Source organism: Strix aluco, chromosome 1 (assembly GCF_031877795.1).
Source record: "Strix aluco isolate bStrAlu1 chromosome 1, bStrAlu1.hap1, whole genome shotgun sequence".
Taxonomy (NCBI): domain Eukaryota; kingdom Metazoa; phylum Chordata; class Aves; order Strigiformes; family Strigidae; genus Strix; species Strix aluco.
Window position 1 is genome coordinate 25,013,730 of NC_133931.1, and position 288,358 is coordinate 25,302,087.

Sequence of the window (288,358 nt, forward strand, 5' to 3'; positions counted from 1 at the left end):
TTTTACTAAACTCATCTTACTGATGAGCTAAAGCTTGATAACAGCCACAGAAAGAACAGCACAGCAGTTTTATTTAAAAGTGTGGATATTTTTCTATCCGCTTTTGAACAAGCATTAGCCTCTACATTGTGTATAATATTATAATCTGTGATACCTTTCTGTCCTAGTGATAGAAATTTAAAGTGAAATAAAAATGGTGACTTGAAGTGTGAAAGAACTGGGAAAGTTGCTTTTAAGTACTGGCAATGATATGAATTCTCCTCAGTTGTATCACTGACATAATATCCCTAGAAAAAGGAAAATATATAGACAGTTTAGGTTAAATAACATATTGAATAATCACATCCACAAAGGTGAAGCCAAAATATTCCAGAGATTATAACACAAGTAACAAAGAACCTCAGTGAAATCACAGTTTTGAAGACTTTCCCAAAGATTCAGTCCATGCACAGGATGTCAGTTTTATCAAGATGCATGCACCACTATTATCTCAATTCCTACTAAGACTAAAGAATATAGATGCCACTCTGTAAATCCAGATTTTTTTTTTTTGGCAAATTCTGCTTATAAAGTACATGCTTTGATAAAAAGCAGCAATGAAGTAATCTTCAGGATAAGAAAGCTTTTCTGTATTATGCATAGAGAGGGAATGTGTGTAGGTATGTATTAATATGTTTTAAGATTCATATGAATGGTGTAAGCCTACTTGTTTTCCTTCCAGAAATCACTAACTTGGTTAACTGAGGGAAAACACAAAAATTGTTTTCTCATTTCTCTCTCTTGAATTTGCAGTCCAGAGTGTTACATATGTTCAGTGAAAAACTTTTGCACCAAATTTTACATTTCAGCTTTAAAATTATATCAGTAGCATAAAAAGAAAGTAGCAACTCATTTATGTGCAGAACAGCTTGGCTGAGGTAGGAACTTCTGTATCGCAAACTTAACATTAGGGCTGACTGGCTGCATGGCTTTTGGAAAACCATTTGACCTATTTTCTTTTCCCATACTGCCTCACTGTACGGCCACCGACTTTGTGAAAAAGACTTAGCGTGTGTGTGACAGTCCAAAGCTGTGAAATGATATATGTAGACGGCATTGTGTGTGACCATTTCACATACATAATTGCCCCACATCATTCCTGGACACAGAGTACTATTAGTTTAAAATGGATATGCCTAATGTCCAAAGATCTATTTTGAAATAGCAGTATCTGGAGGAGGAATATTTCTTTTTGTTTGTCATGACAAATAGTAAATGCAAATAGTGATGCAAATGCAAGTAATGCAAGTAATGCAAATGCAAACAGTAATTACTAAAAGACACATTTTACAGATGAATCCTCATGCAGCTAAAAGGCTGCTGCTTACTCTTCTCCTCCAACTGAACCTCACCTCCACCATGAACTGACATTTTACATGCATCATGTATCTTAATGCAGTGTTGTTAAATCAGGTTACACCAAACATGAGCACCAAACACCACTACCAACATTTAACAGTGAAACTGAGGTAGGTTTAGGTAGTGTCCCCCAAATCACCCAGCAAAGCAGAGTAAAACATTGGTACTTGAAGCCACAGTCACTGCCTCAGTGTTATTGTGTTCTAATTTTTGTGGTCCCTCCTCCAGAGTTTTCCTCTTTGGTTTCCATAAACTTGATTTTCACATAGTTACATAGACTGATGATGAAAACTCATTGTATTGATCACAAAGTTCTGTCTGCCAGTAACATAGACCAGCAATAATGGCAAGTGGTGTCCCTGATGAAGCTCTCACCCATGTGCCTATGTGTTGCTCCTCAGAGTCATCACAATTGCATCTTGCAGTTCCTGAGCCCCAAGGCACAAGATCCACAGATTTTTTCAGTTGGTTAGTCATTCCTAATATCCATATCACAGTACAGATGCTGAGAAAGACAGAGTGAAAGACTGAAACAACCCCAGAAAATAGAAACTTAACATAAACTTCACTGTCCTGAAGTGAAATCAAACTGCAAGCTAAACACAGAGCTGGATACAATGTTGTCGTCGAGGTCCTTCCTCCAAGGGCAAAGAGAATTACTAAGAAGAGAGGCGCTTTTAGGCCTTTATTAGGTGCTAGCACAATGTATTTATCAAACAGTTGTAACTACAAATCACAGCTCCGTAGCTGGCCAAACCTCTGTGCAAAAGGGCTGGAGCTTCCAGAAGTAATGACCATGAAAGAATAAGGTGTGCATGTATACAGTGCTTCCATGCCTTTGCTGTAGACAGAAGATTACAAAAGGTGTAAGTTATAACATTTTCATAAGTGTGGTGCGGTGCAAAGATAAAATGGACCAGTGCACAAAATACTACTACTATTATATGTGATCAGGCTCTCCTATCATGTAGCAGAAAAGAGAAGAATAAAAAAAAAGAAGATGCTTCTTTTCCAGAAAGTCTTGAATTTTCCCATTCAAGAGCTGCAATGCATGCATCATTAATTTCTACGCAGAAAACATTGTTCACTTCAACCAGCAATTAGTGGTAACATTTCTATCCTGTGCAGTGATGAGAATTTTATGCTAATCATTACATAGCAGTAAATTAATCATTTGGGCACATTTAGATGGTATGTATATTTCATGAGACAGATATAGATATCAAGATCAGTTTGATATTTACTCATGGTAAATGAAAGTGTCTCAAATCATTATGGGGGAAGCATGCTAACTAAATACACAGCCAGCAGTGTTTGCAGTGTAGCAGCAGCAGAAGCACCACTTCATCTCTTGTTCCAGGGAATAGCTCTCTTTCTTTGTTTTCAATTATTTTAAGGGAGGAAAAAATCTTGTGGGATCACATAGAACTGAATCATTCAAAGAGACAGTGAAACTCCAATAATGCCTTGACACATGAAGGGCAAAAGCACCAACTCAGTTTCCTATCCTGCAATTCTTCTTCTATTACTGGCAAAATTACCTACATTACATTATGCAGTATTGAAAAGAGACTTTTCATCAGTATTTGTGCTATAGTCTAGTCGGGTAAATGAATAATGTATTCAACTCATCCCTCTGTAACTATGTCTGAAAGCTTTGAGTTGTAGCAGAAAGGAAGGCTACCCAGGGGCCTTCCTTCTCAGCAGATGCAAGAGATTTGTAATACCTTGAGGAAAATGTTTATTTGAAATTTAAATTTTGGACATATATTTAAATACTACCACTGTTTTTTTAACTCTCAGCTCACAGATCTTTGCAGGCAAAAAGCAATCTAGTCTGAAGCTGATAGTGTTTTATTTCATTGGAGGGAAACGTACACATGGTCCCTTTATCTTAGAGTGTCGTCAAAATACTTATGAAAAGCACAGATTTACGGCAGCTGACCCTGACAATAATAGTAATATAAATAATATCCTCATCTACAACTTTCTCAACTAAAGTTGAGAAAGATTCTCAAAGATCAAAGGCAGCATGCCAATGGGAAGCAAAGTTGTGTTGGCTTACCTGGATCGCTTCAGAAGTGCCCTTGAACTAAAAATTGACCAACTGATACATGTTTAATTGCCACCAAGTGAAACAGCATAATTGCTACATTGGCAGCAATAAAGATAAGCTATTGCACGGAAGATAAAAAATCCCACTGGGAAAGGAAAGAAATTTATTAACATCTCTTTGTCGATGGAAATTTCTGAGAGCAGTACATATGAACTGCCAGGTTATCAGGACAGCACTGTGAACAGCTGAACTTTTAGGTTTGAGAACTACTACAGATCGGACAAATAAGAATAGTTGAATCAAAAAGACAATGTCTTATTTTAATGAGATCTGTTTTTACATGTAAAAAAATCTTTGTTTTTCAATTTGAGAACTAAAATATTCTTAATTTCACAATTTCTATAAAAATAAGATGGCAATTCTGATTTTTGAACATATTTTTCAAAATCCACTCTGCAAAGCTTCTCTCTAGAATTGCATATCTGAAGTTGACATTATAAAGGTTAACTTTTCATCAGGGGTGCCATGGTCTTAATTTTACAGCCTATTTTATGTAGCCTAGGAGCCAACAAACACATCTTGGGATGTGCTGTGGTGCCACGTGCATACTGCAGCATTCTTCTCTGCACAGAGTATTCTTGTCTGCAGAGATTCTCCATTTGACTTGAGGCAATGGAGAAAAACACAAATAAACCCCATTTCCAAGTGAACACAGGTTAATATTTGTAAATGCAACTTCACAAAAAACCTTTCTGAATCTCTGATGTACAAAGTGGCATACCTTGCAGAGAAGAAGATGTGGAATGCAGTTCAGGAAAGTCAGTAATATTCTGTGAAGGCTGGGTTTAGAGACAGCTGAGGATCTGTCAGTGGTGACCACCACCAGCTATGCTCTTGTCAAACAAATCAGAAAAAAGAAGCATAGGCATCATGCCTTGAAAGCAGAGTAAAGTTTTGCTAACTTTATTTCAATACTGTTTCTTTAAAAAGAAAGAGCAGAGTATCTCCAGGCAGCTTTTATGTTCCTAAAATGATTTGGAGGGAAAAATGAAATATTTAATAAATTTGATGTAAAACCTATTATCATGGTAAACATAACATGGTTATTAATTCTATAAAAATGAATGGCTCATCACTCAGCTATTGCTCCACTACGGAACTGATTAACAGCACCAGGGACTGCCTGCCATTTGGTTTAATATTCTGTGTTGTTCGTTATGTTAGTTGCTTGGTGTTGATTATATTGCAGCAGTTATTCACATCAGTAAGTTTGCTTGTTGTAAAATTTAAAATCACAAACAAGGATCGTGTCACAAAGAAATGAGCAGAAATCATCTGCCTTAAAATATTTCCCAATGTCAGCTATATCTTCTCTACAGATACCTCTGAAATTCATCTGAATATTCATAACATTCAAGCAGGAAAAAAAACCAACACCAAAACTCAACAAAGTATACAAGAATCAAATTCCCAGATTAATCCCTCCATCAAAGTGCATATGTACCAGCATCCTCTCACCCGTCTTCTAGCAGGGGAGAACATCCCCGCAAGAGAGGGGCAGCTGGGAATGACTTCAGCAGCCTGAATCGAAATCTGCTCTTACACTTCGTTTGGATATCAGCTGGCAGGTAGTGAAGGTCACAAATCACAGCTGTGATGTTGTTTCTGAAACATCATGGCATTTCAGAGAAAAACTGCCATATGAAATTCTCTGTATGTCACTATGGCAAGTCTTTCATCAGAAATAAAAGGACACGCACAGCTTTCCACGGGGAGGTGCCCGAAGAAACACAGGAGATCTGGGAGTCCTGTGGTTGGCTTTCGGTCCTCTATGTCCTGGTTTATGTGAGTCTCACATGAAGCAACTCTTAGTAAGATTTAACAGCGGGAGCTGAATGAACTGTTAAAAGTCCTATTACTTTAGCATTTTGACTATTATTTGACCATTTTACCACATATTACCATTAAAACAGCCAAGATTAATTTGTCCTATAACCTGAAAACTGTATAGATACTACAGTATTATCTTAAGAGAGTAAAAAGAAAGGGCTGTTTTATTAATAGTACATCATTCTAATGCACAGAGTAAAAGACAGAAAACAAGCCCATAAAAGTGTACACTAACTCAACACATTAGTAATTCTGACGCAGCAAATTTATTTGGTATAGTTTTCCTGCTGCACAGGATCACTTTGCATACAAAGAGGTACCATACCTTCATCAGAAATTTAAAAGGTACTTAAAAGAAGAAATTTTAAGTGAAAATCACAAATGGAAGGTATCAAAACAGCAAAAAGGAACAGGAATGTGTAGAGGAGCATGTGCTTTGAGGAAAACAGACATAATAATGCACAAAATCAGGGTGAAAAACAGAATTTCTCACAGCTGTAGACCACATGCATTAGTGGACTCACAATCTTTACTGAAGAACAGAAATCTTCTTTCTTGCTGTTTTATTACCTTGGCAACATCTCCTCCATGTCAGCAATTACATAGGAGACAACAGTCCAAACAGCAGCACAGAGATTCATCTGGTTTGGATCCTGAACTGTCATCGTGTCCCCTTGAGAATGATGAAACCAGAAGTATTTACTGAGGTCATCATGCAAGCTGGCACCTACAGAGAAAAATGGGCAATATTCCATTTTAAGAATACAAATATTTAAAGAACCATATAAACTTGAATCCATTCCTGGGCTGTTTATGATTAAATCCACATGCAACTGTATAAAGTTCCACATAATAACTGCACAGTGCTGTGGCATGTGCAGTTTGTAGGTTTTAAGTTAATTGATTTGAGTGAGCATGAGGCAGCAAAAATTCACACCGGGGAAAAGCTGACCTTCCCCTGGGAGTCTCATTTCCTCATCAACAGTATATATCCATTTTCCTCTAAGACTACCAGAGTCCAAGCAGGAAAATCCCTACAGTAACCCCACACGCAGCCGTGCTTCTTCCATTCTTCATCCCACTGTTGCGATGATGAGTTACGACTGAGTAATGGAATCTCTCCTTGCTGTTATTTGTCTTAGGGAATGCTTTGGAATTTGCTTCTGGTTTTGAGCCTCTGTTCATCACAAGGATGTGCTGTTTCAGAGCTGTTTTCCAGATAACCTGGGGTAACCCAGCTAGCCCTGGACTACATTACCCTCGCAATCAGGAGTCCTCATCAGCTGGGACAGAAGCAAGTTAGGTGAAACCACAGTTCTTTCCACTCAGGATCAACTGACTCCCTCTGGGGGCACACAAGCAGGGAAAGGACAACTCTTCCCCCAGTCAGGTGGGCTCAGGAAGCACAAATAATGCCACTGAGGCATCAGTCAAGGCCCCAAGGCAGACCAAAACCAAGAAGAGCAGGAGAAGCTGCCACCCCACTAGCTCTGCAGCAGAGACACCAGTAGGGATTTTCACCCTGGCCATTCTCTGCCTGATCCAGTCCCCACTGACCCACTCTGACCCCCTGTCCGCTTGCAATATCTTCTCTCCCAGTTCATTACCTCTGCCTCTTCTTCTCTGGTTTTATCAGCCTCCATCTGCTTTGTTTTAATCTCAAAACCCCTTCCATCATTAGCAGAATTCCACTCCAAATTTTGGAAATAAGTAAATGGGATATTTTCCCCCACCCTACTGATTCACTGCTTGCAATTCCTTTGTGTTGATTCCCGTGGCCTGCCCACTGATCAAGTCTAGGAGGTGCACAGCTCCCAGGGTAGGATCCACCTAACACAACAGGATCCCCTCCTCGCTTGGTCATCAGACCTAGAGAACAAGTACAGATGTGAATCCACAAGTAAGTGCTAGAGGCCCCAGGTGGAAACACAGACTGAGGCTACTCCTACCATGCCAACTAAGACAGAAAAACCCAGGATTGTTTGATTATAAAGATGATGTAAATAAATTATTCATATATTTATTTACACACAGTGGAAATCAGTCTCAGATGATGAGGGTTTTGATAAACTCATGTGTGCTCATAAGACTTACTGTTATGATTTTTCTTGGTTTCCTTGAGATGTCTGAAGCCTTTGAAGAGAATGAAAGCAAAATTTCTCACAGCATAACTGTACATTCGTATAATACATATCTTTTGATCACTCATATAGTCATTCAGGATAGAGTCCAGCTCTCACTGTGGTTAAGAGGCATGTTTCTATTGCTGTAATGGGGACTGACTTGAACTGCTTGTTTCACTGCTATTTTAGAGAGAAGGAATAGAAAGGTAATGCATTTTATAATTACATCCAAGATCCCTTCATAAAAGAGATGATATGCAGAAAGACCAAATGCTGTAGCATATGGTTATACGGTATTGTGATAGATTTCATTTTAAGAGGCTCTTCTTGCTCTTAAGAGACCTGTTTCCTTCTGACTGGAAGCAATGCAATCCCACAGAAGTCACTGTGCTGTTACAGGTTGCTGAATTATGTTCCAATAATTTCAGCACTGAATTTATGTCAACTCATATTCACTTTCAAAATTTGATTCTGAATTCTTTTAAATATATACAACCACAAAAGGGTTGAACAATGATAAATTCTTTAACTGATGGACTTCTGCACTACAGACACATTAAAAGTTAATCCACTGAGGCAAAACCATTACAATTTTTGACCACTTTTGTAAGACTCAAGACAAAAATTGGTTGCCTGGAATTTGTCATAGACATTTAACTAACCATGGTAACTATGGATTTACAGAGTAGCATTTTATCTCCATGAATGGAACTATAAAAATAGCCTTTGCTTTGTAATATTTAACTCCCTGAAATGCTGAAACAGAATTTTTTCTCTAAGTTGATTTTAAAAATCAGAAAATCACAGAATCACAGAATCATCTAGGTTGGAAAAGACCTTGAAGATCATCTAGTCCAACCATTAACCTAACACTGACAGCTCCCAACTACACCATATCCCTCAGCGCTATGTCAACCCGACTCTTAAACACCTCCAGGGATGGGGACTCCACCACTGCCCTGGGCAGCCCATTCCAACGCCTAACAACCTGTTCTGTAAAGAAATGCTTCCTAATATCCAGTCTAAACCTTCCCTGATGCAACTTGAGGCCATTACCTCTTGTCCTATCGCTTATTACTTGGTTAAAGAGACTCATCCCCAGCTCTCTTCAACTTCCTTTCAGGTAGTTGTAGAGGGCGATGAGGTCTCCCCTCAGCCTCCTCTTCTCTAGACTAAACAACCCCAGTTCCCTCAGCCGCTCCTCATAAGACATGTCCTCCAGACCCTTCAAATGATCTGACCTTGAATGTCTGTGAGTAGAGAGAATATCGAGGGGTTCCTAAACTGGCTGTGCTGTCACTTTCATGTCTTGGCTAGCTTTGAAGTCAGTGACCTGTAAACATCTTGTGAGACTAAGTAAAAGACCCTAAGAAAGCAGTTTTATCCTACGTAATTAAAAACAAAAGTGAAAATCCATGTTCTCGGCTTTGAGCACAAGAACAGTTTACAGCTGAGGGCCTCACGCAAGCCTCTAAACGTGAGATATCCTGGGGCGCAGATATGACTGCAAACAATTTTCATGTCTCCTGCACCAAACCTGAGACTCCTCCATGTTGATGTTAGTTGCCTGGAGATATTTATGGCTTCCAGAGGTCATCAGGCTGCAGCAAGACACTGAATAGTGTCCTTTCAGCAGTAAATGCACCCAGAACTGAGATCAACCCCTGCAGATGACCGTGAAGAGGGAAGCTCTGTGGGGCTCTGCGGACTGCAGTCATGTTGGGTTACCTAAATAAAGTCCATGGGATACTACAGCCCCTTTTCTAAAAAACTAACAGAAGAAGCAATGCTGTGAGCACAAGCAGACATCCTACAGAAGACAGGGGCAGAGAGAGAAGAATTCTGCATAACACTTCAAACAGTGAGGTTTCAAAGCATATCATCTGGCTGACTCTACTATATCCTCGACAGCCACTGAATTATTAACACTTATCAAACAAAATCTGCCTGAAAGCCAAACATGCCACTTCCAGAAGCTTGAAAGAAACTGGAAAAATTCACCTAGATTCAAGTTTTAAAACTCCAGTTGCTAACCATTTTGTTCTTTCACCTAAAATTGATCTAAGGGTTTTTTTGTTGTTATGATGTAACATTTCCCTCAGGAACAACAGTCAGTGACAAATGGAGGTTTATTTTTGCCAGCTACATAAGCTAGCAGTCAAATAAAACAGATGAGTAGCCATGTCTCATAGACCTATAAATTATTCACCCACCTCCATGTTAGCCACCTAGAAAGGGCATAGTACACAGCCTTACAAGAGTCTGAAAGGTCTAATTAATTACTTAAAAATCCACAGATGGGAAGTGTTACATAGATATGTATCACATTTATTTCTGATTTCCAGGTGGAACCAATACTCAACAGAAAAACAAGTGATGAGCTGGGTGCTTCACTGTCACATTTTATGCACTTTGATGCTTTCCTGTGTTTGCAGAGCAAGAACACCCATAAAGAAAAAAGGGATGTTTGCCAAACAACCCTCTTTAACTGTACTTTTTCAGTCTGTTCATGTTTACAGTGATGCAAATCACATGAGGAACACTGCTGGCTAATAAGGAAATCAGTGAGAAACTGCTTCTAGCTGGATGCAGTAGGTGTTGTGGCATGAAAATGGGGAATGTTAAAAACCGCTGCCAAAAGTGCTGTAGTTATTATCTGAATGTATCAAAAATACTGGAATTTAAAAACTGAAAATAATTAATCATTTACAGCTTCAGTAAGATAATATACAGATTATTCATAGTTCCGTTACAAAGTGGCAGGAAACCCTCTTTAGTACAGTGGAGCAGTTCAATTACCTTACGGCAGCTATCTAGTGCCACTTGTGATCCCCCAGGTGCCTGGTGGGACACATTGACATGGGTCTGATGGAGGGACCAGAGAAGATATATCTCACATTTGGAGCAGCTGCTGGGGCCAAGCAGTCCACTATTCAGTAGCACAATGTGTGTGTTTTGGGAACTTAAAGCAGGGTTCTCCTTGTCACAGTGAGGCACCACCTTACTTGCCCTTTGTGGGAAATAGTTGCATAAGTAGGGTCAGAGGCAAACACTCAGTAATGCCTCTAACTTCTAAGGCTGGGCTTTCTGGTTTCTTTGTTGTGGAGGTTGTGGGTTTTTATTTTGTTTTGGTTTTCTGCTTTCGACTCCTCCTGAGCTTGTTTCCTTATACTTGACCTATTAGTGAGTCTGCACGCTGAGCGGGCTGCAGATGAAACTGATTTTGTCCTCAGGTTATAGAGAAGGGCAGCACTTGCCAAACAGATCAACTTACTCCATAAATGTAATAATTTCAAAAACATGCACAACCAGCACATGCTCTTGTGTGATCAAATGCCCATTGAAAACCCAAATTGCAGTGGGGGCTTTGGGGTGATACTGGTGTCATCTGAGCTGACAAAATCATTAATCACAGGGGTACCCTTAGCACAGCAGGCAGGTGTCCTGTGATCAAATCCAGCTCCTAGGAAACATATTGATCCTAGGTACTGCACATCTGCTACACACAGTTCAACCAGTCTCTCAGATATAAATACCCCTTCTCCCTTTCCCAGGTGCTGCACGTTCTTTTAAGACTTGCCATCTTCCAAGCTTTGCCACCAAGAGCAATCATGAATCGATTCACTGTCGTGCAGTTGTGAGAAAAACAAGGCAACAGTATAAAATTGCACAAAAGCAGTCCATTGCTTTTTGTTTTATTAATGCGAATTACCAGAAGCAACAATCAAACATAACAACTGTTATCTGTCAACCTTTTGCTGCTACTGTTGCTGTCACTCTCTCCATTTGCCCTGTTTGTGATTTGCCTGAGGTACTGTCATGAGCCAACAGGACCTTGTTTCCTAGCCCCAAATGGTGGCTACCTCATGGAGCAGGAGTAGGATACGCCACCTCCTGTGCCACTGCACCGGGGGCACCATCTCCAGAAATGGCATCCTTTGTCTACCCATCTGGAGCTCCTTACTGGAGTCCAGCTCAGGGCCACTTAGATAATTAAGGGACTGGACCATCCTTCATATGAAGAAAGGCTGAGAGAGCTGGGGCTGTTCAGCCTGGAGAAGAGATCTTTATAAATACCAGATTGGAGGGAATGAAGAAGATGGAGTTGGGCTCTGCTCTGCAGTGCCCACTGACAGGATGAGAGACAATCACCACAAATCAAAACACATGAAATCACATCTGAACATCAGAACACACTGTTTTACTGAGAGGGTTGTCAAACACTGTGACAGGTTGCCCAGAGAGGCTGTGAAGTCTCCACTCTTTGACATAATTCAAAACCTGACTGGACATGGTCCTGGGCAACCTGCTGCAGCTGACCCTGCTTGAGCAGGGGGATTGGACTAGATGAGTTTAAGAGATGCCTGCCAACCTCAACCATTCTGTGGGACTCTCTAACCCATGGTGCCATTTCCTTGGCTCGTTCAGACAACTATTATAACTGACACACCATAAACAAATGCAATTCAAGCTCATTCATGTATTGAACTAATTTCATGAGTCTCCAGCTATTTCATACACAGTTTGATGCACTGCATAAGGCAGGTAAAAGCAGCTGCTTTGGTAATTGATACTGACAACATCTTTTCAGTAATCAGCTGTGTGAGAGTTTCTTGATGAAAATACACATACATGTTGAGGAATTCTGAAAAACATCCCATCCCTTCTAGCTTCTGATCTCAGCATGAAATGCACAATGTGAATATTAATTAGATGATGACCAGAATATTTACCTGCCTTACAACATGTCCACATTAAACACCAATTCTTCACACATTAATAAACTGTCTGCCACATTTTTTTCTTGACAACTTAAGAAAATGCAATGCTGCTATTGAGGTAAAAGGATAAATGGACCACAAAATAAATGATGAGCGTGTCAATGATGACCACTGCTTCTTGTCAATCAGCATCAGGCACTACTGCCTTCACTGCTGTGATCAGTCATCATTAGAATTAAACTCTATTGCTAGATATTTAAGCCTTAAAATTATTGTCATTAGTGCAAACAATGACTGGAAAATTAGTTATTGATTATCAGAATGCTTACAGAGGCAGTTTCCATAAAACACAGATATGTGCTTAGGGATATGGTGTAGTTGGGATCTGTCAGTGCTAGGTTAACGGTTGGACTAGATGATCTTCAAGGTCCTTTCCAACCTAGATGAGTCTGTGATTCTGTGATTCTATGTTCAATGGGGAAACCATATAGTAACTCCAGAATCTTTTTCGGTGTGTAATAATTTGCATTACATTCTTCCCTACATTTTCTTTCTTTTCTTATTTATATCCCACATAGCATTTAATTGCCAAAGGAAGCCAAACGTGAGTCTTGAAATCAGTACACGTTTGCTGTACAGCCCTATCAATGTCTTTCCACTTGTCTTTCCCTTCAAGTAGACTTCACAACTATTGTATGAAACTTTCAGATATGATGGGAAATTCCCCACTGTTTGTATAACTTCTCTTGGGTGTGCTGGGTCTTCAGTATTACAGTTAGATCTTCGGGATACTGACCTCTACATGTACATTGCCATATATAGTGAAGTTAATATGCTAATGAATTACAACAATGTGTAAAATCTTCAGGCTTTATTTTACAATAGTCCCTAGAGGAGCTGACAGAATTGCCACTCCACTATTTTACACAGTATATATACCTCTCCAGATAGAAAAGACTCCAGCTCAGAAGAACACACACTCTAAACAGACAAGAGGGACTGCAGGATAAGAGAGGCATGCAGAGATGAAATGGCACGTTTATTTTCTCACAGCAGCTCAGAAAGGAATAGATGCCAGACAACTGAGCCTAGGCCAGTGCCCTGTTGAGCAAGCTGTACTACCTCTTAACAGCGAAGTTGGAAATGCCTTAACAAAGGATATTTTGCCCAATGCTTCCAAAAGTTTACAAAGCTAAAAGAAAGGCTTTGCAAGCTAACGTGTTGCATCTTCCAAGTAAACTATGTGTTCGAGCTTCATCTCCCTGTCAAGACAAATCTCCATACTATCAAAGGTACTGCGTGTAGTAAGATGTCAAAACAAACACCTGATCATTTTTATTTCTGCAGTGATTTTCATGGCTACAAAAGGCAGATTCCTTCTTTCTTTTTCCATCTATTAAAGATTTTGTTTGTTTCCTGCTTTTTCCTTAAGAAACAAGAAAAACTCATTTACTTCATTATCAAGTTTATTCCAATCTCAGACCTTTTTAATGCCAATGACACTATTCAGGAATGTATTAAAAAACTACGGTGCCTTGGAAAAAGCAAGTCCTGATTAAATATATATGTCCTTTTCCTTTACATCGAGGACTTAAAAATAGGAAAAAAAGAGTCAAAGGAACACACCACAATATTCTATGCAGTTAAAAAATGCTAAGTACCAAGAAATCATAAATACTGAAGATAAGAGCATTCTCCTCCTCACACCAGAGTGCTAACTCAGCTTTGAGCTCCTACAAATCCTATGAAATGGGGGTGTTGGGGTACACATATGTCCATACAGTAACAGAATCAATAGCCTCTCACTTCTCATAGCTGGAGCATTGCTGGCCCAGACATTTTGAAAGGTCGAAACTGCAGGGAAGAGGTGGGAGACACATGATTTTTCCTTCAAATGATATCTTAAGTGGTCAGGAAGTAAAACTGCTGCAATACTAGTTCTGTTTGGGATGGGATGGCTGGAAGGCTCCACTGTGCCACAGCATCCCTGTTGCTGCAAATCCCGTGGAGTGCTTGGCTGCTTCTGCTAGGTGTTGCACAGATGTTTTGTGAGCTGCCCTCATTTAATCACAGTCTTCAGAACTATTACTGCAATGAAAACTCAATTATTGCAGACATGTATTGCATGTATTTTGGTGCACATATTAACCTCTTCTTTCATGGGATAACCTGTAGTTGATAGCTGGCTTTAATGTTAATTATTTCATTATCCATTTTTCAAGTAAGCAGAGGCAATGGAGAATGCTAATGCTGTTTAGTGGGGTGCTGACAGCATTAGTTCTCCTGTCATTTAGTCTCAAATGATGAAATTACAGGCTAAATTGCTTGAGTTTCATGGCTACAGACACTGGAATAGTTTCCAGTACAGAGCTTATAAATAACATCAGAAGCCCTGCTGTTTCACCTCCTGAGTCATTCTCTCAAAAGTCTTTAAAATTCATGATTCAAACAAGAAGGCAGAGGGAAAGCTTTCAGTTGGTTGTTTCAGTGGCTAATTAAATGAGACTACAGTGTAAGGGAGACAATATGAAGTGTGCATTATTTCTTGTTTTGCTTAATGCATCTGAGAATTAATCCTCTGGATACACTAAACAGACTAAATTACAGCTCAGGATTATCACAGTTACTTTTGCAATGCATTAACCTCTCACTCATTGTGGCAGAGGACCGGTGACAGCTGGGGAATCAATCTAAACTCACTTGAAATCCTGTGAAATGAGGTCTCAGGGAAGGAAGCAGTTCTACTCCATAGAGCACAGGTTGACTAGACTCTAAAATAATATCCTAAACAGCCCTTGACTGGAAAAAAACCCCAAAAACAAACAGATGAAGCTTCAACAGTAAAAGGCACTGGAAGCTTTTCCTCCACTCATCCACTCTCTGTCTTATATCAGCAAGGCTCTTTTTTAAAACAAAGAAAATAAAAGGGTGAGTCTTCCTAGCTGGCGCTGCCCAAACATGACCCCACGCTTGCAGGCTGGCTACCTGGGATGTAGGCCCACTAATCCCATTTTTGAACCTGTTTACACCTCTGCTCTCCACAGCTTCTTGTGGCAATGCACAGTGTGCCTGAGCATTTTATGTGGGCACACTACGGTTCTCACTTTGTGAGCTGTAGTAGAAGCACCCTGACTTTCTTTGTTCACCTTCTTCATACCATCAATGGCTTAATACACTTTTATCACATCCTAACTCAGCAGCTTTTTCCCAAGCTGAAGAGTCCTCCTTGTACAGAAACTATTTAATATCTCTGAGGATGCAGGCTGCTGGTGACTCTTCTCCCTTTTCTAATGGTGTTTCAGCATTCCTGAGATGAGAAGCCCAATACTGCCTGCAAACACCAGCATGTGAGTGGACTCGTGATGTGACTGTGGCATACTACAACACATTACCTATGAATGTTTTCTGTTTCTTCTCTCTTCCTTCCTCAACTGCACAAAACACTCTATTTTTTATCATCCCTGGGCATTGAGTTGACAATTTCAGACAATTATCCAGACAATAATTCCCAGATCATTCTTCTTGAAAATAACTCACATAGATCCTGTTGTCATGTATACATAGCACATATACTGCATTACTGCATTTATTGACACAAAAATGTCGCTGGCTGTTGTATTGCTTAGGCATTTTCTACTATAAGATTACTGTGACATTTTCACAGTCAGCATCAGTTTTGATATGAAATATTTGAAGTAGTCATCAGCAAACTTTGCCATTTTGCTATACTTGCTATTCATTCCCTTTGCAGCTAACCTGGAGTTTTGTGAACATCCAAAGTGCCAAAAAAAGGTGGTTGGGCAGCCTAATAAAGCCTTTCTCCATTATGAAGACTGACAATTTATTTCTACCTTCTTTTAATCAGGTATTACTCTGCAAGAGGAAAATACCTCTTATCTCACAGTAGCTTATTTCTCTAAAGGTCTTTGATCCAGGAGCTTTTGAAGACTCAACTGTACTTTGCTGACCAGATCCAGCTACAAAAATGGTTATAAACTCCCCTGAAAAGCCCTGCTAGATTGGTGAGGCATGACTTCCTCCTTCAAAAGCTACACGTACTCTTCCATTACTTTTGTATTTTCTGTCTTTGCAGCCCTTCTTTTGGCTCCATGACCACCCTGGTTCAGTGATTCACAGATCCCTATTTAGGGGATTTCCTACTTAGGGCATTTCAATTTAGAAGGGTTATATACCTGTATTAGATATCTGTATATGTATCTCTATATTCTGTATATTTTAATACAGTTTATTTAATTTGTGCTTTCTTTAAAATGAGGTATATGACTACATATATTGTGTAGAGACTGCTTAACAAAGTTGATAGCTTTAAAATTGGTTGTTGGATTTATAAATCCTTTACATTTTGCATTCTCTTTTAAACACCGTGTAAGAGGGATGAAAGTCATTGCAAAATCGGCAATTTTTCTAATTTAGAATTCTTTTTCATGTGTTTGTTTATGCCTCAGCTCAGCAAAGCAGTTAAAGTCTGAGTATGTGATTTATTTTAATGCCCTTAAGCATTAAATGTCACACATCAAGTGAAGACTGGGACCCATGTAAACCATCTTTCCCAACCAAATGCATTTCTGTATGTCTCTATATTCTCTGTATAACTGCATCATGTAGCTGATGTTATAAACTTGCTTAGAAACCCAAAATATTGAAGTCCTTTCTTCACCGTCCTCTGCTAGCCAAAGAGCTTTCTGATAATGCCCAGGGGTAGACCCTTGCTCCACCCTGTGCCAACAGCTTCCAAAACACCCCAGAAATTCGGTGGACACAGGCACCCGCTGGACCATTTGAAGGTCAGCTGTGGAGAGCAGGAACCATGAACATGACCCATGTATCAGGGTTTTGAGTAGCATTTCTGTCTGCAGTAACTGTTTTCATTCATTTACATTTTCAATCCGTTCAAGAAGCTTCATTGTATTTTACAATTAACAGAGCTATTTCCTAAGCCAAACCTGCAATCCAATTTAATGTGAGCCTTTAGGTCTGTTTTCCCAGAGGATGCTGGAGATTGAGAGGAAACATGGAAGCTTCCATTGAAGTTCCCTTCAGGCTTTAACCTCCCCACCTAGATACGAACACAACTGGATGTTCAATCACAAAGTTCCTCTAGGCCCTCCCCAACAAGTAGATGACTCCTAGAAATGCCAATATTCATAGGACTCAACTAAGCAGAGCTCTCTTCTGCCCATATGGTGAAAAAAACCTGTTAATGACCATTCTGGTGCTTAACTTGTTATGAAAAAAATAAATGGTCACTCTACTTTAAGTAAAACACATCCTAAACAAACTACAAGTCTGTTATATTTTATATCACACAAACAGCAACTGCATTTATACAACCACACCAACAAGATGAGCAATGGTTTTTACTGTCTCTTTACTGTCATACCCCATTGAGACTATAAAACTCTTCAAGGTCATGGTGGATTTTAGATGTAGGACCATTAGACAAGGCTGGAAGAATACTATGGCTACCACAATTAAATATCCTTCAAAATATCTGTGATTACTTTGATTAATGCATGCTTGAGTTTTAAACCAATGTAAGTTATTTCCTAATAAATGGTAGATGCTCCAGATACTGGTGATGAAATACCTCTTCTATTTGATCTACAAACCAGTGTATATTTAGCTAGTTCATTATTAATAGAAAAACAGAGAGGTACTTGAAACAAAGTTCAGATCTGATCTTATTGGAAGGTTCAGGGCTGTTCAGATCTGGAAGCTTTGAGTCATTTCTGGAACAAAGCTGAAGTAATTCTCCCCATTCTGGTCTACAGATCATGTTGTCCCACAGACTGTGAACACAAAGTATCAGGAAGGAAAATAAGCAATCCTAATGATTCAATCTTCTTAAGCAATAAATTGCATATTTTTGCCACAAAGCTGCAAAGAAACAACATATTTTAACAAAAAATAATTAAGGTACAGTGAAGACACCTGCTGCAACACTGTTGTCTGCAATCTCAGAATTTTTCTCCGGTTTAATGTTTCATGAAATTACATGGGGCCCCACGTGGAAAAAAAGGGGGAAATTAAAAGATTTCTGCCCTTTATGGCAGGGGAAGTACAGAAATTCCTCACACCTGCTATGATTCTGCAGTGTATCACTAACTGTAAGTGGGGTCTGGCTAATCCACACAGCAGAACTAATACTAGAAAAAGACAGAGTAAATAAAGCAATGTCCCTAACTAGCATGATTCTTCCAACTTGTAAATTTGAGTTGCTGTGATAGCCATTTTGCCACAGTGCAAACACAGTGACTTGTCAAACTGCAAATATATTGAGTGAAACAGAAGTCATGCAAGCTTAGAAAGAACACTAAGAGAAGCTGACAATTAATTTTAAGTTGAAAGGTTAACCTGCTTGCTTTCAGCGACAGAGCCTCAGTCCTACCAGTAAGTGCAAATAGCATTTGCCTTAAAGATAGTCTTACTGCTTCTCTGGATTACCATGCACAGAACATGCTTATTTCTTATAAATTTGAGGGGGTTTTGTTTTCATTCAAATTAAACCTATATGGGTGAAGGTCCCATTTAAAACATGGAAAGCAAAGACTGTTTGGGTGAAATTTTACAGAAGCAGAAGGCACCAGTGTGTCCAGCTATCCCAAATGCCAAGGCGTGAGCATAGCTTTCAAAATCCTCCTTCAGATGCCATGTGACTATCTCCATCACAATCATATTTTTACACAAATCAAGCATCAATACATATTTTTCACCATTCGGGAATAAAAATGTCCAAGGCCCCATATTAAATTATATGCTCATGTTGCTCAGCGCAGCTTTTACAGGTAATTTCATGAGCAGCTCCAAATGGCACAAAGTTTTACGTATGATTCAACAAATGCAGATAATTTGATAACAGTGACCAGACTCTATACAATACAAAGTAAACAAACCTCTATTAATTTAAACACTCCCTACCACACTTCTGATATACTGTGCCCATGCTAAAACTTAGAGCAGTGTTTACAGCTGTATAAATTGAAGCCATTTTGATTTGGATTTAGTCAAAGAAATCAAGCGCAAGCACCCTCTTGTAAAGCTTTTTATGGTGCTACATTCAAACACCATCTATGGACTAATCCAAAGGGGAAAAAGAGCCAATGATGATGACTGTTAGCAGGCTAGAGCAAGACTATTACCAAATTATTATAATTATTTTAATAGAAGCTAGAATTTAATACATTCCTTCAAAAAAAATCTTAATCTCTGCATTACTATGCTTGCCTTTTGTGGGAGAAAGACATGCTCCCCAAATGCAAGTTTTCATAACCAGAATCCCATCTGACAGTCACTCAAGGCATTAAACCCAGATTAGATGAATTTAGATCTCTATCCTCATCAACCTGCCTTCCCTTTGATTACCATACTAATACAGACTTCTCAAATCAATTAAAATATTTCCTATACTGTGTTCATCATTAAGAGAATCCTGAGAATATAGGGAAACCTTACAGTCTATCAAAAAGTTCAAAATACTCAGGTTTCATTGGAAAAGAGTAGATACGACCATTGGTTCCTTTCAAATGCATAAATTGAAGACTTTTTTTACACAGCAAACACATATATACATATACATATGCATATGCATATGCATATACATTTATATACACATATACATATATATACACATATACCAATCCACACATAATTTAAAACCTTTCAGGAGCCAAATGGGCACTTGCTAAATAGAACAGCATGCTATAAACTCAAAGGACTGCAATGACTACTCAGCCAACCCGGAATTAAAGGTCTTACCTAAAAATAACATCTGAATGAAAAATTTTTACACTCTGGCCAATATTTATTTTACTTTTACAACTTCACTTTACTTTTACATCCTCCCTTTAAAACTGACAGACATTTGATAGTAAAAAAAAAAAAAAGGATGATTTTTCTCTCTTTAAGATACATTGTTGCAAGATAGTCTTGCATGATTATTGGTGCAATAGTTTCCATTTCCCACTCCTACAAGGGCTGACACAGAAGAAGAAAAACTGGCAGGTCTCATTAGTCCTGGGGAGCCCAATCTTGGCCTTAGCTAGTATCAGATTCCTCAGAAGAGGTGAAAAGAAAGCACCACCTTTTCAGAAATGCAGCCATTGAAATCAGAATGCACTGAGTGAAGAAGAGAAAACTTTCCCGTCACATATTCTTTTCAGGGTCAAAAAATAGACAAGTGAGATTTTAAATAAGTAACTCATTCCAAGTAAGTACAGTCAAATTGTTCCCAGGCTGACAGACTGCCATCACGTCCCACTGCTGCCAGCAGGGTCCACAGCTGTGACTCCAAAGGTGGCTCTGGCTTTGGAAAAACACGGTGCAGCAGAGAAGGCAATAATAATTTACTTCAGTAATTAGATTCTGTCTTGTGCTGTGTATCGAGAGCCCAAGGCTTGTCTGGAATTAGACAAGGCACCCAGAGTGCCTTTACAGCTATCTATTTTAGTGAATGGAGCAGTCAAATATCCTCTTCTTGAAACAGCAGAAGAGCAATCACACTTTTTCCTGTCTAAATGAATTTAAAATGCACTGCAAATCAAAAAGAAAAAGAGAATGACTGGAGACAAGCAACAAAAGGCATGGAATAACACTATCCATGACAAGGATATGTATTCAATATTGGCTGATTTTTTGCTGCAGAAAGAATGCTCTACACCTAAAACAGGGAGGCAGATGTTTTCGCCCAGGTAAGCCACAAAGAGGGCTGAGAGAGGGGCCCAAGCCACGACTCGCACAGCTTGGAGAGGTGAAGCCGAGACACAGCTGGCTGGGGAGCACTGACACAAAACGTGGGCAAAGCAGCGATCCTACCCATTTCCACCGAGGCAGGTGAGTTGGCTTGGCAGGCGGGAGCTCTCGTGCTTCTTAAATTATTACAGGAATGTTTCTTAGCACTCTCTGAGCTCAGGCCCCAGGGACCACGTGCAGTCCCTTCCCTCTTGCTCTCTAATTAGAAACTTGAAGTCATTACTTGGGCCAAGGCATAGTGAAATGAAATTGTCACTAGGTTGAGTATCCTGAATGAAAAAGTTTTTAAAGATACAAAGATAATTTTCTCAAAAAACACTGCACCATGTCTCAAAATCATTTTACCATTAATAGATTTCCTGGCAGCTACTTGTCTGACTGAAAGAGAGGAGCTGCATGGAAAAGAAGAAAGCAAATGACATTTTTAACTGAGTGATGATCCCTTCTTTTCCCCAAGCATCCTGAAATAAAAGACATAAATGCAGAGCACTTGGAGGCTTCAACAGCATCCAATGCATGTGCTTTTAATTATGACTGCACATGAACATCTGCCCTAAAATCTAGCCAGCAGGTTTTGGTGGACAAGAAAAATACCCATAGTAATTAGGAACTAAAGAAAGAAAGAGTCAGGCAGACTAATTAACTTTCCTCAATGCTTCCCATTTAGCACATCTTAGGGATTTAAAATTAAAGACATATATAATTTGGGATATTTTCAAGATTAAGATGTCTAAAACTTGTCGATTAGTTTTAACTGCACAATGAAATCTGTTTCTTAGCTAGAAGTTTTAAGGGCTAAAATTATTCAGGCCAAGAAAACAAGCTGCTGCAGTGGAGTGTCGAAGCCCTGACATGTTCAGTCTGTGGTTCTCACACTCCAGCATGGCAAGAGAGCAAAAGCTGCCCTGTCAGACCCGATCTCCTTCGTGCTGCTGGGGGTTATGAGCTCAAGAGTAATGGTGGCTGGAGAGCTAATAACAATTTTCAAGGCTGGTAGTGGCACTTCTGTGCAAACAGCTTAGGAACCTCCCTAGTCCTTTTTCATGCAGAAAAAAAGCACCCCAGGAATTAATCTAGACTTTGCCAAAACCAGAGATTTTAGCTATTAGTGGCCACCTATTTCTGCAGCTTTCTGCGTTACAGGCTGTGAACAGACACAACAAAACAAGAATGCACTATGGCTTTTGTGAACCTGGTATAGACTGTGGATGCATACTGCAGTCTACAAGACTGCAGCTGCCTGTTTCTCCAGGGGCTGCTATTAATGCAAGGGACTGGGTCAGTCTCTGAGATGCACCAGTTAAAGCCCGAGTGCAAGAAAAACAATGCCTTCAGCAGTATTTTTCTAAAGACTTCTTTTGGTGACATCTGTAGCATGTACATGGGGCCTTAATTCTGTTCTGAAACATAAATGAAAGGACACTTAACTTTTTTTTTTTTTTTATTTCAAACCCATTCAGCTTATTTCAGAGTCTCTGTAATTTGGAAGTGAAGGGCTGCTGCTGCAACATCTCATCTGCTTGCAGATTCAGTTAGCATTTTCAAAGCACAGAACAAATTAATATGAAAGGAGTCAGTAACCATCATTGGTATCATTAATATTTCCTGCTTATCTCTGGCCTAAATCTGGAAACCAACTAAAAGATGCTTTAATTTGAGAGTAGCTAGTCTGGAAAGCCAAAAGCCTAAGACTCCACGCAGCTCTACCCCAGCCACTTCACCTACCCTCTCCTCTTTCTCTTCCCATCTGTGTTATGCTGCCTTTCAGCTCGGTCCAAATGCTGCAGTGGGAAGTCTTGGGCACCTGGCTGCAGGACGAGGGCCTTGGATTTATATTATACAGAGACAAAGGCTCAAAGGAAAGACTGCATCATATTTTACATCTAACACTTCAAATAACACACAGAACATTCCTGCATCTAAAAGGCCACTGACTGTAAAGAGTACTATGAGTCTGCTTACCCAGATCATTTAGCACTATTTAGACTATATGCAGATTAGCGCTACTTAGAACATAAGAACAGCTGAACTGGGAAAAAAACAAAGGTTCAGCAAGCCTGCTACCCCTTCTCTGGTAGCAGCCAATGTTGTGAGAAAGAATGGGAGAAACAGGGTCTCTTCCTTCAGTATACCTGTCCAGCCATCAACAGATTAAGGACTTTCTGAATAGGAATTTGCATTCATATCACTGTGTTGGACAGCCTTTGTTGGCCCTTTGTCCCATGCAGTAATCCCTCCTTTTTAAATTTATATTTGATCCTGGTCTCCAAAACATCTTGTGGTGCCGATTTCCTCCATGCAATTATCCATTGTCCAGAGAAGCGTGTCTTTTTGTCTTAAGTCTGTTCTCTGGTCAGTGTTGATGCTCTGATCCTCTGGTTATATTATAAAAGGGGAATTGTTATTCTCCATAACATAATAGAGTGCTATCTATAATGTAATACTATAGAGAACAACTATTCATCCTTTCTGTGCAGTTCGTAAGTCCCTCACATACTTTTCATTTTTCTTTTCAGAGATGATGATAGCTTTGTTGGTGGCTTCTATCTTAAGTCATGACAGGACAATCTGATAAAACCTAGCCTGGTTTGTTTCTGCATCAAATTCCAGAGAGTAGGTTGTACACTATAAAGATTGGTTTGCTTTGATTAAACTAATAATTTGTAACCCATATTATCTTGCTGCAGTAATACATAATGCAAAGAACTTAAATTTCATGGAATGCTTAAGACAGGCAGACAACGAAAGGCAGAGCTGGGAAAAGTTGGGCTTTTCATCTTGTAGCAAATGACACAATTCTGCTTTTCTCTTTTTCAAACTCAAATGAAAATAAAAGGCAACCCAAACTTTTTTCACAAAGTGAAATAAAACAGCAAAACCAAATACTCCAATCAGGCATATTTTCTTGACTTAATACATATGTAAAATAAAAACAATAAAAAATTAGTTTCTATCATTGTTCTAAATTTTAACTAAATGCTTATTCTTAGTGGAACTCACCATTCTATTATTTTCTATTCTAATTTTATCAAAACCGACATTTTTTATACAAATCAACATTTCTCATTATCTTTCTTTCCTTAAAGGCTTAAAGACGCTAATTTACCTAAAGAAACTACTTCTGCAATGCCAGGACATACACCTATGATCAATGCTTTTAATGTCAGGCACAAAAGCACTGTGATCTCCAGATGCTACCAGAATACAGTATGGTCTAGCACCTCAGTCTTTGTCCTCAGTATACATGATGGCTCCCTTTGAAATAACTTTCTGATGTTGTAAAACAAGTTCAAAGTTATGTTAATTGCTAAGGACACCAGAAGAGACAAAGAAAATGATTTATATTATAAGGTTGATCCAAACTGGATGGACAGTGTACTCAGGGAGTGAAGACTGGAAGGATGAACAGAGTGAGGCACCACAGGCATCTGAGGCTGTTTGGTATTTTCATTATAGACCAAAACGACGAAGTAGAGTCTTCCTACGCTAAGACATGACACTAACCAGGGACGTATAGCAGGGACACTGAAAGCACGATGAGATTTTGTTATCTTCACTATCATGATTCTTGAAAAAAACCCCCAGGATGATGATCAGTAGAGGCAAGTATAAACTACTACACCAAGAAAGGAAAAAATGAACTTCACATAAAAACCTGCTGCAAGCGGAAAGAAATAACCATGTCTCTATGTTCATAATGGGAAGAAAAGAGAGCACACTTAAATTGCAGCAGGAAAGACTTAGATACTAGAAAAACCTCCCTAAGCACTAAGAATAGCACTAGGACAGACCGGGCTGGTCTATAATGTTTCCATTATGGTAAATCTTCAAGAACAGCATAAACAAATGTGAAAGAAATGACACAAGAATTGGCGAGACCACGCTGGAATGGAGGATGTTTAGAGGCTCTCTAGAGACCTTCTTGCCAGCTCTGTGGTTCTTTGAAATTTCATCTGTTTGTACGCATTTCTGAAATAGCTCCTTAACAGACTACAAATATTCTTTCTCTGGTGCTTGACTTGACCCATGGCTACAGCCAAGTTTGGCCTTCAAGGCAGAGAGAAATTCAGGATCACTATTCCAAGTGAACCTTGCAAGCAGCGCTAAACTAGACATCAAACTTCTGGAGCAGCCTTGCTGCATTTTATGAACAGAAACTTTACATCAGAAAAATGTCCAGCTTCTAAATATTTCACATGAACTGCAATGTATGTGTGTGTGTAAAATAGAGCTAAAAGTCATTCCTCTAGAAGTTTCCCATTTAGGGAGTACAAGGCATAAAAATTTTTGAAAATCACTTCCGTGACTTCACCTGTGCTAAGTTTGGTTTTCATTTCTTCGCGTCTGTCTCCTCAGAGATGAGCAAGCAAGTACTGATGTTTCTCAGCCTGCTCCCAGCACCTTCCACTGTGCTTTGGTTGTTGCTGTGGGTTTGGATCTGGGGAGGGGGGGAAGCAGGCAAGGCAATCCAGATAACCCCTGTTTAGGTAAAACCACTTTACTTTAGGATTCTTCACAATAACCTTCATCCTCATACAATTTTAGTTTTTCTGTCTTGTAGCTCTAATTTACTTTGGTAAGTTTGCTTCCAGTAGCTTCCAGCTGGTGAGGTGTTTGTACATTACACATCCCCGAGGGAATTCGGGATAGCTGTAAAATGCCAGTACTCTAAACCCTCATGTCTCTGCTTGTAGGGATGAAGAATCTACCCTTTGAGAAACCAAGCTGCTCAACTTCTTTCCCCTCCACAATGCCATATTAATGGTTTTGAACTGCTTCCAATTTGAAAATCCATAAACATTTTCTAACACATGGATGATCCCAACTGACAAGCCCACTGACAACAAACTTGCTCTCTTAGTAGCAGATGAAGTTGTACATTTTTAGGAGTAATCAGGAGTCTGAAGACCAGAGTCTGAAAATCCCTTCTTTCAGCTATTTCTTTACTTTAGCTTTCTTTAAAAACAGCAGCAACAACTACAAACATTCTGCTGTCCCAGAAGGTCATTGCTTGGGTTTAATATAGTTAATAGAACTAAACTGTTTTAAAATCCAGTTTAGCCAGCTAAGCAACAGGAAAAGTGCCCATTTTCTTTGGTGGATTTCCAAGCCCTATACGGTGATTGAGATAGTGCTCTGTCATGGTCACTGCAAACAGTCGAGAGCCGTGAACAGACTGTCCCTGATGGATAATAATTCTCAATTAGGTTTTCTGGCTCTTTGGATGGAGAATTTGAATAAATTGCTGCTCGTGTTGAGGTGCATGCTTTGTTCTTGTAGACAGATTTGTTTACATGTCCCTAAAATACATTTGTAGGAAGCTCCTTCCACATATGATGCTATTGTCTTTATATTCATCCACAGTATTTGATCAGGTAAAGCTCTTGTGCTAAATAAATGCAAGGTCTGATTCCAGCAGAATACAGACCAGCTTAATTAGGAAGGTATTGAAGAGTCCTTCCTCTTCATTGCACCTTACAGACAAAAAGTAGCTCCTCAGCACCCCTCAGGTAACTGCTACCATTAGTGAAACTGGGGAAGCATAAATTGTTCAGTGATGATGGCAGCTGATGTCAGAGTTGGCACAGTAACCCCATACCTTCTCTCTTGCACTCCTACACAGCCCATGATCCTTTCTTGAGGATTTGCCGCTACAAAATACAAATATTCAGTTTCTTTCACATTTAAGTGTTCTTCTGTGGTCTATTTCATGGCTGAATTGACTGGAATTATTGCTTGAAAATGAATATAATGCCACCGGAAAGAGAGTTATCTGGGGAAAAAAAATGGTGCTCAATAAATTCTGCTTTTCAGAAATTCAGTAACACTGTAGACCAAATCTGTAGAATCAGTTTTGAAGACGAACAGATGGGTTCCCATTCTGAAGTTTATAAATGTTAACAATGTCCTGGAGAAACTGCCACTGAAATAATTCTGAACTTGCTCCTTTAAGGAAGATGTCTCTATAAATGATTTCAGAGCTTTGTATTTGCTCAGATAGGTCTACTATCAAAAGCATTCTTCAGAAGCCTCAGACATTTACACCTAAAATGTCACCTGCAAATGAAAGCGTGATGTGTTTGCTGCTTAAGGAAGGGACGAGTTTCCTGAGTAATATCTGTCACTAAAAAGCTTTCTGATCCTCGCTTCAAACCTCCAATGTGCCCTGCACAGCCAGTCAAGGTGTTTTTACAGCCTCCTTTCCATGTAAAAGTTTTAGATTGCTTGGGAAAAAATGCTGTGCAAGTGCTATATTATTTGCTATATTAGCTACAATGAGTAATGAAAGCATAGAAAGAAAGCAATCGCTGTGGTTTAAAGTAACTCCTAGGCCTCTGCCTGGCAGCAGAGTTGGGGAGACGGGGCAACAAGTACTACTCATGGTATAGGAAGATGAAATTAGGGATTGTTTAAGTAAATGAAGAAAAACCAAATTAATGGTACTGAATAGGCTGCATGAGATAGCTGGCCAATGCCACTGAGATGTTGCTTTCTATCATCTCAGAAAAGTTGTGGCAATCAGGGGAAGAACCCAATGACTGAAAAAAGGCAAATGTTATGCCCGTTGTAAAATGAAAAGCAGAAGGATCCAGAGAACTGTAAGCCAGACAAACTAACCTCAGTCCCCAGGAAAATTATGGACTGGAGGGGTGAAATAAAAGTGGGTGGAAAACTGACCAGACCACTGGGCTCAGAGGGTAGCTGTCAACAGTTTGAGGTCTAACTGGTGGCTGGTTATGCATGGTGTAACTCTCAGGGTCAGTGACAGGCCAGTACCCTTTGCATCTTCAGCAATGACCCAGATGAGAGGGATGGCCTGTGTCTTCATTAGATTTGTGGAAGAAGCAGTTGTGCATGCTGGAAGGCAGAGCTGCTGTTCAGAGAGCTCAAAATGCAGACGTGGCTTGACAAGGACCTCAGAAAATTCAGCAAAGACAAAACCAAAGTGCTGTACTGGAACAGGACAACCCACTGCAACAGTATGGGCTGGAGGTGCACTAGCAGGGTAGCAGCTCTGCAGAACAGGACCTGTAGGCCCTGCTGGACAAGAGGCACCAGTGAGACCTTGTGGCAGTGAAGGTCATGTATGGGCTACATTAGCAACAGGGTAGCCAGCAGGTCCAAGGAAGTGATTTTTTCTAAATATTTCATCTTCTTTTGGGCCTTCAGTACAAGAAAGATGTGAACAAAGTGGACAGACTGGACTCACACTAACATAATCACCCTTGCTGGATGATCATCTTGTTCTCATTGCTCTTTATCATTCCAATAGCAATTACATCAGCTGTGTTTTGTGGTAATTTCAAACTTGATTCCAAACTACCAATGGAAATTCTGACTAGTTGAGGATGCACCAAGCCCTGAAGAATCCTATTAGAAACACTCATCATATGACTTCATATAGGAAACTACTTGGAGAGCTGCAAGCCAGATCTTAATCCATTTAACCTGTGTCCCTCCCATCAAGAGCAGCTTACACATGGTCTTCCTGGAATGCTACCGAATGGTTTATTTTTTATTCAGTTTTCAGTACTGATGCCATTACAGTTTGCTTTCCAGGAACAAAATCCATGAATCCACAGAAATTTCTGCTGTTGTTCCTAACAGCCGAATATTCTGGATCATTACACATTTGGTGAGAAATCTCCCAACATTTCCACACTACAAATGTGTCTTATTCTTCATACAGTCAAATTCCAAAAAGGTTAAAAAAAAAAGCGGAGTGAATCACATTTAGCTTTCACAATTTTCCCTTGGCAAACACTTTCCACCTCCAACTTCCTTACAGAACAGAAATTAAAAACTTTTTTTTTTTTTTCCATTTACTTCATTATTTGCATGAGCTTCAGTGAAGTTGAGGACAGTTCTAGGAATAACGTTTAACTAACTTGTACTTCCAAACTGCATATTTAACATGTTAACACTGTGTGTTAATGTAGGACACTTGGTTTTTTAGGATCAACAAATGGCAAATGCTTCCATATGAAAAGAATATTCCCACCCACAGAAACAGAATTCAGCTTTCTTACACAGCAAACAATAGAGAATTAATACGACTCTCAGAGGCACAGCCAGAATAAAAACAACCACACCCCAAATCCAAATGAGATTCTGAGTTAGATATTTTCAGTGCTTCTTTTCTGAGACAGAGCATTGTCTCCTACTAACAAGGTGAGTGGCAGGAGGAAATTTAATGATGATTTTTGAAACATTTAGGAATTTTGTGTGCGTACAGAAGGAACCTATTTAGTAACAGAGTCTTTTACATCAATCCACCTCATGTAATTTTTTGAAGAGTAAGCATCTAAAAGTAAGGAAAAAAATTCAACCTTACTGATATTCACAGAAGGAACAGTGACAAAATATCTTTAAGAAAGAGAGGTCCGCTAGCCAAAAAGTGCAAGAACCATTAGAAATTATGATTTTATTTGAAACACCTTAATTTAAGTTTTAATTACTAGGTTAATGAGCTTATTTAGTATTTAGTGTTGAATGCACTGGAAGAATTTTACTTCTAGGATTCTAGAAGACAGTGTTTCAAACTAATTTATAGTAATATTCATATAAGATTACTTTAAAGCTGCTTTGCCTCAGTTTTTTGGAGGATAAATTTAAGTGCTATGTAATACCAGCTTCTTAACCCATGTGCTGTAATTCTTAGCTTGTGACCACCAAGAAAACTTTGCCAAATAAACTGCATCACAGATACTGAAGAAAAGACAATAACTAGAAACAATGTTCAGCAATGTATGATAGAGTTTTGCAAATATTTTTGGTTTCTCAGTTCAAATTTCCTCTGGGATTGTCAAATTAATAGTTCTATTTTTTTAATTCTTTAGGATTATCTAAACATTGTACAAATCAAAGACAAGAGTTTTTGATATTCAAAAAGCTATTCTGTTTGAAATGGGTGAGGGTTAAATGGGGAAGGAGGAATTTCATTACGGAAAATGCTTGTAAGATTTACTGGCAGATTCACTGATTTTTTAAGGCCAGCAAGACCCATTACCATCTAATCATATCTTCTGAATAACACATGGCAAGGAACCTTGTATTTGAATCTACTGCATCAAGCTCATTTCTCCTGGCTGAATTACCCTTTACTTTTTGAAGGACACCCAAGCCTTGTTTTACACATTCAAAATGATGGTGAATTCACCAAATCTGCAAGGTGCTTCTGTAGCTCACTAACCTTATTGGAAGGAGGTGTTTCTCCTAAGGTAGAAGGGTGCTGTAATTAGACAAATCGCTTCCCAGCTTAATATGTACATTGTAGTTGAGTCATCACTTAACATAGTTTTGCATAAATGGAGAGAGATTTTAATGTCTCCTGTTTCTCACTGTAAAGTATGATTTCTAGACTTTCAAGTCTTCCTGAAGCTCTTTTGTGATCTTGTTCTCACTAAAATGTCATTAATAGAGTGAAGTAAAACTACTTAGTACTGCCTGCTAGTAATTGCAGCATTTGCTGTTGATTGTGTCAACCTTTTTCCTGCTTAGTATTTCTATCAGTGTCTAATAAATTACTATTAAAACATATTACTGAACAGTGAGAGTTCATAGTTAAGTTAGACTTCAGCAAGTTCATTCAGAAGTAGTCTTCATTTTTGCCAAATAAGTGTGAATGAGCAGTTTTCAAGTATTTGCTACAATCATAAATTGGTTTTCCCCAAAGATGACACATTATTTTTGACTTGACATGACTGCCTGTGCCTCACATCAGAAATGTACGTGCTGTAATGAGAAATATATTACAGACGCCCTCTTAAAACTACCAGTAAAATTTGCATTCAGGCACTGTGCCTAATCACCTAACTCCATCCCTCTCTCCAACAGTACTATCCCAGCTGAATAGCTTCATAGTCTGTGTCTAGTCTATGTGAAACAAAAAACCTTGCAATTCTGATGCTTCTTGTTAATTATCAGAAGTAGCCCAACACTCTAATATGCCAAAACAAGACTCTAGCCCAAGCAGAACAAAGGTGGAAAGAATTGTATGTTCAAGCTTGTCTGGTAGTCAAATAGCATAACTAATAAGAAAACATACCATAATTTACAGACTAGTCTTTTCATTAAATGATTAGTCTCAAAGACTATTAAAAGCAGAAAAGGTCATATGAAAGGCTAATATAACTGAGATATTACATTAAACTGTGAACCTTTTAAGGTGTCCACCTTCATAAAAAGTTTCAGCATATTAAATTTATTTAATTACTCTAGAGTAATTTCTAATTTCAAAAGCCTATTTTTATGGAACAATGATAAATTAGAACATAGATGAATTATTTTACAGATTAATACACACAGTTCTTTCTGCAATCAAGATTTTAAATGGTTCTAATAGCTATAGCACTTGTAGGTTCTTTAAGTGCCAAGCAATTATAATTGGTCACTTAGCATACTGGTTTAATTTAATACCTCCCAAGTTGCAGAAAATTTGACTTCTGCAGTGGAATGCACTCATTCACCATATTTCTTTTCAGAATGATAAGATATTTAAAAGGAAAGGAATGACCTGGGAAAAGCAATACCATATTGCTAACTATCACACAACCATGCCAGTATATGTCAGACTTACTGAGATCAAGACTCCAGGCAAGGCATAGGTGTACACCATAAGCCCCTTACCCCTCATTTCCACAACAAAATAAATCAGGCCCATAGTGGGTGGCACTGGCAGTGTGCTTCAACACATGTCCAGAGCAGTGGGAACTCAGCAAGTACAAAAATGTGGCACCTGTGGAGTAACTAAAATTGTCTAAGGACTTATAATACTATACACAAAGCTAGTTCTGCAAGTAGTGTTCAGGAGTTTTGTCCAACTTTTTGCTCCATGAGTGAGCAGGAGACATTTCACTTGTGTTCATCATTTGGTCAAATAACTGGAGCTTTCCATGTGACACCCTACACTAAACACCTCAGATCATGAATCACACAAATGGTATGTATTGAAGTGAGGAAGTTAAGTTTAATGTCTATTTTTAAGGAAACCTTTTTCTCTTTCCCTCATCTTGTAGGAAGGTCTTTATCAAGTGCAACATTCCTTACCTGTGCACAATCTAGCCAAAGGCTTTTCAGCATTGGTCCATGAAGTCCTAGACTATGTGAATCTGATTTTTCCTCTTTTTCTTTACAGTTTTTATTCTTTTGGCAATAAAAAGAAACTGGATCCAAAGAGTATGCCCAAGTCTGTGGACAGTATAAAACAGGCAGGCTGAAGGGCAATGTTGTATGCATCACAGTGGATTATCACTTCCAAACAGTGATATAGCCAAGAGTGAACAGAGGTTATCCATTTATAATTTGGGAAATATAGAGTTTACCGAATTCTTCATGCCCAGCTGGCAACCTCAAGTCAGGGAGTTATCCCATGGCACCACTTTCTCAAACATGCCCCTCGCTGACACTGGGCAGAGAAGCAGGCTTGGCTCAAGCATGCTGGCAGGCTTGCACTGGAGTTTGGTGCTACAAGGGATGGATGATGGGGACAGGGGGATGAGGAGAGAGTATGCTCCGGAAAAGGGGTGGAACTGAAGGATTTGACCTCTTATGTAAAAAGAAAGGGAATTGTGCATGTCAAAGTCTGGTGTCTAAGGCCAAAATATATCTTATTGTAGATGAAGGTAATAAAGAAGCATTATGAAAATATAAAAATGAGAGAAATGATATATGATAGTATTTGTTTGCCACCTCTGAGAAAATGACTAATAGATTGGGTTAGCAATGAATTTTTGATTTCTGAAGAAACATTAAAGTTAGATGAACTACTGGTTTATTAGTTTCTAGAAGAATAATTCCTCCTCTTGTGTAATGTAACAAAAAAGCAAGACACCATCACTGTGGAGACAGACACAGCCAATCATCAGGGTTCAGAGTGACATTGTAAAAAGGAGTTTTACCTTTAGGTTATTGGTTGAATTTTAAATAGAGAAGTTGCCACATGCATTTGGGGACTTGTTTGATGTCCTGGGTCAGCTCGACCTCAAAACCAGCTCAGTTTCTAACAGACAAATGTTCCCATCATAAGCACTGCAGCAACAGATAACCTCCCTGACAAGCCTGGCAGAAAGGATCATCCTTGAACCAGCTCTCCTGGAAATACTGTGTCACAACAGCCTTTCCTCTGCAAAAATAAGAGAGCACCTGTTTTCCTCTCCCCTAACACCTAAACCTGAACTAATGTTCACTGGATACTGTAATACAAACATAATCACTTCATTCCCCCTTCTCATTTTCTGAAGGTTTGTAGGGAAGGCTGACTCAGCTTCCTGGTGCTATTACCTTAGGAACTGGTATAAATCATGTTCGAAGAATCCTTGTGATCATCAGACATCTTGTTTTTTCAGGAAAAATACCTGAGCACTGGTCTAGCAGGGCTTGCTTAATGTTTTTTAACCCTTTCAGACACTGAAGAAGACTGCTGTGAAAAAGCATGCAAAGAAACCAGACAAATAAATCCAACCAACCATCTCCCCATCTATATTTGCAAATTCTGGCCAAACTTGAATAGGACTTAGTGTTGGAAAGGAACAGCTTTACGTGCCACAGTTTAGATGTATCTCTAACTAAAAACAAATACGTAATTGAACCTTTAAAAAGAAAGCTGATGAAGATAATTGCATAATTGCATAATTAACAAAGGAGCAGTCTTAGGACCAACGGTCACCTCAAACTGTAAAACCACAGCATAAAAAACGACACCACAAAAAAACCATTTCATTTGATTTATGTTTCATGAAAAAGCAAAACAAATGTTATCCAAATATTTTCAGTAGCTGAAAACTATCACTAGAAAAACATAGCTACAGACATTCCTCATTGCTGGGCTGAACTGTTCTCAAAATAATCGAATGTAAAGGCCACTGATGGAAATATTTCTAATACTCTGCAGTCACAAAGCATTAAATTGCTGTGTTTGGTGCAGATCACCTTGCTTGTGCTTTAGAGGTATTACTTAAGCTTCAGTCTGTGGTTTGCAAAGCACTCTGAACTCTCTTGCCCTATCTCATCCTAAAATCTCAGAATAGTCACTGCTGATTTCTTGCAAATACGTTTACGTAACATTACAAATAACTTTTCATTGCAGGCCCAGTAAAAATAAACCTGCTGGAAATAGCAAAGAGTAAGGAGCCAGAGTCACTTCGCCTGTCTCAGGAGCAGCTATGAACAGCTCTGAAAAATATACATACCGTTGCCCTCTGGATCTTTCAGACCAAAAGGAGCAGGAGGAGCAGAATTTTAATAGCATCTATAAAGGTGAATCCCAGAATCTATTTAGCACAGAAAAATAGAAAAATTCTAGAGAAATTATGTCAGAAACAATTCTTATTGTTCAAGAAGCACACCATATTTTCTCTCACTGTTGCAGAAACAAAGCCACCAAGTGTATTTTCAAGAAAATATTTAAATAAAATTGATGAAGTGTCAACACTTGACTGCTTGTTTAAATTGGACAGAATTATAAAAGCTGTTACAGTGTGTTCAATTTGTTCCAATGTTATTATATACCATAAGGGCTCATTCGAGCAGTGAGAATGCTGCAGACAAGGCGTGAAGATTACAAGATGTCTTAGACTTCTCCCTAGTACAGTATGAAATACAATCTAAAGCAGCCAAAATTCTTTTAGTGGAGCTAATTCCTTCCCACTGGGGCTCAATGGAGAAAAAAAGAATCACTGTTCCTTTATGCTGCAAGAACACTTTGTTATTTGCTTAATGGGAAGTTAAATGAATCAAAGCTTCAGACAGCAAAAAAACCCACCATCAATTAATGTGTCAAATTTTTAATAAGAAAGCAAATCAGATTTAAAAACTGAGGTCTCAGTTCTGATGTATTTATATTTTCCAAAGTTTTAGCTTATAGTTTATGATATAGTTTATGCTTTCTGAGGACTACAGATGACTACAGGAGAGGGCTCCTGTTTCTGCCCTGCTCCCACTGAGTGTACTTTACACACGTAGCCCAGGTGACTAATCAAGAGGATCATGACAAGCTGTAGCTGTTTATGCTCCAGGTGCACCTCAGCTGATGAAAAGTGGTGTACAAGAGCTCAATACACACTGCCATCACAAGCACCACACACATTATCAACCGAAAACAAGGCATTTGAATGTTAAATTTTAATCTCTTCTTCCATAATCTGTCACACTCAGATGGGACGCACAATGGAAGTCTCCAAGGACCATATGTAATGCTCCCAACATCTTACCTAGGAAATAATTCTGATACACTTGCATTTTCTAAACACAGCCTGAGTGTTGAGTTCTCATATTCCAGCCACAACACAAAGTTGGTCTGAAATTCTCAACCAGACATCTTTGCATGGGCTCTTCCAGACTGTGGAGGATGATGCATGGCTACAGCCTCTCAGCAGCGCTCATGATCTCTCAACTCAACTCAGCACATGCTCCTAACACTCATGTAAGATGCACCCGCAAAGCCTGGGAACCCGCGTGCACACCAATGTCACAGCTGTATGACATTGCACTCAACAGCTTGCACCTCACCAGGAAAGCAGCACACCAGCTGAAGATGAATCCCTACCTGTTCACAATATCCCTTCATCCATACTTCTTGCCCAGCATAGATATTTTGCTTTGAGAATTAGACATCCATACATTTTTTGAGGCAGTTAACTTTATGGTATCTTTGTACACCCCAGGTGAGTGAGAAGTAAAGGGTTCTGATCATAAACAAGAAGCATATATTCCATGACACACTGTGTCTTCCACAAGACCAGGTAGAAACCAAGGCAGTTAGTTAATAAAATATTAATAGATTCTAAGCATATAGTAGCTACTAGTAAAACTAGCATGAGAAATGCACCAGCCTACTTCAGTCATAAAACACCAGAGAAAAAGAACCTTAAAATTTTAAAACTGATCATAATTTTTTAAATATCAGTGTTATGAAACTTTTCTTTCTACTATTATTCAAGGATGAAAACTACCATGTAAATTCACTAAGGGTTTACCCAGGCTGGCCTCTAACTGGGAGTCTTGTGATCTGCAAGTCCCCATGTTAGTGTGGAGTCTCCTGCATGGGCGGGCTGCCAGTGGTGGATCTCTCTCACAGTTTGCAAGCCTCTTTGCCAACAAGCTGCTCCTCACTGGGAGCCAGATACAATACTCCAAACAAACCCCTAAACCACTTCAAACTTTGCAGAATTTTACCCCTTAGCACACCTTAATGCCCCATAACGTTTTAAATGTCACATCTCAAAAACATTGTTTCTTCAGCATATAAAACAGAGAGAAAAAGCCCAATATTTCAAAGTCAAAATAATAATAATAAAAAAATTATTTGTTCTGCATTGGAGAATTCCCCTCTGCCTTAGTTTACTATTTATAAACCACCAGTGTGGGATTAATTATTATAAATCCTTAAAGCTGAAAAGAAGATTTTAGGCATGTTATGCTACGTATAATCTAGACTATTATTAAACTGCAGCTCAAATGCACTTTATGTCCCATTTCTGTTGGTCACCTTTTAAGATTTCTGCATTTTATCTATGCTAAATTTTACTCCTTGAGAGAAAGCATTTCTTACTATTTTCAGAACAACAGACCACCCATCCAACATGCCACTGCATGGGAAGAGTGGTGTCACCTGTAAAGCACACTCACCAGGGACCCCGTCTCTCATCCAGTAATTGATGTCCGTTCCATCTGCGTCATCGTAAACATCCGTAACATTGATGGGCTGCAGCAGAGTCATGATCTCTTTCATGATGTCCCGAGCTTTAGCATTGCCAGTAAAACCCAGTCCAGATGGCTTGAAGGTGCCCTCGTCAGACTCCATGACAATATCGAAGTTGTTGATATTTTCCTAAACATGTAAGGAAAGAAGATATTGTTTTGATTGTTACTTTAACTGGCACCATATACTGGATTCTAGATGTCAGTGAGCATACCATAACAAATTTAAGAGGCAGAGCAACGCTTTTTGTGACTGTGTATATATAAGCATAAACGAAGGGACCTAGTCTTTCTGTATGAAAATGCTGAAACAGTTCAAGTTCAGTTCTGAGGCATCAATATTCTGTAGGAGCCACAACATGACTGGAGGCTGTCCCCAAATAATTACTGTAAGACTTCTGAAGGGCCACCAAGAAAGGTAAGCCATTACCACCAGTTTTCACTTGCAGCTCTCACTTTCCTCTCAGACCTGAAACTCAGAAATTCTCTTGCAGTCGGGAGGGTATGCAGTCTGGTTAGCTTTAAAATTAGATGCATTCAAAGCCTGCTTAGACTGTGAAAGACATCTCATTTAAAAAAAAAAAAAAAAAACAAACCAAAAACAGCTGCTGCCTCTTCAGAAATACATTCTTTTCAATATACCATGTAGTCAACTCTGACTTCGGTTGGAGGACTGAAACGCCAATGTTCCTCCTGACCTGAAGGAATAATGTCTATTTTAAGGGAAGTTTGTGCTTCCATGGTAAGTCCTTACAGGAAACATGAAATTTTAAGATTTTGTGTACAAATGGCATAATAACATTTGCTTTTAGTGAGCACTTGGAAGATTCTTTTCAGCTAATAAAACAAAAATTAGCATCCAGAGCCATTTATTTGCTTTCCATATACTCAGAATGCTCAGTCACAAAAGTTTAATTGGAATAAAATACTTAGGGACTTTACATAAAGGAAGGTCTCACTCTTTTTGAGAGGCATGTAACTTTTTTTGCAAAATAAAACAGTTTATGGCCAGGTCAGGCAAGAAAAAGATATACTTCAGACTATCTTGAATGTGACTAAGAGAACTAACTGCAGGTTTTACTCCTATGGCCAGATCTCATTCCAGAATTTTATGGCTGTCATGGGTTATTAGAAGAAAATCTTTACAAGAGATACGTGATAGGGGTGAGTAACAGATCCATGTCATTAACAGCTCACATAAGCCTACAATTCAGTAAAGACTTCTTTCACATTTTTCTGGATATAAAACTACAGGTGGCTGTGAATGTGATATTAACATACGTTTTCAGAAGTTCTTTATAGAATTTGCCAAGAACTGTGTTTTACACTCTACTTTCCAAAAACTTTTCTTTTCTGAGTGAAACAAGTTCTAACACAGCAGAGGTATGCACTTCTAACTTAGAAATATATCCAGCAGTTTAAAAATTTAATAAAAAATCTCTGCATACGATGAAGAAACTGCTTTAAAATAACCACGATACCTATCCACCCATCCAACTACTGGAAATCAAGGTGGAAGTAACCAATGTTGTCACCAATTGGCAGTTGCTATTTTTATACAATGAAAAAAACTTCAGGTTATAAAAAATTAAATGTAAATGTATAAACCATTAAATATGGTAGCTAGGCCTGCTATCAAATGCAGTATTACAGGTCATGAGCCTCAACATTAAACTGTGATTCATGGATGCTCTAAACATAGTGGGAGAGAAGCAGGCCAGGAAAAGCACACTGCACAGTAAAAGGGACCAATGATGCTCCAAAGTCATCACAAGTACAACAGAAACAATGTCTCAAAACGTAAATCTTCTTTATATCACAAGCCCAAGGAACAAGACTTAAGGAAGACAATACACATTTTGGTGTGCTAGTGAAATGCCAGTGAAAGCTAACTTAATTATAGTAAGCCCTGCATAAATACCATGATAGAAATCATTCAGAAATGGCCTCTTTGGCTGAATCTTTGAAGCAGGACTTCTGCTCTTCTTTAGAGAAGCTGCAATGAGTAGGAGCAAGTGGAAGGGTATGAGTAAGGCAAGTGGAAAGGACTATTCAGGACAGCAAGGTGAGAAGAGCAAGTGCAGGAACAGCTCAGATGCTGAGAGGAAATCTCACCTACCACTCCAATAAACAGAATTACTAAGTTCCAAAACTTCATAAACTGCTAGAATAGCAGCATTATTGCAGTCTTCAGTTGTGTTTTCTCTTATAAATGTTTGCATGTGTTTTTAATATGAAACTGAGAAAACAAACCACCCACAATACATTACACCATATTCTTGCTCTGTAAGAAAGCTGTTCAGTCCTGAGAACGTGCTGGAGTGGCACGAAAACAGGATGCCCTGGGGAGAGAAACCAGACTCACTGGGGGACAAAAAAAGAAACAGGTCACAACTACTTGAAGTACCATGTGTCCTTGAGAAAGCTTTTCCCCTATTTTGTCCACTAGAAGATAGGATTAATTATAGAATTATTCGCTGTCGAGTTTTAAAGTTGCAATCTTAAGAAAAAGGGGGTTAGGTTGGTTTCACCATACCCATTTTTGTACATGTATATTGGCATTTCTACTTACACAGAAATAAATACATGCTGGAAAATATGCTATAGGGAAGATACTCCCTTGTCCTTTGCCCTCTATGGTGCAGGAATAACTGGCACTTAGCAAAGCGGAGTGAGACTGTACATTTCTCCCTGGACTAATTCAAGGGAACAGAAGAACAAAACAGTAAGATTTTATAAAATAACTGCTCAGCTGTTTCCTTAATTTTTACTCACAGTGAATGTATCATTTAAATAAGCATTTTAAACTTTTGGAAAGTAATCCCATTTGCTGAATCTTGATACTGTGTCACTTCTCTTAGCTCATACCAGAAAATTAAATCTTGGTGTAACCTGCTGCCTAATTCTCTGAGCATCAAAATAGACTTTTATCCTTTACCTTCCTATGACTCGGTCATAGAAGAGGTCACCTCTCTTTATCTTACCATGTTTAGCTCTTTGACTGAATTTTTAAAGGAAACATTACAATAAATACTGCATGGGAAAACTGGCTTTCTATAGTTTACTATTTTCATTGAATATGCAAATAGGCACAAACCTTGCCAATACTTCTCCTATTTTTAATTCCTTTAATTCCTTTTGTTTGCTCTATAAACAATCTATTTTATCTCTGTTAAGCAAAACTAAAAATATAAAGTGATTCTCATCTCTAAGGCAAACACTTGAGAACATGAAATTACAGTCAAATCTTTTCAATTAAGAAAACAAACTCTTGTCATACGCATGACTGATACTTCCATTGGTGGGAACCTCTCATCTAGCATAGATGCTGGCAATCCCAAGCAGGTATATCCTACAGGTAGTTACTTATTCAGTCAAAATCCCAGTTGTTAATTCTTACCAAATGTTAAACTAAACTCTAACATCTCATGACTAATCTACCAAGTCACTGACTGCAACTGTGCTGCAACTGCACTGACTCCTCTTACCCAACTAAAGCAGTGAGATACCTGAAAGAATAAGGGAGGGAACAGTTGTCCTAAAAGCCTTCAGTAATTTAGGGCTATTTAAAATAGAATGTTATTAGTTGTCCATTTACTGGTTTGCTTTTTCATTCAACTGAGAAAAATCACCACTTTACAGGGAAAATACTAAAGTCAGTAATGGCAAAGCACTGTCCTTGACTAATGGTTGCTTTGTTCCAGTAATAAGGGACATCAGTTAACCTGACAGTGCATTTTCAGCTTTCTGTTATTGATTTACACTTAACTTCAGGAAACAGCAACACTTGTATTCCTGTTTCCCAGTATTTGACTCAGAGTAGTTGGGCTCCCAGTATAGCATGGTGACAAACGTGTTGCAGAACTTACAGTGAAATGATGGTCATCCCACTTGCAGTACTAAAAGTGTGTTTAACTCAACATCCAGGTTTGTCAGGCTGGCAACTAAGATTACAGCAAAGACAAAAGAAAACACTGGAAACACCTAAGCGCATGTGACAGCTGGAAAAGAAAAAAATAAATAATATGCTCTAAGTATTTAATAATATGTAAACATGGTGTAGTGTAATTTTGAGTTACTGTTTAGAATCAAGATTATTTAATGAAGCTAAACAGCATAAATGGAAACTAGAGAAAAAATACCAGAACAGCTGTTAGGAAGCAGAGATGTGCCAGCATCAAGGCATAATAACCACCAGCCACAAGCGTGATCATACCACTCACACTCTTTCTGAAGGAAGACAGGGAAAATCAGGAACACTGTGAGTTAAAATTTTTTTTCAAATTACCCTATCATTATATGGGAGAAAGATGCTGTAAAGCTGAAGATTAGCACAATTTTTGACAGATGACAAAGTATAAATAAGGTTCATACTTTTGTTAAAAGATGAAATATTTTTCTGCCACATTTTGTGGGTAAGCAGCCTGTAAAAAAGTCCACAGATTTTATGGCTTGTTCTCTATAAGAGTTACAGAGTTCTGACCTCCAAGAAGCCAATGATAAAAGTCCCAGTAACTTCAACAGCCCTGGAGCAGGATTTGGTTATGTAGTTATTAGCATTGCACTCAGTAAAAACACACTACTAACATGTCTTGCCTTCTATAATACTGCTACTGTTTCCTCTGCAACCACTTGCCAGCACTCACAGAGATGACCATTCAGTATTGTAAATTCTCTGAGATGATAGACAAGAAAAAGACAGCTCTGAAGACAGCAGCATGCTAAGTATGCATCAGATTACCTGAAGCCTTGTCTTGGGAGGCTTCTTCTTTGACAAAGAAGATACCTGAGAAACGCTCTTCCTGGAAAATGTTCCATAACTTAAACCCTTCTACTGCTCAAACACAAGGGTATCAAAACACTATGACTCTGAATGACTGTCCTACCACTGTCCTTTTTTGAAAGGTTTTAGGTATTCTTTTGAAAATGGGCAACACTGCCAAAATTAAAAATTGCGGTTTACATCTTTCAAAAAAAGATTATTTGTACTCTTTCAGTAAGCAAATGAGTACTGTTGTAACTTTCAATAAAAGAGAGATGAAAATAAATTGGCAACACCTTAGAAAGTGTCACAGCTAATATTTCCCGGTTTTATGCAGAGCGCTTTTAAGTTCTCATCTGGGTAAGAGATGAAATGTTAAAATGAAGTCAATGAGGAGAAAGTTCATCATGGTGAGTCAACAAGAGGCAACAATTTTTTGTCCTGCACAGCTGTGGGGAGTTTGGATAAAAGAAGCCCAGCTTTCTTACAGCAGAATATCCCACAGCACCAAGGATCAGGTACATCTGCCTGGGGTATGAAAGCAGAGCAGCTACCCTCAGAAGATGTCTCCACCAGTTCATATGTTTCAGACGGCAGCTCTGCTACTTGCATGAGGGAAAGGGAGGAAAGATGCAAAGACAAAGGTTCTCCTAACACTAGATGTGTATGAAATTTGCCTGCATGGAACGAAGGCTAGGCAGCCAGGAGACATGCTGTCATGACTGATTCTGGGTCTTCCCTGCTTCAGGCAAGGTAAGAAATCAACCCGTTTTCGTGTTTTAGCAAAATCTGACTTTCTCGGCAGTTTTCACTAGAAATGTGACACTTCAATAATAAGAATTGTTAATTCCTACTGACCTAGAACCAGTGTAAAATAGAATTGTGTAATTATGCTAGCTTTACTGTGCTTAATACAATCCAGGGTGCCACTTAAATGATTCTGGAGAATAGAGTGCAATTATTTTCTTTTTGTAGTTTTGTAACCGAACATTTAATTCTTTATGCATTTGTTTCATTTATCAATGAAAGGGATCAACAAGACAGCAGTGGTCAAAACAACCAGCAGTAATTTTACAGAACATTTGATTACAGAGAATATTTCCTGAGCACTCAATATGTAAATGGTCAACATATTTTTCTGGGATAAAAGAACCCACATTGAAGTCCTTGATGTGTTTGGTTCAAATCAGACATCAATCCATGTCTCATGTTTCACTGGAGTACTTGGTACCTTGGGAAATAAACAGGATGTTGAAATACATAAGATTTCTGAAAACTGTGGTTTTGAGAAGCCAATATTTTCTGGGGAAGAATCATTTCACCTGAAAGCTAGAAGAAATTTTTTGGATATTTGATTCTTAGAGAAAGTAGTTCATTAGCAAATCACAGTAGAAACCTCATGTGAGCATCAACAAAGAGTACTTAAATTAGCAACAATGGGATACCTGCATTTCAGAAAGTCCTGTTTTCATGCAGACCCAGTTTGGGCAAAATATCAAATCTTCTTGGTAATAAACACAAAAAAGAAACCATAGTAAACACTGGTGATTGATATTTTTCATGAAGTTAAACCTTTACTAAAAAGTTAAAATAGTGTATGGCATTTGCACCAGAAATTTAGGTAAGTACTGTAAACGTCATTAAGATAGGAATAAAATCATGCAAAAATATTTTAAGAATGCTTTCTCTAATGCGGTTTGAATTAAAATCATAACATATTAATGCCTCCAATGACCACAACAGAGTTACTAAAGTAAATTTGAATGTGGCCTAGGATCCCTTAGTCTTCTAATTACAGAATGTATTTGCTTTTCCAGGAGATTGTATGCAATACTTCTATTCCAAAATAAATATTATCAGCCATTCATAGTCCCTTAATTCAGCTCAGTAAATAACTGTAACCTTAACTTCATGGTACACAGATCTTTCACAGAAACTAGTCCAAAGCAACAAAAAGGAGGCCAGATACTTCATTACATATACTTCTTTCTCCCCTCATGAAGACAGCATAAGAGTAAACATACAAAAAATGTAAAAAACCCTGCTGGAGGGCACTCAGGTACTGTTGTTAAAGGCTGTATGAGAATCTGTACTGAACAGCTGCAACATGAGTTCCTCTAGAATTACTACATTCCTTCTGCTTCTTCATTCAACTTGGAAGGGAAAGCAGCAGTTGCAATGTTTCACATTTTTTAAGTTATTAACTGTATTGTCTGTACAAAAGAGCCTTACTCAGCAACTGGGTCACACAACACTAAGCGCTGGGCAAAGACTTCAGATGCAGTATCGAACCCCAAGATCTGGAGCCTGATTTACCCTTAGATCCTTTAATTTCATTACCCTTCATCAAGATAAGGAGTCTTTACTGTAAAGGAAAATCAAGCCTTTTTCCAGTCTGGGATTAAATCTAATTATTGGCTAACAGTTGAAAGCAGTGAGCACCTCAGCAGGTATCTCCTTTGGGAGCAAAGGTGCTGATGATTTGCTTGGGAGGCTTCTACCCCATGGTCAAAACTAAGCAGATGCTCTGCGATGTACTAGTGGGTAGTAGGTACCCCTGCACTAATGGAGGCACTAAAACTGCTGGACAATATTTGGCTTTCCATTCTTGGAAATGTCTTAGAAAAATTATACAAAGGAAACAACAGATGAGGACTATGAGATGCTCTCCAGAAAAATATTTGATAAAATGAACGCACAGTTGCATGAGTAATCTATGTGTCTGAGTTTATTCTGACTGCAGCTGGGCAAATGCCCTTTTCCTAAGCATCTATTTACTGGATGCTATCAGAAACAGGAGACAGTGCTAGACTGAGCTTTTTGGTCAAGCCAGTATAGCAGCTCTTATATTCTCATAAAGCTCTGAACAGCCAATATATCCTATTGCTAGAGTTAATAATCAGAAATTATAATACTGGGCTCTACAGAAAAACTTGAGTGATATAAATAATGCTATTATGCAGGGATATGAGTTAATTATTGGCACCATAGTAAAACCACTATGCTGCTTCTATCTCAATTGTTTCTGCAGTAACTTATCCACTTTCTAGCAGTGGCAACCTACAGTGACAGATGAGGAAGAAAGACCTGAAATTAAACTGAAAGAAATAATAAATAAGCTACAAAAGTAAGAGTATTTGTACTTGTCCTGTACTACATTGTCTTCATTTCTTCTCCCTTGCCACACTTCCACTGACATGAGGAGGTAATTTACAATGTCAAGAAAATCCATGTCTGTCTGTGCTGAATTACTGCATTCATATTTCTACTTGTTTGTAGCGAACTAAAGTCATAATAAGCCCAGCTATGTAGATGAGTCATACAGGCCATTTTTCATTTAGCAAGGCGTCTTTAAATACCACTCTTAGTTAACTTGTACTCATTACCATCAGCAAGCAGTGTTTGTGCCATACTATCCTAATTGCAAGAAATTTGCGCAAGTAAATCATTAAAAGGTTAAGTTATTTTTCATGCTAAAAATAATGTACAGTGTTCATCTGCTTTATTTTGTTATTATGAGTAATGCAATGTCCTATAGTCATATCAATTTATAATTATGCCAGATCACATGGCAGGGGGGAAACAAGAACAACAAACAACAGACGGATGTAATTTCTGCTTAAATTCTCCATGTAAATTACAAACTCCTGTTAAGTTTGACTGTGCTTTCTTCAGAGAGCACAACACCCAGATGGAATCACATCAGCAGAGCAAAAACTGTGACACATCTTTGTCTCAATTTTTTTAAAAGCAAAGTAACCAAATTCCTTTCAAACAACACCCAGCCTGCTTTATATTTCCCTATTTGATCTTAAACCTGCTTCATGATATTACTTCTGAATTCTAGAGACAACAGTGAAATACACACATTTTGGCAAAAGATGAGAAAATTTCATATGTTGCTGACAACACCACCATAGGATGGAGTTTATTGTCCAACTTGAGAATCTACAGAGGTGATGATACATTTCTCATGAGCAGTGTGCACCAAGCACAGAGCATCCCTCCAGCTCCTCCAAAATGCACTTCCGTACAATGAGAAGCCTCTCTTTCCTGTGCTACGTATTCCAGAACATTTCATTCTAGTTTAATCCTGCCAGACACCACAGTACCAGTGGTAAATCCAGAGTCCTTAATACATACTAAACTGCAGCCTGCCACCTCCCTGAATCTGAGAAAGCAAGCTCTTAGGCACCACTTCCAAATGAGAGAGCTCAGCTACCCCTTTAATTTGGAGATGTAAGGAGGAACAACATTATACATGGGTAGTTAAATACACTTCTTCAGTAATGTTAAGCAAGTTAGTGGGAAATAACTGATTGTTCATCAATTAACCAGAAAACCATAACCATTGTAATGTTATCTCTGGCAACTCTATTGCATATGCAAACTGATTTAGTTTTGTTCATCACAATGAATTTGATTCAAAGTGAAATTTCCATTTATTTGTTCTGATAGGTTGCTTACCATTAAAAACATACTCTTAGGAATTGCTTGCAAGTCTGCTTTCATACTATGGTACAGCAGGCAACTTCCTAAACACATCTGCATTCATTCTGTCTCTGCCTTGGATATATTAACCATTGCTGAGAGTAATACTACTAAATTAGGGAAAAGAATAAGATAACTACTTTAGCTTAGTTACACAGGTACAGCATAATTTTTCCAGGAAAAAAAACCCCACACATATTCCAAAGACTTATCTCCAAAATAGTTTTATGCAACTGCCCTTTATGTCATGATGTACTTTGAAAAGGCAGCTGTTGGCAGGAGAGACAGATGTGACAATACACATTATTTTTATCTTGATAACCAGTCATACAGTTTGTGTGTTGCTTGCATCATCAGAAATAAACCATTTAAAATGTTCTAGAACCCATAAAAACAATAATTGGCAAAGAGTATTTTAGATTACACACTATTAAGATAAGATGGCAAAGAGTTTTCTTTGTATTATTTTATCTTTTACATTGTAAGATATTGTGGGAAAATGCAACAAAGCAGAAATATATAAGGCAAACAAAATTTATTTATATTGCCAACATATGTGGACTATTTGTCATTCCTTCTCAGAAAGATAGCTATGTTTGAAAGCTATGGTAGATATCATCATGAAATATCTGTTTCAAACAGTTTTGTGACAGATCTTAGGTCAAGTGGAACACATATATGTGTGGCCGCATCACTTTCTCTTAAATGTAAAATGACATTTACATTTATGATCAAAACCAGAAAATATGCTTTCAGGCAGAACTGGAATCACTATTTTCAGTTAAATATTAAGCTGAACATTTTGACAAAAATAATATGCAAATCACAAGACCAGGGAGAAATGTGCTGTCAAGCAAATAATCTGAAGACATTGTTCACCTTGTGCAACTGATAGTATTGCTCAGCACCTATTCCTCCTTGCTCTTCTGCTGTCCATAGCACCAAGCGCAGAGTCCTTTTTGGGCGAAGTCCTAAAACATAATTTTAAACATTATTTTTGGTACTAAATATCCATATATTTGACCATTTTTTGTATTGGTCTCCATCCTCCAATGGATGAAAAGCCTGAGTTTCCATTCAGTAATCTCCATCTTCACCAAACACAACCTATTTCAAGAGTGGGTTTTGTTGTTGAGACTACTTTTTGCTTGTTGGGGGGGAAGGACTGGCATTCAGGGAGAGAGACGAAGTGAGGAAGGAGTGGACTGTTGTGGTGCTGCTACCAGTTGCAGTAGCACAGAGAAGCACATTTTGGGGGCATACTGTAGGTGTCTGAAAACCATAACATAAAATAACTACTTTGATAGATTTCTGAGACATATGCTGCTGTCATTGTGGTGGTCTCCAGTAACTAATGTGCATCCGCTTTCAGCAGATCCAAATCAAATTTTCATGAGAATTACCACTGCTTTGTCATGGTTAATTTATTACAATTAATTGAAAATGAGCTGCTGGATTTTTATGAGAAATGTTTACCCATTTCAGGAACTGAGGGGCTCTGCAATATTATTTTGCTTTTTATCAGAGAAATGAAAAGCAACAATCTGGAATCTGAAATCGGCTGCTGAATGCATGCACAGCTTTTTAAAACAAGGCAAACACAAGGCCATTTTCTATTTTGCTATGGTAGCTCAGTAAGAAAGATAAGTTCTCAGATAAATTTTGAAACAATTTCTGCCATGGCAGAACTGAACAGATAGAAGTTGTTGCCCTTTATTTATTTGATTGATTCTTTTCATAAATTAATACATTTGAGACATCAAATCTGAGAGCATGGAAGAGCAAACAGATCAAGAATAGTGTGCAGTGTAATGCTAATTATGTTCAAGCAAAAATAAAGTCCCAAAACAAACAAAAAACCCCCCCAAAACAGTGAGGAGACTATCACAAGTGATAAAGCATAAATTACCACACATACTTCTGTGCTGAGGAGAAATAATATCAGTATCACTGTCAAATCTTACTTCATTTCCTAGCTGAAATGGATGAAGTTTACAAATAGACCTGACCTTCATTACTTTTTTTCTCTTGACACAATGAAAATCAACTGAAGATTTCTTTCTCGAAACAATGTGCTAGCAGTCCTCATAGCTGAAGGCAGAGTATACAAGGAATACTCAAAATCTGAAGAAAACACCATGGATTTTCCAATATTTCATAACGAAGGAAGTGCAAACAAGTGATTTAAAGGTGTATTTTCTAAATGTTGATCTGCTGACTGTAAACAGAAAGGTTATCAAACCTCATTATTTTAAAGACAACCCACCCCACACACATCCCAGTGGATTCCCTGCTCTTCTCCAAAATCATAACAGTACAGGATTAGCCTCCTTTGCTTTTCAGATCAGCCAGATGGCCAATGAGTTAAAATTAAGATAATAAAATAGCTGAAGTCAGAAAGATTTTAGACCCAAAATAACCACAAATGAGTCAGTGGCTTGGTTAGAAGAGGTGGCTCTAAAGAAGAAAAGGCACTGGGTATAAAGCATAGAGCGGCTGGTCCTGTAGCAAGGTTCCAATTGGTACTACAGCTGAAGTAGAAGATAGAGGTGTGTTTGTCGTATCATAAAATACAAAGTACTGAAGCCCAGTCTACAGCCCACTGCACCAAGGCTGTGAAAGCAGCTTTGGTAGGAAATGCTTGAGATGGGGGAGCAGCATCTCCAGCCTCCTCCCAGGCAAAAATCAAGATGCTTTAGTCTGCCACTGCTGCCCTAATGGGGACTCGGGTCCAGTGATCAGGGACATCATGTTCAGATCAGATGGGCTTTAACCCCAGTGGATCTCTCCTGCTATGCAGGACCTTGAGAAGGTCTCAGCTCACTTGTGGGAAAGAAGTTTGAGATTCTTATGGCCCCCTCCTAGCCCATCATTGCATCTGTCCATTAAAGCTGGGGAAATAAAAAAGCCCTGTTGAGCTTCAGTCTTTCCAGTCCTGGAGGTGGCATTATCAACTCTTCTAATCTCACAGATTTCTGTCAGCAGATTCATTTGTGAGTTGTACTGAAATTAAATGGGTAACTTAAAAAAAAAATATATATATATACATATATAAAAACCATGGAGACAGTTAAATACAAAAAAAGTCTACTGAGGAAAATTTAATTTCCTCATTATCTTAATTTGAAAATGATAAGTATTTATCTACCTCTTATTAAAACCACAGCTATTCTGATCAAAGAACATCAAACAAATCTAATATTCACCAACAAAATTGCTAAGAATATTGTCAATGCACATTTTTATTAAAAAGTATGGAGTACTGTACTTAAGTTACTTTTTTTTTTTTTTAATAATGAAGTTTAACTATTTTGGCTTGCTTCTTAAAAACTACTGGTTCCTAAGCAAGGTATCATCTCAACAAAATCAGAAGTCTTGAAGATCACAGCCCAAATAGGTATGAAAAGGCATGATAAAATAGTACTTGGACTAGAAAACTATGTTCTGTGATGGGTGTACTGTGTGGAGGGTAGGTAGCAAATTCTAAAATTAAGGTAAACTGTTTCACAAATAAAATAGTCCCCTTCCCTTTTTATCTATATAAATGACATATTACGTAGTCTAAAAAAAAAAAAAAAAGAGGATGTCAGAAGAAAAACAAATTGTAAAGTTACCCAGACCATTTAAATAGATCATTTTGGCAAAGTGCAGCAGGTTGTAATGGCATTCATTGATGCATCAGTGCAGGGATTCCCTACCATGTCCTCCCAGGGTCACTGGGATCTAAGATTATATAACTCAAAGTTGCAGAGCTCGGCACCTGCCCAGACCACTGAAATCCCAGTTTCCATCCTACTGCTGCATCTCAGTAAAGAGAATAGGTTTACAGGAGGATAAAATTGAAAAGGTGATAGCTGGTACTCAAATAAATTGTTCTTTCTAAGCTCTCATAACTAAAACCAAAACCAAAACAACTATAGATCCTCCTCCAGCTACAGATTAATTTGCAAATCTCCGATTTTTTAGAAAAAGTAGCTTTTTTTTTTCCCTCTACCTTACCCTTAACTGGGAAACGTAGTCATAGTTTACCACAAAGGTGCATTTTACTGATCAACCTCTACATTCTTATAATTTATCCCAAGCATAAAAAATACTATAGGGCACTTGGGCTCCTAAATTAAAGGATGAAATAAAAACATCGATATGGTCAATCTGTGACTAAGGAAACACATGCAGTAAGTACACCAGGACACTTGCTGTATTATACTCCCTCCGTGTTGGAGTGGCTGCTAGCCCTTTCATTGTCCTTGGGTATCACAAACACTTCAGTCGTACTAAGATGCAGCTCTTATTGACTCTATTTTCTGTTTCTTTTAAATCATCATAGAGTGCTCACACTTGCAGATGTCAGCACCAAGCCTAGATTAGCCAAAATACCAAATGCTTGAGAAAAAAAGATTTATAACTAAGCTTTATTAACTTACCAGATTGACTTCAACCTCAACTACAATGACGTATTCAGCCAAAAGATTTTCTTTCATAACATATGTAAAAGATAACTGTCGACAAATAACACTGAGGTGTTACACACGCGCACATATATGTACATATACACATTTTAGATTTTACATTCATTTTAAATCTAAAATGGTATTTTCTAGACTTAGGTTTCTTAGAGCTTTGCCAGCTTCACCCTCCCAAGAGTCTGCATAAATGGCCCAGCAAAGCCTTGAACGAAGCACCAAAGTAGAACAAATTGCACTACTAGATCACTTACTCTCTAATACTGCCTAAGCCACTAATGTGTTTGCTTCAGGAGCTACTAGGGAGAGGTATATACAGATGTATCATCCTCAAGTCTTGTCCACTGCTGCATTTAACATCATGAGCGATGCATTTTTCTGCATTATTACCTTGTGGCCTAGAATTTCTTTAAAAGGATATTCATACAAGAAGTATAAGATACACGACGACGCTGCTGACAAGCATTAAATTCCTAATGCGCTCCCTACCTTTTTCAGGTTTGCAGTTGATTAGACATAGGGGATTTACTGTGTGACATTATCTATCATGCAAGCACTTTTCATAAAATGCTTGAAATTTCTAAAACCTCTGCCACAGCATAAAATAAAAATAAAACCAATACTCCACGTTTTGTTAAAGAAGACAAGAATTCATCATCAAACACAGTGGTACAATCTGCTTCCATTTCAAGTATCAGCATATTTTTTTGTAAAGAAGAATGAAATGGTATATTTAATAAGATCTCTGTTCAGCCCCTGATGTAATATCAGTAATGTGGAACCATCCCTTCCTTCAGCTACAATAGTGAAATTCCGCTTGTGGTTCATACCAGCTGAAATTACTCAAGTAAAACAGTGACCTCACGAAACTCAAAATCTGTGCTTTTAACAACAGCAGATTATTGTCCATGTCCCATCCACTGCTTTTTGGAGATGAAGATTTTAGATGGACACCATTGATCTTCTCCCAGGCATACTACAAACATACAAAATTGATATTCCATGCCACAAATTTGTCTTGGAAATTATTCCATGAATAATTCGTGGAGGGGTCTGATTCACACCTAATACACCAGTCATCCATGGTTCGTTCACGTGATGGCATTCTGGTTTTAAAGGATTTCTTTGATGGCAGGCTGCAGATTTTCAGTTTGAAGTTGGAACACACACAGCATTGACAAACTTAAACATGACTACTATTCTTTTTAATGAGGCACTTACACTTTCCTTTATGACTAGCTTGTCCTCATCCTTTTTAATTTATTGCAGTATTAACTGGGTTTGCCTAAAAACAGTGTCTTAGGAAACTGTCTCAGTCTTGTGAATTTCCTCCATGCTATGCCTCCTGCTTTCCCCATCCTCTCCTGACATGTCTTCTTTGTTACACAGTTTTCATGGCAATTTCCCAAGTCTCTTGTGACATTACTAGCAGTCTTACACACACACACACAAAAAAAAAAAAAAAAAAAAAAAAAAGCAATTTCTGGTGCATATTTTAGGGTCAAATTAGCTGTATCAATAGTCATTCTTAATTGCTCTGTTTTGCATACAACACACTAGCAGTCCCTTTATACATCATTAACATCCTCTCCAAACTAGTAATGCTCTGTTAATTTTTTTTCAATCTGGCCAAATATTCAGAGGGGTTTTTTTCATTTTGTTTTAGATTCGATCTGCTAAAGTGGAAACTATTTCACTTATTAACAGATTGGGAAACAGGAGATTTTCTGAAATTTCCAGAATCTCAGCAAATGTTTTAGTTGCTGGTTTAATTAAACTGCTGGGCTTCACGGCAAGTTACATATTTTAGGTCTCGTTGCGTTCTCATTAAACTGCCTATTTTTTACATCACTGATATTTTTAGTTATAATATTTCCTATTCCGGTCTAGACCTCAAATGAACCATCAACTAAGGTCACTTTCAACAAGCCACAATAACTTTTTAAGCCCTTTTTCTTTTTGTCCAGTAGACTGTACACAGTTTTGGTGTTGTAGACTTCTTTTCCATAGTATTTCCAGAGTCAATCCACACTTACTCTGCAGTTTTGGGCTCTGCTAGAGGTCCCAATAAGCTAAGGTCCCAGTAAAGTGAAGATGCATGAATTCCTAACATTTGCTACCCAATTATATTGTTTTTCTGACAGGATTTTGATAGCTTTTGAAATAGAAGACAAGAAGATTTCAATATTCCCAAGTATTTTAGAGACTGTTATGTAATTATGTATTCAGTGGCATGGGCAAGCACTGTTTTAGAGAAAAAGCTCTTACCCTAGCAACCTGTTTCTCTGTCTCATTTCGAAGAATATACACATAGCAATAAATTGCAATTTATAGGAGGACAGTAACAATGCCATTAATCAAGGATGTCTAGACTCTTTCCTCTAAAGACCAAGAAAAAGTCTCCATTCTAAACCAGCAGGATTTTGGCTTTCATTCTGTTATTAGAAATACAGTTCTCTATGATTCAGACAACTAATCTCACTATTTGTGCAAAAAAGTATCCGTGTAGTTAGATGTTTATTTAAGAAGAAATGTTTTTTGAGTGAAAAATAATGATTTAGCAGAGAAAATCAAGGGCAATTAAAGTTATGAACCTTCAAAAAGTAAGGCAACACACACCTCAGAAAAACCTTTCAGTACTACTTAAACCCTGACTATGATGTATTTCTAATCCTCTAGTGAAGTTCAAATTAGACATGGGAAACAGCTTTTTGCTTGGGAAACTATCTTTGTTTTCTTCTTAAAAGAATCTAATGCAATGCAATCTGCTTGATTTTTCTCTGTTGATAGGGGTTCTGTTTGCAGCACTGAGGACAAAGTGCTTGCACAGGACAGCACTGGGAAGTGAGTAAACCTCTGAGTCTTGATGGTCTGGAGTAAAGAGAAATGAGATCTCCTGGAGAATAGACATGGCATCACAGGGAGAAGACAGAAAACAGGCAGGTCAGGGGCTGGACGCCGGACAGTGGGAAATGGAAAGCAGAGGCAGAAGCCAAGCTGGGCACTGCAGCTTAATCTTGCCTGAGGCTGGCAGCATGCTCAGAGCCATGTTTTGGGGTTAAGAGGACACAACTCTGCCACAGCCACAAAGCAGGAACAGCTTTTTGAACAGGTCCCTGCAAAGAGGGTGCAGGGAAATGGCAAGGTCTGAGGTGAGTGGGGCTAGGGAGAGGGACTGAGGCTTGCAGAGTTCCAGTGGCAGGTCAGCGGCATCGATGGCAGTGCAGCAAGACAATGAGACTAATCCAAGCAATTTTTTTTCCTGTTTTCAGGGAGGCTGATGAGTGTACACCAGAGTAGGAACGGCAGATTTATAGAAGAGTGGAGGTGGGAAACGTAAGAGGTTTTAGGTAGATTTATTTTAAGAAAGTGATGGAATATCCAAGAGGAAATGTCAAGGAAGGAGCTGGGTATACAACACTGGAGGGGAAATCTGTGAATGATTTGCAAGTCTAGTTACTAAAAATAACATGACTAAGTCTTTTGACTGGGAAAATGGGGGGAGATGAGGGATGTCAAGTCCAGAGCCCGGTGCGATGGGCTGCAATCGAGCCAGGCAGCAATGCTGCCAGCGCAAGAGTTTCTCTGGGGGTCACCTCCTCGCCACCCAGCAGCACAGCTCAGGGAGAGCTCTGACGAGAAGTGCTGACAAATGTGCTCTTCTGCACCTGGGGTCTTAAACAAAGAGCTGGTTACTGTAGGGTCATGAAGTCGATACAGTCATGTCTTCAAAAAAAGAAAAGGAAATCCACTACTTGCCTGTGTAAAACAGCAAAGCACCAAGTCAGCAGAAGACTACTTCACCCCCTGCCCTGCTCTGATCCTGTTGCCATGTTCTCCAAGTCCCACAAAAGGAAGAGGACACGGTCTACCATTAAAATGCACCTTATTCCTCTTTGGCAACACCTCCTTCCTTAAAGGTATTCAGAGATCTCATCAATCTGTGGAGGAAAAAAGGTAATGCAGGGCCCTGCTTCTGCACTCCCTGGGATTACAAGCATCAACCATGGTTTGATCTGAGTGGTGACTCTGCCTTCTGCCTCTGCGGCTCCGCTCTTTGGATCAGAAAAACCCCAAACCTGTTAGACTGTTCTCAGAGCTGATGAGTCAGAAAAAGCACCAGCCACACTTGTCTCCCCATATTGAATATATATATCTATCTTAAAAAACTCACAGTAAGGACAAAGATGCCCCGACCTCATCTGGGAAGGATTTCAGCATTTCACCATGTCAGTTGCGTTACAGATTTGAAAAAAAAATCACAATAGCCTCTGTTGCCAGGTTTTTAAGACTTTTATAGATAAACAAAGCACACATTTTATCTTGAATTTCCTGGGCAAATTAAAGCTTGCAGAGAAGTAGCAGTCCACAGGACAAAGGGCAACTTTGTTATGGAGGGCTGTATGCCTAAATTTACCGCCAGATTAACAACTTTGTATGTCTGCAGTCACCCTTCTGCTATTCCAACCCAGTATGGAAATTGAAGATTTAAGTATTTGCCAAATATGCATTCAACCAAATGTTGAAATGAAAGAATAAATGCACTCGTAGTGTAACAGCATACACAGATATTTCATACCAAGTAACCAAGAGTTACTAGATTTGCAAAAGTTGAAGGTCAGAATAAAATATGCAACTTTGGGGAAGTGGAAAGAATGTAAGAACAAGGAGTTAATATCAGGCATATTTATTGTTTTTAAAAAAGCCACCTACAGTAAAAGCAGTCATTTAATCATGTTTCACAACATATCTCCTAGACAGCAAACAACTGCACCACCACAGCTATAGGAAATTCAGAAAAATGTTTAACAAAATTTTTGGCAAGTAGGTTAAAATTGCAGCTATATGACTTCAATACTATGACTTCAAACTAGTAGAAAAGGAATGATTCCAGTGATCTTTTTTTTTTAATAAAACATATCTTTAGTCCTCATATATTAGCTAGTGAATTTGGACTTGAGAAATGTAACTTCATACAAAGACTACAGTGAACTGCATAAAAATCTGTCTTACAGTTTTCCAGTCACATTAGTCACGGGTATAATTCAGATGAGAGTTGCAACTTCAAATTTAAATAATTTTTAAGGGGAAAAAAATGTCTAATCAACTCCTTATGAGTTACATAAAATGTAATTCAGGTAGTACCTTAAAATTTTTATGTACATTGTTTTTAAAACATTTCTGTAGTTTTCTGGGCCTTTCTCCTATGAAAGAGAAATTCGGTTGTGCCAGATCCATGTCTACATCTATAGGAAAGTTGACTAATGAAACTCCATCTCCCCATAACGGTGGCAAAGAAAGTAAGAGGGGGAACTACACATAGCACCTATCAACATACATTTCTCCCTTTCTTGTGTGCATATAGATCATCGTCTAGGAATGTAGGAAAGACATGTAAAAGGTGTGAAGGCTGAGATTAGACTTTGTCAAAAATCACCCTTCCTTCATCAGGCTGCTATAGCAGCAATGGCATCAGGCATCCTGCCCTGGGTGCGAAAGAGGAAAATGTGCCCTGTCCATTTATTTGACTCCTGGTATTCGCTGGCTCTGGCAGCTCCCCATAGCAAATATTTTTTTACATGAAAGAACCAGGATTCTCAGAAGCACTTGGAGGCACAGTCTGAGCAGGAGACCTCCTGGTCTAATGTGGCACACAAACATGACTGAACATGAGCTCAGTGCACAAGACAACAGCAAATGCAGGAAAACGTTTACTCTGTAGCATGATCCATCACTATAGTGGTCTCTGGAGTACAGCCTTTCCTGAAGTCTATACCGACTACATCAACACAGGCAGGAGTTCAGATAGCAATAACGGGCAATGCCTTCCACTGCTGCAGTTCAAGCAATTGAAGGGAAAGAGGATAGACTTGTGATTTGGCAAATTCACAGCTCAGCCATTGGACTTCCTCCGAAGATGCACCCTGTAAATACACAGACTTGGCAGTAACTGGTGGACACATATGCACCTCTGGGCTTGGCAGGGCACCAAGAGTTGACTAGCAATGGAGCAAGCAAGACTCAAAACAGCCAAGGAAAGGTAGAAAGCACATTTCTGAACAAGGAGAGAGAGCTTGTGGGTAAATGTTGCTGAAAGAAACCTGGGATGTGAACAAAGGACCTATTGACTATTTGATTCCTCCTGTGCTAGCAGAGATGAGACTCTGAAAATAAACTAGACTGTAGTGACAAGTAGCAGACCCCATCAGCTTCTCTCCTCAACAGGAAAAAAAATGGTTCCAGCTGTTTTAATTAAAAAGAGACACAACCATTATCATGTCTGATTTTTTCAGAAGAAAGCAGTGAAATTCATACATCAAAATTAATTGCATCTCTAAGTCCAGTGGGCTCTCTACTGCAGTTAGGAGGCTTAGTATATTATCCTTGGAAAGTTGACACTGCCACACGACCACCTTCTAAAGACCTTTATTCTTGTTGTTATTCAGTTCCCTCAAGCTCCCTTTAAGGATAAAAGCCCCACATTTCTCACGTTGGAATGCAATGTGGCTTTGGCAGGGTGGTCCCTGGGGTGGGAGCAGGGCAGAGTGCCTGTGGCCTCCCTCGGCTGGGAAATGACCCTCAGCCAAGTGACGCAGGAACACAGCTGGATTAGGAGCAAAGAGGCAGCACTGGCTAAAGCTCTGAAATCATCAGATACATACTACTGCTTCTTGCTCAAATACATCATACACAAGTATTAGTCCTGAGCAAGACCAGCATGGCAGCAGCCACAGGCTTGAAACAGTGGGAGACGAACACAAGTATCTCCTTCACAGAAACTGGCAACCAACATCCAGAGCAGGACTGAGTCTCACAGGCTGTCTGTAGAGACCACTAAAGGCAAAATATGGCACCAAAATAAATTTGGGATGACTTTATGGTGACTTTTTATGACTAGCTGCTTAACCAGTCTTTCACCTCATCTGGAAAAGCAGTTTCTTTTGTAAACCTCATGTGACACAGGGACAAGATAAACTGTGTTTCAAATGACACCACAGGATTAACCAGACCAATGTGAAAATACTGAGGCAAATGGCCTTGGCCATCTCCAGAGATGCCCTTTTTTCCACACAAACAAGCATAAAATTTGAGAATTATAAATGCAACCTGGAAACAAGTTGGGTTTGAGGTTTCTAGACTGTAATTAGCAACACAGCTGTTGTTCTGCAAAACTAGAAAACCCCAATTTGCTCAAGAGCTGTCTCTCCTACAGCTTCCAAATGCCCTCACACCACATCACAGCTCATGCAATCCACCCTGAGGATTCCCTCAGCTTAAAGACAAGAACCCTTTAGCCCTTCCTCCCTAAAACACCCCCAGTGCATTTCCATCATCTCTAAATTACCCTGGACAACACTCTCACTACTGCCGTAGCAATATTTGCTACCTATCACACAGAGTTTGCAGACAGATTAAAAAGAAAGAGTCTCTGGTGCTTACACCAGAACTACACGTGTTGATTAACCAGGTGTTCGTCATCATAGAGAAAGGATAAAAGCGGAGTTTCTTCCCGCCTCTCCATCACCCGGCACATAAATGCACTTGCCCATCAATCACCCACTTGCAAAAAATATATAGGAACTTCATATTCTAAATATTTCTATGCCTCTATCAAATTTAGTTAAAATTGATCAAAAGGTTAAAAACTACAGAGAGAAGGGGAAGGCGGCAGCTGCCAGACACAGCTGCAGGCAAACTGCATGCTGCACAGGCTTACTGCCTCAGACACTCTGCCTGCAGTTATGAAGGGTAATTTCTTAAGCATCAAAAATCCTCAGCTAATCGCAACAGCCCCAGCTCCACTGAATGAAAGGGAGTTTACCAGTACAGACCCTCTCACAAACTGCCTCCCATCTTTATTCCCAGAAAAAGGAATAAAGAGCAATAACTAGCCGCAAGTTCTGTGGAAACACTTCTAGTTCTTTGGTTTTTAAGCACATAAGACATGAAGCAGCTCGCCACAGATCTTAACTATCAGTGGTGTATACAAGCTTCAAGAGTTCCAGGAAGAAAAATACTGTTTTTCTTTCCTTTGTGCTCCATTAAACTTCAGTGTTAACTGGGAGAAAAGACCCCTTTGGCAAACATTGGTCAATATGACCACTAGAGTTGGTGAATTTTTCTGAGATTAGCTCCCGGCAAAGCAAGCAGCCGTGAGAGTATAGTTGATATGAAGACCTTGATATGGGTGCACGAAGGAAAACACTTCTGCTTACTCTGGTCAGGAGATGTCTACAACCAGTGCTGGTACCAACAGGTGCACAAGCCGGTGCTGACATTTAACTGTATGTTGCTGAAAGGGACATTTCGAGAGTGAAGCTGCAGCCACACAGAAGAGAAGAGATAGGATTTAATTTTCTGCACGGGGTGGCTGTGGAAAAGCCACCTGGAGCACGATTCACCTTGCTGAAATGTAACCATCTAGAAATTGGCATTTGCTCTGAATTTGCTGCCTGTGGTTCCTCCCTGGAGAAGAGGGAACGGCACCTCCAGCAGGTACCCCCGTCCTGTCACTCCATCATGGAAGATGGAGAGAGAGACATTACAGCTGTTAGAAGAAAAGTATTCAGACAAACTTGAAACTTTCCACTTTTTAGCTCTTCTACTTTCCAGGTCTAACTGAATAGTTATAGATCTAAACAGTATTCAAAAACTACAGTAGTTCACAATCTGGCCCTGTGTTTTTAAGGTACTACTCTTTTGAAATGTAGACATGGGATTTTACATGAATTATATCTTTTTATTCCACTCTCTGGTAATATAATATAAATTATTTCAGTTAAATCTGTCCTTCATGTAGTTTACTTTCTCTCAAAAACAAACAACATTCTTGTGAAGTCAAAAAGTGAAACGGAAAAAAAAAATCCTTCCAAAAGTTTGAAGTTTTAAAGACTGTGTAAAACGACTTCAGATTGTGCTATGTTACATGTGTCTTATTACAGTGTCTGAAGATCTACAAAAACACTAGAAAGAAAAAAATATATCAATATGGTACAGAAACTGCAAGCTCAGTTAAAAAAATAAAACCTAACACTGAAGATTCAGGAAATATAAAGTCTAACAGATTAAGTAACTGATTTAGTTAGAAAATAAGCAAAAAATGTTAAAATAATTTTACTTGAGGCAAGAAAACAAACTGCACTGCTTAAAATATAACCATCTTAAACTATAATTTAATGAATTTTCAATGAATTTCATGTATTTGGTCCTAAGCCAACAGCTATTAAATGGTTTGGGGAGGTTACGTTGAAAGTACGGATTGGTATTTAAACTATAATCATTCTTCAAGTACTACATGGAATTACCAAAATCCTAATCAACAGGCATAATTTGTGTCCACCAGCCACAGCCAAGGGTCACAGTGATATCATGATGAAGTGCTATTAGATCATTACTGAAAAAACCTGCTTAAACAGAGTAGTAATATCTTGCTTTATGGAGCCAATGGACCGTGGCAGTATTTCTCACTACATGATACAAACTTCATATTCTAGAATTCATATTTCAGAATGCTCGCTTCAGCTTTAAGATCATATTACCATAGCTGTAAGATCAGTTACACTGTGATAAATGCAGACACAGTTGTTATGGCTTTAAGGCTTTTTATGCATCATGGCTTTAAGACTCCCAGTACACAGTAAAAAAATTCTACACATGCATACGGACAAGCCAGTTGAGTTGGCTTAACCCCATGGGAAATGTATTTGGTGGACTAGTCTGAGACTAAATTTATCAGGGTCCAAAAGGATATTAAATCAAGTCTCCACAGTTCAAAATATAATGCTCACTCAAAACACAATCTATGGAACTGATTCTAAATAAAACTTATTAATTCATTTCTCCCACAATCTGCACATCTGTTATTTTGCTGTCCTTTTTGTCAGATTTTATGTGCATCATAAGATATAAAATCTGCATTAGCCAATCTGCTATGGAAGACAGTTTATGAGAGGCCCTATGCCCCATAGTCATTTACAGGTTAGATGTGATGACCCAGAAGTCCTCTCCCAGCTTTACATTCCTGCAGAATACTGGTATAACCAGAAGAGCTGAACACAACAGCTGGCCAGAACAGAGGGCATCAGCAAAGGCTCTGGCATTTCCCAGCTGAGAAAACAGCATTTCACCACAGGTCGTACAGCAAACACACAGGCTACTACCAGAGGAAATCAAATATTTGAACAAGCAGAGTGATGTATTTCAGTCATGCGTGAAGGGAAACACAGTGAATAAGAATTATACAATGCCACCATGAACCTGCCCTTAAGAGACACAAACCAGTTTATTCTGAATGGAATAGAGTCAGCAAACACAGAAGTACAAATTATGTTTTTTCCTGAAGTTGGAGGGAGCATAGACAATTTTCCAAGAATCATAAAAGAAAGATTAAAAAACACTAAAAGAAGGAGTAGGCCTGGATTCTTCTGTGGAAGAGTCCTCTTTAGTTTACTTTTAAAAGACCAAAAATTAAAACAGATGCACTCCGGTTTTGGTCACAGACTGATATTCCAATCATTCCAAGGTTGGCAAAAGAAGATGTAAGAGGTTCAAATAATGCAAAATAAAAGAATAGGAATTCACAGGGATGTCTGATGTTCACCACTGCAGTATGAGAGTGGCTAATCACGTAACAGAGCTTGTCTATAAAGAGGTCTTCAAGAAACACTGAGGTTGTTCAAGTGCACAGATCTTTCTGATCAGAAGCAGGGAAAGCTGGTTTACTATTTAAATTCTGATAGAGCTAAGAGAAGGAGAAGCAGCTGATTTTAGTTTTTAATGAATACGTGGTGCATTCCTCTTGACCACAGGTTACAGTTCTGGATAAAGGGAATAATGAGGAAAAATAGATTCCATCTGATGAAGGGGGAAAAGCATCCTTGAATATCAACTTGACAATCTCAGAAGTCTGTTTTGAACTAGTTTTGAGGGGTATAGCGATAAAAGCCCATATGGAAGTAAAACCAGCAAAAAACTACAGATCAAGCAGATTGGAATTTGAAGTGTGGAGGCCAGAAATCAGACTAGGCCACGGCAGACTAGGAACAGGACACCAGACAAAACTTTGAGAGGCTGGGTTTCTGGAGAACACAGGCAGATGACTGTGCAGCCACAGCTCCCTCTTGCACATACACCAGCCCTACCTCACCTTACCTTGTGGACCATCTCTCCCACCAAACATACCCTATGTAGGCATATGCAGACCATGTCATTCTACAATAACACACTGTCCGCAGCCCACTTCTACCCAGAAGTCAGATTAAGGCCTTGAGCAGAAGAAATTGGCCTTTCAGATCCCACACAGGAGGGCTATACAAACCAGGAGGCAGTAGGCTGAGCAAGTCCACACTGGTATTTTATCCACAGCGCTACTGGAACAGACATATTCACGCTAGAAGCTGCCTCTTCCGATTTCTCTGCTTCTTTATCTACATTTAGCATTGATGGCATGGGGATTTAGTTCAATTCATAGTTCTGCTGGGCCGAAAGACTGGAGGAGGGAGACCAGCAAGCCCAGGGTTAACAGCCTGTGTGCTAGAATATCAACTTCAGAAGAGTCCAGCTGATCTACAGACCAAATTCCAGAACCCAGTCACCCTGTCACCCTGCTGATTACTAAGAATGATTCAAAGAAGTGATCCCTGGAAACGGACGTTGCTCTGCATCCCACAAACCTATTGTAGCAGGATATTACAGTGTGCAAAGCCTCGGTGTCAAATGTGGCTTGATGAGACATATGAGCCCACAACATTCAACAGGTCACCATGGTTAAGCTAAATTTCACAGAAGTGTATCCTTGTAGTGATAAGACTCAGGTGTGTGCTTCCTCTGACCTGGATTACCTTTGCAAAGGAAATGAGCTGTCACAGTCCAAAGCAGAGCCCAAGCACACAGCAACATAAAAGCAGATTAATCAGGAAATCAGCCCTGAAGTGCAAAGCTGAGAACACACCAATTTGATGGTATAGATGTATTTATCAGTATTTGGTGGAACAAATCCAGGCAGGATGTAAATTTATTTAGGAAGAACATTCAAGGAAAAAAGAAAACCACTGAAATATATACATTGGAAATATGAACTTCTGTGAAGTTTTGCTGAATATCTTTACATGTAGATGAAGGGGAAAGACCAGAGGCAGGATCATTGCCCGGATCCAGTCCTAGGTACATGTTCTTGAGAGAGACTTAGATGAAATTGTCTTGGGAAGTTATCAAGAGCAAGGTAAGGGGTTGGGAATTAAATTCACTGAGTAGCCGCTGTAAAAGCAACATGTAGGACAATGAAAGGTTTAGGAATGTGCTGAACGACAATAAGGCAGAGAACAGTATCAGATGGTTATCTGTGACTTCATGAAGCTTCATCTTCATTAATAGGGAGGAACTTATAAAGACAAAATGAAAAGGAGTGATTACCTTCTAAGGTACCTAGATCTTACACTGAACTTTCATTCTATGACAACAGTAACAATGCAGGCTCAAAGCACTTTCTAGATCAATGACTGATGTGTTGTTTTTGGATAACCCCTGTGATGAAAGAGGGAGTTTAACAGACAAATTTTCAAAATATCTATACTAAGTATGAATAGTTGTCCTCAGAGGAATGAATAAAATAGAAAATCCAGTTTAGACAACATAGACAACATCTTAGAAATGTAATGCATTAAAAATATTTTAAAATTGAACATTTACCCAGATCCTTAATGAGTGATAATGCTTCCCATGATATAAATGCTCCACCACCATCATCCATAGCTCCTTGACCAACATCCCAGCTGTCCAGATGTCCACTGACCAATACAATCTGGAAAAGCAATTATGAGAAAACATATCTTCATGAAACCACTGAATCAGAAAAGTCAGTTTAGCTTTTAAGCATTTTAATGATTCTGTCATAAATTTGAATTTTTAGTTTAGAAGGGGAGGAAGGGAACATTTCAAATAAAACTAAAACATTGTTCTCTAGTCACTGAATATAAATCTGGGATGACCAAATGCATCCTACTGCTTTAAACCACTGCCTAAATCAAACTAGATATGCTGTGAGAAATGTTTAAATGCAAAGTTTTGTCTTGTACATTAACAAAGTGCATACTTTCCAGAGATAGAGGACTACTACATTGCAGAATGGCGAAAATTTCTTTCATAGTTAAGCTGTCTAAGCCCTTAGGCATGAAATTCGACTAACCCTATTTTTGGGTGCATAAGGAAGAAATATGAACTTACACTGAAGTGTTCCCAGACAGAGGTTGTTGTTTTATTAGGTATCTATGGTACTTGTCACAGAGGACTTCTAATTTATTACTGGATCCCCTATGTGCTACAACAATGACAAGGTATTTTATAGTTCCATTAGTCATAAGGATATTTTAAATTAGAAATGACATGGTAGCAAGTCGCAGATGGGTTGTCTGCAAAGAAAGTTTTGTGGCTGCAGTAGAGTATAGCAGTATATGTATCTCCAGAAACACACACTTTCAGATCTGAACTCTTCAAATGTCAACAAGCAGCATCAGACCAATTCCAGAAGTGAGACAGTTCCCTAACTGGACCTGAAGCTGAAGGGCTGATGGATCTGTGATTGCAATGGAGAGGTCAAGGAGGGACAAGAACTCTGGGCCAAGCAGGCAGTGTGGCAAAATGATGCAACAGAACAAAAACAAGAGCAGTGAGCCACTGCAGTGCCCCAGGAATCTCTGAAAACTGGTACCAGTAAAGAGTGCCCTTGGGATAGGGTGTAAGTGGAAGCAGACAACCTATGACAGCTCAGCACTGAGGAAAAACAAAGAAACACTGCAAGCATCTGCCTGTGTCCTGCCCAGAACTGGCCATACATGAAGGGATGCTTCCCGCTCTCTGGTCGGCTAATGTCAAACAGGTCTCAGAGCTGGAGGATCTAGAAAAAGGTGAAAAATACTCATTCCTCCGGACACCTGCTTCTTCCTAAGGGATAAGACTCTCCTGGCATATCATCTCAGCTTTCATTCATCACAGGACAACTACTCTAGCACTGAAAATGAGAACATAATGAGCTTTTCCTTTTATCACCCCTGGAGGGTGAGCGCCTATGCTGTCAAGTGTGTAGCTAAGATTGGAAGGAACTAACTTGGGGCCCAGGCATGAAGACCTCTATCTTCCCCTTCACATAAAAGAAATCTTAGTACATTTTCACTAGTTATTAAAAATAACGGACAAACAGATCATGGCAAGCCAAAAAAGCATCAAGTGCTCATCAAACAACCATGCTTTTTCATTCAACCAAATACAAACTCAGGCAACACAACTAAAAGGTCCCTTTGTATTAAACAAGGACCTGATAAATTACTAGTCATATCCATTGTATTGCCATATGTCCAACCAGAATGTACCAAAGCCCTTCAAGTTTAGAAAATACGCTATGAAATGTTTATAAATATGTGTATTATAAAAAACAGAAGTGGCATGCCTTAGAAGCTGGAAAAGCCTGGGATTAAAATCTGAAGAGCAGCTTTCCTTCTCAGATGTTTCTATTCTTTTCTGCTTATCCAGTCTTAACTCAACATGCGCTTGCTTTCCAGCACAGACTGATTTTCTTGGTAGCAGACAGATATGGTGCAGCCTTGATTTCAAAACTCCCCTCCTTCAAAAGCACTTAATTTTGGATGGCAGGCCCTTCTGTAACAGCCTCAGATTTACTCAGGGGGTATTCCTGCAATTTAATGTCATGATCCTCCCAGGCCTGGTGTGAAAGACTGCAAACAGCACATTTTTCAGGGACACTGCCCTGCAGTAGAAGTAATCTGTGGCAGCCCTCTGCTACAATAGCAACATAGCTTGAAACCAGATAATCTAAGAAAAGCCATGCCAGCTTTAGAGGTAGAAACCTTTCTGCAATGAAAGCACAACGAAGTGCTCACTGCGGTAGTCCTTCCTCTTTTTGTTTTCTTATAAGGGAGAACTAAGCACACACACATGCTTGCAGGTGATGAAGGCAATGCATGAATGAACTCTGCTTTGAGAGCTTGGGATGTACGTGTAGCCCCACTGCAACCTGCCTATGGAGGACAGAGCTCAAACAACATCACACCTTGCAGCCGACTGATGCAGACTCATTACTGTTCCCTCAATAAGGAATTTGCAAATAATAATAATTTTTTTAAAAGAACAGAAAAGGCTCTCAGTGTACACGCAACTGTCTGTGGTATAAAGGATGTCTATTCCACAGTGGCAAAATTGCCACGTGGTTTGTTCTTGAAGCAAAAACTGGTTTCAGGAAGATAACTATTCACTCTCCTGGGAAACAGTTTCAAGCTGAAGTGAATTTAGAACAAGTTTGTAAACTCACTGAGAGAGAACCAAGTTTACAATCAAAGTGATGCCTTGTCTTTAGCAGTGAAAGAATACCTCACTAATACTGTTCCCTGGCAGCAATCTCAACATGAGCTTCTGAGAGGAAATTACTCCTCATTTCTGTGAAACAACACATTGCAACAGCAGGAAATTCTGAATCAGAAGAAGGTGGTGTAATCCCATTTGGGGTTACAGACTCCAATCATAAAGCCAACTCCAGAACATTACAGCAAAACAGATCAAGGTTCAAGTGGATTGAGAAAGTGAGATAATTTTATGCATGAACTTTTACTTAAATTTACTTAAGCTGATGCCAAGGGTAATTACATAAATACAACCAATGTACTTCTATGTGAAAGTTTTTTTCAGAACAGTTGTCTTTTTAAACTATCATGCTTTTGAAGCAGCTGCTAAAATGAAAGTTTCAGTTATCCTGCTGATAGCTAGCCATAAACATTCTTAAAATAAGACACAGTCATAAAAAAACAAAACTACTATGTTTATCATGGTCTTTAAGCAGATATAATGTGTCCAGGCAACGAATGGAAATACTTCTGAAATTCACTCTAAACCACTATATTATTTAAAATAATATAAAATAATAGTAGTATAATTCTCTGTACAGGTGGGCTAATAACAAAGACAGTTAAAGCTTTCAAGGACATAAGAGTATTGCATTTTCCACATTACTTTCAAATCTGTTGTATGGTTCTCAGTTCCAAATCTACACATAGACTAATCACTTACATTTGCACAAAACATTCCTACAGAAATGTCAGCACATGCCAACAGAATGTAAACACTGCAAAGCAATGTAAGTAAGTATATGTAAGTGTGTTTGTTTTAAAAAAACCACAAGCAACTGTATAGGACAGTACAAATACAGCAATACACATTTGCCAAATTGACCAAAAATAAATTTAGGATAAGGCAGCTTGCATGCAACATGACAACTTAAGATTTGGCTTTCCTGCAGTGACACAGCTAAGAAATGCTACCCTAGGCACAGTCCCGAGACAATACAACAGAAGTGAATCTGCAGGAAACATTTCAAATAGAAGATGAGTTATTCTATTTCCTTCTGCACCAGCATTAGACCTCTGTTGGATACCTTTAAGTCTTGCCCAGCATTTCAATCAAGCATATCGAAATATTTTAAAAATTATATTATATTTTACATATTTATATAAACATATATTTATATATTTTATATTTTAAAACCAAGAAGATTAGGAAGAGGAACCACCCATTCACATACATTTGCATATGTCATGGAGTTATCCTTTTCTAACCAGGATGGTTTTTGCCACTAAAAAATAATCTCCTATTCCATAGTCACACATGCCTCTTGCATTTGCCACACAGTAACTTCATAAAATGTAGGTGAACTACTTTCTGCTTGGTTTGAGGGAATTTTAATGAAAGTCTACTCCACTTTTGTTAGTCTCTGCAATCTCACTTTCTCCTGTAGAGGTATAATGCAAAGGCTTATTTCTATGCAACATTAGAGATCATAAATACTAAACATTAGAAAAGAACTGTAAGTAACATTTACAATAACAGAATTTAATCTAGAATAACATTTGTATCAAGTTGTGAAAACCACCATGCAAAGTTATTTCATGTCACTGAGGTAGATGGTAATGGAAGAGTAATGAAGTAATCATTCATCTTTGCTCTGCATGGATGAAGAAGACTTCATGGATCGAGGTTAGTGCCCACAAAGTAGGACCTCAGTTGATGAAATCTGGCTATTGACACATTCTCTTAGAAAAGCTTAGTAATAACTTTCATTATCCAAACCACTGAAAAGCGTTTTTCCTTACATCTTCCTCCAGCAGACAGGGAAGATAAGGATCACCTTAACTTTCATGGAGAGGACAGAAAACTTAAACAAGGATCACATACACAGAGAATGGGATAACCTAGAACTAAACAGGATATTAGAACCAGATCAAGCATCTTTAGCCAAGACGCATTCAAACTCCGAGTGTCTGTATGCCAAAACTTCAAGCTAAAACAGTGAAGTGCTCTAGACTGTAACTTAAGTTCTTTTCAACTGCTCATCCACATTTTCAGCCAGATATTGTCAAGAATGAGTCGTTTGCTCAGGCAGCACAGGTCTATGGTGTTCCAGCCCAGTTCCCAATTACCTGGAAACTCATGAAAAGCATTTCTACTCAAATTTTTCTGGTTTGTTTTTCTCCAGTTTGCTTCTAAATAGGTCCATCTTAAGCTCTAGGTACCACAATAAGGTCTTATATTATTTGACTGGGTATTTTTTCTGTGTGAATCCCTTCCCATGCATGAGATATTTATACAATACATAGCTTACACATATGAATACCAGATACAGCTGATTTGTGCTTGGACCAAAAGTAGAGGAAAACAGAAGTCAGATAAGAATTAGGATCCCCTATTCAATCCAATCAAAAAGTTGCCTATAAATTCTCTCCTTCCCCAGATATTCATTACTCTTTTTATTCACACAAACATTCTCTCACTTACAATTTCCTATCTTCCCCAGTCTCAAACAAAATTTCTGACACTAACTAAACCATGACTGAAAAGCTCTTGATCACAACTTAATCCCAGCACCAAATTCAGGCCTGTGCTGCTAAGCATAGGGAGTACATTCTGAGTAATCTATCCATTTGGATAGCATGATAACTATGAACTGCCAGATGGCTTCAGTTTATAAGGATCTAAAGATTTTCTTCATTTCACTGTGTTAACAGCATGAGAACAACGGAAAAGAGAAAGGCAGCATATCATGTACCTAACTAGTAGGCAAATAAAACAGCTGACAGGACTAAATTTAAACCCATCATGTTTAACTTGCCTTCAAAACTATGATTAAATAAAGTCTTCATATACACAGATTTGCAAATTAAGAGTACTAAATCTGGCATGGCAGTTTTAGGATGTATTAGCATCATCCACAGTAGTGCTTGCAAATATCTTCTGGAAAATGGCAACACCAAGAAATATGCTCTTCTACTGCTTACCCATGTAGCAAAACTGGCACTGGTGTTCTCAGCAACCTTCTTCTTTTAAAGTAATTCTTAATCTACAGACTGTATTCTTTTTCCCTTTTTTCAGGAAAAAGTTCTGTCACCTTAATGGAATAAAATGTTGGTGTGTAATTAGGTTTTTTGTCCTGACCGATTCTCTTCCCTATTCCACCTCAAACCTTTCTCTCTTCAACTCACACAGCAAAACAAATGACAAATGACAAATTAAGAGTTGTCAACTTGATACTTCGTGTCCAGGCAGAACCACATTCCTGTATACAAACCAACATTCCTCAAGTTTTAAAATATTTAGAATAGTTATTTATGTGCATCATGCAAATAACATTCTGTAAATCAATCCCTTGGCTTTTCCATCAAAGGCCTTCTGAAATCTAAACAATCAGAACTTGTAATCCTATGTGCTGTAGCAGCACACAGACTGGAGCAAATGCATCACACTTCATCTTCCTTTCTGGAATCCAACCCAGTTCTTTCAACAGCAGGATAGAGATTTGAAGGAAACTTCTCAAGCACTGCATAATAAAGATAACCATTTAAATAGTTCTTGCCGGGACACTGCATTTTGTATCTATACTACCATTATTTCAAGCTCAGCATCTCAACATTTAGGGAAGACAAAACTGACAAAGTTGAGTGCCCATCAGCAACATAGCACTATATGGCATGGGATTAGAATTAGATTTACATGCAAGGTTAGATATATATATAATATATATATAACTGAATATAAACTCTCCTGTATTTAAAAATGTGTGGTTCATTAATACCAGAAAAAACCACTTTGTCCAGTTATATTTAAACACAGGTCTACTCTATTGTGTGTAATTCCATCAACTTCAACAGCTAAATTGAAGCACAGAGCTATATCAGAGATACTCAGTTGTAAAAACCATTTATTTGGTAAAAACTCTTTTTGAAAGTCTACTCTGACCATTTCACAAATATTTGTTTTGGGTTACAAATGTGTGAAAAAAGATTTTTGAGTTTCTGCACTTGCCTTTAAGAAAACACTAACTGCCTCCAGTTAAAACTGCAATTGGATTAAATCATGTCCTAAATGTAAATCAGGAACATTACCACATTTAGTGGATTTTATTTTGTATATATAAGAATATTTTTTCAAATTAGTTTTTAGCTTTGGTATCCAAATAATATGACTTCATTGTGCAGCTCCTTTTATTAGATTTCATGCACATTAGAAATGGTTCTTATATAATCAGTCTAGCTGTCTCAACTAATTTACAGTCCTAAAGATACAGTGAAGTTCAGAAAGAAAAAATGATTAAAACAAAAAGTGTCTTTTCTACTTAATATGCAGTGTAGTAAGTCTTAAATTCCAGGCTTCCGATTAAATGATAGATCTGCACATGAAACAGAAGTGACTCACTTAGTCACACAAGAATCCAACCCTATTATTTCTAAAAAGCTGATTAACCTTCAAAGAGCCTCTGTGTCACAATATACAGTAAACTCTTTAAAGCTGAATCTCTACTTTGTAAAAGCGATTGAAAATAAAGTGTTCTCAGAAAGTATTGCAACCAAACCTCCCTGTTTGAAGTGAATCTCAAAACCACTGAGTAGTTAGAATAGCATAGGCTGGTATCATTTATGGCATATAGGACAGTGAAGGAGAAAATTATTCTGAAAATGAATTATTACTGATAAGGGAATTGTAGTAAAGGTAATGAGACATAGAAACTATATGTGCATTCAAAAGATAACCAAGTATTGAAATGACTACCATTTTCGTACTAAATGATGAATTTTAAGACTTACCATTTCCATATTTAAGTTCCCTAGAATCTTTTATTTCCTATTTCCTGAGCTGTAACATTTCAGAAAAAATACCAATTTCATAATACTGTATTTTGAAAATAAGGATTTTAATTTATGTATTTAAGTCTGCCTAATTTATGTATTTAAGTCTGCCTCTACATGTTTTAAGAGGAAAAATTATAATAACTACCTCTAAACAAAACCAGGTATAACTGAAATATCACTTACCCTTGATACAGATGATGTTGGAGCTGCTATTTTTCTAGTTCAAAGCATAGCAAAGAATCTCTGCAACACGCCTGTATGAAAGCTGAAACAGCACCTGACCTGATGTGCAGAGAGAAACAATCCTTTTTCTACATCAGCAAAGGAAGACTTCCCTGACACACGTAGTAGATGATTTGTGTATGAAGAAAGGAGTTATTTTATAATCTAGAGTCTTTGTATTTATACGTTTTTCACTTTAGGGATATATATGATTCCACATTACTACAAATCTAGCAACATTCTCTAATGTTTTATCTTTGAAATTTCTTTTATCAGATATCAAAATTAATTTCAGCTAAAATAAACACTAATGTCCAGTGCTACTTCTTTCACTGAAGCATTTACAAAAACTGTCCTACTTGTACACTGTGATACTATGCACTACTGGCAAGCACCCCTTTCCAAAACTGTAAAAATTGTAGATTTTTCTCCAAAAAGTTACAAAACTATTGTTTCCTTTTGAGAATACTAGAGAACTCCTTAAGTCAGACCCATGCTCTGCTTGTATTGCCTTAGAGCATTCTGATGAACTAAAATGTCCTGAAAGCTATCCTGGATAGACATGTCTGAACGGTCCCTCAAGAAAATAGACTTCATTTTACAAATCCCCCAAGTAGATTGCTGATGGAAGCAAGTCAAAAAACCCTTAGATGGTTGTAATAACAGCAGAGGGCTACAAGAGAAGAGACTTCAAAACATAACATAATACTTATGACCCAGTGTCAGACACCAAGCATCAGAGAATACTTGAGGTTGGAAGGGAGCTCTGGGTGCTCATTGACTTCCACACCCTGCTCACAGCAGGGTCAACTTAGATCTGATCACTCAAGAGTTTTGTTCAGTCAAGTTCTGAATATTTCTAAAGAAGGAGATGCCACAACCTCTCTGGGCATATTGTTTCAATGTTTTCTCTTAGTAAAATATTCTTCCTAATATCTATTACAACACAAGCTTTTTTAAAATGTGCCCTACTGGGCCCTCACTGCAGCATTCAAAAGACAAACTGGATTTTGAATGCTGTCAGCTCCCAAGCCTGCCTCGTAGTTTTACATCTCCAGAAGCTTTTACTTAATTCATCATCACCAGCTGAACACAATGGAAATGAAATTCTTGCCTTTTACCACACCATTGTCCCTCACCATTACACACACTAAAAGGAGTGCTGATCACATAATCAGTTCTCCTGAAACTATCTCATCATCCCACTTCTATACTCACAATGATCTATCAGAACTGGTGATGTCTGTTGTCCTCATTGCTCTCTAGCGGAAGGTGGCTTCACGCCTTTCTGCTTTGATGGCAAAAACTTCCTCCTCTCACGGTCACAGATTCACAGCTGCAACTCCAGCCTATGACAAAGGCTCTTCTGATGTTGCCCTTTTAGTCCACAAATCCATGCGTAGGCCAGGTTCTTGCCATTATTTCCTCTGCTACTTAAAGGATTTCATTGTATAGTATGCTAAAACACTCAATTAATTTTTCATTTGATTACTGTAACCCTTTTTTATTTCTACGGCTTATCCTACATTCCTGGCACCTGCACAAGTTTTCTCAGAATTTTGCTAAGATTATCCTTTTATTTGTCATAGGTTTTTTTAAGATTCTTATTATTCCTTACTAATTTTTTTTAATGTATACATAATTTTTTTTTCTTTCCCATACACATGTTGCTTCTCTCTTAAACTGCACAATAAATTTCTCAAAGCAGTGCTAATTTCACGCATTTCCAGAAGCGCAGCAACCAAGTGTGGGAGTAGGAAGTTACAACAACGTGGTGACTGAAACACCAGCACATGCAGCACAGGGAATGGGCAGGAGGAATAGAGCTGTGTGCAGTTGCAGGGCTGCCATCTCACTGGGGTCCCAGAGCCATGGTGGGATAGCTCACATGACCGGAGGGCTGCAAATGATGGGTGCAGGCTCTTTAGGAAGGACAGGATGGAAGGATGATGAGGAGGAGTTGCCCTTCTTGTGAGAGCAGTGGGATCTCCTGGAGCTCTGCCTGGGGCTGGATGACAAGCCAGCTGGGAGCTTGTGGGTCAGGATTAGTTGGCAGACCACTGTGTGACACGGCAGTTCATCTGCTACAGATAGCATGAGGAGGAAGAAGTAGATGAGGCCTTCTTCAGGCAAATGCAAGAAGCCCCATGTTTGCAGGTCCTGGTCCTCATGGTGCACTTTAACCACCCCAATATGTGCTGGAGGGACAACACAGCAGGGCACAAGCAACCCAGGAGGTCTCTGGAGTACACCGATGACAACTTCCTCACAGAGGTGATTAAGGAATCCTTGAGGGAGATGCTCTGATGGATCTCACACTTACAAACAAGGAAGAACTGATTTTGGGTGTGAAGGTCTGCAGTGAACATTAGATGGTGGACTTCAGGATTGTAGACTTTAGCCTGTTCAAGGACCTGCTTGTAAGAATCCTATGGGAGAGAGCGCTGGAGAGAAAAAGGGTCCAGGAGAACTGTCCAATTTTCAAGAATCATGCTGGGCTGACCAGCTGGAAAGCAGCTTGGTGGAGGATCTGGGGGTCCTGGTAGACAACTAGTTGACCATGAGCCAGCAATGTGCTCATGCCATAAACAAGGCCAACGGCACCCAGGCTGCATAAAGCAGAGTGTTGCCAGCAGGTCAAGGGAGGTGATCCTTCCCCTCCTCCACTCAGCACTGGAGAGACACATCTGGGTGCTGTGTCCAGTTCTGAGCTCCCCAGAACAAGACATGAATATACTGGAATAAGTCTAATCAAGGGCCACAGAGATGATGAAGGGACTGAAGTATGTGACAGAGCTGGGACTGGAGAAGAGAAGGCTTGGGGAGTCCCATTGATGTGTATAAATACTTGATAAGGGGTGTAAAGATGGAGCCAGACTCTTCTCAGTACAGAACAAACGGTAACAGGCATAAACTGAAATAGAAGAAATTCCATTTAAAAATAACAAAAAGCCTTTTTTACTACAAGGGTTGTAGAACATTGGAACTGCTAACCAGAGAGGCTGTGGGGTCTCCATCCTTGGAGATATTCAAGCCTTGTGTAACCTGCTGTAGTTGACCTGGTTTTGAGCACAGGGTCAGACTACATGATCTCCAGAAGTCTCTTTTTGTAACTATGACACCAATTCCAGAATTAATAATTCACATTTTCTTCTGGCTCTATAAACAGCCCACTTTTTTTTTGGCTCTGAAAACTTCATTAAAGAGACACAAAAAGCAGAACAACTTGCAAATCAATTCTACCAAACCCAAGTATGTCCTTCAAGATCTAGATAGCTAAAGTCCAACTGTAATCTTCAATATAGTATTTTACTGGCAGAAGTTTTATGAACTATTAAATGCAAGAACCCACCGAAACAGGACATTACTCTGCTTGCAACATGAAAAAAAGTCTTTATCTTAACACTGACCCTAAAAGAATTGCTTTACATATTGTATGAGATGTCTTCAAAGTCTCATTATCACTTTCAGATTACAAGTCTTCTTTCACCAATTGCAATCCCTTCAGTTTCTTCTAGTTTCTGATAATTAAAACAGCACTTCCACTGAGGCTTAAATGTGGACTTAGAAAATCATTAATTTCTCATTTCTAAATTCAAATGAGTTAATTATATTGTACTGATCTCTTTATCAGTAAAATGGGACTAAACAACTGTTTATTATGTAAGGATACAATGAAGATTAACATTTATTCCTGTATTTATGACAACATTCATGGAAACTACTAAGAAGTGAAGACTCAAGACTCAAATTACTGGAGCTATATCTCCTTACACAAACAAAAATTCAGTCCACAATTTCTAGTACCTGTTCACAACCCCACAGAAACTGAAGAGTCGTATTCTCAGAGACACAGCTAAGTACTTGCAAAAAACACTGACAGATTTCCCTACTCAGTTCCCATTAGTGTATCTCAAAAACTTGGAGTTTTGGTACAAAGTGATAGCTCATGCTTCATGTTTGTGTCCTTAATTTCTTTGTTTATATACTATTGTGAAACTTAAAGTGTGTTTGACACAAGTTTTCACCAAGATGGAGAAGAGGCTTATTTTTCAAACAATTTCTGTAAAAGACCAGATGAGACAACTGTTGTCAGGATGATTCCCAGGGTGGAATTTCTGCCCAAAGTCAGAGATTTTGTTTGTTGGAACCAGTAATGCAAGAGCTCTGGAATGCATTTGGAGTGCAGGGGACTTCGGAAAACCTGGTGCAAAGTACAGCTGTGGCAAAACAGGAAAAAACAGTGGCAACGCACACTTCAAGGCATTTGGCATACCACAAGGATGGAAAGCAGTTCAAGTGCATGAGTCATCTGGGCACTGTATGGCTACTGCCTGTTGCCATCTTTTAATACATGCAAATGCATATCCAAAGAAGGGCAACAAAGCTGGTGAAGGGTCTAGAGCACAAGTCTTATGAGGAACAGCTGAGGGAACTGGGGTTGTTCAGCCGGGAGAAAAGGAGGCTGAGAGGAGACCTTAACACTCTCTACCACTACCTGAAAGGATGCTGTAGTGAGGTGGGTGTCAGTCTTTTCTCTCAAGCAACAAGCAACAGGACAAGAAGAAATAGCCTCAAGTGTACCAGGGGACATTTAGACTGGATAGTAGGAAAAATTTCTTCACCAAAAGGGTTGTCAAGCATTGTAACAGGCTGGCCAGGGAAGTGGTGGAGTCACCATCCCTGGAAGTATTTAAAAGACGTGTAGATGTGGCACTTAGGGACACGGTTTAGTGGTGGACTTGGCAGTGTTAGGTTAACGGTTGGACTCGACCTTAATGGTCCTTTCCAATCTAAACTATTCTATGTTTCTATGCCAGGCACACACCAGTGCTTCCCTTGCACAGAACAGACAGCAGCTGGATAACTCACAGCTCTTGGACAAACCCTGGAGAAAAAGGAAAAACAAGTCAACTGCAGTAAGAGAAAGGGAGAAGATAGACAACTCCCTTGTCCTGTTTCTTTCCAAATCATGGTGTGATTACCACAGGCAGGGTACCAGAAAATGTAAGTTATCTCATTTGGAAATGGTCCAGCTTGTGTGAAACATTTGAGTATTCATTGGAAGAGACATGCAGAATGATTACAACACTCATCCCAAAAGTGGGAGAGGTGTCCTCACAGCCACACTCTGGAATCAAGCCAAGCTGTGTTTTACACATGGGTCTCCATCTCCCCTCTGTCAAGCACATAAGGAACAGCTGCAGGTTGGTATCATCTCCGACATTTTCACAGGCACTAATTTCTCCATAGCATGGGAAACTTTTTGAGCTTGTGAAATGTTCACAGCAGAATTTTTTCCCCCCATGTCCAACAACAGAGAGGAAATCAGAAAGAAAAACAACAGAAATGCCAGCTAGGTCCAGGTTATACAGATGGGTTTGTGTGACGTGGGTTTCTGTCTACTTGGACTTAACATCACATTTATGTCCCTAGGCCACTCAAAATCTGTCAGTGCTAACACTCCCTGTCACCTCACCTTAGATTTGAATCCCTGGCCTTCATCTGAAAGGTTTTGTGTCTCATTTCCAATGCCATCTCCCTCTAGTTTCTCTTCCTACAGCTGCAAGTTGAAATAACTTATTTACATAACTATTCCTGCACTCTCGAATTCCACACATGACAGAGGAATGTATGTTCACAGAAATTCTGACATCTATATAGCAGTGGCTAACCAGCCAGCAAGCACCACTGACTGTTATTAGACATCAGTCTTCAATCACCTCCAAAATATGCATTAAAAAGACCCTATATTCATTCAGCCTCCACAACCCTGACACTGAATGCAATAAAGGTTGTTAGATTTTTTGATGAAACCTTGTGTCATACTAAAATTATTACTGCTGTTCTATTTGTACTTCATTTCATATCTGTTTGTGTTGAAATTAATTTAATTTCTCCTTCAGGCACTGTTCTCAGAGGCTTCTATACTAATTTTATTAGTTTTTGTGCCTCTAACTTTCAAAATGAAACACAACTGTTATCACAGTAGTACACAAAACTGATTGTATGTCCCGGATTAATAAGCTTGAAAGGCATGCTTGGTTAAGATTATATCAGGGCTGTACTTGCTTAAATATTTTAATGTTTGAATATTAAAAGAAATTTTATTGCAAACAGAGAATTAGGGGCATGAGAAACAAGATTCTCCTAATGCAGCCACTCCAGTCCTTGTTATCAGACGTAACTGTATGAAAAATCTGGTTCATATGTTTATCGCTGGCATGCATTCAGCAATTTTTATTCCCACATTAGTGGATTTAATAACACAACAATTTCAGACTAACTGATAGGAATTTGTAGTTCTCTCTAAACCCTTCTCCTTCCACTGATGTTTTATAAAATTTACTACTGACTTTCCAAGGCATTGTTGGACGCTTCATTCCTGTTGAAAGAAGAAAAAGATGCTTGAATGTTGGCCAGAATTTCTTATGTCCACCACGTTTTTCTCAAGAGACTGAAGCTTTTATGAAGACAGTTCCCTTTTTGTCCACATATGGCAGAGACAGACCAAAGGGAATGTGAGCCACTGTTTCGTTCAAAGATGGTAACATTGGAGAACATTTTAGTTATGGCTTTGGAAAACGTTGATTGCAAAGTAAAGTCAGGACAAGTAGGAAACTTGAGCATTTATTAGGCTTGTCTTCCTGAACAACAGTAAGCAAAAGTGTTCACCTGGATTTTGCATGTTACAAATGAAACAAAATGCAAATTAAGTCATTCTATTACTTAGAGCAAACAAGGCAAAACTGCTCTGCTAATGGACTGCTACTCCTGTCATACTGAAACCCCTCAGCTGGGCAGGATAACTTACTTGAGCAACAGGTGTCAGACACCCTCTTGGAAAAAGCTGTTCCAAAGAGTAGGTCTTCTGTAGTGCATATATCCCCCAAACAAGTAAGCTGCATGCTCATTTTCTGAAACCACCTACATTCACATAACCCAGTGTGTAGTTGCAGATCTCACTCTAGTAATTAATGTTTACTCGTCCCAGCTGGACATTCAATACTAGCACTGCTACCATAATTACACCATTATAATTGTAACTGAGCCACATATAAGGCAAAAAGACACAGAACTGAAATATTTCTAGGACTCTGCCTACAAAATTTGCAATCTAACAAGCAACCTTAGAGTTAATTTCTATTCCACAATTGATTCAGAGTTATTCTACATTCTCCAGTAAACAAGTCTTTCCAAAAAAGCTACCTAATGTTTTATTTCTTTAAAAAGACCCAAGGAAAGAACTTACTAGAAACAGTAAGGAAGTCAAATGAACTAAAGAGAAAGGTGCAGATAAAAAGTTTCCACAATTCTGTAGAAAGGGTCTACTCCAATTCAAGCATGCCACCAAACTGTCCAGGACTTGTTGCCAGTATCATCAAATCAGCATAGGTTTGAGGGGAAGAAATTTATATAAACTGCTGCCTGGGAACAGATATTAGCTGGTGGTGTTGTAACATGTCCTTTGCTCTGAGCATGTCACCATTGAAAGCACAATTGAGTACCAAAAGTTCAGAAAACACACACAAACACATAGAAAAAGTGTGCTAGATTGCCTCAACAGTGATCTCTGTCTACTGAGCTACAGCAGATTCTTGTACTCACAATCTCTCCAAATTACCCCAAGGAAACACAGAAACAAAACCAAGACCAAAAACCAGGCTGTAAATGTACTGCAGAAAAGCTTTTAAATGGTTATGGAGAGACCTGAGTTTCCTCTGGGAAGAAGGACAAAACACAATGAAAGCTCAAGGTACATTGATCAGGAACTGCACTGGCAAAGGACGAGTGTTAAAAAGGTGTTTTAAGTAATAAAAATGTTGTGCTAGAGATGCCAATGATTTTCCATCACAGGGTTGTCTTGGTGTCGCCACACACCACCTTCACCGTAGCTGCTGTAACAGCATGTGGAGACCTTCCTTTGCTTGCTCTCACTTGACAGGGTTTCTCTTACAGGTGTGAGGAGTCAGACACTGGGCCATTGTGGCTAACAGACAAACCAAAAGGAGAGCATTTCTCTCCTAAAGATGTTCCTCTTCTCTCCTACTGCCCAACTCGGGCTGAATCAGAGCAACTTTACCTGAAAGACAGGAAAATGAATACTCACAGTAAGGATGGAGGGGAGAGGGCAACCTCTATTTGGCAATGGGAGACTGTGAAAATGAGACATGCAGGGTTTTTATCACATTCCTGGAAAGCTACTTTATCATCAAATTTCTGTCTTTTCTCCTGCCTTTCCAATATTCAACTCCAATTTCCTCTCAGTTAATTCAGCCCTGAGATCCTATTTATTGACAGCTTGATCACCATGGAGGACACAGAGAAGAAAACCAGAAAACACTTCATAAAGCACCATTCATCTTCAGAACTTCATAATGGACCATGTATCTTCAGATATGACGTGTGTACACATTCTAATCAGAACATGTAACATTTCAAGTACCCTTAAATGTCCCACAAGTTATTAAATCTAATCTCAGATCATCAAAGACTTAAATCGACAACAGTTTATATATAAAATGAGATGCACATGTTTCTCAATGAGAAAGTGCATGCACATACAAAATACAATAGATTGTTACAAGATTAAACTTCATTTAGCATGAGATTTGTAGCAAATTCCTCTTCTGAAGTAACATTGCGGAATCCAGAATTATACCAAAACCAGAGGAGTACATTTTCTTATACTTGAGGGGAAATACTGATGGTAAGATTATCTAGACCAGTAATAACAACGTATTAAAGTAAAACAAAGAATCTACCCTCAATGCTCCTGCATTTTGTTTTTGCAAAGTGTTTGCTTACCCCCTAAATCCAGAACCTTATACACAATTTTTCATAAACCTACAATTTACTAGAGATTAAATCATATTTCTGACTCCAGACTAGTATTATATACATATTTTAAAAGTCATTTTCTTCATGCCAATCAGTCATAGAAAGAAAACTGCTTTTCCAAGGCTCTCAATAGAAGGGAAATTACTAAGTATACTACTATCACTATTAGGAATATTTAACAGTGACCAGTGGTTGAAATTCCAGTGAACATATACCTGGGGTTTGTTTAGATACAGGAGACAAAAGACCTTTTGAACACAATTTATTTTAATCCAGACAACACATGATGTCAGAGACATCCAAAGAAATTAACATGCGAGCTAAAAAAATATTAGTCCCAATTCTCCCTTCCACATGATCTGCAGGGTCTGGACTGTATTCTGAGTTTGTTTGGCGTGGGGAGGGTTAAATTTTTTTTCTCTAATTGAATCTACAACCAAGGACTATCTTATTTCATGGAGTTTCCCAGAATCCATCACAACATCTGAATAATTTCCATGGTGTTTAGTGATGTGTCCAGCATTCCTGTATATTCCCTCTCTCTCCCTCTCTCTCCCTATCACAGTGGGAAATCACTTGTTGATTAAAAAGCACTGTTTGCATAGGTTACACTGATTTTAGGCAATATAAAAGATGTGTGCTTTACATCTGCAGGGGACAATGATTGGATTTGGTGCAGTATGCAGTCTGACTGATTCTCAAGAAAGCTGTTCCCTGTATATACAGATGATATGCTCATTTCTCTCAAAACGAAGATGCCTACCACGACAGACTGCAAGTTTTGCCAAAGAACATGAGTCTCCACAGAGAATGACTCCAAGCGATATTCTGTGGGCAGCAGGTTAGTAAACAAGGAACATGGTCTGATTTCTTTTTTCTGCAAGGGTCACATTTTACTAATTAGGTTGCTTTTTTTTTTCATTGTTCATACATATTTACTGAAAAAAAATAGTTTTCAGTGTCAAGGGCTTTGGCAAGGGCTTTGGTTTATTAGTTGGAACATGTTAACCACAGGCACAAAGAAGCTATTGTGTATGCTTCATGGTTTGGTCTGAAGTTTCTCCCCTCCTAGTGCTTGCTGGAAGGATACTTCTCATACAGTATTTGGAGCAACTGAGCACTAGCTACATACCTAAATTGTGTAATAGATGGCATGTTAAATAATACCTCCTACACCAAAACAAGAAAATGTAAATTTTGACAGATTTAAAAAAATAAATAAAAGCACAAAGGAAGCAGGGGACCATGCTAACAGATTACAAAATTAAAATTTGAGTAAAAGATGTACAATAACCTAAAACATTTTTCTCTGGACTAGTGTGGCTGAGGGTGGGAGCACCTTAATTTTTATGAAAGGGGATGCATAAGACAACTAGTGAACAATGCATTCAGGACATCAGAGCAAGTAATAACATTTGTATCAGCAGAGCGGGAAAGCAGAGGAGGACACAGCTTTTTTCTCATGGCTTTTATAGAAGGGAAGCATAAGGAAACCCTGACCCCATGTAAATGTCTTTGAAGCTGGATATAAGCCTTCTCTACAGCAGCCAAGAAACAATTTTTTGGATCTTGTCTAAACACAGCTAACACAGTTTAAATATAGTTTTGATTAGTCTGACTGCATCCATCTGAACCAAGCAATGTTTACAGTATTTATTACTTCTTTTTGTTTATATAACATGCTCCATGCATTAACTTTCCATGTAAATAGCCAGCAATTAGGACCAATGTCCTCAAATTTCCAGTATCCTCATGATGTATATAGACAGCAGATAGTCAATTCATCTATCTTTTGCACGAGACACTTAGATGTAAATACAGCTAGATCCCACTTTATCCCAAAGTTGGACAAACTGTCTTTAAAAGAATTTTGTTGTAGCTTTCACATAACTCTGCAAAATGCATCCAGTTTGGACAAGTCACTGTTAACATCACCCTAAAATGCAGAATACCTTGCCTTGAGTGCTGGATTTTACTACACCATGAAGCACCTGAAGGAGCCCTAAAAACAGGTCATCAAAATGTACATTGAAAAAAGATGGATTATTTCAGAAGGTGGAAAACATCACCTGCTGAAAAAAAGTCCAGGTTAGTTTAAATTTCCATCAAAACAGAAGAGATCAAAGGATTGGATGAGCAAGAGGAAAACATACTAACTACACATTGTGAATACCAAAGCAGCATCAAAGATGTACAAGGCTGCAACTGCAAGGCCAGTAGAAGTTCGGCCAGTTCCAGAAGTGTCTTATAAAGACAACTGCAATGGAGTCTTCTCCCAACAGCTGTGTAATTTCTGTCACTGCTACCTTCAGCTCATTCGCTATCTGCTACATGCATGGGCAATTACCAAATGAAAATCATCGCTCTTCTGCAGGCTGCGCACGCAGATATTTTAGAAACTTCTTTGCTTCTCCTTTGTGCTTTTCTCCGAAACTTTCCAGGTCATGGAAACAATCCCACATTAAACAAATGAAAACCTCCCTCACTAGTTCTGATGTGCTTCTGTCATGTTCACTGACTGAAGATATACCAAAACCATTGGGGGGTAAGGAAAAAAGAAAACTCATCTTTGAGCACAAGAAACAATTCCCAACTGCAAGTCTGATGATTTGGATATCAGAGCCCACAATCCTGTAGCACTTTCTCCTCTTTGTATTGGGCATATCCCAAGGCCTCTCCAGTAGGAAGACAGCTGAGCAAAGGTTATTTATTCATACACTGGAATTTGTTTTGCTTTTTTAAGCCGAAGTTTGTTTAATAAGATAGTGGAACTAAGACAAACAGACTAAAAACTAGAGGTAGAAGAGATGCAATATGACAGCAAACTTTTCTCCTTGTCAGTATTTTGCAGCATTTGAAACATTTAAAACACAAACCGAAAAAACTCATGGAGCTAAGTGACCGGCCATTCTGTAGACAGCTAAACGTCTCTCTCAGGAAGCTTTTCACAATACTCCATCTAAATATTCCCTGCTTAGTTTATCTCAAGCAATTATTCATGCTATCTGCAGACATTTTGTCCTCCTCCCCCACCAACCCACTCACTTCAGAAATACATAATTATTCTACAATCATTATCCCCTGTCATTCCCCACCCTGTGCCTACATTTTGTGTTCTTTCCACTGAATTGCTTTAATCAATACTATTCCTTTGCAGGACTGAAAACTGAAAGCTAAAGATGGACTTCCAGATGAAGTCCCATCTAAGACATCTAAATTGCAGCAACTGCATTATGTTTGGTAGCTCCAGGAAAACCTCTGCAATAACCTGGGAAAGAAGTGACTAAAAGGAATTACCTGTTCTTGAAAATATTAGTTATAGAAAGTGCTGAAAAAGTACTACATGTAGAGAATTTAAATCTAGATGCAACCATCAGGAACAAAATATCTGAAGAGGCGAGTTTGTGAGAGCACGAGAAGGCCAACTGTCAGACACCTCTAGGACCTATATGAGCCTGCAAGAAATGCTGGCTATGAGAACAGACTTTGGTTTCAGAAGAGTTGAATAATTAAAGTGACTCTCAAATTTATTAGCTGTTGTTTCTCACTTCTCTCTCTTATCAGGATTTAAAAAACTTGGGTCTCTTCTCTCTCATTATCCTCTGAAGTCGTTCTGGGTTTAATTCCCTGTGCACATACCATGATTCACACCTCTATCCATCCTTTTTCATTACCTCCCCCTTGTAACCTCCTTTTCTCTGACATTCCCAATTCCTCAGTTAAAAATGACAGAGTAAAAGGATTTCTCTTTCTACTGCCCAACCACATCACTCCCCATGCCTCAAAATCCTGTTAGTGAGTTTAATCCCACAGCTTCCCCCACTTCTGTCAAACAGCTTTCTGTACTTGCTCTGAACTTCTGGAACTTTTATTTCAAAATCTGTACTTCCAAACTTTTTACAATGCAGTATTTACTTGCTCCCTATGTGTCATCCACTTCACTCTTCTCTCATCCCTAGTTTCAACTGTAAAATCTTTGGGAGAGTAACTACCCTGCTATTTTGTTTAAGTGTCCTGAAAACCCGGGATACCACGGACACCACTACAGCTATCTGAATATAGTAAAATTGAGGGCAATCATCTAACTCGTTGTAGATGAGAACACCGATCAGTCTCCTTTTCTTGTTATTGGACCATAAGTTTAGCAGGTACGAAATACTCCCACAGAAGGTAACTGCATGTGAATAACTGTATCTGGGTTGAAAGCTTTAGATACCTGACCCCAGAGTTTTCAGTGCCTGCGGAATTCCAGCCTTCTACCAGTGCAGATGGTACCCTTTCAGCAACATGGACTAAAGCCAAAGCAATAAACCCATTTCATTCATTCCTCTAGAACACCTACTCATCTTCAGATTATCAGTCCTTATTGAAGATGCTCAGTGACCTGAGCCTAAGAACCAGCAAGGATGACACAAACCTGGCAGGCAGTGCTGTGACACAGCTGCAGCTGGCGTAGCACAGGAAACAACACAACAGTCAAGGTCGCAGGTGTTGTCACCACCAACATTCAGCGTGACAGAACATCCACACAGTGATGGTTAAAATACAACTAACTTCTGTCCCCTTTAATAAGACTTGAAGCTGCCCAAGTTAACAGGACTGCTTTCAGAAAAAATATTTTCACCCCAAAAAAAAGAGTCTAAGTGCCTGACCCAGCGAATGCAAAACATTTGATTTTAAAGTAGCAATGGGTACAAAGCTTTTTATTATTAACTACTGTAACTAACATACTACAAACATTTATCATAACAAATAGGCAAATAATGAAGCTCTAAACATCATCTACCAGCACTGTTCAAAACTTTTTCTGTTCCAATAAAAATTTGAATAAGCTAAAAAATATTCATTGCCAACTGAATTTCCAAGAGACACAATTCTGAATGAATGAGCATGGCAATTCCACACAGATACAGTTACATCTTTTGTCTCGATTCAGAGGTGGCATCCATCACATCTTTGAAGTTGCAGATTTTTCCCATCCCCTCCTTCAGCCTTGCTGGTGGGTAAATATCACATTTTCAGATGTCTTCTCAAGAACATTTTATCCCATTTAATAAAGCTATGTTAAATGTTTAAACCTATTTTGAATCCTACAGGACTCATGGTACCAATATTTTCCAGCTATAAACACTGCAATTTAACAGAACAGTGTCAAAATGCTATTCATTAATATTGATTAGATATGTTTCCTTACAAGTTCACTGCATGTGCAACTGATCTGGTATTAATGATAAAATGATAAAGACACCTACCTGTTTTATCTCCTGAAATATCTTTACCAAACATTATACAGCGGTGGTTCCTCATAAATTTCACTTGCCATTATACAGCCTATTCAACTAGTTTGATCAAACCTTTCTTAAGTTCATGATCAAAGAATTAATGACTTCTGTAGCTCAGCAGTGAGAATTCTGAGCGAATAACATTGACTATTTCAGCACAATTTTTAACATACTTAACAATGTTGAAAGCAACAGTTCATTCCTGTTCTCTTTCCTTATGTGCCCTATGTAGTTTTACAAGCACAGCTTGCTGGAATTAGTTTTGGGATGAGAAAAAGTTTCCTCAGTGGCTATTTGTAAGGATATTTGTTAATAATTCTGCAGTGTAAATTTATATTCCATCACAGTTCCTTTCAAATGTTCATAAAACTGAAAAACAAAAGAAGGGGTTTTTCCCATAAAAGCATTCTGCTTTGCCCACTTCATACCATGGCATCTGCACTTCTGTCACTTTGTTTTTAATTCTTTATAAACAATTTATAGAAGCAGAGAAGTTCCCATGATCAGATTTTTAGATATAGGTACAATCTTTCGCCCCCTGCCTAAGTCCTGTATTATACAAACCACAATCCTCTCACCCAATTTTTAAAGCATGATTGTTGTTCATTATAAGACATAATAGAAAGAAGCCAGTACAGTTCAGATGATAAAGTTCCTTCACAGAGGACATGGTGAAAGCTAAGCCAGATTCTTCTGCCTATTTTTTGCTTATAAAAATATCACACTTAATTAAGGGGCTTTTTAAAATTTTCTGACTGAGCATAATATTGGCAAAAACAAATCAGGCACCAGTCAAAACAAATAATCCCTTTGATTTACTCCTCTGATGGCTCTAACTGGTTGAGTGTAATTCATTCTTGAAAGAATTTCGCTTCCCAAATCCCACAATGTGAGCGGCTTTCAGCCTCGTGAACAAAGTGAAGTGGTCTCTGGTTTTCACGGGGAGGCTCAGTGATGTGGAGAACTTTGGCAGGGCTACAAAGGCTCGGCAGAATGGAGGCAGTCTAAACAGATACGGCTGTTTGGTTTCTCTGCCGGAACTGCTGAACATAGAAGTAAACTGTATGAACTCTGTTTGCTCACTCGAAGTATCACAAAAAGCACAGTTCATGATTATGCCCACTTTCTACTGACAAAAACATGCTCAAAAAACACTTAAACAACAAGCATGTACAAATGTTAAGTATTCTGTACATACAAAAGAACCTAGCTGAGATGGCTAAAAGCTTAGAGGAAACACAATCAGCACAAAGGACACAAACCAAGTCAGGAAATTAAACCCCAGAATGCCTTCGGTTGCTCTGCCTGGAAAACACAGGCAGAAGGACCATTCTAGATAAGGCACTTAGCAGAAATCTTGAAACACTTGACCTATATCCTTGTTGGAGAAACTTCACACTTTATTTCAGGGAAGAAAAATAAACAAGGATCAAAAGACTTAGAAACCAGTCTGATGCTCCAGGTATAAAGCTGTCTGTCATGGAGTAACCTAACTGCTGCTTCCTGAGCATCTACTCAGTTCTCCCAACTTCATGGAGACACTGCCACTGTCACAGACTTCTATGAACTAAAACTGAAGCAGACTGTGTATCACTATACTGGTGCAACTGGGTCTTCATGCATCTCCACTTGGCCTCATTCCCCACACTGGTCAGCTTCGCAGAGTGCAGGTTCAACTTCACTGAGCTGATACGGCAGACTTGCTGTTACAGCATGGCAGGGCGGGCAAGAGCATACTAAGGCAATTCCACTACTTAAACCGCATCAAAAAGAAAATAAGGGGATGCATTTCTCCAGCACAATCACTTGAGGCATCTAAATAAACCCAGTGCTCCACAATGTTCAAACTCTGTATGATATACCAAGTCTTCCCCTCCTAAGCCAGAGTAAGATGATTTATTCCATAAAAAAGGGCACATTAGCTTGTCAAGTACAGAAAGCACTATTCAAAATATTTAATTTCACTGTAAAAACGTTTTATTGTTGTTGCATGATTTTTTTAGTAATTCAGTTACAACAAACGTGATTCACTCCAAGTTACTAAACCAGTAATTTATTAATCATTCTGTCTAGCCTAGTAACTGCTGCACAAAATGCACTAAATAAAAGTCACAAACTCTTTTTCCCTTGAGCAATTTTCCCTGGATGCACAGCAATCCATTTACAACATGCAAAAATTAGCTAGTGAAAGGATTATAACAATTTCTTTTATCTTTAAAAGAGTTATAGTTCCTGAGTGTAGCATCACTGGGAACCTCTTTCACACATGCTTCAGAACAAGACAGTAAATCAAAAGTACCAAATCTACTTTCAGTTGCAGTATTTTTCATTCTTATAAGACACAGCAAAAAGATGAAAACAGTGTCACAGGTTTCAAAAGACATCTCTATACTGTTAAACATTGAGACTGTGTTCCGTTAATATAGAATAATGCAGAAAATACAGTGTGGGTCACCAGTGGTAGAGGCAAGGCAGAAAAAATATGCCCCAGGAAACAGCAAATGAATCTGTTGGATTTAGTCCCCGCACCTTGTTCTCCACTCAGCTTCTTGAATAAATAGCTGTATAAACCTTAATCGAAATGGAATTTGCAGATACAATTTTGGTTATTAGATATAATTTAAATAAAAATCTCTACTTAGAAACTCAGCTGGATTAGAATTTCAAGGAAAATTGAGTTGCTCTTAACTTGTTGTTTTATAAATACATGATTTGGTCCATTCCCAGCTCTGACTACATTCACTGAATATCTTCCTGATTAGATCGCCAAGAACAACGTAACTCCATACCCAAGTATGTCAGATATATATTATTTGTGCACTGTCACACCCAGAAACAAAGCATCTTACACAGCAAAAATTTCTCCCAAAGTTTTCCAGCTCTTCTTAGAATGAGCAGATTTAAGTGAAAAAAAATATTCCTATTTCAGTGCGGAACATGCATTTCCAGCCAAAGATTTTTCTCAAAAGTAGGCAAGCCAGGCTGTGCAACACAAAACTTTCAGCAACCAAAAAGAGGATTCAGCACATACCACATTAAGTTTTTTAATAAAAAATAGAATACATTTTCCTTGGTACTTAAGATCCCCCTCACCATTATACCAACACATTCCCATGAATGTAAAAATAGAAATCTCTTCCTTCTAGCTCGCTTCCTTGGACTGTAAGTAAAGAAATAACCTTATTCACTCAGACACATGCTTGGTTGGGACAAGGAGGATGCAGGCATAAGGGAAAGTTAAAATTCTAATAAATGGATATGAAGTCTGATTTTTTTCCTTGGGAGAATCCACTTCATCATCTATATTCATTTCCCCTGGCAGTTGTCTCCTACCTGTCCACTGGGAGACAAACTAACTGTAGAGATTTTGAAGTGTACATTTAAAAATGGACAGTGGAGTCATGTAGAGCATTAAAATCAAGGTACTAACATCAGATCTTGATTCCGCATTCAGCAGAAAACTACTGCAGTCAGCAGAACACTGGGATGGGAGCTTAGCACACAGACTGCTGCTATTTGGTATTTGCTGAGTCTTTGAAAAGCTGCTTAATTTCCAGCAAAAGGAAGGAAGGAAGGAAGGAAGGAAGGAAGGAAGGAAGGAAGGAAGGAAGGAAGGAAGGAAGGAAGGAAGGAAGGAAGGGAGGAAGGAAGGAAGGAAGGAAGGAAGGGAGGGAGGGAGGGAGGGAGGAAGGAAGGAAGGAAGGAAGGAAGGAAGGAAGGAAGGAAGGAAGGAAGGAAGGAAGGAAGGAAGGAAGGAAGGAAGGAAGGAAGGAAGGAAGGAAGGAAGGAAGGAAGGAAGGAAGGAAGGAAGGAAGGAAGGAAGGAAGGAAGGAAGGAAGGAAGGAAGGAAGGAAGGAAGGAAGGAAAAAGAAAAAAAAGATACAGCTCATCATGAGTCATGGATCTGGCCTACTTTGCATCTCTAAGCTTAAGCCAGTGTTTACTAGCATCACACATATTTGGGCATCTGCAAGGGCTATGAAATCCAAGAGAATCCCCAAGCAAAGGAATTACTTCATCCGACAGCAGAACTTGCACGCTTGGACTGGGGACTTGGGTTTCTTTCACTTGATGGGTCCAGCGTGTGAACTCTCACGGGGATGGCTGCTCTGGGCTGTATACCACCACGGACATACATTTCTCTACATGGGAAAATATAAATGCCAGACTATTCCCCAGTGATTTTTACTTCCAAGTGCTTGATCATCCAGATGCTACCAGCAGGAAGAAGACATGTCTCCTCAAATGTTTCTGCAGCCCAGATAAAACTGAGAAAACTTCAGCCAGATGCCATTTTCCTGCTTCTTATCCTGATTTCACCTACTGGCCTATTTACTGGGGGGAGGCCCTAAATTTTTGGTACAGATTTTCATGGGATTGGTGCTCCTTCATCAGGTAGAACCCCCTACTCCCAAAGCCTGATCTTTCCCTGCCATTTAAGACATAAAGTAAGGGACAAAAATCTAATACTGGATCCATCCTTAGCTGTTTTTTGCAAAACCAGATAGATAAAAAATTCTTTATTCATAGCGGTAGTATGAGAGTAGCCCTGGCTATCTATTAATCTCTCTAATGAGTACATCTTAAACACCCACTAACAGTGTATCGTTCTGCAGGATGAGTATCTGTCATTTACTGTTTGTCCTTTAACCTATTCCAAGGGGAGAAACACATGTATTGGAATGTCTTCTAAAAAGTTGTGTTTATTTTTGCTGAAGGAAGTGTTTGCAGATGTACGTGGTGCTGTATTTCTATGACAGAGAAAATGAGGTAAAAGGAAGCTGCCTTTCTCTGGAACAGAAGGTCAGTGAAAGCCCTTATTTCCCGAGGAATTTAATTCTACAGGCTTGGACCAACCTTGAGAAGTAACATCTCCTACAACAGCTTTGTCAGAATGTAGCCCAACATACAGGAGAAGCACACCCACTTTGTTCACAGTTTTCATCCTGTTTTTAGACTGCACAGGCCCATAAAATTGAAGAGCACTAGAGACTGATCAATACCTTGAATATGACTAAATAAAATTTATCAGTCTAGGGTATGTATCTTCAGTAGAAGACAGAAGTATCAGGTTTGCGGATTCTTCAGAATGTCTGTTTGTCCCACCAGAACTCTCCCCTGTCAATTTCACCTTCATCTGGCTGTTCTTCATGAATTGATCTCATCTAAGCACAAGATCAATACAATCTTGGTCCTATTACTACAGAAATATGTGGTGAGGAAGGAAGAGTATGCAGACTTGTCTCAAGCACATGTTATTGGTACTTGAGTCTCTGTTGTCTTAAGAGTTCACCCCACAATTCTCTGAGGTTGTTGAAAAGCAGAAAGAGAACTGAATGATAGGAGTTTCATCACCACTCATGGGGACTGCTTCAGGAAGGACTCAAAGCATTTTATCAGAGAACTCAGGAAGCCATGAATGTTGTCCCTCTTTTATCCACTAACATTGCAACACAGGTGGCTCATTCTTCACCCGCCATGCCAATTCTAGAAGGTTAAATTCTGTCAGACAAGTTTATAGTAGCCTTTGAGTAGTCCCTCTGTGGTTTTGCTTGGGAATAAGAGGTTCAGGACAGAATAGTAGCTGGCACATTCAGTTTCTTTGGAGTTGCTTTAATGCATAAATACCTGAAGGAGAAACTACTCTCTGAATACTTCTCTATCCCATTTCTTTTCAACACATAAATTAGAAACGAGGTAACAATACTGTAGGAGGTCACCTTGAACACAAAAAGCAGTTACTTCAAATTTGTAATCGAAATAAATGCGTCTCATATGGATAGCATTGCATGGATTACATCAAGTGGTCAACCGAAGAGGAAAATTCTCTTTAGAAACAACCAGTGGCAAAGCCCAACCTCTGACTGTCTTCAGTTTTCCCCAGGACTTGCCCTTGCAGAGTCAGCACTCCCCAGCCCAAACCAGCAATGCTAGGGAAGGCTCGTTCACCACGTGTGCCAGCACTCAGCAAGGCACACAGTTAAAGAATCACAAAAATAAATAAGGTTGACAGCAAGAAACAGAATGGGTATTTCAATTACGCTCTGCATTTAAAGACATGCTCCTGGCCCACAAAATGACAGCCCGTTCATGACTGAGACAGAGAGCCACAAAAGTCACGGTCTTGAGACCTGCACAGCACTTCCTTCCTCTTCCCAAAACTGCAGCCTGCCCACCAGCTGACTCATTTTGTCGACCACCAAAAAGGTTTCCATCATTTGGTACTCTGCGGGCCACAGGGTGAGAATCTGGCTGTAGCACACAGCTAAACAATTCTTCCTGCACTTAATTTCAAACAAATGGGAGAAGGAGGAAAGACTATCCACATCACTTCAAAAAGCGACTGCAGTAAGCCAGATGGTGTGAGTTACGTCTGGGGGAAGGCTGCTGGTTTACGATGATAGGACGTGAGGGGAAAGGAGCTAGAAATTTGGCATCCCCACCAATGCAAACTCAGCACTGCAGTGCCTTCATTACCTGTTGTGTGGGCAGTGTTCCAGTGGTGAAGGTTGTACCTCCAGGTCCAAGACTAAAACAGAAGGTCACATCATGGTATCTTGAATTCACATTTGCTTTGGTTTTGTAAATTTGTGATAAGTAGGTTTACCTATAGTGTTTTTATTCATCACAATTAAATATTTTTGTGCCATTTATTATGCATCTGAAAAAGTGACACAGAATTATTTCATTCCTTTGCTCACAGTTTGTCAATTTTGCTATCCATGTTACCATTTTTCCTTCATTTGTATTCTTTTCAAAAAGCATTAAAACAAAGTGTAAAAAACTCTGAAAAAAACATGTTACTTTCAGCTCCCTTTTCCAAGGTTCAGAGAAGACTGTGATAAACATTTTAGATTTATCACTTTTTAAAATATTGATCTTATGTACTGATACACACATCCAACCAATTCCAATTTCACCTGCAGAACAAAATCATTAAAGATGCACATCTGTTAATCCTGTACCAGAAAATAATTTTATTTTCTTCTAGAGGCAAAGGTTTGATTAAACCTGAGACACCACAGAGAAAATGAAGAGAGCTCTGAAAAAATGGAAGTTCTTCACAGGAGTGTCTAAAGAACCTAAGAAAAACTAAGGTTTCTTAATTACTAATTCAGTAGGTCAGATTTAGAGAGCAATTGCACAGCATTATGCTAATTGTTTCAGATAAATCATTTCTGTGGATTATCATCTGATAGAGTTTATAACTGCAGCCGGTTCACCAAGGAAGAGAAAGACAAAGGTCTCTCTTATTCTACACCACAAGAGATGGATGCTTTGAGTTACATGATGGGAAAGGCACCACATTACCTACTGTCACTACACTCATATCCCAGGTCAGTGTTGCATCCATACAGCAACATGATGTATTTATTCAACACAGTGCAGATAATCCCTTGATCTCTGGTTCTGCTTTGTTCAACATCCCAGTTTTAAATTGGTATTAGCAATTATGATCCACATTACAACTAAATATGTGGTTTCAGATAAGGGAGAAGAAAAAAAAATATCATTTCTCTGCTTCAAAGATTCAATAAGATATTTTAAAGCACTCAAAGAAGAAAAATGAAGTTATTGAAAATACGCTAGTATCTCTTTGCACCACCCTGAGAGAAGACACCCTTATCTATTCCTAAAAGATACACATTTAAATGAAAATGTAATTACAAAGAAGATTCTTTCAAACCACTAAAACTGTATTTACAGCAATTTAAACAGTTTCAATGCTGCTAGATTTAAACAGCTGAAATTACTGCAAGCTAGCTGCTCGCTCTTAAACTTCTTAGTGGCTTTCAAAGGTCATCTTAATTAAATGCATTAAGTGATTCTCAGTTAAGCAGGGAAAGGTTTGGTTGGAATTTTTTGTTCTTTTTCCTTTAAACATACACAGCCTTTCCCAATTAAGGAAAAGTTTCCTATTAGAAAACAAAAATGAAATTTCTTTGTGATTTTGACACAAACTTGGATTCCTTTATTCTTTAACAAAATTGAATTTAGCAGCAAGTGATTTAATTTGACAGACATGCAAATTATGTATTTTCCCATCTATATATTATTGTCTGGATCTTAAACAGCTAACATTCGTGCTTTGTGATATTGCAGAATCCTATGCTGAAAGGTCACTAAAAAAGCTTTATATGTGCTACACAGATAATTAGAAAAGCAAAGCCATCACTTCAGTGCAGAGGCTTTTGAAATAAACTGCAGCACTTACAGCATGCCAGACGATCAGATGCTCTCTCAGAAGCCTGCGCATTTTGCACTCATGAAAGATTGTCTAGATGACTCTACTCATCTCTGTTCAAACACGTTCTTCAAGTGTGACCCTTCAACCCCCAAACTTGTGGATCTGTCTAAAACATACTTGCTCACAGGGCAGGACAGCTCTTCCAAGGAAAAGCTGGATGTCATCTCATTACTTTTATGCCACAATTTGTACTGTGCCTGCTAAGTCCTAAGTACCTTACAACTGTTCTCAGTGAATACAGCAAGGAACCTGTATGGGCCACCCTGCCAGACGCACATTGTACATTCAATTTCTGCTTCCTAAAGAAAAGCAGATCACATTTCATCCTGATGAGTATTGATGATTCCTATGAATTTGCCAAGATTATTCTGAATTGTTGTTCTCTCCTCCAGAGTATTTACCACTTTATCTTTGTGACCCTGGCAGCACTTGCAATCACATTCTTCATTCTCTCACTCTGGTCCAGTCACCACCACATTCAGAAGGTCACACTGAAGTGCGCCTGTGAACATCCCCCAAGTTCTTCTTAATTCACAGAAAAACCTGTTACAGATAAATGAAAATGGAAGTAATTTGAGTGTTAGCCTTTGCTGACTTTGTGCAATGAATAATCTCAAGCACTCTGAATGGCTTGCTGGGTATTTTGCAGGGGCAGGAAGGGCTGTTGTTACATCGATCTCTAGCAGGAAATTGTGTGTGTAACAAAGTCTGCAGATAAAAGAATATAAAGCTTATATATTTTCGTATAATCTAGAAAATTATCCTTACCAATTTTGTTGAAATTTAACCAACCTATCAAAGCCAGCTTATTTATATTTCTTTATACTTAGCTGTATCTCTTTCCTAAAACTCAGCATTTAAATTTGTCTAGGCAATTTTAAATTAAACTACCAAATTAATTAATGAAAAAGTAAATGCACCATACTTAGTGGGTAAGGGTGCAATCCAATTATTTTGTCAAACTTATTTGAAGGTTGGAAACTCTAATGAATGAGAAAAAAATTGTCAGACTTGGGCTTGCTATAAATAGGCTTATTAAATATAGTCTATTTATATGCACAGCTGCAGTCTTCCAGAAAGACTTGCAGAACAACTTGCAGAACGTGTTAAGAGACAGTCAAATAAAGTATCATCTGAACATTAATTCCAGCTAAGTGAACAGATCCCTGGAGCACTTTAGCATATACACTGAGGTCAGTGGACTTCAGGCAGAAGTGGAGAATATAAATACAAGACTTTGGTTTACAATGCCAAAAACCAAAATCATAAAAGCAGAACAGATCACAGTAGTATCTGTGTGTAAGATAAGACAGAGAGGAACATACTTGTCAACAGTTCAAGATCTTGTTTTTCCTTTCCTTCCCTTCACAAAGAATAATGTGACCTTGGGTCCTCTTCCTGATTATTTGAAAGGGGAAAGAAGAAGACAGGACATCACGTTTTAGAGCTCAGTAATAGCTCTCCTGGCAAGAAGCTGGATGACAGACGTTTCCCATTTGGAAAGGTAGAATATGCTCTACTCTGCTGAACAGCACGCCACAGAAGGTGGTGTCCTAAAACTATCATATATATACATAGTTTACAGCAACAAATTCCATTACGGTGAAGGAATATTATTTAAAGAGATACATTCACAGCACATTAAACTTGGCACACAGAGAGGATGAGAAAAATCTTTGTCCAGTTGACATCATTGAAAGCAGAAACTAAGCACAATGATGATTAGACCAGGCACACAATTAAAAAATAAAGCCCAGAATTTTAAGTGATACAGAAGTACTGAGACAGCATTAACATCCTTCCCTGCTGAGTTGAAGTATTTAAAATACAAGGAAAATCCTACTTCTATTTGCTTATATTCACTCTAGTAAAAAACACTGATTTGGTGTAATTTCTAAAGCAGTATGGTTTACAGAGTGTTTCATCTTACATCATTATATTATTCCATTCTCCACCCTCTATATGATAATGCATGTATGATTAGATGAAATGGGACATAGGGGCTTTTTTCTGAGTAATTTATACCAGGACATTGTACACTGTTCTTCAGACTAATATTTCACAACGATGGTTGTAAATTTAAACACTGTGATAGCAATCAGATGTCAAGGGACTATGTAACTACCAGAAGAATACGCATTTTAGTTTATTTTTGTTCAAATTTGTGAACCAGTCTATGGAATAAATGACAAAATAGAAACTAGTGAGAAAAGCAAATGCAGACTGTGAAGAACAGACTTTTCAGCATGTATAAAGAAGCAAACCTACAGAACCTGTAGTACAAAACACATTTTCTGTTAATGACCCTCTAATGTGTCCTTTTTTTTTCTTTGCAACTTCAATAAAGAAGAAAGGGGATCTCAGTCCTAAACACATAAACCAGTTTACTTTTCTGACAAGTACTATTGAAAAGTCAACCATGTAAACCAGGAATTTGTCCAAAATTTCCATTTACCTATTACAATGATTTAGAATTATATTTGTGCACAATGGAATTCTAGATAACTTGCATATTGCATCATGATATATTGTTGGTGCAAGTACTGATAATACTTGAGAAACTCTATGAACAAAACTCATTCTTTGATTTAATTAAGATTCATGCCTGCCAGCCTCACAAGATCTTTTAACATTTTATTAACAATCACTCTGGACAAATTGTACTGGTATAATGTGCTTTACAGTGTATTTTGCTTTGCCAAACCATAATAAATATTTTTGCATCATTGTAACTACATTTACAATAAAACTACAGTGGCAAAGTGCAAGACCTTTAAGGTCTCAGAAGCCTAGGCGACTCCTCCTAGGCTGATGAAACTGAACAAAAAACTATATAACAATGGTATTAAAAAAAAGAACGAATGATATCAACATTTTGAAGTATGTACTAATGAAGTAAACCAAGGTCTTGAGACTAGTTCTCTTAAACACCATGCCAACTGTGGTCAGCTTATCATTTTCACCATCTCTCCCCACTCCATGTTCTCACAAAGCAGCAATGCAATGCATGAAACCCTAACAAGTCTACCCACAATTCTGCAGCTGGTTTAGTGTTTCTCAACAATACTGTCTCTGCCCACCAAAACTACAAACTCTACTAGATACTCTGCTACATTCTGGAGGAACCACCTCTCTCAGCTGCTGCAACCACACGTTTCTTTCAATTACACCTCTACTGTCAGTATCTCAGTGCGATTGAGCAGACCAAGTTCTTTTCCCCTTTCACCTCAGCCTCAACCTGACCATTTTAAATTTCACTGCGTTTAGCATGTCCCCTTGCATTTTGCATGGCAAAAACATTTCCCCATGCATTTTGCATGGCAAAAACATTAACAATGTTAGCTCCATCCACCATCTAAAATCTCACTGTCAGGTCTTCCTCCACATTGGTCCCATGTGTGGGAACCTCTGAATCTGTGTTGAACAGCCCTCTACATCCAACCCACACGCTCTTAGACATGTAAGTTTCCATTAGACTTGCATGGAAAAGATATATTTTTTTAGCACTATACTCATCTTCTGGACTTCAGACTCACTAGGACAAGAACTATCTTGATAGTCCTCCTTCTGTTGTACAAGGTCAAGCACCTAACAAATACAAACATACTACTATAGCTATTTGACTACTTCTGTAGTGAATAGTTGTTCTTAAACTAATCCTTGACACTTGGCACTAGTGTTTCTGGCATCTACTTACTCATAACTAAAAGTACGATATAGTTTCTTTCTTCCTCAATATTGTGGTTTCTTACTTCATGCCTCAGGCAACTTCACATCTGCCAAACCCTTTAGATACTCCCGCATATCAAAATGCAAGAAGGATGCAGTGTAATTTTAGAAGATAACTTTTTCAATATGGAGGGAAAAAAGCTTTCACAACCATTCTGTAAACCCTATGTGTATTTGTAAATTATTACTGAAATAAAATCCCACAGTAATTCTTTAAACTGCTGTGTGGGAGTAGAGACAAAGGAATAGGCGGGAAGAAAAAATATTACAGTGTATCTGCTTATGCTCACATCATCAAAAGGACTACAAAACTACATGCTCAGATAAATTTGCTGGCCAACAGAACAAGCACCCTAAATGTTACTTTTTAATTTCTAGTCTCACAATTTAGATGGTTGCAGTTTAGGAAGTTGAGGATTTAAAACCTAACCAAACACTCTGAAGAGTAGCACACAGAGCAAAGATCTAGTAAGTAGCTTTGGGCAGATACCAGCCTGGATTCAAAAAATGAAAGGGGCGGGGGTAGGCAGCCTACTGTCATATATATGGTGATATCTATGCCCAAGCTCAGGTGGAAGACAGAAAGCACACTGTCTCAGCTTACATCAAGAATCCAAATGGAACATGTATAGCAGGGTGACAGCAGCACTCAATTCATCCAAACTCCATTTGACCCTAGTGAGGAAGGCCATCTAGATGTCCTCATTGCTTATCACTGTCACTCTGGTGCTGCAGTAACCTAGGATATCACTAGTTGTGTGCCAGCAAGTTGAGTTAGCACACTCCAAGAAGGTCCTGCTCCCTCTGGAGATCAGGCGTCAACAGCAACTAAAGCCGATAAATTTTTCCTTCATATTTCAATAGCTTATATGCAGTGATGGCTACTGTGGCTCAGCTGCCAAGGCTCAAAGAGCTGCTGGCTTGTCCACACCCAGTGGAGCATATCCCTTGGTTCTGCTCTGGCATCACCAAGCTGAGACCACAACAGCTTCAGGTGTCTCCATGATCAGGAGAGACTGCTAACCACCCCGGCCCCCTCCTCCACTCTCAGCTGCTCATTTATAGATATGGTCTAGTCATTCTGAAAATATCTGAACGTTACAAAGGTCACATTACACTGGTGAACCTGACCTGATGCCTTCCAGCAAAATTATATCAGGAAAATGATTTTTAAAAAGATCTAAGTTGTTTTCAATCTTTCTTCCATGTACACACATTCACCTGTTCCACCAGTATTTCAGACACACACTCTAAGTATTACAATGCTTTTTAATTGTTGCCCCTTAACAACAACAACAACATATGTACAAATGACTTTTAAGATGTATTTGTTGCATATCCAGATACTGAGGTTTCTAAAAAACATGCCTACTTTAGGGCACATTGGTCATTCAGAGTCAGAAGGCAAACTATTGCCAAGTTCTCCATAGCAGAATTAAATGCTTTCAGTCAGCTCCTGGGTTTTAAATGGGCAATTCAAGTTTTAGAAGATTTGCCAAGCTCTACACCACAAAATTCAGCCTGCACTTTAGTCTTAAAATTTGGTAGGCCTTCTGGCAGTAAAAAAACCCCAACATTTTAAAAATGGTCAAGTTACAAAGAAAAATTTTCCTCCATATCAGTTTCATATTAATTTGACTGTTCTGATCATGACAAGACCCCTGTTTTAGAAGAAACAACAGCAATATTGCCACTCCCACAAGGCACACTATAAAAAACAAACCCCTCCCCCAATTAATAGTACAAGTCCTGTTACTAATAAAACAAACATACACACAGAGGGCACTATTTCTTTCAGCAAATACTGACAGAAAAACTTCACAGAAAATACAACATTTCCTAACAATGCCAATACCCCTTCTCCACACTTTCTCTTGTTTCTTTTTCACCATTTCTCTTTCATCGTCTTCTTTCCCATCAGTTCACTATCATGAAGTAATGGGCTGGCAATCTCAAAACCCGATCTCCATAATCATCTCTTAAATTCTTTTAAATTCTCTTAAATTCTAGCAGTGACAAGTATCAGCTTACAGTCACAGGAGAGGGGCTCACAGAAGTGTACTTACAAACCCTTCAACATTTTGGAATGAATAGCAAAACAATCCACATGGAGAAAATGTGATAATGGAGCCATAATGTGATGGCACCAGGCTCTTAAAACATTTCTACTCAAAGCTCCATTGTATGCATGATTTAGTTTGAGCATAGGGATATCTGCAAGCCACATCAAAGGGCTAATGGATAGACATTTTGTTAACATATGTGAACTGATGCCAGGCCATAAAACAACATTGTACTGAGTATTACACATCTTCAGAGAAGTCTTTTTTTTCTTCCTGAGGTTGGGGTTTTTTTTGGTCTACAGATTATTTCTTCCCTTATGTGCATGAATGCCTAACAGGCTCAGAAGCCTGGACAATTTTCATGTTCTTTTGTTCCCTGGAGCTTTGCCCAGTATCACAAATTCCAAGAGAGGGCTGATTTTTGAAATAGGGAAAGGAAGAAGAATGAACAAGTAAATAAGCCATTTCCTTTGTAGAACAGGTTCTGTTACATCAATCACAGATTGGTAAAGAACTTCACAATCTACTACCTTAGCATCTCTGTTTCTCAGGTCGTTCCTAGAACTGCTACTTTCAAAGTGCTGTCCAAACTTGGCTCAGAGCTACAGTACATTCTTCAATGGTCTTTTATGCCTGTGGTGTTCAAAACAGTCACTTTTCAAATGGTACATTTTGTAGATATGGCACTCCATAAAAACAGGAGGGAAAAAAAACTGTGTAGAGTGAATTCCTGGAACAGCTCTTCAGGATTCCAAAAAAGCCACTTATGAGCTCCTCTGTTTCTGCTCTACAGTATTTATGCTAGATCACAGAATAATGAGCAACCATTAAATTTATGCACTTTGTAGGGCACTTAGGAAACAGTTTTCCCATCACTTAGTAACTGTCAGATAACTAAAACATCACTGCACACCAAGAAATACACAGTATGGGAAGACGCTGAAAGTCAGGATTATAGAAGAGTTATATCTTTATCCACTTTGATACCTTTTCAGTTAATCAAGTATTTTGTGGTTCTGTGTTTGGCACATTAGATACATTGAAGCCAGACTAACAAGAAACAGCTGCTATTTATAGCACTTCCCCAGAGATGGGAACAGTTGCTTCCACACTTTAAGACCAATCATATTACATCTGTATTAAAATGAGAAGACTGCCAGCTCTGCCTGAATTTCAAATGAAAACCACATTAGTTAACTTGTGAATTTCTCAGTCAGTCAGTCTCCAGTGTCAACTTACATAGTTTAAATAAAACATCTCACCAGTACACAATACAGTACAAAAGGATGCTAACATCATGGTACCAGGTTCAACAGTGTGCTTCAAAAACTCCTTCTCTAAGATAAAGGTCAGGAATGGACTGCAAATGTCTCTAACCTGCAATAGCCTGGACCTCAGCAGGTTCTGCTACCATACCTTTCCCATTTCACCAACTCTTTGGCTCAACAGTCAGCAGTCATACAGCCTTAAATATGTTAAGCCCCACAACCCACAGGTTTTCCACTCTTGCTGCTGTCCTAAGCACCATCAGAATAGGATCCCAAGCTCAGAAAGGCTGCCAGGGCATCAAGTCATAGCATGTTTGGTCCCACTGCTTCCAATCCGTTTATATGAAGAAAAGCTTCATCCTGAACTCATCATCTTACAGGCACAAGCTCACCTTCTTTGAGCACCTATGGGTATTCAGACCTCAGCAGGTGCTAAACAACGACCTCAGGACTGACAGCGAGGATGGCGGATGTCTCCACTCAGAACATGAACAGTTATGCCCTCTCTGACATTAGCAAGGGTCCTGTCTGGGGAGAGACGCCCTTCCCTAACTTAGAAGGGATAATACAAAGAAAAACAGAACAGAGACATTAGTGAGACACTGAACTTAACTGACAGCATGACAAAATCCATTTCCTTTTTCTGTTCAGATACTCTCTACACCACCTGAAAACTTGGTAGTGCAAAGTTGCAACTTACAGTAGGTTTCAAAGTACATTTTTCTTAGTTCAAGCAATTCATGATAAAGCATTTGCTTACTGCTGCTGGCTGGCCAGACAGAAAGGATAAATCAGAACAGAAACCAGAAGTATCAGTGGATTAACTTTTCAAAAGTACCTGTGTGCCTTGGCTGCAGAGCTGCCTCAAAAAGCAACGAAACATCTGCCCCCATGTCACAACATTGCTTCTGAAGATGAATGCATACCCGAGAGCTTGATGCTTCACAAAGCAGTAATTACATTTCTTTTACTGCTTTAAGTTATTCAGAAACATTAATGTGTCAAAGTTAAAGATAGGTGCTTGATAGTTCTGAGTATCAGTTTTGATGATATCAAACATTTCTTGCAACAGCAAAAATAAAACACAAAACAAGAATTTAAGAACACTAAGTCTAAAATACAGCTAGCTTCTAGGAAAATATGTCAGAAGTATTATTTCAACTACTTTTTTTTTCTGTTTTCCTTAACATTTTTCTAGTTTTACTTTTTTCCCCCTCCATTGTTACATGCAAGAATCCACACAAAACACTGGGAAAAATGACTTTAAAAGGAGGAACTGAACTGAACATGCTACAAGAGTGGTCAAAGAAAGAAAAAAAAAAGTAAGAAAAAACAATAAATTGTTTTCTCTTCTAAAGGATTTTAATAATATTCAACATTGCTTGTAACAGATAAAATTTTCAGACAAATATTATTTCAGTTCTTGGTGGTTATTTATAATAAACATGCTAAAATCTCACAGGAGGAATTAATGAATTATTTATAAATCAAGCAGTATATTAAACTCCGGTCAAGATATAGATGAACACAAAGATCCTGATGTGCAGTTACATCTAGAACTCTATCACTTCTCAACAGACTTCTTCAGTATCCTACAGCAACCTCATTTTCAGTTGTTCCAGTTTTTTAAATTATAATTTTCTGCAATACCTGTGACCAGTTATGTTTCACAGGCTTCAGCCTAATTTCAAACTGTTTTCCTTTAGACCTTTGTAAGAGTGATACCACCCGCTGCTGATTTCTCACCCAGAGTTCAGAGATCCAGATTTGCTTTTGTTTCAATTCAAAACTTAAGCTGAAATTTTGGCCTGTAGAAATGGCACCTTTCTATTCCCGTCGATTTGTACTGCATTTTGAAACACTTTGGCATAAAAGGCATTGTAAGAGTCTGGGTCTGCAATGTATTTTATTGCCTAAATAGCTAGATGGTTCCCATTTTTACCGGAGTAACGCAATGGAATGAGCGTGGTGAAGCATCCATTAAGGCTCTATGAGGAACTGAGTACTAAAAAACCTAAACATTCACTTGTTTTATTTTTCTGTTTCTTGGTTACATTTTCAAAGTGTGTCCACTACCACTCCCATTAACATCAGCAGGGGGCTTGTAAATAAGTCTTTACCCAGTGTTTCAAAAAACTGAGCTTCTCAGTGGAAGAAGTGAAGAGATCCCAACCCATTTCATTGCTTAAAGAAACAGAGTAGAACAGCAAAGAGAAAATCAAGTACAGGCGAGCACCTTAACACATCTTTGAAGGTTACATTTGGACACTTCATAACCTGATTTGAAATGTCAAATTTTGAAATACACCAAACGTAATTCAGCAAAGATAGCCTATTAGCTTGTTAGAAGCATGGCAAAAAATTCAGATGACATAGAATTAAATTAACTGTACCCTAACTTAGAAGTTGGGGCATTGTCTTTAACTGGGTAAATACGTGTTTCACGAAGCTAGACTCACAGGTGATGGTATGTAAACCAGGCAGGTAGTTACTTTTTCCCTGCCCAGCAATCAAGCTTCTGAAACTGTACGTTCATGCTAACACTGAGGATCTCTAGACATCACAAGCCAGAGCTACAGAACTACCATCTCAGAAAAGAGAAAATCTTTTAAGAGCTATGCCTGGTTTAAAGGACAGAGACAGTCATTCTTATTTTCCATTGAAGTTTGAAAATAAAAATGTTTAAAAAAGAATCATGGCTCAGTAGATGTACTTTAGCAGTAATTTCTAGTGCTGCTGTAATTGAGGTTGCATCAGCATTTTCACAATAAACCATAATGCCAGAAAAATCATTCCATGTTGTAAGCTGACATAGAAGATTTCATACCAGGCACAAATCCTTCGGCACCATGAATTTAGTTTGTATGATTTTTGGCAACAAGTTGGAAAAAAAGAGAAAGAAAAAAGAAAAGTCTTGAAATGGAAACCAACAATTTAGGATTAACTAGTGTTTAAACAGAATTTGCAGATACTTTTTTGCGCAAACTAACTTTTCCTCCAAACTAACACATACAACTCCTGCTAAACACAGCAATGATTTGCACATGAAAAAACATCCCCAAAAAAGTTAAACTGACATCCTGCATTCACTTTTACATTTGACAAAAAACCCAGGCAAACAATTTTATTCCTGGAGAGCAGAACCTGGCTTATTTGCCTGATCAAGAAATCAGTTGAAGATCATTAACAGAACAATAAGTAAACTCCAAGCACAAATCATTATGGCAACTTTAACTTACCACTTGTAAAACAATAACTGTACTCGTTACAGTGTTAGGATTTCACTTCTGCTTATATACACACTTCTTTGTATGCCTGTGCAGATGGTACTATTTAAAGTGAGCTTTAAGCCAGGGAAACGAAAAGAAGGAGGTTAAATTGTGTACAGTTTAGTTGAATTTCCTCTTCTTAGAACACAGTAATTCTTACAGTTATCTAAAACAGATCCTAGTATGTTAGAACCAAGCCTGGTGGATTCAAACCTGCTACATGAAAAAGACTGAAATGGTGAGATGTCTGAAATGCAGAAGAGAAGATGAATAAGAGTTATTCGTTTGAGGGATTTCTTAGCTGTTCTTTGGGTTTGTTTTTTTACATTTTTAAAGAACAAAATAAGTTTCTTTTTGTATATTCTCACTCACCTGCTCTGGGTACTTGCTTCCAACTATCTCTGCCACAGTGTTAAAGGAAGGAGAGTCTGGATAGGTCTTAGCCCCCATCTTCAGGTGCACAACGATCTTAGTGCCCCGGAAAGACATTCGTGACATCATTTCAGCATCTTCCACAGAGATGCAAGCAGTGGGAATCCAGGGTATGTCAGGCTGGTAATTCTGCCACCCAGTATGTGGGCTGTGAAAAGAAAAATAAAAACAGTGTTAACAACTTAGCTCTGTAAGTTATCATTATTCCAGACTTATTAAAAAAAATACTTTCACTATCATCCCCAACAGACTCTCAAAAAGGATATATTTACTATTTTTAAATAAACCTTTTGATAAAATACATCAAGTGTTTTTATACTAATCAGAGTATCTGACTTACCATTCTGTATGTCTGGAAAGCTATTCTCTGCAAGCTTTATTTAGGTCATTGCCATGCTTTGACATTACAGCAGTAAATGCTCTGACACCACATTCCCTTCATTGCTTTATTAGGAAGAAAAGTAATGAAAAGCCAGTAAGTGAACAGTTCATAAGTAGTGCATTTTTTGTCCTGTGACAAGTAATGAAATCGAAATTCACTACTTCAACTATCTCAACATCAGACTGGAGATTTATTTCGAAGAGCACTAATATGAGAAACTTCAGGAAAAAAATAAGACAAGACCATTACAAAAATGTACATTTATTTGTTCTCAGTACCTTGAGATTCCAACCACTACCTGTAGACAAAAGGGAACTAAAAAGAAAAAAATACAATTAACTTTACACAAATTATGCAAAGAAGAAGAATATGCACCACTAGATGTAGGGCTTTAGTGTCTTCCACTTAGGAATAGCTATGTCTTGTGGAAATAAAAAAAAAGGAAAAAAATAAAACAAAAATAATCACAAAGTTCCTCTGACATTCACGTGCTATATGGAGTGACTTCTTTCCTCTCAGAAAGCTGCAGAGAGTTTCTATTTAATTTCTATTTTATTTGACTATTTAATGCAATTATTTCCCTTCCAGAGACTCCATCTACTATCACTGCTTGCAGAACTAACTGGAGAGAGTGATTCCACATTTGATATCACAGGATCACTAAAAACGAATGGACAAGTTCCTTAGCAAGTTCCTTCAATATTTTTTCACATTTGGCCATTATTTACATATTTCTAATTTTCTGATGCTTCTGTTGAGATCTTAGATCTGACTTGGAGAAGTACTGAGCATTACAGCTGCAGCTGAAGTCAACACTTTTAAAATTAAGTTGTATATAAAGCCAGATACAGCAGAAAAAAACACGTGTGGGAAAAAAAAGAGAAATCAGAATTTACATGTGTGCCCAAATTCGCAAATATTCGCGATATTAAATCATTCATTGCCTTCATTTCCCACTTGTAAAATTGGAATAAAAATACTCATTTCACAGACAGGAAAAAAGTGAATAAAAATACTCTTTGTTTCAAGAGGACAGACTTGATGAACACTTTTGAGAACCATTCTGATACCGCAATAATGATCAGAAACTGACTGGTATACATGTCCTAAATCCTAGAATAAGCTTAGAACTGCGCATGGAAATATTAGGGTAAAACTCTGAATAAGCAGCTCTCTAGTACTGGCCATCCTCTGCAGGAAGTCTGTAAAATGAAATAATACATCTGCAACCCTTTATTCCAGGTCTACTTTGTAATTCTCACATTTCAGTCACTACTCCAGAGGTGTTTTCAAAATACATAAAATATCCAGCCATCTAGAGGCTTCTTCAATATTCTTATGAATATACTATTTTTGTATTTCTCTCAGTTACTAAATTCTGACTTTATCAGCAAAATGCCAGTAAATTAAGTTTCTGAAGGAAATATCTAAAGCTAAATTGTATCTTTATCTACAATGTTACCCTATGGAGAAAAGTCAGAGTTGAAGCTTTCAAACCAGATTACAGACATTCTTCACATCAGCTGTTACAGATTTTAATACTATTTATCCATACATTTATAACAATCTCAGAACAGTTGAGGTTGGCAGGGACCTTTGGAGGTCATCTGGTCCAACCCCCCTGCTCAAGCAGGGCCACCCAGAGCCAGCTACCCAGAACCATGTCCAATATGTGAAAATCTTCACCTATGAGCCTACTTACAGTAGCAGACACATATTTTTATACATTTAAACAGAAAATTAAAAAAATTGGGGGGATTTTTAAGTCTTCTAAACTGGAAAAAATACGCTTAATTCCTGGAGGAGATGTGGTGAGGAGGAAGGGAGAAATACACTTCGTAAGGATACAGATTAGGTAAAATGGGAGAGATTATTCAGTTCTATTTCTTTAGAAGAATAAATCCTTCTCAACAAGTCATATTATAATCAATAACGTAACCCGCTGAGCAGATATGTATAAACATTTATTTGAAAAGAAAACTAAAAATCAGTTACAGAGGTCTTATGGGAGCTGCTTCAGAGTGCAGACAGATCTGTTTATTAGGTGGCAACAGTTTAGGAAATTATTGCTCCCAGTTGTTTACAGCTGAACCTCATGCGAAGGCTGGTGCCCCTTCTCCTCATCAGCTTTGCAGGTTGAGAGATCCATAACTCACCTTTGAAATAACAGAGTTACCCTGGTACTCAGAATCTCTTGTGCCACATAATCCCCCCCGAATGGGATAAACTCATGTAGACTTATAAAATCAGATCTTATGTATTTTTTTCTTTCCCTCTGTCCCTGTAAAAAAAAAAAAAAAAGATGGCCCCCTCACCCCCACTTTTAAACTGCGACAATTTGCTGCATATGTTTATGTGTTTGGGGATATACCCAGCATGTTAAGAAGGAGACTTTCCAAAAAACATAAAATAAACAACACACTGAAAAAAATGAGAGATTACAATTGCATGTATTAATGTTCAAAAAACCCCCTACATTCAACAACTGAGCAGAAAGAGTTTCTTCTCATTTTAAATGAATCTATTCACCTGTGTCTTCTGGCAAGATTACGTCTTAGTACTAACATGCTGTGCACGCTGAACTGCAGTAATTCAAGTTTTATTACTACCTGTATTGATTTCACTTTCCTTGTTATTTCCCAGATGCTCAACAAAAGAAACCCCTAAAACTGTATTTGTTTCCCCAATGTAAGTACCAATTACATTTCTTTTGGATGCTCAATCCCAACGCTCTACCACAACTGTGAATAAAGCTTCTGACAACCCACTGAGATGCATGCATGCTTACACACCCCAAATGAATGAACACTTGCAGGTACAAAATTTACCCCAGCTAGCCCAAAAAATAAACCTTTAAGTCACCTGGTAGTCTTGCCGTTTTTATGCTCAAACTACTATTTTGCCAAAATTATAAAGGTAAACCCAGCTACCCAGATTAAGATATTTGGGCACAGGCAGGCAGAGTCAGCAACTGTTCAGACGATACCGAGACCTGAAGGGAATGGATGACTGTCCAAATTACTGCTACAAAAAGGGAAATGGACCCTAAGCATTACCAGTACAAAGGCACAAGGCAATATCACAGTACTGAATATTCCTAATGCTACAAGATGAACTCGCATAGAAAACATTTGTGGCAGACACTAAGCACCCTGGGATATACCTGAATGAAGTTTACATGTGTGCAAAACACACCATGTGTTAAGTATAGCTATGTAATAAATTGCTTAATAAAGTGTCAAAGACTACAACAAAAATTTTCTAAGTAAATTAAGCCCCTTTATGCAGAGATAACCAAAAACTGGAAAGCCTGCTGACCATATGGCAAGACCTGAGCAAGAATCAACTAAACAAAATTAAAAAGAAATTACCAGCAGACTCTGAACAACAGATGAAGATGAAGAGAAGCAGTCCTGAGTCTGGCTGAAAACAGAGAGAAGAGGATGTAGTTCAGGAGAAAGAATTTTGGTACTTGTGGGCAAGGAAGATTTTTTTTTTTTTCACTGAGTCTGAACAAACCCAACTTTGTAGCTATTCTTTCTAAAGAAAAAGGATTATACAAAAAAAAACCCCACAAACAACCTGACTTGCATTTACCATTCCCTGCCCTTTGAAAAGAAAAGAAAGAAAAGCATCACATAGAACCAGCTTGGGAGATCACAAAGCAACTCAGAATCAGCATTCATCTTTGCAACATTGGTACCTACAGGCAAGTGAGGTGCACCTCTGGCGTTTCCTACTAACACGTGGGAGTGATGTCAGCTTCTGCTGCTTCAGATCCACACTCCCTCTGAAAATGCTGTCATCCAGCAAAGCCTGAATTAATTTTGCAAAACTTTAAGGGTAATTAGGCTATTTAATATCTAATATACCCATACTCCAATACCATAGTTTGGTGTTTAGTAGAGGAGAGGAGGTAGGAGGTTCTTTTATTTTTTTTTATTTAACAAAAGTACCTGTTCTTCTGATATTAGATCTACTGGATCACCTCTTCTCCATATTTAAACTACTTTAAAAATTGAACATGTCTCGCTAGATTAATCCTTTATAAACCTATTAATGTTAATAAAAACTCATTATCATTTGGTCTTGACATTACTGTTCAACAGCTGACAAGATTCAGATAAATAAAGTGGTTGGGCTTTGCGTTGGATAAACCCCTAGATTTCACATCTTGGAAAGTATTTAAGAGAAGTATCACAGTATGAACAGCAAAGCAGAGGAAAGGCTCCAAAAAATAGAGCATTTTCTCTGTTAGAAGTGCACGTCAAATGACTCATAAGAAACAGATGTGGTTTACACCTTACAGAAAAGGGTGAAAGATAAAAAAGTCGAGAGGCAGCTAGTTAGCTTTTCTTCTGAGTAAAATGATCAAATGTGGAGAAACTAAAAGGCATGGATGAAAAGATGTGCTGCTGGTGTCAGGTCAGTTCTAACTCTTGTTACTGTGGTAGCTGACTTTGCATGCTTCATTACTTCATTCCTGGACTACCAACTCTTATCTCTAAGATAAGCTAAAATGCCCAAGGACAAATAAACTGTGTAATAACCAGTGCTTCAAGCTAAACTGGACGCTCTGATGGAAAACACATCTCAAATTGAAGCCTCAGGCAAAGATAGCAATCTCCTAAAAGGAGAAGTAGCATGACATTACAAGAACTCTAACATGACTAAAAAAAACCCCAAAACTTGATTATATGAAAGCTTACAAAGATTTACTTCAGCCATAATGTGTATACACACACCCCCAATTTCACACCAACCTCATAAAGCAATCTAGGGTTGGAAAATACAAAATGAATGTTGTCCAAGTATCTTTAGTTTACTCACTCACACAAACACATTGTGAGACTCTAATTACATACATGACCTCCTATTTTCTACAGGACCCATGCCATAATCACCGTACCAACCACATGTAAACTAAACATTCATATCAGGTCAGCTAGCTTGTTATTGACTGAAATCATAAAATACATTCCTGAATGGAACCATGACTATATATTCATCACTAGCTATACCCATAGCAAGATCACAGCCTTAACTCTTGGTTACAGGCTCACATTCTCCTCAAAGTTTGGTTCTGTTTTTTCACTTGTATATTCTACATATCACAGAAACCCCTCTCACATACAAAGTTTCGCACTTTAAAGGAGTGATGGAACATCCTGTAGCAAAGCAGAAGGGAAACTACATCTTCATCTCACGCTTAGCTATGGAGAGTATCTACTCATGAGTGCCTCACTCCTGTATCTTTCTCTTCATCAAGAGCAGCATGGCAAGGGCTGAACTCCACTAAACCCCCCTTTCCAGCACCATAAAGCCCTTACAAAACAAAACTTGTCCTTGTGTGCACTCAAACTGTGTACATTCTTTCAAAATTCTCACCATTATCTGGATAGAGAGGCCAAACTGTAACAGAATTAGTCAAAATGCCAAACGCATTATTAATCTTCTCAGAAGAATAAGGTCTTTAAAAATAAAATCAAGACTGTTCCCCGTTTACAGCCACTTGGCAAAATATAAAAGAAGTAAATTCAGCCTAATTCTGTGTTTCTGTCATCATTTGTCCCAAGATTCTCTTGCTTTGTTTGCTTCTTGTATTGACTTTGTAGGATTTGATTTGTTGGTTTATAGTAAATTGAAATAATAGCAAGACTGCTAAATTTGAAACAAAATATGAATATGCACAGAAAATTTTAAGAAACTAAGGAGCAAAAATACGATGTGATACAAATACAGAATTAAATAATATAGCAGTCTGTTACCAAGGATAGGATATTTGGAGTCTAGTTATACAGTGTCTTTCAGATTACTTTGTACCAACCTGTAATTGATGTGGCATCTGCACAAATGTAATGAAGTGTAAGAGAGACTCCCGAAACTATTGGCCTTATCAAGCAAAACTCCTTTTGGAAAAGAGTACACCATTACTCTGTTACTACATGGACTCCATTTAAATTAACATTTAGAAAACTACATCTAATCAGTGCTAGGCAGTCATTAAACTTAGGTTTTACCAAACAAGCATAGTAGCTTTGGTGTAATTACATACATGCTAGGCTACAGAATGCAACTAACACATATATGTTTGTATTTCATTATAATATTCAGTACCACATGCACCAAGGGAATTCTATGATAACCACAGAAGTTTTTAAAAAACAGAGTAGATTAGATATGGTTTGTCAAACAAGAAGCAGAAGAGAACTGTGAATGGTAAAATGATCAGATGAAGCAAGTCCAATGAATTCCACCCCGGGACTATCCAACTGTTGGGAAAGTAGAAAAGTCTGCACAATCCTTTCCAAATGTCTGCAGGAAACAGAGGCTTGCATCAGCTGCTCTTCAACTGAAAAAGAAACTTTCTGCATCTTATAGACATAAGGATGACTCTCCAGCAGCTGACAATACCTTGAGGGAACCATTTAAGTCATACACCTGTTTGGCCTCCTTTTGCTCACTATGAACAACCAAGCTCCCTCCTCCTGTGTTTACATCCCCGCCTTGTGAGAACGCAGCTGTCTGCTGCACACTACCATAGGTATGTTAGCAGAGGTCTCCTGGAGGGAACGCCACTGACAGTCCTAATTGCCAGCAGCTGCAAGGCTTCTGGCTTTATGGGGTTTCTTTTTATTTTTTGTTGAACTCCTGGCTTCTCAGCCTTGAGCAGAGGCCATGTTTGTATCTTCAGTGACCCCTCTATCACCAGAGACTAGTGAGCACACAAGACAAATTAAAAAAACCTCACTGGAAGCAGATGTTATATTTTATACCTACAGGAATGATATAAATAAATCCAAACAAAAAGCCCAAAACCAAACAACAAAACCCCCACATTTTCTTTATTTGGAAAGCAGAGAATCGGACAAAGAGGCATCACAGGGCTACCAACACATAAGCAAACTATTAAACAGCTAGCTGTCTAGAATATTGATCTGGCCGTCGTACCTCCTCCATTTAATGATGTTTGTTATTATTGATAATGAATTCTTACATTAAAATTATCAGGCACAAACAGGTGTGAAGAGGCATCAGAGTTTTTAGGGTAGGATCAATCGCTCCATCAGTGCTTCCAGGGCTCTGCTTCACTGTAGGCAGTAAGTAGCAGGGAAGGTCAAGCTCTCCCATACACAGGCATATACATTAAGTCACTCCAGAAACTTGAGCCTCCTCTGGCATTGATTACAGTATATTATGGGACAGTACAGGGAGGTTCCTCCTCCTTTTGAAGGATGGCCATGGTAGAGGATAACACGCAGCCAACACTTTCAGTGAGCTAAGGAAAAGGTTAGGGATGGAGGATACTGGTCTTACCCACCATAAAACTTCCTCCTTTTCATCAGCTGACCACAGAGTTAAATAGAGAGGAGCGAAGCCTTAAAGAAGGCAGGGGAAAGTTTCAAACTTACAGAACAGGGTGTAGACGGAGCTTTTCTTCTCCCCTTCCTTCTCCATGCCACACACCATTCAGAGCAGTACTCTCTTTGGACACTGTCCTCCATAAAAAAACTGAAATACAAACCTATCTTAAACTCAGACATATTTAGGAATATATTTTCCCTACAATAGGTTGGGGCAATGCAAACAAAGCCTCATGGAGATACATTTTTTAAGTGCAAAGAGTAAGACAAGGGTAAACAGGAATACAAGGGCAGTCTAGAAAAAACCCACAATGTAGGAATGGGAATGATAGAGGGGAAACAAGTCTCTGAAGACAGCATGAGAAAGAACAGTATCTTTGCACCAAAGATGGATAAAAAGGGTGAGCTTCTAAAAGTAAAAAACTAGACAGTACAATTACTTAGGCATTATCACCATAGATAGTATGGAATTAAATCTCAGGAGTGAAATAGAAGAGAGGAAACGGAGAAATCTAGCCATCTTTTCTGATGTTTGTGAGTATAACCCTGTTTCCACTAAAAATCAGTGGCAAATCTTCCATTAATTTCAACAGAAGGGGGAAGAAAAAACGTCTTTAAAAACTGACTGGATATGACAAGAGCAAAGGGCCTGACCAGATTCAGTCTCAAGCAGTGAGCAAAACAAAAGACACTGCAAGACACTTGTCTGGGTGAGCCCCTATATTTGCTGAAGAAAACTGAAACTCTGAAACATCTTCACTACATGAATGCTTCGTTTGTTCCCACAGATCTGATTTCCATAGAATATTAAACTCCTTTTTGATGTTCTATTAAACAAACCAACACTTTCACTGTTTAAGTAAAAAAAAATTTTCAGGTCAAGAGAATAAAAAGTATGTTAGTAAAATTAATACAGAGGGGGTGCCACTTATTCCCCTCAAGTGAGAGATTTTAGTAGTGCCACACAAAAGGAACTATTTTAACATCACCTGATCATTATATTTGCTTATCTAGTTCACATATTATACAATGACACTCACACAACGTAAAATGCAATGTAAGTGATAAGGATACTTTATCTAATAGTGTGTTACAGTGATTTGGTAAACTCAATCTCTAATAAAATGGTATGTTTTTATTTTCAAAACTCAGTCAAGTCTTGCCTGTTGCTCCAAAGTTACATATACAACCTGAATTTTTCAATCTCAAATTTGAGATCCACTGTAAACAGAAAAATTCCTTTTAGCAACAGAATATATTTTTAAAGCTTATTATAACATGATAATAACTCCTGTGAACTAGGACTAAATATTGAGCAGCACGACAACATGTCATGCCAAGCGTGAGCATTCTTTCCCCAGCTGTATTTGTTGACTGTGGCAGATTCTCCCAAAAGCTTCATAATCTACATCAGATGAAATACAAAATGTCCCAATAGGTACATATTTCCTCTGAACAGCTCCTTTCTTGGCAATTAGTGTTGTATCTGGGAAATGAAGAGTGTCAGGCTGAAAATAAAATCTTTCTAGTGCAAACCACAGTTGGGAGAATGATTGAAATCAGTTCTGGGGATCTTCCCATGCTCCTGGTTTCTTTGGGAGCATGCAGGAAGAACACCCAGTACACAGCAGCTGCCATGAGGAAATGAATGTAGGGGTTTCCCGAGAAAATAGTTAAGTCTTGAGAACTGAAGTAATTTTCCTTCCTCAAAAGGAAAAAAGAAATTACTGTCAAATGGCAACAGTTTCTCAGTGTTTTGTTTTAGATACCAAGTTTGTTGTGCTCTTCAATACATACTTGTGCTGGGTTTGTATGGCAGGGGTTTTGGTAGTGTGGGAGGGGGCTACAGAGGTGGTTCCTGTGAGAAGCTTCTTGAAGCTCCCCCAAGCTCCAAATTGGACCCACTTCTGGCCAAGGCTGAGACAGTTAGCAACAGTGGCTGCGCCTCTGTGATCATGACTCAACTTTCTTAAGTTAAGAAAGGGAACCTGAGAGGAAGGGTTGCAAGGGAGATAGATACCTGTGCAAACACTGAGGTCAGTTGAAAAAAGGAGGAGGGGGCGGGGAGGTGTGCCAGGACAGAAACTCCCCTGCAGCCCATGGTGAGAGGACAGGCTGCCCCCCTGCAGCCCATGGAGAACCCCACATCGGAGCAGGTGGCTGCGCCCAAAGAAGGCCAGGACTCTGAGGGAAGCCCACACTGGAGCAGTCAGTTGCTGGGAGGACGGCAGCTCATGGAAGGGACCCACGCTGGAGCAGTCTGTGAAGAGCTGCAGATAGTGAGAAGGACTCACATCGGAGGAAGTTTGTGGAGGACTATCTCCCGTGAAAGGGACCCCATGCTGTAGTAGGGGAAGAGTGTTGAGGAGTCCTCCCCCTGAGGAGGAAGAAGCAGCAGAAACAATGGGTGATGAACTGACCGCAACTCCCATCCCCTGCCCCTGCGCCACTGCAGGGGAGGAGGGATAGAATCAGGAGCAAAGCTGAACCCAGGAAAAAGGGAGGAGGGGGATAAGGTGTTTTTAAGATGTGGTTGTATTTCTCACTGTCCTACCCTGTTTGATTGGTAAATTAAGTAGTGGTGGAGGTGGTGTTCAAATTAAATTGATGTTCTTTCTGTCTTTTGCCCATGACCATAATTCGTGAGTAATCCTCTCTGTCCCTGTCTCCCCCGGAGCCTTTTGCTTTATTTTCTCCTTCCCATCCCTGAGGGGGAAGGAGTGAGCAAGTGGCTGCCTGGTGCTCAGGTGTGCTCTGGGCTTAAACCATGACAATACTATATACTCATAATATTTTGGTTATTGTTTGAAGGTTTGTGCTCTTCCTATTTAATTCTGGGGATAACGCTGATTCCTTCATCATCTGCTGAAGGGGAGAGAAAAGATTACTCTCAATCCCACTCTTACATTTTATGGATTTCTTTAATATCTAAAAAAGACTGCCTAGGAGAGTCTCTGCTGGAAGAGAGACTGTGAAACAACACAATTTTCTTTTCATTAGTTGATCCATGTTGCTGAGGAAAATGTTGTTGGAAAAAAGGTAGCAGGCTGGAGGCTTTTGTTAGCATGTACAATAGTGATCATGACTTTTATAGTCTGTACATAAATTTAAATACACAAATGCTTTTGGACCTTAAACAAGAGATACGGGCACACAGCCAGTCAGATCAGATGAAGTATGGTGGTGGAGCAGGTGAACTGCATTTAGGTACATTACAAGATTCCAGACCACCTGAAAAGTTGACAGCCATGGGAATGGCGCAGCTCTCCAAGCTCACCTCTGGTAGCTCCAGAAGAGGGCTGTTGGGGGGGGGACCACGGGCTTCCCCACTTCTTTCTCACCCGTCTGTCCTGGGTGTCACCCTTCTGCTCAGCCTTCACAAGGAAGGGCATATAGCGAGTCACCTGCACTTATAGACTTGTGCACACACCACAGCCTTAGAGCTCAAGGCACAAAAACACTGAAGCCCACCTAGTGTAACACTTCAAGACAGCAACAGAATAAAACGTAGGAATTTTCTTCCCAGTGTTCAAATGCTAACTAGGAATGATTTTTCCCCACTGAAGAACACTGTGCAGGAAAGTTATCTTACTGATTGTTAATGAATAATGTTAACACTGAGACCACATCTATAACTTTATGAATAATGTACATAGAAAATCTGTTAAAAAACTGTATCTACTTAGAAAGAAATGTATCATATAATTTTAGAAGCAGAACTGTGTTTTACAAGCTAATATGCACAGGCTGAATTAACTTGCAGCTGTCGAGAAAATCTGTTTCTGTAAAATACTATACTTCTGTGTGAGCGTAGTAGAGTTACTTATTCACTGGAAATGGTACTTGTTTCAAATCTAGATTGTCTATAAACAGATACTGAATTCTACAGAACAACTCTGAATGTGTGCAGTTCATAACTATTTATCACATAGTTTAAAGCAGTTGTTCTGTAAGTGCCCAAAGATCATTTGCAGCTTGCAAAGCCTTTGTACACCCAGCTCCCAAAGAGGGCTTTTAATAGTTTCATCGACATGAAGATAAAGGTTCACTGACCTGCAGGTGAATCTTGTGATGTAACCCATCAACTGATTAATACCAGTATTAACAAAACTCCTGGTTTAACAGGACAGTGCTTGATCCACGACTCAACCACTGAACTGTTCACCTGCAATGAACAGTTGATGGTTGACATGACCCATGGTACACTGCAAATCACTCAGTATCATTTCTTGCTGCCAGAGCTATGAAACTACTGAGCGGCCTGGCTGCAAAAATACTGATAAAACATCTTCTTCCTTGGAAATTTGTGATTTGTCAAACATATGGTGAAGACGGACCCGTCTAGGAGCTTACTTCTGAAACCCTGACAGCCAGGCTGTCCAGCTCACAGGTCTGCTCCCTGCTGACCCTGTAACATCCTTCTGAAAAACTTGAGTGGAGGTGGAAAAAACAGTGTATTTGTGTTTAGAATTTCTCAGTCACAAACATACATGGACTAAAAATCCCTTCAAGCCTCACAGATACTTTCTCTAATACCCAGCAGTTACCCAAGCATACCAAACTGACCTGAGTGCTTTCAAATCCCATTACATTTTCTTTAATCAGCTAGCTTGACTTAAGAGTAACAACACCCTCTTTCTATACATCTTGTTTATACAGATATATAGCCAAGCACATCACATCATGAGCTGACACTGATCTAAGTATTTTAAATCGTTCATTTTTAAAATTTTGTATTAAAAGTATGACCAATTACATTAGTTGTTTCAATTTAGACACATTATGGGGGAGATTCTCATAGGAATGAGGGACATTCTCCTTCCCTGTGCTGGGTTTGTGTGGCAGGCTTTTTGGTAGCAGGGGAGGGGGCTACAGCAGTGGCCCCCTGTGAGAAGCTTCTGAAATCTCCCCAGCTCCAAGTTGGACCCACCTCCGGCCAAGGCTGAACCAATTAGCGACGGTGGCCGTGCCTCTGTGGTAATGTATTTAAGAAGGGGAACCTGGGAGGAGGAGCTGTGGGAGTTAGGAGGAGGAGTTGTGAGGAGGACCCCTATGAGAACAATGAGGTCAGTGGAAGAAAGAAGGAGGAAGGGGGGGAGGTGCAGAGACCCCCCTCAGCCTGTGGTGGGTCGGCAGGGCCACCCCCACTGCCACCCATGGAGGTCACCAGTGGAGCAGATGTCAACCTGCAGCCCATGGAAGACCCCATACCGGAGCAGGCAGCTGCGCCCAAAGAAGGCCACGACTCTATGAGAAGAAGCCCCCAGTGTTGTAGTTTGGCACTGGGAGGATTGCAACACACGGGGGTGACCCACAATGGAGCAGCATGGGAACGGCTGCAGCCCATGGGAAGGACTCATGCCAGAGAAAGTTCGTGGAGGACTGTCTCCTGTGAGAGGGACACCACGCTGGAGCAGGAGGGAATGTGAGGAGTCCTCCTGCTGAGGAGGAAGGAGCAGCAGACTGACCGTAACCCCCATGCCCTGCCCCCTGTGCCGCTGGGGGAGGGAGGCCGCAGAGACATCAGGAGCAAAACTGGGCAGGGGAAGAAAGGAGGGGTGGAGGAAGGTGTTTTTAAGATGTGGTAATGCTTCCCACTGTCCCACTCTGTCTGTTAAGTAGTGTTGCCCTTAGTGTTTGAATTAAAGTGATGTGGTTTTTTTCTTCCTCTAATGAGTCTGTCTTTTGCCCGTGACTGTAACGGGTGAATTATCTATCCTTATCTCCATTCCTGAGCCTTTTGCTTCATTTTCTTCTGAGAGGGAAGGGGTGTGTGAATGGCTGTGTGGTGATCAGTTGCCCTCTGGGGTCAAACCACAACATTTCCTTTCTCAGGAAACTTCTATGAACAAGCATTATCTGGAAGTCTGATGCTTTACAATGGTGTTGTCCAATTCCTTGTTATCTTTTTGCATTCGTCTGCATTCTGCCATCTTTGCACTAATTCTTAAGTCATTTCACTAAGTAACATTGAAATATCTGAGGAATAAAAGGTACTGCTCTATATGGGAAAGGATTAAAGGAATCCATCACTGATTGTCACTGAGAAGTACCATACAAAGATTTACATGACTGAAACCTATTTTAGGCACCGAAAACCAGTTGCACTTCTAAAATCATAAATTGCAGCTGCACTGATTATTCCAAGTAGCTCTGCTAAAGTTTTCTCATGGGTATGCCTATTCACATCACATTTATGGCAAGAACGAAATGTTAGAATTCTCTCAGACACTGCAGAACACCATTTCTATTTTCCTAGATTGTCAGCATTATAAACTAAGTAAAGGAAGAGGGAAAAGAACACATAGTTTTGTGGAGTTACTGCTTTGGATGGTCTCTCAGATGAACCCTGCAGCCCAGGATTCTGGACTCCAGCTGCTGGCTGCATCTGGACAGTGTTGAAGCCCTGCTCAAGCTCTTTGGGCCTGAGCACAAATGTAGATCCCTCTAATGTCCTTTCTGGAGATAGAGTGTGTACTCAAGCTGCCTGGTCCCTTCACAGTCTTTTTGGTTCTCACATGGCTCCCAGCAGCAACTGCATCCTTCTCAGAGCTTGAAACTGGGAGCCCTGAAAGTTGTTTCCTTCTTTGGAGACTGTGGGGAGAGATACTTGGAGACACAGACCCTCCTCAAAGAAGGATCACAGTCTACTCCCTGAAAAGGTGCAAGCAATACACAGATTATAAAACAGCTAAAACCTCCCTTACGTCCCACCTGTGAGCTCACTCTTTCCAAACCTCAGACTCTTGGCAAAATCACATTTGAATTCCAGGACCTGATTTCTAAATCTCATGTTGTCCTTGATGACAAAGAGTTGTTACTAAGAAAAAGCCGCCTACTTTTATGAAATTCCAGCTCCCTCATGCTCTCTCCAGCAGTTTCAGCTCTCTCATCGTGAGTTGTTACTGAATTGAACTCAAAATCCAAATCCTTTGAGCTACAGTCAACCAATCAGTTTTAACTATTTACATTTGAAAATACGATATTCCAAGGTAACGACCTGTATTCTTTGTCATTCACCTCCTGACAGAGCCTTCCCACAGATCACTGTTAGGTCAATGGGAAATCTCAATCTAGCAGAAGTTAACAATCAAACACACTACATTTTATTTCATAATAACAATCCATGGTTATCATGATGTATTATTACATAACCTACTGTTATGTAATAATACAACTGCTCCTTGCATTTGGCACAGGCAAATTACTGCAGAATCTACTATTGACTACCTATTCACAGTTTAGAAGAGTAAACTTTTAATGATGTCTTCTTCACAGTAAACAATGTACAAATGTTACAGTAAATTAACATTCAAAAAGATATTACTGTTGCTTGCAAACAGGGAAAGAGAGAAATTACTGTGAGCTACTCAAGATCCCACGGGGACAAAAGGCAGAGTGATGAATGGAACTTCAGAATCCATGGTTTTAGTTAATTCACATGATTATTCTCCCCTGTCTGACAAACGTATCTTTTGTTGTCCTGTGCAGAAATGTCTAGAATCAATCTGGATTTTACAGAGCTAAATAGTACAATAGTTTCAATATCTCTTGTTGAGGTATATTTTGTGTGCTTCACAGTCACCAGCAAACTAATGTGATGAAATCCAAATAGAAATAAGTAAATCAGAAACTATGTGGTTCCCTTCTTGTTTTGTGATCACAGATTAAAAATCTAGGTATTGCAGTCAAAGCTCAACCCTGCTTTATAACAATGAACAGAAACATATCAAAGACAACGCCTCTCTGTTTCACAGAGTATTTGCAATATTCATATCAGACAGCCAATGCAGAAGTACTGCAGAAAGTGACCAAGAAAGCAAGGTAATGGTGAAAGTTTAGCAGAAGTCACAGACCCTAGTCACCTACCCAGCTAATGACATGTGGGAATGATCTATAAATACCGAACCAAAGGTCAGATTTAAAAAGGAAAGTTGGAAGAGAACGAAGTTATGGCTTTAGGTTTGCACCATCCTCCTAAACATAGAAACAAAATGAGAGGAAGTATAAGGTGCCTGAAGGAGAGGACAACAGGCAAGTAATCAAAGCTGGCGTCACTGGCAGAGCAGAGACAGGAGTTGGCATCTCTCATTTAATAAACCAGATGGAGAAGGATTTTCACCATTTAGCCCTACCCTGCAGGCAAGACCAAAGGATTAATATTTGATGCAACAAGATGGACATGATAAGAAAGAGGCTCAAGTGACTGATTCGATTTGAAGGGGAAAACAATGCTGGAGAAAAGGATTAAAGTAATTGAAATGGTTCGACTTACAAGGCACAAGACATTATTTCTACCATTGGACATCAACATCAGGCTACGTTTAGGAAACAATTCTAAACAACAGCTGTGGAATAACTGGCTCTAACTTCCTAAAAACACAAGTCAAAATTTTTGTGCCATAAGTAAGGGGTTTCATCATACAAACAGGTCTAGCTCATCATACTTAAATGCCTGACATACATCACAGTAGAGCTAACGCAGCAGGGTGAGGCCATCCTATGTGAAGACATTTAATGAAATAACACAGAAATACCCTACCATATGGACAAGCCACAAGCAAGACTGTGGGAAGTGGAAGAACCAGCAAAAATGAGAGGCCCCCTACCCCCTGAAAAACAATGCAAGCATTCTTGTAAAGAGAAAACATAATATGTTGGAGCAAACCATACACATTTGCTCAGATGTTTAAGAAAACAAGCCAAACAAAATGAGGAATTAGCATTTCCAAATCCTCTGCATGCCTGGGGCATAAACCAGAGATATTGTGGATATTAACAGTTGGCTAGCATATTAAGTATATTTTTAAAATGGCACCTAGATATGTCTGCCTCTTTGTTTTACATGACTTAAGTAAAAGGTTACATATCAAAATAAAACATGTTGTGGTATGCAAGAGATTCTGAAGCACACAAATCCAGCCAGAGTCCCTACATAAACCTGTGTTCACTTTTGGAAATTACCAATACACCTTGAAAAGAATACTTCAGATGTTTTACAGCAGATAAAACATATATCATAAATAAAACTTTAATACATACATGATAAAACTGTTCTGTAATATGTAGATAATTTTTAGTAACATCATCAGATTAAGAACAATACCAAATAGATTTTGAAAATGCATCATAATACAGGAAGTAGAAACAATAGTCCATGGGAAGTACAAACTGGAAAACCAATTATAAGACATGAAAATAATAAAATTGGATAGGCAAGATGAAGTTATATAGTGGACCTCTGTATAAGCTATTTCAGCATTGCTTGGACCAAAATTAAGAAGTGAGTTGCTGTGTAACTTGAAATTAATGGAGTTAATCCTAGAATACATCAAGAAACAGAACCTTTACTCTCTCTTTTTCTTTTTTTTTTTAATGAAAAAAGGAGAGTATCAGGCTAGGATACCCCAAACACCAATTCTGTACCATTCTGGCACAACCATTCTGGTACTATTTGATCTCTTCTGGTTGTCCAGAGCCATGTGCTCATGTGCTCTGAAGATGAACACTCCAGATAAAGTCTTCAGTGCTGCACTTACACAGAAAAAACACAGAGAATTACAGAGAAATGAAATGACAGTCCACATATTTCCCAGATCTTATCAGCAACTGAAAATAAATACATCCCTTGTGAAAATAATTCATTGGCCTTGTATTACTCAGATACCTCTCTGTAATCTTTATCTGCATTTTTGTTGTCAGGTTTTCCTTCAATCCTCTACATTTATGGTTGCCACATACTAGTGAGACATGTTGTCAGTGTAATGAAGAAAACTGAATATTGTGAGAACATTAAAACAGAACCTGCAATTAATGGATCAAGACATTACAATCAACTCAGATGGTTCTAAACTTGCTAACACGGCTTTTGTAGGCACAGCAACTCATACAGACTCAGAAGGGGTTGGTAGCACCGAAGAAAGCCGGAGCTGATTACGGCGAAACAGGAAATCATGAAAAACTGCTGAAGTTCCCAACACTCAACCCACAGCAAGCACAGCTGTTAACTCCTTAAAGGTCAGTACAAGAAACCCAAGACTTGGCAGTTTTATACGTCCAACATCTTTATATACTTGAACCAGTAATGCAAAGGTAGAATAAAACTGTTCCTTTAAATCTTACCAACTCCAGAATATTACCAAATCTAATCATGGTACCCAAATAAGACCAGAGTTAACATATGTTATTCATGATATGGGTAGCCATCTAGCCACCAACAAAATGTGTGAGTCAGTAATGTTAGGAGAGCGGGTGGGCCTGAAGAGAAGGAAAAAAATCTTGAATACTACATTGATAAAAGTTTGCCTTGGGAAGCTACTGGTGAGGAAGCGAAGATTTCAAAAGCACCATTATCCTCACAGCATCCTTCTGGTCAACAGAGTCTGTTGACAAAGATTCTACTAACCCTTTACCTGCTTCTACCAAGCACAAAAATTACAGGATACTGCTTATATTACTAGACACTAAATGGATGAAACTCTTCCCAACTACATTAATGTATTCCTGAACAGAAGTAGTCAAAACTAGGAGGAGGCAGAGAAAGCCCGTGTTAGTCTCATCAGCATTTTACTGACTTTGTAAGAAAACAAATATACGAGATGTATGAAATTACCCAGAGGTTTCAGATGTTATATGAAGCCCTGTCTACTGGAAAAAAAAAAACAGAGTGATGCAGTTCAAAGCAAAAAGAGGCAAAAAAATTGGCAAAAGCCAAAGAGAGATTGGAACTTAAGAAACATCATCTACAGATTTCTCACTGTTATGAAGTTACCTGAAATTTGACTCCTTAATCACTGTTCAAATAGCAAGAACCCACTGTACAATATGATCATCTCCAAAAGCACAGGCTCCATTTCTTCTAGCGACATTTAAGTTCTCTTGCTGACAGCTAGGATTTGCCCAAAGGTGAGCACTGCAGAATGCAGTCTGGCACGTTGGCCTTCTGGGAACATAGGAAGCAAAGTAAAAATTAATGAATTGTCAGTCAACAACATATATAGACATCCTGGAGAGAAAGCCCCTAAGTGCAGGGCAAGAAAATAAATCCCACACCACCAATTCATATCTCTAAGGGCAGCAAGACAACATGCATAGCACTATGAAACATAACTAGAATCTTCCACAAGCTCACCAGAGACTTATAAAACATGGTCTGCTCTTATTTCCTCTTGTTACACCTCAAACAAGGGTTTTATCCTTGTTTCCTGGTCCCTTAGTAGAAAAGAAGACAATATTGCTGTATCCTATTGCCACAGGATATTGCCTTACGACAGTCTCTCATTGAGATGTTTCCTATAAACAATTCCTGCTGCTATACTAATCCCGTAAGTGAAAAGTGTTCACAAATAATCAGTGGTGCTTCCTGATTTCTTCAGACATGCTACAGCATTACTGTTACATCTCTAGAGTTATCATCCAGCTTCCTGAAGCCTTTATGTCTCGCGCGTTCCCCAAGCCTCCACAAAGCAGACAGAGGATCCTGCCTACTCAGAACGAGACTATTTTTATAACAATTCTACAGTGTCAAAAGCAAGCACACACAATATCAAAGAGGGGAGAATCAGGTTCATCAGTTTTCCAGTTCCCTCAGAGATCAGTTCTAAAATACTTTGACCACAACTGCAATCTCCTCCCCACTGAAAGAAAATTACTCTTCAACACACACATTCCCCACTTCACCCCGCATGCATAAAACTCACATGCTAGGGAGGAAAAAAACCACTTAAAAACCACAACAAGGCAATAATAAGAACAGGTGCTCTGTCACTGGAAGATGGTAATGAGCAAACAAAGTTTCTTGAGTAAATAAATGAAGGCATCAGACCCACATATAATATAGGCAAACTCTTTATTTTCAGTACTTCCAACAAGAGTTAGCTCTCTGGAAGTAAGAAGTGGTGGCACTGCTCATAATACTATGCACCAGGACCAAAGAACATAGTATTACAAGCAGTTAAGGAAAATTCCAGATACCAGCTTAGCACTGTCACATGAAATGGAAAAAAAAAAGAAGGTAAATATAGTAATTTTTTTATTCAATAAATATAGAAATAGTTTACTTTTACACTTAGAGAAATGTCTTGTGCCCCAGACATCCTTTGAGAAACATTATTTCTGGAAACTTAACCCAGTAACTTTCTCCCTTCAAAACAGATCTTTCCCAGTGATTTTTCTTGACAAAAAGGCAATCTGGTTTAGCCATTTCTATCAAAAAGTTTTCAATAACACTATCTGATTTTATGTACACATCAGCATTAAGAAGACCTACTTTGCTGACATGCAGTAAGTATTCTTAAGTTTGTCTTCCTCGAATTACAGAAAGCCTTGTGTCTGTCCCTGTGCTCCCTCTTGGAATTGTCATCTGATAATCAAGAGCCACAGCCTGCACTGCTGAAGTGAATCTTCATATCACAGAGGGCACATCTCTGGCCACCACAATAGAAATTACACCATAAACAGTTTAAATTATTATACATATGATGTGACTTTCTTAAAGGTCTCACATGGTATGTCCATATTAGCCTTTTAGTTTGAATAAAGAATGAGCTTTTGAAGTGAACCTCCCCAAATCCTTGCTCCTCAATCACCAAGCAGTCTCTGAGCACCAGTGAACTAAACCAGAAGATGTGCTCAATAAGTGCACCTAGCATCAACTGCTAATACATGCCCAGTCTCAGCTGTTGCACCTCAATCTTTAATTGCAGCTTTATTTTAAAAAAAAAAAAAAAGTGATTTTTACTTTACTTATATCATCAGATGGGAAAACTCCATTGCAGCACAAGTATTTTTGTTTTGAAAGATCCAAAAATGATTTGCAATTAGAAGAGGGAAAAGTTTGGACAACTAGTAAAATATTTTCCCTAATCCCAAGAGAACAAGACACAAGATTATTTCATTAACTAAAAAACAAGGAAGCAGATTTACAGATGGACTAAAATACATCCCACCTCTGCAGACTTGAGAGCCCAAGACTAGCTTAATTAGAAGCAAACAAAAAATTGAGAGGACTGAACAGAACTGCAGGAAATTAACTCACATACCACATGCGCTAACAGGCCAAAAGCCAAAGTAACTGAAAATTCCTGAACTGACAGAGCACTTGTAGAGGAGGACCAAAATTCAAATGCACCCAGGGCACTGGCAGCTCATGGACACTAAGCTTGTACACATGGCCAGAGACGTTATGTGTCGGCTTCTCTCCAGCTATGCATCCTGTGAGCATCAGCCAGGATGGCCCCTGAACATGGACAGATATGCCACTGAGGCTGCACAGCTTCAGGAGCCTAGAAAATCACTTAGTCACCAGGGTGGTACAGGCAGGTCAGAAAAAGCTGCATATGAGTGCTGGGAGAAAAGAGGGAAGTGAAGCAAAAACTTACAAAAACTAATTATACAAAAACTCCTACTCTATTTTGTACATATAAACCAATTTCATTCATTTCCTTTCAATGGGTGCCAGAGGCAGCGAACAATCTTAGTTAGATGCCTGAGGAATGCTAATTTTTTTTAGTTGAGCAGCAATCTGGATGACCAGTCCCATGCTACAACAGATGGTGTTACTGAAGAAAAAACGATGACAAACCCAACTCCTCCTTTGTTCTAACATAGGCTCGCTTGTTCACAGCAATTGTTTTGTTTATTAAATAACCAAAATGAAAGAAGACAGTAAAAATAAAGCTGTTAGATGAAGAGCTCCTGAAATTATTTTAGGATGTAGGTTAAGTTTTAGAAATTTAGACACAGGTCAAGATTTTTTGGCTGCAAATAATAGTCAGTGATCCAGGACATTTAATGGGCAAGAAGGGCAGCTTTCTAGGGCAAAGTGACCTGTCTTAGCCACTTGACTCCCAGCTTATGATACATGGAAGGGAATACAGGTCTGCTTAGCTAGACCACAAGCACACAGAGCAATAGAGACTATCAGAGATCTGACCTACAGCTCATGAGCAGGCTGGGTTCAGGTCATGTCAAGTCCTGTATTAACAGACAACTGCCCTCACACTCACAAAGTCTTAGCCAGCACTTACCAGCTGAAATACAATCCCACACAGACACAACACTGCTCCCCCACTATGGACAGCAGAAGGGGTCATAAGAAAAAAAAGACTTCTAAGACGGTAGCAAAAAATTAGGTATACTGGCATTCATTGTGGAAGGAGAGGCAGAACAGGAGGGAAAGGAGCCTTCAGGGATCATGACACAACCAGAGGATACAGTATTTCAAGGATAAAACATCAGTTTTAAAGGCCAGATGTACTTCTTTGCTAGAAAAAAACAAGTAAAAGCAAAACAAATCCTACCAAAACTACTGTACCATCCCAGATTTCAGAAAACTTGGCAGAATGAGCAGAAGTTGAGTATCTCTGCCACTACTGATGTGAATAAGCCCTTATTTTCCTTAGACATGGAGTTTTAGGGAAAGGAGAAAGCTCCCCTTAGCAGGCAAGTCTCACATCTGGAACCGAAGGCAGCAGACCAAGCATTAGAAAGAGGTGATGTGGTAAGAAATCAGGTGTGCTAGCACCTGAGAACTGGAAAATGACACTAACTCACATACATTGTCAGTAAGATTGAGAAGGGAATGAATTGTTTACAAAGCAGTGAAGAATAAAAGAGAAAACAGGAGAGGAAAAGAAAATGCATTTGAGAGTACAATGTATATACAAAAAGGTATACATGACTCTAAATGGTAGAAGAAAATAAATCAAGTGAGGACACAAAAAGGGGAAATTAAGATAAACAAAAAGCACAGTTTTCAAATTCACATATATTACATGAAATGATATTTCAAGCCCTGGCATGCCTGCACTTAGTTGTGTCCTATGCATCTGCTCAGGCTATCCATGCAACCTCTCCCATAAATCTTGAGTTGCACCCTGCCACTCGTGAATTCAGCTCTCATCCAGACACAGCTTTTGCTTAGTTACTAGAGCTTCACAAGCAGACATTGTGTCTTGGCCACCTATAGCCTGAAGAAGGGGAGAGAAACTGAAGGAAATTACTTACTTCAGAAAAGTATAAGATGCTGAATTCAGTCCAAAAAGAGAAAAACTTGACCAAGTATGTGTCCTTGTTAACAGCCTCCAGACTGGGTCAAAGCACTCCTTGGCCTATTGTGGCCTTGCAATATGTTCCCTGTTGGATTTCTTATATACTGTTCTTCAGCATTTAAAAAAATAATCATTGGGCTCTTGGCATTCATCTCTGAGAATTCTGGGGAACATTCTGAGTTATTGAAAAACACTTGATTTTGCTCCTTTCTAGAGCCCTTAAAGGGATTATTATTACAAGACAGAGTGTTACAACTTTATCTGTGGTTCTTGAGGAACAGAAGGACTTATAGTTTTAGACTGATAAGGGTACCTTCACCACAGGATAAATACTGGACCATTTCAATAGCTAAAGGATACCTTTTATCTATAAAATGTTCTAAAAACGTACAGCTAGGAAGCAAAAAACCAGACTTATGGGTAGCTTATTACAACCACATTTTTAACCATGCCTTGTAAATTGAGTATTTTTCCTGTAAAAACATCCACTACACACTGGGAAATACTCATCAGTTTATTGTACACAACAGTAAGTGTATGTATTACTTTAAATTGTACAAGACCATTAATCACAGCACAGTCAAGTTATTAAAGCTAAAAGTCAACATCTGGATTTCTCCAAAAAGCAAAATACTATGGATACTGTTGACTGATTACAGTAATATGTGTTATTTGAGAAGGTTCATTAAAAATAGTTCTGTTACTCTTAACTCCTAATATCCATGTTTAAATGTTTTCACCATCAAATTGCCAGTGCTTCAGGAAATTGTTACTGGGAAGAAGGTTGTCATAAACACACCATTTGGGAGGGAGGGCAGGGAAAATTACCTACCTGTTATAATGACTTTCTTCTAAGTAACAAAACCCACTCTTACATGATATCTGTAAAGTAGCAAGAGAATTATTCGACTCTGACACAACATGGGGACAATGTCGTAAGACACAACATGGTAATATGCCACCAACATGGTAATACCAACCATGTAACTACTGTCATCTCTTCACAGGCCAAGGGAGATACTTTTGCTAATTTTATTTCCTTTTCACTTACCATTTCTGTCCTAAATAAATGAATCCACTCCTTGAAACTCAACAACAAATCCTTCAAGCCCTTCACTGTCAGTGATGAATTGGCATGAGCCCTAATATAAACACAGCAATGAGTTTTCCTGCATATATCCAAGTCCATCCCTTCTTGCCCTCATTCAGAGTTGGGATGCCTGAGTCCCCAAGCAGTTTCATTCACTCTATAGCTATGCTACCAAACCTTAAAGAAAATAAACTGCCCACATAACCCCTACTCAAAGGTTCCCTTCACACTTTTTGCCCTTGACAATGTGGCAGCCGCTTGCCATCTCTGGAACAAGAAACGGCCACCAAGCTGTCAGCAAGAGAACACTGATTTAATTAATGTTGTGACTTTACCAATTCTGTCTTGTCAGTAAGATTTAATAATCAGCCCTAATAATCCTAAAATGTTAATCTACTAGAAAGTACCTTGTTTTAACCTAATAATATTATTCACGTTGCAAGATCGCTGAGAAATCACACCACAAAGTGGCTTCCATTGTTCCAGCCAGCTTAATTCATTGCAAATAGCATAAGCAAATAACAATAAGCGACCTCCTGTCCAAAAAGGGGTTGAAATCTTAAAAAAAAGAACACCAACAAACAACACCAAAGCTGATCAATTTAGGGAAAATTGTGATGTTCCACCCTTCATTCACCTGAGGAAAGCGGGATAGTGCAGTATCACGAGGAGGATACTTTCTTCTAAGATGTTTCCAGAATGTTTTGGAGAACTGCCACAATCCCATTAGCAGTTATTCATATTATAGGTGCACATGTAAACACACAGGCCCAAGAAGTAAAGGTTCTGGTCAACAAAGCAGCAGTATACAAGTTACAAGAATGCAAGACTTTCTTTCACAACACTTAGAAGTCTTTTATCGACTTTTTACCTTTCATCTCTCACCCTTCTAACATGCTCTTCCCTGCAACAATGCAGTATTTCCCATCAGTCAATCAAAAAGGCAAACAACTTGAACAAACAGTGCCCCAGACACTGATTGAAAAGAAGCACCATGGAGTCCATCCAGCACAGGACATGTGTAGGACAGACAAGGAGACACACGGATGGTGATTAAGAGAAAACTAGGGGAAGGCATGGAGATAAGAAAATCCCCCCTGCCTACAGCAATACCTATTTTCTGTTAGAAACAAGACAAACAGATCTAGGCATCACGGAGTGGCTAAAGTGCAGACTGGACCTGAATACCTGGATTCCTGAAAAAATTGATTAACCAATCCCTCCCACACCCCAAAAAACCCTAAGTGAAGGTAAACAAAGACAGGACAGAAAGTACATTTAATGAAAAAATGCTTCCTGGCAGCATCTAAATTTGAAATTGCTTTTGGGAATGACACCTCAGCTCCCAACCTCAATTAAGGATTCAGTACTTCTAAACAAACATGCATTTGGCACCTCTTTCTCCACTCTTTTCATTCAATTCTGAAATAGCTGTAATGCTAGTACCCAGACCTAATAATCAGGCTTTACTACCTTCAGTCTTCACCTCTATTCCTCATCTCTAAATTTTCCATTACATGTTAAAATGCACTTCCATAAATAGTCTGGCAAACAGAAGACACAGAGTCACTTTCAAATGAACACCTCTGCAGGGCACCAGAACTAAGGACGGGATAGACAGTCTTCTGGTCTTCAGATAACCACCAGATTACAAATTGCAATATTCTCTGATGATACCAAATAAGACTATTTTTAAACCATATAATTTTTCATAAACCTGTTTTTGAAATATATTCTACTATCTGTTCATTATTATCAACTTCATTAGAAAATTATATGTATTGGAAAATATATCATAAACATCACATTTGTTGGGCATCAAGAAATATACTAGGATAGTTTGGATATTATCTGAGTTCAGAGTACTTTATTTTTGAGAAAGCATTTTAAACAGGTAATGTTGGCTTCCTAAGGGGAATACGGAGCATATAAAAATGCAATCAAGCAACTACACTGGCAGCAGAGCTGTCTTCTGCACATGATCCAATACAGTTACTTGGCATTACTGCATGTCTCAGACTTTCTGAAGCATCACAAATGGTGATGCTTGCACACTTCCCATACTGCTGAGATGTGACCACTTGTGTTCTGTCAGAAATGGTGGAATCAAGCATGCTTCCAAGTGCCTGTCCCAGCCATTTCCCAGTTCCAGCCTCAAGTAAGACCCAAAGCCTTATTGTCCCTTCCCACCTACCAGCCTAGACTTATGTTGAAAGAAAACCTAGGAGCAGAGATCAAAAAGAAACCATAGTGTTATCTAAACAGAGCACAATTCCAGTTTATGATGTGGCACACATTCAGGGTCCAGTTAGCTACTGCTGATAACTCTGTGGCTAAAGAGTTACTGGGCAACTAGGGGGAGGAATAAATGACCTGTACATGTATTTGCCAACCCCCCCCCCCCCCCCCCCAATGTTACAAAATACAGCACCTCTTGGATAAACTGCATGTCTTCCTTCTATGCAGTTTCATTAACACAGCTGTACAGTTTAAGCAGTCAAGCTTTGTGTCTGGCATCACTTAAAATCCCTGCCATTCCTGCTCAGGCTGCAGCTCAGGTTCAGGAGGGTGGGCAGGGAGATGGGTCTGTCCTGCCTGCAGTCTTCAGCCCAGCTCTGCTGTCTGAGCCTGCATGACCCCAACTCTCACTGCAGCCAGCAGGCTACTACGCAAAGTCCACTGCAGGCATTAAGCTCACCAATAACTGCGTCACCCTTTTACCTTATGGCTGGACTCAACTTTATTTCCTCTCTATGCCTCAACTAGTCTTTTTCACAATAGATGAGGATTTTAAGTGTAAGCTTTCAGAGTTGAAAAAAATGACCAGATAAAATAACTACTTCTATTACCAATCAGAAAACTAAAAAAAGCTCATTTCAACAATGTAACACTATATATGATAAATAACATATTAAGACATCTAAAAATACTTAGATTTTTTAAAAAAACATTATTTCAACTGACCTTGCTTAAAAAGCAGCATGAGAATTACAAACCTTACTGCTATAGTGTTCTAAATTATTATGTTCAAAGCAGGCTATTCCTTCATCTAGTACAAGTCAGTCTCATGCTAGGAAAATGACCAATACAATAAAAACTGCACATTTATATTCTAGACAAATATATAGAATAACCAGTTCATATCATCACTGACAGTCTGGTACATGTTGTCATCAAAGACATTTGATTTTGTTGATCTCAGATTATTTATGGCAGCCTTGAGAATGCAGGAAGTTCTTCAAAACAAATATCATACAGAATTTGGATCAGTAACAAAATATGAAAACATTTTGAAAAAATGACAAAGCACAAGGGAAAAAAACTATTATGCAGCCAATACTTTCAAAACCAAACACCCAGTTGTAACTGGCAATGTTTAAGTCATAGAGACAAAAATGCTTGCCCAGAAATGACATGTGAACTGAAGGCTAAAATGTGAGAAAAAGAGAAAAATGCTTACCTATGAATAGAAAAAGAAGCGATGGATCTAATGAGGGATGCCACTGCTCCAACCTTAGCAGCTTCCACTGCTCCCTGTGATCTGTATTGCACAGTTTCACCATAACTGGTGAAAGGTTCATTGTAGACAACAATCTTCCCCTTGGCCTCCTGAGCTCTTTTGTGCAGTTCATCAAAAGAGGCTACCACTATAACTTCTGCTGTAATTCCTGAAAGAAAGTATTACAAGTGTCTTTAACATCGCTTTCCTATAACTCTCCTATAGCCAGTTTTAACAGACAAGCATGGATTGTGAATACAGGAAATCAGATTTAACTTCTTAATGGCAAAGGAAGACTATGTGGAATGCTTCATCAGGGACTGGTACTAAAGAGCTATAATAGCACTCTGAACCAAGTACACACAGTTCTGCAAACCATGCTATCAGGTTGGTATTCAAACATAAGTTGAAGGGCAAGAAGGATACACAGGGGGAATTCTGTCCTCTGCATGTGCTTTAATGCCTCACTGCAATCATTTATAGTACAAAAACATTTGCAAAATCTGCCTATGGGATTAATAAAAAAAGATAGTAGTCTTTTCATGGAACTGTTTTGATGTGTTGCTAAACAACTTCTCTTAACATAAGACAAGTGGAAGCACGTATTCTTAGACTGAAACACAAAATTATTTAATCCGTAAATGAAATTAAAGCTCTGCAGTTTGAACAAACTTTACAGTATGCTTATGAATTTTAAAAAATCTTCGTATTTAATTCAGGAGAATACCACAGTTCTACTGGATCTCCTTCTGCGCGTTTTCCCAGGAACCCATCTTTCCCAGTTATGATACAGAGAACACAGGCAGGTACTTCTGCAAAACTATTCACATGTGGTAAGTTATATCCCACCAAGCTCTTTGTTTTTAATAGTTGGAATAGTTTTGAATAGCTATATTATCTTGCTTGAAAAAATACAGGATTTTATAGATAAGTTGTTTTTCCCAAAGCCAGAGAATCCTTCTAACTTTTTAGAATATTAATTGAGGAACTATATTTCATAGCATTTAAGAAGTAATTCATTAAAATGACCACTATGCTTAAAATGCAATTTTGTTGATTCGTTACAGAGATAAGTAGAAACTGCTTAACAATGTGGGCTGGTACTTTTCTTCTAAATATAGAAGAAGTAATGGATGCCTAAAATTTTAGTGTTGTACGTTTCACCTAAAAGCCACAAAATATGTCAGTGAAAACTAAAACTAATAACAAATGTCTAGCAAGAATTTGTCAAACTATCATGTTTTTAAGAAGAAATTGTTTCTCCTTTGAAGTCTTTTTTTTTTTTTTTTGTGGTGTAAGAATTATTTGGAGAAGATTTCAAAGGCTTATATCTGAGACTGTAATACATGAGAAGAACTGATAGAAAAATAGGAAGATCACCTCTTCCAGCACCTGTGTATCCAGGCTCATGGCTTCTTTAAGATCAAACTATAATACACTTCAAAACCTTAAAGAAACTATTTCACACAAAAAAGTTTCGTTTCTTAACAGTGCACCACTAAGAGGGCAAGAGACATCTACTGCTACAGCAAAAGCCTGTAAGTTTTAGCTACAGGACTAACCTAGCATGAGAGGTGTAAAAATTTTAACTGAATAACTGTTCAGATTCTTAGCTTTACAAAAAGAGGCACAAAGAGACAAACCAGAGAATCACCTTCAAATTTTACTAGTTGTTGGCAGGTAGGAGAGCGTGCTAACAGACTCCAGCTGCTTCTAATGAACTGCAGCCTACCTAAGGAGCATCCCCGCAACAGGATCATTCTGGGTATGGAACTGTGCCACTGGAAATAAAGCCAGGTATCTGAAAAATTTTGTTTTCCGCAAGAAAAGTCATGGTTTCAGTAAGTTGATACTGCAATCCATATCTCATATTAGCTCTCCCCAATGCCCCACTTGGATCATGCAGCAGGCACTGGAAGGGCACACGTTGTATTAGTGATTGTTTGTCAAGGGAAGCAAGGAGTGTAACTCTTCTTGACTTTACTGCATTAATGAATAAACACCAACTCTGGATGGTTTTTAAAGAATGCTACAGACAGCTAGTAACTATCTATAATCCCTAAGAAATATCACGGAGAAGTACTTTTATGGCCCTCTGTAGACAACAGGCATCAGAAGTTTGTACAGTGAGCTTTGTGGGAATTAAAGCTAAGGGAAAGAACACAGAGCTGCAAACTCCAGCTCAGTATCTCTACTTTTGAATGTTCCCAAAGCTAAATAAAGCCATCCTTTTACAAAACAAAACAGAGGTTCTCCCTGCAATTTTAACCTAATGACAGCACAGTATACATAAAGCATTGATTACAGTGCTTTCCGTAACAAAGTAGAACTTCACTCTTGGGTAACTTCTGACTAATTCAATGACTCATTTGAATTTTAGTCCCACTTTATACCATTTCTACAAACTACCCTAAGATCTCCTGTGCAAAAGGGAGAAATGAAACAAAAAAACCCAACAGTTTATCAGTTTAAGGGGAATGAGTTATTCCTTTTAAAAATGGGAAATGCCTCACCTTACTGAGCCTTTAAGCAAATTAACAAAACTGCACCCCTAGCATCTCCTACCAATCCAGTGCCTCCTGGCTCTGCTTCCCATGTCGAAAGCAATTCTATATCTTTCTTACTCCTATCGTTATCTGATCCAGAGCTTGTCTGTGTGTTATTGAACAGAGTCTTCAGAAAACCCATGTAAGGAGGGAGCCGGATTGCCTGCTTACTTAAGCAAGATGTAAAGATTACAACCCACACAGTCCAAAAGATGAATACAGAGCATTTGGGAAATTAGCTAAGTAAAGGGCTTGAAGTGTAGAAGACAGAATTATGACATGATAAACTTAGCTGAAGCTGAAGACTATCTGTTCTCACCATGTGAAATATTATAGATATTGTTGGATTGGGCCAGTAAGCAAGAGAATCTATGTAGTACCATGGGTTTCCTCTCATTTCTCAAATTAAACAGCAAATTGTACCCTGTCATTTCTGAGAATTAAGGTATAGGAAGGGTGTTAATGGTGGAAACAAGCAGGCAACTTTCAATTACCAAAAAAAAATATGTATTACAAAGTCCTCTGTACCCAGAAATGTACATTTCTATCTAAACACTTGGATATGCCACAGCTGTGATGATCACACTGTCAGTTGAAATAAATCACGTGGTACGCATTAGCAAAGTCTACAATCCGTCACAGGTAGAAGGCAAGACTGATTAGTCACTCTTTATTAGCTACAGAAAGTCCAGGTTTTTATATATATAAAAAAGCACCTGTAAATCAGCTGTCTGCAACACTGCCATACATCAGAAGTCTGATTCTTGGCATGAACAATTCTGTCTGGAGAGTCACCTCATAGCACCTGCTTACCTGCCAGCAATCATGCCAGAAGATTAGTTCGAAGGGAATTCCTCACAAGATTACTTATTCTCTCCAAGTTTAAAAGCAGTGAATATTTAAGCCATTTTAGTATCTGGAGCTATGCATCTGTTTGTATTAGGAACAGGTTTCAGAGAAGAGTAATTAAAAAAAGGAAAATCCACCTTATTATCAGATTTTAAAAACTGATGAATCTCTATTAAAACATCAAGGAAACTTCATACAGAATACTGCTGCTATTCTTGGCCACACCAGGGCAAGACATGGCAAGGCTATACCACATCAAGTATCAAGAATTCCTGAGATTTGGGAACCCAGTCTCTATTGGTTTTTATTTATTACTATACTAGAAACACTCAACTCGCAAACACACAGAAATTCAACCTTGTTAGTTACAATCAACTGCTGTATTAAAAGAAGAATTTAGCAAAGCCAGAAGAAAATATCATTTGCATACTGTTTAATCATACTGGATACTAATTTCCTCATTACCCAATTATGGTCTTACTCTTTTTTTCCCCCAGTGTCATTTTTGTCATCCAGTTAACAGCAACAGTCCCTTGGAGATCTAGTTAGAAAGCCAAATGCAGTCATCATTAATTTGACAATTTTTTTCAATAACAGGAAGTGAACAACTCACTCCTATGTACCTTCCAAACTTCATTTACTTCACACTGTGTGAACATAAGAATTATGATTTCTCTTACAAATAACACTATGGAACAGCGATGTTGCTGATCCACATGCACTGCAGCTGCCACTGTCAAATAAATAATCCGATGGGCAAGGCAATTTTTGCTTAAAACCATTGAAATTTGGTATTTTTAGGCCTAGACAAAACAAAGCTGGAAACTACATCGACTAAGTCTCCGCTAGACTTCCCTGTGTGTTATATATTTAAAATTTTTGCATCCTAAGCATAAAATAGTGCCTGAAATATCAACACAAAAATTCAACAACACATCTAATTGTTCTGGTACTGGTGAAGATTTTGAAACTGAGGAAGAACATATCTGAAACACGTCCTGGCCTCTGCAGTCATGAGAGCAAGAGGGAGACAGAGTGCTACCTCCCCATTCATCAGAACCAGGCATCAGGACACCAGGACCAGGAAATCAAGACACTTCTTCATGGTAGGAAGAAGACAAAGAAAGAGTATGAGCAGCAGCACACCACAAGAGCAGCACATGAAGCCTTGAAGTCTACCTGATGATTGCAGCTCTGCTTCACAGAGCAGTGACATAAGACCACACTCGTTTCTTGTCTACTGGATGGCTGCCATTTCTCAGATTTCTCCATTTCCATCTCAGCTCTCCCACAAAGCTAATTTAGCCTGGAAGCTGCTGCATCAAGGTATACCGTATACCGTGCTGACCCTAAGCACATGCAGGTGGCAGCCCCACACTTTTCTGACCTTAGCCTGGCTAATCCAGTTGTCCTCCAGACTTGACCATCTCCCCAGGATTGAAGTACCATGGCCGTGCTTCTTTCAGAAAAGGCCCGCACGCACACTGTCTTGTGCCTATCTGCAATGTAGCTTCTTTCACAGAGTTACAGAGAAGTTCTTTTGCATGCATCACTGGAAAGAGCTGCACATACAAAGTTACAGTGTAGCAGCTAGGATGTGCAGTTCTGTAAAAATGGCAGTCTTGGATCCTGATGCCGCATCACCCTGCACAGAACTGGAGCTTGTGCCAGGATCAATACTCCTGGATGAGGATGTAAGAAGATGAAGCACACAACAGTGAAAAAGTAGATATATATGTCTGGAGATAGGGAAGAATGGTAGTTGTTGGGGCAGGTCAAAGAAAAGAAGGTTTTGGGGAGTAGAGAGAAAAGGCAAATATATTCTTAAAAGCTAAGTAAAATTAGGGACCTGGCATTATATCCTATTTAGATTCAGCATCCTCTAAAATCAGCCCAGAAAACATTTTTCCCTTCAACTTCTTACCTCTTTTAAAAACATGTCACTTTTTAGCTCTCTCCAGGAATTAATTCAGCTTTCCCCCAATGCCCCATGTAATTCAACAAGATTTTCAGAAAAACAAACCCAAATTCTGGGTCCATAATGAACTCATCAAATTAAGACTTAGTGTCAGGCTGAAGCAAACGAAAGATTCATATCATCACTTATCTTTTTTCTCCCTCAAAAATTATTAGCATGTACAGAAAATTTAAAATCCTTTAACACCTAGAAACACATTTGCTCTACAAACACGTATCAATATGTATTGATATAAGAATTATAATATGAAGAAAAGGTTAAATATTTTAGGGGAACTGTGAAACGAAGAAGAGGGCTTTTATCAGGAAGAAAGATTCTGTAAACTCTGAATATACTTCTGGAAAATGTGACCTCACCTACTCTCTGGAACAGCAAAGAAAATTACTTCATGAAACTAAAATTACATAGGAGAGTTATCCAAAAGGATATGAAGCTACTCAGCTCTGATGCACAGCACAGAGACTAAACATATTACTCTGTTCTTTAAGAAGAACACAGAGAAAAATAAACACTATATAATAGTTACATTTTTGACAAATATGACTTACAATTTCCAGCAAGTACCGGATCTCATTAGAACAGTTTGGTTTCAAAAACATGTAGCTTACTGTGCAGCAGTAAATCTTTGCAGCAAGGGGGCTGGACCCAACACCCTGCATGAAGTCTTGGATGCCAAAAGAGCAGGGCAACAGGTCTGGTTCTCCCAGAAGCAGCCCTGCACAGGGCACAGTCTTGCAATGCAATGTCTGGGAAGAATCAGGCACCCAAGAACAGGATCCAGAAAAAACAGTTTTGGAGCACACAGGTGCCCAAGGTAGGAAGTACCAAGGGCAACCACTCCCTTCTTATCAAGATGCCAGTCACTGCAGGCTGTCCCCCAGGAGGGAAGGTGACAGTGCCACCCTGCTGTGCACGCATTTCCCATGCATGCAGAAAACCTTGCTCAAATCCTGCCTCTGTTAGTGTGAGGCGGGAGCATCTGCTGGGCTTACCATCCTTGAGGTAACCACCTTCAACTCAGCAACACTGAAAAGGGCCAGGAATTGAAAATTCAATGTTTAGCCATTGCCAATCTGTACAGTTCACTCGAATGTTCATTAAAGCAGTGACTGGAACCCATGTCCTTCCCAGACAGCATGTCCACCCCAAAGCCACACAGCTACTCCTACTCTCTAAATCTTTGAAATGCCACTGCACTAACTTTTGGCCCAGATGCTGGGCCACTGAACACCACAGTGTCTGAAGTCCTTCATGGACGTCATCTTTTACATTCCAAGAAAAACAGTAGCATAATTATCTTACCACAAGCAGTGTTGCTCTAAGTAATAATAAACAATACAGGCATCCAATACTGAGGCTCATGGTCTCAAGATGTGAATCAATAGCTCCTCACACGTAGAAAAAGAGGGATCCAGTGAAGACAGGAGGGCGGCTTTGCCGTGCACTCTGCTCTCATGCCTATGACTCTCTCCATCCCCTGTTCTCAGCACTGAACCTCTCATCAAAGGGGGTACCCAAGTCCCTCCAGAAGGATATCCTTCTCTCCCAGTAGGTCAGCATCCAAGATGCTGGCAACTCAAGGGTAAATCCTCTGGTACACATTAAAATTAACTTTTTTGTTGGCCTTTTGTTAATTTAGCTGAATTCCCTAACCCACTTCACCACTGAGAAATAAAAAAGAAGGGTCAGAAATGGGGAGAAATACATCAGTCAAGACTGGGGCCAGACCACTTCTTTCAGCAGCATCCCTGGCTTAAACAGCCTGTGAGCCTATAGCAACAGTACACACCTTCAACAGCTTCAAGACGCATATTATCCCCATTCTATAAATAACAGGCTAGAACTATTTTCATATTATCTAAGTGACAAAACTCCCACCACCTTCTATAAGAGCAGGACTGGACCAAATGTTGTTGACAGTTAAACAAAAAAATGCACAACTTCAACACAAAAACTAGTAAAAAGTCTGCCAATACATCTTCTTCATATTTATATTATTTCAGTTTTGCTGCAACAAAAAGTACACAGAAACCAGAGACTGTTCCTTTTTTAAGGAGGCATTTCAGACAGGCTGCATTCTGGGGTTGGTTTTACTTGTCAGTATTTTTTTAAAATGAAAGGGCAGGGTCACCCATCAGGAAAAAAAAAAAAAGCATTTTAAAACACATGCAAAAAATACGAATTCTTTGATACTTTATGGTCAAACATCTGCTAAACTACTACTTTCTTTCAATTATGGGATTCTCAAAGCAACAATTATATCTATTTTCCTCAGAATTTGGGGGATATAATCAGTACTACCAGAAATCAACACAGCCTCTCTACATATATATCTATATGTTTTGCCAGTGTTGAAACACTGGAAATGAGACAAGGACATTGACTAAATATGGTTAACCTCCAGTTTGTCAGCTCCCTAAACAGAGCACTTTCTAACATTCAATCCTGTTTGTTACCTAGGAATACATTTCTTCGAGGTGGTGACCATTTTCAATCTCTGCTGACTTCTGGAAATCCAGGCCACTTTGTGTTTCAAGTTTCTCCTCTCCCTGTCACTAAGACAGGCATGAAAGTAACTCCCTCCTTGTAAGGAGATCAAAGGAAGTGAAAACTTTCTCTTTGACACAAACCTTCAAATCTTGGGATACACTGAAAGGGAAAACTTTTTTTTCCTCTTCAATAAAAAAATCTAACCTTTTCTGTGCTGCCCCTTTTTGCTGTGTAGATCAGACTGAATCTGGAAACTTGACATCCTGGCATGTTGCCCAGTCCTAAAGAAGAATAGGGAAATGTGGATTTATCCATGAGATCACAAGGTACTGAAAAGCCTCCTGTACATAATCAGAACTGTTTCAACCCCAAGTAAGCCAACCAGCTCTATGCCAAATTCCTATTTGAGTCAACATGGGCAAATTACAGCAAATCCAATAAACGAGTAAAGCTCTGTCCATGTCCCCTAATGTTTTCAACCCCATAGGCATGGATTAGATAGAAGACCTGCAGGAAGAGACAGTCCTTGTAACCTGGAGTCAATGCTGGCTTGGGCTCCATGGCTAAAATACTGCTACTATTTAAGGCTTCCTGTTCATGCCCCAAAGAATCATGGATTTTTTTCCATACTCACATGGTGTACGCCAAAATGGAAAGTGAGCAGCCTCAGCATGTGCTCTGGCCATTGGGTCACTCTTAGGAAACACTGGTGTGAATTTCCATGGACAGAAAGGAAAATAAACCCTGAATTTCCAACATCCGAAGCCAGGTTTCTAACCATTGTTAGGTTACTGCTGTGTTAATAAAGAGCCCTTCAGAGCACTAGCTCGGGGAGTTGAGCTCCAGGAGGAGCTCTGAGGGCACCAGGGCCGCCGAGTCTAACATGAAACATTAAGCACATCCAGAAAGAAACAACATTTTAAGTTTCTGCCAATGCTTCCTCTTTTCTTATCTCATCAGGTCTCAAGCCTGGGGACGCATAGTGGGAAGAGAGGAATACAGGAGATAACTGAGAGGATGAGAAAGGAAGAAATGGTCTCCTGTAGCTCCTGCTGGGATGGGGCAGTCACCCCCTCTTGTATTAACCCTATCCCCAGACCTTAAAAGACAAAAAGTCTAGCCAGTGCTGTCCTCTGGTTCTAAGTAGGCATCATTAGTGTCAAGAAAGAGATCTGTGGTTTGTAAACTGAGAGGTCTGAAACATATCCTTGATAGGAAAACTGATTTAAAATGCACAGTATCTGTCAAGCTAATACCAAACACCTTCAGGGATCTCCTGTACAGTTCACTTTAGAGGCAGCTCTGAAGGGTGTCTTTGCAGAATCCAGGCACCAACGGCCAGCTCATGAAGCCAACATCTGAAAGCCAGTCCCCAGCCTTTAACACATCCTTCTGGCAAAGCTCAGCACAGCAGCAGTAGATCTCCTTAGTTTGATCCCATGCAGCAACAGCAGCACAATGCCAGGAGAATCAGCATCAAGAATCTCATATTGAGTTGTATTACTTTGATTGCAGGATGACTCACACTCCCACAAGTTCTCGGCTAAAACGAGACAAATCAGAACTACTCATATTCCCTCACTGCGGGAAATTGTTCAAATATTTCTGATGTGATTTAGGGCAGCCGCCTATCCCTTTTTCCCATGAACAGGGCACAGTGACAATTGCTGGTTAGAGCAGAGAGAGCAGATCTGGGAATGAATTCTTCAGAAGTGATGAGATGGTGGTTTTAATAGTCTAACCACACATTTTTTATTCTGTGCTTGGGATGAGTGCGAGTTTTAGGACAGGCGCTTTTCTGAGCAGCACACCTTGCAATTCTCTTGCCTGGAGAGGCTGGTGACAAGCAGCTCTCACCAGGCATTTCCGTCAGTCAGGCAGCCGGTCCAGCGATCGGAAGAACAGGAGCCAAGAGCTCACCAGGGATCAGCTACCCCACATAACCTCTTCAAGCACAAAAACCTGTCACAGCTTGCACAGAGCAAGATGAGACCAGCAGAAATCGTAACAGCCACGAACAGTAGGATAGATTTTAAGTCAGAAGGTAAGTAATTTAATCAAAATTATTCCACCAAGTGTGAGAAACTGCTCACTCTTCTGTGAGAGATCTCATTGACATGCAGTCTTCTAGCACCAACACATACACCTCTTCAGAAACCCAGCAGACCTCAGATGAAAGTGAAGGTGAGAAAGAATAATGTGGGTTTTTTGAACATTACTCAGTATAAACCAGCGCTGGATAATACAATCTTATCTTCCAAGACATCACCAGCCACAGGTACTAGCCCAATCATTCAGTCATCAGTATAATAAGATCTTTACAGATGAAAAAGAAGGACATGATTAGCCTCTCTGAGCATTTTTAAACATGTAAATTCAGTATGTCTCTAAACGAAAAAAGTCAAACCTAGGAGTTTGTACCAAGTAAGTACAAATAACTACACAACTTAGAAAGGGAAGCAAAACCCAGACTTCTGAGAATGTGAAGATGTTCACCAAGATTACATTGCTCTTTGCAGGTTCAGTAACACTTGCTCAACACCAAAAAAGCCATTTTAATTTTAGGTTCCTTTTTAGGAAGCTTGGAATAGGGCTGGAAAGGATACAAAATAACTTGTAGGTTTAACCCTTGCTATAAATATTCTCCTACCAAAGCACTAAGCCCTAGACGTATCATGGGATAAACAGATTTTTAGGTTTTAGTTGTTTTGCATCTTAGGCATGCAGTTACCTCAATATGACAAATACCTCAGACAAACTTTACAGTAGCAGTTTACCAAACCAAGTAAGATTTATTCCAAACATATCTTAAATTACCTAGTTTTACTTTGTTGTGTTTTGAAGGGCTATATATTTTTTCTAAACAAAACCAGCTTTTATTATTTGTTTCATTTCAAACAAAAAGCTCACTATCACAAAAATTTACACAATTCATAAAAAAAATTATGAGTATCATGTTACCTTTTATTTCCTAAACTAAATTTATTTTTTCATAAAGGAATAAGAATGTTTTTGAAGCAGTCTAGAAATAAGTCTATTGTTCTTTATGAAGAAGGTTGTCACCTGGCCATTAAATAGCAATCCTGAGAAAGACCCACATCAGTATGTACAAGAAGAGAATCTTATAAATCATTCCGTTTGCAAGCAAGCTAATAATTAGGGGCTCAAAACACCTGAATTTTGCTGAGCCCAGCTAACAATGATCCTTGTTTCCAAAGTAACATATCACATACGATCCACCAAAAGGCAACACACAGTTCAGTAACAGGTAAATGCCAAAGACTTTTCTGGGTGAGCATGAGTCAGGGGGAAGGAAAGGACACACATATACCAATTGCCATACTTAGCAAGGGGCTGGCACTTTCCAAGCTCAGCATGAAATTCTCTTCCTCTTTCTGCTGTCTTGTTTTATGCCAGAGTGAAGCGCTGAGCTTGGCAGGATAGGGCATGGCAAGAAGAGCACAAATTACGTGTCAACTCAACACTCCATGGATAACTTCTCTGGTCAAAATGAAAAAGAAAGGGCTGAAAAACCCCCGATTACAAGAACAAGTTACCCACCAATCTCAATGGAGGAGCAGAATCTTTTCAAACAAGGTTCTGCAGTGTTAAACAAAAGGGTATAGATTTAACGGAGAGTTCAGGAATCAACTCTAATTTTACAAGCCAGTTCAACCAAACTGAATTAAACCAAACAACATCATTCACAACCATGTCATACAGAAAAGTCCCAGAAAAACTGCATCTTGTGTTGCAGAACTATTATAGCAGGAAAAAAACTTCAGTTCGACCATTGAGAAAAGAAGTTGTTAGGGGTGTAATACAGTTTGGCATTAAAAAGCAAGAGATACTTAATTCCAAATGGAAGAGTTACCTTCTGGAGGAGTTGCAACACTGCTCCCAAGTCCCAAAATAGCAATGCTGTGGTTCCTTGGTTCCAGCATCATTGCAAACTCTTCTCCTCTTTCCCAGTGTGGTACCTTCACAGGCTCCAGATGCACATTTTCCAGCCCGTCTTCCTGCAGGGCTCTGAACATATACTTGATGGCTGCATCTAGATTTTTTGAACCACTGAGTCTGGGTCCTATGGTATCAGCAAAAACCGCTAATCTTTCATAGGATCGGTTCTGAGCTTTTCCATGAACAGCAAGATCAATAATTGCTTTAGCAATATCAGTATAGCCAGCTATCTCATTTTTAATGTCTTCAAATGTTTTCAGGTAACTGTCATCTCTTCTCAAAGATTTCCCAGCATACTGTGGTAATAAATTCATGAAAAATATTAAGAATACGTACTTCATTTTTTTCTCCTTTTTCTTTTCCACAGATGGTCTGTTAGAAAGACAAAAAGAATATAAAAAAAAAATTATACAGCTATCAGCAATACTTTTTGTTATTTGGATTGGCAGACAGACCAAAATGAAGAGAAATCAGTTTATCATGAAAATGCTTTGATCAGAACTGGCAGGAAAGTAAACTCAACTTGGAGACACAATTATTGAAAGCAAATGAAAAAGATACTTAGCCCACAGGACACAATCTTTGTTGTGGTGTTCAGAAGCATCCTTGGAATGCTGCATCTCTTTAAATAATCACATCCTTCACTGAATCAAAACTCAGGGCTGTTCCCATCCAGGAAGAACTTTGCATCTCCTTCCTGTTAGGAGTAGGATTTGCCAGAAGTACCAAATCAAATATCTTCACACAAAACATCTGGACAAAAACATTTCTTAAACCATTAATGAATAAAAGTGCTTCTTAATCTCTGTCTTCATAATCAGGAAAGCACTTTCTATTGCACTAGAAAGACGTCAGAGCAATTTAGAACCAATGCCCCCAGGAAGAAAATATTAATTTCTTCATTGCATAAACCCATGACTACCAGAGAAACACAATTTCTTATTAACTGGTATATCTCCTAAGCACTGACTTCTCAGCACTGCAGAGAGGTGCACTGCCAGGGATGCTGATCCTGTGTTGAATACCACGAGTTATCTTTCTTAACGCTTAATAGTTTATCCATCTTATTGTTAAGTTCTCATTTTTGAGATCTTACAAATTTTCAATCCCATAAAACCGACAGTTTGTCTATACTATTAACTGAACTGCAAAAAAGCCTCTGGAATCATTTGGAGTAGTTGCAAAGCTCATTTATAACATAGGAAGTATGACTAGCCAAACTCAAAATATAAAGGTCTTTATTGATATACACAAAAGGAAATGTAATTTTTTCATTTTCCTTTGAATATAAATCAGGCTGCAATTTGAATGATAAAAATTAGCAATAAGGAATAAGGGCTTTAAATTGGCATTATGAGACTTAAAAAAGTAGTAATTAGTTACAGCCAAGTGAAGTGACAATTACTACCAGGCCAAAAAGATTTTCATTCAGCACTTTTGCCGTTTTCATGGACTTTCATGGAAATACCGATATTTTTGAAAAAGAATGTAATTTGCCTCAAAAAATAGTAAGTAACACTAAACACAAATCGTAGCCGCTACTCCACAAAGTGTTTTTCTCGGAAACAACTGTTCTACAAATAGCATAGGACTAATTAGTTGGCTAACATGGATAAAATATGGGTAAATCAGACTTGCATGGCAGAAGTATTACTAAAAGCTTTTGCTGGTAAAATTTCCACATTATCCTTCCTCCCTGTTTGTATTTATTTAGTATTTCTGAAGAGTAATATTCTTCATTATATAATCAACCTGAGGAATCATGACAATATATTTACCTTTATTTTTCATTCATAATGTTCTATACATACACAGAGCCAATACAAAGGTAGGGGGGAGGGTATGAGTGTGTGTATGTGTGTGTGTGTATGTATATACACCGGTATTTGCATACATTATATCCACATATGATAGTCACATGTAAAATATAAAAAATTCCTCCTTATTTTCACACAATTGCACACTACAGGAGCTTTAACCGAGCATTAATTCTCAGTCATTTTATGGAATAGGCAAATTTCACAATAACCAAATAACTTTGTAAATCGTAATACCAGAAGGGACCACAATATCTACCTCATCTGACCACCACAGAACACTGATTGCAGGATATTCCTGAATTAACTCCCACCTCCAGAAGCCACACAACAAACCAGCAGTCAAGCTAATTCATGAGAGAGTAAAGGTGAGGTTACACCAGTTCTGTGCCTCAGGGAGCACATGTCACAGTTGTATTAGAAGCTTCTGCAAGCTCCTTTCTGAATGATCTAAGCTAAGAAACCACTTATGTTTATTACAATGAACCACTAGATGAACTCATTTTCTCAAGATGTTAATTTTGGATCATTTTCCAGCATTTTCTGAAAATAAATAAAAATAAGCCTTTGACATAATGAAATTACCTTAATATACAAGGAATTCTGATGTCACATCTAATATGTAGCTTGTCCCATTTCTTCTCCTGTCCCCTCTTAGTTTCAGTGTATTTATATTTCCACCTAGAAATCTTTGTTTCAGTGTAGGTTGCAGGAACTACGCATTTGACTTCCCCTTGTTCAAGAAACATGCTGAGACAAACAAGAATAGGAAATTCAGATGTAACTTTGGTAGTTACAGTTGCCACTTTACTACAGATTTTTCTCAGATTTTTATTCACCTTATTCTTCCAAGGAAGCTTCACCTTAACAGTGGCAGAGCATGGAAAGAAGGGCTGAATTACCACCCTCAGTGAAGAGTCTAGTTGGTACTAAGAATGTAAATGCTTACCCTTCCCATACGTTACCATAAGAAAGCACTTGTAACTTTAAAGTATAACTTCTGGAAGGTCAGCAAAGTGCATATCACACAATCACAGAATGGTTAAGGCTGTAAGGGACTTCTGGAGCTCATCTTGTCCAACCCCCTGGCTCAAACAGGACCATCTAGAGCAGGCTGTCCAGGACCATGTCCACATGCCTTTTGAATGTCTTCAAGGAGGGAGACTCCAAAACCTCTCCGGGCAACCTGTTCCACCTGTCACCATCACTGTAAAAAATGTTTCCTTATGTTCAGACAGAGCCTCCTGTGTTTCAGTTTGTGCCCATTGCCTCTGGTCCTGTCACTGTGCATCACAGAAAAGAACCTAGGTCCATCCTCTTTGCACCCTCCCATCAGGTATTTATACCCACTGATGAGATCCCTGTGAGCCTTCTCTTCTCTAGGCTCAATAGTCCAAGATCGCTCAGCCACTCCTCAAATGGAAGATGCTCCACACGCTTAATCATCTCTCTCTTGTACTGGACACAATACTCCATGTGTGGGCTCACTAGAACTGAGCAGAGGGGAAGGTTCACCTACCTCAAACTGCTGGCAACATTCCTCCTAATGCAGTCTACCAGGCTGTTGGCCTTTGCCACAAAGGTACATTGCTGGCTTATTTAACTTTGTATCCACTAGGACACCCAGATCCTTTTCTGCAAAGCTGCTTTCAAGCTGGGCAGCCCCCAGCATGTCTTGGTGCATAGGGTTGCTCCTCGTCTGGTGCAGGACTTTTCATTTCCCCTTGTTGAACTGTCAGCCCATTTCTCCAGCCTGTTGAGGTCCCTGTGAATGTCAGCATAACCATCTGCTGTACCAGCTACTCCTCCTAACTTTGTATCATCTGCAAACTTGCTGAGGGTGCCCTCTGTCCAAGCATCCAGATCACTGAAGAAGACATTAGAGAGTACTGGAGCAAATACTGACTTCTGGGGGACATCTCTAGTTATTGGCCACCAACTGGACTTTGTGTCAATGATCACAACCCTCTCAGCTCAGCTGTTGAACAGGTTTTCAATCCACCTCACTGTCTGCTCATCCAGTCCATACTTCATCAGCCTCCCCAAGATCTTATGGGAGACCGTGTCAAAAGCCTTACTAATATCAAGGTAGACAATATCCATTGCTCTCGTTTACTAAGCCAGGCATTTCATCATAGAAGGTTATCAGGTTGGTCAAGCATGACCTCCCGCTTGGTAAATCCATGCTGGCTACGCCCAGTCACCTTCTTGTCCTTCATGTGCCTGGAAATTATTTCCAGGATGAGTTGTTCGTATCTTCATGACTGAGGTGAGGCTGACCTGCCTATAGTTCCCTGGGTCCTCCTTCCTGTGCTTTTTGAAAATAGGCATGACATTTGCTCTCTTCCAGTCCTCAGGTACCTCTGTTGATTGCCATGACCTTTCAAAGATGGTCGAAAATGGCCTTGCAATGACATCAGCCAGCTCCCTCAGCACTCGTGGGTTTATTCCACCAGGGCCCACGGACCTATGGATGTCCAGTTTTCTTAAGTATTCTCTGACCTGACCCTCTTCACCAAGGGTAACACTTCCCTGTTCCAAACTTCCCCTCTGGTCTCCAGGACCTGGGATTTCTGAATGCTGGTCATACTAATAAAAACTTGAGGCGAAGAAGGTATTCAGTTCCCCAAACTTTTCCACGTCTTGTGTCATCAGGTCCCCTTCCCCATTCAGCAGCAGGCCCACCTTTTCCCTAGTCTTTCATTTGCTGTTTACATCCTTATAGAAGGTCTTCTTGTTAGTCTTCACATTCCTTATCAGGTTCAGCTTTAGGTGGGCTTTAGCTTTCCTAAACCCATCCCTGCATGCTCACACAGGATTTCTATATTCTTCCTAGGTCACCTGTCCCTGCTTCCATCTTCTGCATGCTTCTTTTTTATGTCTGAGTTTTGCCAGCAGCTCCTTGTTCATCCATGAAGGCCTCCTGGCATCTTTGCTTGCCCTCCTGCTTGCTGAGATGGTCTGTTCCTGAGCTTGGAGTAGGTGAGGCTTGAATATTAATAAGCTTTCTTGGGATCCTCTTCCCTCTTTCAGGGACTTATCCCACAGAACTTTTATCAAGCAGATCTCTGAAGGGGTCAAAGTCTTCTCTGCTGAAGTCCAGCACTGTGATCTTGCTTTTTGCCCTGCTCTTAGGATCCTGAACTACATTATCTCATGGTCAGTGTAGCCAAGCCTGCCTTTGACCTTCATACCACAACCAGCCCTTCCTTGTTTGTATGAGGTCCAGCAGAGCACCTCTCCCTGCTGGTTTATCTATTACCTGTGTCAGGAACCTCCTGGATTGCTTATAACCTGCTCTGCTGACCCTCCAGCAGATATTGGGACAGTTAAAGACTACAATGAGCATCAGAGCCTGTGAATGAGAAGCTACTTCTCACTGTCAGGGTCTCGTCTACTTGTTTTTCCTGATCAGGTGGCCTGTAGCAGACAGCTACGACAATGTCACCCATATTGGTCTGCTCTTTAATCCTTATCCATAAGCTTTCAGATGGCTCATCATCCATCCCCAGGCAGAACTCCAGGCACTCCAGCTGTCCTCTCACATAAAAGGCAACTCCACCTCTTTTTTCTTCCCAGCCTGTCCTTCCTAAAGAGCCACCCATTCCAGCATTCCAGTCATGTGAGCTATCCCTCCACATCTCCATGATACCAGCAAGATCATAGCCCTGCAGCTGCACACAGATCTCTAACTAACCCATGTTGTGTGTATTAGTGTACAGGCACTTAGAAGCATGGATTCATCAATGGAAACAGAAGAGGCAACCCACAACATTTTTGTGAGAGCTCTCTGATCAGCTCCCAAGAAGGGGGAATGACCCACCAGGCATCCATTCATAAGATGCCATCTGAAACGCTGACTGTGCAATGCAGAACTAAGACACAGAAAGAGTGAAAGGAATAAACCACATTTCTAGGATCCATAAGCCACCAGAAAACAAAAACAAAAAACAGCGCACACACACAAGCTTTTTGGAGTCACCAAGCCTAGCTCAAATGATAACCAGAACGAATTGTCAGCCTTTCATAAGTCTTCATGGGTCTTTTCATAAACAGCAAGTTAAACAATAGCTTTAGCAATATAAGAACATTAAGCTATTCTCCTTAACTATTCAAATGTCCCTTAAACTTGAGATCAAGGCAGTAACAAAGTCTTCACAGTGAAGTGTCATTTTCCCAAAAGAACAACAAAACTCATCTGTGATTTCATCTACGAATGATAAATCTATCACACAGATTTCCTCTCTCTCTGCAAGACAGACAGGGCAAAGGTCTTACACAACCAGGAGCAGAAGACTTGGGTTATCTCAGGACACTGACAGAGAACTCTAAAATGCCTTTTATAGTCTGAGTTACTGTTTATTTGTGGTTATACTATACAGAGGGTATTGGTGTATTTTTATTGCTATGCTCTGTACTTTCCCCATGTTCCTTCCCTTTGGACCAGTTAATTACATGCTCATAGACATCTTCTGCTAGAGACATCAGTAATTTTCTCAGGATGACCATACTCGTTCCCTGTTTTTTTGCCAAGCTCATCATCCAGAAAGAAGCAAGGAAGATAATCTGATTTCTGCCATAAGACAAATACTTGCTGAGTGGAGCAAGACAACAACTTTGTAGTTTCAAAAACTTAAGATTTGGGGTTTTGTTTAAGGGTTTGCAAAATCTAGCAGACAAAGCTGATACATTTAGCTATTAAACAGAAAACACAGGGGGATTGTTTACTTAGCATTGGCCACCTCGAAGAGCTCCCAGCTACAAACTCCATGCATTTTTTCAATGGAGAAATTAAACCACAGTTATCACATTTCCCTTAACTAAGAAATGCTTCCTTTGCTCTTCCCAGCCTCACTCAAAACCAGCAGCATCCTCACTCCAAAGGCTTCCCCAGAGGAGCTGCATTTAAGAGCCGCACTTTGTCCAGGAATTCCCCACTGCACACTGAGAACAGACATGTTTCCACAGCTATTGTGGATTAACATACTCCTGCTACACACAGAGTTTCACTACCTGCCACTGCATTGTAAGAGAAGCATAACTGAATTCAAACCCTGGGCAAGCACACAAGAATGGAAATGTAATTCATTGTGTTTTCCTTGAATAGTCCAGCATAATATGTGCAGAAGCTAGCAGCGTTCAGAAGTAATTCACTGCTAGGTAAAATAACTTCATACTCACTTGGACTGCAATACAGGAATCACTCCACTGCTAATTCATGGAAGGAACAGCACATCTGTTGTCCCACTCTTTGCAACATGAAATTTACCACTCAAGAATCATCTGTGAAAAGAGACTACTGATTTTTGCACATCTGATTAGTTAAGACTCAGCAAATGAACATCACAGTGCCAGCCAAATTAAAAAAAAAATAGGACAGTCACAATTGTTTGATGCATTTAATTATTCACTGAATTTCTTCAGTAGAAGTTTAGAGCAAAATGAGATAGGAAGAAAACACACTTTCAAGAAGTACAGTCTTTTCTCCCAGCCCTGTTAATGCACCTCATTCCATGGTTCTTTAGTATAAAATAACCATTTTCTAAACTAGGGGTAAGAATCTGGGATTTGCCTTGCCCTTCCAAGAAGTAAGGATGCTCATTAAGAGTGTTACAGTCCCTCTACTTTCTTTCTTTGACCCTGTAAATCACACATTCATGGAAATGACACAGAATGGTCCCATTCCAGCCTTGCCTTCAGCCTCATGTTTAGGGTATTCTCCTAAAAAGTGAAGCTCTCAAGATCATATAAAACCTACAACTCCCACCTTTCACGACTTCAGAGGGACTTCTGATCACTGACATACAAGCAAAAAGTGGGAGCCACCATTGCTCCTCTCCCCATTTTGAGCAGAACTGAAAGCCATTAACATATTAGACACTGCATACTTATGTCAGATGAATCTGATCTCTTCAGAAACTTCAGCAGGGCTCAGGGCTTAATCTTCTCCAGCCTAAAGGGTTACATAGGCTCTCAGCTTTCCAGGAAGAAAGATTACACTTAGGAAACATGGAAGCTCTGTGGTCCAAAATGAGGACAAAGCTAAGAGGCAGTAATGTAAAACAGTTCCAGTTCTTTTAGCTTCAGGTGAAGTGGATAGGGGGCATCCAGCCACGGCAGTACCTGGATCCATATACAAAAGGAAGAATGTGGACTGAATATAGTCCACAGTAGTGAGAGACTTCTTCCTGCAAAATCCTAGCAGAACATTTCAAATGGAAAGTCTGGAGCAAAGAAGACATACCCTTGCTGGAGGAAGACCAGGTTAGGGAGTACTTAAACAAACTGGACATATGTAAATCCACGAGGCCTGATGGGTTGCACCCACAAATGCTGAGAGAGATGGCTAATCTCATTGTGAGACCACTCTCAATTATATTTGAAAGGTCATGTCACTCCTATCTTCAAGCAAGTAAGATGTAGGGAACTACAGGCCAGTCAGCCTCACCTTGATCTCTGGCAATGTGACAGGAGAAAATCCTCCTGAAAATTATTTCCAAACATATGAAGGACAAGAAGGAGACTCAAAATAGTTAGCATGGATTTACCAAGCTCAGGAGGGTTTTGATTATTCATATGAGATCCAGTCGGCAGCCAGTAACTAGTGGTGTCCCCTAGAAGTCAATACTTGGTCTAGTACTCTTTAACATATCCATTGATGATCTGGATGCTTGGACAGAGCGCAGCCAGAGGAGTGGCCGTATACATGATGGCTGTGCTGCTACTCAGAGTGAATGGAAAAATAGGCAGGCAGGAACATTATGAAGTTTGACAAGAAGAAATGAAACGTCCTGCATCTGGGGCAGACTAACCCCCATTCCACCCAGCTGGAAAGCAGCTTGGCAAAGACCGTGGAGTCCTGGTGGGCAAGCGAGCATGAGTGAGCAATGCAATCTCATGGCAAAGGCCAACAGCCTGGTGGACTGCACATTAGGAGGAACGTTGCCAGCAGGTGGAGGGAGGTGATCATTCCCCTCTACTCAGCATGGGTGAGGCTACACCTGAAATATTTGTCCATTTCTGGGTTCCCCAGTACAAGAGGGACATGGACATATACTTGAGAGAGTTCAACAAAGGGCCATGAAGACGATTAAAGGACAGGAGTATCTATCCTGTGAGGAGAGGCTGAGAGAGCTGGGACTGTTCAGCATGCAGAAGAAAAGACTCAGGAGGGGTTTCATCAATGGGTATAAATACCTGATGTGAAGGAATGAAGAAGACAGAGACAAGTTCTTTTCAGTGTGCCCACCAACAATAGAACAAGAGGCAATGAGCCTAAATTGAAACATATGAAATTCCATCTAAACACAAGAATGCACTTTTTTACTGTGAGGGTGGTTAAACACTGGAACAGGTTGCCCAGAAAGGCTGTGAAGTGTCCATATGGAGAGATATTCCAAAGCTGATCAGGCATGGGCCTGGGCAACGTGCTGCAGCTGATCCTGCTTAAACAAGGGCTTTGGACTCGATGACCTCAAAAGGTATCTTTCAACCTAAAGATTCAGAATATGAAAGGAAGCCATAAACATGAGCTGAAAGGATTTAAAAAATCAAGGGAGAAAGGTTCTAGGTATGCAGAAGAAAGAGAAACTAAAGGCAGGAAACAGATCTTTTCCAGCTCCAAAAGTATGAAGAAGAATGAAATGTACAGCACAATGCTATCTTGGTAGTACAGAGGTGTCACAGAGTATGTTTAATAGTAGCTAAGCAGCTACGTTAAGGATGCTTCTGCCAATTGTCTGATCCATTTGTCTGTCTTTGATGCTAAAGGGCAAGATCAATTGGGACCTTCATCTTTCATGGTGCCCTTATATAAAAGAGCTTTAGCACACCCAATCTGTAACCAGGCTAACTGGTGTTACCACCATTAAAATCATTACAACACAAATTACTTAAATGTAATAGATGGAAAAGAATGAGAAAAAGAGGATAAAAAAAACTCTCCGATGAGAATACTGTCTACAGCAATCAGATAACTGAAAGAGGAGCAGAGGGAACAGAAAAAGGATAAACAAAGCTAGAGCAATGCTGCTTCTCCAGTGTGGCAAAGTTTTCCCAAAATCCCAGTTGAAAATACAGACAAAAGGATACAGAGAGTTCACAAGAGTCACGGTTATGGGAAATGAGAAAAGAAAACAATAAATTGAGGATATTAACCACTTAATTGCTCAAGATCTGCTAAATCTGTAGAGTATCTATCAGTTTCCTAACCATGTACCATTTGATTTTCCTCCAAGGAATGTAGGAAACCTTGAAATCACACAGTGGTTTTGATAACATGAGAAAAGACTGAAGAGCCCCAGGGTAACAAACTCGCATGCTGCAGAGTGATGTCTGATACATTTAATAGCATCTGAAAGAAACTTTGTTGTGACAGCTGTGGAGTAGGATGGCTGGAAGGCTAGGTGGACTTGCAAAACGAGGAGGAGATTTCTGCCTAAAAATAAAGTCACAGAGTTCTTCCATCACTAAGAAAGATAACGGGGGCATGGGGGAAAGCTTTATGATCTTGAAGAGTGAAGCAGAAAAGCAGACATTCCTTAGACTGCTTTTCCAGAATTGTCAAGATTCCTCATCTGGGAGAACGTTTAATCAGTTGGAAAATCTTGGCTTTGGGAACACTCACAGTCAAAGTTATCATTTATATTACAAAGTCCTTAAAATGAGCCTTTTTACATCTAAAACTAAGGAAAGGAAGAGTACAGCACAATATGGATACGAAACTTTGAATACAATACAAAGTACTCCTTGGACCAAAAAGTCTAAAACTCCAAAGGAAACACACGAGCTGTTTTACCTTTACCAACTTCATAAGAACTAACTTGATTTGCTACAACTGAAGATATGTCCTGAAATCCTTGAAAAGGTAAGTGTGACCTAGTAGTGTATGACCATACATGCCCAGGTAGTGATATTGACTTACATGGACAGAATAGGAAGTGAAACGTTTAAAGAAAGCTAAGGATTAAAATAGAGAAAGTCCAAATGTGCCCAGACACACTGCAGCCATAGCTCCCCCTTTGGCAAAAGAAAAAGTTCATACCCTATTTATACTCTGTATGGTGGAAGTAGTATAGCTTAACATAGTAAGGAAGCAGTAAAGGGAACCATGCTTAACTCTTTCATCACCTGCAAGCCTCAGAACAGTAACAGGCTACCTTGATAAAATTTTATTCAGTAGCTGCTGCTAAAATGGATGGCAGTAATCTAGAAAAATCACATTGCAATCCATTTGCAGAGTACTGTATCAGCTACAGAAACAATCAGTCTTCTACTTCCCTAAGAAGCAGTGACAGCCAAGACAAAAATTAAGTTTTAAAAAAAAAAAAAAAGACTTTACCGCCAAACAATGCCTAGGCCATGTATCAACTGATATTACTCTTAATGAGCATTCAAAATACAAACAGTTCTCAAAAGGGAGTACATTATCTTTTCAGAGGCAAAAGACAGGAATTCAGTGGGATTTTTAGATGACAACAACTGAATAGAACAGAAATATTTAATGAAAGGAAAGCAGTTAGGAAACAATGACACTGAAATACACAATGATGTTCGTATCACAAAGAATGCCAAAGTACATTGCTAATGCCAGCTGATGGAGTTGAGAGACAGCTGGGGGGAGGGTGGGAAAGATTATTTTGGACAACTAAATCAAAACATAACAGAATAGGGATGCAATTGTATTATCTGGTATTTTGATGCTCAACTTCGGTGACCCTTCAAGTCCGCAACTATTGCTCTAGTGCAAAAAACAAGACAGGTTGCCTTCAGGTATAGAAAGACTGACTTATGAAAAAAAGAATGTATTCACACACACCCACTCTGAGACAAAACATTACTGGCCTCTTACTAATTTAAGGAACCTTTCTTGATTATAAAGGTCCTTGGGATAGACACATATCTTGTATCTTTTTATGAAATTCATATATAATTGAGTCACAAACTCTTCAGAAACACATATTTCTCTTTCAGCCTTTCCTACAGGAGACAAGCACTACCTTTTTATTGAGGCAGTATAACCACAGAAATTTCTTACAACCTCTTCTGTATTTTCTTATCAGAGGAGATGAATTAGGCTACTGAAAAGAATGAAGTACCCAAGACACAAAAACTAGAGGAGACCACAAATTAAGGGGCACCAAAGAAAAGAATTGCCAGCAAGGCCCCATATTTAAACATCTATCACCCAAAATTCTAAACTAAGTTTCTTTTTGGAAACATGTTCAACTGTATTTAGTTAAATTATTCCCGCAATTCTGATGCTAAATACTTTCGTTCTGCGTTATTATTGAAAGACTAGCAGACTGCATCCGACCAAAGGACAAAACATATCTTCATATCAGGAAAAGCCTAAAACAGAAGGTATGAGCTATCAGCAGATGATCAATCCGTATCTCTGGATAGCAAAAGCTGCTAAAGTTGATGGATGGACATTGTAACAGGAGCAAACCAAGTTTCATTAACAACAGTTAGTGCAAGGCTGGTCTGTCACCCCTATGAAAGCCGAAAGGGATCAAATTGTTTCTGGCACTCACAGGCACTTCTTGGTGCTCCTCCAAGCAGTGTTCCAGCAGAAGGCTGTTCAGTCTTACAGAACACATGTATGCTTTATGTTGCCCCAGATTTTGGCCAGAAAATACAAATACTTTGAGTGTCTCCTTCCAACAATTAAATCTCATCTTTAAAGGTGACTATACACTACTAAGGGTTTCAATATTCACCAAAATGAACCATCAAAATAAGTAACCTTAGTTACTAATTATGTAATGGAGTGCAACAAGCCAAGTTTTCTGATGGAGTGACCTGTCTGGCCTTAACAAAAATTACACCAGATGATAAGCTCACCTACATATATTATATACCACTCTAGAATTATAAACTCTTAAATTAAATTCTTAGCATTGCCATACGAGACAAGGATAATACTCCTCTATGACCACACACATACAAAGCATTTTTTGCTTTGTATACAGAACATAATTTTTCATTTTAAGAAGTTCAGAAAAGTTATGCACATTATTAAAAACTTCAAAAAAGACCAACATTTTCAAAAGTATCCAACCATTTTAACTATTTTACTCCATATACCTACAACCTCATTTTACAGACTATAGGTAGCACCAAAATTCCAAATTAATAATTATTCAGCATTGCTAAATATGATGAGATATTTGAGAATATTACTAAATAAAATTTCCAGATTAAAATAACCATAACTTTTCTAAACATCTTTTTTATTTGTTAGCTTTTTTCATGCAGTCTTTCTCTACAGTCACAAGAAAAGGTATGTTCTTCACACTGCTATAGTAACAACATTCAGCTGGTTTTGTGAAGCTGAGAACTCTGGTGAACATATTGCTAGACTTGTTAAGAAAACTGATATTCTAGTCTTTTGTCTCCTTACTGTAAGATATGCCCACTGAGCCTTCCCTTTCCAGAGCAACAACGGATGAATTTGTAAATACAACTATATGAAAAAGGCACAGCATCAAGAATTTCTCATTACAATTGACAGAAGAACAATATTTATGATGCACACATTTCTTTACTTATATTAAGGGTGGGAAAGGATATTAATTTCAATGAGATATGTTATGAAGTATGTCATTTATGATTGCATCATGTTCACTAGGGCATAATACTGGTACTCAAATATCATACTGTATTCCAACATATCAACATCAGAAACAAATTGCTACAGTGCAGTGGCAATGTACAATTGGGGCCACCACCCCATCGCAGACTGCACTGCACCATACAAACAAAAGCAAACTGAAAAAGTTTAAATGTAAAGAACCAAGGTAAAGACCAGACTGTAAACAAGATAAATACACTTTACTTAAAGAGCCTGATAGAAAACTGGTTTTCAGCCAATTTTGAGAAATTAATTAGCATAACCAGACCTCTTTCTGATGTTGAGGAAAGCTTCAACACCATTTCTTCATCAAAGCCACTCCCCAATGCTGCACACATTTCATCATAGAGCACTACAGCTATCACACATAAGGCAGTTCTGATTCTGTATTTAACTTCTAAGTACTGTTTACTGCCATTTAAGAGAAAAAAATATCAAACAATTTTGCGATTGCAGAACAAAAAAAGTCAGTTATGACAGCAGACATCTATCAATATTAATTTTTTTTATTTCAAGTGGCATTCAACAATCCCAGTTAAGATCAGGGTCCACTGCACAGACACAGAGACAAACATGCCTTTAGGGCCTTGCAACTACAGACAGACAAAATGGACAAACAACTGGAAGAGGAGGAACCCAGAAGTGACATCTCCAAGTGTTTCAGTTGCCACATGAAAGACATTCCAATTAACATGACCACTCAGCCCCTTTCTCTGACACTACCAAGAGGAGCCGTTCAAAAGCTTGCTGCAGTGAAGCAAATGGTCATATTACAAAAACTCAACTGGAAATCAAAGTGGAAAAAACCCAAAAACAACAACCAAAAAAAAATCTCCAAATAACATACCAAAGAGTAAACACACCAATTATATAGAAAGGGCAGTGACAAATGCTGACACCAGTGAGTCTGTGTAAGACAATTCCTATTTTTCTGAGCCATGCAATTCTACTTCCAAAAGTGACTTTTTAAAGATGTATTTAAGTTGTGTTGGTATTTTTTTAAATACAGGATAGCAAAATAGTTATAAATGTTAAACAATTACTGTATCTGGTATGCTAGTAATAAATATCTGAAAATGTCTGTTCTCAATTTATTTTTGTTCACACACTAACACAGCTGGTATGTTCCTCTCCAGAATTCTCATGCAGTGACTCAGAAAATCCATCATGCAGGTAACCTGTGAAATAGGTTAGCAAATCTTAGATAAGTATTGACAATTTTTGTGTAAACAAAATTTGAGCATGGGAAAATATGTACAGTGAAATCCAGATGTATAAGATGTATAATATATTTCCTGTGAAAGCACCTCAATGCAAAACTTAAAGTGAATTTTGAATATTTAGTTCTCAAACATACACCTTGCTATTACCAGATACAGGTCCTTTGTTTCTTAATGTGAAAGAGAGGAACACACTGCTCAGAATCAAAGAACAACTGACACCTGAATGAACACCAATTTCTTAATACCTTTCAATGAATTACCATTCTAAGCAGACAGCTGAAACAGGAGAAAATTCTCTGAAGCAGCCAAAAACTGCCAGCATAAACATGAGCGGATGTTCAAAGTGGAATCAAGAGTCTAAAACCCCTTTTAGAGGACTGTGTTGATTTCTCAGTACATGAAATTATCACCAGGAAAATTAGCAATTTATATGTTCAAATCCCATTCATGTGCTCAAATTAAAATATCTGAGTGCAGTACCATTGGACTAATGGCATTATAAGCTACATTTTCTATTTAGTAAGATGCTTACACAGTGAACTGTCTACAAAGCTAAACGTAGAATATGCCTACAGTATAGTTTTCAGGTTTAAAAGTATTAGCCATTGGTCTTGATCAGCATTTCTCAAGAGAACTGAAGCCAACAGTTTCCAGAAAGTTGGGGGGTTTTAAATTTTTCATCAAGGAAAGTATTTAGAAAAAGATCAAAAGAGAACAGAATAGTTTAGATTTTAGATAATGTTGTTAATACAGATAACTGCCCAAACAAAAATAAATGCCTTACTCCTGCACAGCTGTACCTGCAGAGATACCACAGAACAAACATGCACAAATATCAACAGTAGCTTCAGAATAAATGAAAAAAGTACCACTGCCAAAATATATTCAGGATCTACATTGGAGATAGCTTTCCAAAATGGCAAAAAAATATTTGTGAGAAGAAAGGTAGTTTAATGAACTATGAAACTCCCTTTTCTCAACACAATTATTGTTTGAATCTCATGGTATTAGAAAAACAAATAGAGATCTATCCTTTAAAATCCTCACAGGTTCTTTGTTATAGCTGCCAAATTATCCGTGGTACCATTTCATTGATCCAGATGCTTAGCAGGGTCTTGGATGTGACACTACAAAAGCTGATACTGTACTTGAGTGTGATGTTAAGGGAAGATAATGACTTTGGCAAATGTAAACTCTAAAATACATATAAATACATAACGTAAAATACATATATGTTATTTTCTGGCACGCATTTTACTGCATCTGGCACACATTTTATAGCATCTGCAACACTACTGAAGACAGAATGTGATCAGCCCTCTCTCTGCAGATATTAAGACATCTCCCTGAGTTTGCACCAACATGATTCTGACACTGCACCTGACCAAGAATACTCAGAGTTTAAATTATGCCAAGAAAAGTACAGGAGGAAACAAAACACCCAGAAGTTTCCTCCTATGTCTTAAATACTTCTGCACAGTTCAGACCGCATAAGTCAAAGGTGTCAGCTCCCAAACTCCAGAGAAGCTTTTACACTGGCCACCTTTGAGAAAACCAGCTCACCACCACTGCCAAGAACACACCAGGCCCAGGTGAGTGCCTGCACCTGAGTTCAGGAAGCACACAGGGACTTCAGCTAAGCAGAGCCCAGAAAGCCCACAGCTCCATTTCCAGACCCCAGTTGCTCATCCTATCCTTCTGCTATTGCAGGTGACAGCCACAAGCTCCTTCTGGGTCTGATGGAGGAGTTATGCCTAGAACACAATAAAATGTGAAGCTATTTAGACACTCTTTAAATTGTTATTTAGATACAGTGTTATCAAACTGGGTAGGGACCCTGGGTATTAGGACACCTCTGGTTTTTATCCTACCTGATAAGTAGCCCTCTACAAGCACAGCTTTGGGAACACTACCTTTAAGCGTCTCTAGTCACAAGATCAATAATTAAGGAGACAAAAGCTTACAGAAAAAAAACACTTAGAGCACTTTACTTTGATTTAGCTATATATGGTGATTTTCAAAAGCACATATTTGCACTATAATAATTGCATAAAATTCAGAGAGCTTTATCCACAGGATGAGTAGAAACTATTTAACATTTGGGGCTCTGGTGCTACTTGTATGAGGAAAAAATGGAGCCTCTGTCTACTTCAGTGAATCCAGATGTTGCAAATGTCGGTCTCTTCTGATTAGGTAGAGTTCACATAAAGTTACAACTATTCCTTTGTTCAGAAGCAGCCAAAAAGTCATCTTTGACATCTTCATGAAGCACTGATCCTTTCAGGACGACAGTTTCACCACATGTGCCCACTTTTCCATGATTCCTAATATAGGAGTATAGAGTTACTCCTCAAAAAGTTCTTCTTTGAAACCATTTGGAAGCTGGGCCAGGACATAAACAGTGCTTTGGACAACGAAATATGTATCAGTCCTGATCCCCCATGACAACAACTTATCCACTGGAACAGATCTGATGGCAACACTAATCCTACACCCCTTACTCCATGTTTACCAACAAGTCCTACTTGTTGAGTACAAAATACTTAGATATAAACTTGCCTGGAGAGCAGGCTAGATTAGCAAGAAGCCTACGTTTCTTAAGTTTATTATCCCATTTAATTCCTAGATTATAGCTTTTTGTACAGCAAAGTTACCTTCTGCTTTCAGAAGAGCAGCTAAGCTTGCACAGACCACCACCCACAGTTGCAGCGACGCTTGCAGCTAACAGCCCAGCTGTTACCTCACCACAGCTGAAAATGTTTTCCAGGAATAAAAGCTAGTATTAGCTGACTTTCATCTTTATGCCGCTTGTCTGTAGGGACACGAGATGTTAGCATGTTTCATTTTGATAATTATGGAAGGTTGCATTAGATGGATGCCTACTCTAATTATTATTTATCCAGTGTGCATCTGGTTTTTTATATACAGTTCACATACTGATAAGCTCCCAATAGTTATTTTTACATAACATTCTTCAAAGGAATTTTCCCATGCTCCCACTCCTGTCTCCATGCTGCTCAATTGGGCTGCGTGATCTGGATTTTCAGAAAACAGTCATCATAGAATCATAGAACAGTTTGGGTTGGAAGGGACCTTTAAAGGTCATCTAGTCCAATCCCCCTGCAATGAGCAGGGACATCTTCAACTGGATCAGGTTGCTCAGAGCCCCGTCCAATCTGATCTTGAATGTTTCCAGGGATGGGACATCTATCACCTCACTGGACAACCTGTTCCACTGTTTCACCACCCCCAATTGTGAAAAAATTTCTTCCTGAGGAGGCCATGAAAATGATTAGAGTGGATGGAGCACACCTTCTATGAGGAAAGGCTGAGAGAGTTGGGGTTGTTCAGTCTGGAGAAGAGAAGGCTCCAGGGAGACCTTATAGCAGCCTATAGATCAGATATAAAGAAGAAATTCTTCACTGTGAGGGTGGTGAGGCACTGGAACAGGTTGCTCAGAGAAGCTGTGGCTGCCCCCTCCCCAGAAGTGTTCAAGGCCAGGTTGGACGGGGCTTTGAGCAACCTGGTCTAGTGGAAGGTGTCCCTGCCCATGGCAGGGGGGTTGGAACTACATGATCTTTAAGGTCCCTTCCAACTCAAACCCTTCTATGGTTCTATTATATGATTCTATATCTAGTCTAAATCTACCCTCTTTTAGTTTAAAACCATTACCCCTTGTTCTATCACAACAGGGCCTGCTAAAAAGTCTCTCTCCATCTTTCCTATAGGCCCCCTTTAAGTACTGGAAGGCCGCTATAAGGTCTCCCTGGAGCCTTTTCTTCTCCAGGCTGAACAACCCCAACTCTTGTCTGAATACGTCTAATTCTAATACCAACACACTGAGAACAGAAGTAATGGAGAACTACCATATCTTCCAGCATTACAATGAGGAAAAGTCAAAGGAGATAAAGTAGCACGTGAAAGGGGAGAAAAAAAATAGAAAATTTTACTACTACTCCCCCAAAACATAACTGCTCTGATTTTGGTAAACTCTTGAGATCTGTAAATGCATGATAGTAGGACTGACAAGTGTATGGTGCATAACGCAATGAGGGGCTGCACCATAAAACAAAAACAAAACAGCCAAAAACCATAAACGTCAGATATGCTTTAAAGGCACATATCATGCATTTTTTAACTGCTGGGTTCATCTCCTGAGTTAAAGTCGGGGTCAGCAAAACAGGATTCACTTTGTATGTTTCTTTGTTTATGCTTCTACTTTAAATAAAACTTGCCATATAATCTGGATCAAAGAAATATAGGATATATCACTATTGGTAACTCCTCAAATAAAGCTTAAAACATGCATTGATTCTTTCAGTCTAAAAGCTTAAATGATTAAGGTTTCAAATTTGTTTCACAAATAACATCAGATGATGTGGGGGAAAAAAAATAACTTCTAGCCATGTCAAAATTCCCATATTAGAGAAAGCATAAAGTCTTGCTCGCTTACGAACACAAAATAAGTGTCAAAAGGATCTTTACTCAAAATGAATATTCTGGGCCAAAAATTCAGACCTACTTTGAGCAATGAGATGACTGCTAACAGAAACAACACTTAGCACTGGGAAATACCTTTCCTCTTGGGAAACAGACTTGCAAATGAGTTTTCAGCTCACCCACTGCCAGCTGTAAACACAGAAAGTTAATCATACTATTCTGACCACCTCTTCTTCCAATTAAACAAAAAATTAATCGTCCCAGTCAAAATTTAGATGTGAGGCTGAAGACACCATTGTCACCTGCTATGAGCACAGCAAACTTTTCAGAGATATTCTGACATTCAGCATCAGCCATTCTCTCCAAGTTTCTTCCAGTTTGACCACTCTCTGCTCTCTCTCATCACCAGATTTGCCGGAACAGGCTAAAATCAGACAACTACCAAAAAGCCCTGTATGATCCACTGGTATCAGATGTGCTAGGTTTGGCTGTGGCAGGTCTTTTGAATAATCACGACTGGAGTGTACACCAGATAGCACTGCAAAGCAAAATGTATCTGCTGGCTTGGGCAGCATCACTTGCTGGAAACAAGCACATCTGTCCTCATTTTGTTACTCTCTGAAGGGCAGCCACAGAGATATTTCTGCTCACTACCACCCTTTCTGCAAGTTTTCTCTTCAGCTGTAAGAGGTAAGTCCAAAATGAAGCATAAATCACAGACCTTAGCTGCAGTAGTAATGTATATTAAAATCAGGGTAGGTGTATTTTACCCGCCTATGGACTGGGCAACAGAAGATTTGGTTCAGTTGTGGCTTAAGTCCATCTAGGTCCCAGCTACAGTGGCTCTGCCCTCCAAATTGTCATTCACTTGCACCAGAACCTCATTCATGTGGTCAGGCAGCAAGCTGGTTCTGGGAACCAATGCAGTGAAAAATATTTATTCTTTCTTTGCAGAGATTAATCATGAGCGTTAGCACCAGTAGGCTTCTGCCAAAGAGAAAATGGGGATGTACTACTCGAAGGAAGACTGGACTGTGGCAGTCCCTGCAGCCTGAAGAGCAGACAGCTCTGGTCTTTCCACCAGCTCTGCTACCTAGGTAAGAATCACTGACCAAGGGACAGGCGGGTGGCTGGGGTGGAAATCTCTGCAGCAGCTGCAGGTAAATTTGACAAGGGCAGTAACTCAGAACCTGCACAGAATTTTCCAAGCCTATTCCGGAAACTTTTTTGCTTCTGAAAACCCTCTAGAGATTCCTTGCTCAACAACTATTTCAAGATAACCAAACTGTACAAGTAATTACAATCAAGTTGACTTTGTTTTCTTTTTAGGGTATCTCACAGTGCGTCACTGAGGTAGGAATTGTCTGCTCTGTGTATTTTTTGGCAGCACTGAATACATCACCTGAGATTAGTAATGTACTTTTCTGCCTTATCTAGTTGTCATAAGAGAAAATATTAATAGCCCACTGCAGTATGTGATCAATCTGAAAGAAATTAGTAACTTATAATTCTTTTTGCTTCCAAAGCAATAAAGAATTTCATTAAACTAGAACTCCGAGAAGTGTTTTCACATTCTGCCACGGAAGAGCGCTTGTGTTTTGTATGGGAGAACATGACCATAAAGAGCACTAGAAGGTGAGCCCTGTGATTCAGAACAGTAAAAATCAACAAGATCAGAAACACTAATCTCAAAACCTGTGGGGAGTAGAAGTGGAAACCATTACAGATAAGTCAAATTTATGCGTTGGTCTTCAAATGTTACAGATAAAAAAGTGCATGCTTTCCCAACAGAGTCTATTGGCTCAGATCTCATTTTAAGGCCTCAAAAAAGCACATTTCTTTCTCAAATGTCTATTGGCACATGCATAATATTACATAAGCCCCTTTTGTGGGGCCACTTGAAACACAAAATTACTTTTGACTCACTTGTCTTATGTAAATTTACAGTCAAGTGCCTCCTCTGAAAAAAACTACCACAAAAATTAAAGGCACAGGATAGCAATATACATGATGAAAGTTAGAAAAATTGGAGAAAGGCAGAAAACTCATCTCATTCCCTTTCATACAGTGTTCTAGCAAGAAATACACTACCACTACATTTAAGTAAAACATCAGAAACCATAACTAGCAACTGGAGAAAAAGAAAAAAAAACAAACAACACACATATATTTAAAACCAGAACTGTTTTCTCACATCAGTACTAAAACAGGCCTCACAAGGGTGACAACAATTCTCAGTTGCAAAAGATGCTACATCTGTGGGGTCACAACACAGCTTTGGGCAAATCCTGAGCTGGTGGAAACTGTCACTGTTGCCCTGAATGCAGGATGGTCACTCAGGCAAGTTTAAAATAAATCTTAGTTGTTTATATTTCCTATGAAGTAAGAAATGTCTATGATGGGTGACCTGAGATTAACCTCCTCTCACTATAACATAAAGATCATTGATTTAAAATTTATCTTAGAGAATTGAGATAAATTTGACAGGAATTAGTCTTTTCTAAAACAGCATTAGTGTCTTTTAAAGTCAGGTTTTAAGACCCCAGGTCTTTTACCATGCTTCTGATTGCAATGGGTAGTATAGAGAAACATTTTGCCAAAACAGATAAGTAACTTCTTAGAGATGCATTTTAATCCGTATGTCTGTTCATTAGATACTTCTATCAAATCCCTCTTGGCAGCAAGAGCACCAAAGGGATTTTCACATTTTTCTCTCACCCACTGTGGAGAAAACTCATCAAACGGATCTATGTTAATGAGATTTAAAAGACTCTGAGAAAATATTACTATTATTAATACCTGGATGGAAAAAAAGAATCCAAATGAGCTGGGTGCCTGAATGTTCTTCATTAAAAAAAAAAAAAAAAAACAAAAAAAACCCCCAAAAAACAACAAACCCCGCACCACTGGTCCATTCTGTCTGTCTCAAAAACAGAAATCAAGCCTCTTGTAAGATCAAGGCACCCAAATTATCATTTTAAAAATTACAGGCTAACAAGGTTAACATATTTCTCAAACTGACATACAATTTTTTCTACTGAAAAACTGAAACAAAAGAAGAGTAGAGCATTCTCCACAGATTCTGTCAGAAATACTGACTTAATTGAGTAATTGGCATTTAGATTACAAACCAGAGCTAAAAATTCACTATTGCCATCACAGTGAAAATGTAAGTGACTGGGGGTCAAGTGAAGAAAGAACTTAGATTTATTTCACTACTGTAAGATTATTGAAGACATTTGGTAACAAAAACGTGAAAGATTACTGCAATGCAGTTTTTGACAGATAATATTTCCTGTTGAGACAGAACAGAAAGAACTGTAGAGCTTCAAGATTGTAATCATTTCGTACATTTCTACGCACAAAGTACTTTTTTAAGCAAAATATTTCACCCCTACAGCTGCTATCTCTTAGATGTACTGCCATCCTTCATCTTCATCCTCCCACAACTGGAAAGGAAGGAAGAAATGACAGACAAAGTTTTCAATCTTAAAACAAGAAAGTTTTATACACTATAGCAGCAATAGATAAAAGAATCCCATGTGTATTACGAGTTCTTGCAATTATATCAACAATAAGAGACTGTGTAACTTGCTTCCTTTCCCGATTTGGCATTAAAGACATGCAGGCATTTGCAAAACTGTGTTATAAAACAAATAAGAATTTATATGAGCTTTTACTGACAGATGTCTCCCAACAGGGGTCAATGCCAGGTTGTTCTTCCCCAGCCCAGATTTGCAATCTGTTCTTATCTGATTTAGTATCTTATTGTTCTGCTGTTCAAAAGAATTATATATATTTTAAACACCAAGAAACAAGATTGGGTAAGACAAAGGCTTTGTATGAATCTCTAAAGCTGCAGTGGCTCTGATCCAAGTTTATCTGCACAGACTTCACCTGAAAGACTGAAGTTTTGGTAAAGCAAAACTGACTGCAAGGCACAATTGATAGATGCTACCCAAGATGAAGTAGATATGTCTAAAGAAATGAGCCAAAATTTACAAGGAAAAAAAAGGACATCATAGCTCTCATGGAAATGGCAGGCTTTGTAGGGTTTCTTTGGGGAAAGAAGTGTTTTGAGGTTTTATTCAAAATAATAATCTAACAGAGGGAGCACCAGACAAAACCGGAAGGTGATTTTAAGAAGTGGTAGTAGGTAAGCATGAGAAAGACTTTTCATAAAAGCTTTCATCCTCGCAGAAGAATAACCAGAGCAAAATCAAGGCCAACTTTTGTCACCCTAGCTTAAATCTTATTAATTTCTCAAGCTAAAATAGAGATACATTCTAGACAGACGTAGATGTAAGCAGTTCTTCCATTCCCACACAGGGAATTCGTTCTACAGTCATACCAAGTATTGCTTTATAAGAAGAAACACCCACACGCTTCCTTTTCATCGATAGATTACAAGACTCTTAGAGTCTTTTGATACAAAAGGGCAAGCAGACGTGGAACTATCTCCAGAAACAGTAAAAATTAATCTGATTTTGAACAGAGTGAAAACCAGACAGGCAAAGTTTTGAAAATTAAGGCTTACAAAACAAGAAATCAGGATTTCAGGTGTTGCATGTGTATGGCCCTCTCTGAGCAGGTGCTCTGGGTGCTCGTGCACCACTTAGGAAAGTCAGGTCCCAAAAATTCTGCAGTCTGAAGGAAGAAACAAGTAATCAACAAGCAAACAGAAATCCAGTGCTTGTATTTTGAATTTTCTCTTCAGTAGTTACCAGCGGGCTTGTAACTTGTTAGATGCAACCACTAGATTCAAAAGGCTCCTCTGTATCTAAAGCTTCCTTAGTAAAATCAGATTCAGCTTGCAGAACTTAGTTTTTCATGGTTTTTTATATCTCACTTTTCTCTCCCTCATATATATTTCAGTACTTCTATAAAATATGCATATACATATATATAAAAATTATATATATATAAAAAAATTCCTCTCATATACTTTTCCCTTTTGCATCAATTTGAAAAAAGGCAGTCTTTGAAGAATAAAGTCCTGTCAAAACAAATCTAATGGGTACTAGTTACTAGAATTTCCTCCTCAAGAAGCACTAAACCATCTTACATGCTGGGACCTCTTCATTATGAAGTATGCCGTAACACATACTTAAATATCTAATGCACCCATCTGGTATTTACGGGTTTTATCCATTTGCAGTGGCAGAGCTTTAAGTCAGCGACTGCTGTCAACTCTGCTGGTTTCAGGATCACAGCAGAGCACCATGCTTTGCCAAATGGCGACCGTGCGTCCCACAAGCACGTGCCTGGCAGCCATCTACAACTTAGGGCCGATATTTGGTTTTAAATGAAGAGGAAAGAGAGGGTAAGGGGGCATTTCTTGTCACGCGATGGAGCGTCCATGTCCTTGAAGGGCGACCAAGCTGGTGTCTGTCCCCTCCGGAGAAGGGCGGAGGCCGGGCACACGGTGGGCCCGACGTCCCGCTGCCAGGCCGGGGGGCTCCAGCCCACCGACTCAGGGCAGGGCTGGCCCGGCAGCACCCGCGGCTGCGGCCTAGAGGCCCCACTTCAGGGCGGGGAGGCCCAGCACATGCTGGCAGGGCTTTAGAGCAAGGCCTCGGCAAGAGGAGGAGACGGGGCCGAGCCCTGCTGAGGCGCCGGTGATGGCGGCCTGCGGGTCGCTCTTCGCCCCCAGCCAGGCCCCGGGGCCGGAGCTGGGCCCCCCGCGAGAAGCGCGGCCCCGGGAGAGCGCTGCAGCCCGGCGGAGGGGCGCCGGCAGCCCTGCTCCCGCGGCGGCTGGCAGCCCGGGCGAGCGCTTCCCGCGCGGGGGGCCCCGGCCCGCTGTGAGGAGAGAGAGGAAAAGGAGGAGGATGAAGAGGGGAGCAGAGCAAACACGCACCTTCCCCGTGCGGATCGCGCGGCGGCGGCGCCAGCACGGCCCCCGCCTCCGCCCGCCCGGCTGTGGGGAGGGCGAGGAGGAGCCGCCGCGGGGGCTGGAAGGGGGCGGGCCGCCGCCCGGGCCCGGCTGGTGCCGGTTGCGCCGCGGCCGCCTGAAACCGCGTGGAAGCCGCCCTCAGGGCCCGGGCCCGGCGCTGCGGGCGAGGCCGGGCGTCCCCTCCTTGTCGGCGGGTCGGGCCGTGGCGCCTCGTAGGCCCCTCTGAGGCGAGGCGGGCCCGGCCCGGGGTGCTCCCGCCCGACCCCGGCCTCGGGCAGGAGGCCTAAAGCCTCCCGTCCAAGCACCATCACCAGCCCTTCCCGGGGAGAAACCCCTCCGGTGCGAGGGGCTGCCCGCTCCACGGGATTGCGTTTTTGTAGGGCGGGTGCCTTAGTGCTGCGAGGGCACACAGCAAACGGATGAAGCACGAGGAGGCTTTTCTGCCGCCTGGGACATGGTGGCGGCCTTCTCCCTGCTTCTGCCTGGGTGCTTCAGAGCACAGCAATACCGTGTGGTGCATCGATGGTTTCCAGCTGGCTGAGAGCCATTGCTGCCTTCACGCTGTGGGGAACCAGGGTAGGGCCACCGCTCCTCGCATGGCGGCCTCCTGCACAAGTAACATTGCGCTCATTTAAATAAAGGTGTGTTTATAAAAACACTTAGGTAAATGAGTGCAATTTCTTCTGTAGATAAGATCTTAAAATACAAACATGGGTCTTAATCTGCAAACACTTGAATTGAAGCTCTCAATTGCCTCTATTTAAGTCAACGGGACTACCCAGGTGCTTACTGGTAAGTGTTTTTAGGGTAAAAGCCCTTGGTGCATTCCCAAAAAGCTGCTGTAGCAGGAAGACAGTGAAGAATTTCCCTCTAATATTCAGCACGGTATTCCAATATTCATGAACTTTCTGCCTAAGTGAGAAGACTGTAATACTAATGAGCTTCAAGGGCGTGCACCTTGAGGTGGGAGCTGAAACACGCATTATTATAAGACAATGGCTGTCCCTGCCAACGTAACTCCTCCACCCATTTATTTGAGGTGATTAATTTGTATTTTTTCACTTGTATTTTTCAGTACACAATCTGGATGGTACGTTTTCACAGCTTGACCTGTGTCCACTGCTATACAGATCACGGAGCATGCCAGTGGGATGCAACAATAATGTTCCTCTCAAACTGCCACAGTTCTTGAGAGTCCTGTTCCATTGAGGGTAACCAAGTAACTGTTTAAATAAAAATGTTACACAAGTAAATGGCTGTTAGAGCTCTACCTGTCTACCCGTCTCTTTCCTGTGCATTCTGTATATTCTTTACATATTGTGCCCTGAAAGCTGTAAGTGTCCATCTCCCAAAGAGATTATACACAGTGATTAAATAGTTGTAAATGTGTCCTTGTAAGTCATGCAAGAAAATATTCCATCCTCAAGGTTGGCTGTTGCACCCACAACATCTTGAATTTAACCATCAATGTATGGCTTTCCTTTCTGCTTCCAACAAGAGACAGAACATAGGGTAGGTCTGCATGAACAAGCCCATGTAAAACTGTACTTGCAGTATTTGAATTTAGGATTTTGGTTGCTTCCTGAGAGTGATTCCTTCTCTCTTCATTTGCTCCCTTTACAATTAAATCACTTCCCAAAACTGGTTTCCTATTAATTTTTCCTGAATTAGCTTCCTTTGTTAATCCTTCCACAGCCAAGGGGTCAGAAGGATGAGTCATCCTTTTTTCCCACCATCAAATAGGCAGAAGGATGGAGAAATCTTGGCATGGCTGTCATTAATCCCAGGTCAGAGGGAAAAGAACACACTGCTCATGGCTTCTGGTGTCCTTGCCTGAGAAGCAATAAGTAAGAGCAAGTAAAGAGACATAACAACAAAACCTAGAGCTCCACCCCCCAAGCCTCTTCAGCCAGCAACATGCACAAATCTGTTTATGGGTTTGAAACACATCAATAGCCACTTAGCCTCGGGAAAGGTATTTCCATCACACCCATCTCTTACATTATTTTATCATATTTTGCATTATTCACTAAATGCATACTTTTGTTATCCTTTAGTTTGCAGCTTCAGGACTTTGGGATTGCTGTTCTTCCCTCCTCAGGATTGTAATTGTAAATCAGGGAGAGGCTGGAGCTGAGGAGACCTGTGCTCAGTTTCCCAGACTTTATAAACTGCTATGCTGAGCAAAATCCTAGCCCTGCCATCCAGAAATCAGCTGTGTGATCCATCTTGCATATTTTTGAACTCATTAAGACTCTTCAGGTGCTTGAAGGTCCCCATATGGGTGTATCTTTACAAGATTGCTGTGATTACACTGGTAGGAGCAGTGTCAGAGTCAAGAACTTAATATTCAAGAGAGGGATTGGATATACACGAATGTCAAAAATAATCAGAATTATCTGATTGTAACTTGGTGCTTCAGGGAATAAGCTGGTATCTAACTCCTGGGAAGGGGAATGAAATCTAATGTGAGGACAGATGACACTTCTTACTGCTCAATTTTTTTCACTTTCTATTATACAGTATATGAAGCAACTAGTGGAGTGTGCTCTTAGGCACAGGATACTGCCTGAACGGATCCTGAATCTCTTCTGATATGACAGTGGCTTGGTACCTGCACGAAACAGGGATGATGGATGATGGTATTTTGCTGTGCTTTGTTTTTCCAGTCCATTTAGGCTGCATGGTTTTGGAGCAAGGACTGCTTCGGTGGAGCTCCAAACTATATTGAAGTCTCTAAAATGTGACTGTATTAAAATAAGAAGAAATCACAAGCATATTCACATACTAATTATTATGCAAAGTGGGAAGGGGGAGGAAAGTAAGTACAAGATTCCTTTGAAAAGCTGCCAGCACAGGTCCAAACACAAAAGGTGTTTGAAGTGGGAGCACACTGTATCAGCCTGAGGGAGTTACCAATATACCAGCTACCCTTGTTTAGAAGCATGCTCTCAATTTTCATTTTATGACATATATTTACCAAAGCATTTTCTATTTTTTGACACAGTCTCCCAAAAGTCTCCTCTAGCTCCACATTGTATTTCAGTACCACTAGAAGGTGGTTTCTTCATTTAAAGTTTTTCTTTGTTGCTTTGCACTGTAGGCAGGTAAATATGGACTGCTAATTAATGCACACTTCAGCTTTTATTTCCTCTGCTTTTTCAGTTAAAGCAGCTGAAAAACATTCCTAAGTTTCCAAGAAGCACTGTTTTTCAGTTCTTCCTAGGAAGAAGTGTCCAAGCTTGACCCTGACTTGTATGTCTTTCCACTTATGCAGCCTGGCAGCAAATAAATACATCCCAATAGAATCAGGGAAAAAGGTAGGGACATTGTGAAAGAAAAACATCAAGCACCTCATGGCATATATTCTTCTACACAGTTCTGCTAGCTTTTCTGCTGCTGTGTCAGACTCATTTTTTTTCAGGTATCAAGAGCAGCATCAGCCAAGAGCAGAACATCTGCCAACAGTGGGTTGGTAGGCTGTGCTTGCTTGGGACACATCTTAGCTGGGGCCTGTCCAGGTTTACTGTCAGAAGTCAGCATTAGTTGCCGCTAGTTTCTATGCATTCTCATACTAAGCTGATGTAAGCCAGCAATATGCAGCCTCTCCTGCTGAAGTGAAATCTCTCTGAACAACACAAGCCAACATACAGCTACTAGCAAAATGCCACTGTATGCATGCTCCAAGAACACAAGCGATGTTGGCAGCTGCAAGCCCTGGGTCCTTACCCAGTGTGCAGCAGCCCTTCTGCTGTTACAGCGAGGGCATGCGGCATCTCAAAAAAGCAGTGATGAACACACATGCTTCAGGGACATAAAAGTGTCAGCAACTCATGACCCCACAAAAGTTCTGGCAGCAAAACTTACTAGTAAGACATAGTCTGGCAGTGTAATTTCTCCTGCAGATTGCTACAAGTTTACTTACAGGGGCAATGGCTTTGCCATGACACAGAAAGGTTTTTGTTAAGCATCGGTGGAAAGCGTTCCCACATGAATCTCCTTATAAACCAACTTGTGCTGCCATGGGTAGAGAGCAGAGCATGGGCACCTGATATAAAACCAGAGGAGCAAGGAGCCCTCTCTGTGCATTCCTATGGATCGCCAGTACTCAGGTAGCAATTGGTCCAGCACTATACATGAGCCTTACTCCACTCCTGTGTTTACAAAGCAAAGGCATTTGGATGCCTAACATCAATTATCATATATTTGCATTAAAAATACATTAAATACTGCTCGAAATAACTTTCGTTACGATATAGGATTTAAATTATAAATAGTTTTTCTCAGCAACTCTCTCCACCACAGCTATGTACCTTTATTCATCTCAATATTTTTGTGAAAATAAAATCCAGGTTCAACTTACTTAAAATCCGGGTTCAATTTATTCAACACATATTTCTCCCAAACAAATTTAAATCCATAGATACTTTTAAAAATGTAGATAAAACACATCTTTTATTTCTGGATATATAGACTTAGAGTAAAGGGAACCCTGCTGTGTACCAAAGCAGCCTTTTTTCATGACACTTCTACTGTAATGGTGAGTTCCAAATTCAAAGGACATCCAGTGCAACCCCACCGCCCTGCATGAAAACACAGTTACTCCCTGGTCACAGCTTGGGCTTGGGTTGAACACGTTACAGACGGTCTTCATACAGGATGAGAGAGCAAAATATCTGAGACAGATGGGAGGTTGAGCAGGAGTGTGACTTCTCTGGGTAATGATGGTTCAGCCAGACATTGTACTGGGAAGGAGAGCGTTCTTGGAGTGGCAGAACTGAGTGCCAAAATAGCTTGTTACCATCTGAATAGGCCCAACAGTGAGAAGTGTTTTATTTTGTGATGGGTTTTGAATGCAAACAGACAGAACTCCTCACTCAATGTGTGGATGCATGCTTTGAGACCCAGCTTCACCAATATTTCATTCTAGATTTAACTACAAGACTCTGAACAGGCTGCTCAAGTCAAGAGGCGATAATATAGCACTAATCATTTAAACTTCAAAAAAATGTAATTCTGCAAGAGAGTCAATGTGTTACTATCAAAACTAACTGAAGTTTTGGAGTCCTCTTCTGATCCTCTATGGTATATTTAGAAGATGGCATGATTCTTACTCAAATGTGCCATCTGTCTGATCACAGAAAGCTTTGATACACATGCTGAAAAGTGAAAAAATTATATACTAAGAGCTTGTGTAAAAGAATATATTGCTTATTTAAGGACAGGTACAATATTTCTTAGAATCTAAGAGGGCCAGAGCTGAACAAGTCTATGGAGTTTCAGAATCTGCATTAAAAGCCCCATCAGGAAAGGCTGAAGTAAAATTCCACTTAGCTTTTAGAGGCTGAATGTGTGTTATAAAAAGCACAGAATGGCAGAGAAAACCTGATGATTTCTACTGCCAGAGCTGTTACAAAAATCAAACCATGAATTGGGAGAAGTCACATGGCTGAGCACCTGTAACCAGTTTTTGAGATGATAAAAGAAAACTTTAGACTCTTTGACAGCTCTTCTGTAGATATAAAATTATATTTTTTTTATTTTCAGGCCTTTTTTTATGAAACCACTTAGAAGCTGAAAAAGCAGGAAAGCTTGTACTGTTCCAACCTATGGGAAAAAAGAGGAAAGATTGAGACCTATTGGTTTTCAAATCTTAACAGACATTGTGATTGGAATTACTCAATTCAATTCAATAACTAGCAAAAATGCTTTTGCCTAATAAATGTTACTTCCAATAATTACACATGCTTTAAGGTAAAAATGTTTTTGCTAATCTTTGTTCTGATGTGCCTAATATATTTTGCTTCATAAGAAGTGCTAATCTTATGCATTCTTAATGAAATCTCAATTTCCATTGAAAAGCAAGTTGAAACAAATAAAAGCTATAAACTGAATCAGCTGGTAAATAAATATTTATTTACCACTTTTAACATAACAGAATGGAAAAACTAGAATATAAAAATAGAACTTAAGCTTTGTAACGGCACAAATATGTAAATAGTGTGTGCTCCTGCAGAGCAAAAAGAAGTACAAAATTTACCATAAAGATTAAACTAAATTACAAATTGTCTTGTTTACTAGCCAATGAAAACCAATTTTCTTTAGGAAAATACCTGAGCACATGCAAAACAAGGTGAAAGCTGATGATTTAAAGAAAGAGTTCTTTCTGCTGCTTTGATTGTAGTCAATAATTTAAGCTGACTGTGATTCTCAGGAAAGGTTTTCCTACGGGATGAAGCTCAGATGATGATTTACTAGAACTGTTCCTGAAGCCTTGTCTCACCAGCATGAAGGTGGCAGAGCTGCTAGCCTGGCAGTGAGGCACCGGGTCAAGGCAGGGTCCTTCATTGAAGCTTTTCAGTCTGAGCAGGAGTTAAGCTGTGCCCTCAGCCATCTGAGACTTGGCCCCAGAAGCTGTTCCTTCCCAAGAAGAGGTTTTTCCCGAAGTCAGCATTAACTCAGCTGGCACTGTGAGCTGGTCCAGAAGGAAGCACATGCTATGCTTCTCTTCCTTTCACAAGAGACTCTTCTGTTAGCTCTGCGGTAACAGAAAATTATAGGGATGAATGATGAAGACTGAACTTTGGACTGTTTTACACTCTTTCAGCACTGTTTAGTGTGATATTTGTTGACTTCTCCCCTGCCGCTATATTTAGAAAGGGGAGTAGGAAGGAGATGAGTGCTAGTATTACGGGTTATGACATGAAAACATCAAAAAGTCAGTCTGTTCCCATTTCTCTTTGGTATCCTCTAGGGAGCTGCAGCCTTTAGAGAAAGTTCCTGTTCCACCACAGGAGCTCAGGAAAATGGGTACCAAACTTTGTTTGGATTCTAGGACTATATACGGCCATACAAGGTGGGTGCGTAACTAGGACACAGAACTCTTTCCTCCACTGAGCTTGGTTTCCCACCACTAGATAAGCTTCAAGTAGCTTGTCTGGTGGAATTATTGTTCATTATACGTCAGTGCTTGGATTAAAAATAGAAGAAAATCAGAAGCTTCCTCTGCATTCAACAAATCAACAAAAGATCCATGGGAAAAAAGATTGCATAATGCCCCAGAAGAAATCTAAATGAATTAAAGTCACCCCCTACAGAGAACTTGGGCTCTGTTTATTTTCAACAAACTATTACGGGTTTTGCAATATTTTTCTGGAAGTTTTTCACAAGCATTCCTACTTCCTCTCACTCTGAGCTGGGGCTGAACTGCCAGGCTGGAGGAATGCTTTGGACCTGACCTTCAGCCATGAGACACAGTGGCCCTCAGCCCCAGCCCAACTACAGGACAGTTTTTAAGGTGCAACATGAATTTAAAACCTCAAGAGCTCTGCAGGCTACACCATGAACACATTTAATATGAAAGGAGTTAGGGGTAGTGAAAGCTTGACATCTCCCGAGCATGGCAAAGAAATGGAAAATTGCTTAAATACATAACACATCTCAACTGCAAAGCTACAGTTGCATGCCTCATCCATTTCTTCCCACCTTCCATGGACAGAAGACAACCCAGACCCTTCCAAGTGCAATGCAGCACCCTAATAGTTGCCTCCTGCCAGTCTCCGAGCACCTCCTGTGGGCAGCAGAAGGTGTGCGGGGTCAATCCTGCAGGCCCTCCACCCGTTTTTCTGTGGCAATTACTCTGCAAATCCAGGTGCTGAGCAGCCAGCAGAAGCTGTAACTGGCAACGTCTGCAACAGGTAGCGCAGATCTCCGATGTGCTGGGAAGCTGTGTGCAACCAAGAGCATCTCTCAGGGTATGACACCAACACCTGCCCACTCTCCTGCCTACAGTCTCTTTAGAGCAAATTCAGTGTGACAGCAATAACTCAAGAAAACAAAATGCCTTGTAACTTCCAGTGGAAAACGTGGGCTGTCAGAACAGTTTCTCTTCCTGCCTTCTTTCTACTCACCCCAAATTAATATCTGTAGTTTTACATGGTCCCTGTCCCCTCCCCCACCCACCCCTGCTAGAAACTAAGCTCAGATATTGCAAACACACAGAGGGTTTTTCAGATTTCCACCCACGCAAGCAGCTCCTCTGAACATCTGATGCACACGTGAAATTGGTTCACAGGGGTCAGGGCAGGAGCCCACATTTCCATTTCTAGCTATACTGAGCTTAAGTTCTATCATTTGTTTGTTTTCAAAGAAAAAAATATAGAACTTGCTTTCCTCCACAGGGGAAGAAATCTCAGCAAAGCATCTTTTCCACTGACAGGGTTGGGTTACAGCTCCCTCACTCCCACCCACACAGCTGAGCCCAGCGTCTGGTCAGCCCAAGAGTCAGGAGGAAATGAAATGCACATGTCAGCGTCCCCATCTCCTGCTCCAGTTCCTTAGCAAAACTGCCTTTCTGCTCCAGCCACGAACCATCCCAGGACCAGAAGACGTGCTGGGAGGCAGATAAATTGCTATATCTTTTCTCAGACAAACTGTACAGTAGTCATGCTTCCTCAACGTGAAGAAAGTTTTGGAAAGGCAATGCTCTAAAAGTTCGCAGCACCAAGGTTCAGAATTCTGTGATACACAGGCAAGACCTTAAATGTAACAAAATTAATATTAAAGCTAATTAAAAATGGACAATATTGCAAATTCCTTAATGGAAATTATGCTAGTCTGATTAAGCAAGCACAAAGTAACAAATATAACTGACTGCAAGTTTAAAAAATTTGCTATATTATTTCCATCTGTAAGAATAATAGTTTCCTTAGAGATCTTCTTCCCCTCAGATTCCTTTTACCTTCTCCTTGTTTGCTTACTTGAGCAAAGAATATAATACTCAGCATACTATCATCATCTCCCTCACACCAATAGTTTTTGTTTATCTGGATACCCTTTTCCTCACAAAAGTTTCCTATATTCCCTTTGTTGCTTAAAAACAGTATCTGTCATTTAAGACCGCACTCCACCATCATTTCGATACACAGCTCCAAGGGAAAAAAGAGCAACAACTAGCCAAAGTTACAAACATGCTCTTCTCTTGTTAGGAGATACAAGAGGACAATTTTGGTTTTAATTTATCCTATTTTAATGAAGTGCAGTGCTCGAAGTGAAGGAAAAGCTAGCTGTGCAGCCTGTAAACATGAGCTACAATTCGCTTGTAAAGATGGCAAGGAGAGGAACCAGGAACTGAACTTCTGAAGTTATTTTTACATGAATAAAGCAAAGGCGAGTAACATAACTTTTATGTTACTTGCATTGGGTTTCATTTGCAAAGAATCTATGAGGAAGTAACCATTTATGACCCAGGGTAAATCAAAGCAAAATGGCATTTCGATAAGCACTAGAGCCTATCAATCACAATACTTCATATCAGGTTGCTGAGGAATTTGAGAGCTGCTACAGCAGCTGCAGCAGAGAAGAGCCAAGGGTCTCTAGGAAAAGCCATCCTAGAGGTACAGATGCCACTGCTAGCTGCGGGCAGGCGGCGCAGCATCCACAGCCTGGCACCGGGACTCCCAGCTGCCCAGCAACATCCACAAGTAGCCAGAGTATTGCTAGAAACACATCCAGGAAGAGGAGAACAAAAGGGAAGCAAACCCGAAGACCAACTCGTGCTAGGAAGCCTCAGTGTAAGAGACGAACATTCAGCTGCCCATTTTTTCTGAACACAGTTGCTGGAAGCTGGGTGTCTGCATCAGCCTGGTTTTCAGAGTGATGAAAACTGAACCGATATTTATACTCGAGATGATAGCTCTGTTAGAATTTTTCCCTAACAGTATCGTTTGGCACTGAAAACAGAAAGGCAAAGAGACCACGAGATGATAAATGTCACTATCATGCCTACTACATGTTAAAGAAGTTTCAGGTTTTTGTTAGGGAAGATGGGAGGACTGCAATACTCTTAAGTCTGTGTACATAGCTGAAGCATTAAACCTCTTCTGCATATAACAGAGCGGATAATGGATGTGTACAGTTGAAAAAGGGGAGCAGTGAGATAGAGCTGAAACTTTACCATTACTTCTGCTTGTAAGCAGATGCAGGAGGAACCAGACAAGCATAATATTTGGTAGCCTGCATAATTACAACAGATGTCTATGTTGGATAAAGTGTCCTGTACATTAGGTATAGAGGTAGAGCCTAACATATATAAATAAAAGGAAAACAGCTTCTTAATATCACTTTGCTTATGAAGAAGGAGGAGACAATTTATCTGGTGTTTAATATTTATAGCTATACTTACAGTGATATTCATTGCACCCTTAAAGAAAATTCAGATCTACTACCTTAGGCAAAGTGGGCTTCAAAAAACTGGATGTCAGACTATACAAATAAAGTATTAGTTTAGGCATGGTAGACTTTATTTTGGCACTTGAACAAATGCTTTATTTTACAGCAGTGGCACAGCATTTGCCAGAAAATTTCTTTTCTTGGCACAGTTATTTCAAGCAGTTATTTTACTAATTGAATTTCACTAAATATTGCACAATAAGATATACCTGTTAAATTCTTACCCTGTTTTTACTTGTTGAACTTGTATGGCTTTGAAAAACTTGCCAGTAAGTATAAGTAATTTAAAAAGCAATATATTAAATATTTTAGCACAGGATAGCATTTGTTTGTTCCTAAATGACCACTGAACTTGGGACAGCAACAAATACAAGTCACGCAACTCTTTTCTGAAGAGCTACCAGATCTTATTTACAACACACTGCCATTTCTGAGAAGCAGTTCAGCTTGATGTCCTGAACACCTATATTTTGGAAATCTCAAAAATAAAAAATTAGGAGGTTAACAGAGCAGAAGACGAAGCCATTTGTCTGTTACAAAGCATAATATAAGGAGGCAGACTATCGTCTTCTCCACGTGTCCCTCTATCCAACACCCATCTGAGGTCTAAGAAACAGAGCATTTTCTCTTCTACTTGGAATATTTCTTTCTTCTCTTATGAAGATATTCCACTTGTCTCAACTCTTCTGCTGGAGTCCGAGCAGAATAAACCAAAATTCTCCAAAAGGCCAGGGAAAAAACAAACCTGAACAACAAATCAAAAACCGATATACACAATAAATGAACCCGGGTATTCCTTTGAATTTTACAGTACGGAAAACAACATTTGCAGGAAGAACAGGTCTAGGTCAATACTGCCATTAAATATAATGCAAGGGTTGAATGACTCATAACTCATACACCAGATGCAAGACTTAAACATTCCCACTTTTCTCTGCCACTTCAGCAATAAATCTGGTCCAAGGATCAGCCTGATCAATGGCCTTTTTTTTTTGGCCTGGATTTTTAAGATGTACTAGATGTACTCTGTGACATGAAAACATAAGCAAGTAGACATAAAATGAAAAGCGTACAAAAGTATATCACAATGGAATTCTCAGTATTAGGCCACATGATTTATTCAGTAGTGTTTATGTTCCCAAATTACAATTATGTCTATCCATGTAAGACTACAAAAGTTACCATTAGAATTGTCTGTGCTTATAAAATACCAACATTTTCTTTTACTGTTATATACTCATTAACACCAGTCTGCGACGAGTTACATATAATCATAGGCACTTCAAAGGCTTTAAAAGACGTTTACAACTTAAATGCATTTTTAAAGAACAAAAATTTAAACCCCTACTTGTACCTTCAAATTGCAAATAATTAACAAATACAGTGGCCATAGAAATCTGCAGCAACTTCTCAAAATACTGTTAGAGTCTTTGGGTTTGCTTAGGTTTGTCAGTAGCTTACTCCAAATCTTCCTTACAGGAGATTTGTTTAGTAAGAATACGACTATACAGTTTGTAGTAATAATCCAATTTTACACATTAATTTGCAGTTACAAATCTCACTGAAGCTACAGGTATGCTGAGAAACAATGCAAAGTGTAAAATTGATATTCTGACACTTAAATTTATACAAAGTGGAGGTTAAAGTTTACATAGCTGAAAAATTACATTTACACTAAAAGTTACTGTTATCTGAATTATCTGAAGACAAATTGCACCATGACAACTACAAAAAGGCATTTTTTGGAAACAGATAAATTAATGAAATAAAAACTAACTTGTAAGATCAATCTGAGACATGCCGACAAAAATTAAACAACTTTCATTGAACCATAGGATAAAACAATAATTTTCATTATTTTATATTTATGCATAAAGTTTTAAAAATGATTCAGTGAACATCAATGGTTTTATAAAATAATGCTTTGCCACTGTTATTCACAGAACACTGCAAATGTTAAGTTTTAATTTTACATTTTTAAAGGAATACATGAAAAGTTTTAAATACAATGGGATTTTATCATAAAGGTGCCGTAATGGCTCTTTAATGAAAAAAAAAAAATCTTCATTATTCTATGCAAAAGCTTTATTTAAAAAAGTTCAGTGATCTCATAAATAGAGACACTAAATAGGAATTTTATGCATAAAACTCCTTAGTAGGTGCCTTTTGATAGGCAGCACAGGATGGTTTACGTTCACCAAGGTCGTAACTGCCTTCATCCTTCTTTCTCATGCGATATACCAGCAGCAGGATAAGGAAGATTGCGAAAAGAAAACCAATAACTCCGCCAGCAATAACAGCTGTAATCAAAGAAACAGAGATTCACAATATGCCAGAAAAACAAGTTTAGCACCATGTTTCTTTTTCATCTCACACAATGGGTTTGTCATTGTTTTCAAATTGCAGAAAAGGGCTCCCATTGTGCAACTGTCTTGATTATTAGTATCCTGAAATATATTCTCGGAAAGACTGCTTGTGTTTATGAAGGCAAACATTTAAAAGGACATTCCACCTACAAGTCAGCGATCCAACAACACACAGTTCTAAAAAATTATTAAAAGTTTTCCAAAACCTCAATTAAGAAAGTCACCAGTACTGCCAGAGCATAAAGTTCTCTCAATTTATAATAATAACATTTAAGTTTCTTTCAAACTCATTTTTCAACAGTTAATGTTTTCAGCCTTCAAAGAACTATTCTGCTACACTAGCTAAGAAATGGGTTTTCCCTTTTCTCCACCAGTTTTTACTCTGACTCTAGACTGAAATGAATTTCCTATTGATGAGTAACAGGAGAGAACATTCCATGGAGCTGTAGGAACAGAAGCATTACATTCATTATGCACTTGCAAGTGTGTAGCAAGTATCAACTCCAACTAGACTTCAAGAGCAAACCTGCATGCTTCCACTGATGTGGATATTAAGGCTATTTCAAGTTTTGATGCTCATAGGAAGATGTGGTCCATGTGACTGCCATGGCTCCCAATGCCCCCTCTGAGGATGTGGGGGAAAAGTATACCTGTAAACACTGGTCTTATGCCAAAAAAGCCTCACATGTAGTGAAAACATTGGTGGCCATTGGGTTATGCACGGAAACAGACCCTCTCTATCGTAAGGACGGTGCTTATCCATCCCTCTCCATCCACCCACTCCTATCATGAGCTCCTCCCAGGCAGTGTCCATCTGCACCAGATGGACCAGACACCAATGTGCTCTTGGGATTGTGGGTAAGAAATACATTTCTACACCACAAGCCTCAATCCAAATTACAACTCCCTTTCTGAGCTGTGGAAGCTTCAGATATTCCGCAGGCAGTATTCAATTTGTGGGTGTCAAATCAATTAGCAACAGACTTCACTATTAAATAACTCCAGAAGATGCCCATCTCATTCTCATCAAATCAACCACTAGCTACCCACTATGAACATGTTTAAGAATCTACCAAGAAAACACAAACGTTGAGTTTGCATTATTTGATATGGATCCCCTCCATTTTCTGTGATATTTCTGGTGAGGTAGACCTTAGCAAACGCCGCCTCACCTGCCAGAACTTCTGTTCTCTGGAAGAGGTTTTCTGAATGCTTCTCAGTGAACACATCGGTGTCATCCCCTGGCTCATCACTCTTTTTTTTGGCATCTGTCTCGGGCCTTTCCTCTTTATCGATTTCTTCAGGTGACTGTGGCACAAAAAGGAAAACAGAGCTTCACTTACAGACAGGGTGCACCACAAGACGGCACAGTCACTGCCTGTCATGGGCAGCCACAAAGCTGTGGCTCCATGCACGTACTCCACAATACCCACAAACATAACACATGGGAAGCCTTTTGACCACAGAAAGCTGTGCTAGACATTGTAACTGGATCTATTTGTCATCACAGTGTTGGAATGAAAAACACTATCCAGAAGTTTAAAACCCCCAAAAGTACATTTAGCAAACAGCTGTTAAATATTGCCTGTGTTTATCAGAATAAAGCCTCTGAATGAAATAACAATTCCGAAATTAAAACATCAGGTATGTTATATTCAGAACGCCTTCGAGGGTAACTTAGACAATATTACTGATGGTGGTAGAAGAAAATACTGAAATAGTAAATGGAACCTGACAAGTGTTCAAACTACTGCCAAACCACACAACATTCTCCTTTGAGAAGTGAAGTTTCATGTAGAATTTTTTAATAACTCTTTGAGAGATATAAAAAAGGTACAGCTTGGACTCAAAGGTGTCATGAGAAGTTTTTTTTTGCATGTCTCTTTTCTTTCATGTGGAATTCAGACTTCCTAGTAGGAATGAAACTGAGCAGCTCTGTATTCATATAAAAGGCTGCAGTAACATTAAGTCTGTGGGGACTGTTTAATCAATATAAATCAAACAAAGTTAACATCAAGGTACCAATGGGGTACAGCGGAACCATTGTAAACAGTGTTGCTTTCCAGCCACGCACCTTTGTTTGTGCAGACACCTTGGTCTGCATTTTCACTGTGGTGGTCTCAGCCCGAGATGCATCACTGGTTGTTGGTAACTTTGGAAGTGTTCTGGATGTTGTTACCACTGCACTATCCTCATCTTCTTCAGCACCTGGAGACAAAAAACGTGACATTTCATTGACCCATGAAATTCTTCCAGACCTATTATATTTTTTATTATGACACTGAGGTAGGGGTGCCTGCACAGCCCACCCTTGGCAAATAGCCTAGATGATAATGCCTGCTAAGATAAAGATGCGAGTGCAAACAGTGTGACCCAAACTGTCAGGGGGATATTTGCCCCAAGTGATCCCATGAAAGAGGAAGGGGGACCATTAGCTGTAGTAAGCAGTAAACAGGAAATTACCACGGTATTTTTGAAACAGAAGGAACCAGCCTGAAAAGAAGGATGAAAAAAACCATAAACACTTGTAACGGCGGGGTGGGGGAGACTGTGGAGTGGAAGCAGCAGCTGTCAGGGCTGGTGTAAACCTGTCTGATGTAGTCCTGCAGCACCGGGGGCTCTGTCAGGGCCTAGCAGTGCCACGCCCACCCCCCACCCCATGGGTGCTTCCAGCAGCCACCTCCAGCTCTCCCACAGCCACCATGGGGGCACCCCTGGAACCTCCATCCCAGGAAGGATGACCCTGCACTGCAGGGTCACCTCCTGGGAGTGGCAGGAGGTGGTGGGGCCCTGGGATGATAGGGGGCTGGGGGCACCCATGTCTCCCACAGTGGGGGTGTGAAGGCAGGAGACCCTGCATACCCAGAGGAGGGGGGGTTGCACACCCCACGCCTGCGAGACGGATGTGTGTGTGCACACAAGTCTTTGTGTGCCTTTGACATATGTTGGGTTCAGTTACAGAAGTGGGGTTGGAAACCAGTAGTTGCATGTTACCATTTTGTAAGTGGCTGGTATTGCGTTTATCTGTTGTATTGCTGATATTGAGCTCAAAAGTATAGTTCAATGATTGTCAGTTAACTGCATATCATATAAAAATCAATCAATAAACTTCTTTATCCTGACTTGACTTAAACCACATGAACTGAACAGTTTCCCTGTAACACACTGCTTCAACAACAAAATCTCTCCTCTACAGCAGATTTGTTAAACCCTCAAACATAAAAGACCAAGTAGTTTCTATCTACAGGAAGACTGCTATTACTTTATTTTTCAGTCACTAGGAATTGACATGTTTTTAAACTCACCATAATTCAGAAGCCTTTTTCTTCTGAAATAAAGAGGATAGAAAACTCCCTAAAGATGACCTTAAATTTAATTTCCTCATCATTCAAAGCCCTGCTCAATTATGAAGGCTCTTTTAGAATAAGATAATGGACATATCTAATAAATATACTTTAGTGATACTGGAAGGAAGAAGACACAGACAAGAGACTAAATTATTGCAAGACCTGAAAGAGGAAAAGAATCAGCCTCTTCTTGGACCACTCCTTAAGAATCTCAATGTGTTCTGCTCATTACAGACACTGGTTACCCGAGTAACTATTGGGTAATAAATCAAGCAAATATGCAGAAGAGTAATTCCTATCAAATAAAAATATATCATCTTACAACAGAATAGCATGCCTCACTCATTCCAAACTGACTTTTAATCTTATTTTTGTACAGAAAGAAAACAGGCTGAAAATATAAGGGCAATAACAAAGTTTTGAACTCATGATCAGGAATTATATACATTTGGCATTGAAAGGAAGGGCGTTAACAAGACAACTAAAACAACTTCTGTACTGTAGAAAAGAAGATCTGGAATCATTAAAAAAAGTACTCCATTAAAGCTACCAGCACAGAATAATACTGGAAAAACCTTCAGAGATACCAAAATTACAGTGCAACATCCAGAATAAAGACCTCACAACAAGAACCAGGTATTTTCCTGAAATGCTGCTCAAAGATCAAAAAACCAACATCCTGCTTCAAAACAGAGATGAGGAAAGGCATCCAACAGGAAAATTTTTCTGTCTTTGCCTCAAGAGTTTTCTTTGAGAAATAAGGGCCCAATGGATAGCTCAGCCTGCTTTACCTTCCAAAGTTCCTCCATCTTACACAAGACTTTCACAGTCAAGGAAATTAAAACTGATGATCAGATTAGATCTCATAAAACGCATTTTGAGAGTACAGAATTTTCTTCTTTTTATGAAATGATAAGTCTCATTTAATCACAACTCCTCCTCCAAATTCTTAAATGCCACCTTTGCTTCAGGCAATAGTTGTGTCTGCCAGATAAAATGGTGAGTGTTACAGGTCTGAACCTCCCTGGCTACAGAGGATGCAGATCTCTGGTCTCTCAACAAATGGGTAACTAATCTAACTCCTGGACTAGTTGCTAGATTTGTACCAAAGGTACGCAATTTCTCTTCCATATGGCCTCATGGGAATCTTGACAATCCCCAAAACATGAGGGCACCCCTATCATTTAGGCCTGACTCGGGTATCAGCTCAGACACGTCCCCATGGTTCCTGCTTTTTAATTAGCTTTATCTAGATGGGTCTCTGCTTGGCATGGAGTAGGTCTAAACAAGGGGAAGGCACTTCCCTTGCTAAACTGAGAGTAGTATTCTCAGAATGACCTGTAAATAAGACTGAGGGATAAAAAAAACCCTTTCTAATGCTCTCCAGAACATAGCAATAGCATTTTACATAGTATCATATTCCCTAAAAGGCAAAAAAAAAAAAAAAAAGAGAACCACCCCCCTCCCTGAATCCAAATAGGATTGGAAAGAAAAAAACCTACTAGTGTCATAAGCATAACTTCTAACTGGGTTGTTAAGAGGAATACTGTGAAATGGTTGGTGCTTGCTTCTTCCTCTTGAAAATATCATTGTCTCTTTAGAAGGTTTCTGGATGTGGCCAACTTGGGTGACAGTGCTGGGTATTAACTGCCGTGAGTCCCTCTATAAATAGATACTGCCTTCTTACAGAGGGCACTGCAAAAACCCTGCAATAATCAAACCCATATCCATCTCTGTGGTAAAGAGTTGAGAGCTCTTGATCATCACACACTGTCTTCTATCCACTGCAACTTCTTCAGGATGCCCAACTTCTGTCTTCACAGTGGTCAAAATAGCTCTAAATTGTGCTGTAGTATTGGAAATATCTAATATAGCCCTCAATGACATGTCTATTAGCTGCCCCTTGGATGATGGGCACGCAAATGCTCTTTCACACACTTGGTGCTTGCAGAAACTTGTCAGGATATCAAGACTGTGCCAGCTCAAATTATTGTATACTACAAAAAGCCTACAGTAGTTAGCACTCTTACTTGCAAAGCAGCCACTGATTAACTCTTCCTACCAAATAAATCCAATCATTTCACCCTATCTTTTGGCATCATGTTTGTTTGCTGTTGCACATCGCACTCTGGGAGTACTACCACCACAAGCAAATGTCATAAGGTGGGCACACCCATACCCACCATCTCTTTCACACCTTCCATCTCTATCATCAGTGTGACCCATACCAGAGTAACACATATTTGGCTGGCTTATCTCACACCCATTGGGGAAAAGTCCCCAGTGTAACCCTTAATCAACATAGTGTTAGGCAACCAGACATGACACTGTGAACATAATACTAGTACCCTATCAGGGAACTGCAGCTGAAATAAACGGAGACAGTGCAAGGATGTCATGTCTCTGATAACTCTCACCCGAGGAAGGAAAAAAAACCAACAAAACTTGAAGAAAGAATAAAAGGAAGAGTCCTAAATATGCTGAACTACAACAGCCTGTCCAGCACAACCAAAACACACTTTCATACAGTATCACAGCAGGTTTTTACATTAAAGGACCTGGACAACCAGGCAGTCAATGGCTAGTGTAGCAGATGGACAGAGCATCCAGTGTCGGTCACGGTGCCCGTGCTGCCTCCCCAGCAGCACCTGGGAGAGCATCCGTGCCTCCCCTGGCCACACCACCACCTATCACCCAGCCCCACGCCACACTGCCCCTGGACTCCTAAACTGCCTTCTGGCCTTGGAGCGTAACTTCGGCTTCCTGTTAGGTCAAGAGCTAAAGCAGATCTGCTCTTGTGTTTCTTGGAGGAGCTCCAACCCCACCACCATAACTCTCCTCCGAGAACAGGCTCCAGTCACAATATCAGTCCAGACCTAGTTCATCCTGAGCTAACCTTCTCAACTTGAGCTGCTATTGACTGAGAAATATTAGGCTGGGGAGAAAAGAAGGGGAAGGAAAAATCTACACAAGATTCTGATAAATGTATTGCAGAGACTTGTCTATCAGGACTAACTTAAGAGGAGACACAAGAACCAGACAGATAGTTTTCCAAAGAACTTGTAGATAAATCTAACAGAGATGGTACCTTTCTTTAACATAAGGGAAGTCATGCTGTTTAGCAGCTACTTCCAGGTACCTGCAAGACCAAGGCTCAGTTAAGATCTTTTATGCCAGAGGAAAAAAACAACAGTAGTTATAAACACCTTTCAAGTTGTATTTAAGCAGGAAAACTATTTTTACTCTTTTATTATTATGCTATATACACACACCTACGCTAAAAAGAATGATGACAGACTGAGCCATCTCCTCAGAGATGGAGACTGCAAGAAGGAAACCACAAACTAATGAATTCACTATGGACTTTCTGGTGTTGATACAGGACAATCAGGAAGCAGGCGTGGCTCCTTTGAAAACTGTTGACCAATGGATTCGGACTGAACACCTGGGCAAATGCACAACAGTAGCTGAATGTACATGAAGACTAAAGAGGCTATGAAAGGAAAGAAAAGAAAAAAAGCAGAACACCATCACCTTTTTTTTCTCCTCACAAAAAGCCCTCAGCCAATTTCTAGTTTGAAATGTGTCATGCCCACAGTGACATTTGTCCATGTTAATGCTGCTTGCAGACCTGCAAGGGCATTAATGGTGGTGCTGACAATTCCTGTTTATCTCCATAAGTCTGGTGGCAGCTAACTACTTTCATACCAAAGGACGGAGTCAGCATGTTGTCATCTTGGATCTGTTTGCTCGGAGTGGAATTACATAGCAAGAAAACCACTCTTGAGTGGGAAGGCTCTTCCTGCTAGGAACACTACATCACTGAGTATCAAGAGAGACATACTCAATTTAATATGAGGAAAACTGATCATTGGTACATCTGCAGGACACTTTCTACTTCACAAAATTGAGATAGCTGTAAGTATAGAATAAGCAGGGCAGAGGGGATGCTAATTTCCTTCCCTCTTGAGATTTTTTCTAGTGAATAAAAAACTAGGCTCACAGATTGCTCAGAACATTATTTAAGAGTTCCTCCTTTGTTCAAAAGAATTAGATTTTGGTACTGTCACATGAGCTCTCTGGAGAGGCATTCAGCTAGTCTCAGTCTACAGTGAGACTTTTCCTGCTTGCTTGTAGGAAAGAAAGAGACTGCCAGAGGAAGCATGAGTGTGTTATGCACTCCATCTTCCACACACGGTTCAAGGCTGAGTACAGGGCAAGAGAGAAGAGAAAGCCAAGGTGTTACTTTTGGTGAAGGCTAGATGTAGTTTCTGTCCTTCTGGCTCTACTTTTACCACTGAAATGGGTTAATAAAATCTGAAGCCAGTTCTTGTATAGTCCTTTCCACTTCAAAAGCAGGGCTGCATTTTAAATCATCCATATTAGAAACAGCCAAGCTCCACGGAGGGATGAAGTAAAACCAAACCAGACCATTCTCCATACTGATATTTATTGTCAACCTATCTCCTTTCCTGAAGCTTACAAAGTCACTGAAGACAAGACAGAATGGGATACTGACTGAAAGGGCAATTTTCTCAGAGGTTAGAAATTTCCTTGGACAGTTCTGGGAACTGGATGAAATCACTGACTAGTTAGGTTGAGTGGTTGGGGTTTTTTTTCAAATGAAGTTAAACTTCCCCTCAAAGAAGCCTACAGCAAGGAGGTCTGATTAAACCTCTTATCTATGAATTATTCCAATGAATCTCACATTGCCCCTATGGAGGACTCCCAAAACACAGGATGTTACCCAGATGCCAATGACTGATGGGCCTGAATTTGCCTGGCAGATCTCTGCAGACTTCATTCTAACGTATCTTTGAGACTCCAAAAGAAAGGAAAAACAAAAATCCATCCAAAAAATCTCAACTGTGGCTCACAAGAGTAACAAAGACAAGGTGCTATAAGAAGGGCTCACCCTTTAAAAATTCACAACATCAAAAGACAGATTACAAAAAGTGCAGTAACCAACAAGTAAGTAACATACTTGGAAAATAAATGGGATTTCCTCAACAGCTCAGCAAATGCTCACAATAAGGCAATTTCTCTTCCAGAACTACCATAAAATCCTGCACTTAACTTCTAATGGCTGGAGCCTCCCAGCTAGTCTAGAAGACACTCCACAAAGAGGCTTGCTAAGAAAAATGATTAATGAGGTTTCACTGACATTTTTTTGAAAAATGATGAGCTAGCTACATGCCCCTAATAAGTGTTTAAGTCTGAGAATTCAGTACATTATATTTATGATTTTCTTTATTCACTGTATGAATGTAATTACCTCAGAGAAAACTGTCATGTTTTTGGCAGCATCTAGACTTCCAAATTTAAAATGACAACAACAAAAAAGAAGTGGACACCATGTTTACATCAACCTGGATGCATATAAGAGAAAACAAGTTTGCTGCTGCTATGTTTTCTTACAGACTACTAAATCAGCATTATGCTATGGGAGAACTAAGCCTTCTCTAATCCTTATTTCTAAACTCCAGAGAGATCTACACAGAAACCAGAGGGACAGCAGAGAGAAAGTAACACAGTGAAATGATGCAACTAAGGAGTAAGAGAAAAAAACAGAAAGTTAATATTTGAAACCCAGCCCACAGGGATGCTCAGTGCTCTGTAAATAGAGAGCCAAGCACTCATGGTACTCACTGGAAGTATCATCTCCAGCTTATAAAGGAAAACTGCACAGCTTTTCCTCAAATAATTGCATTACTTCTTACACTTTTTAAAATCAAATTGTGACATGTTGTCTCACCTGAACCTGACCCAGAAGAATAATCATCATCATCAATTGGATAGACGCCTGATGCTTCTTCAACAGAGCTGTTGTCAAGGTATAAATCTTTATCAGAGGTCAAATCTGCTCTCTGGAAAACAGATAAGAGGGAATGGTTAAAAAGGTAACAGTTCTCCAGCGTAGCAGTCTCTTAATCTTAGCTCCTATTTCCAAAGTTGATGATGGCACACTGAACAGTTTACACTTTCAGTTTATGCAATGCCTTTGTCTAAGATGCTAAAGAAATCTGTAAAATTATAGCATAAAAAAAAAAATCCAAGCCTGAACAGTGGAAACTAAGAAACCACCCAATCTTTAGGAAGCAAACCCCTTTCAAATCACACTTCATCTCATGAAATGCATGAACGAATAGGATTTGCAATATACTCTGCAGAGTTTCTACAACAAGAAAGAAGCAAATCCCAGGACTGAAGCCCTCTGTCAAGATCTCAAATATACAAATCTATAGGCTGTCACGTGAAGTCTGTCATTTGATGTCAAATGGGAAGCAAAAAGAGCACGTATCAAAAACTACCTCAGACGTACATTGAGCCAAACCTTCACCAAACTCTTTACAAGTTAGAACAAACAGCTGGGACTACAGAATACAAATGTTTCCAAGACAGTGCTGTTGATTAAGAATTATGACATTTCCAGCCCGATCAGACAGCATATCTCCAAAATTCTGGTCAGGCAAGTCGCTCCAATTCTTAACTGAATGCATCTCTCCTAAAATTTATCTGTAGCTTCAACAGACTAAAAAGTTGGCTTCTGGTGACTTTCACCACATTTTTATGTCTGCAAGTATCTCCCTACTGAAGAGAGGTTCTGCTAAAATGAGCTGATAATAGAACAAGGTATCAGTCATCCTTTTAGACTGACAATTCAGGCTTTGAAAGACTAGAAATTCTCTTCCTCCACAGCAGTTTGCACTCAACAGAGCACAAACTTCATTATGGGAGCCATGTATCTCTGATGACTGAGAAGGTACCTACCACTATTACTACTATTGCTTTTACCAGCATTTCTGTGAATGCCCATTTGCCACAACTTGTTGAAGAAAGTATGACAGTTTCAAGTGGAGTTTTAAGTCAACAAGCCAAATACCAAAATACTATACCAAAATGCATCTGTTCTGCATCTCATAAGCACCCGAATCTGCTGCTATGAGTCCCAAGGGTTTCCGTCTTACTTTTTACTGCATGGCATTAATTGCCCATTTTATTCTACCCAACATTCACTGCAGCTTTCCCAAAGGGGTACCAAACTGTGAAAGGGATAACTCCTGTATGCAAAGACCCATATTTGACTTTCCAAAATAGTTTTTGCCCAGAGGTCTAAAAAATATTGTTGAAGACATTTGTGACTTTTTTCAGGAGGTTTTTGGCAACAGATTCCTGTTCTAAGCTTCTTCACAGCAGAAAACCATTCTTCAGTTTGATCTAAAATAAAAAATGATTCTTCATGGAAAGCAGAAAAGCCATCCTGATTATTAGAGTATTTCAGAGTAAAAGCCCTTTGCACTGAGGGTACCTAACACTTCTCTGAGCAGCTCTGAACTAAAACAGTGTTACCCTGTTTTTCTTCCACAGAGGAAAAGAAAAACAACACAGCATCTTGTCAATGTCTACTCTTGCTGCTATGGCAGCTTTTACCTGTGGGATATGTGGGGGGAAAAAAAGCCCTGTTTTTAAGATAGGTTTACAAAAGGCCTGCTCTCATCTGCAGCTGCTAGTTCACACGGTCTGCCTGGAACTGGCTGCAGTCCAAAGCAGAAATTCAAGACGATGTCTGGTCACCATCAAATGACTTAATTCATTTAAAAGATGTCTCCAAAGGAAGGCCTAAAGTACTTTAGTAGGTGTATAGGTGGTATTGTAATTAAGACGCAGCTGAGACTGTTTCCGTGTAGGAAAACAACTCCCTGTCACGGCACAATTATCCTGCTGTTGATCAGGCTGCCACAATGGACCAAGCCACTTCACCCCATTTTACTTCAGACACAATCATGGCACAAAACGGCCCACTCCTCAGTATCAGGCAGGAAAAAACAAAACATATTTAAAAGGAAATGCAGGTGGCTGACCATAAGTATAGAAAAGGCATTCAACATTCAAAATGTATCAGAGGTAGTAAATGTTACCCAATGCCAAACTGGGGAAAAAAAAAATTTGAAGACCTACATGGAGAAATTTCCTAGCAATGGAAATTGCCAATAGCATTTGGCAACAGCTGAGAAACTGCCTGAGTTTGCAAATGTTAGTGAATGAAAACTAGTCTTCATAAGAAGTGCCACACATCTGCGCCCAAAATTTTTAGTGCTGAATAAAAATATGAACATACCAACCAATTTATTTCCTAGGCCATTTCCCACTTCTGTATATGTCAGAAGCCAACTTAGTAGAATTCAAAAACCAAAGAAAAACTTGAAGCACCCCCCAACTCCAAAACAACCCTGTCTTCTTGCTCTTCCCAGCCTCACAGGACTCAGAGAAGACAGAAATGATCCCTGACAGTTCTTCTAAAGATTCAGTTTTTGTAAGACAGCTGAGCAGCTAACCCAACACAGCCCAAACTGCAAGCGCCTGGTCAGTCAGGCTCTCCACCATCATATTCACTCCCTTTCGTTCAATGAATTATGGCTTTTCAGCTGCCTCAAGCTTTCATTTGTAGCTATGCTGAGATGTTCTCAAGTTTTAAACCACTTAAAAACAGAGGAACAGAAATGGAGAAAAAGCCTGGGTAGTTTTCAGCAGCAATTTGAGCATCCATTGTATTTTTTTCTGGGATGCAAAGGATACAATGTGAAACATTATTTAGTATCTAGTATTGTTCATGGCACAGCTCCATCAGAACGAGAAAACTATTCCCCACAGTCTTACAGATCCAGTACAATATTTACTATAGGAAGAACTATATGATACAGTGAGCCCCAAATGCATTCAGATCAGACAAAAAGCTCCATCTGAGGAAGATGTCTGCAGCTTCTCTGGCCACAGCCCCTTGCTTCAGCCCGTTTCCAGTACAAATGATTCTCGTCTAGTGGAACTTGGGCAGGACATGAGCACCCTCTCAAACCAAATGCACAAAGAATCATACTCTAGCTTAAAAATCTCCAGGCATTTGCATAGATAAATGCATTGCACAGTCCCCAAACAGACTCTCTTTGCAAGCTGGCTAGTAGACTTGAGGTAGGGACACCCCATCTACACCCACAGCTTGCACCTCTTCTCCCAGTTGCTCAGAAGCATGAAGCTGCCTTAGGCCACTTGGAATGAAAACTGCCTTAAGGTTAAGAATAAAAAGAAAAGCCCAACAGTTAACAAAAAAATGCACAGCCGTTAAAAGTAATTCTGTGAAGATTAAGCTTAGAAAAATGAGAGACGGTTAATGAAAATGAAAGAATACTTCATGGTGCTTAAGTGAATATCAAGCACTGAAGCCATGCTTTGCAATTTTATGCTATGTAAAAATAAATTTGATTTAATATTTGCTCTGGAAATGTTTTGTCACTTGTCAGCTGGGAATCCATAGGGGTCCATGGACTACTTCCAGGGTGTTCACAAAAGATAAGTTGGGAAAACAAGTCTGTTGTCAGTAGACTTGGACACATAAAGGTCTGTACTAGAACTTCAATATGCTTAGGAGGAAAAATAAAAAAGTTTGCAAATTCTAACTCCATAAATCCATTTTTAGTTATTATGAAGGCCAAATATTTAAGGGACTATTTCCTATGGCTAACAACTGAAATGAGGGCCCTCATGTCACTTTTACATAACAGCCTTATTTTCAGATCTATTAAAACTGCAGGAACACCAGGCAAGGATGTCTCTGTTATCAGTCCTTTAATCTGGCCCTGAAGCCACAAAAACTGCTTGTTACCTCTTGACAGAGATTGCATTCTCATCCATCGTTGTTATCCCACTTACATTTTTATTCCAAAAATATAATGCTGCAAAATCCTGTGACCTAAATACTTCACATGCTACATGCCAATGATCACTGATTCCTGTCTGGTTATTGACTACACTGGCATAAATCTAAATCTCATGGATGTAGTGTAGATTAGCACCCATTAAGTACTCAATAAAAGATACACCAGTTTTGTGTGAATTTGAAATCTCAAAGTCTTTATTTTACTAAAGCTTGCATTTTTAATTTAATAAATGTAGATCATCCAAGACATATTATAAAAAAAATCCTCATTCTGACACTAAATGAGAGAGGAAGCAAAGCAAAAGAGCTTTTTCTGACTCTTCATCTCATGAAAGGCATAAATCATTCATCAAAATTACAATGGCAAAAAATAGAAAACAATCTTCAGACAATAGGAGGGTTGGGAAAGGATGGCACACTTCATTTAAAAAAAAAAAAAAAATAAGTACAAAGTGCCCCGTCATAGCCATTCCCTTTTCCAGTGCTGCTGTTACAGTCAGTTCTCCCATTACGTGGGGATGATTTAGGAGTAAGACATTAAAGACTTTCATGCTATGTGGTTGAAGCCAAGCAAGCTGGTGTGAGGAGTAGTGAAGAAGTAACGTCTACCACGGCTGTCGTGGCTGTTTGAAACTCAGATGGAAGAGCGATGGGTAACTGACATATGGAAGGAAACGTTTTATTACTTACAGATGCACTCAAATTTCTGTTCTCTGCCTTTTTGGGTATATGTATAGGACAGAGAATTTGAGGTTTGCAGCTGGGTTATTAATGGTACATCATCTCCCTTTTTCCCCAGATGGAAGTCTTTTAGATGTAACCCGTTTAGTATGCACACAACCAGAAACTAATATTTTTAAAGTGATATCACAAATATCTAAGCCAGAAGGCTCTGAAAATTTGCAAGCATTACAGCTGTTGATTAGGCAGAGATCTTATACGTAAGAAGGAGAAAGAAAACAGATTTTCCTCTTCTATTAACAGATAGTGCTGTTCCATATATGCTTGTATAAAAGCATGCTCAGCTGATGAGTCCCAGTTCACCAAAGTGATGTACTGTTCATATACACTATGTTTTTGGAAAGCTAACTACCTGAACACATTCATCTAAAGCCCAGGGGCCATTGCAGAGACTCCCATTGAAGGCTGGAGAAAAGGCGGTTGTGTGAAGAAGCTGTATTTCCCTCTAGGCTTCCTGCAAAAGGAACTATGAGCTGCCACCCAACAGGAGTTAGTCCTAACAGACCTCAGCACTGCCGACCTCAAAGCTGGCAGGTATCTTCCTATCATTGTTTGCCATTTCTTTGCTTTCCCTCATCACACCAGGAAAGCTATTTCACGGGTGAGGCTGCCCCATTAAGAGTTCATTAACCTCATCCAGGAATGAGTCATGATTTTAAACAAAAAAACTCTACAGCGTGAAACTTGAAAATCAGATTTACACCTCAAAGTACTAGGTTTTCCCAGAGAACCATGCTAACCAGAAAAGCAACCACCTTCTATATCTCATCATGTTACTGGTTCTCAGAGATGAGCCTCTGCCAGCTCTGACAGTGCTCATTGACCTCCTTCAGGTTGCACATCCCTATGCCATCCACAGGTACCCTGCTACAAACACGTAATTTTGAAGGAAGATTTTATGTTATAAGGCATGTTTACCACTAATTCTCTTAGTAGAGATGTCTTTCTTTCCTTTCACTGACATGCACTACAGCTGGGAATAGAAGAAAGGGAGAGTAGTCCCCATTACTTCCTTTCAAGGTGGTGGCAGCCACCTTTAAGGACTCACAGGCCAAACTCTTCCCAGTGAACCCCACCTCAGTGCACTGTGCCAACTGTGGTGGGGCCTTCAGCGGAAGTGGCAGTGGGAGGCATGATGGTGGGCAGTTGTGGGATCTGAGAAAAAAGATGCTAATAATTAGTGGTATAATTTAAGCATAACACTCTAAGGACTCCCCGTTTTCTTTCTTGGAGAAACTGTACTGCCTGCACAATGGTGATCTTAAGTGGAGTGGGTACTGGCCACAGGAAAGTTGCCCTACACCATGGTCAGGGTAACTATGATCACAGCAAAAATATTCTTTCCATAACAACAGGCCCCAGACTGTATTTTCCAAGTTTGAGAGCAAGAGTTTCATACAGAAGCCAACATCTGCATTGCTCATTTCCCCTGGATCATTTTGACACAGTTACTATCTCACAGTTTTACCTCAGAATGGCTTAAAACCCTTCAAGCACTCCCCAAGGCTGCTGCCTTTCCGTGTCAGCCCTCTTGCTCATCTGCATGCCCAGTGTGAAAACCAGTCTCGTGATGGGAACTGCCTGGACCAAATTTGCAAAAGCCACTGCCTCCCCCACCACTGGCTTTGCCCAATTAAATAACAAACTTTGATTGCCATGACACATTCTGGAGAGCTTCTTTCCACAGGTATTTTTAAAATCTTAGAGGACGTTTGCTGCCCTTCTTCAGGTAAGGGTGGAAAAGTAAATTGGATTTGTATGGGTGTCCCTACTAGTGTTCTAAGTTGGGTGTTTGCCCATGGAGATGGCGTCAGTGTCGGCAGCGGCATGGCAGGCTGAGATCCTGTCTGGTGCAGCACAAAGCCACTACCGTGGCTGGAGCACATGCCAGAAAGATTATTCACGCTCCTTGTACCTCATGCAGAACTTCCTGATGCTGCACAAAACTATAGCTTTAGGCCTCCAATCTCTCATGACAGATAAAGAAAGGGTTTGACCGCTCGTGCCTGCTGAGGAAAGGCGAAGAGCCCAAAATAAACACAAGTACTGCAAACCACTAATACTACTGCTAGCATTCAACAATAGAGGAGTCTACCAAAAGAGCTGATTTACAGAGATTGCTTCATGTCAGAGCCAAGAGTCAAAATATGCTGGCTTTTAAGATGTGCAGAGTCTGTTACGCCAGGCTAATTACCAAACCAGAGGCATATTTGACAGGGACGGCACTAATAAAACGACTCTTGCTGGTGTCAGGCATTTCAGCAGTCTATGTCATAGCTCACACTAAAGAAAATACACCGCATCCATAGTTCTCACAGCGAAACGCTCCAAGGCAAAGAGTTCCCCCAGGGTAAGGAGACACCAACAAGGCACCACCATGTCAGCTACTGTTCACTTATGGCTACACACCAAAGTAATTACAGTGCTGCAGTTGATAGATTTAAGTTCACATTCTTCATGAAGTCATAGAAACTCACGTGCCTGTTTTCTAAGTCATCTGTGCCTTTAGAAATATTCCCCAATGTTTAATTACATGCTGTATGGTACATTATGTGATAACAGAACTTAAAACGATAACAGGAGAACTTGTTCAAGCTTAATTGAAGATGTTTTTATTCCCATTATAAAGGCTCACAGATCTGTGTAGTGGCTCTTTGACCTGCTTACAGCTTTGGAGTTGAGGCTTGTCCTGCCTTGAGGAGAAAGTTAAATGTCCTCTAAAGTTCTGGCCTGTTTGACGTAAATTCCAATGGAAAAAGCTTCTATCTTTCCACTTCTTTTCACAGTCTAATTTCCAGTTGTGCATCATTTATCTACTAGATGCATACAGAGACCAAACTTAAGTCTGTTAATATATAATCCCTTGTCTAGAAACTGTGTTGCCCAAGGTGAGACAGAGATTGCTGTATGAAGATGCAGGAGGGAGGCAAGCAAGCATGGCAGCAAGATCAGGCAGAGCTTTCTATCCTTACACACAAGTACCAACAGCACAAGATTTGTGATGAAGGACAGATCAAACAACTTGCTCCATGCTCCCCAGCTACAACAGATATTTAGTAAATGAACAAAAAGAGATCCTTATCAGCTACCCAACAGCCCTCCTAAGTTATCCAACTAAGCTCAAACCCACGTGAAGTAGTATTAAAGGATGGCTAGCTGAGTGAGACCATAGTTGGGTCTGCCCCTACAAAAGATGTTTTCATCATCTACTTGCAGAAGATAACCTACATCTTCATTCAGTTACGTAGAATTTTCTGGAACAACAAAATTTTACCTCTGTGGATCTCTGCCACCACTGTACCCCAGTGAAGAGCAGTTCTTCACCTGGGCAAAGTTTCCTTAGAAGAAGTCTCACAGCCACATCTCACAACTCTGCAAGTAAAAGCTACCTGGATCGCGGGATATGAAACTACAGCATTTTATTTTCTTTCTCCAGCAATGAAAGTTTTCTGCATTTCTACAGCAGTTTACACTGAAAGCCCATGCTCGAGAGAGTACCAGACCTGTTGGTCCTTCCCCAGACCTACAGCTGGGAAGCTGCGTGGTCAGATCACCTCCACAGAGTCCTAATTCAATGACCCCATAAACTTACTCCAACTTGGTTACTTAGGAATGATAGAGGGGCAGGGCAAATCTAATACGCCAATCCAAGCAAACAGTACTGCTGTGCTGTTTACGTGAACCCTCTGATTTGACGTTATATCACATTCCCTGACTTGACACCAACAAGTCTTTCTCTCCTTGTACATGAAACCCAGAACTGAACACTGCAGTTTAGTGGACTCCTTTACCTTGAAAAACTCAAGACTGCTTAACAGTCAAGGTACAGTACACAGCAATTCTCATTTCCCACGTAGAAGCCAAAGTTTCTCCGGAAATCCCAAAATTAAAAGATTCAAAGCCCTTACAGCTTTCACAACAAGTCATCAATCAGTGCAAAGAATAGTTTATTCTTCAGCTCTGCCTTTGACGTTGGCTTGATACAACAGGGAAACTACTTTAGAAGGGTTACAGCTGAATCAGCTTCCGAAGCGCTACTCCAGATGAAAATATTAAAGGGCAATGTGCAAGCAAAACAGCATCAGAGGCTAGCAGCCAGCAATGTGCATCACAGATTGATTTATCTCAATTAGCATAGCAATTTTCTTCACGTTTTCAAAAAAGCACCCATTGGTTTCACCAAAAATAGGATCAAAACCACCATGCAAATCGTTGTCACAGCTCAAAATGCTAATCAGTTTTTTAAGGACACATCAGCCCATGTGCAGACAGGTTAAATTTAAGGCACAGCTGTGACCAAGAAGCTAAATGCGCTCCTTTGAAAATGCTGAATGAAGAGGTTAGCTTGTCTTTGAATCACCAGTCATAAGTCTGACAGTAACAGGAGAAGCAAGTAGCTTTTGGTATAGAGGTCATAACTACATGTACCTGCCCCAGTCAGTGCTTTTAAATGTTAACGCGTGCTGGCTCTTCCACACACACCTCCCCTCTCCTTTCATGCTTTACTTATCCTTTTTCCTAATCAATCAGAAGAACTAACACTTATATTTTCCTCCCTCCTCTTGAGAATGTGGATGAATGATTAAAGCTGCCAGGGTAACCTCTTTGGCATGCATGCCAATAACTCCCCACCTAATAGCCTTTCCTCTGCCTAGCTGCCCTGGCCCACTGGTGATTACTGCAATCCCTTGAAGTGGTCAAATTGCAGGGCAACCCCCATGGAAACCTATTTGGAGCTGTTCGAGCTCATACCAAAGAATGATGTTTTTAATACAGATTGTTCTTTTTAAAGCCCTACAAAAGCAGCTGTAATCAATCGTAGTGGGAGCACTGCAAACCTCTACCAGTTTCAAAAGCCCTATATTGATTCCTTTCTAGTCTGTGGATTTCAACAAAATAACCCCATGTGAGGAACCCAGAATGAACTAAAATGAAATAATTTAAATTAAGATATTTTTGCCATTAGTAGCAAGAATTGGCAATAAACTGCCCCAATCAATTACATTCCTTTCACATAAATAGGGAAATTACATCTTAAAAAATATTATTAAAGTTACATTAAGCACCAATTAAATATTACTAGCAAAGGTTATTTATGGCAACTGAAGTTTGTCAAGGGTGAGGAGGAATCAGAACTCACAGCTTAAGGAGCAAGCATTACCAATTCTTGAATGCATAATCTGTTATGCAATAGGGAGTTATTTGTTGAACAAGGTCCACGAATCTCTCAGTGGACACTTCTGTTTGCCACCTGCAGCCAGCAGACTCTTGGTGACGGCCCACCAAAGCTCCTGACAGGTGGAAAAATGGCCACTGGTAGATCTAAAATCTGTTTGATTTTTCTAAAATTGTGTGCTATCGTAGCAATTAGCTGAAGCAATTTCCCTCCCTCCCACAAACACACACAACCGATTTCAGAAGATGGTCATAAACTGCTCTAAATGAAGAGGAATCCTGGATCCTCTAGAACTGAGATGAATGTTGGTGGTAACACATTCATATCCCAGGTTTGCTAGATTCTTATTTAAGTAAGAGCTCAAATAAGCTTTAAGGATGCTTAACTAAAACATCTTTGTACCAGGACTCTCAGCTTCATTACAACAGAATATGCAGGAAAAGAATCACCCTTGAAACAAATGTCTTAAAAAAACACCAACAAACACACAAAAAAACCCAAATCATCATCATCTTTGTACTACTTCAGGTGATGACAGAGAAGATTTTCTACTCAAAACTGGTACTGTCTAATGATGCAAAATGCAAACTGAACTGGAGATCAATGTGAACTTTGTGTTAGCCAGCAGAACATGCTGCACGTGCCGACTTCCTTCTCCAGTCCATGAAAACTATCATGACTTCATTTATTCAGGTAACTACTTATAACTTGTTGGGTGGTGGCTGGAAGCACAGAGCTAGGGGATCAGTTTGTCCTCTGGCAGGAAGAGCACTGGTAAATCCAAAACTCGGTTATATGAGGCCAGCAGACATAATCTCTGCAGCCAAAAGGATGAATGGTATCACTGCTACTCTTTCTGCTAGTACAGTCTTCTCAGATAGAGATAGCAGACACAGAAAGCATTGAAAGACCAGGTACATCCCTCTGGTGAGAAATCTCTTCATATTCCAGATCCCCAAACAGTAAGACAACAAAGATGACTTTATTGCTGTTTCCAGGTGCCAACTCCCACTCATCTCCCTGGTCTACAAGATTAAATTGTTGGATTCGGCACTCTGATCCCGTCTGAATTTTTGCTACAAAGGCTTGGTGTTCATATCCTCTGTGATGCATACAAAGATAAGACATGAGTTTACTTCAGATGGGATAAAACATCACTCTAATAGCTTCTACTATAAAAGCAGCTGAGTGAAATCAGAGATATGTCGGCTTGTACAGGCTACGTGGCTTCAGGAGCAGTCTTCTGTCTGGTATGCTGCCCTTCAGGCACAACTCCCCTCCCTTCAGCAGGAGAAGGAACTGGTGCGTCACCAACTCAAGCCCTCCTGACTCCCCAGCCAAAGACGACAGCCAGGTTGGGCTGCGGGGGACACAGCACCCTGTCTGCAGCACCAGCCAACTTCCTAGCCAGGTGGGGCGAGGCAAGAACCCAGGGTTTTCCCTCCTGCCCTCCCTTCGCCTTTGACTCTCCTGGTGGCTCCCTGGGGCTTGCAGTGCAGCATCGGACTGAGCAAGAGAGCCAAGGGGACAATTTCTTCTTAAGACAAATAGAGCCCGAGGTTGCATCCAGAAACTATGAATATACTGAGCAGAACCATTAAAAGAGAACTTGAACTATATTGTTAGGAATTTCTCCCCACGTGGTTTTGCAGCTGGCTGACCCCATATCAACTGCACAGCAAGAGAAAATGAGGCATTGCCTCAGTGAGGCAGTCTGCTCTGAGCCCCCATACCTACTGTAAGACACTTCTGCACACCATATCAATTAACATGCATTTGTATTCCTGAGAAGAACCATCTAACATATGTCTGCTCTTAAAAAAAACCCATAAATGTACACAGAAAGCATTAAGCAGAAGCTATATAAGGTACACGAAAAGAAAAGAGTTATTCCATGACCAGTGGAAAGGCTGACACCTGATTTTCTACAGAGGTTCCCCTCCCCATCACAGCCCCAGCTCCTGCCCCTTTCCCCGTGATACTCCCTCCCTATGAGCTGTGCACATGAATGTGGCAGAACATGGATCAAACAACTCTGAAGATGAACATATAGGAATTTTTCAAAATTGGAATTACATAAGGGACCACCTTCAAACAGCACATTACAATTTTTTGGTTTAAAGCAGGGTCAAGAAAGCTGCTGCTTTAATTGAAGGATTAGTGAACTGCTATAATCTCTGTCAGTTATCATGAGTGGCTACCTTTAATGAAAACTGGCTGAAATAAGCTTCATATTGATTACCTTCAGCTGATGTTTTAAAAATAGTGCTACATAAAACTAAAAGTGAAAGAATTACATTCATAACGAAGGTAGGAATAAATTACACTGTATTTGATAAATTAGCTTCCCTTGATTTAAAGGAAAGCAAGCCAAGTAAATTGTTCGACAGCATTTTTAACAGTCATAGATCTGACTGAAGAGTAAAATACAAAGACTCTTAATTAAGAGGTGGGTTGACATGGCGCTTGTGGATATGGTGCAGTTGGGATCTGTCAGTGCTAGGTTAACAGTTGGACTAGATGATTTTCAAGGTCCTTTCCAACCTAGATGGTTCTGTGATTCTGTGGTATTAAATATCTGTTAACAAAGAACAACTCTTTCTTTGTAGCATTCATACTTGAAATCAGCATTCTGCTGAAGGGAACAAAGATTTCAATATTTCTGCAGCCAAACTCCAGATCTTCATACAACTGTCCCAGCACCATCAATACAACGTTAGCAGCACTCTACAATCTTTACTGCCTTATCAACGGTCTAAAGCTTTTAAAAATCCATACGCCTACAAAACCTCCCAGAGCTGTTACACATTGAGGATTTCACAGCATTATTGACCTGGGCAGCCTCTTTATCCTCAGTAAGTTATTTTAAGCAACCTTCTGCCAGCAAGCAAGTCTCTTGTTAAGCTTTGTCTGTATTATTGCTAAAGCACTGCTTACAATACAGCACAAAACAGGGACGTACTAAGCAGAAACCAGAAAGGGCTCTGTCAAGTTCCCTTTTTATTTCTTTTTTTCTCCCCTTTACTGATATGCTTCTAATATTCTACAGACCACTGCTCTACTGCCAGGAATCTGGCTATGCACATAAGCTACCTCCTGAGAGGGGGCAATGTGAATGCACAGCAGACAAAACAGACCAAATCCACGTATTTCCGGGACCATGCTATTTAACTTGCACGCTTTCTTTTGCCTTGTTGGCACTTATGTGTATATATATAAAAAAAAAAAAAAAAATAGAGTAACAGAAGCTAGCAAGTGTATCTACCTACTGAGTAAGAAAACACATCACCTGACTTGGGAAAAAGAAAAAGAAAGGTAAATTTCTCTTACTTCAAACTCAAAACCAAACACTCTGCTTTATTCTAAAATTCCTTATCAGATAAAGATCCCCATCTTGAGGACCGTATTTCAGTAGGAAAAGCAAACCTCAACCCAACACCTATCAGAACACACCAAAAACAATCTCATGGTCTCTCTCATGACTGGAGGTATTAACCAAGAAGGTCAGTGCTAGCACAGCAGTCTTCCTTGGATTGTAACATGAATAGCCAGAGTCAAGCAGCCACATTCACACTGCTTTGTCTTTCCTACTTATATTTATGGGGTGATTCTGTTTGGGGAAACAACTCTTGTTCGTCCTTTTACGTTGAAGTGTCACATCTGGAAAGCTTGTGTGGCCAGCGACCCATACTACTACTTGATGTCATCAAAAAGACTAAAACCTACCCCATTTTAATCCAAGGGCACACTATAAAATGTACTCAACTGACAGCACACACAGGCACAGAGAGATTTAGATTTGATACCAACTTCTGTATCACACTTGATAACTAGACTCTCAGCTGAGGGCCAAGATATATAGAGGAAGCTGCCCAGGGAGAAGGATAAAAGGAAGAGATTTAAACTGTTATAAATTGAGTCCACAAAATCTCTGCTAGTGATACTTTATTTCTGGATGTTAGATCAACTTTCTTATTTCCTTGTTAAACCTGTATCTTGCAGAGTGAATGGAAAGAACAGATGTTTTCTAAGTTATCAATTCAGCAAAGTTTGCAAGTATCACAAAAACACCTTTTAAGCAATGTCTTACTAATTCAGCATTGGCATCTTTACGCTACTTAACATGGTTAAGTGTTGGCAAAAGGAGTGGACAAAATGGGTAAGTAACTTGTCAACCCTAAATTACTCTAGATAAAGCACGAATGTACTCCAGTTATCTGCACCTTATTTACAACAGTTTTGCTTCAAAAATAAGGTACATAACCTGCTCCACACAGCTGTCAATCAAATGAACAAATTCTCTTAAGGTTTCATTGCAGATATGTCCAAAGCAATTGCACTTTAAAAGCCTATCCCCAGATTAATAACAAAAGTTTAATTCAAACCACAGTTTTTTCTCCGCAAGCAATAGAAAAGGTTGCTACAGTGACGACATTAGAAAGGTTCTTAGTTCCCATTTCTGTTTGCTTCAGTAAACGGATCACTCGGCACTCGGAAATGGAACAAGCAAAAAGGGGTTTCATCAGCCTAAGTGTTACGGATGTTGGCTGCTTAATAGACCTGACCTCACACAAACCTGCTCACCTCCAAGGGTTTTGGGAGCTTAAAAAAAAATCCGAGGACAAAGAGGGGAGGTGTAAAGACTCTGCTTACAGAGACCGTACAGCAAGACATTTAGATCTGTCAGAGAAGGACAACATAGAACAGTTTTGCAACATTACTAGTATACTTGCACATGTATATCTAAGAAAACAGAGTGGTCAAGGACTGTGTTTCAAATGAGAGCAGCACAATGCAAAGCAACATTTTAACATATGCATCTATCCAGCTAGATAGAAGAATGTGCCTGTAATGTGGTTTTAGTAGAAGTGTAAAGGAGTTTTCTATCACACAATAATATTGTATTTAAGTTCTTCTCAAATTAGACATTTTGATCAAGAATAAACCTCTCCTCACAGAGCAGGGCACGAAGTGTGTAAAACACATTTTCTTATAAACATATATGAGCAAATTAGATGAACTTGTTGATAAACATAATTCTGCAGATAATACAAATGGAGGCAGCTTTTTATGGCATGTTGGGGAAGACAACTGTAAGGAGGCAACTGCAACATGTTACCTCATGGCAAGCAGCATTTGTTTACTCACTTTGACCAGACAGAAGAGATCAAAAAAGACACCTTCATGTGCCATTTTCAGGGACAATAATTGAATGAAGGCAGACAACGACCAGGAAGCATTTGAGAACTGAGAGGGTGACAACCACTTCTGCTGAAAGCTCAATTCATGTCAGTAGCTGTCCTCTCTTCTTAAAAGTCACTCAGAAGTTCATCTGACTTCATAATGACACGATAAACAAAGACCATTAGACAGAAGAACACAACAGCTACTGACATTTTGACAAAGCAGAGCCATCAGCTCATTTCATTTCTTTAAAAAACTGAGTCCATACTGGACACATCCCATGAAAACTAATGATACTCATCCAGTGAAATACATAGCTGCACTTCACTTGCAGAAAAATTGGCTTATCGAGATAAACTGGCATCCCAAGAATTTGCTGTGCTGAAACGGCTTGCTAAACAGCCTGACAGAGCATGGACCCTTCTGGAGACCAAAGGCCCCAGCCCAGCTCCTGGCAGGGGCTGTCTTTCCTCCATTAATTACATGTGCACACACGTAGGCCCAGGCTGCAGTCCCCTGGGCAAACCTCTGATGGGCTGGGAGAGCAGATTACTACTGGCTTATGGCTCAGATACAGCACATTATGCAACCAGAAGGCTTAACAAGCCTCCATTTCATTACTTTAAAATTAGTTTCAAGGGGGAAAAAATGAACGGTTATGAAGAAGAACACCAAAAAAATTACCGTAAACCCCCAAAACACAGCACAAAGCTGTGGGATAATGCCTCTGTTTTCAACTACCGAGGTGAGGGCAGAGTCGGGAGGCTCTGCTGAGAGCCCCATCTGCCATGAAGCCTGCCGGAAAGCCAGGCCTCACTCTTCATTTTCTGCTCAAATACCATGTCCTTCATGAACCTGTTTACAATTTTAAAAAGAAAGACCAGGTCACACTCTGCAAGTCTAATATTATTGAAATCTGCTTTGGAGGTCACTCCATCTTCTACAGCAGGCCATGGTGCAGGAGGAAGGGTCTGTCCCACCTGCCCCGCCACCCACGGCACCAGCAGCCACCAGGCCCCAGGAACGCTGCTGCTCCACACACACACTGGCTCAGCAGCTGCCGGCTTCGGGCAGGCAACAAATGGCACCGGGAGCCAAAGGCGACCCTCCAGGCAAGCCGCGGCTTGCCTTTACAAACAATGCGGCATCTTCTTCATTACTTTCCCAGTAAGGATGGTTTGAAGTGGCACACCATTTTCATTCAGAGTGAATAAACTCATTTTGTCCACAGCACCTAAGCAGAAGTTTCCATCGAGCTGTCCCTGGGCACACTCCCTCTTCACGCTGACTTCTCTCAGCCCACTTTGTGCCAACACTGCAGCAAGTCCGGGTAGCACTGACCAGCCAATGGGGCCTGGTTTTTCAAAACCCCATTTTGTGATGATCCGTTCCCCTCTCTGTGCTCATTACAGCTGCAATTCAGAGGTAACACAAAATGGAAAGCACTTGGGTTTATAACAGCCAACTGCAGTCCTTCAGCCTTTGCTGAAGCGAAGTATAAAAGTGGCACTTAAAGATTTGACCACAAAACCTCAGTACATATAGTCCGTATGCTGAGGGACAGGCTGCAATAGTACTGCTTTGTCTTTTCTTTTTTAAACCAATACACAAGATTCAAATAGAGGGATAGTTTAGGATACCTCACATGACTTCACCACCTTATACTACCTTAGGAAATCAACTTAATATCCTATTATCAATTTATAGCCAGGATATATAGTATCCTATATATCCTAGGATGTATCATGCCCTGCAAACAATTTATAATCAGCCCTATCACTTGAAAAGCTCATGTTCACCAAAGGAGTCACTAAGAGGAGCAAGCTTCTCCCTTGCTTCCAAGCCTACTCCACTGGATCATGCAGCTGAAGGTTTCCATTTTGCTGGAGAATGTTGTCATTCATGACATTATGCAGTGCTGAAGGAGCCAAACAGATTAAATGGACATCTGCCTTTCCAGTCTGCTATAAAAGTGGTTTAATACCAAGCAGTGTTTAAACAGTAAAACTGTCTGCAATTGCTGCTCTATAATCTGTGAGTAATCAATCAATCTCAATGCTGAGCTTCCATTACCGCTTCTCTGCAAGCAGCTGGAAAAATTTCCAGGGCACATACTCCTTGTTTATACCCTAATGCTAAAGAGGAATTAAACACAGATTCAGTCTGCATTCACAGTGATCCTGGCACACGTCAAGTCTCAGGCTTGTATTTTCAAAGCAAAGCACAGAAGATACTGTGAAACCTCCACTTACAACAGCTATTTGCCATGTTACTTCCCCTCTGAATGCATTACTGCAATAAATACCCTGAGGGCTTGCCAAAGCAAAGCAAAGTATCCCATCAGAGTCCTCATCCTTTCACTCTTTGAAACCTCAGCACCTCAGGAGAGAGCACAGGACGCAGCTGTGGTCCCGTGCCACCCACAGAGCTTGGCTGCTCCCACTTGAAGCCATCTGAGCAACAGCATCAAACTCAACATCTTTTTCGGACTTGTTGCTTGATGTTGTAATGACTGTGGGATTATGACTGTCGTGTTGGGGATTCAAAGGCTTACTTCTTTTAACAACATAATCTGTGTTGACACATTTTAGTTAAGATATAAGCGTCCCTCACTCTCAGAGCTACATGGACCCTGCCAGCAAAAGCTATGCACGCCAGCAGCTGACGTCCCTGCTCAAGAAAACTAAAGGTCTTTCCATTTAAGCAGGGGAAGGCCATGAAGGAGATGTGGGCACTCTGGCCCAGGCATGGGATTCATAATGGAATGAGGCCAGAGCTAAAGACAGGTAGCTACCAGAGGCTCAGCGCACCTTGTGATGGGGTCACACCCAGATTACCCAGCCTTCCCAGCTGGACGTCAACAGGCCCAAGCCATTCCTCTTACACAAGAGATGGCTTCCAGAGCGGATTAATGCTGAACCTTTTTATGTTCTTTTATTCTGTTGCAAATAGGTTGTTGCACAGTGCTCTCTGACACGGTATATAAAGCATATGACTAACATCCATCACCTGTTTGCCCCTTCATCCCCTCCCCAAAGCCAGGATTTCACATGGCAGAGCCTCTTGCTTTATCTGGAATGGGTGAACAGATTGTCCCACAAATGCACAAGTTACATCATTCAATATAGACACAGCAAAAGTGAAATCAGTTCTCCATGATGGGGATCAGTCCCTGATTTCACACCTCTCAGCTGACAACTATTTTAAAGTTTATTCATCAATAAATTCTGAGTTTCCAGCAAGTGCCCATCAGGGTGGCTGGTCAGGACAAGTTGCCCAGCAGAAGGGCACTGCTCCTTGCAGTGCCGGTGCTCAGCTCTGATGCTGATTTGATGGTGTCTCCTATATGGGCTCGGGGTTTCATCTGACCTGTTGAAAAGCGCCACAGCCTAAAACACAACATCAGCCTTGGATGAAACCTAAAGTATTTTCCCAACATTATCTGCATCTACTCCTACTCTCTGTGTCCCTCTCTGCTTGGCACAGGAAGGCAAAGGATCAAAGTGAGTCCCCCGAAGAGTCATATGCACATTCCTTTCCCTCTCAATATCTCTGTACAATTAGCATAATCACTACAAATAGACTTCACTTGTAATTTTGAATCCACTGGCCTCATGCCCTCCAATTCAGGGCTTTAATACAGCGGCACTCTCAGATGAGACTAAGGAGATGGAGAGACAGAAAGTCACTGTGCATTTCAGGCACCTAACTTTACTTCCATTCAGAGTAGCTAAATTTAAGACCAAAAGGTCTTTCTACAGATCAATGAAGAGAAGTATACTTCTCCAGAGTGCTGTTCACAGTCCGATTTTATGTCTGAATTTAGACTCATCAGTTAACAGTTAACAGCTGAACAGTCCTTCCAACACATGTTAAGCAAGGGAGTCAATCTCTGACTGAAATGGCACGTATAACGTCAGGTTCCGGTAGGTCTGAATGAGTTTTGGAATAACCCAGTAGAGAAGCACATTGCAAAGCCAGCAGATCTTCTGCATTTTCCAAGGGAACAATTACTGTGACAACAGCACATTTACGAGACTTGGCAAGAAACCTCAGTATCTCAGTACTGCCACAAGATGCACTGAAAAAAACCCCAAACCCCAAGACTTCGGGCTGCAGACCCATACTTTTGCAGCTGACTGTTCCAGTAAGAGACCTCTGTTTATTTGTAATGACACAGTATAACCCAACCAAGTAGGTGACTCGTCCCTGGAGTGGGACAGCGGGTACTCATTCCTCTGGATGCTTTATAAGGAAAGAAAAAAAAAAGCAACCACAGCATAATTCCTGACTGCAGAGTTCTTTCAGCAAGAAGCAGCTGTATTTCTCTGGCCATGTACAGCAGCAGCTATTTCAGTTCTGAAGTATACAAGCACCCAGACATCACTGTCATGCAACCACATGTGTGGACCTGGCTGTATAGAAAACCAATTCTGCTGGCTAATTAGCACAGTACTATGTGCCAAAAAAATTCTTCCAGGTAAACTTTTTACTTCTTATGGTGCTTATAGTCACTTGATAACTGCTATTAAAATTATATTGCTCCACACTTGGAGCACTGCAACTCTCCTCCAGTTGTTAATTCTACCCTGTACAGTCATTAAATGAATGGTAACATATATCAGATCCTTTCTCAATGACATCCAGCGTGTACAGGAGAATGCACACTGAACATAATGCTTTAGAAATAAGATTTTCCATGTGACACTTTGAGGAATGGAAACCAAAGGAGTTTTGCATTGCAATACGGTAATCAAAATCCACAAGATAGTACAAGTCTGAATAGTTGTGTTTCTCAGAAGGATGTAATGGTTTGTAAAACCTGCAGACTGTATATTTTACTTTATTTTCTCATTTACAATGAGAATGAAGTGTAATCTATTAAGACTTAAAATTAAACATCCCATATCTATCATGCAATGACACAGAAACCAGTCAAACCAGTTCAAAACTCACAGTTCTTTCCTATGTAAAAGAGCACTGTATACCTATCAATTACAGAATAGCAGAAAAATTGACCTAAGGCCAACTTTAAATGTGAGATCTGCTTGTGTTAAAAAGTGCTTGAAATTTCTGGTAATTATACACCCACCCCACCTACAGACAATATTCCCTCAGCATAAGACAGCACTCCAGTTCCTATTCCCGTGTCACCTACTTCTCTTTCGAGCCAGGCTACTGATAAATGCCCACACAGTATGAAAACCCTCTAAGGATACCTGCGTATAATACACTTACAGACAATGGTGTCCTGGTCAGCAAGATGAAATTACCTTACAGTGGCTTAGAAAAACCTTCCGAGAGGGACATGTTGTCCTAATGTAATAGGAGGCTGTGGGAACAAACAAGCCAAGAACAAAACAAGACAATTATACAAAAGCAACTTCCCAGCTAATGTCTAAGAGGCAATTATAGGATATCAGCGTGCTTCCTGGCTCCAAGCTGAAGTACCATTGCTGTTCGTCAGCGGTAGGGGAAAAGGAAAAGAGAAAAAGCACAAACAAGTGTGGAGAATTTAAAACCCATTCCTGCAGAGCCCCAGGTGCCCAGAGGGTCAGGCTTAAAGTGAAGGATTCAGCTCCAAAGACACCTACTTTTAGGCAGGCATTTGCCTTGAGCTCTGTGTCCAAAATCCTATTTTAATCAGTGGAAATCTAGTCACTGCAGCCAGGGGAGCCCTGTTGAGCTTCCTAAACACAGGCATTGCTTGGGATGTCTCAGGCACCCTGCATTGTCCCAGCTCCTGCTCCAGATGGACATGTGCCTCCTGCAGGTCCCATCACACCTTCCAGGACTGTGCAGACTTCCCAGCGCCAGAAGGTATCTCAAATGGCACAAAAGGTTAAGATAATTTGTCTTCTCTGTCCCACACTGGGAGGGCAGGAGTTGCAGGCTGAAGGAGGAGGCTGTCTCTGAATCAGGGACTGGTCTGTGGCATACAAGACAAAGGACCCTGAATGAAGGTTGCACAGATGTCTGAAACACTTATGGAATGCTCAGCTTTGTAACCTCAGCACACACTCTCTATACACAGATATTGAATATAACATGAGTGAAGCCTGGCTTAAGCCCCTTCAGTGACAGCAACTCCTGCACAGCAGGACAAGCTTTGGAGAGCGCTCCAGGGTGTCACCCAAGAGGTCTTCTAGGGTCCACTTACATCACCTATAAACTCCTTGGATGACGAGGTCTGGGCCAAACCCTCAGATGCTCCTCACAACAGAAGTTGTCAATGCAGACTTCCGTATCCCAGGTGTGCAAGATGATTACACAGGATACACGAACTACAATCAATAATTTTTTCTCTCAGGTTGACTTTTCTAACTAAAAATGCCAAGCACTGAAAAAGAAAGTTTCCAAACCTTCAAAGCTAATTTAAATAAACTGTTGCTTATAAAAGTCAGAACACCACTACATCTTTGTATCACAAACCTATTAGACAATTTTTCTAACAAATAGAAAACCAAGAACCCCAATCTTTGCCTTCCTCACCATGACTTAGAATTGCTTAAACTGGTTCCCCTTGCTGCTGTGGGAAAGACCTTGAGAACCAGCAATAGCTCCTGCACCAGTGAAGGGGCACGTCTAAGCTGTCCAGTACCCTGTTGAGCTCTCCTGCAGATCACTAAGTTCCCCTCATCCCCTGCCACCTCCAACACATCCATGTCAGAGGCTGTGGGAGCGCAGGCTGCTACAGCAGCCACGGCTTCCTGCGGAAGACACAATCCCCCTCCCCTTTGCCATAGTGAAAAGCTGAGGGCATGGTGGGAAAGAGGAGGGCACCAGGCTTGCGCTGTCCTGGCTCCGCAGTGAAAGATCAGCATTTTTACCAGCCCTGGGCTCCACAACTACATAGAAAATAATTTTCAGTCTTACGCCTGTGGACACAGGCATGGGATTACAAGATGTCACGTTAGTTGTACCTACACCATAAGAGCTGAAGAAAATACCCTGATTTGGAGCAACCTCTACTATCATTTCAGTGCATATAGCTACAAGGTGATTTACACAGATTTACATGTAGCTTTTCAGCAGATCTCAGCCACATGGCCCCTTTGCAAAACCAAGGTGAGTCTTCAAGGGACATTAAAAAGAACTTCCAGGCTGCAATCCTAAAGTGGATCTTATATTAGATGGGCAGTTGAAGACAGCAAAGTGGAGCATTACCAGCTGCCTGTGTTAAAATGTTAAAACACCTGTAGATCTTCTACTTCTAGAGTTTCTCATTGTACAGATCACCAGTCATATTTATACAGAGATTAGCAGAAAAACTGGGTGAACATCTCGTTCTTTCTTCAAGGCCAGAAAGACACGTCCAGGCGGGATTTGCAAAGGCTGATGCATTATTACTGATGTTTCCCTCTTGGCTGGATTAAGACAGAAATTGGCCAGGCAGGCAAGCTGATAGTAGCTGTCCCCTCCTCATCAAGGTGTTGATGAAAACTCCAAATAAAGCTTCCAAAATAAATGCTACTAAGACATTTTTAGGGTATAGGCACACCCCAAAACCTCATAAAACAACAAGAGGCCTTTTGTTCTCTTGACTGAAGGCCAAGAATTTCAGAGCACTCCACTGAAAGCTAACCAGAAAGGCTACCTATTTCCTTCCTTCCCAGGATCTCAAAAACACTAGCAATGGTATTTTTCTTCAACCATAAATCAGACTGCCTACTAACACACTCCAGAACGGTATGTAGAATGTAATTTGTACAGGCAGTCAAAAAAAAAATAAAATGCATGACTGTACTCCATACTGCACTCACTTCTATTAAGAACAGTCACTTCGCTTTATTGCAATCATTCTAAAGGGAATAAAAGGACAAATTTAGAAAAAAAATAAAGCTCTATACATAAGACACACATACACACAAAAAACCCCTCACAAAATCCAGACACCACCAAGGAAGGACAAGTCCCAGATTTTAATACCTCTATATGCTTGAGGTCTGTGATTAAGTTAAACACAGGAGTGATTAACTTTTGTGCAAGTAACATGTAAGCTTTACTGCATATACAAAAAGAAAGCCTTGACAGCTTCCTACAAAACAGGCATTCCCACAGGGGCTTTTAATTTCTTTTAAAAAGAAGTACCTCTTGTGAGGAACAGAAAACAATACAAAAACTCCTCACAACAGCTAAGGATCACAACATGGGCTGTGGGGGACAGAAGGGTTTTTTTTAATCTTTATCTGGTTTAGAAAACTTGCATATACTTCTAAATTTCCTTGATTTCCACATGAAGTGTAGTTGCTGCAATAACAGGAGTCCCATGTAACTAGAAGTCATTAGCAAACTCTATACTCCATGTATGTTCTGTCCTTTTAAGGCAGAAAACATGTTCCCAGTTTAAATTTGCTCAATTAACTCTATTATCTGGGCCTAAAATTTTCCCTGTGTGAAATGAGACATCATCTAAATGTTTCTACTGCTTTCAAATACATGGGCAAGATTTGTCCGCGTCTTGATGATACTGCCTTGAACCAGTAGCATTAAATCAAACATCTCTTACTTTAGGAAGGAATGAGCATTATTTTCAAAATTGATACAGCATAAGTACTATGCATAAATTTAGACTTACTTATTTGGGGGTAACTTTCCCCAACAGCAAAATCCTAAGGCTGCTTCTGACAACATGAGAAAAAGACCTTTATTTTGTTGAAACTACTGCCTGAGAGATGTCCCCTCTTCAGCATCTGTAATGAAACCCACCTTGTGTGGGTTGAACCCACAGCACAAGTAATATTACTGCCCTTGGAAGAAGCAGTCTTAAATTATAGAAACCTGTTCCTGATCATTACTGATGAGAGGGGAAAAAGAAAAGTTTAGCTGAATGCAGGCTTTAGCATATTCCTCTAAGGTTACAGGTTGCTGAAACACTGAAGCCAAGCCAGAGAGGTATTTTTCTCCCTCAGAAATAATTAAATCACATTAGAAAAACCAAAAAAAATTAGAGCAGATGTAGCCTACAAACCTATCTTTTATATTGGACACTAATTGAAAAAGATACAAAACCAAATAAGTTTAGGAAAACATTAACCTTAATTATATTGTGAAAATCCATGGCCGTTAAACAATCACCCACATCTGATACTTACCTTATTATGTGCCTTAAGTAAAACTGAGTACCTAGCTCAAGGGAATCCCTGCTTAAAAATTAAACATAAGTAAACTGAAGCACAATAAGCCTCCATGATTTAAATGCAATACTCCTAAGTACAGTCATGAAACAAAAATCATACTACAGCATGTCATTTGAGATTGTGTTTAGAAAGATACACCATTAGCGGACCAAATCTATTAGCAGAGAATGCAGCAATTCCTGCCAAGCTGTTTGATAGAAAGCAGGCACTGATAGAACCTAATCTGTACAACTTCCCATTAGCAATACCACTTCCTAAAGGGAAGGCATTAAGGTTGAAGGGTTCTCAGAGCAGCTACTGCAATTCACTATATAGAGCAAAGCAAATCTAGCAGAATTACTTTTCTAAAAGGTAAAATGGTCATCCCGAGATGTCATTCCAAATCAGAATTATTTAACGCTCCTTACCAGAGATGGACTTGTAGCATACTATAGAATTTGCAAGTAATTTAGTTATTTACTTTTTACAGGCGCTCAAATGGGACTTGTTATCCAGTCCCCCTCCTTCTACCTCAGCTGTTGGCCATGCTGAAGGCAACACTGCTGTCACTTCTGGTTTAGATAAAAAGATGTCAGTGCTCACTCAGTGCTGTGTCGAGAAATACTCTGACACAGCATGGATCTGTATTTTTATCTCTCCACAATCTCATTGAGGACTACAGCTTTCTTTTACATAGCTGAAGTATCAAGTTTTAGCAAGGAGGCTGTAACACTGAGCTTAGTACCACCTCTCTTGAAACTCTGATAACCAGGAAAAAAATGCCCCCCTCTTAGTAGCCTTTTATTATGAAATAGTTATTCATAGATTCCTGAAATACCTGCAATTCTTTTCATTCACCACAAAGAAACTCTTACAAAGCTTAATGAATTGCAGAAACATTATACACTAACAAAGGCAAGATGCTTCAAGAAACAGGAGGAATGCTCATTCAGTATCACACAACACTGAAGAAAATGGCATAGGAAGTTAACAACATAAAAAAAAAAAAGTGCATTTTATAAAAACTTCCCACAGAATATATGTAAAGGTATAAAACCAGAAAAAATAAATTTATAATGCATACACTTTCTAAAATTGAGCAGTTTAAGGTGAGTTATGGGAAGAGAGTTAAAGATATGGGTCTATGGTAAAATACTGTTGTTTCCACATAAACGTGACATAAACTATAGATTATACTCTCCTCGTCAAGTTCTTCAAAAGGCCAATGAAGCAGGGTGAGGTGACATGCTAGCAGAAACCCCACACTGCAGATTATACTGTGCTTTCAAACTCACACCACACCTTTTTTGAGGTGTACTCCCTCAGCATATCTGAGAGGAGAGAGGTCCAAAGCTGAAGTTTCACTTGGAAAAGGGGAGGGGGAAAAGCTTCCTCTGCATATTTTCCTTTTATCAACATTAAACAAGCAGGTGTCACACACCTTGAGGGACAAATACAGGTCATATCAACTGCTGGTACCAGCCAAGTCACTACACCAATACGATTTGGCAACCTGCTTCCCCAAGAGTCACACACAAAGCATGGCTGCTGGAATTTCACTCAAATAAAACAGCTGCCACAAAGAAAAAACACTTTGCCATGTAGCCCACACCAGTTTCTTCTACTTTCCAAGGCACCACCCACCCTTTGCTGCTGGTGAGGCAGCCTCAGAAGGTGACCAGCCCTCCATCACCAAGGTCAGACCTGCCCATGGGAGAAGCTGGTACCACAGTGAGCACCTCACACAGCCGGGCCAGGGTTTGCCATATCATATGTGAGCATCCAGGTGCAGGTCGCTGCCTGCCAGTTACTCCTCAAATGGGAGGAAGGCCTCACTAACAGAGAGCAAAGGAAGTCTCATCACCTGAGCTCTGAGACTGAAGTGGTAAAAGAATGAAGGGAAAGAAAGGAAGAAAAGGATATACTAGGGCAGGTGTAATAAAGGTGTAATTTCCCAGTATAGCTTCTCTTCAGTAGAGTACCTCAAATTATACAGTGTCAAATGTCACCTAGTAGCAAAGATGGGTGACATAAAGGCTGAGCAACTGCAGAAACAAAACATGCTGAATAAAACTGTGATTGCAGAAAGGCGGCTTTTCACCGCTAATACACCCCAAGCGGATAAATTATGGGGAAAGTCCTATTACATGGAAATTCAGCCTCCTGGGAATTCAAACAGTTAGCAGCCAGTTCTAATTTTAATCACATTCATCTGCCAGACTAACAGCAGAGCGGGAAGGATTTGGCTTTGCCAAATCCTCTGGAGTGGAGCAGAACTGACTATGGGCTTTGGAGGTACGACCTTACTGCACTCACCACAGGGCACGTACCTACAAATCCTGCCAACTTCCCAGTCCAGGGGCAGAGCAAACAGCTTCAGAGGAACAGAGGAGTGAGCAGTTTCAAGCAAAATATTCCACCCCAATAAACTAGACCTCATCTGTGCCTGATCCATACAGGACACGACACCAAAGTTTCTCTGGCAGGAAACAAAGAACAGAATCAGAAATATAAATGATTCCAGGGATGGTATGTAAGCATGTAAGAGCAGAATTAAGGCCTCAGTACATTTGTCACATGTGGCATCAACTTTGGAGGACCCAACTCTGCAACGTCACTGAGGTCCACATGCACAACCTCTGCACTCCTAGACCAGTGCCTAAACCTGGTACAAGTTGGCCAACTCAACTCAAGACCAAAGTCTACAGCTGCAGATTCCCAGATGCTACAGTGCGATTCCAGCCCTTACAAACATCCACTGCTTGTGCTGTGTGGAGTATCCTCAAGCAGGAGCAAGGCAGTGGCCATCCAACAGCCTGGGCTTCAGCCAGGCCTGGGCTGCAGCTCCAGAGACAGGCAAGATGCCATGGTTTTATCCCTACACTGCTTAGTAGTTCGACTTTGGGGCGGGGGTGAGGATTTGGGAGGAGAGAAGAGCAGGCAACTGCCAGTAATCAAGTCAGAAATACAAGAGTGCTTCACAAATAAGTCTGCAAGAAGAACTTGGAATGGAAAGTATTACTTAACTGAAATGGGGACATCATACATGTGTTGTGTTTCAGTCACACTTAGGAATGACGGTAACAGAATTACACAGGCAATGACAACCACTGGTTTCCTTCACGTGAGGCACAGAAGAAACATCCTTTCTTCCAGTTAGAATGGTGGCAACTTGTCAAGACTCAACAGACTTCTGTCATTTCAATTCCTTCTCTGAAGGGCTGACCAAAATAAGTGAGCCACTTGTACAGGACTCTTTTCTGGAGTTACTCATCTTTTCCACTGAGACAATTCCATGCTTGTCTGCAGTGATCTGCATCCCCTCTCTCAGCTGCATTCCTAGCTTTAATTGCCAAACACAGCACATATATACACAGCCAAACACTTTGGTATATATAATTTGATTCATTTTTTATTTTTTGAAAGAAGCAACAGTTCCTAGGACAAACTTGTAAGGCAGCCAGCTACCTCTTCTCTGCGTTTGTCAGCTCCTCCTGCTCAGCCTGGGATATGCAAGCTGCTCCACCCAGCACAACACTTGGGTTTTGCTTCCTTCACAGTTTTTTCATGAAGATACAGTACTGAATAAAGCAACCTGTGCAGTGTTAGTCTAAGTGTTCATGCCATTCAGTGCTTATACTGAATTCTTATACCATTCTTTTACCATTCTTTCCTTCCTCTAGAGCACTAAAATTGATTGCATTATTTTGTAAGTTCATAAATAAATAGACTTCCAGCAGACAAAGGCATGCTCTGGCCTGTCTTGGATCAATCCAAAACCATGAAACCACTTTGTGGAGCATTTTAACAGAGCCAACAAGCCCTCCAACTGACCACTGGGTCCCTTTTCGCCCAGTGCTCTGCTACCACTTTTGGATTAGGATTTGCCCACAACCTGTGACTCTGAGCTTGGACCTCCATCAGATGCCCCCCGCACATGCCTCACGTTATGCACAATAAGGAGTCTCACCAGGGACCCCATTTGGGCTTGCTCAGCGTACTTGGGGCATATGCTTAAGTCATGGATTGCATCTGATTTGCTTTTTTCCTTTTTTTTTAATTAATGCTGTAATGGACTGCTCTGAAAATACAAGTTCTCTTCTTCTTTTGTTTTATTTACTTATTTACAACTCTAAAATACTTTAGGGCACCATACAAGTATGTGCTGTACTTTAAATACCTACAGTCTTTTTATTTGGCACTATTAACAATTGAGAGGTCCTAGAAAATGAGATAGATGCAAGAGTAACAAAGAATAATGCGTGGGATCTAACCTGAACATCACCACCAGGCTCCTCAGACAGCATCTACTGCACATATCTAACATGTGAAGCCCACCTGGAGCCCAGCTTACACCTGTCACAACACAAACTATCACAGTTGCAGAAAGTTTTGTTTAAAGGTCAACAATCACCAGAAGCTGAAGAGATCCAAGCGAGGTGATGGATCAACCACTATTTAGTGTTTATGCAACCAAAGCACTTTCTTCAGCAGCATCTAGTCACAAGTAGAGACTGTGGTTGTCCTAAATCCCAGCAAAATAAAGACCATCATCCAGCAGAGCAAAGCACATGCACTAACAGATGTGGACTCCTGCAACAAGTAATCGCTGCCAGCTCGACCTCTCTCCCTTGATGACTGAAATCCTCAAGCCTCCTGATTTAGCTTGGCTTCAGCTACTGAGGCCACGTGGTGAAGCCATGGCCCCTGGCACACAGGCAGACCCCAGGCAGCACTTGTCCCAACTTTGCCATCACACACCAACAGCAGGGCTGCCAAGACCCTCCACCGTGGGAGGAGAAAAGGGTCAGTGAGGTAACCGAGCAGTGACCATGGGGCAGCGTGGGGCTCCTAGCCATGTGCCCAGCCCACTTGCTCCCCAGCAAGGACACAGCTGACAGCAGAGCCGAGGAACCTCCAAGCCACCCCAGCCCTCCTCCACCTCTGCAGAGGTGCCATGGGGGGCTTGGGGCACCAGCCCCAAGGGGGCTGGCAGCAGGGCTCAGGCAGGAGGGGTGCCCACCCCACTGCTGGCACTACTGACATACTTGGGAAATTAAGACAGCCACACTTCTCTGAATGTCCTTCTCATGCTGGTTCAAACATCCACTTAATTTGGGGATACATTTCCTTAAGCCATAAGCATGAAACAGTCAACACTTCTCTGCATCCATCAGAGTCACTGATGGATACCTAGCATGACCTTTCCTTTCCTAAATAAATTAAGTTCTGCTAAATCTAAATCATATGTGCACACAGAGATACAGAAACAAAAACAGCTTGGAAGAGGGGTGAAGAGAGAGCTGTGAGAAAGTAAGGAACTACTTTTTTTTTAAGAATCACTTTAGTGAAGCCTATTAAAAAAAAATCTGTTTTGAAAGGCATCATGATGAATGAAAAGTTTTGTGTGCTTGTCACTCTGCACCTGTACAGGACAGACTTCAAACATTTCCTCTGTTGCTGAGAAGCCACCTAAACTTCTACCTTTCTCTGACATACCATATTTATTTTTATTGCTCGATGCTTATTCCTCTAAAAATCAAAGTGGTAGAGAAATAGATTTGTATCTATCTGTATCTATTATCAAAACAAGTAACAGGTCAGCTATCTTTGGCATGCTTTCACTCTTGTAAGAAAAACAACACCACCTTTCTGTATTCCCTTTTCTACCTGAGATTATTCCATCCTTCAGTGTCTCCAAAGCTACCCTTTTTTTTTTTTTTTTGGTATGCTGGAATAAGATCTTCAATTACTACAGCACAAACTTCACTCAAGTTGATGGCATTTGCTCAGGTACAACCAAGAGTAAAAGCAAGAGTATCTCAAATTTCTTAATGTAAATTAAGGAATGCTCTAGAATATTTTTCTCAGAAGCACATGAGGAAAAGGATGATATTAACATGAGCTACTTTATGCTGCATTTCTTGAATATTCAACAGTGAATACCATCTTGATCCCAACTCTGGTTTTGGTAGCAATAACGTGATGGAGGGGAAGAAACAAATGCGGGTTTGTGAGAAAGAGGGAAGGAAGAAAAAGACATCACACAGCAGTTATATAGCTTACAAAACTGCTTACTACAAAACATAATCATGTTCTGTAAAGCTTGAAGCAATGTATTTTCATCCAAAGGATACCTGCAAAGTTGAGGTCTGTTCATTCCTACAACTCTGCTTTGCATCCAACCAAGATAACATCTGGTTAAGTTTCCCCAAACTTAAGTGGTTGCAAGGTCAGCCTTTACTTCACCAAAAGCAGAGAGGTCCTGCACACCCCTGCCAAGCTGCCCATGTCGTCCTTAGGGCACCCTTCCCACCAGGTGCAGGACAGAAGAGGCTGAGCTGGGAACAGGCACGCGAGCACAGACACCACAGCCCTGGTGCTGCTGTTCACCCGCGGCATGCTCAAAGGAGCCATCGCCATTTACTGTATCGCATGAATGCCTGCTAGCTATGGGATGAATTATGCATTTGGGATAGCACCAGTTTCTATTTTCACAGAGCTGAGGCAGCCATGTGCAGCTGGAGGACTGAACTCTATTTTCTTCAGAGCAGGAGACTTAAAATAAGTTTGCTGCCTGAGGGTGGGAAAGCGGCTCATGCTATAAAACAAGAACCTTTTTCACTTTGTTACTGGAGCTTCTAATTTAATGTAACTGGGGTAATGGGTAGACAATTTTAAGCGGATGGTTTGGTTTAAATATTAACTCTAGTGGTACATAGGGCTTCATTCAAAGGGTAAGTTCAGCTGCATAGCGACAGTCTACAAAACAAGTGCAATGCAGCTGAGAACGGTGTTGTAATTACACCCTCAAAAGTTACTTTTAATCCTCGAAGTTTGATATGCTGTGGTCTCTTTAGAAAAAAAAAAAAACAAACCTCACACAGAACACACTGAATGAAAAGGAAATTAATACAGCATCTAGGGTTCCTTATACAAAATTGCTAAGAAGCATTGACTTTTTTAAATGGTAAAAGCATATAACTAAATCCAGCTCCATAATCCATGCAGATCAAGTTGATGCATGGAAATCCCCGAACTGCTAGGCAATAGAAACCTTACATTTGAAAAAGTGAAGTCCCTAACTTGTTTTGATTCCCCAAGGCAATTCTGCAGCAAACCGCCACTTAACGCATCAGCAAAATACCATTTACCAATCATTTAGTTTTAAAAGACCCAGCAGCATATCCCAAGCTGTTGTTTGAGGCTACCCTGCTAGCCCTCACTGATCATGGTAAAATGAGTTAGACGCTGGGGTGGATCTTTTCTTTTGGTGGGGTTTTACCTAGTCTGTTGTTTCTTAACAAACAAACCAATACAATTCTGGCCCATTCTTTTTAGCTCCCACTTGTCCTGCTTTTATTCCCCCCTGTAACATACGATGCTTTCATATATAAATGGTGTTTTACCCTGACCATCAAGCAGCTATAATGCACACAGATGAATTATTGTTTTCCTGTTCTGTAGAAGATCCTGCCCCTCCACCCTGAACTCTACATGCATTCGCATGACCCACAGTGTCCTGGAAAATGGCATCTGTAGTACACCCAGATCTCTCATCCCCCAATACTAAAGCTGAACCAGCAATCCCAAATAGTCTAATGCTTTATTTTAGTACTGCCTTCCCACTTGCCTCTCCAAAAAGACTGTCTAGTCTTAAAAAAACACCTGTCAATTCTGGATGCTTAAGCTTCAAAGATAAGTATATTGACATTTAAAAGCATATTTTAAAGAGAAAAACGTGTTCAGAAGCTCAGCTGTGTGACATGCATAATATCCACCTAAATTCCCAAGGAGAAATCACAGCATTGCTTGAGTAGATGATCCATTTCAATCCTCCCTGTGAAGCAAACGAATTCACATCTCTTTAAGAGGATTTGCCCTGGAGAACTGGCCCCTTTCTCAGTGCTAGGAAGTGCAAGATATCCACATCTTCATCCAGACTCGGTGACAAGCACTGAAAAGGGACATTCCAACCGCGGGCAAAAAGCAGCAGGTGGGAAAGATGTTGCTTAATGTAGAACTGTGCAGAGAGGGAAGGAGAGAGATGCCTTCCCAGCTGAAGCTGCCTCCTGGAGAATCTCCTTTATCAGGCATGAATGACTGATATTTAGCTGCTAATAAATATTTATTAGGTAAAAGCTAAATAAGTTTTAATAGCTTACATAAAATATTAGCTAATTTTCATTATATAAGTAAGAACGTTATAGCCACATTCACTGCGATGCATAACCTTTAACTTGGTTAATTCATATGCTGAAAGCCCCGAATCACATAGATTTCCAAAGATAAAACTGATAAAATACAAGTATTTTACTTCCTACATGAGCGTAAGAAAGCAGTAACTGATTTGCTGGTGTTGCAGTAGGAGCTAGCAATTCCTTACATTATGCTGAATTACTGACATAACAGCCACATTGGTTTGTGTATTTTCATGTCAGTTCAGATGTGAAATACCACAAGGGATATTTGGGTTTTTTCCACCCAAACAGTCAGCTCCAACCTGCCACTCTGTCCCACTACTCCTAGTGAAAGCAGTCCTCTGCTTTCACAAGAGCTACACAAGAGCATCTTCTCTTCCCTGGCTCATCTTTCTGGAGTTCCACAAATAAATCCACCATTATCTACACCCTCCTTTCTCACAACATTACTTGCAACACTATCATGCTTCCCTGACAAAGTACCAGTTTGGGGGAGGTGAGCGACTCAAGAGACTGGCAAGACAAGGAAATTCCTTCACCTCCTGGCACCTCTGCTGGGAGTGACAGTGCCAGGAACCTGCTCACTCTCCATCAGCGCTTCACTTGGCGCTTGGGCAGAGTATAGCAAGGAACTGACTGTAGTCACATTCTCCATGTAATGAAAGAAAACCAAAAACCAAGAAAAACAAAAGTAGAAGGAATCAAAAGTTACAGCAAGTGGTTTTTCTTGAGGGTTTTTCCTCCTTTTCAGGGAAAGCTGCCTCCCTCCCATCTGTTGCTTGCAGCCACTTCCAAAGCATGCATAATTTTCTGGAATAGTGTTAGTTGGTTGTGAGCAGTCACAGGATGACTTTCAGCATGTGAAGTCACACTATAGCTCTTCTCTTTCCCTGTGTCTATCTGTCTGACTTTCTCGATGCCCTCTGTACACACAAGAGATCACCAGCAGCGCAACATTACTCCATCCCCTTTACCAGATTTTTGGCAGAGGAAAGTTTGACATTTTTCATTAGTTGAGGGCAGATCCCTCCACATCAGAAATACAAACGCCCAAATAACTCCGTTAGCAACAATTTCAGCTGAGAGGTAGAAAGTGAACAGAAGTTAGTACTCAGCTACCTTTTCCTCCACAGAAAGTGCTGAGACATCACTACTGGAGTTCTAGGCTATTTCAGCCCTAACTTGTGCTAATTATACTAGAAATCCAGTGTATTTACCGTTCAGCATCCAGATCATTACCATAGAATTAAAAAGGAATTTTAAATTCTTAAATATGAAAAAAAAAAACAACAAAAAAAAGCCCTTGGATTTGACATCTGTGGTGTTTCCAAGACTGCCTAGAATTACAAATGCAGTAAGGAGGGTATGAGGAGACAGATCCATAGATGTTTTCAAAATCAGGCTCCTTACCAAAATACATATTTACTTGTGTGACCATGATGCTGCCTAAAGAGACACACTGTCCTTTCAGAAAATGTCATCCATTTCACAGCTTTCCTGAAAATACATTTTCTTATGCTTTTGTGAACACCTTAGCATACAAACGCAAGCATCAAAAATACAAGAAAATAAACTAAGAGTCACAAACTGTCAGAGTTTCTTAATCATGGGCTTCTTTTCCCAGCATTAGAAAAAATAAATCCTGCTCTGTTTGGTATGCAAACATATTATTTTAAATAAGTAGGAGGGCTGAAAGAAAGTCCCCCTTCATCTCCCAAACCCCAAGAGAAAATTAGGGAGTTATTTCCAGAGCATGTACTCAATAACCATCTAGTGAAGCCTATTCATTTTGGTCAGGCTTCATGAGTCCTGCACCACACCTAATGAACACACTGCCTTCTTCTGATACCTCTTACACTGCAAGCAGGAGAGGATTTAAAATAATTATGGAAAAAGAAAACAAAACAGCCCTAAATATTCTTCTTGGAACTCTCCCTTTAAATTCCTTGGTGTTTGTTCCTTCTCCCTTGAAAGAAGCTCTCACTTCATACAAGAGGTCAGAGCCTTACAGTTTAAGACTCTACTTGCATTGTAATGAAAAAAAAAGTCAGGAATTTTGAAAACAGAGGCATCTGTGCTGCACGAGCGAGGACTTGGCACACCCCAGTCATCCTCCTGCAAGGGTAAGTAGTCCCCCTGGGAAAGCCTGGATGCAACCGTGGCTGTCGTGGCTTCGTCTTCTGCTCATGGGAAATTTTACTGGGGCACCTAGTGCTCCAGACCTTCTAAGAGTAAAAATCATGAGGTACAAAAGCTGTTTGTCAGATATTCATGCCTTCTCACTATCCAGCAGTTTCCCTGCTTCAAAATGCATGTCTTCCAACACAGTCTCTGCACAGCACAGGCTTCACCCCAATTAGGTGCAACTGAGAAAAGACAAGAGGATAAACTAGGTGCTTTGAAACAACCAAGTAGCTGCAAGCCAGGAAATACAGAGTTTGTGCTCTACCAATACCTTAACTTTCACCCCTTTTCTTTGCCCTGACAGGAGTATCCGCTCTGCTCAGAGCATACTCTCAAATCTGGAAACATTTCACGTCATTGACCACAAATGAAGTGATACAGACGTGCTTTTCCATAAGTTCAAGAAGGCTTTGTGGCCAGGGAAAGAGGAGGTTTCCAGTTGCGCTGGCAGCCCAATGCAACAGGAGGGCTGTGTGGAGGGAGCTGGTGGCGGGGAAGGAGCCTCCTGCAAATTCGGCAGCTGAAGGCTGCCCACCTCCCCTCCTCCTGCAGCTCTACCTGCCTCAGGCTTTTACAGCCATCTCTTAAAATACACCCTGGTGCATCAGACTTGTGTGAGTCAAGATTAATCCAGATTATCTTCTCAGAGTCCTTTCACTCCTTCTTCTTGCCTTTCCTAACCAGAAAGGGGATGTGGCAGTTGGCATGTAACAGCTAAAGCTACACTTTTCATACAGTGAGGCTCAGCAATTAGAAGATTACTCTTGCCTTTACATCCCCACTGACCCCCCCTCCCCCTAATTTTTAAGTCTCTCATCCCTGCTGTCTTTACAGATTCAGGCTTCCCAGTCCAACCTCCCTTTTTCTGATATCATCTGTTGCAGCAGACCTTTCTGCAGAGGTCTGAGAAAAGGTCCCTCTGCCTTCAGAGAAATCAGGGTTTACAGTCCTCTGACTGCTCTGGGAGCAAGCCTCTGGCAATCCAAAAACTAAGCCCAAAACTAGTTTTCTCTGAAGAGGAACCTATTAAGAAAAGGCTTTGTACCAGAGGATGATTCCTAAAACTTCAGTCACAGTCCCACAGTAAAGCTAGTAATTTCTCGTGGTCTTCATTTATCTTATTCCTTCACGTAAACCTCTTCCCCACACATGATTGACCTTCATCACTGGAAACAAACTTCACCCAAATCCCAACAAGGTATTTTTGTGTTTTTTCTGTGGCTAAGACACCCCCAGGAGTTTTTGTTAAAATAAAATAATATTATTAGAAGGGAGGTATGAATAGAGCTCCGAGAGGACTCTCATAGCCTGCTCCTCAAACATGCTTCTCCCAAGCAGCACATCAAGGCTATTTCAAGTAGCACCTCCATTTTTCACCCCTGAGTATCTCAAAGTGTGTCAGCTTAAGTAGCCAAAGAAACAAATGGTTACTTAAGGGCATGTGTAAATACCTTGGAAGGGGTGGGAGGGAGACAGGGTTGTGTTAACAGGTTGCTCACCATGCAGGGTATGGAGAAGCGAGCATCCAGACAGCAGCTGCTGCGCCACAGATAATCCCCCCAGGCATGCCGGAGCCCACCCTTCCTCTTCCCCATGCCACAATCAGCACCTACAGTGGTGCACAAGCACCCCAGAGAGAAACTGCTTCCCTCCCTGCACCGCCTGCCTTGAAAATGTTCGCCAGCGCACGCATACACTTGCGCTCTTGGGGTAGCAAAACTCCGCATTTTCTCCTCTGGTATCCATGGAAAATGATTAGCACTCCAATATTTCATTAGCCAACAGTGCTAAGTATTCCACCAACTTGTGGAAAGAGTAAAAGCACTGAGGTTAACGTATTTGGTGAGGCTCTGTCCAACAGTTTGAGATATTTTGTTTCAGTATAGCATAAGGAAAGCAGCTGTCACCTTGATTATAGTGCCCTCAGTAACCGGATACTTCTCCAACTAGTCCTAACTTCAGACTGCTCCCCCTCCATCTGAGCCAGCACAGTTACTGATCACTTAAACAGTCAAATGGTGATTTGCACAAAAACAAGTTTTGAAATGATGCTGTAGGTCAGAGGAGGAGCACCAGCTTCATCAGCATCTTGCACCCACCATTCCTGTCCTCACCCAGTCTGAGAGGAGAATACAGAGGCTTCCAAGAAAACCTGAAGAGCAGAGAGAGATGCCAAGCTGCAAAGTTTGGCTCTGCACACTCACTTTCCAAAAAGCAAAGGAGGTGAGGGATGCAGTGCTCAAATCATCCACGTCTGCTTAAACACTTGGTTCACGTGTTCCAGTGCTGTCAAACAGACACAGCTGACAAGTCAAAGATGGCGCTGATATCCCTGATACAGCAACTGTTTTCCACCCCAGACCAGTCACCTCCAGGTTTTTCCTTGAATTATGGTCTGGCCAAGACATGTCAGCAGTCCAGCATCCCCTCCCTGCCAATAGCTCTGCCAGTACTTTGGTCATTCCCAACTGCCTCCTCCCCGCTCCCTCTTTTTCACTGCTGCAGGCTGAGCAAGCAGAAGGATTCCTGAGGATGGGCAAAGGACCAGAGCAGGACCAGTTTTTCATCTCCCTTTTCTTCTGTTCTTGGATCTTGTACTTGCAACATGAGACTGAAGAGCGGTGCCAATGCTAACCGTTACCTGGCTTGCCTGACAACACAAAAGCAGCAGGGAGGGGGGTGGGGGAAAAAAACAGTCTAATGAGGTTGGAAGCACAAGAGGTTGTAGAGAAAAAGAGCATATAAGGTACGTGAGATAGAAATTACAATTAAGTGCATTATAGTTACCATGTAGTGTGCAGTATTGCTCAGAAATACCATTAGCACAAGTCAAAAAACCCACACTGAACAAAAAGCAACATTTCTGGTAGGAAAGCACTAGTCTTACACCACCACTATGGTGATAATGGCATGAGAAAACATACAGTGACAGGTTAGACAGAATTTAAAAGCTCTCAGTCCAGGCTTCTTTGTTTGTTTTTATCAGAAGATAAAACCAGCCAACACCTACACAGACAATAACATGGAGTACTACCCATCCTTGCAGTATGCTGCACTGTACCACCATTGAAATACAGACTTCTTTTTTCCCCATTTTCTTTTGAAGACAAAAGCCCATTAAGACATAATGTAGTTACATCTGCTTTGATTTATCTGAAGGAAAGTCAAAGCACTTATGCTATATGCTTTAACTAATAAATTTACATAGCCTCATGGGCAATGTGTTATAATTTAATGATTTATTTCCCTGGAAAATAAAGCAAACTTCTGTTTATAAGCTGCTTCACATTTTAGAGATGTTCAGTGAAATAGGAGTTCAGTATAACATGAAGTCTTTACTCGTACACACAGAGCCAGCACTGCATTTCAGGCTTTGCAATTAGCCACAAAAAAAACCCAGCAAATAAAAAAAATGGTTAAGGAAAGCTAATTGACAACTGCAAAGTGCAGAAGAAGGGCCCGCCTCTGCTTAATTGAAGGTCTTTTCTGTTAAGCTGTGTACTATATTTACCACCTGGCTTGTAATAGCTGCTTTTATCCAAATGCTTTGCAGTAAAATATATGCACGTGTAGGGGATGAAGACTTTACCATTGAAACCTCCTGCAAGAAATTAGGGGAATGAGGAAGGCTCACACACTTCCGCAGCAAAATTAGGTCAGGGCGCCTTTGAACGGCTCCATCTGAAGGCTGTGCCAGACTTCAGATCAAATACTTGTTAGTGCTTTAGACCCAACGGCTTAAGAGATGAACTTCTATACTGCTGATAATTATTACTGGTTCTGTTCATTGCTGCCTCCCTCTCCACCTGTGGGTAATACAATTTTCCAGTCCTTGACATATGCCACTCAGTTAATAGCACTTCCAAAACCCATCCTTTATAACCATGGGTCACACATTGCAAATATGATGACCACGTAACTCCACACAGATTGGGAAATTATGACTTGCCCCACACACACTCAACTAAACGCTCCCTGAATATACATGTATGGTTAAATGACATTAGCATCATGGTAATCAGTGATGTGAAGCTGTAAAATGCCAAGTTGGCCATTCAAATGCAAACCTGTCTCTGCCCTCTGGTGCCTACGTACAGCCCTGAACCGTGCAGCCAGGGAGCACCACTGCCACCGGCTGTCACCTCCTGCCCTGCCCGAGCACAGTCAGCCCCAGGGCTGATGCTCTCCTCCCCTCCAGCTCCTGCTCTTAATGGGCTTCAGGGCTGTCTCCAAATAAAGCATACTCCAGTAGCCAAGCTGGGAGGCCAAAGGCCAAAGAACTGTCCCCAGATATATAAAGCAGTTAATGCCACACCTCTTCCCTGCTCAGCTTTACTGCTGAGGAAAGGGCAGTAGAGCCCACCAGCCCCCACATCCAGTCCTGTTTGTGTAAAATTTCATTAAGAAATTAATCTGTAAATAAACAACAACAATGCCCAAACCCCAAAACTACTTCCAAGGAGTAAGAGGGGATTATATAGGCAAAACAGTAACTCTGGGGCAAATACACCTTTTGTGGAGCTTAATGGCATAACATGACTGGTAGTAAGAAAATCAAGGCATTTAGCCTTTAAAAACTCAGACTTTTCCTCTTCTTTTTTTTAAGCTCTTAAAATTGTCAGCCGAGTTCACTCTAGCAAGCTTGGCTGTTGGAAGGGTTTTAAGATACACAGAAACATCCACCTCCAGTTTCCTACCCCTCCTTGCTTTGCTCTCCCATTAGGTGACACTACTAATTGTACAGCTGCTACAGTTAGCTGCCGGAGACTGCTCTAAGGAGGCTTTCCAATTAGGTTAGCTGAATTAAATAACAAGAGAGATTAGCTTTTTCTGCACATCTCTTGGAAGCCACAGAGAAATCTCCAAAAATACTCTTGCTAATCCTCCCTTAGGACCCCTTCATCTCTGATCACAAATACAGAAATGCCATGTGAGCTACTCTACGGGAATTGTGCCATCTCTGACTGTCTGTACAGCCACAATCTTCATGACAAGGGATCCTACCTATTTTTTTTGAGACTGAGCATTTGCCAGTTTTCTCCTCAGTGTTCCTCAGGTTCCTCAAGTTTACCTTTACACATTTAAACCAGTGGAGATAAGATCCTCAGATGTTAATGTGAAACAGCAATTAACATGGTGAAGAAGTATCACAGAGACTCTTATCTGTATATTATAGAAGCACCACATTTTTTTCTCAAACTAAGATTTTTTGTCATAACCCAAAGCTCCCTAATTCTTCCAGTGCAGATAGAGAAGGTCAGAAAAACAAAAATAAAATGATAGGCATATGACCTCAGTAGCATTATTAAATATTCACAAGCCCAGAAGACTTCTTTAAGACAGACCAGATTCACAGTTCTCAAAAAAAGTATCAGAAAAGCTTCATCACTATTAAGTATATCCAATTTTTGGTATATGACAATTTATGCCACCAGGCAGAAGACCAATTACAGGTGTCCACCAGAAGAGACTTACATCAAGAGGCCAAGTCACCAGCTCTTGGTTAAGTGGGAGACATACAATCAAGAAAGCGGCATTAGTGAAAGCACAAAACCCCAAACCAGCCAAGGGTAGAATAAGCTCTTCAGGTTGTCAACCACAGTAAGAACAGGAACAAAAGGAAATAAAGGTCATTTCCTCTTTCTAATGCCCTACAGTTATAAAACAGACAAATGGATTTTCAGCACAGCAATACTGTTAACAGTACTGTCTCAAATAATTTTAGACTCAATGGTCTTGGTTATCAGGAGCTCAGAAGCTCCCTCCATCCAGTGAGCCACAGCACGGTGGCATGGGCAAACCTCTGCCTCCCCACCCCAGCAGAAAGGCTGAGCCTGAGCCTCGCCAAAGGCAAAGAGATCGCCCCTTGCAGAACATGCTCTTCAACGGGGCATGGCTGCTTGGGCTAAATGCCACCAGAAAGAAAAGCATTACCAATAGGCAGCACGACTGGAGACAGTCAGTCATACTCAACTTCAATGCCTCGTCTCCTCCAGCGCCTGCGTGCTTTAAGGAGGTAAGGCTGTGTGGCCATGGTACCTATTTTCCTCACCCTCAAACCCTGCACAGTCAGGCCACTATGCAGCAATGAGATATCCAAACATTATTCAATAGGTTGGATATAAGGCTGGTGAATGGTATCGGTGTATCTTTTCATAGCCAGTTTTCAGAGTTTCCACCTCTTCAACGCCCTCACGTCATCCCTCCCCTCTGCACGCCAACAGATGCTCTATGCTGCTCTTCAAGAAGGACCACAGCTTCTACCAGAAGATCAGAAAGCATCTCATGGTCTGCCACAAGTCTTCCTCACCCACCTCCTGCTCACTGATAAACTCTCCGGAAATTTCTGGAGACCTCTGCCATGTTTTCACGCAGCAGACAGACATGTCCACCAAAGCGTTTTGGTCAAAAGGGAGGAAAAGACAAATTCAATTGGCCCAAGCTGCAACATGGACAGCCAATTTCAGCTGAGATGAGTCCATTCAGGTCAACAGCTCTGGTGTGACTTCCCAGCCAGGCCCGGTCAGGTACAGACCTATGCTAACTACTATTCCCAGTTTTTCTCTTTAGAACAAAATTTTTCCAACTCATTTGCATTTTGCAGCAATGGCCATGCCTGTCCCCTCACCAAGGCTTTGAGGGCAGAGGGAAGGCTGTGCCGGACAATCAAACAAAAAGCACCCGTGGGAGCTACAGAGGACCAAATCATGCTTATGGAGGAAAACTCTTATGAAATTGTTGTATTAAATGACAAGTGAAGAAACAAGAAGAAAACCATTTGTAAAGACCACCTTCTGTTTAAGGCTTTTTTTCCTGGTAAGTAAGGTCAGAGAAACTGCTCCTCGCACCCTAATTCAGGCTAAGAGAATCAAGACAATTTTGAGACCAATTTTGTTCTGTTTATTTAACCAGGAGTCCTTCCCATGTTCTGCAGGGCATTTCTTCTCCTGACACTTGAAAAGACATACTGCCTTTTGTAAAAGACAGACACACAAAAGTACATAAAATAAAAATGTATGTAAAATAGAGATCTATGTAGAATAACGATCTATATAAAATACACATACACACACACACACAAATTTCAAAGACCTTCCAAGCTAGAACTGCAACAGCTGCAGATGTTCTGTGGAAGACAGTCTTTATGGGCACTTAATTTCAAATGTACTCCAAGAAGTTTCATTTCATACCATTTTAGATGTTATATTCAAAAAAATCAGCCTTCACAGACAAGAAATAATCAGAGAGCACGCGACTGAAAAATTATAAGCAACTCCACCAAAGACAAGAATTTAGAAGATATACATGGCACTTCAGTAACTTTTTCTATCTACCTCCGGGACTAATCATCTTTCTTGTTCTACACGGAGACAGAGATTGTGAGTTCCACACACTACAGATGCTTAAGTCACTAATGATCCTAAAGCATTAATCTTCTAACATTGTATGCTGCCACAGCAGTTCTTGAGAACTTCTCACCTTCTTACAATGAGACTTATGCAAGCCCGTTACTAACATAACCAAATTTCACACACCCTGTTCATGGATGCTCCTTCTCCTTGCTGCACACTTCCACGCACTGTGCTTGCTCTGCCACCAGTGGCAAGTACTGAGTGCCCCTGAGCTCCCGATGGGAAGGAGGCGCAGTGCCACGGCCAGGACAGAACCTGGATGTTCTGCAATCCCCCTTCCACAGAAAACTCAGAATCTTGTTTCTCAGCAACATTATTTTATGCACATCCTTGCAGGAATTATACACTATTATTATTTATAGGGCTAAGCCATACCTACTTTTATTTATGCAATGCCACAAATTTATATTCAACAGCAGCTCAATTTTCAGATGTCCCGAGGATGGTGAGTTTCCATTACTCTGAAGTAGCTTTACCTTTCTACCTTGCTTCTATTGCAGGTTTTCGTTTTAAATAATAAGAACACCATCCATGTCACACCTCCATACTTGCATATTTGAATGAGGAACTGCACAACACTTGAAAGGGATTTGAAAGGAAAGACTTTGTGAAGGCTTTCACCTGCTAATCAGTTTAAGTGACACACTGATTCTGGGATCTCCACATCCAGAGCAAGCACAGATAAACAACCCAGCAAAGGAAAAATCCGTCTCCTAGATAGACATCTCTCCTCTCCAGAGCCTACAAGATACACCATGTATTCAAACCCATTATTAGCCTTCCCCTACAGACCCCAGTCCAAAAAGCAAACGAGACTCAGCTCTTAAAGCCAGAAGAGATCAAGCACGTGAGGCTTGGCTGGTCACAGCTATGCCCTGCAGGTGCTGTGTCCAGCCAGCTGTTCCTGCAGGTACTGCAGAGTCACCACACAGCCCAGAGAAAGACGAAAGGTTGCTTCTACTTGTATAACTAATGGAGGGACAGGAGCAGACATATCAGAAAGGATCCTGGGGAAAGTAGGAGAGATGGAAGACCTAGTTAGGTTATTCATTCATGTAGTAGCAAGTACATTACATTTTTTCTTCTCTCTCAAAACATCCTTACTCTTGAGGCCACATAGGTCATGCACCCAACTGCTCTCCAAGAAGTACTTCACCTCCCAGGCTATATCACTTTAGCAGCACTGTTTCCTACAGCTCTTCAAGACCATTACAGTCACACTTCTGAAATACACTTCAGAAAACAAGGATGGGCCACTTCACACTGATCTGAAAGGTGACAAGTGACCTCCATTAGTGTGGAAGCACCTCTAGAGAAAATTATGCTTTATTATGGTTAATCAAGCAGGAACAAAACATGTCTGACAACATAATATTTAAATACAGACAATACATTCTGGTTGTTAATCACAATGCTGGTTTCTGAACATTTTGATTCAGTTCCTGCATATACCACATACTGTTTGACCTTCTGCAAGTCCCTTTGTCTCCTTACCATTAATAAGAGTACAAAGTATGTATTTATCTTCATGCTTACATCTCAAACGCAGCAAAACAGGTTTCTATTTGAACTTTCCCAAATCAATTCACCTTTGGAACAAAACAATTTAGCTTAGAAGGGAGATTTCTGAAGAAGTTGTTTATATATAAACTAAAATTAGTGATTTCAGTTGGAGTGTCCAGCTCAGGCTTTAGTTAAGCACAGCTTATGTGACACACTAATATCCTATCTGCAGACAAGACCAGGTTCTGCAGGTTCATCACTGCCCTATTAGTCACTATTTCACTTTAAATGAATCCCCTACTTCAGACATCAACAAAGATAATTTGTTCAGCCCAAAAGTACTTGTTGCAAATGGTTGTTAAATGCTATGTTTTCTCCTACTGCAATCAGTTTTCCAATACTTTTGAGGATTACATGTATTTTGTATTTCTGCCTAAATATCTAGTATGCTTTTGAAAGCATCCCTCAGGGCTGAGCTAATCAAGAAAACAACATACATACAGAGAACTGTCATTATTACATGGTCAAACACTAATGCAGTCTTTACTCAAGGGACTGCAAATTATACTTCAATGTGAGCAAGAGAATTCTTCCCAAATCACTGAATACTGGCATGTAACCTATGAATAAATTACTAGTCCTGGAAAGATTACAGATAGCAGTTTATTATCGTCTTGTAAGCATGAACTGAAGATAACCAAACAACAAGCTGTTCGCAGAACAGCCTACAGTAATTCTCTCATGCTTACTACAACACACAGAGCAAAGTAACTTGAATGTGGACCAAATTGCTTGCTCATGACTTGTACATCATCTCTCAAATGCGGCAGCACAGAGGGCATCTTTATGACTTACATTCAAGTAGGGCCTTACATGGGGCCTCGAATAAGCTTGCTAGTCTCAAACACAACATTTCTGTTAAAAATCATAGTCAGTCAAATCTGTTCAGAAGACAAAAGAGTACTTTTCCTTAACTAGACAAGAGCCCTTTGTTCAGCTGCTGAGCCTAACTAAAGCCTGTGATTCTTTGCCATAAGGAAAATGTTTCAACTGGTCAATGGCAAAAGTCAATTTGGTGAGATAATGTAATTAATAAATGCTATCCATATGCCTCTGATTGACGTTTTATGAAGACAATTGGCCATGAAGAGCAGGGCAGGCAGAGAGCTCTGCAAATGACTGGCTGCTCCACAGGGAGCTCAGCTGCTGCAGGGAGGAACAAGCTCTTCTCCAAGCTTAGGACTCTCTGCCAAGATGCCACGTTCCCCACCGAGGATGGCAGGTAGCTCTCCACCATCCTCCCTGGAGGCATTAGATCATGGCTGTGTGTTTGACACCAGGCTCTTCATAACTTGCACCTCTGCTAGACAAGAAATTAGGCCTTGATCTGGTCATCCTCAGATTACATTTAAGATTAGGACCACAGAGACTTAGATCCATCAAAACTTCAAACAAACCCAAGGCTTATGGCTCATTCTCCAAAGTCCACCATCTTCACCCCATTAGCTGCAGCAATTGCCTCAAACCTACCACAGAGGCAACATCTGCCCAAGAACCACAATCCCAGTACCTGACTTCAAACCCTGAGATATTTGTCCTGACTTGTTCCTGAAGACCAGGCTCTCATCTACTTCCTCGATAAGGATCTAGAAAAAAATGCAGAGAAAACATCTCTGCACTTTAGGCCTGAATATTAAGTCAGTTCCAATGCAGACCTTGGGGCTAAGATATGAAAAAGAGAAACCGCGTCCGTGTTTGATCTCACGTCAAGAATCATCCATTCTTTAATTTTTAAAAGATAAGCTAACCTGGGAGGGAAACGTATTCCCAGAAAGTGGCTCCTGAGAACATCCAGATAAGGGGTGGCTTAACTGCAGCACCAGAATTGTAATATCCAAGACTGGTGGCAAAACCCAGAGCTCCCCCAAATTTCCAGTGCACGGCCACGCAGGCAGGTGTTGGATGGGAGCACCCAGTTATTCAGCCAGAGCAAGGGAAGCAGCCATGGCAGATGCTGCTAGCTGATTCCAGGTGCTGCCAAGCCACAAAAAGCAATGGATGGATATTTATTAATTCTACAGTGAGAAGAAAAAGCTCACGTGAGCTGAGGAAGGGTGGAAATAAATCAAGACTAAAAAAGCTTCCTACCTTTCTTTGGAACTTACTTGGCAATGCAGATTTAACACACTTAGGAGAGACACACACAGCATATAAATCTGAAACGCCACCTATCTCTTGAGCACTTATTCTCTCTTCTCCTCTAATTGCTGTCTCCAAAGGCTAGCTGCCTTTTTCAGAAAAACAACATTCCCCTTCTCCAACATATTATCAATTTTCCAAATTCCAAAAGCAAAATAACCATTAGAAACAAATGCAGGAAAATTACAACATCATGCTTCTAAAATACTAAATACTTCGGAAAAATATACCACATATTACCCTTGGATCATCCTTCAATAACTGCATGTGTGCCAACAGATCAATGCTCAGACACTTACAGAAGAAACAGAAAGACCACCCAGTGGCTGTTGATGCCCCAGTGCTCTATTTTGCTGAAAGTCTAAAAACCAACCCCACACACAAGCATTGCTGATGTGAAGCGAAGTGTCCAGACTCCAGAAACCTCACGAGGAGAGCCGCAATTAACCTTCTGCTAGGAGAGCAGCACTGTAATGCTGCGGTACACAGCACAACCTGTTAGCCAGCAAAGTTTCCCAACATGTTCTAATCCTCTCTGCAAGCCCAAGCGCGTCACACAAGCTCTGGAAAACCATTCATCCCACTGCTGCGAACCAGGATGAAACAGAAAGGTTTATCAACCTCTTCCGAATGGGAGCTGACAAGTACAGCTGGATACTTGGCGATGCTCTCTGGTGCTACTAAAATCAGCTAGAGCTGACTCCTGCTGTCATCAGGACTGGACCCAACGTTTTACAAGGCACACCAGGCCTCTCACTTACAGAGTGTGCCATTTCTTTCCAGTGGTTTCATGCTGCTCTTTCCCTCTCCTTAAAAGCAAACCAGGAAACTTTCAAGGTAACTAAAAAGCACGTTTTTTTGCCATTCAGCCAAGCCTGGGTGAATCCCCCACACCCGCCAGCATTACCAGACCCTACTCTAACCATGCGCTGCGCTGATGGCAGCAAACCACCCCGCAAGCCCTGGCTGCGATCCACCATCTTTCATGTGGGCAACGCCTGCCACCACGCGCAGGTTGGCTTAAACAGGTTGGGCTCCCCCTCACCCTCTGCGTCCCGACCATGTCCCCAAATGGCTGCTCCCCCAGGGGAGCTGGCACAGCACAGCGCAGCGCATCTGCAGTGCAACAGCCCGTGGCCGGGCACACAAAGTGTGTACCCAGCACGGGCAAACCACTCCCAGGTTCAGTGGCAGGTCTCATTTCCAGTACATTTTTAACACGGCTCTGACGTCTATTTTGCCCTTCCAAATAAAGAGGTTTGTTGGTTACATGAAGCAAACACGGCGAACTCACTGCTTTAGGAAACAAAATCTCCTGCTGCCTTCCCCTCCTCTGCTTAGAAAACTCCTGGATAATTTACTTCATCAGAAATAAGAGATTTTTACCTTACAGCTTTGCCTAGATAATAATAAATAATAGCAGAATCAAACAAAGGGGAAGAAATTTAGAGCTAAAACCACTTGACACTGCTCTGGAGAGCTAACAGGTTTTTTAAGCATCCATATAAAATTCCTCTTACAACCAGGACAGCCTTCTGCAGAGATGACAGATTTGGCATCTACCTTCTCCCAGAGACCAGTCTACAAAATCCTACCTTAAGGGACCATGAGCTGCTGCCAGACACAGTGAAACAAAAAAACAAAAAGGTGGGGGGAGGGGGGGAGAAAAGGAAAAAAACACCCTCCCTTTACTTTTCCAATCTCTCCGCAACTTTCTGGCAACAGCGAGGGCGTTGCACCACGGCCAGGCAGGCTCCCCCCCACCTCACTCTCCTCCCAGCCCCCCGACCCGCGCTGCCCCGGTACGCCCCAACAACCCGCCTCACGCTGCCGCAGCATGTTCATCCTAAGGCAAAAAACCATAAAACTTAATACTTCACTAATTACTGTGGCAGTTTAATAGTTACTAAACCATCAGAGAACTTCGTAATAACAGCATTTCTATAAAATTAAACTATATTGTACCTCATTAGCCAAGGGTGTTTCTGCAGTGCAGTTACACTTAGCGGAAACAGGAGTCGGTGTCCTATACAACCCTTTTTTAATTAGTCCTTAAGAAAAGCGTTTTGCAATTGTATCCTTAGAAATCCCTAATGATGAGCCAGATTTCACGAAGGCTGTGACTGGGCTAATTTATACAATAGCTAGACAACTTCAAAAGTTAACCCAAGCTAGTGACATTATTTAGTTCAGTGGAGCGGCTCATTTTAATTGGATTAAGTTGTCATGGTTTTTTAATTTCATACCAAAACCTCAAGTTATTATTTCCTAGTATTTGCCCAAACACTGCAACAGTGTCACTTGCATGTCCCCTTCCCTCAAGACAATCTCAGATCCACCGACGGAAAAGACTAAAAGCCTCTGGCCGGCCTTCACCGGCTCCGTGCCGCGAAAGGCTGGAGCGCCTCGCCGGAGAGCGGCTTCTCCAGAGGTACAAACCCCGGCAACCGAGTTAATTGCATTAAGCAGGGGTCCCCGGCAAGCAAGTACACTTGGGGGTCGGAAAAAAAGTGTAAACAGCGGCATTATCCACAGCGTCCCGCAGCAAGCCCGCAGGGGAAGGGCCGGCGGGGCCAGCGGCAGCCTCGCGCTCCGCGGGGCCGGCGCTGGGCAGCGGCGGCTCCGCGGCCGGGACAGACGGCTGGCGGGCAGGCGCGCAGCGCTGCGCACCCGCGCAAGGAGAGGCGCAGCAGCGCGGCGTACCCGAAGGTTTGGGGGGGGGGGGGGGGGGGGTGTCCTGAGCCGCGCAGCCAAGGGCAGTTACTGCTTTTTCTCACTCTTTTTAGCAACCGGCCGGGCAAGGTTCATTTTACAAGGGGACGCTCCCGCCGCAGCGCCCGCGGAGCCGCGGGGAGGCGGCGTTTCCCTCGGGCGGCCGCTCGGACACGGCGAAGCCCAGCGGCTTCCAGCGCTGGGCCGGGCCGGGGACGAAGCCCCGCGGGACGCAGCGCCCCGAGGGCGCCCGGACCCAACCCCGCGCCGCCGTCCCCCGGGCGGCCCAGGGCCGCCGGGCAGCCCCCCCTCCTCCGGGCGGCGGGGAAAGAGGCGCCGGGGGGGCTCCGGGACCGGCAGGCGGCTGGGTCGTCGCGGCAAACTTGGGATGAGGCTCGCTGGACGGCGGCAGGGTGCTCCGCTCGGCTTCGTGGGGGTTTTTTGGGGCGGTCTCCTTTCTTTTATTTTTCCGGAGCGGAGGGGTGTGTGTGTGTGTGCCCCTGCTGTTTGCAGAGCGCTCAGCTATCAACAGATGCCCCCGAGAACCAGTCCGCTGCCCCGGCGGGCGGCGATGCCGCGGGGCAGGGCCGGGGCTACGCGTCCCGCGCTCGGCAGACGGAGCCGAGGCGGCCGCCCCCGTCCCGTCCCGTCCCGTCGCGCCGCGCCCGGCGGGGCCGCCGCTCCCCCCCTCCCGTCCACCCGCCCCGGCACTCACCGGCTGCCCGGAGGCGCAGGCCACGAAGCTGACGGTGAGCGCTAGCCACACGCCCCGCATTATTCCCGCGGAGCCGGCGCGGCGGCCGCCTGGGGCCGGGCACAAAGGAGAAACCGGGGGGTGGCGGCGCTGGGCAGCGCCCGGGGAAGGGGGGGCGGGGGGCGCGGGGCAGGGCCGCGGGCGCCCTCCGGCCCGCCGCGCTCCTTCCGCTCCGCTCCGCGCTCCGCTCCGCCGCTGCCCGGCGGGCCCGATGCTGCGCGGCGCTGGGGCGCCCGGGCTGCAGGCTGCGCGCTGCCGGCTCCGCCGCCCGCCCTCCGCCCCGAGTGCGCGGCGGCGGCGGCGCGACTCCCAGTTAAACCCCGCAGAAATTCCTGCAGGATTACAACACAGATTGGCAGCTCCCCCAGCCAGTGGAAGGAGGCGGCGCGCCGCCGCCGCCGGCTCTCGCCCCTCGCAAATTCAAGCAACTTTCCCCCCCCTTCTCCTCCTCCTCCTCCTCCTCCGCTCCGGTCTCCCCTCTCTCGTCCTCCCCCCCAGCGGAAAACATGAGCAGCGCCGCGGGCAGACCGAGCGAGGGCTGGCTCGGTATAAAAACGGGGACGTGGACAGGCTCCCTCTTCTCAAGGCAAATCTGGCCGCTGCCGCGTGTTCTCAGCGCTCTGCCGCCGCAGTTCGCGTCGCTGCTCCGCGCCACCCTCCCGAGTTAGCCTGGGTGGCAGCATCAAGGGTCGGAAAAAACAGAACGGAGGGGTTAAAAATCACGGCGAGGGGAGATATCCCAAAATGCCAGCCCATTTTCCATCCCCACTTGGCTTTCTGCCCCAATATTCTTTTTTTTTTTTTTTCACTTTTCTCCCTCAACAAGAAGACTAGAAACTTTTAGGGGTGAGGGGCTGGCGAATAACAGACAGCTGTGATTTGCACCTAGTTACATGGATCCAGGAGCTATGTCTTCAAAATAAATATTGAAGGAATTGCCAGCACCAAGAATGTGTGCTCCAGAAGCCAAAACAAGAAGTCTTGCTATGACTAGTCCATGGTATTTCTCAGCTGGGGAAAATGGTGGTATTGCAGAGCTTAGGAGCCTCAGCCCGATCCCCTTGCCTATGCCAGCATGTTTCCACCGCTGAACGTGTCCATATATTACATCAGTCTTTGGACATGGGGAAGGAGCAATAACCAGGAAAGCAAAATACATCAGTCTTGCTTGCAAAGTACCACTTGTTATTTAATTCAGAAGGCTGCAGGCAGCGTTTTATAGCCTGAGTCAAATGGTCAGTAGGACCGTAATAGTCTCTTTTGTTTTAGCAAAACCTATCCCTCTTAGAGGACCCCGGCCCGGCCCAATGTTTTTCCCAGGCAGATGTTTTTCCATGCCCTTCATCTTGCTTGCCCTGTGCTCTGTGGAACACTTTGGCTGATAGGTGGTGTTGAGATCCCAACTGCCTTCGTCTCCCACTCTGGTTGCCTTCCTATCAAAACAGGAATGCCATGTAAAAAAATACAATAAAGTTAACTTGGCACAAGCAATCTCTCACCCGGCTCATCACTTTCCCAGCCTCTCCCAGGCAAACGTGCATCCCTGGAGATCCCTGTGCAGTGTGGGTGCAGCGGCTGGCTCTGTGCTGGGAAGCGGCAGGGCCCTTGTCCCCAGAGGGGTAGGTGGCCATGCCTGGAGTGCTCTCGCTGCGCACACCCCAGTCCCAGCAACGTGATACGTCTCAACGGTCACCACTCTTGCTATTTCTAGATCCACCTTCCGAACATGCTGTGTCATTGATTTTTAGGCTGCATTCTCCACTGAAATCTTACCAGATTTTCAATGGTCTGCTCCTCGTGGGTGTCACACACAGATTATTTAACGTATTACTTATATTAAACAGATTGTTTAGTATAATCATTCTCCTCCAAAGTATGTTACAAATACTGAGGACAAAATTCTGTGTATCCTCTTTCTTGGTAGGCACCAGGATTGCAATCCAATTAAGCAACAATTTCAGCACTGTTTGATGTGGGTGAACAAAATGCAGCGAAGCAAAGGGAGGAAAACTCCAGTTGGGCCAAATCTGTAGGACCTCACATAGGCACGGGGTCTTACAGGCACCCCCGTCTGCAGGGATGGGCGAGATAAAGATGTTGCAACCTGCCCCAAGTCAAAGTGGAAACCAGAAATAGCATTTCTTATGCTGGCAGCATCCTTAACCGCAGGAAAACAGAACACCACATTAGAAACAAATAACATAAAAGACCAAATGTGAAGACAGAGAAGCTGAGTACAGGAAGCATCCTAAGGGCTGTCAGACACCAAGGGGCAGGTGATTTACTACAGTAGGGTGTTTTTTTAGCATTCAGACCTTTCAGGCACATCTTTAACAAATACACCAAGCTCACCTTTTCTTTCATGCTACAACCCATGATTATCAGGGATTTATGTGCTCAGTAGAATCTATCAAAAATCAAAATATCATCCGCAACCAACGAAGGGAAGGCCTTCCTCAGGCAAAGGCAACAGCGGCTAATGGGCTCCTCATGGACCACAAGTGTCCATATGGGCAGTGCCCATGAAGGACTCAGGACTAAGACCTGCAAAACCTCCAAATGCCTACACACATCCTTAAACCTGTGCGGGGGCAATCTGTGATGCCAAACACGAAGCTAAGCACACGCACTAATACTAGAGGGAGCAGAACTGAAGACCAGAAGCCAGACGGATGATTTGAAAAAATAGAAATGAGCGTGAGAAGGAAAGAAGTGAAAAGAAATAACCCTTGTAGGTCACAGAAATAACAAAAGATTGTCTTGGGACCCACTTGCTGCCTCCTCACACTCCTGAGCCCTCCAGCTGGGAGCATCATACTGTGGCAGGAGCACTTCCACACATAGTCCCACAGAGAACAGCTGTGCTACCTTATCACAGCCAAGTGCTCTGTCACCTGCTCCTCTTGTGGCCCTGATTTTGCAGGGACAGAGGCAAGTGGAAAGCCCAGCATGAATCTGAAACCAAGTGTTTTTAACCCAAAGGAATTATGTAATGAGAACTGCAATGAGAGGGTAGTTGGAGCCAGGCGATGAGACAGAGCTGCCAAGAGAAAGCTGCAGGCCTGGGCATTTCTGATGCAGGCGGTCAGGCAGCGATCACTGCACTGCCTTTGTGCCACCCTGAGTGCCCCCAGCCCTCCAACGGGCACCAGACACCCAATCCCAACCTCAACATCGAGTCAAACCAGGCTGGAGTGGGATTAAGGTGGGATTAAGGGACAAACTTCACCAAAGGCCATTTTTTAACAGAATGTGTTATAAACTGGAAGGATGTGAGAGGACCTCATGTGGAGCATGTGCAATGTGGTTATCAACTACAAAATAGCCCCAACTATAACCCAAATGTCCACCAAATTTGAAAATTCAGCTGTGGGTCTCTCCTAGGGGGAAATAAACCTTCTGGATTTGTAGCCTGTGTTCCCGGCTCTGGCTCATTTGCACTGTGCAGTCAAAGCACTGAGTGACTTCACACAAACGCAAATATTTCTATAGCTAGGAGTACCACAGAGCACAGACAGGGCTTTGAGAACACTTTTAGTGGGATGCACCATGGAGTTACTGGAATTTTAGGGAAGAGTCATGGTTAGAAAGAGATGGGAGCTGTGAAAAAAGCAAGTTTAGAAATGTGAGGAAAAAGATTTCAAGCTTATGGCTGCTAAGGCACTGTTAAGGATAAGTGTGCTTAACAAGTTCCCGAGTGCTTCCCAAGCATTCATTTCTCCGTGGCCAAGTCGTCCAGGTGACTTGCACAGCCAGAAGGGCTAAGGAAAGAGAGCTAACATGGGAAGGAGAGCTCCTAATAATGCAGTTTCTCCATTAAAACTTGGCCAATAATACAAGGTGTGATTGAGAACACTTGGCCCAAAGCACCAGCAAACACAGCAAAACCCTGAGCCTCACACTGCAGTCAAGCGGGTGATGAGGTGGCATTGGCTGGAGCTGATGTTTGTTGTATAAATGATTGATGGCTCTATTTGTGCCCAGGATGGGATAGCCTTGGCATCACATTCAAAGGTTATAAGAGGTGGCAAATTTTCCCAAAGAATTTATTCAAAGAGGAGCAGAACCTGTGAAAAGTAAGAAAGCAGCTGACATTAAATTTGTCTGAACCTATGCCGGCAACGATTTGAAATAAACTTGCTAAAATATGTCAGTAGGACAGTTCAGAGCAAGATTTATTACTACATCCCTAAACTCCCAAATTTTATGTTTCTAATTTAAGAACAATAGAACTACCCATCTCTTCTATAAAAATGTCTCACCAAATATTTGAGAGTGCGGTCATGTTCATTTCTGTATTATATTATATGAATTCAGGGATGTGGTAGGATGGGACTGGTGCTCATGGGACCATTGAACCACAGGAGAGGTGACAGCAATTTTTGGTAACACATCACTGAATGGTTCTTTTCTGCATCAGTTCTTAACAGTGTAATTATGTGAACATGCATCCTTCTTCAACAGGCTCTTGTTCCAAGGGTACCTCTTCTAAGCATCACCAAAATACCCTGGGACATCTTTGTTCCTCTTTGATTCAAAGGCCTATGCAGCTTCTGAATCATCGACTTATGCAAGTTATTTATTTTTTATTCCCTCTATCTGTTTATTTTGGTTAGGTATGAAATACAAAATATGTCTGCACAGAACCAGGTGCTCCCTAATAGCTGAAACAACAGCATAGCAGGAGCTAAGGGCACCATTAAGCAACCAGTGCTTGTTGTGCTGTTGTGGCACTGCTGGGGCCATATAGTTGGACTCTGTGTGGTTTTATAAGGTGGTTTATAGTTCTGGGCTTTATATGAATGCAACAGAATGTCTGAGCTTGGCCTGCAACTTAGCTGGGCAACAACTAACAACAGAAAACTTGCAGCAAACAAAACTTTTTTGTTCATTTTCCATGGAAAAAACAGCGGTAGAGAGGCCTAATAAAGAAGAAAAAAAAAAGTTGGCATTACAGGCAGAGCACAGGCAGCAACCTCCTAAGAGATGGTGGGTTGGGTGAAGCAGTCCAGGAGCAGCCTGGAAATGGAGCTGGTTTGTGTTTCTCATTGTGTGACAAAAAGATTATCGATGCAAAGAGATAGAGAAATAAACTTAGGCTGGGGGCTTCACTCCAGCGATGGCTGCAGAGGGGGATGCTGCAGGGGGGGATCTGGAGTAATCTCCTGCTTGGTGAGAATGGCGTTAGCCAGCTTTCCAGAAGAGTTACAGTCAGAAAGTCATGACCCCCGCCTAGAGGGGGACATCTGAACCAGTCACTCATCCAGATTCAAAGATGGCCTTTACACCTGGCATTAAAGCCAGGCTTTGGCAGTGCTCCTAGAGCAGGTCTCATTCCCTGATATTCAGCAAGTTGCTGAAGCTTTTAAATGTAAAATACGTGCCTCAAGTGCCTTGGGTCTCTTTTCCAGGGGAGATGCCTACCAAGCACCATAAGCAAAGTGAATGTGTCAATACTGACAGCTAGGACCACCGAAAAATGATGAAACTTGGCCAAAAAACATTATATTCCCAGCTTTGGCTCTGGATGTTAACTGCCGTAAGAAATTCAGTGTCACTTCGTGCTGGCCTACTGAAGAGGGTAAAATTTCCACTCTGCTGTTCTAGCCAAGGCTATTACACTTTTTTTTTTTTTTTTTTATTAGGACAAAATGTACCTTTAAAATACAAAAGATAATTCTTTATCTCAGAAAGTTTCATTTAGAGCCATGGCTCAATATTTGCCTGAGACATTTGCATACCTGGAAGTGTCTCATATGTGATGATCCCTGCAAATGAAATGCATTGTTGATTTAGTTTATTATTCCAAAAGATGGTATCGTGGTTAAGGTTTGTATGCAGTACATCAGGAGAAAAATACGGAAGGGTTGAACAGAAATAGGTTTTAATTCTGCCAGGTATATTGCTGAAGTTAATGAAAGTCAGTTAGACATACATTTGGCTGCTGTTGCTAACTGAATAATACAAGTAATAACAGAGGCATCTTTTCAATTCCTGATGAACATGAGTAATTTCCATTATCTTAAAACGTGTAGGAGTTATGAATTATAGGTGGAGAGATTGCCCAACACTTTTTCATTATTATATCCTGTTGTCAGTTGCTTATACATTTGCCAAAGTTTAATGCATCAAGCAGAAATTTCCTATGCTGGGTATCAGCCTCCGGCTGACTTTATTTGTTTTGTTTTATTTTTGTTTTGCAAGTTTTATCAAGAATGGTGAATCTATATCCAAGAGCAAGGTTAGGATGAAGTATGTTATTTTGTCTATGGTAAGCCAAGTTCCTTCAGACATTTCTCTGAGAAGATGTTTTACCTCCGTGCATGGAAGCAAAGAACAAAAAATTGGCAAAAGGAGTCAACCAAACACCAGAAATTTGCTTCTCAACACATTTGGGAAATTATTCCCAAATTTGGACCATGTCTAAGCATTACTGTCTTTGCAGTTTGTACATGCTCAGTAGAGATTTGTTAAGTTCTGACATCTAAAAATCCCATCTAGGTCGGGCATGTTCCATCTCAGAGCCACAGAAATCTCTCTGTGGTTGGTCTGCAAATAAAAGGGCTGGCTGTAGGTTTCCTCTTGGCACTTGCGAGACAAGGTCTGCTCTGTTTGCCTGCACAGCAAGGGGGAAGAGAAGGGAATTACTTGATTTACTCGTGGAGGAATAAAGAGAGGGACAGAGATTGTAGGAGTTGGAGAGTGAGAAGGAAGAGGAGAGATATGAGGAGGGAGCAGCATGGTGGGAGAAGGACAAGAGTGAGGGTGGAGGGAGGCGTTGGCACAGAGGGATGAGTGCCAGGGCATCAGACCCACAGTAGGTGATACCCGCAGGGGCAGCGAGGGAGGAAAGCAGGGCAATGCAGTGTCTGGGGTGGCTTGGGAAAAGAAGGGGAGGGAGATGGTCCTGCTGAAGACAAGGTGATAACTGCCCATCATTGGGCAATGGTGTTCTCCTCCAGACCTGGAAATTACCACTGCCAGACGTAGGGCTCCATGTTCCTCTGCCATCAGCAAATAGTGATGGGAAGATATCTGTCTGCCCCAACACTCTGCATTGGCTGATCAGCATAAATAATAGGCTGTGTAGTGAGAGATAATGTTGTCAGTAAGATCCATGCAGCATTTTGTTGCAGAAGTTGAAAGCTATGAAGACAGTGACAAAGATGACTGTAATTAAAGATGGTATCATAAGGCATTAGCTGCAAGGGTAACCTTAATTCTGATGTTTCTCAACTCTGAGCACTTTGCTTTGTAGCTTGAATGTTTTTATAGCAGAGGTTTTCTTAATGTTACTCTTAAAATACAATGCACAACATGTCACACTTGGGTTAACTAATTTCTGTTGTCTGGCCCTGGAAATCTGTACCCATATGAGTAATGTTTGCACACATAAAAAAATCACTGGAATTAATTGACATTACTTATCACCTCCTAACTTATGGGAGTAAACAGATACTGCAGGACTTGCACATATAATATGCGAAGCATGATAAATTTAGTCCAGTTTTGTGTATAATTGATGAAAGTATTTTAAAAGAGTATCTGCTACCTCTTGCCTGATCATACTTTATTGTTCAGATATAAATATATAAATATATTTCAAATAAACTTATATTCCAACATCAAGTGAGCATCTGTCTATGTCAAGCCTTATCACAGCTATTTGGGCTTTTCGCATTTCTGTTTCTCTCTCTGCTGGTGTTGTTTTTACCTTCTCAGGATGGAACTGGATCCGGAGCCAAAAGAATAAAATAAAGATTTGTCCAGATCATACATGTTTCATCATATTTATTCCAATCTCAGGATGTACATCCTGTGAGCATCAAAACAAATTAGTCTGCAGTACAAGGAGAGGCTATGGTCTGACTGTTTCTAAGAGAAAATGCAGCTGGACTTTTCGTGCTAGACAAAAAGCTCCATTTTCATGTTACAAGCTTTTATTTTTTTTTTTTGAGTGTAATTGCGAACTCATCAGATATGTAGAACAGGCTGCTGATTAGAGGTGAAATGAAATAATGACCAGTGTCCCTCAGTGCTTGTAGAGCAGTCCCCAAGGGAAGTCCAACACCCAGGTGAGGAGAAGAGCCACCACCTACCGCCACGAGCTGGCGCGGTGTGGGGCTTCCCCTGGCTGGAGCATCCCTCATTCGGGGTTTCTGAAATCAAAGGGTAGTACACACATTCTCGATAATGACCAGCTTCCTAATGATAGTAAAATGGGAATTATGCAGGGCTGCAAGCAAAGGACAAATTCTGAATGAGAGAAAATGAGTTCAAAGCATGTGATTAAATAGTGGTAGGTTTAAGGTCTTAATTCTCGTCTCCCGCTATGCAAAGCAGGAGTAACTCATTTGTAGTCAGTGAAATTACAGAGATGTAAAATGGCATCGAAGGAGAATCAGGCCATTGTTCTCTACAAAACTCACTGATAAGACATTAATTACTAAAGAGAAAATGCCATCAAAAGGATTTTAAATGCTTTGCAGAACTCAGGAGACAAACTCATTAAATGCTATGTTGTACAGGGAATTAGTTCCAAATTTGTGAATACAGAGAAGGCAAATGCTGCACTACAGATAAATGGATGATCATTTTGAAAGCCTTCTTCGGAAGGCCTACTGTCTTTCGGCAGGGGAGCCAACCCCACACATTACATCCAGAGATGTGAAACAAATCCAGATAAAATAAATCACCCTGAACCTTGGTCCATCTCACACACTGAATCCCAGCCAACTGCAGTTGTTTAAGGTTTGTAAAAGTTCACTGGACTCTGTTTCCTGCCCAGCCTATCTCCCCTTCCTCCCCTCCACTCCCAGCTCTCGTCTTAGGTCAAGTCAGGCTTGGAAGCAGAAAAGCTAAACACCAGTTAGACAGCATCATGTGCGGTCTTTCTAAATGAACACCCAGTTCAAGTGCTAGAAATCTCACTGGGGAAAATTCCAGCTCCAGGGATATGATAAAATCTATGGTAAAATTCTCATTTGACCTCTCTATGGACAAGATTTTACCCTCATCCTCAGTATAATCCCCAGGTAGTTTTGTAGACCCTGGTTGCTGAGTTAGGGTGACAAAGTATTTGAAGTTTCTGATGACTTTTTGAACAAAAGCCCCAAGCAGTTAACCCTCCATTAAATCCACCATGGAGGAGATGAAGCTTATTAATATATCAGAAAGAACAGCAGAGGAGTTATCAATGAGAAGTGAAAATATGACCACATCACAGGGGAGAGTGCTACATGCCTGAGCCACTGCACATGCTGAGGCCCCCAGGTCAGCATCATGGATGCCTTGAATGCACATTTTTGCCCCAGGCTTTAGCAGTGATGAACAGGATGAATAATTGCTCCATCTGCATTTTGCTTTGGGCATGGGCAAAAACTGTGCAGCAAGATGCCAGGAGTCAGGCTTCTAGGGGCTGAGGTCTGCCTCTGACTGTGTGATGGGATGAGGGAAAATGCACTAGTCACATGAACCAGGGGCAAGATGAGGATTCCAGGACAGTATGTCCTTAACACATGACCTGTGTGCAACACTGTCCTGTGATCTGATGGGGTGACTGCATTCCTGTCACAGGATCTGTGTGAAGGAGAGAGACCTTTCGAATGTCCCCTACACTCCAGCTCTTTCTCATCACTGTTGTTCAAACTCAGTCACTCGAAGCAGGAGAAGTTCAGACTATGTCACTGGCGTCATTGCGTACTGATCACACTTTGGGACTGGTGGCAGGAGCTCAAAAGGATTATTCACAGTCCCTCAAGCTGCCAAAGAGGCCATCTACTGCAGAGCAGCAGGAGTGGTTCCTGGGTTCACAGAAAGATGCATCTGCCAGGACAGCAATGTCCTCAGCTGCAGGACTTGCCTTGTCATCCCCATCCAGCCCTGGGCACCTGCAGTTCAGATTTCTAGGTGACAAGAAGAATAACAGGTACCTAGCCCTGGTCAAAGTGGTCGTGATAACACAGTCTCACTCCTCAAAACAGGGACAACTTGTGCATTGGCCAGAAACTGTCCCGATTATGTCTCTCAGTGGACAGTGCTGCAGCCTCACAGATGTCATTTTCCAGCTTGAGTGGTACAGTGAGGCTGTTGCCTTTCCCTTGCACATTGGGCTGGATGCTCTTCTGCTACCAGGTAGTTCAGACTTCTCCTGCCCCATGTAGTCTTTGCGCTTCCATGGTTTGACTGCACTTGGTTGGAGTGTAGTTGCTGTCAGTCCTGTGGCATAATTCTGGGCAATAGTGCAGATGATACAACTGCAGATTTTTTGGATCTTTCCTCCTCCAGTCAAGGACACCAACTCTAATCAAGTAAGTGTGACCACAGAGGCATGTGGGCAGTCACCAGAGGTGCAATGTCTTAGACACAAAATGGGGAATGACCTGGAGGGTGTTCAGCTGCACAGTTTGAGGAGGGTAGGGGTTTTGGTTGTCCCATTACAATGGCAGTGGTAGCTGTAAGCACCCCTGTGCCAGACTGTTGCTTACCGGGGTGGCATGTGCCCAGGCTGGCTGACTGAAGGTGGTTGAAACTGTGGGTGGCAGGGAAGGATGTGCCACTGGCTAGAAAAATTTACAGCATGAGGTCTTTCAATGCAGGTAGCCACTGCCTACCTGGGGCATGTCTGACCTGCCCTATGCTGTGTGTGATCCTCCAGAGGCACCAAGAATATGTGGTCATGGATCGAGGTAGAACCCAGAGAAGGTGTGAGCCAGAGGAACCACCCAATGGTTCTGGGCAGGACCAGAAGTCAAGATGTATATCGAAGGTCAGGAAAAGTCTTAGAAGCAGCCACAGTGGGTTTAATTTAAGGGGTTAATTGCAAGCATTGCCTGCAGCAGCTGATTGTCATGCTAACCCGAAGCTCCAAGGCTAGCCAGGAGAGTGTCCTTATCCAGCCACAGGTCACAGATGGGGGAAGCACTAGCAGAAAGAGCATCTTTTTTTGTGAGTGATATATTTTGATTCCAAATCTACATGGGACCTCTTTTAGTAATAAATTTACACTATATCGGGGGAAAATCTTAGAGATCTCCTTTTACTGTGTTTGCAAAGACATCTTTTCAAAGCAGGCCAAAAAGTGGATTAATAGTATGAAATAAAAAAGAATTAAAGCAGCCAACATCAAAGTCATGGCTGTGGTTCTGCAGTGTCCCATCACTGGGCATCAGCTTGCTGGAACTGTGTCCGTTCCAGTGTTTTGTTAAAATACTGCATTGGGAACAGTAATTAAACAGATTCTGATGATGGTTTTTAACACATGCCAGCTGGCTCCCAGCCAGCGTTGAAGCAGAAACATTGTGCAAACTCATGGTCAATGATGACTTTGATCTTTGAAGGGCTTTGTAGTGGCGGAAGGAAATGGGAGAATAGGAGGGAGGGAGAAGGCTGCAAGTAGTGGGGAGAAAAAAGAGTAACATGCACTAGAGTAGGAATTATCTCCTGCACCTTGACAAAGGCAGTGAGTGCTTTCTTCCTTCCACTCTTTCTTTATGTGGCGCAGTAGGCACAGTCATAAACATTATCATAAAGGTCCAGTTTTCTTAATGGCAACCCATATGAGTAACAGAAGTCCCTTGAATATTCCCATGTGTGTGCCATTGGAATTGCTCTGTGAATGACTTCCTCTGCACACTGGCTTGCAGTAGCTGGCCCTGCCAGCACAGTAGTGTGCAATGGACACTGGATACTGTTGAAGTCCTTCAGGACAGAACTTGGGACAAAGCTGAAGAAGAGGTCTTCTGTGGCCAAGAAAATCATAAACACATGTCCTATTCAAATTATCTGCTTAGACATTGCCTGAAATGCTACAACAGCTCTTTAGGCACAAGGAAAATTGTTGCTTCTGTCCCATGAAGTTCTCTGTTTAGACGTTGCATGAACAAAGATCAGAGATAATGGACAACCGCAACTGGCAAGAACAAGCAGAGGATGTTTCTACAGTTCTGAACAGTTAGTTTAAATTCAGTATGACTTTCCCGTGTTAACAGTTAGCAATGGGCATGAAAAAGGACAATCACATTGTACTTTTTAAGCCTTAGAGATATGCAGATGGTTTAGGTAGATGATGTTGTTGATTTCCAGGCATAATGCTAGCTCTGCCTTGGTCAGCAGTGAGCCCATGTTCCCAAGATGTGCTGGAGGGCTCTGAATGTTGGTGTGCTCTCTTTCCAGTGAACCTCACTTCAGAGATTGCATCTGCTTTTATTCTAATATTCTTATGAAATTTTTCATAGAAGTCAGTTTGGCTTGACAGTACAAACTGCAATGCTTCTGTAGTAGCACAGGAAAGATGGAAAACCTTGCAAATGTCTTCACATTGAAAAAAAAAATCTTTATTTCCCTTCCAAATTCTTCACTAATGTTCGATGATGACACTTACGGTTTTTCCCTCTTTCTTCTTTTCTGTAATGAATGATATTATAAATTCATTAACTTCCAACTCGGGAAGGACACATTTAGCAGCCATGGGGTTTTGGTGTGACTCCTAAGAATTTCAAAGAATAAAGTCCTTAATGAGTTCTCCTGTGCTTTTGCATGCACAAAAGATGCTGTCAGTGAGAATAACCTTTATTTTAGTTCAAGGGCTTCAGCAGACAACTGAGTTAAGTAACTAACCTTGCATCAGCTGAGCTTCCAGAAATGTCAATAATCATCTATGTGCACTCTTCACCTGCTCTAATTGCAAGGTGAGGCAACTCAGCATGAATTCTGGTGGGTGAGTTTTAAGCTAAAGCGTTCCCTCCACAACTGAATGGCAGTAATTCAGTTTTGTATCTATCTGAGCCACAAGAAAACAATGAGCTGGAAAAGATAAGCATGTTCTTTACAGGATAGCGTCTGGCCCCACTGTGAGGAGACCTTGAACTGGAATGTAAGTACAAGCAATCTGTGAACCAGTCTTGCATTTTATGCCAGTCAGGTCTTTTGTGTGGACATATTTAATTGATTTACAACTGACTAATAGCAAAGAAATTTATGTAAATTAGTTCTAAAGCAATTTAAGTGTGTACGATGTACCTCATCCTCTTAATTAAAATCCTATTAATTAATGCAGGTTTTGCATTTATACACAACATATTGCAAAGTTCTTCAGATGGTACACCTTGAGCTCTAACAGCAAAAATGGCCATGGCATTGAATTCCCCAGCAATATGCAGAAGTACAAATGCCATGTCCATAAAAAAGATCCTGGCAATTATGTCCACTATGGACTTAAGGTGAGATAATTTCCCATGTGTTTCTCCCATGTGCCTCACATAATTTGAGCATACTTGCCTTCTGACTTTGTTTGGATGCTGAAGCAGGCTTGCGGAGATGTGCTAAAGGAGGGCAGCAGGAACTCAGAGGCTCTCCCTCAACATAATGGAAACCCTCCTGCGTGTACCCACTTGGCCTCCCTGTTGGCTTGCAGGAAAGAGACCTGAAATCACAACAGGCCTAGCTAAAACACACAGTCCCTTGGTCATTATTTTGGTGCTATGACAAAATTCTTGTTCAAAAAACTGGGAACGAAGAACAGCTCTTGCTGCTGCAGCAGGAAGGACCGAAGCAGGTCGGTAGCCACTGCATGAGGATCAGCCTCTTCCCACAGGGCTCCCAGTTCCCCCGCTCCCAGGTCAGCAGCCACAGGTGCTGTTGGGCCCCCAACATAGGACAACACCCCTGGATTGTCCCCATGAGGAGCCAGGAACCAGGCCTGCAGCCCAACCAAAGGAGTGAATCTGCTTCAGAGGATGCATTGGTGCCTCTGTCCCAGCACTGCCTGCACCCAGGATGCTGCTCCCAGCACTGCGGGGAACTGCTGGTGGTTCAAGGTGAAAGCTGCAGCTGAAATATTTACCACTTGCACTTTTAACTGGATTTTTCCCAGATGGGTAGTCATATGTACACACACAGAGATTATAATTCTAAATAATCACTTTACAGGTCATTGATTGATCTCACCTTTCACAGATACACGTAGAACTTAGAGCTTTTACAGTAACAATAGGAGCTGATAATAAATGCTACATCCTATAATGGGTACCTGCTCTAACTGCAGTAACACGACTGCCATCATTGGTACTTATTGCACATGCTCTTTTGGAAAAGGTATCACATCCAGCCACTAGAGACACCAACGGCACCTTCATTGGCTTGGGACTGCAAGTGGCTCAGTCACAGTGTGGAAAGGCATTTGTAGGCATTTATCCATCCAGAGGTCTTTTTCTACAACAAGGTGTGTTTTTGCTAAGTGAAGATAGTAAGGTAGGAGATCTTGGTTTGAATCAAGGACTAGTTTACTGTAAGTCCAGTGAAGTCACTCTCATGCCAGACAGCCCTTGGAGAGAGAACCTCGGACCTGAGCAGAAGTACAGCACAGTTGTGCTGCTCACAGGCAGCCAAGGCAAAGTGTCACCCTGGGAGAGTGTGAATGGCACAGGCAGGGGAATGACAGGCACACGGCGTTTAAAAGAGTCTTGTTGCAAGACCTCAGCAGCAGACTGGGAGCTCTGACCTCACGCCTCTGCTCTGCTGGATGCACCTAGTATGAGGCTGAGCCTTCAGGTAGCTCAGCTGCAGGTGGAGAGAGCAGGGGTGGGAGTACTTCGCCACCGCACAGGAAGAAATCGGAACAGCTCACTAAAGACTGGGAGGCTGTCATGTAGCAGGAGCAATTCAGACACAATAAATGTAGCCATGCTTTTCTTGTCCAGTATGTAGGGCACTTGAAAATGTTGCCCTGTATAGCTAGGGACTCACCTCTGCATCCCAGTGGAGAGCTAGACAAAGAGTAGCAATTCATGATGAGCTTTCCTTAGTTAAGTATTATTTTCCAAAATACTTGATGAAACTAGACTCACCATTTTCCCTGGAAAACCAGATTACTGCTACCCTTATTCTTCTGGAGTTCTGCTCTGTCTGTGTGAAAGGTGAAAGGGAGTTCCTAGGAGATATTTAGTCACAGCTTAAACAGACCTTGCTTTTTCAGTTGAGTTTGACGGCTCGCAGAAAGTTACTCCTCCCTTAATGAGCCCCTGGGGATCCAGTTGTGTATTTTTTCAAGATCTGTGATGCACATATGTATCTATCTGGCATACACCCAAATCTTTTCAAAGATAAAATGTGAGATGAACATCTGGTTCACACTATTACAATCTTTATTAAACACTAATTTCTTCTGCAGAAAAGCACCATCTGCCACAGCTCCAGCCCTTGTTTTCCAACATGGATTTTTCTTCAGAAGTACACAATGAAATAAATCTTCACCAGCTATAGTCCCCAGAATTTCCTGAGATGAAAAAGCATAGTGACAGTAGTAGACTCCAAGAGTTGATTTGCTTCAAAAATCCTACATTATTATTTAACTTGGTAAGAAAACATATTATCAAGGATACTAGCTCCACTTCACATTACAAAGAGTTCACCTGAGCATTTTGATAAATCCATTGCTGAAGGATTTGATGCTTTTTCAGCAGCTTAGAGCACTATGTCTTCAAGTCTTGATGGTCAAGGTGCTGATTTTGCAAAATCTCCCTTGCTTCTCACAAAATTTTTGGAAAAGAGACACAGCTTGTTATAGATATGTCGAAAGTTCATTTTCATGCCAGTTCAGTCCCTATCTTTGATCCCTGCTCTTAAGCCCAGTAGTAATCAAAAGCCAGGAGAGAAGACACCTCTGAGACATCACCTGCTTGCCTCCTTCAGAGGCAACAGCATTCCCCGTGTTTTCCATGGTCAGGGCACAGTCTTAAGTCACTCATGTCTTTTACATGACATTTGGAGATTCGCCTCACTCTGCTCAGGAGCTTGAGTGTCTACAAAGATTATAGTCTTCTGGGCTCTTAGGCACTTATTCTTGTCTGTTACTAAAGCAAATCTAAATAAATGCTATTAAGAGGCTAAATTCAATTTGCTGTTTCTTGGTGTACCAGTATCACATCAGTAAGAAGCTGTGTGCGCATCACTGTGCCTGAGGAGCACCGTATAACCAATGCCTCCAAAGGGCTTTTTAAAGTGCTGAGTCCTTAATGTCATGGTGTTGGGCAGCAACGGTGCATGACTCCAACCCCTGCAGTCCATCCTGCCTGGAGAAGACAAGGCTGAATGAGCACATTTAGCCTGATTTCAAACCCCTTCAGGTACTGGCAGGTGAAAAGCTTTGCACAGAATGAGCTGCTGCCAGAATCAATGTTGGTTTTAGGCTACAGGATAAGAAGGAGAACAAGATGGACTTGGTTTGTCCACCTGTAGCTGGCTGAGGATCTGACTTGATGTGCAACGGCCAGACAAGTCCCTGCAGGGAGTCCTTCTCCACTACAGGCTGCTACAGGCCCTTCCTGTCTAAAGAGACTCTCAAACCCTGACTTTATACCTGCTGAATGGTCGGTGTCTGGCAGGAGAGAGGATGGATGAACTCTATAAATGCCACATGATGATGCTTTCCTTCACATCACTATCTGAGAGCACCCCCCCCACACTCCCATCTCTGTGATGACAACATGTAGCTACACTTGTCTTTGTAAATTCTTGCTGTATTTTGCTGCGTTTGTAACTGAGGTTTTGATGCCCAGGCATTGCATAGTCCACAGTACAGCACAATATGAAAACAGCCATGGAGACTGGGCCTCCTGCCCTTCGCTGCCAGACTGCTCTTCTGCGGTGCCCTCCCTCTTCCAAGAGTTTGCTGGGGTTTATGGTCACAGCAGCAACAAAAAGGACTAAAGAAAAGTAAACCCACCGTGATACAACTCTGTAATGAAACTCTTAAAGGGTATTCTACATAGTACAAAAATCACTTATTTCTAGGCTGGACCTGCTCTTTGAAGAGTATTAGAAAGATGTGCTGAGTAGTGACAATGTAACAGATAAGGAGTATGCCTTTTTAATGAAAATCTGAAATTGATCCCAAATGTGCTGCTGACAAGAGTGCTTAAAGAAAAACTGTTGGAATGTATAAATGGTGTAGGGATTTTTGTCAGAGCTATGACCTAGTGGGTGGAGGTTCACATCTGTATCAGCAAAAGTGAAACTTACTGTGAAGCTGAGGTAGAAACTGAGATTAGAGAGAGTGGGTGAGCATCTTTTGAAGACAGAAATGCCTGCTCAGTGGACATGGGGAGGTATGAGTGATGGCACGATAACTTAAGGGAAACTGGACATTTTCCTGTAGAGAATCCTGAAATCTGTACACCTTGAGGGGGAGGGAAAGGTTCAGCCTCCTGTGGAAATGGACACCAGCAGAAGGAGACACAGGCAGCCTGTGGCCACAGCTATGTCAGGGAAGAATGACCTTTTAATTGTTTCTGGATTTCAGTGGTGTTTCAGCTTAGATAGTCCTTGCTTGCCCTCTAGTACCAAAACGCAGACCCTGAGTGTCCTCAAGAGAGCAGCTGAAACCACCACACCTCTCTTGTTAGGTATTGCCCTGCCCTTGGTGCTGCCCCTCCAGACACCACAGAGGTGCAGAGCAATCCCAGCAGCTCCATTAACTATGCCAGCTGGAAATGGGGCTGAAACCACAGTGAGCACAGTGCAGGAGTATGTTCTCCAGCTGTGCCTATTGCATTAAAATCTTCCTGTTGCTCCTCTGGCGATACGTCCTTGTCAAACAGCAGGGGATCTCAGTATACTTGCTACTAAAACTGAAACATGGGCAAGTGGGGAAATTTGCTTCAGAATCACAGGAGATCCTGTGCTTGTGGCTGGCACTTGCAGAGCAGCCCAGGGCTGGCAGGCTGCTCTGACTGTCACCCAGCTGGGTCCTGTGAAGGAAGGGAGGTCAGAGGTAGAGGTCACCTCTGTGTCGCCCTTCAGGTCAGAGATCAATCCCATGGCATTCCTTAAAAAAAAGGAGAACGCATGTGCAATACCAGCAATGTTGTCAAAATTCCTTCTAACCGTTAAACAAGCTGGGTATTGTGTAGGGGAGAACTTTGTAGAGTAGGGCTGATGGTTGGACTCAATGATCCAAAGGGCCTTTTCCAACCTGAATGATTCTATGATTCTATGATTCTAAGCTGAAATAAGCATCCAGAGCCACCAGTGCTGCTGTGCCCAAGAATTACCTATGCAACATGGCTGTTTGGTTGCTACCAGCTGATGAATTTCCACTGCAGTTTTACATACCCCAAGTGTGAAAAATGCAATACAAAGCCAAATTTCTCGGGTCTTATTTCACAGCAATTTCAATTTTAAATGGCTCCTGCATGCAGGCGGGGCAGGTACAAAAGATGAACTCAAGACACAGGACATGCAGTCACATAAACAAGACTTTGAATAAGATGCATTTGTCCAGAACCGATATCCATTGCCAAGCACATGCACAGGCTGATGAAACCCAAAGTGACAAACTCTAAACGTGTGCACTGAGTCGGCTATGTGAGCCGCTTCTATGCACTGAGCCAGGAGATTACGGGAACTTGCTGCACTGGATAATTCCAGCGGGGTATGAGGAGTTTCATCCCATTGCCTGAGGGTGATTTGATTATTCCATACAGTGTGTTGCAATCCTCAATCAAAACGTTTCACTATGTTCAGTATGCCACATGGGAACACCTGGCAATTTACAGCAGAACGTCTTGTAGCACTTAGTGCCTGAGTATCTCTTTCCTACAGCCTATTTTCATTTTACTGACTAGAGCCCCAATTTCCTGATTTTTTAAACAGTCTTGCTAACATAATCAAATTATCATGATTACTCGACAATGATTTCAAAAAGTCCTAAAAGCACTGTTCTGACTTTGCAGTGAATTCCTATTATATGTAGAAGATTTTGTAAACACTTTAAATAAAATGCTTTTAATTCAATCAGAAGAGTAAACAGTGTTTGTTTTTAGCTATTCAACGTATTTGAGCCACAAGCATTTTTCCAAGTGAGTGGCTATGGGGGTTTGTAATGCAACGCAAAGCAAACACTGAGAATATAAAATCACACTTGTTCAAACAGGATTAGAGAGTTTATTCTAGCAGAGTTTCCAAGGATTTCAAAGAGAAAATAGCAAATTTTTTTTTTTTTTTTTTTGGTTATGGAGGTGGAAAATATGTGATGCCTGGTCAGTGATTGTACTTGGTAGGATCCCAGTGTACCGTGCAGCCCGCACTCCTGCTGGGTAGCAGGGCAGGGATGCCATTCATTTTTCACAGTCTCTCAGCCCTCTACAGCTCGCTCTGGTTCTGCCTTTGCTCAGCAATCGCTTTCACTGTATTTTGTTAACATGAACTGGAAGCCAGCAAAGAACTAAAGCCTATTTCTGGCATGCATACAGCAGCTGATGAAAAACATAACTACTCCATGCTTTTTCATGTATGCTTTTTGAAGGCCGTGGTTAAGACATGATGGTAAGAAAGGGAGTGGTTTCCTTGCCCTGGGGTGTGGGTTAGAGCCACGTGGAAGGTACAGTGCCTCAGCCCTTGCTTGGGTGATAGCTCTCGCTCGCATATCCTCATCACTGAACCTCTCCCTGCATCTCTACTCCCTTGCTGTCCCTCCCTGTGCCTCCTGCAAAGGTCTCTGGTACCTTTTGCTAGCATTTCCCAGCAAAACTTCCTGCCCAGTGCTGGAAACATACAAAAGCACAGGGTGAGCATCATCTCTCCTCTACTTTCAGCTGTGTTGAAGCACATGGTGGCTGCCCATCCTCTCTCTCACAGCCCTGCTCCACAAGGCAGGGGCACATCAGGGAGGCATCAGAGCTTCACAAAAGATGGCCACAAGAACCTTGTCCAATTCAAAATATTAGGCAACCCGGAGAGGTCACTGCAGACTCCCCTAGAAGTATCTCCTAGGTACCACATTCTGATTTTTCCATAATAATAAAGTACTTGTTGCTGGAGGCTGTCACCCCGAATGGTGGTTAGCAGGTCAGTTTGTAAGCCCCCACCCATTTCTTCAAATGTGTTTGTTACTCCTAAACTCGTCACTGAATTGCTTGGACAGATGATTTGCAGATTATGGGTTGTGCACAAACTTTTTTTGTTTCAGCCTATCCCTATTCAGGACTTGTTTTGTGTGATTGGCAATTTAAGTGACACCGTGTCATTTCTGATCCCGGATTAGATGGCTGAAGTATTTTAAAGAGAAGAGGCGAGAATGGCTGACAGAAAACAATGCTGTTCTGCTGCGAAGACACATTTCTTCTACAGTTCATCAAACTTCCACAGGATTTTTGTAGGCATTGACAGTGGACCAAACACTGTCAAAATGTAAGTAAGATAATTCCACCATTTGTAGCAAACTGAACCCAGGCTATTAAAAATACATTAAAAATATAGATTTCTTTTACCAGCTAGCCTTGTGTGTGTGCATACACATGTGCACATTTGTGTAGGGGTGTGTGCAGACACACAAACAGAAAAAGAAAATATTAACCTTGCGCAAATACTGTCTGCAATGAACAGTTTCTAGGCATTTGCTGTGAAAAAATATAATTTTACAGCCCCTCTGCAAAGTTTGAAGAAATGTTTAGTGTCACCCATTACAGTAGAGAATCTCTGAATACTGACTTGATTTACCGCTCTGTTAGCAGCCCAAAATCCTTAGGAGAAAAAAATCAGAGAGCTGAATTTTCATTTGTCATTGTTTTCCTTAAAGTCAGTGTTCAAAACCAAATAATATTTAGACACTGCAATGGTACCTAATTATTTCTGCTTTAATTCAGGTTGGGATGCTCTAGAGAGCCTGGATAGTAAGAGTGAAAATTTATGTTGTCATTTAAAGTTATTACCATCAACAGAAGCCCAGATATAACATAAAACCAGTTATCCACATGGATATCTCCAAAAAAGGGTGACAGTGACCCCAGGCATTTTGGGGCAGGACAGCAATGCACTGTGACCCCTCGCTGCTCCACAACTCTTCCCACCAAGGCCTGGGAAGCTCCAGTGCCCAGCAGGATTTCAAGGCTGTGGAAAGCAAAGCTTGGCAGCAAGTCCTCCCCGCAAGCCCTCCCTACACCAGTGTGTTTCAGGGCTAACAAAAAGTGAGGGTTTGGGTGTGTCTTCTTTTGAGGGTTCCTTTTCACCTCCTTGATGATCTAATGATCACATTCATTTGACCAAACTAGGAAGGATATGTTTAAAATAGGGAAAGTGGATGCCTCCACTGGAAAATTTAGATTCTGAAGAGTTATCAGATATTTTTGTCACATGGGTGGGAGGATTTCCCCATACAGCTTGCAAGATGATATTGCAGAAAGACTACATATAAGGGTAATATTAAGCAATAGTCATATTTTTGTCAGCCCTTTAAGCAATTGAGCAGCTGGAAGTAAAGAGAGAGAATCACTCCCACGTGATTCACACTGTAAGATCTGCTTAGTAGGCCAGAGTTTGGGATGCTCTCTGCTACCCATAGCTATTTCTGCAACAGGCTCCAGTGTGACACCATGAGTCATTCAGCACCAGCCATGTAGTGCTTTCTCATCAGTGCGTATCGTTGTCACAACTTCCTTAGGAACTCAACTGCAATGGCAAAACTTTCACAATAGGATCTTCAGACATGACCCTGTGTCTCAACCTAGAAAATATCCTTGTCCATAAATCTAGTGGTGAGGAGTTCCTTAACAACTGCTGTTTCTCAGCTGGCTGCATGACATTCCTATGGCAGTGGGGGGACACGAGAAAGCCTATGACCCTGAACAAAGATGGTGAAGTGAATTAAACAGTGCCATTTCTCCCATTGGAAGACCTCTTGCAGTTTTTCAATCCCTCTTGCTTGGCTATTTTTATTTAAGTAAGTGCAATCTGTATTAACTTACAAATTACTGAGTGTTGTGGAAACAGATTTCAAAACTTTATAACCAGCTGATATAGTCAGCTATTTACAAAATACTGAAGCAACGAATTTCTCACTGCATTTGTTGAGAAATGGAGGACTAGGATATTTATGGAATTTATTTTTGTCTTACCAAAACCATGGATACTCAATGCCAGTTGCTCACAGCACCACCCCACAGATTCTGTCCTTGCCATGCTGGGCTACAAGCAACAGCTGCAAATGGGACTGCGAGCCAAATTCAGCTCTTCTCCTATTCCCTGGCTGCATCCACATCCTGTCTCTGCTCCTTCACAGGGTCTTGGCACGACTCTGGGTGCCGTGGTGGAGAGCACTAGGTGGTGGGCAGGGGGAAACCCTCTCTGGTGGCCACGTGCTTTGCCTGTGCAGCAGGATGAAGCCTGCACATGCTCCCCGTCATGGCAGAGCAGCTACCATAAAATAAATAGATGTGCTGACAGGAGGACAGGAGGAGAAGTATGTGTTGGGCTCCAGCAGGTGCTTTGGCTGCCCATGCACAAGGTCCAGCCTGCTACAATGACATGATGAGTTACCACCTCAGGTCCTTTTTTTAATGTGCAAATATTACACCTCTTGCATTCAGGTATTGCTCATGTATTATTTTTTAGATGAAAGCCCTGGTAGGGTAGGGATTGTACCATATCAAGAACACATAAAATAAATGAAACCCTTCTCTTCCACAGCTGGATGCTACAGTGTATGTGGTGCCCACCGCTGGGGCCTCCAGCCAAGCCTGGCAATTCACTGACACAATAGATTGGTTGTGGACACTGGCAGCTAGTTAGGCACAGCGTGAAAGCTTCCAATTCCCGCCTTTTATCATTTGATCTCATCACCCTGACATCATTGAGGCAGCATCTTATTGGTAAACTTTGAAAGCCAGTAAATAACACTGTGTAGAAAAGTGGTATGAGTTAAGCGCTGATAATGCAAGTGGGCTGAGATTTCAAATACCTCTGCAGAGGTAGATAGAGGCAGGAGATGGGCACTGGGGTGTTTGCTTTTTTTGATGGTTGTTTGTTTAAACTGCTGCAGGTTGTGTATTTCATTTGCAATTAAAATACCAGAGACCAAGCAGCCCCAGGAATTCAGTCATTTTCAACTGTGGCAGTGAAAGACAAGAATGTTGAAATTTCAGTGAATGTTATTCACAGCCTCTTACTTATCAAAAGAACCATGCTATCTAAAGGTAACTAATGGATAAAATATGAATAAAGATTAAACTACAAAGGCTAAAAAGGATTATTTAGAGCACTTCCATTATGCAGAGTCCTGACATTAATATTTAGACACTCATGAACACTTACATAATCGCAGCTTATTTTTAATGGTCTACTATCTTGCTTTGTTAACAGGCTGACAAAATGTAATTTAGGACTATAAGCTGTGAGCCCCACATGGAGAAGAAAAACCTATAATTCACATCATGCTCTGGCTTTTAAGACTTAGGAGATGATGGCGATTGTATGGCAGAATGCAGCTTGCAGGGCAATATTCATTTACATGCCATTTGAGACCCTCAGGCTACACGAAGTACTGCAGAGTGCATAAAAAAAAAGGAAGAAAAGAAGCTGGTTTAGTTACAATTGAACTGACATGATGGCAAATTAATTCATAAGGTAAAGGGAAGAAAAGAAGCCCCAGTTCCATCAGCGTGGCTGCGTACCCACTGACTCGGGCACATCTCTGACTTCATTTTGCATCATTAATTCATCACTCCAGATTTTCTGTCCTTGCCTTGGTATAAAACTGCAGGAAGGGGGCAAAGCATCATATCAATGTTTCCCAGGCAAGTCAAGAGGAGCCAAAAGTAAAAAATAAAAGGTTTTGTGTATACTAGGAAATCAAGGTTATTAGTTAACATTTGTCTTCTCCTCATCCAGCCTGAAGTTAATAATTATTAAGCCTGTTTTGAGAAAGGCAGGGCTGGGGCTTGACCTGTGTTAAGCACAGATGTCACCAGTAATTAGTCAGGACTGTACCTGACATGCTCTCTGGCGACTGAGTGTGGGTGACAAGCTGCGAAGGTGCAGCTGCAGCACCTGAGTGACTGATCTACCTCTAATTTGCATTGCTGCAGCTATTTTCCGCTTGGAGGCACCCGTTAATGTCGTTAGCGGTTTCCTGAGGGAGACCCCCTGACACACTGTATGTGCTTGGGCTCTGAAGTGTGAAGGCAAAGTGTTGCTCCTGCTACCCATGCTCAGGGTGCAAGGAGCCAGGCACACAGGGCTGAGGACACCTAGGCCTGGATGCTGCTGCAAAGAGAAGAGCCCTGACCACCCTGGGGTGAGAGCTGATGCTGCTGCTGGTCCTGGAGCATGTCTGGAGGGTGACTGGAGGGACATGTCACCTCCCTCTTGGTTAGTCCCCTCAGGAGCCAGTGGCCAGTGGGGATCCCACCTCTTTGCTTGCCATGGTTTGTCCTGTTTGTCTCCAATTTCATGGCCACATGCTTTGGCCTTGAACTTATAGGCATAAAAAATATGTGTTTATATTCCCAGTCTAGCAAAGGTTGGCTCTATTCAGGGATTAGAAGCAAGAGAGAGTGAATATAAAAGTAAAATTAAGACAGAAGATATGACTGCACTTTATGCACGGTCAATATATCTGCCATCAAAGTCAGGTCTATTGCTGCACCATGTTTTCAACCTCCCTCTCAACTAAACTGCCAGTGGAGATTCACGGTGGCATGTAGGTTTGGCTTTTGGATAACATCTCTGGGGGAGACCTCAGACATTGCTCCTCTCATCCTCCTCCTGGAGCTTCTCAGGGAACAGAGCAAGGCTCTGGTTCAGTACCAGCCTCTCCTTAGCCAAGCCCCAGAGCCTGGGTTGCTGGGACAGCCTCTGCTGTACAGACCATCACCAGTGGCCAGCACTTTCTACTTCTCATCCCATTTCATGAGTGTTCTCAATTTGTTTTATGTTGGCTTTGCAAGAACTGCTTTAGATGACATCTTCACCCACTGTGACTGGTTCCAAGGAGGTCACAGGCATGATTACAAGTCCTCTGTGTGATCTCCTAGGCATAGGTTTCCTGAGCCTGGCTGAGGCTTGACTGCATCCTTCCTTTGCTGGAGCCTTTCTTAGGAAAAGAGCCCTCTAAAAGGTGTTCTGTGGGCCCACAGCTTTGCCAAATCAATAACTGAGAAGGTATAGCCTATCTCCATAGGTAAAAGAGGCCTGCTAACAGTTGTGGCATGCTGAAGATGGAGGGTATTTACCTCAGTGTCCAGGTGAATTGGGGGGGGATTCAGGAAAATCTTAGTGGATTAGTCTGAAAGAGGGATGGGCACCCATGCGGCTGCTGGAGAATACCCTTCCCCTGAAGATATACTTGAGATTTTCCTAAGATTAAATCACTTGGGTCATCCTAAACCTTGCCTAAGGGTCATTCAGGCAGTCAGCCCAAGGGTTTGCTTTTGAGAGATGATGTGAGTTGCCAGGCTGCCTCCCTCAGCTCCCGCTGCCAGCAGGTAACATGGGCATCTCCTAAAGGACTGACCATCCCTCTGATCCACCACTGCTACAGAGAAGACCGTGGGCTGATGGCTCTTTGGTGGTGTTAATGCAATAGTGTGTGGTGTAACTACGTGGGTCTCAACATGTCACTGCATTAGTGTATAAAAATGGCTGTGAGAAAAAAACACTTCAGCTCTGACAATTATAATTTATTTCTTCAGTCCTCATTATAAAGATAAAATCTACCTCTCCCGCTTCTTCTGATCTTCATCTTTTCTGAAACTACCTGTGTCTTGAAGACATTTGTAATAGGGAGCTGGAAGTCCCAGGTTTAACCTGTGACAGGCAAAGGAAATCGTTCAATGTAGAATTAACTTTACAGAAGATAGGCATTACCCCAGCCCTGCAGCCAGAGCAGGCACCCCCATGGCTCTGTCAGAAAAGAGGCATCAGTCAGAAAAGTCTGGGGAGCCTGAATTGGGATTGCACACAGAAATGGCACCAAGTGGTACACACTGAGAGCTGTAGGAAACAGAAGGGACAGAACAGGTTCTCCACAGATCAAGGACATTGCGAAGAGCATGACATGAGCCTGGCGGGTGGCTGTTGTGTGTCTGCTCAGAGGGTTGCTGGCTTGAAGCAACAGAGAATGATGCAAGACAGAATGAACAAATCATCAGCTGGAAAGAAGATGGACATCTCCTGCACTGAAGATTGAGAAAGTGCTTGGGGGACCTTCCTCAGACTGTATGAGGATGTCACCTTGGGTGGGCAAAGTGTCAACTTCTGCAGACACCAAGAGGGGGAGGAAATGCTGCTGAGACAGCCACTTTGCTTGAGAAGGCTTCAGAGACAACCATGGTCGCTGGTGCCCTTGTGCTTGGGAGCATGATGCGATGTGACATTACAGAACTGAGCTAATGAACTCCCTCCCCGGTGACAGCAGGGGAACCTTGCAGGTCCAAGCCATGGCAGAGGGCTGTGGATGGCAGCCAACGCTGCCGCAGAACTGGGGCAGCTGCTGCCTGCCCTTGGACCAGGAGCCTGAATCACACCAGAAATGCTGATGTTGAGGAGGAAGAGGTAAGAAACTCCTGAGCCTGCACTGACACCTTGGGCAAATACGGCAAATTATAAGGTTTTTCATATGTGCTAGGACTTCTATTGTGCTAACAGCAATGTTAGTGGTCTTTTGGTTAGACTGGGAAGGGCAAGAAAGACGTTGGTGACAGCTCTACAAGAGTTATGCCAGAGTTAGTTCCTGTCTTGTGCAGTGGCCTGTGTTAGCCCTTGTTAAGTAGTTATGACTCAGACTCAGCAGAAGTAGATCTCTGCCAGTTCTGTTGCTAAAAGAGGTTTCTGAGCAACACCTCTACAACCTGCCTATATTTTTATATATGTAAATACATAAATGTATCACTCCAGCTCAGCACAAACTATGCAAAAGTCACAGGTAGAGCTTCAACAGAGTTGGAAAAGGGATGTGACAAGAGATACTGAGGATTCCACCCATTTTCCACGGGCTCTTAGGAAGCTGTTTGTCGGCGCTGTTTGTGAAGACAAGCTTGTTCATTAAAAACTTGATGCTGCTGCTAATGGGTAAAACTAAAATTTCTTTCCAATCTACTGATGTCCCAAGAAGCAACACGGGTTAGCTGATGTAGGGAGGTTTTAACATGACAGTATCCTGTACTCTCTTGATAAATTCAGCTGAGGAATCATCTAAGCAACACTGTACAAAATTATACATATTCCTGTTACTGAACATTTCTGTTGCTTGGGTAGTATTAAACAGGAGAATTGTTTAGGTTTTGTAAGGAAACAGTTATGAAAAACATCAAAAAACTTGCTACAACTCTTTTCCTGTGATTCTCAAGGGCTCTTGAAATCCATAGTAAATAATAATATTTATTAATAATATTTAACATTTACCACATGGTAAATAATAGCAATGTTAGGCATGCTGTTCAATAATGTTCTATTGCTGCTTTGAATTCTTGTAACATAGCATGCTGCCAGAGCTTTGAAGTAACATAATTTTAAAGAAATGTCTGCTAGTGCCATGGATGGAGGCTTTGCTGTGCAGGTTTGTACCAAAGCCAGCAGATGCCAATGGAAACAACCCCATATGCTGGCTAATGGACTTTGGCACTGCCAAAGCATGGCTGGCCATGGCTTTGGTCAGAGCAAAAACTAATTCTGACCTGGTAGCAGGTATTGGACGGTGTCATTTACTTAATTTCTCTTTTTGTCTCCATATTCTTGATGCAAGGTAGTCCATTAAATATCAGATGATAAATCAAAGATTTGCAAATGCTGTGTGCTGCAGAGAGACTTCTGCTCATTTCCTGTGTGAAACTGTTTATTTATTTCCTACAAAACCTGTAGACTGGAAATTTGGGCTTTTAAATTGAACATAATTCTTCCAACACAGCAGGATAGCCATCATATTCCATACAAAACCATCTGTAGTAATAAAAATACAACATAAAACCCAGACCTCACAATGAAAAAGTCCTCTTCTTTTCATTTTTTAAACCTTCTTCTTCTCAATAGTGACAGTCTTCACTTTCTTCTTGCTTACTGGTACTGCGAGCCCAGAAGGATCTACCACATTGCTTTAATTTTCTCCTTAGAGTATGAAAAAAAATTCACTACTGGAGATACATTGTTATCAACCTGCCAAAGAAGAACTTTTCCGTGATATGATGGCTGCTGCTGTCTTCTGTCAATCTGAATTTTTAACATCTCACATTATGATGGACTAAGCACCAAAGGATGGGGATTATTTTGGGAAGATGAAGAGTAAAAGGTTTCAAGGATATTTGGTTTTAAATATTTCTTTCTTTTCAGCTCCCAGGCCACAGGGCAGCGTGAGGAGCAAGGAAGCCCCTGTATGACTTGTCCCCACTGTGGACTGAAGAGCAGCCCAAGCGACCGCTCAAAAGTGAGAGCCCGCACTGTTCACAGGCAGCCTGAACGCCTACAACCTCGTTCCTCCTAAGGTCCTGAACCCAGCTGTGACATCCCCACAGCACAGGCTCAAAGCTTCAATGTCAATGGGAAGTGAGTCTTCTTTGGGGAATAAAAAACTTGGGTTTGGGTGCATGAACATCCTCTGAGTCTAATTCTTTAGGCTTCTGGTAGGCAATTTTGCCTTGGATTTCATGAGGAATTTGTCTTGATGCTCTCTGGGTCATTTCCTTGGCTTTACCCACCAGCATCAGGACTGTGGCTAGAGGCAAACTGATTGTCTGACATCCTTGCAAATGAAGTACAAAGTCATTTCAAATACAGTTGAGAGAACGTCTTCAGGCTCATGTGAACAGCCACCTTTCAATGCTAAATGATTCTAGCTCCAGATCTTTTTCTTGAAAATAAACACACAGAATCCCATAAAATCAGTTGAGAAGATTGAACTCATAGTTGCTGTTCATAATAAATGATCAATCTAATGAAGAAAATTTTAGCATTAGCTCTATTTTAATTATGAAAAAATAAAATGAGATCAAAGAAGAGAATGGAATGACAGAAATTACAGGGTTGGATTTTCCTCTCCTTAGCACAGACATGCAGTCTCACCTGGGTGTGAGTGCAGTATCAATAAGAGGAAAGCCTAACTTACAGATTTGGGTTCAACCAAACCCGGGACTGCTGCAATCAGCAGGACATTGCCATTCACTTCAGGATGTGTAGACTCTGACTTTTAGATGTACATTTTCCTTTAAAGTAATTGCATGCCAGTTAATTGTTCGTGTGTGTTTGTATGTGTATGTGGACCAGATGCACAGATTTGTGGACCCCAGAGAATTTCAGTGCTTTCAAAGGATGTGATGTAAAATTCTGTACACTATATTTATTTCTTCCCATGCAACTGTGTACAATCAGTTCTAATAGGAACTAGACACTTCCTGCACGTCTGTTTTTTAATGGAATCTGCTAAGTTTTATAAGGGCCATATTTAGCTGTACATCCTCTCAACTGTTAACTGTATTATCCTTTTAAGGAAGTCATTAACTGTTCACTAAACACTCTTCCTATAGTGGTTTTACAATGCATGCACATTGAAATGTGGTTCTCCGTGGGCTAAATAGCTGTTCATAGTAAAAGAATCAGTGTGTATGTACGTGACTAGAATAAATGAGGAGAACCTCTAAAATATGTGGCATGATTAGCAAATAATTTCTTCTTGTCTTTCCTCCAACAGCTCCTAACACAAACTTCATATATTTAAACGATTTCCTTTTTCTTACAACTGATCCTGGGACTATTGCTCATGTTGCCCAGAAATTATATTTTCAGTTACATTTTTGTTTCAGCTTGAAGGAGAGAAATTATTTTCACATCCTGACTGGTTCAGCATTTGCAGCTGAAACTGTTTTCTTCCTTGCGTCATTCTGGACTAGCTCCTACATTTCATCTCACACTGTTCTGTTTTGCTTTCCATGTACAAAGTGGAACCATCAACTTTCAGCCTAAAAGGTCTATTTTAAGGTGAAGGGGAAATAAAATGAGGAAGATCATTAAGTGAAGTCTCCATGAAGTTCACTGCATTTCCTCTTTATGAAAACAAACTGGAGGCTGCCCCTGACAAATATAAGGTTTGTTTTAATGTAACTGTACAGTAAAGATCTTAATCCTTGAACCTGTCACAGTCCTGCTCTGTGAAGTCTGCATAGAGTTTACATGGGAGTTGTAAATCAGAAAGATACAGCACCAAAATAAACAGTCTGTGATTCCTATGGGATAATGGTATTGTACTCTGACAAGCTGCAGGTTTGTTTTTTGCTGTACCTCGTATGCACTTGAATAATGAAATGGCAAGAAATTAGACACTGCATTGCTTTCTTCACATACTTGCATCTTCTCCTTTTTGAAATGACCCCCCCCCCTCCCCCGGCAATTCTTGTTTTCCAATGTATATGTTTTCTTCCAGTGGTTTATGGTTCTTTCTTCCCCTAACCAAGACTGGTGGAAGTATGTGAGCAGGTGCCCAAATAATTTCAGACATTCCCATGTCAAGAAAACTTCCCTTTCTGACTCTGTGGGACTCTGCAGCCCCTGGAGGTGGGATGAAACCTTGACAATGTGTGTGCTCAGAACAGGCTAGTAACGAGCCTTTGGGAGGTATTCACATGTGTCTACATATGGAGGAGAAAAAGAAAAGAAACATGAGCAACATCAGTTAGACCAACCCAGTGGGTACTTACAGTCAGTGCCAGGGTTTCTTGGCTTATCCCAAGACACTGGTGGCATTGTGAACTTCAGCCTGACTTGTGATTGCTCTGATGTGCTCTGTCCAGTGGAAGGGATGGGGGAGTGGGAAGGAGGAGGTAGGTCTTGTGTTCAGTACACCTTGTGTGCTTTCAGGCTCTGTGAAGCCACGGGGCCACACCACATCCTTCTTCCCAAAACTGCAAATCCCAGGAGTCTGATAACTGGGAAAATGCAGAGGGAAACATGGAGAAACTTCTTAGGGAGTTTTCCCTTCATCTGCATTTTTAGGAGGTGTGACCAAGCTTTCAAGGTTGTTAGCCTAACATTTGGCATCCATTTAAAAAATATTTGTTTTCAATGTCCACATAAACAGGATCATCTTTTTTTGCCTCCCTTCTGAAAGAAAAACAAGTATTGACTAATATGTTTCTAAGAAGCTAACAGAGAGTGAGAGTGTGTACAAAGTTGTATGTGTCTGCTCCCCGTAAAGCTCTGCTGTGCTCAGGTGTTTGTAAAACTTGGTCCTTTATGAATGAAAACAAGAGAAATTTGTTGAACTCAACATGCCTCAAAACAAAGATTCCTGGAGGAATAATGTAAGAACAATGAAAAGAAAATATTTCAATTTTTACAGAAAGTAATGGGAAAAACTACTTTTCAAAAAAATCCCCAACCTGCTTTTCTAGAAATAGTCAGAGCTTAATTTTTCAAAAATTCTCCTACATTTTGTCTTGCTGTCCAGGGACTACATCCCTCGATGGAGCAAGGAAAATGTCAGGATGGCAATGTGTGCAGCAGACACAATCTGAGTCACGCAGAAGAGCTGTCATCTGCACGTTAGGCTTTCAGAGGGATCCCAGAGGCCTCATTCGCAGCTTGGACCCCACCGAATAAGGCCCTGTGTAAAGTCCCTGAGACATGCACAGCCAATTTACTTTTAAGAGCAGAACTATACAAGTCGTTATTATTATACAATAGGAAATGGATGCAGAAGGTACGGTTTTGATTAAGAAGCAGTTTACCTCTATTACATGCAGGAATAAATGATTGTGCAGAGTGGGGCAATGGGGAAAACAGTATTTCTGATGGAGAACTGCAGTCTAAAAGCCAAAATCTAGTGTTTGGGGTAAAGGCAGATCCCTGCACTGTGGAGCTGGTGGAGAAACTGCTGCACACTGACTCTTGGGAGTTGAAGAGAATCAGACCGCCTTGCTGGGGGCTCCTGGACCAAAGGCTTCTGACGATACTCCTCACCAGACCCCTGGGGAAGTGGCAGGCTTGGTTACAAGAGAGGAAACAAAACATAACTTTTTGTGATGGAGGAATGTCACCAAGAGACTTTTGCAATTTGTCCTGGGACCTACTATTCAATAGGCTCATAAATGACCTAGACAAAGAGGTGGGCAACAAGATGAGAACATTTTCTGGTGATAGCAAGCATTCAGGATAGCAAGGCACCCTGCATTCCCCAGGGTGAAGTTATAAAGTTCAACCTGATGCATAAAACACATCAGATAAACTCCTGAACATGTATCTCCTAGTGGCAATGCTGGTAGCTCTAGACTGCCAATGGTGTGTTGTACGTATAACTACACTGTAAATAGATTTATTTCAATTTATCTTTTAATTAAATTCGAGTCTGTAAACTGCAAAAAACAAACACTTCCTGGGGACTCATAAGAGCTGTGCCGGATGGAATGACGTTCTTCAGCTTTGAATCAGATCTTGCAGCTAGTGAGAAAGTATGATTAAGAAAGACTAAAACATCTGGAAAGCAGCTGATGATGATGTCCTCCCAGGGGACATAATCAAAATATCCTCAAAGAATATTTTTGTTGCAGAAGCAAGGCCAGTGTTGCACACAGAGAAGTAATTTTTCTTGGGAAAATAAAAAAGTGTCCTTGTCCAAAAGGCTTTTTTTTCCTCTACGCATTAAAATTTAGAAAAAAAAATGGAAACGGTAATTCCTCCTTTTTCGGACAATGAAAATAAATGCTTACTAATATCTCCATATTTAGACAGGCCAGCATACTTGGGGGATATAGTCACTCATTTGGTATCAAGGGCTCCTTTGTTTGCAGAAGCAAAAATAGCATTTGAACAACCCTCGTGGACACTTCTGCCTTCAAGCGTAACGTGGCTGTAATACAAAATTGCAGTGATTCAAACCCCCTTTGAAATCAATGTCAAGATCCAGCTCTTTAAAAAGTTGCTGGAGAGGCCGACTCTGGTCGGGTTTGCAGGGTGTTTAGGTGAATGTCAGCCAAGTCCCCTCTGGTTCATCCCCAGAGCTGTGCTTCTGGGCTGTGCAGCAGCTCAGGCGATGGCCAGCAACCTTCTGGCAGGACAGCCCTCATTAGCCTTGCTTCTTAATTGGACAGAGAGATAGCTGCACGTTGAAGTTCCTTTCCACAAAGGACGAGGGAACTGCCGCTGTCATCTTTAAGACCTGAATTCATTTCCTCCCTGGCAGAGCCAGTCTTGCTCTCGTTTGGTGACACAGAGCTCGGCTCTGCCCTCCATCGCCATGTGCTGCATGGGACGGCGCAGAGCCAGGCACGTCAGACTCCAGCACAGCTCAGCCCAGGATGATGAGCAGAAGCAGTGGATGCTTGAAGGAGACCTGGGGCAGTCTCTTGGCTGGTCCCCTGCCATCCTGACAGAGCCATGTCCTTTCCCGCCCACTCTTGGGGGTGCCTTGTCTTCTCCCTGCAGGGTATAGGCATCCCCTCCAAGATGCTCCACCTTTTGCAGCATTTAGCCATCCATGTTATCTTCAGATACCGTGATGTATCAGGGGAGAAGCAATACTCCTAGAGCTCAGTCTGCTCAAGTTTTCCTCGAAGACCTGCTCTGAGAAAGTGAAGATTTGATAGTGATGAGTTGTAGTAAATGCCTCACATCAGGAACAGCACTGGACAGCTTGAGAATTAAGAGACTGAAAGCCCTATATTTAAAAAGGGAGCAGAGAGAAAACAATCTAGGTAATCCCCAGACTATTTCCCTAACCCCCATAAAGTCCAGTTCTGGAAGGCTCTGCACAATTTAAAATCCATTTTGTGGTGAAAGGTATTTACGAGCACGGAGGTAACTGGAAAATGGGATAAAATGGTAGATATAGAGATTTTTCTTTAATAAGGAGCCGATGGTATGGATGATGGAAATTTTATGTATCACAGATCTCATCTGTCTGGACTTCAGTGAACCAAGTGATGGGAGGACACAAGGGGAATTATTTGTTGAAATGAGGAAGAGGGGATCCCAATGAGAAATCTCAATGAGAAAGAAAAAGAAATAGGTAATGGGAAAGTATGAATGGTGAATTAAGAGATTAGAGTGAGAACTGTTTGGGGTTTTTTTTAATATCTTCATAAATAGTTTTAACACAAAACACAGAAGTGGCTTAGAAAAGTCTGGTTGTCACATAGAGCTCCAGAATATTGCCAGGTTGGAATGGGATATTGGATGGGGAGAATGAGGTGACTCTTCTGAAGGCACAAGTAACAGATGGGACTTAAAGAAGTGGAATGAAAAGTGGGAATTCAGGATTTCAGGAATAACGAATGAGGATTCCTACAATAACCCAGGAACTAGAAGAAATAGAGGAAGGGAAAGATGTAGGTGCTTCAGTTATTGTCAGGCTATAAATCACCAGTGCAATGTAACAGACAGTGCAGTAAGTAGTGAGACACTTCCAGTAAGAATGGGAACTGTTGACACTATTTTTCAAGCCTCTGGTAAGATGTAACCCAGAGGTACATGTTCAATTCTGACCACCAGTAGTTGGAAAGGATGAACTAAGTCTGGAAAAAGTGCAAGGAGCAGCAGGCCATGTCTAACTTGTCCAAACCAGGAGGACTTCAGTTCCTGGCCTCAGTGCATGTGCCAGGCACATCCTCACCCACGGCAAGGCAGGGGCTGGCTCCACACACCCCTCTTGTCCCCGCTGCAGGTTTTGGAGCGGTGAAACCTAGGAGCACAGTCAGGAGAGATGCTGCACAGCTGGGCAGCTCCTTAACTTGGGTAATTAGGGGAATGACACCTCAAGAGCTTCCTGAAGAGCTTTCCCAACCCTCTGGCTTTTCTGGCTGTCCCAGTCTCCTCTTACTAAACCAGACCACATGGGGCTGGCTCCTCCAGCCTACCAAAGCAAGGCCTGGGCAGCTGCTGTCTGTAAGTCCTTTTCTATCTATCCAAGGACATGGAGGCTGTGGGGTCAGCTTCCTAGTCAGGGCAGTTGGGGCAAAAGAAGATGATGAGTTTTAAGATGGAGCTTGATCCATCCAGTAAAGGACTTTAATGAGTTGTTGGACTACTTCTCAGTGACCTGGGAGCCCCAAGTTCCTAGGAAGCTATAGGCTCCATTTTTTTTTTCATCCATACAGTACCAGCTGTGCTCCAAAGGACTTCTGGCAGCATCAAACAGCTGACTCCTGGAGTGTTGTGCAGACCTACATAAATGCTGGCCAGTACTGTTCTGAGATATTAACCGTTGATGATGGCATTTAGTCAATCATTGCCTGCACTATGAAAGCAAAAGGTTCCTTCTTATTCCTGAACATGAGTATTGCCTAGTTCTGTTCTATTTCTAAGATATTTTTCTCCACTTTTATACATTTCCAAGGAGAGAGCTGGTGAATCAAATGGATTTAAAACAACATTTTTTCAGCATGATATTTTTCCAATATGTCTTGTGGGTAGCAGTTGCTGTTACCAGCCTCTTGTGCCTGCCTCCCTGGGATTCATTTTTCCCCTCATAGTATTAATTTAATAAAATCCTGCCATTACCTGCAGTGTTTCTGAGGTGAGTCAAGTCATTTTGGTGGGATCTCAGAAGCAGGCATGCTCAGCTGCAGCAATTTCTGGCACATGACAAGTACCACATTCCAACTTGCCAGCAGCAATTAGCTTCACAGTGTGAAGTTAGCCTCCATAACAAGGTAAGGGAAGTGAGAAAATGGCAAGGAAATGGGAGAGTTGCAGTCCAAAATTTTGGGTAGTCAGAGCCATCCGAGATCCCACACTGTGAAGGTTGGCTGAGATATCTATTAGTATGGCTGCATGACTCAATGCTTTGGTCCCTTTTCACAGCCCCATGCAGCTGTACTGAAGTCAGGGACAGTCCACATGGCTTCAGTTACTTGGAGTTTCAGGATTTTTGCCTGAGTCTCAAACAGTTACCAGAATGTAATGGGAAATGCGATCACAAGGAGTCCGGACTTTGTAGCTTTCCTATTTAGTTAATAAGCCCGTTTATTTAGACTTAGCAATTTCCTGTGGTCTACAGTGTATTTCCAGAGAGGAAACTCAAGTGCTGCTGTACAACTGCTGTCTATAAGTACCACCAAAGAAAGACAATATACAAGCCACTTTCATTTATTTCACAATTCGGAAGTAATCACCCTCCTTTGTAGTCATGTGTCTTTTACTCAAAGCTCTCTGTGTACTTCCCCTTAACACAAAGTCACATTCTGCTGCTAAAATTAATGCTTTCTAGATACTGATCTCATGCCAGAAGACCTGGTAACACCACTAACTCAGAGCCACCCACATCCATTGCTCTCCCCAGCCAACATCTTTCCAGAAGGAGTCAAACCTGCCCCTGGCTGCAATCTGGCCTAGCAGAGTCCATTCCCCAGCACCCTACACATGGCTCCTAATCAGCTGCTTTGCCTCCAGCTCCTTAGTGCTGCACTCGCTCTGTTGTATTCCACATACAGGTACCGAAAAGAAGAATTGACTCAGCCTGTACAGTCAAGCTGGGTGTAGGACTGACGGCCTCTTGATTTCCAACCATGAGTTAAATTCCCATCTGGCACTACAGTGACATTTATGAAAAACAATAACAAACTCTCAAAACTGTGTAGCATCCTGTTGCTGTCCAAAACAATCCACTTACGAAGAAGATGCATCATCACTCAACACTACAAAAATAAATAGAAGAGGAAAATCAAGTGGGGTACATTACAACTGGTTGCCAGCTCCAGGCAGCTCACGCTGTGCCATCAGACCCTCTCAGAGTTCATCCCTATAACACCAATTAAATCAATTGTCAGTAATCTGGCTAAAGATGGCCCATGGGGCCAAGTTAAAACAGAGGAAAAAATCATAGCAATAAAGGAAAGTGAATCCAAGATAATATGCATAACAACAAACAGTAAGACACCTGGCTCCTCTTTTCAGCACCATTAACGGTTATTATATTTCTATGTGATCATTACAGGTGTGTGTGCAGAATGCATCAAATAGTTGTAATCCAAGTTCTTGCAGAAGGTTTCCGCTGTGAATGCAGGCACTGGTGAGAGTAACCCAAAATGCTGTGCTGTCCTCCTGCGCTGCTGGTCCCACATGAGCCTACGCCCTCCAAAGCACCGGGTGGTTTGGCTTGAGTAAGTCTGGGAAGGGATCTGGAAAACATGTTCACAAAGATGTTATTTAAGGGACAGAAATCCTACCAGCAAATTTGTGGTCAGATTTTATTGTAAAATGTCTATTTATTGTTTACCCAGAAAATTGACTAATTAACAGTTCTTCTTATAGCCACAGCAACTGAAAGTATTTATACTGTCCAGGGTATGCACAGTGACTCTGAAGACAAGCTACAGTCTGCATTTCTAGCCAAGACTCTTCACTGAAGTCCTTTGCCAATGGGGTTTTTGGAGTGAAACAATCTCTCTGTTCTTCCTTTGGAAAGTCTATCTTATAAGCCCTCAAAATCCCATATCCTCTCCTCTTTTCCCTCTTGTTCCCACATTGTGTCTGCACATGCTGCCACCAGGACTGGTGGTCCCTTGCCTGTGACTGTCAGTGATGACGGGGGACTGATGGGAGCAAGTGGAGCAGTCGCCAGCTGATGGGAAAAATATTGCCCACGTCCAAGCACCTGAGGCCGGCCCAGCCATACTCATGACTTTATAAACAAACAAGATGCCTAATTCAGGTTCGTTATCAGTAGGGTAGGAGCAGTTTAGTCACCTAGAAACTTCAGCGGGCTGATGGGAATGACACCCAGCCCAGCAGGTCCTGCCTCCATCCATCGCGGCAGCCGCAGACAGCATGTGCTCGCCCGCAGTGGCTGGTATGGCTCAGAGCTGGGGATAAGCAAGCACGCCAGTGGCCTAGAAATTGGAGAAATATTGACAGATGGATGGACTTTAATTTGTGCAGGCAAACTCTTATGTCGCTGTATTGAGGGTGATTGTGTACTGTTCCCGCTTTTCCAGTTAGTCTAAGGTCATTTCACTGGAAAGTGCTTGTTTTCTCACGTGTGGTTTTTTGGGGTTTTCTTTGAAGCATGGACTGGGGGTGACTTTTAACTGGCTTTTAAGGTTTCCCAAAGGGAGCTCCATGGGCGGAGAGTCCAAAGGCTATTGAGCAGGACTGTACGGATGCTGTTTTATACACATGTGGTGTTAGCAATGGTATCCCACCACACACAACAGAGCAGGCTGTCTTTCATCTGCCCTTCCAAGCCATCACAGCATTTTATTTCTGCTTTTAGCCAAGGAAAAGACTGGAATAGTTTGTCCTGAGAGCAGACGGTGAGCCTGGAAGCTGGACTATGGATCTAAACCTAAAGCTTCATTTGGTGCAGAAGTCCAACCAAAAGGAAAGTGGCATTAGAAGAAATTTGTCCTGATACTATCATTGCTGTCTCCTTTTCATCTCAGGCTAAGGGTTTGTATTTAAGCTAACTCTACATTTTGAACTGGCTTTTTGATTTAACAGGGTTGGCAGGGGAGGGAAAAACTGTCATAAATTGGTTTCCCATCCATTTTTTTTTTAATGAAACAAGCTCTGGAGGAAACTGTTTTACAAATAAAAAATAATCTCCAATGAAATTAGGAGACGCATCTAGTCTCAGTTTCACAATGATTTCTGGAGCAGTCACTCACACAGATAAAAATATGGGTGTAAAATGCTGGAGAGAATCTGGTTCTGGAAAACTTCATCTAACATATGTCACGAAAAGTATGTTTATATTAGGAATGCTAAATACATGTATTTTTTTTATATATATTTACATATATATAAAATTTTCAGGCCAATATTAATGCCCAGAATGTTAAAAAGTGGCTCACTGTGTCCATTTTATGCAACAGAAAATCTGACCAGAGATTGCTGCCAGCTTCCTCAAGCTGAAATCACCTTCTCTCTGTTTGCAAATGCCTTGGGAGACATTACTTGAGAAGAGAAGACGTGAAGCAAAACCCGGCTTGTAAGACGTTAGCATGTGTTTGCTCCAGAAGAGAAACTACAATGACAATTAGATTTGGCCATTGACAATAGAGCAGCTAATCACTGAAGCTAAAATCAGATTACCTGAAATGAAAGTCTGTTGCCTGGCTGCAGTCGAGTTTCAGATGTTCTCATTGTAAGTGTACCGAGAGGAATTGCAATCCTGTTATCCAAACAAGGACCAAAAGCCCAAATCAAATGCCAGACAGATTAAACAGTGACTTCCCATATTCCTTCCACCACACGCGCCAGTCTCGCTGCTGAGCCCAGAGCTGGGCACTACCCCTCCTCAGACGCCTCCTGCTGGGTGCTGCCTTCGGCTCTCCACCAGCAGCATCTAAGTCAATTCACAGCACCCAACCTTCAGGTCCAGTTTGAAAGACGATGTAGATGTAAACCAAAAAGTCTCGGTATCTTGGTCTCTGGAGCTTTTCCACTCTCTGCATTCACAAGTTGGTTGCAGGATTGCACTTAAAATTCGACAACAAATTTTATCCTCTGCTGGACACCTGAGCCACGGTCAGAGGCGGTGTAATATCATGTTGTCAAACATTTGGGCTCCTTGGTATTTTTGCAAATTTGCTCATATTCAGCAGAAGTTTGCAGAAGGGTTTGACTGAAAGGTCAGTGAAAGAATATCTGCATATTGTAAATCTAATAATCAGGAGAGCTGCAATTTGTTTAAATTTAGGAAAAAGCCAAAGTAAACTCTTTAAAGAAATTGCTCATATATTTGAGGCTAGCAGTGGGGTAATAAAAATAGAAATTATGTACATAGGACCTATTGTGGTATAGAAACTTAACCTCAACATATTGATTGAGGCAGTTCTTGTCCCTGAATTAATATATGCCTATGAGTGAGTATTTGTTTTAGGAAAGTTAAATAGAAAGGCCATGAATAAATATAAAGGCTGAGATGAAATAGCCATCTGGACTACATTAGGCCAAAATGCGTAATTGAAGCTAAGAGAGCGTACATCCTTTGATCCAGTCACGCACAACTGAAATGAAAGTAAATGGGCAATTCCTCTTATCTAATCATTGGAGAAGAGTTTGCAGCACATGTGAGTGAGAAGGACCACTGGATGGCTGCAGCTGGGGCCACCTCTGCAGCACAAGAACCCCAAATGTGCCAGCCACAGGTATCCTCATGCTGCCTGCTATGTCAGGGCCAGGACTTCAGTGTAAGCCCTAGCTGGGCTTATGTTTAAACTGCTAAAACCACACATCCAGCCTCCGCACCTCTGCCATTTCCACAGAATTAGCAGCAGAGCCATATGTCAGGGCAAGCTTGAGCTCAGCTCTTTGTGTAGCTGGAAGAGAGTGACTTCACAGTGCCCTGCTCTGTCACAGCAGGAACACCGGTGCAGCGAGCCAGGGCAGGCAGCCGACCAAGAAAACACTGGTCCCTTTTAATCCATATTGGTCTTGCAAGCAATGGCACAGAGAGGGGACATGTGTTGTCGTCCCTCTGCCTTGAAGGGTCCTCCATTTGATTAAAGGTGAGGACATGGGGATGGGATTGCCAGAAACTGCTAACAGGAGTGAAAGCCCATACTTCTAGAATCTGAATTCTACCCCAGCCTTTGTACCCAGGGCTGCCTTGGGGCTGGCGCTGGTGTTCACAGGGTGTGCAGCCGTACTTAACACTGAGGCAAAAGAGCAGGCAGAATTGATGTCTTCTGAATAGCTTTGTAACCTACTATTGAAATCCCAGCCAGCTCTTAAACAACCTAAAGACTAATCAGAAACTGCTTCAGCAAGCTCTGCTTTCCTGAGCACCACCATCTCCTCATCCAGGCAATACGCTGCCCATCATCAAATCAAACCAAAGCCTGGAGTGAGTGGCTCTGCCTCCTGGCCCCTTGATCTCTTGGTCAAAGGTGTCAGCCAGCCATGACTGTCAGCCAGGTCTGCAAACAGCCCTGGTCCTAGGTCAGTAGGCTTGTGCTGGCAGAAAGCTAGTGTGTAAACCAAAGAACACCAGAAACTTTTCCCTGGTGTAGCTGATTTGGCTCATGTTCATGATACTAGCCTAGTAGACCACTGAGATTTTCCAGTAGAGTACCAATATCAGGAGAGCTTCCCTGCCTGAACAAAGGTATGCCTGGAGAGACACTCTCAGATTAGACTTCTCCTCCAGCTTTCCAGCTGAGCCCCTCATGCCTGTGGTGCTTTTGAAAATGGTGCCCTAGCCCTGACAAGGATCCTAAAGATGCTCTGTTCAACTGAGCCTCAAGGGTTGACCTCCTGAAGTCTTAAAATGATGATACAAACCCCTCCAACATCCCCTGATCATCTCATCTCAAATAGGACTCGTCAAACTAGTAGGTGTGATTCTACCAGCATGGTAAGATCTCCATGCTAAGGGACAATGACATTTGGAGGCATGGGTGTGCTGCTGAATGAGTACCAAGGGGTCTTACAATCAGGGCATAGCATGGGGCCAGGAGACAGAGGCATCTGCTCAAGGCCCAAGCAGGAATAAGCTGCCTGTTGATTTGGGGATGGGCAGCATGTTGCCTGGGCGAGGAGACGGTGGTGCTCAGGAAAGCAGAGATTGCTGAAGGCAGTTTCTGATTAGTTTTTCACTTGCTCAGGAGCTGGCTGGGATTTCAACAGCTGGTTCAACCACAGTGGCCCAAACTGTCTCCTAGCAGAGCCCTGTCTGGAGTGGGGGAAGAAGAAATTCTGTTGAATCCAAGGAAATAATTTTTCAAGACCCTGTTGTCACCTGCCAGCTTCTTGAATAGCTTTTCCATTTCTTCTGTGCTCCTCAGTTCTGTGCCTGTGGTTTAGTCCCGTGTTTAACGTGATGGGTTTGGGAACAGGAAGAATGTAAAGTCAGCTCTTTTGTGTCTAGGACAACAGGCTGGATAATAACCTCAAAACAGCTCTGTGGCCAACAGCATAATATTATCTAATAATTTTTCCTCATTATTTTCCCAGCTCACAGAGCAAGAGAAATGATTTTCAAATCTTTATATATATATATATATACACACATACACACACACACACACACATATATATATGCATTTTCTGACACTGCAACATAAAATATTCAAGTGGAGAGGGAATAATTCCCAAGTTCCATTATTTCCCAGGCTCAAGCAGAAATTTCTTAGAACAGTTTCTCTGACTGACATTATATAGGTCATTTCACAGTTTTTACGGGATAGAGATAATCATTCCAGAAAAAGAAGGAGCCAGTGCCTGCCGATTTTGGGAGAGAGTAGGAAGCTTTTAAAAATTAAATTTTTAAATCCTTGAAAAATTCTTCATGAAGTGAATTCCAGACTGAGGCAGTGGCAAAGCTGGCTGAGTAACTGAGAGATGTGTCTGATATGCCCCCCCTGAAGGCTACCAAAAATTGTACAGTGAGTCCCATGACATGCTGGTCTCGATGGATGCTTTCTGGTAACAACCATCAGTCAAGTGAAGCTAGATGTTTCCTTCCAATTAGGAAAGTCTGTATGCCAGGCCCTTACCTCCAAGCAAAGACACAGCAATACAGGGAGGGCAGCTGGAAAAATGTTATGCCTTTGAATAACAGCTCTGAGTCCTGACAGCTCCCTTATTTAAATCCAATCTCCAAGCTGGCAAAGGACTTGAAACAACTTTTCTGCCATGGGCTGTATCCACCACTGTCCTGTCCATCCTCTCACCGGAGGATATCTTCCCTTTGTGCTCAACTGTTTGGAAGAACATTCTTCTTTTTCCATTTGCATTTCACCAATTTCTTAAAACTTACACAAGAGTTCAAGAGGAAAAGAGGATACCCCATATCCCGGGCACTCACTCTTTCCCACACAGCCTGGCCACCCTCCTGCACTGTCCATCTGCCAAGCAAAACTCTACATTGCAGAGACACAGCAAGGGGAAAGATTTTGCATGAGAAACAGTGAATTTTCGGAGCAAATACTATATTCATATTTGTCAGGAACAAAAAGTACAGTTTATGGCCACGTGCGGCTGAATTTAAATTAGTTTGCACAGCTGAGTTAATCTTTATCCCTGCCGGGGAGGAAGATTTAGATTAAATGGGAAACCCCAGGTCAGATTTCTCCAGGTAGCCCCACACACTCCCTTACTGGCCCTTTCAGTCACACCACAGTAATGTGCCACTGGCCACCTCTGTAACAGGGGCATTTGTAATGAAAACGCCATAGTTCAGGACCAGGGGAAAGAAATACAGCTGAGGACTTTTTCCACCACATTGTTCTCCAGACCTGAATCCAAGCCCACCTGTATTTGCAAACCTACCAGGAAAGCCCTCTGTGCTCTTACTTATCCAGACTTCATTGTGGCTCAATGAAATCCAAAAATACTGTCTGAAAATTAGGTCAGGGTGACCTATCTGAAACAGGAAGGGTGAAGTCAGTGGGTGAGGCAGATCTTTATAATGATAAACAAACACAATTGCTACCTTTTGTCCCATTTCCGAGTCAGTCTCTCAAGGTCTGCAGTTTCTTGTCTGGAGATGTGGCTTCAAGTTCCTGCTCTGTCCCAGCTGTTCACATTTCTGATGGAGCCGGTGTCCTCTTTGGCTGCTCTTAGCTGTATTTATCCAGCACTCACAGCATCACTGCCCACCCCTGGAGGTAGCTGGTTCTATGCTTATTGAACACAAGACCCTGTTTCCTTCCTGCAGACTCTGGGAGTTTTGAAGAATAACTCAAGCCTGACTTGGGGCTCTGTGATAGGACTTCCCATCACTGACATGGTGCTGTGTGTGCTGGACTAGGGAGAGCCTTTCTGCCTGTGACAACAGCTGAGCATGCTGCTCATTGTCACCCTCCCCTCGTGGAGAAGCTGAGGGGAGCCCAGGGGCTCTCTGATGAGGTCCAAACTCTGCAATTTCCTTCACCATTTGGTGAGGACCAGCTGGAGATGCTAAGGGCACACTGTGAGAGCTGATTAGCTGATGTGGGCTCACTAGTGGTCAAACACAGGCTGCCAGAGGAAAGATTAGGGGATAGAAAAGAGGGGGGATACCATATGTCTGGAATTTGTTCTCCTTCCATCCCTGTGCCTGTTGCCCGAGTCGAGTTTGAAGGTTCCGTACGTATACCTGGCCACCAACTGAGAGCAGGAGCGGCATATGGGCTGTGACATCCTGGAGTGCCGGTGGCATGCAAGTTCCACGGCCGTGCAGAAAGAGCAGGTCCCCTGCTTTCTTGGCATGGCTGGCTCCTGCACTCCGGCCCAGCTGGCTCAGGAAAGCAGTGGCAGCTCTGCAAGGAAAAGGCGCTTATGTGGCTGTAGGCTGAGGAACCTGATATAGACGTCCCTGTTGAGTTGGTATGTTTGATGTGGCTGGAGATACAGAGCTGTGATGTTAGTCAAGTGTCATGGGGATAGGTGCCAGCCTTGCATTAAGCAACTCCCCCCCCCAGTGAGAAATTGGGGCTTAAAACAGTTGGATACTCAGATTGTTTGCAGTGTAAGGCAATGTTGTAGTTCATTGTTTGAAACCTAGTAAATCACGAGCATAAATAGGTAACCTGAGTAACTTGGCCTTAGATTCACTTAAATGGATGGATGGATCCATCTCTGGTAAAATTCTCCCAGCTTTGGTGGCCTCCTAGATCAGCAGCTGCACACATCTCGCTCCAGCTCCATGACAGCAGGAAAGGCTGAAGCAGGCTGTGATGGAGGAGCTTCTCAGGATTTTCAGTCTGTCCAAGGCCACTTGAACATCAACTGGTTGCTGAAAGTATGTGATGTTTTGGGAAGGAAGCTGGAAGACAGGTGTTTAGTCCTCAGTCCCTAAGCAAGAGAGTAAATACAGGAAGGCAAAGAAAAGTTCTCCGCAACAAAGAAAAAGGGGAAGAAAAAGTCAACTTGCACATGTGATTTTTATATTGAAATGCACTTGTCAGGAGCCATGAAACCCACACTCCACTAAAAAAGCAGAAGCCATGAAGGGTTCATTTGCTGACAGGCTCAGTCTCCTGTGGCTGTTGAACTCGAGACCTACAGGGAAGTACAATCATTTATACTGTGCAAAAAACACACTGGGCTTTATCATAGCCTGTCATGGGAATACAGACACCTACAGATATGGGGGTGTAGCTCCAATCAGCAGGCAAGACTAGAAAGGCGGGAAAACTTCCCCAGGGGAACTGAAGGCAAAACAGCCCCCCAACCTTCAAAGGCGGCTTAGAAAAAGAAACAGATCCCACAAGCTGATTTCTTAGGCACTGCTTATCATACTGGAGGCTTCACACTTTAAAGGCTCACTTCCTCTGCAATGCTCACAAAACATCAGTATAATGATATTTCCCCCTCCTCCCCAGTGTCAGTCATTATCTTCCAGCCTCCCATATGTCTTATCCAGATAGTAAACACTAACCATTTGTGGGGTCTTCTGCAGAGTCACCCATTCACACGTAGCATCCAAACAATAAATAATTGCAAACCACTTCCAAAATTTGTTTTCCCAGTGCTGTCAGAGTTTTTTAAGACCCTGTAAAAAAACAAGTGAAATGAATGGTCCTGACCCATGGGCAGCAACACCTATAGTTCATGGTGAGGGAGCTGTTAACTGCAGCCTGTATCCGCTGTCTCTCCTCTACTTTTCCATCCGCTTGGGTCACTGACTGTCTGTCCTACCATTGTTTGTCAAGCCGCATCCTCTGGCTTTCAGGCAGCCAGTGGGCTGGCAGAGGTGGCATGTGAAACCAGGCAAAAATCTTGCTCTTCACCACTTCACATGCATCCCCGTGCATGTGCACACACAAAACAGGACCAAACACAAACAGTAAGTGTACCTTCATAATTTAAGGCTGATTTTGATCTGGTGGTGCAGGTAGTAGCCCTGGTGATACGTTTTCAAAATGCCCACAAGGTCTGGGCATGCACAGCTCTGCACCTTTCTAAGTCATCTTTCCATTAAGGAAAGTTGAAAACCCACTGCTTTGTATATTATGCACAGAGACAGGTAGAGCAGATCCTCTGTGGAAGAAAAACAACACAAGAAAAACAGTAATGTTTGAGGTGATTTTACTCAACCTATTAAGAACTATAGTTCTGATAAAAGATAAATTGCCAGCATCTGCAGATGGCATAACAAAGAGAACCTGAAATGCCCTATATTAGCATGCATGTTGGCTCAGTAAATTATCTTTTTTCTATTTTTCTATCTTTGGTCCCTGCCTATCCCCTGCATTACTTTATGCAACAACAAAATGTTTTCTAAATAAAGCTCCAAGCCCAAAGACCCCACACTAGGTAAATTAACTGAAGTAAACAAGCAAGCAGCTAACTGGAGCTAATTATATATCCGCCAGCAGCCTTGCTTTTAAGCATCTTACAGGTGAACATTTTAATTACTTAATGTGCTCTATTGTTCTAGAATTAGATATGAGAAAAACAACATTGATCCAATCCTTTTTTTATTTTTATGCACTGGAGTTGGAAGGCAAGTGGCTTTGTAAGGGGATTATGTGTGTGTTAATCCTCCTTAGCTATGATAAAGTTCTCTGCTTCCTAGTGAGATTGTTTAACCCTCTTCTAACAGCTGCAGCTAGCTCCTAAAGAAAGAAGCTGGAAGATGAATTACAGCTTGAGAGAGCTGAGAGAAGAAAGAAAGAAAGGTTTGTCTCTTATCTTTTTCCATGCTGAATATTGCTTATCACGCTATAGGAAAACAGCCTCAAATTTAGCAGGTCCTGTAAGAAAGCAGGTGAACAACAGGTCCATTCCAGCATGGATCCCTTCGTTTCCTTTTTGATGCTGTAACAGGCTCAGAGTATCAGCGGCATCCTAAAAGCACACCATTGGGCTCTTCCCCTCTTGGGTGACAAGTAATTCCCATCCCATCAGATGGGAATTATCCATTGCTGGAGTACAGTATCTCTGCATTTGGAAAACAGCATTACACTGTGAGGACCAACACAGGAAAGAGATGGATGACTCAGATCAATGGGGCAGCACGGGACAAGGGCCTGGACTCATCCTTTGTAATTTAGGCGCTTCCAGGAGGTCCTGCAATGGTGTAGTTACACACCTGCTGCTGGCAGTGGAGGCTCCTTCAGAGGTCACCTGCAACTCCAGAGGGTGATTAAAGCATCTACAACCTCCCTTGCTCTTTGAAGGTGTCTACTGAATATTATTGACCAGCAAGGAAGCCTAGGGGGACTCTGTACCTAATTTAGGCTCTTCCATCAATTGTCTCAAGTGGACACAAATCCAGGCATCCCATCCTGCTGCTGGAAGGGGAGAGGTTGGCCGCTGCATGAGGGGAAGTGATATGGCTGCTGAGGGAGAGGAGTAAAAAATAATTGTGAGTGGAGCAGAACAGAGGCTGAACCAGACTGTCACTAGGACACCTCTGTCACCTGCTGAAAGCTGAAGCCTTGTGGGATCGCATTAGATGGAAGGACAGAGATGAGCCAGGAACCCAGCTTGGAAACAAAAGCTGTATTTTGGTTCCTTCTTCTTTTCGCTTTAAAACAGTTGGCATCCTCCTATCAAGTTCAAAAAGTAATTAGTCCTTGATGAAAGATCTCTGACATGTCAAGGCAGAAGAGCATGGCTGATGGAAGCAAACACCAGGGCCTGGACGGGTTCAAGAACAGTATTTAAATAGCAGAAATTGAAACTTTTTAGCCTGGTACAAAGTCACTGAAGTCATCATCTCCTTTACTCTTGCTATAACAAAACACAGGAAACAGCATGATGGAAAGGAGATCAGCTCACCCAGCAATTTTCATAAATGCAAAACCAAAAGCATGAGGGCCTTAAGGTCCTGGTACTAGCAGCAGGACTGTGCCAAATCACTCACTCCTACAAATTGCAGTCTCGTCATGCAGGTGCAAGAAGGCAATGCATACCTGGGCACACAGACCCACAGTAAACAGGTTTCTCTGCAACAACGTGGAATTGTTCATCGAAACAACAGAAGATTTAAATTTATGTGGTGGCCAAATTCATACCTTACCCCAGCTTTGGGGTCTGCAGCCATCAAGGTCTTCAGAGACAACTGACGTTTCAGTACTTGGTGCTCCAAGCGATTTATATCAATGTATTTTTGAGTCAGCAGTTTCTTGAAAATACCATGGTTATTTGGCATGGAGTCATGGCCCGTGCCAGTTTCAATGGCCTGTGGTGCATGAGGAGCACTCATAGCCATCTCCATAACCAAGCTAATGAGGGCTAAATCTTGAGATTCACTGCAGAGAGAAACGCGGGAGGAATGTGCTATCAGCTAATTACAGCAGCTTATCTCAGAAAGATCCTCTGGAAACTTGCTACGAGTCAGATGGTCAGATAAGCAAGAAGCAAGTGATGGTCATTGTGGAGGCCCACAATAAGGACAATCTTGGAGTAAGCTGAGACAAAACTGATTTGGGCTCATGAGAAATGGACGCACCCAAGGGAAGCAAAAGGTCCAAAATAATCTCACCCCACAAGACAGATGTGGAGCATCTCAACAGAGAGTGCGGCTCTGCAGGGAGAATGGGTACAGCACCTGCATGTGCTCAAAAAAGCAGCAAGGAACCCGTGAGATCAAAACACTGTTTGCCATGTTATTTATTTTAGAACAGTTCCAGCTGCTATTTTTTCACGTACGTGGGGGAACAGTCTTCCAAAGGACTAAGATTTCCCTTTGAAAACGGTTCCCATTCAAACACAGGATGAGAACCCCACGCCCAACCTCCCTTCTGCAGCCCTGCTTCAACCAGGATCACTGGCCTTGGTGAATGTGAAGAAGGCAGAACAGCCTGTTTCATCCCTTGGGAAGTCAAATGTACTGGACTACAAGTGCTAACAAGAAAAGCAGAGAGTCACTAGGTTGGTTCAGAACCACAGTGCCCCAGCATGCCTTGGAGATCCAAAGATCTTCTACTTTGCCCTACACATGATGACCTATCTTTAGCAACCCCTAATTTTAAACCAACAGCCAAGGTATTGCTCATGAAAGCCCATTGGAAAAGATAAGTAAATTGAAGAAAAATGAAGACCAGAATATATGAATGGAGCGGGGGTATCACCTCAATCCCTGTTCCCTCTTTGTGTAACACAGTTTGGTTTCATTTTTAGGGAGTAAGAGATGTGGATAACATTCTTGGATTTACTACAGAAGCCCTTTTTTAGCACATCCCATGATAATTTTCTGGTAACAGCATGGGAACCAAAGGTCTGGAATCTTACTCTTCTCTTTGTCTTCAGCTTCCTGAGGAAATGTAGGCAAGTCACTTACCCTCTGTCCCCATTTCTAATCTTTAACACGAACTTACTGGCCACCCTGCATCAAGTTTGCAATGTCCTATGCTTTGTTTCAAAGAAATTCCTTCAACATGGAAGCAGCACGAGAAGAAAACTCTACAGCATGAAAGATCATTACTGGTAATCATGTTACCATCCCTGTGAGCAGCGCTGGGACTGAACAGCATGTGCTGCCGAAAACTGAAGTCAACAAGCGGAATGCTTCACTCTCAGAGATATTTTGGGTTGTTTAGAGAACATGTCACCAGGAAATTGCAATTCAGCTCTATATGGTTTCTCCGCCCCAGTCTCTGTCCTGCTATTCAAAATGTATTTTAAATGTGGGCAAACAGAATGCGCAGGTCCGGATTTGGGATCCAAATATGGCAAAGTCAGCGAACAGGCAGAAATAAGAATATTTTAAAAGTTTTAAGTGTCATTTTGAGTCACCGACAGCTCTTATAGCACATACACAGGGGGGAAA

At 40.9% G+C, this 288,358-nt stretch overlaps 2 protein-coding genes across 2 annotated transcripts; both read right to left on the reverse strand.

Moving 5' to 3' along the window:
- Nucleotides 1-5,587: 5,587 nt before the first annotated feature.
- CPQ (carboxypeptidase Q) lies at nucleotides 5,588-168,125 on the reverse strand. The gene is made up of 8 exons (XM_074815439.1): nucleotides 168,087-168,125; nucleotides 143,029-143,486; nucleotides 131,253-131,460; nucleotides 103,847-104,054; nucleotides 63,060-63,171; nucleotides 46,789-46,880; nucleotides 36,585-36,786; nucleotides 5,588-6,071 (listed from the first exon to the last, which is right to left on the reverse strand). Exons 2-8 carry the CDS (start codon nucleotides 143,453-143,455, stop codon nucleotides 5,911-5,913), a joined length of 1,410 nt encoding a protein of 469 aa, XP_074671540.1. The 5' UTR covers nucleotides 143,456-143,486; nucleotides 168,087-168,125; the 3' UTR covers nucleotides 5,588-5,910.
- A 10,276-nt stretch (nucleotides 168,126-178,401) lies between these two features.
- On the reverse strand, nucleotides 178,402-239,252 carry SDC2 (syndecan 2). The gene is made up of 5 exons (XM_074815343.1): nucleotides 238,924-239,252; nucleotides 189,821-189,932; nucleotides 182,793-182,926; nucleotides 181,891-182,026; nucleotides 178,402-180,652 (listed from the first exon to the last, which is right to left on the reverse strand). Exons 1-5 carry the CDS (start codon nucleotides 238,981-238,983, stop codon nucleotides 180,489-180,491), a joined length of 606 nt encoding a protein of 201 aa, XP_074671444.1. The 5' UTR covers nucleotides 238,984-239,252; the 3' UTR covers nucleotides 178,402-180,488.
- Between the last annotated feature and the right edge of the window lie 49,106 nt (nucleotides 239,253-288,358).

What these genes read in the sequence shown, in the direction of transcription:
- CPQ (XM_074815439.1), bottom strand. Translation starts at nt 143,455, where the DNA reads ATGAAGTACGTATTCTTAATATTTTTCATGAATTTATTACCACAGTAT. An exon ending in TGTTGCAACTCCTCCAGAAG is followed by an intron (nt 131,461 to 143,028) that starts GTAACTCTTCCA and finishes ACTTTCTTTCAG; the next exon opens with GAATTACAGCAGAAGTTATA. An exon ending in AATACTATCAGTTGCACAAG is followed by an intron (nt 36,787 to 46,788) that starts GTGAACAATGTC and finishes TTACATGTTTAG; the next exon opens with GAAAATATCAACAACTTCGA.
- SDC2 (XM_074815343.1), bottom strand. Translation starts at nt 238,983, where the DNA reads ATGCGGGGCGTGTGGCTAGCGCTCACCGTCAGCTTCGTGGCCTGCGCC. An exon ending in CCTGCGCCTCCGGGCAGCCG is followed by an intron (nt 189,933 to 238,923) that starts GTGAGTGCCGGG and finishes TCTGTTTTCCAG; the next exon opens with AGAGCAGATTTGACCTCTGA. An exon ending in AGGTGTCTGCACAAACAAAG is followed by an intron (nt 182,027 to 182,792) that starts GTGCGTGGCTGG and finishes TTTGTGCCACAG; the next exon opens with TCACCTGAAGAAATCGATAA.